Source organism: Heptranchias perlo, chromosome 17 (genome assembly GCF_035084215.1).
Source record: "Heptranchias perlo isolate sHepPer1 chromosome 17, sHepPer1.hap1, whole genome shotgun sequence".
Lineage (NCBI taxonomy): Eukaryota > Metazoa > Chordata > Chondrichthyes > Hexanchiformes > Hexanchidae > Heptranchias > Heptranchias perlo.
In genome coordinates this window covers 15,632,879-15,883,576 of record NC_090341.1, presented here as the reverse complement: position 1 = coordinate 15,883,576, position 250,698 = coordinate 15,632,879, and the positions used below count along the sequence as shown (strand labels likewise).

General features: G+C 41.0%; 7 protein-coding genes, 1 long non-coding RNA gene and 2 other non-coding genes across 21 annotated transcripts; 5 read left to right on the top strand and 5 right to left on the bottom strand.

Moving 5' to 3' along the window:
- Positions 1 to 590: 590 nt before the first annotated feature.
- Positions 591 to 64,315, bottom strand: LOC137334385 (5'-nucleotidase domain-containing protein 2-like). The gene is made up of 14 exons (XM_067999101.1): positions 63,965 to 64,315; positions 48,015 to 48,199; positions 42,337 to 42,411; positions 40,012 to 40,067; positions 38,580 to 38,673; positions 35,298 to 35,426; positions 26,017 to 26,077; positions 23,176 to 23,278; positions 17,991 to 18,092; positions 17,412 to 17,493; positions 9,729 to 9,815; positions 6,996 to 7,136; positions 5,153 to 5,217; positions 591 to 1,537 (listed from the first exon to the last, which is right to left on the bottom strand). Exons 1-14 carry the CDS (start codon positions 64,242 to 64,244, stop codon positions 1,276 to 1,278), a joined length of 1,722 nt encoding a protein of 573 aa, XP_067855202.1. The 5' UTR covers positions 64,245 to 64,315; the 3' UTR covers positions 591 to 1,275.
- A 1,351-nt stretch (positions 64,316 to 65,666) lies between these two features.
- Positions 65,667 to 107,848, top strand: LOC137334107 (uncharacterized). 2 transcript variants are annotated; one of them, XR_010966065.1, is made up of 3 exons: positions 65,667 to 65,725; positions 102,261 to 102,343; positions 107,565 to 107,848. It is a non-coding gene; the product is annotated as an uncharacterized lncRNA (long non-coding RNA). The 2 variants fall into 2 exon arrangements; XR_010966066.1 differs by having other exon boundaries at positions 65,687 to 65,733.
- On the bottom strand, positions 80,793 to 84,380 carry LOC137334106 (small integral membrane protein 4). Its single transcript, XM_067998608.1, has 2 exons — positions 83,998 to 84,380; positions 80,793 to 81,021 (listed from the first exon to the last, which is right to left on the bottom strand). The coding sequence occupies exons 1-2, from the start codon at positions 84,146 to 84,148 to the stop codon at positions 80,930 to 80,932; spliced, it is 243 nt and encodes an 80-aa protein (XP_067854709.1). The 5' UTR covers positions 84,149 to 84,380; the 3' UTR covers positions 80,793 to 80,929.
- Positions 89,260 to 154,329, bottom strand: pbrm1 (polybromo 1). 9 transcript variants are annotated; one of them, XM_067998596.1, is made up of 31 exons: positions 154,226 to 154,323; positions 151,936 to 152,041; positions 149,658 to 149,818; positions 147,609 to 147,706; positions 143,737 to 143,884; positions 142,549 to 142,701; positions 141,973 to 142,095; positions 138,743 to 138,811; positions 138,410 to 138,508; positions 138,009 to 138,097; positions 134,442 to 134,533; positions 132,407 to 132,623; positions 130,144 to 130,285; positions 129,953 to 130,050; positions 124,657 to 124,999; positions 123,831 to 123,933; positions 120,471 to 121,113; positions 118,447 to 118,667; positions 117,072 to 117,260; positions 114,320 to 114,477; positions 113,154 to 113,423; positions 111,635 to 111,780; positions 111,215 to 111,372; positions 110,716 to 110,899; positions 108,596 to 108,806; positions 106,562 to 106,760; positions 105,628 to 105,789; positions 101,389 to 101,526; positions 98,755 to 98,834; positions 98,307 to 98,532; positions 89,260 to 89,803 (listed from the first exon to the last, which is right to left on the bottom strand). In XM_067998596.1, exons 2-31 carry the CDS (start codon positions 151,973 to 151,975, stop codon positions 89,637 to 89,639), a joined length of 5,127 nt encoding a protein of 1,708 aa, XP_067854697.1. In that variant the 5' UTR covers positions 151,976 to 152,041; positions 154,226 to 154,323; the 3' UTR covers positions 89,260 to 89,636. The 9 variants fall into 9 exon arrangements, with proteins under 9 accessions (XP_067854697.1, XP_067854700.1, XP_067854699.1 ...); XM_067998599.1 differs by having other exon boundaries at positions 98,307 to 98,502; XM_067998598.1 differs by having other exon boundaries at positions 124,657 to 124,975.
- Positions 154,330 to 154,413: 84 nt separating this feature from the next.
- gnl3 (G protein nucleolar 3) lies at positions 154,414 to 171,559 on the top strand. The gene is made up of 15 exons (XM_067998606.1): positions 154,414 to 154,461; positions 154,573 to 154,631; positions 157,139 to 157,282; positions 159,084 to 159,194; positions 159,309 to 159,392; positions 159,903 to 160,038; positions 160,181 to 160,284; positions 161,124 to 161,265; positions 161,742 to 161,829; positions 162,549 to 162,726; positions 163,430 to 163,572; positions 163,806 to 163,942; positions 168,013 to 168,173; positions 170,698 to 170,809; positions 171,257 to 171,559. Exons 1-15 carry the CDS (start codon positions 154,449 to 154,451, stop codon positions 171,385 to 171,387), a joined length of 1,743 nt encoding a protein of 580 aa, XP_067854707.1. The 5' UTR covers positions 154,414 to 154,448; the 3' UTR covers positions 171,388 to 171,559.
- Positions 162,356 to 162,428, top strand: LOC137334438 (small nucleolar RNA SNORD19). The gene has a single exon (XR_010966155.1). It is a non-coding gene; the product is annotated as a small nucleolar RNA SNORD19 (small nucleolar RNA).
- Positions 162,838 to 162,914, top strand: LOC137334436 (small nucleolar RNA SNORD19). The gene has a single exon (XR_010966152.1). It is a non-coding gene; the product is annotated as a small nucleolar RNA SNORD19 (small nucleolar RNA).
- Positions 171,560 to 174,068: 2,509 nt separating the features above from the next.
- glt8d1 (glycosyltransferase 8 domain containing 1) lies at positions 174,069 to 195,811 on the bottom strand. The gene is made up of 10 exons (XM_067998607.1): positions 195,727 to 195,811; positions 194,133 to 194,188; positions 193,500 to 193,598; positions 192,286 to 192,487; positions 192,050 to 192,164; positions 188,426 to 188,510; positions 187,863 to 187,975; positions 178,029 to 178,195; positions 177,316 to 177,428; positions 174,069 to 174,584 (listed from the first exon to the last, which is right to left on the bottom strand). Exons 2-10 carry the CDS (start codon positions 194,146 to 194,148, stop codon positions 174,394 to 174,396), a joined length of 1,101 nt encoding a protein of 366 aa, XP_067854708.1. The 5' UTR covers positions 194,149 to 194,188; positions 195,727 to 195,811; the 3' UTR covers positions 174,069 to 174,393.
- A 166-nt stretch (positions 195,812 to 195,977) lies between these two features.
- Positions 195,978 to 206,047, top strand: spcs1 (signal peptidase complex subunit 1). 2 transcript variants are annotated; one of them, XM_067998594.1, is made up of 4 exons: positions 195,978 to 196,167; positions 198,226 to 198,285; positions 198,363 to 198,449; positions 205,851 to 206,047. In XM_067998594.1, exons 1-4 carry the CDS (start codon positions 196,132 to 196,134, stop codon positions 205,965 to 205,967), a joined length of 300 nt encoding a protein of 99 aa, XP_067854695.1. In that variant the 5' UTR covers positions 195,978 to 196,131; the 3' UTR covers positions 205,968 to 206,047. The 2 variants fall into 2 exon arrangements, with proteins under 2 accessions (XP_067854695.1, XP_067854696.1); XM_067998595.1 differs by lacking the exon at positions 195,978 to 196,167 and adding an exon at positions 196,211 to 196,360.
- Positions 206,048 to 212,904: 6,857 nt separating this feature from the next.
- On the bottom strand, positions 212,905 to 248,226 carry nek4 (NIMA-related kinase 4). Of its 2 annotated transcripts, XM_067998592.1 has the most exons (16): positions 247,982 to 248,226; positions 236,254 to 236,520; positions 235,389 to 235,586; positions 234,231 to 234,338; positions 232,807 to 232,961; positions 231,797 to 231,935; positions 230,426 to 230,833; positions 229,715 to 229,771; positions 228,127 to 228,267; positions 227,663 to 227,815; positions 223,226 to 223,292; positions 222,130 to 222,245; positions 218,077 to 218,171; positions 215,558 to 215,763; positions 215,179 to 215,312; positions 212,905 to 215,068 (listed from the first exon to the last, which is right to left on the bottom strand). In XM_067998592.1, exons 1-16 carry the CDS (start codon positions 248,066 to 248,068, stop codon positions 214,973 to 214,975), a joined length of 2,427 nt encoding a protein of 808 aa, XP_067854693.1. In that variant the 5' UTR covers positions 248,069 to 248,226; the 3' UTR covers positions 212,905 to 214,972. The 2 variants fall into 2 exon arrangements, with proteins under 2 accessions (XP_067854693.1, XP_067854694.1); XM_067998593.1 differs by lacking the exon at positions 215,558 to 215,763 and having other exon boundaries at positions 214,981 to 215,068.
- Positions 248,227 to 250,698: the final 2,472 nt, after the last annotated feature.

The window sequence follows — 250,698 nt, the reverse complement described above, 5'->3', positions numbered from 1 at the left end:
GATAATTAAATTGTTATACTGATTTATAGTTGAACCTACATTTGAGATAGGCAGATGTATCTAGACTTCAACATATCCCTTGGGATGTAATCTTGCCAATACATGATATTACACAAGATGCTAAAAACTTGGATAGGTCTCAGAACCTGTGACAGGATCAGGCCAGGATGCTAATGGTTTCATGTAAGATGATGTTGTTATTGAGAGGATGGGGAAAGTACAGTTTTGGTTAAATGCCAGTTTTAAAAAAATATCTAGCTTAATCTTGAGAGGAATCAACTTTACTGCTGATTCAAATAGTTTCAATTACTGTATCCTAGGGGGTATTGGAAAGCAGAAGCTGGCCTGCTGGCCTAGATCACATGGTGGAAAACATTTTTCTTCAGTAACTTTTAAGCACCTAAAACAGCTGCTGATGTTTGAAGTAACACCAGACTCAAGCATTTCCAAAATGCTTTTAAGCTGTTCCCAGTTAAACACCCTTGTATAGAAATCATCTATAAATATAACTGGTCTAACACATTAAGATTATTCTTCCCCTTAACGAGCACAACTTATCAAAACGTTTCAAAAAGAATATTCATCAATCGTACTGCAGAGGCATTTTAATTACGGTTTCTGCTTTTACGTGTACTTTGCGGTTCTCATTTACAAGTAGGGTTAATGATGAGGGACACAGATATAAACAGCTCTGTCTCTTATCTTAACCCTTGGATGAATGAGCATTGTTTAGAGATTAAAAGCCCAAATGTGATGCTACACTTTCAGTATCATATTGTTAAATGAAAGAAAGTGGTAGGATTCACATCAGTCAATTGTAACATGTGAATGCAAAATTGGCCAGGTCTGCAACCATCTGAAAACTCTAGAATCCATTAAATGGCTGATAATGTGGACCAATGGGCACATATAATGTCCATCTGTCCAGACCTTGCACTGTTTTCAGTGACATCATAAAACCTTTGGAGCTAACACAAAGTGGACTATAATTTTAAAAAAGGAGCAAGACCACAGCCATCAGTGACATCAACTGGAAAGCACTATGAAGGAAAAGGGCCTGGTCCAGGAAGGGTTAACAACATAGTCATTACTATTTAAAACATGATCATTTAAAACTCAACCAGATTGCCTACCATCATCAGTTCATTTAAACGCTCAATTCACACCTCTTCAAAAAGAACATGCCACAGGGTTTACTCCTATGGGATAACCTCTATCTCACTGTAGGGATGAAATGCTCCTTTAAACAAATCTGCAGTCAAGTCCTAATTGAGTTTATCGTATGTGTGCCATCTCTTCTAGAAAAGGAGTCTTCATGCAGCCGGTGCAGAGCTGGTCCATCCAGAGTGGGGCTTCGTGTTGCAAAGGAGTCCGCCTGGGATAGAAGGTGTAGGTGGTGTCATAGTTCAGTAGGCAGCTGATGGATGACATGTAGATGTCAGAGAATCTGCACAACCTTCGGGAAAAGTAAGTGGGGTTGTGATAGGTCCTGAAGATGCTCCCAAACTGTGGGTTGAATAAGTTCTTTGTCACAGACCTAAAATAAGATTGAAAAAACAACATGCATCAGGCTCTCCCGACATGACTTTTCTTTTGAACAAAATCAAAATACTGCGGATGCTGGAAATATGAAATAAAAACAGAAAATGCTGAAAACACCTAGCAAGTCAGGCAGCATCTGTGGGGAGAGAGAAACAGAGTTAACATTTCAAGTCGATGACAATTCATCAGAACTTTTGGAAGGTCATCCACTTAACTCAGTCTCTCTCTTCATAGATGCTGCCTGACGTGCTGGGTGTTTCCAGCATTTTCTGTTTTTATTACTTTTCTTTCATTGCTGTCTCTTTCCCACCCACCCCTCATTTAAAAAAGAATGTTCTTGATTAGGAAGGTGGCCTTGAGGCATCTGTCTTAATTCTATCAGTGATATCCACTAGGTATAACCCACAATTTATTACTTTAATTTGCCATCTGCAATCTTCAATATATGGATGTATTGGTTTTAACAGACATAATTATTACATCAATTTAGGCCAATATGGAATAACATGCCTCCATAAATGAGAGAATGCTTTGTTTGCTTTGTAATTAACAAACCAATAAAGAAATTCCAGGAGTATGGCTTTCAGATGTGCAATTTTGTTGGTGTGTCATTAATTACAGAGAAAAACAGTGAGTCTCATTTTTCATTTAAAGTGGCATTTCACTCTTCAGGGGTCACAGTATGCATCATGGGGGAATATCTAAAGCCTCAAGCTGCACATGCAATTCAACCTGCATAAATAGGAACCTGTAAGGTGTGTCAGTGATGATGTCATGATGTTTACATCGTGCACCCTGGCCAAGGTCTCAGTCAGCCTTGTTACAGCACTGACTGGTTGCACATGACAGTATTAAATGCAACAGAGTGGCTCAGTTATTTCACCCTCCTGCTCACAGGCTGCACTGTAAAAGCAGTTTCAACGCTCTTGAAACATATTTTCTTTTGTGTAAAGCTTAGTAACATTTTAACATTTTCCACAAATGCTACGTTAATTTACTGAAGTAAAGAAAGAAAAAACTTCATTTACATAGAACCGTTCGAAACCTCAGGACATCACAAGGCACTTTACAGCCAATGAATTACTTTTTGAAGTGTAGTCACTGTTGTAATGTAGGGAAATGTGGCAGCCAATTTGTGCACAGCAAGATGCCACAAATAGCAACGAGATAAATGTACAGAAGATCTGTTTTAATGATGTTAGGTTAAGGGGTAAATGTTGACCTGGACACTGGGAGAACTCCCGTGCTCTACTGCGCAAAATGCCAAGGGATCTTTTACATCCAGCTGAGAGGGAAGACAGGACCTTGGTTTAACGTCTCATCCGAAAGACGGCACCTCCGACGACACAGCACTATTTCAAGCAGCAGAGTTCTTCCTGGTGTCCTGGCCAATATTTATCCCTCAACCAACATCACTAAAACAGATTATCTGGTCATTATCACATTGCTGTTTGTGGAACTTTGCGGTGTGCAAATTGGCTGCTGCGTTTCCTACATTACAACAGTGACTACACTTCAAAAGTATTTTGGCTGTAAAGCGCTTTGGGACGAACTGAGGTTGTGCAAGATGCTATATAAATGCAAGTTCTATATTTTCCTGGAAACAGCTCTGCCACCAATGTTACTTCAGAGGTCATTACTGAACCTCTGCTCTCAACAGAATTGAGGGAACGGGTGATCTTTCTTCTGCACTGAACTTCAAGTATTTTTTTAAAGATGAAAGTTTAGAGGAGAAAAATGGCCTCTAACTCTTGGTGCTTTTTACAGCCAATCTGCTGACATATGAACCTAGAAAACAATGGCAAACACATCCTGATGGTTGGGAGGTAAAGTTACATCTCTGAGCCATACAGATCAGGGAGGTTTGATTGACAGTCTGTGCTGAGTCAGATGACTACACTGCTGAAAATACAAAGTAAAAAAAGCTCCCCAATTCTCAGTAGGTAAACAGACTGATAATGATACATAAGGCCAGTATGGTCTTAGGTTTGATTTCTGGTCTATGCTCAGTAAGGTACCTCAGCCAAGTCAGTAATTTTGGGCAATACAACTGATTTCAGATTGGCAGCGCTGGGACTAGTTAAAAATTAACCAACCACCCCTGTTGAGAGAGAGATGTGGCTCTATGAACATTACCACTTCAAACTAGAATGGCAGCAAAGCAGATGAATTCATTTACTGGCAAACTAGCTAAAATTTTAAGCAGATATTTAGTAAAATATCCTAGCTTCACTATGTAGTGAACACATGGGAGTCAAGAATGTCTTGTAAATTTGGGAATTCTTAAGGTTATTGATTTAGTAATTCGGGAATCTTCTGCTGCACTAGTTTAAAATTACTTTTTCTTTATTCCTTTCACCTTCTCTCCCTTTCTCCCCTCCCCCCCACAAAAAGTATAATTCGCTACCTGAAACTGCAGTCATATGATTCTCATTCACTGTGACAGTGGAACTCTCCTCACTCCCTCCCCATTCACTGGCTTCCCCAATAGCCCCTGTCCCAAACAGACTGGGAGCTCGCTGTGAGCGCTAATCATACTGTGATGTAACACCAAACACCAAAATTAGCCACACACAATAAGAGTTTCCTGTTCTGTTGCACTGACTTGGTCTCATTCTGAATAGAAACATAAAATGGCTACAGCACGGAAGGAGGCCATTCGGCCCGTCGAGCCCGTGCCGGCTCTCTGCAAGAGCAATTCAGCTAGTCCCATTCCCCCGCCCTTTCCCCGTAGCCCGGCAAATTTTTTCCCTTCAAGTACTTATCCAATTCCCTTTTGAAAGCCATGATTAAATCTGCCTCCGCCACCCCCTCAGGCAGTGCATTCCTGATCATAACCACTCGCTGCGTAAAAAAGATCTTCCTTATGTTGCCTTTGGTTCTTTTGCCAATCACCTTAAATCTGTGTCCTCTGGTTTTTGACCTTTCTGCCAATGGGAACAGTTTCTCTCTATCTACTCTGTCCAGACCACTCATAATTTTGAACACTTCTATCAAATCTCCTCTCAACCTTCTCTGCTCCAAGGAGAACAATTCTAGCTTCTCCAGCCTATCCACCGTAACTGAAGTCCTTCATCCCTGGAACCGTTCTAGTAAATCTTTTCTGCACCTTCTACAAGGCCTTCACATCCTTCCTAAAGAGCGGTGCCCAGAATTGGACACAATACTCCAGTTGTGGCCGAACCAGTGTTTTATAAAGGTTCATCATAACTTCCTCGCTTTTGTACTCGATGCCTCTATTTATAAACCCCAGGATCCCATATGCTTTTTTAACCGCTTTCTCAACCTGCCCTGCCACCTTCAACGACTTGTGCACATATACCCCAGGTCTCTCTGTTCCTGCACCCTCTTTAGAATTGTAGAATTTTTGCTTATTTTCATCCACAAGTTTGCTAGCACTTTATCGATGGGGACTTTCCCCTCAACACATCCTCTGTCAGATGACACAGCAAAGTAGTTCTGTTTGCAGAATTCTTAATGTTGCCTCAGTGTCATTTAATGCACTATTTTTACTCTTAGAGAGCCACGTGAATCTTTTTCTTCCCTCATGCAATACACTCTGCTCATTATAATTTTTACAGTATTATAGCAAAATAAAAATATACTTTACATTAATTCTTGTCTCTCCTTGACCCATTCGTTGAGCACTTGCTTAGATTCAGCATCCTGGTATACCTGTAGACACAATATATTGTGATATAATGCCCCACAGAAGTATGTGAAATCATTTTATGAAATAATTTTAAGACTTTTCAAATTTACTGTTCAGTAAATATTTCAGTCGCCATACTGATCAAGCAGCATTATCCCATTACCACAGAAACTCTGCTCAGAACAGTGACTGAAAATATATTCATGTGGGAAGGCAACAGTAATTTACACTACTTAGGAATACAGTCTAAAATCATTTTCTGCACTAAGCAATTTAATCATCCAATAAATTAAATTAAGCAACATAGGTAATACAGAAAAGTAGGTATTTAGTGCTAAAGAAAATTTGAATTAGGTGACAACTGTGCACAGGGTAACAGTTTGCCAGCACTGTGTTCAAATTTGAAACACAATTATGGGGCAGAATTTTTATTTCCAGCCGGGAATGGAGCGGGGGCTAAAATTTTAGTGTGCGAAACCCGGAAGGTAAGTTGGTGGGTCGCGATCAGCCAATAAATTTTACTTCCGGGTTTCGTGCCCGGCAGCTAGCCTGATTGAAAGACTGGCTGGCTGTCAGGCAGGAAGGCCTGTGGCAGCAGGCCGCAGCTGGGGATCAGAGAGAGGGATCTTGGTCCAGGGAGGAAATCGGGGGACCGGGAAGAAGATTGGGAGGCCAGGCAAAAGATTGGAGGTCTCTGGAGGTCGGGTGAAGAGTCGGAGGTGGCCGATCACGGGGTTCCTGTCAGCCAGGTAAGCTGGGTTCCTGTCAGCCAGGTAAGCCTGAATGAAGCACTCCTTCTCCCCAGGGCCCACAAGCAGTTCAATAAAAGCACTCACCTCATGGATCCGGCCCTTCCCAACTGCTTTCACCTGACGTGAATCGGAAGCGATGGGAAACCCGACCAGGTAAGGTTAAATTCATTTTAGTTTTCCAATACACAAAATATTAAGTACCTCAAGTATTTCAATGAGGTACATTGCCCCTTTAAGCAATGGCCCGCTAACTTTAAGTGGGGGCGGGACTTCCTGGTGTCTGCGGTTCACCCACATCCAAATCTGCCTGGGTTAAACCGAGAAGTGGGCGAGTTGGTGTCGGGGTGCCGCCCCGCTCCAAAAAGCTGTTAATTTAACCTCCCACCTGCCCCCAACCCACCCGTTGTTGGTGGTTAAAATTTACCCCATTGAGTCTGATAACAACTTAGACAAGGAGAGCAGAGACTGTGCAAATTCTGATCCTATCATTGTACATCAAGTTGCAAAATGCCCTATTCACCATCGGTCTCATCCAATACCTTAAGTTCCAACTAACAGTTTTAACTTCAGACTGTTAGTGGGCCTAACAGTGGATAAAGTGGATCAGAATATTCTAGAACACCAGTGCAGTTCTCAGACTAAAGTGGCTCTGTAGGCTCGAAGGCTGCTTTTGTTCAAGAATCAGAGCATTGTTCTGGAGTGTTCTGGCCCGCTTAACCATTGCTTCTTAAAACCCAGCACTGGAGCTTAAAATCTTTGCCTTACACATTGAAACTTTGGTACCAAAATGGTACTGCTCTCCTCTTTTCATGATGTGCTCCATTGAATCCCACTAAACAGATAATGTGAGGAGAATGGGTGTCATTTAATCCATCACCAAGAACAGTGGGAATAACATGAATTTCACAGTATAAGGGGAGGTATAAAGCCTGAAAGCTTTGAGCATAATTCTCTGAAGGGGATTAAGTTATTTCTCAGAATGTGATAAGCTTATAAATCAGTAACATTCGTTTGAACCAGGATACATACTGTGACAGTACTGCCATTACCTGCAGCCTCTCCAGAAGTCCTGTTAGGGCCTGCAGCCAGGTCAGCCCATGTGTAAACTGCTCAGTGTTAATGATGCTGATTTCTGTATCCAGTTCTGGTACAATCGCTCCTGTCCTCCAGCCATGGCGGAGCATTAGGTCCTATTGATGATAAAAGATAAATGCTCTATAAACCTCTATAACTTACAATTGGTTCACCAGTGAAACAGTTTACTCATCATTTTACCCATGTGCATAAATTTCAATACAATGAAAGTGGGATTATAATTGATTGATAGCACATCTCACAGGAACATGAAGAACCTCAGTGATGTGCCATGCCAACGTGTGTTGTCCCATGTCTCTAGTGCTGCTCAGACTGATTGGAGTTTCAGCATTAAAACTTAAATTTGAAAACCGTATCAAGTGATCTGTAGGTCTCCTGATAGATCAATGGGTGAATGCAGTGCCTGCTGTGGGACTGTACCAAACAGACTTAGAAAGTCCCTGATTCAGTCCCTGGTCTGTACAGGATAAATGGACTCAGCTGGGACAAAATTGATCTCAGTTTCCCCCGACTAGATATGGGAGACGGTGGATGGAAAGGGAACTAGAAATCAGCCAGGATTCCCACTCTTGATTCCCATTTGGTAACCCTCTGTTGGTATCATTAGGTGAGGACAGGCTCAGCTCTGGTACCCTCAAAGTACCTTGCCAACACTGTCGCTTGATGTTCACACATGAGAAACCATATGGCAAGTTACCAGAGGCGGCTGCCACCAAAGGAAATGCATGAGTCAGCACATTGAGGGTGAGAGTGGGATAGAGGGAAGTTACAATCGCTCACACAGAAAATGCTAATATTACTCGATATTTTACATGTATAAATGGTACAACTCGTGGCTGTTGCTGTCATACAACATTTACATAGCTTCTGGGCCCAACTTTGCTGCTTCTAATCATAATTTACTCTTTGGATTTCTTCAGCTAAATCAGAATTAATTAGTGCTACGACCAATGCTATTACTGGTTGTGTTGAAGCTTTACCCAAGATAGGAAATCAAGACAGCACAAGTTGTGATAAAAAGAATACTGAAAATTCTGGAGATCTGAAATAAAAAATAAATTCAAAACAATGCAGGAAATACACAAATGTCAGTCACATTTCAAGAGGAAAGAACAGGTGTAATCGGTCAACGCATCTCCAGGTCTGACTTGCAGAGGAATTTATCCAACAACGCTCCTCTTCAACTGCCAGTCGTCAGAATGGGAAAAAACCCAAAGCAGTTTTAGTTTTCTTCACTATCAAGCTAAACTGTTCAATGTATTTGCTAAAGACAGCTGTTATATGTAACCTTTTGAAATGTGGACAAAGATGTAATCATTATTTAATATAGTGCAATAATTTCAGTTGTCAACACAAATTGTCAAAGGCATCATTACACATCTCTCAAATATTCCACTCAATACTCCACACTCCTACAACCTCAACTGATGTGAAGTATGGGAGCGTGTTTCAGCACTGTCCCCTATAAGCAAACGGTTTTGCTTTTCTTGATACAGTTTACGTTTCAAAGGCCAATGGAAAAGGATTACCAATCGGACTCTTTTAATCAAGGGTACATACCTAAACCCACGACTTACTTCCAGTATTTTCTATTTTTGTTTGTAATATCAGACTTGACCTGGTTGATAGGAACGAGAAAGCTAAATGCCGCTGGCAATAGAAACAGTGAGACTACTCACGCATAGCAATAGTCTGTATGCATCATCATGTTTTGTACTAACTCCAGGCCATTGACAATAGACTGCAGCAGCTTAGCTGTCAGTTTTAAATTTTCCACGCTCATTGATGGCATCAAGGGTCACTGCCACATTGATTTGTGCTCTACGCTCAAACTAGATTTAATCCAATAGGCTTTGTAAAATGTAATTTTCATCCGGGCATACTGCTTCTGCTTCCAGTTATCTGCCCTTTTGGATTCTTTCTCTAGGGGTGTCTTGGCTCTGCCTATTATGGCAGCTTCCTGTACTTAGGTCCTATGTGGAATCATTGACCAATAGGACAAAGGTGACCTCGTCTGTCGTGACTGGAAATCAAAGACTGCCGGCTTGGTAAGAAATAATACATGAAGCTTCTTAGGTAACGTTTGAATATTCATCCACGCAACATGCCCCATGTTACTCTTCTAAGTAGACTATGGTTCAATGCCTCTTACACTGAAGTTGTCCAGAAAAAAACATTTCAACTCATCACAAGTAGACTGCAGCTCTAACAGCAATCAGGGTACACTACCATGTCAGTACTTACATAACAGCATCTTTCAAATGAGTTAAAAACACAATACAGCAGCTCTATATCTAATCAAAATTTCCATGTGCGAGCAGCTTCTAACAAAACATCCAATCTGCCATTAGTGCATGAATCCGTAACAAACATCACAAGACAAAGTCAAACATTTTTCCTTAAATAAGTATACTCTGGAAATATCCCACCCAAATCAGTAAAGCAGGCAGACTTTACATCTGTGCCTGTAAAAAGAAAACAAGTACAGAACGTTATTCAGTGCAGCATACAGAAGAGAGTATCAATGATTATGGGTCAAAGCACAATCCAACAGCTTTCTAGTCACTGACCATTCATCTTTTTGTGAGCTGACCCATTAAGCTGCTGTTAAAATTCATGCAGCAGCATATAAATTATTTGGACACTAGCTCGGAAAATTCTGAGTTACAATGTAAAACTGTACTTACTGCGAGATCACTGTACAGATGGTCACCAAAATAAAGCACCTTGGATCCACGCCAGTCTGTCAACCGTAGGAAATCAAATAGGTTTCCCTGCAGATTGAGAGGATAAAGTCGAGTAAGGGTTGACATTTCAAAAACTGTTCAATGGGACAGATATGGGGTTAGCCTTCAAAGGTTACAGAGGTGTCTTGAATAATGCATCGAACAGATTCTTAGAAACCTAAAAACTGGTACAGCAATTGACCAGTGTTAGCCACAAAATGGCAGTTGCAAAATATCGAAAAAGAAAACCCACAACACCTGACAAAATACATATGTTAGATCATGGGTTCAAATAGACAGGGGGAGGGGTGGCACTTGCCAAGAGTGAACTGAAATGGCAGAGATAAATGGACTTGACCTGGGAGGTCTGGATCAGTTTGGATTCAGAAGCCACTTCTGAACTTACTCCCAATACCTTATTTTGCTAATTTCTTTAAATGAAAAAAATTATTAAATACACCAGATTTTTGCACAGACATTTCTTGAGCTAAAAAAAAATATATTGTTGACTCTTAATAAATCTGGACAATCAGATAACTGTCAGCTTGGTTCAGTGGTAGCTCTCTTGCCTCTGATTTAGTAGGGCATGGGTTCAAGCCCCACTTCAGCACATAAATCTAGGCTGACATTTCATTGGAGTACTGCATAGTTGGAGGTGCCACCTTTTTAATGAGACATTAAACCGAAGCCCCGGCTGCCCACTCAGGTGGATGTAAAAGATCTCATGGTGCTATTTGAAGAAGAGCAGGGAGTTGTTCTGCCCAACATTTATCCCTCAACCAACATCAGCAAAACAAACTATCCAGTCATTTGTCTCATTGTTGTTTGTAGGACCTTGCTGTGCACAAACTTGCTTCTGCGTTTGCCCACATAACAGTGACTACTTTAAAAGTACTTAATTGGCTGTAAAACACTTCGGGGTGGCCTGGGGACATAAAGGCACTATATAAATAAAAGTTATTTCTTTCTTTCAATAAAGTAGTGCTTCATGTAAAATAAAATACTGACTAGCGCTCCATTTGCCTCAGTTATTTAAAGCTGTAACGCATTGCAGTAATTACTTAATTTCCCAGTTGTCATGATTAAAGAAATGTAAAAATGTTAACCATCAATTTGGGAACAAGTATGGTTCCCCCTTCCCTTAGAAAAAATGACTTGTTTCTAAAATATGTATCAATAAAATATTAGTACAGTTAAACCTCAACATGATTGGCTCAACCTGCCACACTAACAGTCAATGTAGTTTTACACGGTCACATTAAAACCACATAAACATCAGGGTATCTGGACACAATCATCCAAAAACAATCTTTCTTTTACTTAAATGTATCTTTAAAACATTTTGTCAAAATGCACATTATATGTTAAAAGCTGCAAGAAGTAAGGGCTAATGCTGGCACAGTGCTAACCCCTTCTAAAAGGCAGATGGGGCAGCTTACAAAATATATACAACGCTGTTCAACAAATATGCAATCGTAACAAATATTTTGTGGACCACCCATCTCTTAATCGACCTTATTATGGTTTTGTTAAGTAAATATTAGGTAGCTGATGTGATCGCTAGTATTGCTTGGGGCTTACAACTGACTATTTTAAGATCAGCTAGCAGGAAACAACTTATGCAATGCACACAAAACCAGAACCAATCTCCTCAAGTAAAACGCCTTGGTTTCATTCCCATCAGCTAACTACAAAGCAATTATCAAACTGAAACACTGTACAAAGGTGTTCGGAATTTTACGCTTTTTTTTGCTAAATAGGACATCCAGGTTAAGCAAAAACAGCCCTGCTTTAGTAAGCCCTGAAAGAACTCACTGTCCTTTCCTGCATTGATGTGGAGATGCCGGTGATGGACTGGGGTGGACAAATGTAAGGAATCTTACAACACCAGGTTATAGTCCAACAGTTTTATTTGAAAATCACAAGCTTTCGGAGCTTACCTCCTTCGCTCACCTGACGAAGGAGGTAAGCTCCGAAAGCTTGTGATTTTCAAATAAAACTGTTGGACTATAACCTGGTGTTGTAAGATTCCTTACACTTTCCTGCATTGGCATTAATTTATATAACACTTCAGGCTCCAAAGCCAAAAGAGATATACACCTGCAACATAAACTGGGCTAAAGGTTTGTCAAACAGACTTAATTACATAGTAATTTGTGTTACAAGTATCTTTCTTCTCATAGTTTAGAATCTTACTGGTAACACAGGCCTTGTCCGACAGGCACGGAATAAAATCTGCCAACTTTAACAGGTTATTATACTTATAAAGAACGAAGAAGCTGTCAATTACATTGCAGAAATTGAACAGACTTAGTGATATGAAAAAGTTGTGCCTTTCTTTAACATGCCATGGTTTTTTGTGTTGACCTTATTTTGTGTCCTGTTCCTAAAGTTATTTACTTACAGTCTTATGCACCTAATTCCCACCAATGCCGCTCCCTGTAAATGGTCAGGAGCTGGGTGTGCATTAGTAATGCGAGTTTGCTCTTCTTTCGGTTTTTCTTTGTCACTCTTATGGGATTGCCTTATGCAGAGGACTTTTGCTTGACTTTGGGAACTTGAGCTGGGGAGACTCTCACATCTTATTGCCCATCAGTGCAGCCTGTCATTGCACCACTCACCCAGTGAGCGCATTCAGGCTACTTATAGAACTGTTTTGTCATTTGAACAGACAAATGGTGAAGATTGTGGTAAGATTGAATATGTTCACTGTCTATTGTCAGTCAGTAGAGATTCCAGCTGTTTTCATTCATCGGATGCATACAATTATCAGAGTTGATGGCACCTTTCTACCCTCCTGGTTCCTACCTTATGCTGCTGCTATTGTGGCACGGTATGGGCAGGAATTCCTGATCTCACAAAACTCCTGTGAAAAATCCCATCCACAACGTGCAGCAGAGTTCCATCCCCTGGAACAGCAGCATCAGGTAGGAGCTGGAAGCAGTGCCGATTTTCATCTGCAAACACACAGAAGCAGATACTAACTCCAAAATGCTGACTGTTCACGTGAAATGCAGACGGTTGGCATGTGTGAAATTGACAGCAAGGGAATGGTATTTCACACTGATACACTTAAGCCCATGCTATATCTGACAATGGATGGCAAAAATGAGGAAGATATTCTCTTCCCAAGCACAGACATCCTTTACGTTGTAAAGCACACATCCAGTTGTCATTGTTGCTGCATTAAATTTCAAATGCAGTGCAAACTGCAAGTGAGAGGCAACTGGTGGAAAGCAGATCTGCATTTCACTGAGAGTCATGTTTAAAATATGACAGGGTTATTGACAGAGCCAGATTGCCGCTCCCCAACTGACTGAGTCATGACATTGTCAAACTATGTATACGTATCCAGAAATACATCTGACTACAAGTTCTGTTCCAATCCTCACAAAGCATGGTCCAGCAATAAAAGTTATAGAAGCTGAGATTAAAAACTGATATGTTTGTTCTAGTTTACACACTGAAAAGATGATGCAGCTAATCAATGAGTGACTACTATACCAGATAAAATTTTGAAATACGTCCACAATTATTCTCCAGACTAATTATTATACTGTCCTGTGAATCAAAGATGAGGTTTGTTCTCACTATCAGGGCACTGCCTCTAACAGTCATTAGCATTCCCCTCCAAGCACCCAGTTTCTGCAGTAGCGCCCTTGTGTTGGCACAGTTCCTAATACCTTGCTTCATTGCAAAGTCAGTTGGCGCATATGACAAGAAATACTACATGTTTTTAAAGGACTTAAAGGCTGTAATTCAATCCTACAGCTTGCTGTAACTAAGAACCTTCTTTTGTTGCATTCTCACACTCTGTGGCACCATTAGAGTCCTTCATCTGAATAACAACCTTCTAGTTACCTCCACATATGCATTTTTCCACATGGCAACATGCAGACTGAAGTTTAAAAGTTAGAATCTCATACAGTCCGCTGTTGTATTTCAAATTTCTCCCTTCTCCGTTTGTCACGTTTCCATCTTCTATGTTCAAAGGTTGATGCATAATGATGAGAATTTACAGCCAGAAACCAGCGTTTGACTGTTTAGAAATATTTTGTACCTCTCTATTTTCCAAGCGCTGCCCATTCTGCATAAAAGGAATTCACCGTTGCACTGAAGTGATTTACATGCTAATTGTGAGCAGTGCTTACATAAAGGAGCAAGCTGCACAGGCTCAATGAGCCAACGGTCTCCCTTTTGTGTAGGAACTCCCATGGTTTATTCCTAAAAAGCCAATTTTGATGGATTTAGTTTCTGTTTGTAAAGAAATTATATGAAACAATTACTGAGTAGAAAGTTATTCACATGTTCTCCCCTCATCAACTTTATTCTCTGCTCTCCTGGATGGAATACACTTCCACAGGTGCTATGCTTTCTGGCACCGCGCACAGTTGGCCATTATTCTTGTGCCTGCTATTCATCCACAGGGGCATCACAGCAACATTCAATCTTGTTCTCACCCAATGTCCACACACATGCACTTTCCAGCAGATGTTGTGGGATAAGGATCAGGTGCAGGAACCCTGATCAATTTTCCACCCCCAAGCCCAGGGATACTGAGGCCAATTTTAGCACCTTTCCTGCAACCCTAGCTGACATCTGCCAACTCAACACTTACCAGGGATCGAACCTGGGAACTCCCTTGTTTGTATAGCTCAGCTACTCATTGGGTAAACTTATCATTTTCGTTTAATTACGAATTAATCTCAAATGTTACTTATTTTTCTTTTCATAGTGCTTTGTACTTATTTAGGCCACCTGAGCCATGATGACATTTTCCCTGAAAAGAACTATAGCTAATTGAGGTTGCTGCAGGCTAATGATTATTGTCTAAGGCCTGCCATCCAAGAAGTTATTTTTGTTTATGAAATGACTCTAATAAGGAATTCGTTATTTCAAAAAGTGTAGTGGACCTGAATTGTCACCTATCCATTTACTAATACTAAGAAAGACAAAGAAAGACTTGCATTTATATAGTGTCTTTCATGACCTCAGGACGTCCCAAAGTGCTTTACAGCCAATGAAGTATCTTTGAAGTGTAGTCACTGTTGTAATGTAGGGAAACGCGGCAGCTAATTTGTACACAGCAAGATCGCACAAACAGCAATGAGATTATGGCGATTATGACCAGATAATCTGTTTTAGTGATGTTGGTTGAGGGATAAATATTGGCCAGGACACCAGGGAGAACTCCCCTGCTCTTCTTCGAAATAGTGCCACGGGATCTTTTACGTCCACCTGAGAGGGCCACAGCTGACACCTTCAAAGACATCACTTCCTTCAGTATCTGATTTCTTGAAACTTTATTTCCACTTCCCCCTTAAGTTAGTTCCTTCTTTTCAGTTCCTCTGAACACTAGTTACCAGCCAATGGGTGGACAAATGACCCTCTCCGGTCTCCTGACATGCAATCAGTTCATAAGGTACATAAAAGGACTTATCCTCCACTTTTCCCTTCCTAACTGGGAAGCATCTCCTCGCTACTTGCTGCTTCTCCGTGGCCGGTTAGCTGGGATCAGAAACCCAGAAGGCTACCATGCACACAAAAAAAGACTGAAATTATGTAACATTTGGTTTTAACATGAAAACTGACTTCATGAACAGCCGCAGTAACGTGAGTGAAAATACAACTGATCTTCATCAGAGTCGCATTTCAATTTCACAGTGGATGCATGGGACAAAACATTCAGCATGTTTTGCTTGTTTGTTAGAATGAGAGGGATATTGTCATGGTAACAAGGAAGAAGGACTATGCTGAAGTACCCAGAGAATCACAGCATCAAAGACAACGATCTCTGAATTACAAATCAATGAATAAATTGCTATCGTAAAAATTATACAAATCTACTGAACTATAAAAAAAGCTGCATAATGAAATAGAAACAGCACATTTCAGTTAAATTATTATAGCTTAAATCTGAGCAGCCATTAATATGTATATGTATACGTGTGGCTTTTGACGGAACTCAGCTTGTTGTGCTTGGACTACACTGAGGTGAATATGCTTACAGCAGAGAGATGCAGCCAGGTCAGCCAAACTGGGATACAGCCAGCTCATCATTCTATTGTATTGCACATCAAAGCTGCCTACTGCTGTACATTCACACAGAAAAAAAATGAAAAGGAGGCAAGAGTTGGGGGGAGGGGGGTTGTATGGGAGTGGATGGGAGTACTGTCAATATAAAACTACACAGACACAGCCAATTTAGGTAATAGAAAAAAAATTAAAAGTCCACCTTATTACTCCCCTGATGGTCTTGTGGTTAAAGGCATCACTCAGTTTAGCAATAAACCATACAGACCAGATCACGTGAAGTTGAATTCTCAGTCGGTGCTAAATTAGCTGATCTCAGCTGGGGCAGCATAGGCCTCTGTGTCCCCAAGCTAAAGAGGGAAGAGGAGGAGGCAAAGGATTCTCATTCTGAAGTGTATATGTATGGACAGTGGGCGAGAACAGGATCCATCTCACCTGTGATGTCCTCCATTGTTGAATAGCCTGCTGAAGCTCACAGTCTAGGCTCACACAAAAATGGCCACTTGGGCCAGAGAGAGGGCTGTCTTTGAACTCTACCCCTGCAAGAGTCAGCATCTTCAGGAGAGGGTGGGAGAAAGTGGAAGAAAATTGGAAAACACAATATATAGAAAGCGGCCCTTCTTATAGGGGATATTCTAAGTTTCCCTTCTGCTGGAAACTCCATGGGGAGGGAATATAAAGATATCTCCTATAAGAAGGAATTATTTCCATATATTTTGCAAGCTCCCCACACCAGCAGGGAGCAAGTTGGCCAGCTGATTTTGCTCAGAGGGCAAGTAGAGTGGAAAATGCTTCAGGTTAACACCCCTTCTCATCTTGGCTGCTGAACTGCAGGTACTGAGCCAGTACACTTCGGAACTGGCCAAGTATTTCCCTTGCCTTCCTCCCAGGCCTCCAGCAATGCCACTCAAAGCTGGTCCTGATCAGGCCCAAGAAAGTCCAGCAATGACTCTCCATCATTTGTTCCTCACTGCTTGGGAAATGCCAATTGGAGACTCAGTAGAGTTGAAGTGGGGGAGGAAATCAAACAGAACTGCTTTACACATTGGTAGACTTAAATTGTCCTTATTCTTTGACTTTTTCTTACTTCTGCATGAACCCAACAAAAATCCAGTGAACTGTATAATCAATCAAATGTTTTAAAAGTTATTTATTTTCCAAAACAATCGCCTCCAATGTTATCGCTGCAGTGTTTTTCCTTTCTCTCCCCCCCCCTGCCAAACTACCCTAAAAAATCCCACCCCTAATCTGAAAAGTTTGATTTCTTTAAATCTTTTTTTAGCCTCACGCTCTTGGCTCGAGCAGTACTGAAATATTCAACATGGGTAATTAATTTAACTATAACCAGTTAGAGAAACATAGTTGGTAAGACCAGTCTTTCTCCAGCTTTAGTCTACGGTTCAACTTACAAGAAGAAAAACAGCCTTGACGTATATTTTTCTCCATTTATGAAGTCTACCGAAAAAGTCAGCTTGAGTATAAGGCAGGTTTCCCACTTCATGCTGACCAACATTAGTAAACATCAGAGAATATGATCCCAGCAATGCAATACAGATCAAGGGAATGTTGGAAAACACACTGTAGCACTAAACACGGACCAATTGTTCTGACCTGTTTATACATCTTGCCCTTCTCTAGTTTGTTGATTTTGTCCCACTGCAGTGCACCCGTGTCATCCAGTCTTCTGAAAGGCCTGACAAAAGAAAACAATCATTACCCAGCCAGTAATTAGACAGTCCGAGGATGAAACTGCAGAAAAATTGCAACCCAGACAGACTTAATCTCTGTCATTAGATGCCAAGTAGCCAGGCATAGTTACACAGAAAATGCAATTCCATATATTTACTTTGTGCTCTTAATTTGGGAAAATACTATTTTCCTTCTGATCAGCTTTCCAAAGAAGGTTTGCTTGACCCTTTCTATGTTTGCCTCTCTGTGCTCTTGGCTTTTACCATAAAGAGATCCTGGGATGAGTCTGTACTTTACATATGCTTCTAGATATTTTTCTTCATTGAAAATCACATTAGTCCAGAAGAGTTACAGTTTATAGTTATTTAAAATTGGTTATGTTTTCTATCTGACAGCGTTGAATGGTTTTCTACAACATGTAGAATACATATTGTAGCCAAACTAAAGTGAACAGAATAGTTAAGGATATGCTCCACTTCAAACGCTTACAACACCACTTACTTGCGCTTATCCGTAAAAAAGGTCGGCTTGTCAGCTTGGACGATCACCAAGTCAAAAAGATCCCGCCAGTCCTTTCCCGCCATGTATTTCATTCCTTTATCACTGTAAAAAAAGAGAGGGTACGTGAAGAAGATTGTGTAAATACATTACCACATTAGTGCACTTAGGATGTGCTTTTTTCTCAAAAACGTATCAATCTTAATGGACTGTGGACTTTTGGTAACATGTACTATACATAGTCTAGCAACAAAGGTCTGCCTATTTTCAAAGTTTCTTTGCAGCTGACTGGTGATTTGGTTTAGATTTGTAGTTTGTATGAAGGGACAAGTCATACCCAGCAGTGAAATATGACAAATACTTTCACAAGTTAGGCTGGCCTGATATCTCTACTCGTGACTTACTAGTTTATCACTGCCGGCCCTGTCAGGTTGCGTTTACATAATTTTAAAATTAATTTATGTGACGTCAATGGTGCAGAGATACAAAAAAAACTTCACAATTCATAGACCACACATGTAGTATGAAGGATTTATTACAACTGGAGTGATGGACAGACTTTAAAGCAATCCTGTCAAAGAGGGTCAATTTATTACTTCATACTTGGAAAGAAAATCAACACAACTGACAGCAAGGCTCATGAAATTAAAGGTACAGTTATACTTGTACTTAGTACCAGATGGATAAAATCTTTAAAATCAGATTGTTTTGTAACTGAGATAAGCAAGCAAAACATTTGCTATAATTTGGATATATAAGGGATATTCTGCGTAATGCTGAGTGCTTCAAAAAATAAGGAGCAAGGTATAAAGAAAACCTCCAACTCCAAATGATTTCCTTTTAATTTAAATATGTTACCGCCTTTAGGATGCTGCCACTTCTCTAATGCAAAAGAGAGCGAATCTTGGCTCTCAGTTTCTTTAGGTTATATTTTATGTTGCATTCTGAGATATTCACTATCGCTTGCACTTTTGTTAAATACCCAAAATGCTTAGCTCCCCAAAGACTGTGTTTACAGAGTGAGGATAAAGTGTGTTTACACCACTGTTGATCATTAGGATCAAAGATTAACAAAGTCATAAAAAGTGCGAACAATGCACTGGGGTTCATTTGAATACCATTACCAGCACCTGTTGTCCGAGAAAATGGTCAATGTTGAGTCCGGAAGGTTGTAAAGTGCCTAATCGAAAGATGAGGTGTTGGTCCTCGAGCTTCTGTTGAGCTTCATAGGAACAGTGTAGGAGGCCGAGGACAGAGAGGTCAGAGTGGGAGTGGGACGGAGAATTAAAATGGCAAGCGATTGAAAGCTTAGGGTGCAACTTCAGATCATAACCACTGCTCCCATTTTTTTTAAGCAGGTATTGGTATTGGTTCTGCTGTTGCCATTTACAGCTCCTCTAGACCCATCTTTTATTTCATTACTTGTCCCATTACCACCCCCTTTGCCTTGCACCATCATCCCTCTTGTCAGCCTAACCTGCTGAGTATTTCCAGCATTTCCTGTTTTTATTTCAGATTTCCAGCATCCGCAGTATTTTGCTTTTGGACACAAATATAAGATAGTCATTAAAAAATCCGATAAGGAATTCAGGAGAAACTTCTTTACTCAGAGTGGTAGAGGCGAAAAGCATAGATGCATAGAATCATAGAATGTTACATTACAGAAGTCGAGGCCATTCGGCCCATCGAACCAGTGCCAGCTCTTTGTAAGAGCATTCCAGTTAGTCCCATTCCTCGGCTCTTTCCCCATAGCCCTGCAAATTTTTCCCTTCAAGTATTTATCCAGTTCCTTTTTGAAAGCCATGATGGAAGCAGGTTCAACCACCCTTTCAGGCAGCGCATCCCAGATCAGAACTACTCAATGCGTAAAAATGTTTCTCCTCATGTAGCCTTTGGTTCTTTTTCCAATCACCTTAAATCTATGTCCTCTGGTTCTCGACCCCTCCGCCAATGGAAACAGTTTCTCTTTATTTACTTTACCTAAATCCTTCATGATTTTGAACACTTCTATCAAATCTCCTCTCAACCTTCTCTGCTCTAAAAGCTTCTCCAGTCTATCCATGTAAGTAAAGTTTCTCATCCCTGGAACCATTCTAGTAAATCTTTTCTGCACCCTCTCCAAGGTCTTCACATCCTTCCTAAAGTGCGGTGCCCCGAATTGGACACAATACTCCAGTTGTGGCTGGACCAGTATTTTATAAAGGTTCAACATAACTTCCTTGCTTTTGTACTCTTATGCCTCTATTTATAAAGCCCAGGAACCCGTACACTTTCTCAACCTGTCCTGCCACCTTTAAAGATTTGTTCTCATATACCCCCAGGTCTCTCTTTTCCTGCACCCCCTTTAGAATTGCCCCTCCTCATTCTTCCTGCCAAAATGTATCACTTCGCACTTCTCTGCGTTAGATTTCATCTGCCATGTGTCCGCCCATTCCACCAGCCCGTCTATGTCCTCTTGAAGTCTATTACTATCCTCCTCACTGTTTACTACACTTCCAAGTTTTGTGTCTTCTGCAAATTTTGAAATTGTGCCCTGTACATCCAAGTCCACGTTATTAATATATATCAAAAAAAGCTGTGGTCCTAGCACTGACCCCTGAGGAACACCACTGTATACCTTCTTCCAGTCCGAAAAACAACCATTCACCACTACTCTCTGTTTCCTATCACTTAGCCAATTTCGTATCCATGCTGTCATTGCCCATTTTATTCCATGGGTTTCAATTTTGCTGACAAGCCTATAATGTGGCACTTTATCAAACGCCTTTTGAAAGTCCATGTATATATCAACGCATTGCCATCATCAACCCTCTCTGTTACCTCATCAATAAACTCAATCAAATTAGTTAAACATGATTTGTCTTTAACAAATCCGTACTGGCTTTCCTTTATTAATCCACACTTGTCCATTTAAGACGAAGCTAGATAATTACATGAGGGATAAAGGAGTAAAAGGATATGTTGATAGAGTGACATTAAGTAAGGTGGGAGGAGGCTCATGTGAAGCATAAATACCAGCATAGACCTGTCGGGCCGAATGGCCTGTTTCCGTGCTGTAAAATTCGATGTAATTCTATGTAATGCTATTGCAGTTCTGAAAAGGCTCACTTTTAGCAGCTCCTTTGGACACATGGTCAGTCTCTCAATTCAATTTGTCAGGGTCGGCAGTTGCATTTATTTGCGACTGCATTGGACGAGTCACAGTAGTAAGAATGGGTCAACATGAAAATCAAGCCTTTCTGACTGAATAATGGCCCAGCCATTCACTTTGCACAATTCACTTTGCCTCATTATGGAACATCTTTGGACTTTAAGATAGTTTTAGGAAGTTGTGCTCCTGCCATGGAGTTTCAGGTGCTGGGAGCACATTCAGACGTGGAGGATTTCCTCTCTGTTCAAGAATGAAAATTTTACAAAATACTGGCCTGCCAGAATTCCTAATGTAGAATCCTGGCTTACAAAGCTCTGCATCAGGAGTACAAATCTGTAAATTCTACCCTTTGATGTCAACCAGGCAAAAAAAAGGGTTTGTTCCCCAGCAAGGAATTCCAATTAAATCAATGTCAAAAACATAGACATACTAACATAAGGAACAGGAGTAGGCCATTCAGCCCCTCCAGCCTGTTCCACCATTCAATTGGATCATTCTAGATAGTAGAATGAAAAGAAGATAGGGTCTTCTTTCATTTTTTTTTTTATTCGTTCACGGGATGTGGGCGTCGCTGGCAAGGCCAGCATTTATTGCCCATCCCGAATTGCCCTCGAGAAGGTGGTGGTGAGCCGCCTTCTTGAACCGCTGCAGTCCGTGTGGTGACGGTTCTCCCACTGTGCTGTTAGGAAGGGAGTTCCAGGATTTTGACTCAGCGACAATGAAGGAACGGCGATATATTTCCAAGTCATATATTTCATATTTTTACGATAAAAAGATGACCCATTATATAGGTCACTTAAGTTGCATTCATAAATGTTGCTCATAAGTCTATAACATTTTAGTCAACCATCCCCTTTTAAAAACTACCCTTAAAAGGTGAACAAACGTCTAGTGGGAGCTCTTATTGTTTAAAGCACGCCTCTTTTATACAAGAAAGTTATTCTTCTGTTTTTATAAAAAAACGGCAATTTTATCACCTATTAGCAACCCTCGAGTAGCGTGTTTCTTCCTCCTCTTTAGGAAACTTTAATAATATCAAGGGCTGTATCTTGAGTGGCTTCATTATAAGTAGCCAGTGTACAACCTCAAAGCCAACTGACCCCTAGGAGACCTGGCTACTGGCCAGAAGTGAAAATTTCCCAGATTATGGTGTAATTTCCTTGGGTCAGACAGCTCCATAGCAACTCTCAGTCCAGTCTGGTGTTACAGCCCCTCTGCTTGCAATAGACCAACTCCAGAATATGCAGGTGCATTCCCGTAATTAATGCCATCGCAGTAGTCTCGCAGGGAGGGAGCTCCTACCAGAGGGAATTCATGGCAGGGATTTCATTGCCATTGGAAAAAAAGTCACTTAGAACAAAAAATACACTTTCATTCCCCTTTTAATTAGAATTATAGAATCATAGAAGTTTACAACATGGAAACAGGCCCTTCGGCCCAACATGTCCATGTCGCCCAGTTTATACCACTAAGCTAGTCCCAAAACCATAATTATTATGGTTTGAAGTTGTTTTCTAGCTATTTATAATGAAGCCGCTCAGGGATGCTGCCGATAGGTACACTTTCATTTCCCCATTAATTATTACTGTACTAGGCTGGAACAGAACACAGCACATACAACCCAAACGCGAAGATAAGTGTTAAAACATTATGGCAAACTAACGTGACTATGATCTGCTGGGTTTTTTGTAAGCCTCACTTTTACTCAGCATAGAGCCACACTTTCTGGACCATGGAGGAAAGGCACTGGCTCATCCCAACATATTACAATTGAATCCAGCTTCCATTTATTTTTGGACTGATTACTTACAATTGCTAAATGCAATGTGGAGCTCATTAATTCAATGGTCATTGCATATCTTAGTCACAGACTCCCATATGATTTTGGAATGTTATAAACCACACAATAAAAGAGAGGAGAAGCTAACCCAGTATCTAGGACAGTAATGCCCTCCCGGAAGGATTTCATTCAAACCCAACTTTAAGATTATGGTAAGAAAATGACAAACAGCACAGATGACAAAAGTTACCACGTACACAAAGTTGAAGGGACTGTTGGTTATAAGGAAGAGCTTCTTTCCATTATTAACCAGCCGGTTTAGGACAGCATATGTTTCTTCTCCATGAAGAATGTGTTTTTCTGCGATTGGGGAGGGAAGAAGAAGATTGTCAATCTATTCCAATACTAATACGGAGCACTTTTTTTGCTTCAAAAACAGAAATCCTTGATACACCTCCTCATTTTTCAGCATTTTGCTGAGGGTAATGGAATAAGACAGTTGGTGAATTTCAGATCTAAAAGTCAATCTCATCTCTCATTTCCTCACTTTAAGTCTAATTCATTTAAGATTACAGTTCCAGCTCCATTATTTAACAAATCTTCTTGCAAACCTATAAAAAACATTTGACTCAACCTACAAATTGGACAGAGTTGGGTGCGGGAATTGTGCGGGTCTGATTGCGGGAGCCTAGCTGTGTCCATCAACCCCTCCATCACGTGCCACTAGATGAGGACGAAAACTCACCAAACAGATGAGGAAACGTCAAGAAATACAGCTTTCAAAGTTCTACCCAGGGTAGTTATAGTCAGTTTGCCGTTACTTCCTGCATATGCTGCGAGTCCATGGATTGGTGTTACGCTGTTATACACTGAATATTGCTCTCCTGGAATGAGTGGGTGGGGGAATGAGGGACAAGGACAGGACAGACACATGCGCAGGAAACAGTATAGCTTGCACTGGATGAAAACATATCTTTACAAAGCCATTCCAAAACTCTAAGTGCTGCAACTCTGTAGTGAAGCTCAACATTATAATGCTGAATATTACAAATGTAGGTAAAGCTGCAGCAAACCCACCACTGTAGAGTTAATATATAAAAGGCCCAACAAATGGCTGAACTATTGATCTTAAAAATAAGCAAAGATCCAGTGGAAGCTCAGGAGCCAAATATATTAGCAATAACACATTAAATATTCATTCTTTATGCTAAAATTAGAATCAGAGAATGGTTACAGCATGGAAGGAGGCCATTCGGCCCTTTCGAATCCGTGGACTTATTTGGACAAGTAACTCCAGCACAAACTCCAACCTTGGTGACAAGTGGCTGATGAGTCTGATTGCTTGAAGTAATGTTTAATCTTGATAAGATTAAAAAGTTGAGATTCTGGCCTAGAAATTAGAGATGTTGATCTGTAAAATAGCAATGTTGGATTCATACTAATTTCAAAGAGGAGCCCAGCAATTGTGCTGTCCAAGGTGGGGAGGGGCAGGATTTGCTACAATTGGCCTCAGCACCCCTGGACTAGGGACAAATAAAGAAAATCAGCCAGGAATGTGCCTCTGAGTGTACTGAGCTCAGCTGTGATGTTCTTTCTGGTTAATTAGTCAGACAATGTTCAACACCCACAATCAAGTCCTACACATGAAAAAAAGCCACGTGGGTGATGTACTGGAGACATGCCAGAATGAGTGGAACTGGACCTCAACATGAGTTTGTACATTTAGGAGTGGATGGGTTCTAGACAATAACTATCAGAAACTTAGAACTGTGATAACTTATAAACTGAATAGGACATTGCATTTGTGCAATCGTGCAAAAAAATAATTGTTTGGGAACATTGTATTTCCATTAAGTGTGGTGTGAATACATTATTGAAATTAGGTCTTCCGCATGTAAACAATGGCTCACATTTAAATTGGCCTTCCATTTAAATACATAATTGTTTCCCCACATTACAACAGTGACTACACTTCAAAAATTCATGGGCTGTGAAGGGCATTGGAACATCTGGATGATGCAAGTTCTTTCTTTTCTTTCTATCTACATTTCAATAGGCAGCAGACTGGACAGATACTAGCTTTCTGAGGCAACCTTAGAGGCACAATGTTATTATTTCAGTGACAAAGATTTTGCTGTGAGCAGCGAATGAACAGCGCCAGCTATTCATTAGACTTGCACTTGCCCATAGACTTTCTATGAGCTTTTGCACAGCACATTACTGTCAACGGGACAGCCAAACAACGGGGCACCATCTGCAGGGCATCTAGGATCTCTGTGAACAGGGCAAGTAACTGTGTATCTCCTTGACTAATCAGACTGAAGCATTGTTAATAACAGCGCAAAGTCAGAAACAGGAAGTGTAAGTTGAATAGCGAATTCTATGTCATAGCGAAATAAAGAGAGGGAAAGAAAGATTGGGATTAAGAGAAAGCGATTAAAGAGACAGAAAGAAAAAAAGTTTTAAAAAGTTTATAAATTTGTTTTTAAAATGTTCAATAATAATTAAAATCTGAAGGAATGAGACTACACACTTGTAAAAAATTAATTTTCAGTGCCAGAGAAATTGTTTGGCAGTAATTAAGACTTACCATGCCGTTAAAAGGGTACTTACACTGGAATGGACAAGCCCTAATGTTTTTTGGTGAGTTTAGTCCAGATAAGTACATTTGAACGGTGAGTCAGCTTTTGGAGGAGCAGGGCATCTCGAGCAGCAAATTCCCAATTTCCGCGTTTAATTGCGCACATCAGGTCACCGGAAGTTAATGTTCAATTTGCACATTAATAATGGTAAGCGCTGTTAGTCTCACCATTATTTTTACAGCAAAATCTGGCCCATTGAGTTAGCTTATCATTGAAATAAGAGTATGAAGCAGCGAGTAGGACTGTTACAGAGAATTCATTCTCCAGATCAGTGCTGTCTTAATGATTACCTGATGGGAATCGCCTACTTAAATCCGATATTTGAGCATCTAGCATCCCAGATGTTCAATAAATAAGGTTTTGAATTATTTTGTTAAGCATTTACAGGATTATATACAGTTTCTAACAGGTCTAACCCACTTTGGGAGACAACAGTGTTAAATACTGCTCACTTACCCATGTCCTTTTCAATCCAATCGTACATCATTCCTTTGATATGGACGGTACTTATGGCATCCTGAAAAGACAGAAGAAACCAATAAGGATTTCAACGTTTAAGAAGATTTTATTCTTTCATTTCATAGGTTCTCGATAAAATATTTATATCAAAAATCCTGAATTCTTGATTCCCCCATTAGCCCCCCACCAAACTAACAATTATATGCTTTTAGGAGACCCCTCCCCCAGAAGTACACCCACAAAAAAATGTTCTAAATGGTGACAATCACATCTACAAATGTCCTTCCGGAGTACTGCACCTCCAGTTGCGCTAGCTCAATCTCCTCATTTGCTGGCTCTCTCTGCCTTCCGGATGTTTCTGCCTCTCTCTGTTTTTTTTCTCTGTTTTTTTTCCCTGTTTGTTTTTTTGTTGAATGTGTATTCGGGGGTTCTGCAGGTGACACCTCTCTGTCTGAACACGGTGATTGCCTTGGCAACGGGCAGTTGCAGGGGCAGTCTGTAAACACCATGTATTGTTCTATATGTATAAATGCGTAGGCTTCAAGGAGCTCTTGAAACATTTGCCTGAGGAAGGAGGAAATCTCCGAAAGCTTGTGAATTTAAAATAAAATTGCTGGACTATAACTTGGTGTTGTAAAATTGTTTACAATTGTCAACCCCAGTCCATCACCGGCATCTCCACATCCTCCTTCCAGCACAGTGACATAAGCCAATCCAGCAGCTGTTCAAAGTGGGCCATCCTTTTCTCACATTTGTACGCGGGCAAGTACTACACATCTAGGGTCCGGCTACAGCGCCAATCTTTTCTCAATCTGTTAAATGGAGGCTTGAGCGCACCAAGAAACAAATTGGCAGGAGATGACTCCGTTTAAGTCCATACTCTGAAAAAACACAAGCGGGAATCTGGGATTGCAGATCCCTGTGTAGATCCCTTGCCAGCCCTTTCTCCTCTGCCTTACCCTCACACCTCTTCCACTACCAACTACATCACCGCCACAGACTGACAATTCCAGGAATGAGAACGCACAAACAGACTTGCATTGATATAGTGCTATTTAAGTCCTCAGGACATCTCAAATAACCAATTAATTACATTTGAAGTTTAGTCACTGTTGTTTTGTAGGCAACCACAGCAGCCAGTTTGCACACAGGTTTAGGGACGTATGCTGTCCAGGACACTGGGAGTACTCCCTGTTCTGCAAATAGTGCCATGGGATCTTTTATATTCACCTGAGCAGGCAGATGGAGCCTCAGTTCTCCCTTAGCACTACAGTGAAATAGCAGCTGTTCTTTGTGCTCAAGTCCTGGAGTGGGACTTCAATCCACAATCTTCTGACTCAGAAGCCAGTGTGTGACCACTGAGCCATGTTCATATTAAATAACCATTTTACAAGGAGAAAGAGGCACTTCTCAGGAATTCAGAAGAAAATCTGAGGAAATAGGTCTTTCAAACCATCCTCCCATTTCAGCCAGCGTCCCCATGGGTAATTAAGTGGTTACCTTGCTTTGTATTTTTCTACTTTTGGCTGAAATATCATTCTTTCTTTAAAAAAAATAAAAAGCAGCCACTACAAACAGAAAGAGAGGAACGAGCAGGCCTTTGGCTAACCTCCACCCTATTGATGGGTGATATACTTTCTGGATGGCTCTCATCCTTAAGAACTTACACTTCATTTACATTAGTTTTGTGCCACATTAATGCCACCACTTCCCAATACTCAAGTCAAGTGCAGCCTGCAGCATCTCCAAAGTAAAGCCAAGGCCAACCATAGGGGTGACCTGTTCTTCATCGGGCCTTCTCAAGAGCTGCCCTCAACGACTCCAGCAATTTAATCATGGGGTTGCCCCCATCTGTGCAAAACGCAAGCCCCAGAAGCTGGTGACATTAACGTAGCACAAAACCAACATAAAAGCAGCTTTAAGCAGACATTGTTATGTATACCTGCCAGCGCAGTCACACGATGGTAATAGTCACATTGACCAACTATTGCGCTTACAATCAAGAAGAGATACAGTGCTGAAAGCCCAGTGGGACAAACCACCTTCAACACTATATCCACTTGGAATCACGTTACAACAATAAAATAATTCCTTTGGAAGGACAATAGATGCAAATCAAAGCTCATTCTGGCTGTCCACTAATAGCAACAAACACGTTGGGGTCGATTTTAACTCCCAGGCAGGAACACGGTAAAGCAAGTAGCCATCCCGCTGGGAGGGGTAAAAGAGAGGCCCGGCCGATTGTAATGGCCAGGCCTCATTAACATGCCTCTTGCCGATTTCCCGACCAAAATGGCAGTGAAGTGGGTAGGAAGTGGCTGCCTGGCTGTTAAAATTAGGTGGCAGGAGGTCGCCGCTGGGGACCCAGAAGAATGGTCCCCGGCACAAGGTAAGTGCTCTGGGAGGGGAATCCTGGTTGGGAGAGGGGTGGCGGGGGGGGGGGGGGGGCGGAGGAAGCCCAGGGAAGGGCTCCCCCCACCCCGAGGATTTCTTATGGACCTGGAGGAGCACTCTGGCTCTTCCTGGTCCACAAGGAAACCTGTAAAAAAAAATTAAAACCCACCTACTAGGCCTCTTCTGGCCCTGGTTGCTGTCCCCGGCAGGTTTTGCCTGGCGGGGAAGCCGCCATTGCTCGATCGCTCAGGCCTCAGTTTAAAATGGTAGATCGGGCCTCAATGATGTCACCGGAAGCTGATCTGCATATTTAAAGAGGACCTCACTGGTTTATCATAGAATGGTACAGCACATTCGGACCCATCTTGCCTGTGCTGGCTCTTTGAAAGAGCTATCTCACTCCCCTGCTCTTTCCCCATAGCCCTGCTTGGAACAGGTGCCTGCAAGGAGTGGGTAAGTCCCTCGCTCAATTTTAACTGGTTACCGTCAACCGGGAGGAAGTTCAAATTGACCCCATTGTACTGTACTCCTTTCAGTTTAATTCAGAAACTGAAATTTGAGTGGAGAGGACAAGTTTCTGCTGTGTTTGCTGACCTACACTATAAATAATCTACAGTAGTCATCATTCCAAGTTCTCAATTATCTCCCAGACCAGTTCCAACTTACTACAGCGAAGATGTTATCTGCGTGATTTTGTTATACAGCACAGACAATTGTCCGAGACAACCAAAATGCTTGCCTGGACAACCAAATCTTTTATTAACCAATGTTAACAAATTGCAGACCTGAAAGTATGATACTCTCAAGTACTCACTTCATGCCCCTATTCAAATGCTAGCTAATCCTAACTTGAAAATATTAATACATCACTTTAGAGACCAGAATCATTTTTTTAGAAAACCTTTGTCCCAATACAGTATGTTTCTGCTCTTCATTTGTTCACTTCTCTAAACTTTAAAATACTGACCATAAATTGCCTCCCTGATCTCTGCTCCTCGAACTAAATCTGGGCAGTTCTTAACTTGGACCAAAATGATGCTATGAGATACTAACACATGATTAATTAACATTTGTCCTAGTTCCGTTATTTTAGCAGATGCATTGATCCATTAAAAATAAATGTGCTGACACCTCCACTAAAATAACAGAGACAAGAATTTTAGAGTACACGTTGTTCATAATTATCCCCCCAATCTAATTTAATGGCCCTAGCTTTCTTTCCACCTTTTATCCATAGGCACAGTATTGTGCCAAATCCTGCTTCAAACTGAATTCTGTTTACTGTGCAGCCAAATCAAAGCGATTTAAACTTACTATATAGAAAATTGAAGAAGTCAATCTAGATTTTAAAATTCTCTCCAACACCATTATAAACAGGTTTTAACTTTCTATGGTTGTAGTCAGTTTTAGGAAGGTACCATTTATGTACTCATAACTTTGACCTCTGCTTTTTGACCCAAAATTCCTGACAATCACAGAGCCAGAACCTGGAGGAAAAGTGTAGCAATTAATGGTGTAAGTAAATAAACCACATCTTCCTGCAAGTGCTGCAACAACTTCTATATATTGTAGCCCTTGGGGTTTAATGTGGCTCCTTAGCTCCTGGGAGATGAATAATGATTGTGAAACACTGCAGCTTTAAGATTCAATCTGAGCTTTTCAATTGCATTGTGTTTGTTATCAATGACATTTCTTTACGGGCAGAGAGAGAAAAAAGGAGCCATTAGTTTCAGTAACCTGAAGATAAATGACAGCAACCAGAGGCTATCCTTTCAGCCTTGTTATTTTTGTGTTTCTAACAGTCCCTGATTAGATATGAAATGGCTCTGATCAATCTACTATCAATTGACCAGAAACTTAACTGGACCAACCACATAAATACTGTGGCTACAAGAGCAGGTCAGAGGCTGGGTATTCTGTGGTGAGTGACTCACCTCCTGACTCCCCAAAGCCTTTCCACCATCTACAAAGCACAACTCAGGATTGTGATGGAATACTCTCCACTTGCCTGGATGAGTGCAGCTCCAACAACATTCAAGAAGCTCGACACCATCCAGGACAAAGCAGCCTGCTTGATTGGCACCCCATCCACCTCCCTAAACATTCATTCCCTTCACCACCATCGCACTGTGGCTGCAGTGTGTACCACCCACAGGATGCAATGCTGTAACTCGCCAAGGCTTCTTCAACAGTACTTCCCAAACCCGTGACCTCTACCACCTAGAAGAGCAAGGGCAGCAGGCATATGGGAACAACACCACCTGCACGTTGCCCTCCAAGTCACACACCATCCCGACTTGGAAATATATCGCCGTTCCTTCATCATCGCTGGGTCAAAATCCTGGAACTCCCTTCCTAACAGCACTGTGGGAGATCCTTCACCACACACACTGCAGCAGTTCAAGAAGGCAGCTCACCACCATCTTCTCAAGGGCAATTAGGGATGGGCAATAAATGCTGGCCTTGCCAGCGACGCCCGCATCCCATGGACAAATTTTTAAAAATTTAAAACTCTTGACAGACCATTTTGTAGGGCTGAACTACTTCCATTGTTATTATCCACCCATCCTTAAGTGTACCACAGCATTATGATGTGAGTAAGTACTTCCTTAATGGAAAAGTATCTTGAGACAACCAAAATGTTTGCCTGGACAACCAGATCTGTTACAGCTACTAGCAGACAAATATATAATTTTTAAAAAGGTGGGGGTAATTCCTCATGGAAAATTCAAAACCCTAAGAATTAAAACATAGTCAAATCACTGGCCTATAACTGTAGTTTTGATGCCATCTATAAAATGCTATATGAATTTTCCAAAATCATGCAAATATATGATTTAGAATTGGTTTCAATATTCTGATATAGCATCTATAGGTAATAGCTATGAGTTTCAAACATTGCACATGCCCTTAGATTCATTTGGTCTTTCATGTAAATGAAAAAATAGCAAGCATCCATCTTTATAGGATGCAGTCTAAATCAGAAACATTCCACAGACATAAAAAGTACACATAGTTGGTATGTTTACATGGCCATAGCTGATGTGCTTTGGTTGTCCAGCAATTATTCCCATTACATTAACAAATCCAGCTAACACACACGCTTGAGATGAGGAGTAATCAGATGAGGAGTAACCTTAATAATCAGTGTAAACCTGGGGCGGAATGTTAACCCTACCCGCCTGGCAGAAACCATGCAGGCAGGCAGTTAAAATGCCCCGGATTACTTACCCACTGGAAAAGTGCCTGGATCCCACTGTGTCCTATTTTAACCTGCTCTTCTGAGCAGGCAATAAAAGCAGCCACCTGAAGTCGACGGGATCCTTCTTTAAATATGCTAATCGGGGTCTGATGAGGTCAATCGGACTCAGACAACATTTTAACTCAGGCCTGAGCGGAGAAGTTGCTGCAGTCTTATCGCCAGCTGAGATTGTGCCGCAAACATAATGTTGCCGACTGACTATATACAGAAAGATAAGCTTTTAGACCACAGTGCCTGCTTATATGAATAAATTGATATCTGCAGGCTATTAAAATGCTCATTTGGTAGCTTAACTTGTGCAATAAACTCTTGTCCCTTTTTGTAGTGGAAGCACATCTATACTTTGTACAACAAGCAGGCATACCGTTCTTTGAAGAAGGGGAAAGGGGACCCACAACACAGTTTCTGGACCACCCGTAGTGGATGTCCAAGCTGCGCTGATACTGGTGTCAGTGCCCACCCACTGTGTATTACTTGCCTGACCCTGGGAATTCTGACGGGGTCAGGCATGTAACTGAGTGACATAAAGGGAACACTTAAGACAGCTGTGTTTGTGAATAAACTATTGTCAAACATCATTTAAAAAAAATCCTTTTAAACAACAACTACTTCCATTTATAAAGCGTCTATAACGTAGTAAAATGTCCCAAGGCGCTTCACATGAGCATTATCAGACAAAAATGGACACCGAGCCAAAGGAGATATTAGGATAGATGACCAAATGCTTGGTCAAAGAGGTAGGTTTTATGCAGTCTAAAAGTAGGAGAGGCAAAGAGGCTTGGAGAGGGAATTCCAGAGCTTAGGGCCTAGATGACTGAAGGCACGGCCGCCAATGGCGGGGTGAAGTGGGGGGGATGCACAAGAGATCAGAGTTGGAGGAACGCAGTGTTATCAGACAGTTGTAGGGCTGGAGGAGGTTACAGAGATAGGGAGGAGTGAGGGCATGGAAGGATTTGAACACAAGGATGAGCATTTTAAAATCAAGGCATTGGTGGACTGGGAGCCAATGTAGGTCAGCGGGGTGATGGGTGAACGGAATTTGGTGCGAGTTAGGATACGGGCAGCAGAGTTTTGGAGTTAGGATACGGGCAGCACAAGTTTATAATAATTTGGTAATCCAGCTCCGCTACTGTGATGGTGGCAGGGCAGGATTGCACATTTGCCAAATTTTAACAATATTTTCCTCTGGAGCTCACGATAACTAAAAACAAATTCAAAGTTTAAAAGGGAAACCTGTGTTTTTTTTAAAAACGGGATATATTAATAGCTTAGTCACAAACACAGTGCTGCCGCAAGTATTCTGAAACCTACAATACTGCATTACGGAAGAATGAGATTCAGACATCCAATTTTCACTACCACAGGAAAGGCCTCTGCTTCTCCTTCCTGCAGTGCATTTTGGATGAGGCCAACTTGTGCTCTGCAGAGATACTTTTGTGACTTTTCACTAAATTTTAGCTTTTAAATAACACATTTATATAAAATCTTTCTTTCTGAAATGAGACAAAATTACATTGCGCAGCGACAGCCAAAGGCAAGACATGGAACCATCAGCCTATCTAGAACGCAATGGAAGAAGGAAAAGGAATTAAATAAAACCAACTAATGGATGGAGCAAAACACGGCCAAGTGTACATAAAAATGCATAAACAAAAATAAATGACAACGACCTTTTCTCATTAAGTTCACTTCTGCAGCAAGTGAGTCCACAAGCACCCTGATGCCTTCAGTTTTAATGGAGGGACGAGCTGTAAGTAGAGCCTTCTCCCAAGTTGTAAAGTCTGACCTGGCCCATTTAAACACCTATTTACATATTTTAGTGAGGCCACTCATGCGACTAGCACAGCCCCATTTTTTTCACTCCCAATTACAGGTCGCAAAATCGGGTTTGTAAGGCCGGGCCCAATTTTGTGACTGACGACTACAGATTACAAGACCCCACTGGTGGCACAGGGCTTCACAAAATCAGGACTTACATCTAAGCCAATGCCCCTCCTGGTAGTGGCTCCGATTTTTTTTTGTGGGCTCCAACTGGGCCCACCAGAAAAAAAATTAGCTATCTCCAGAGCAGTTTCATGAGTGGCCTCCAGCTGTCCCTTTAAGGAGTGCATAATGGTCTCTTTGCGTGATTTGGAACACTTACCAGAGGACTTTGTGTGTAAACGATCTAATCTCAACTTCAAACAAATCAACAGGGTTTGACAAGAGGGCAGTTTGACATAAGTCTTAAGGATTTGAGATAAAACACATAGGGCACGATTTTAAAAGGGAGAAACAGGGTGGGTTGAGGGCGGGGGCAATCAAAATCGCTGGTTTTGGGAGCGGCCAGACATCCCGGCTGGAACCCGCACATTTTTGAATGAGACTCAGGCAAATCTTATCAGTCACCAGGAAGTCCCGCCCCCACTTAAATCCGGCGGGCTGATAATTAAAGGAGCAAATGTACCTCATTGAGGTATTTAAGGTAGATTATTTTTTGTGTATTGGATAGTTAAAAAGATTTTAACGTTACCTGGGCGGCTTTCCAAGGGCGTCTGATTCACGCCTGGTGAAACCAGGCAGGAAAGACCGGATCAGTGAAAAATAAACTAAATAAATTAAATAAAATCACATTTCCCATTGCAAACAAATTAAATAAGCAGACCTTAAAAAACAATGTTGCCTGGACCACCCCCCCCACAACCACTCTGATCCCGATGTCTCCCCTCTGATCCCGATGTCCCCACTCTAATCTTTGTTTCCCCTCCCCCATTTCTATCTTAACTGCCGATGAGGTCTCTCTCTCTCTCTCTCTCTCTTTCACACCCCCCCCCTCGGATGTGCAGCCTGTCAATCAATGCCTACTTCCCTTCCGGGTTTGGCGCCCGCAAATCACTCCCCACCCCCCCACCCAGTCTCTTCCTGCTGGCATATTAAGATTGTGCCCATAATATACATAGAGCATTACAGCATGGTAGGTCTTGCAGCCACTGACTGCTAAGTAATTGAACTCTGCATCCATCCAGATTTTACCATTCATACTAGATAGGTCCCATATTTAGTGAAGGAAACTGTTCCATACTGAAACCCTGTTGAACTATTCCTGACATACAATCCACGATATCTAATTAAAATAGAACGACAGCTGCAAACATGACAACATTGGTCTGTTGCTGCAGTGTTAAACAGGAACCAATACACACAGGTTTTCTATTTAGATTTTGTGTCGTTTTCATTTCTGACTATTGGCCTATAAGTGAAGCTTTCCACGGTTAATAGATAAAATGTTACATTTAATAAACTTGTTGCCTTTCTTTTACTGTAATTCTTGTTAATGTGATTAAAAAGTTAAATCTGATCGTTTAAGTGACTTTAATAATGTGGAAGGGTTGTGTGTATATACAGTTTATTAATGTCACTTAACAACAATGAAGTGGGTGAAAAGCTCAGTCCTTTTCAAACGCTGTTCAGAAACAAAGAACAAATTGCATAATCAACCCATTCCTTTCCAGTGTTAGCAGCTACAAATATCTGGGAAGTATTGGCTGCCCTATTACGTCAAACTGCTAATATTGCAGCAAGTCCCAATTCTCGTCCCATGGTCTGAGAATGCAGATTAATCAGGAGTAAATTGTGTACTCACGCTCACATCTCTGAAGAGATGAACAGGATCATATTCAATGTTGTGGGTAATAAAATAGTCATTCACACACGAAAGAAGAGTCATTTCAGGAAGAGAGAAAATATCCATGAACTGTTTCATGGAAGGACCCTAAATTATAAAAACACAAAATGCAAATAAATACAAAGACCTGCATAAACAAAAATGTCACAATTCTCCTGTTAACATACCGTATATCGGAGTCTTCTGCATTGAGAAAGTAGGGCCAATTTTAACTCAATTAGGTGGGTAGGAACAGGGTGGTAGAGGCCTAAAGGTCGGAGTGCTGCATTTAACAGCCCCTTTCCCGTTCCCTTCCCCATTCCCCCTTCCCCCTTCCCGGGTCCAACTGTCGGCCAGCTCAGCGTGACAGCCGGACGATTCCCTGCCCTCCCAAAGCAGCAGCGGAGTGCCCACAGCTTGCTGGTGGAATGGAAACGAGGGTCGGGCCTCTAATGTCTCGGGCCTCCAGCCGGCAAGTATGGATGGGCAGTCGCTGCCAGCCCATTCACTGTTAGTAGTTAACATTGCCCATAATGTGTCCACATTACATACATATCATAGCATTTTGCATATTCACTTACTGACAAATGACAATTTTAAACATATCGACAGTACCAACAAGAAGTTAATGACCTCAGTTTAGCAATTCAGTAACATACACTTAGGAAACATGTTTCTCAATAGTTCTTATAAAAGAAACTCTAGACTAAACAGAATGGCAGACCATATTAGTAACAAAGGAAGTTACTAAGTATTTACTTTAGTTATGTTTTTATTTTATATTCTAGAATAGTTACAGCAGTGTTTGCCATAGTCAGTAAAGCATGCTTGAACAGCTAGGTTGTCACATGTGAAATTGATCTTCTTGACAACAGCTTGTGACTGCCACACGTGGATCAATGTGGACTTAAGTTATCCTCGCTCTTCATTTGAAATAATTGCAACTAAAGGTACTGAATTGATACAGAAACCGCTTCTAAACAGACTAATGTAGTTTGCATGAAACCCTCAAGAATCAACTGTTTTTGTTGAAAATTCCACCATCTACTCCATTAACTAGCTGATATTTTGTCAACCAGGTGGGATACATGCCAATCTGAACAGACAATGACCTGTTTCCACCTTGAACTGTGGAAATACCAGACAATCTGAAATCCCTTTTTTTTTAAAAAAGAAACTTATATGAAAAGACCTCCCCTTTAAACACCTGGCCCTCTTCACAAGAGACCTCTAAATTCACCCAAAGACTTTTGCTCGACTACCACTAAAGATTATAGCAATGTACACTTCTACTAATTTACTTTATGTGTCAATACAGGATATCAGCGTGTGACCTTGCAAGTACTGTAGGAAAACAATGTCACATATTTAACCTGATGTGTAAATATACTGGTAATTACTGGTCCACAAAGAATTGCAGATTTGTTTTTAAATATAATTTACAAAAAGGTAAAAAGATAATAAATAAGCTTCAGTTTACTCAACATTGAAATATCCTGGCATAGCCCAAGCTGCCAGTTGTTGACTGTGTCTGGTGTCTGTAGATAAGTGTTCTAGTTTCATGTTTCTGCTGGCTGCCAGAGAATTTCAGGAATTGAGGACTATCTAAAGATCAACAAGTGTTCTGTTCAAAATTTCAACAAAACACCAACTGCTTTATTTGCAGTGCAGAATAGAAGGAGAAGTGGCTTGCTATCCCTTGCCCCTTCCCCACCCTGACAAGATCCTCCAATCCCAGCCATGTTAAACAAGGAGGTGCCGAGTAGAATCTAAACAGCAGCCTGTGAAGCAAAAGAAAAATGACAGATAGAGTCATCACAGGCTTGTCTCATTCGCCTCTGGTAGCTGGCCAAAATAAGGATACTGGTGAAGACTCGAGCGCAAATTCCCCCCTCCCCACTACAACTATCTCAACCAGAAATGGTGCATGGACTGGAGGGAAAACTGAATCAATCAAAACTGGAGTGAGGAAATCATTTTTAATGGTAGAGAAGTATGTACCCGTGCCAAAATAAGTACAAATGAGTGCCTGAAAGGGTATAGTTGTTTCTGTAACGTCCCTTATATGATCTGTAAGCAATATTTAATAACTAAAAATAGCAACAAGACAAAGCTGTGCAAACAAGTGAAATAAAACATCACTGGTATTATCAAACACTTTAGTGTTGAACTACAGTCTGAATTTGCAGAGATAAATCTTTTTAAAATAATCTGTTAATACAATGGGGATGGGGTCAAAAATCTAAGGCCATTCCAATATTTATCTGCCAGAATTCCTCCAGAATTGTACTTGAAAGGTCAGACTCTGGTTATGGCAGGTCTCTGCCTTGCCTGGGACTAACTTCCCAGAAATACTAGAATGTAGACAGACACAACACAGCTTTCTGTTGAGCCCACAGTTTGAAAAAAAGAAACCTGCTTTTTATGGTTATCGCCTCTCAGAAAAAAACATTAAAGCTACATATTTCTTATCACTTGGCAACATAAAAGATCCTTGAAAAATTACAATGACACAGATCAGATGCCATTTATCTAAAGTGGCCAGTTAACTGATCCGACTGACCTCCTAGCTTGCCCCATAGGTATAATCATTTCATTGCGCTGTGCATCAGTTTCTGTGCTGATATCATTGCAATTAATACACGGCTATTTAGCTAAATTATTTGTTTTTTTCAACCTGCTTGAATAATGTTGAATCCCTTGAATTGGGTGTAAGATTTTTCACCAGAACTTAAAATCTGAAAATCAAAGTATCCAATCTTTTGGTTTTTCCAATTTGCTTCAGCGTAGCTCGAGTTACCCTGGTAATGCAGACCATTGGGGTACTAATGGACACCTATGATTCCTTTTAGGACAAGTACTAAATCTCAGCTGACCTATCAAAAGGAAAAAAAATGTTTTCCCTCCTGTTGTGCTCTTGTCAGGATGTGGGCAAAGAGAGCAAGTGGGCAACCTGCTCCCAGGCCTCCCCTCATAGCATTCCTGACTTGGTCACTAAAAGGCACATGATGGTAGCCCATTGTTGACTAACCCTTTAATTTCTCCTCCTCATCATCATTAGCCAGTCCTGGCCTTCTTTCTCTCTCTCTGTCTTTGAACAGAGATGTAGCCGAGACCAGGAGCTCATGTAGGTGGCGAGGGGAGAGGAATAAAAAAAGAGAGAGAAATATCAAACCTGCATCCTACTGCTCTGTGTTGACGTTTGTGCATATGCCACTATGAAGATTTTTTTAAAATTACATAAAACAACTTTTAAATTACCTTGCCATAGAAATCACTCAATTGGTGTAGAGGAACATGCTGGGTCCCTTCATACATTTGAAACACTTCTTCATCTGGTACTGGGCTGAGTCCTCTGCAAATAAGTAAAAATTAGTTTCAGTCATTTCGTGAAATTACTTGTTTAATTTCCTTTACAGAATGGGAGTAATTTTAACCCCCCAGAGTGGGTGGGAGTTAAAAATTAAAAATGGGGAAACCCGACCCCAACCCGCTCATTTCCGGTTGTAACATGGGCAGGTCGTGGGGCGGGCGATCAATTCGCTCTCACGAGGTGGGTCGATCACTAAAATATGTTAAGGAGGCTGCGGGCCTCCATTTCAACTAAAGTTTTATTTTCAACAGCTGCAGGCTGGGATTCCCGGGCCTCAGGAATCACGGCAGACGAAAGGAGGCAAGAAGGGCTGGATCCATGTGTTAAATGTCTTTATTGCACTGCTTATGGGCCAAGAGGAACAGGAGAGCTTCCCACCCCCAGCCCACCAAGCTTAAACACCCGCGATTGGTTGACCCCCAATGTCCAACTCCCCTCTATCCCCCGCGATGTTCGACTTACCCCACCTCCCCGCCATGTCTGTCTTCCCCCCCCCCCCGTACCCCCACCGCCCCAATGTCCGACTCCTTCCTGCAATCGGACCCCCGCGATCCAAACCTCGAAGATCCCGATGTCTCCCCGATCCAAACACCGAAGAGCTCAATTGCTCCCCAGCTGCTTTCCCGCCCGCCCAACAGGCAGCCGGCCTGTCAATCTGAATGGCTGTCGGGTGAGAAACCTGTTGAAAAAATTTTAAATAGGTCCTACGGTAAAAATCAGCAGGACCTGCGGGAAACCTTCACTTCTGGGTTTCCCATCCACAAATCCTCCCCCCCGCTCTCTTTCCACCTTGGAGTTAATATCTAGCCCAATGAGCTTTGTATATGATAGGGAAAGATTCCTATAAAAAGCAGGCTATAAAATCTCATTGACAAACAATAAATATTCTTGATCGCAATGGTTATCTGTATCAGATGGAGGGAAATGAGATTGAAGACTTAGTTCAAAGTACAATACAGAATGAGTGTTTTCATTTTTAGGAGCAGTTCAAATACATATGGTTGCTGATTTAATAAGCAGATAAGGGTAGACAAGGACAATCTGTTCTGAAAGAGCAAACTTACTACCAAGTCTCATGCGCTCCTGACATAGACCTTCAGTTGCAAACTTAATACAGATGCATCAAAATGAAACTTTTCCATTACTGCCGACAAACAGCTGGAGTTTCTCCAAGAAGTAATTGTTTTCTTGCAAGTCTGCACAAGCTTTGTGAATAAATGCCGTTGTGTTCTGGTATAGCCATTTTTCTTGTATAATAGTCTATTTTCCAGTTCCAACTTCACCACATGTAACAATATAGAACTATACAGAATATCGTACCTGTACACTGTTCCTAACTGGACATAATGGAAAGCATCAATCTTCATTAGAAATCCCTGTCAAAAAGAAATGTAATTTATTCAAGCACTAGACTTTTGAGCAATATTAATCTATCATTAATAACCTTTTAGTAGAAACCTATTGCCACGTTTTGAGATTTTTGACTATTTGGCCTAGGAGGATTTTAGGCTGATTTATTTTAGGATGTTGCCATTAAGTTAAATTCAGCCCACAAAGGGTTAATTCCCAAGTCATCTGGGAAGTTAGGCCTGTTAATTGGGAGAAGACCAAGTGGTTAACAGAACTGAGTTTATCGCATACTATATCAGTTTGAGACAATGCGGTTCATTAGTACATTTGAGACATTCACACCTGTAATGATAGAATGGCTTCCCTTCACTGGATACAGGCAATGTAGGGGTCATAGGGGGGAGGTCTAGGGAAGTTTCTAGTTGAAGGCTGCAGCTTTGATTGGTGGCTCTATGAGCCAATGCTTGGCAGAGAGAGCTGGGGAAGGGTCAGTGGTCAGCTATGTCTGTTCATGTCTTTCTAGAAAACATTATATGTAGTAGTTTGAATTTGAAACAGAGAAGGAGGCAGAGAACTCACTTGTTTCTCAAGTTAGTGCCATCAGTTCAATGAACACTGACTGGTAAAGTGAAACTAGGCCCATTTCAAGGGCTAAGGTCATGTAATTATTTTCGGTGTTATGAGCAGCAATACAAAATAGGTAAACTGTCTTACGAAAATGGTGGACTGTTCAAGTTATGTATTTCATATAAAATAAATCAATTTGTTCATTTAAAGTTGGCCTGATCTCACTGGAGTAATTATCAGTCTGCCTTCCGGAAGATAGTAGAAGCCCACAAGGCACTTATAAGATCACAAGGTCCAGTCCACACCACAGGGATCTTACTGTTATGGCCCTTGGACAACACGATCATGTAACTAGATAGTGAACATTAAAGGTACTCACTAGATGGTAAGAGACAAGGAGGACACTTATGCGAACAACCAGTGATGCTGACCCCGAAAATATATCTCATACAGACCCAAAATTTGTAATACCCATGGTTAACTTTTATTTACTAGACAGGTTACTGTTTCTTCGTATAGTACAGCAGGGGTGGTCAACTGGTGCCTTGCAAACTATGAACGGCTCTTTTGTGGCTGAAATATGTCGCTTTGCTTAATCACAGCTGCCCACACATTCATCCCAGAAAAGGGGAAAACTGGGAGAGGTGATGCTTCTAGTGTCACAATCACAAACCTTCAAATGTGTACAGAAAACAAGGCAGATGGAATGGAGGTCATTCACAACCACATGGATTACACAGACATTAAATAGGCTTTCAATGAAATAGCGATGCACAGATCCTGAGGATCCCATGAGAGTTGTTCTACAAAGCACAGACACTGATTGAAGAGAGAAAGAACTGAGGGAGAACAAAAGACACAGCTTTTGCTCAATAAGTTCAGATGGAACCCCAGCCCCCACCATAATTCCAGAGAACAAGTTAGTTACACTTTTTTAACTTCAAATGAATAAAGCATAGAGTAGAAACAGAGACAGAGAGAGGCACATACACAAAAAGAAAAAATAAAGCAGGAACAGAGGGAATGAGACAGAAAGGAAAAGAAGGTGGAGAGGGACTGAGAGACAAGAAGAAGGTGTGACAAAAGGAATGAGAGAAATAGAAGGAATGAAAATAATGAGAGAAAGAACAAGAGTGAATGAAAGACAGGGACAGAAGGAATGAAAGATAAGTGATTGACTAAGAGGGAACGAGAGAGGAGGAAAGAGGGAATGCAAGAATGCATTGGGCAGAACTGAAAGCTGAGATGGAATGAAAGCAAGGGGAACAGGGAATATGAAAGAAAGAGAATAATAGAGAGGGGTAAAAAAGACAGGGAAAGAGTGGAGTGAGAGAAATGCCAGGAGAGGGTACAATCCATATTTCAAGTAAGCAGTTGGAACCAAATGATGTGAAGTCAATTGTGAATATACAAATTATTTTTCCTGCTCCTAATCTTTGAAAGGTTCACCACCCCGCACTGCAATAAAAAAATATGTATATATATTGTTCAGATTAATGAGGTAGTGTTTTCATGAAATAATATTTGTGACCTTTTTGGGGGGTGGCGATGTGGAAAAAGGGGGATAATAGAGCTGTGCATCAATCTATTAGCAATGATATGACATGCAAATGACAATGTAATTTGGTTTGGAACATTGCATTATTTATTTGTAAGCAGACTATAAAGATTTGCCACACAAATGTTACTGAAGACTGTCCTCGTTTATAATTATTTTTTATATATTACCTTCCGCACATCATAATGGAGGCCTCTAATGGCAAAGTCAGACCGGTATTCATACTCCTTGATTCCTTCTGGGTACTAAAAGAAATAGGGATAAATATTCAAGGTAAACAAAAAAAGTTTTAAATAAAATACAGCATTTAGCACAACATTTGTCTGTTGTCTCCCACATGTAATTGAAAGAAGGCACACTTGTTTTGCAGGACGAGACAGGTGAAATATCACTGTTCTGCATGCTTCTGAGAGCTGACTGAGAACTGGTAACACCTTATTCTTAAATACAACAGGACCCATTTTTAAAAAAATATATAAAGTACATTATTCTTTAAGCCAGGCACCAGGATGAGTAGGATTCTCATTAATTACCTCATAAGGTATTGCTCCAACTGGATTTTATTAGTTACAAGGGAATTTGAAATGTTTTCTTTCAAGGCAAACCTAATATTTCTCCAGGCTTTTCTAAGTATTGAAACCTGTCTAACCATATTATGTTTCTTAAAATTATATTTTATATAATTAATATAAATTAGGCTTTACTAATAAACTTTAACAATTACCTGCTATTATTTTTCACTTGCTTCTGTTTTTCAGGAGTTATCATTTTTGTGTATCTTGTTTTGTGTTATGCCTCAATTATACTGTGGAACCCAATGTGATGTCAAATGGAAGGGAGGTAATGTCTGAGTATCTCCTAACAGTGCCGCACTTGTACTATTTTCCTCATTCAATTCAACAGAAAGAATCTTAGAACCCCATCTACAAGAAATCGCTTGCACTGTTACCCATTGCAGCACTTCATCGCAATAAAAGCCAATATGGCTGCCACTGTGTCTTCCTAAATCAAGTGTGTGCATATAATCCTAGGCCAAAGCATCAACACCTGATTTGGTATTGGCACAAACTAAGCAAACAATTGAAGCTTCGATATTATAGATACCTTTGTCCCTCATTTGACAGAAGCATTAAGCATTCATATATATTCATACAGCAGAATTTCAAGACCTGACTATTAATTACAGCATTCATGTTGAGCTCTTCAATAAGAAAATATGCTGTATAATTCAAGGCTACAAGCTAAATCTGGTGCTTACTAGCCTATGTACTAGCTGACTTTACTCGTTTCCTGAATGAACTGCATTAATCATACCAAATCAGTTGGCTTCAGCCAGCTGCTGCTGAGCAAGGGAAGCACTGTGCTACTAACAAATAAGACACTAATAAATCACCATCATTAGGGAGCTCCCTATAGCCATTAATTATCCTCTATACTGTAAGCATGAGTAATTTCACTGCTCAGCGATGTAATAATACATTGCACAGAATACTCAGATTGTAGCACGGGATTCAAAAATAATAAAATCACAGTGAAAAATATCAAATTACTGATACAAAGAAAACTAAATGTTGAAAATCAGAAGGAAAACCCCCAGGAAATGCGCCTTCTATCAGCATCTGAAAGAGAAGACAGATTAATGTTTCAAGTGGAAGCCCTTCATCCGGATAAGCATTTTCTGTTTTTACATCAGAGTACAAATGATGCGTTACTGACGTGCAAAAGATACATTTTTCCTTTTTCTTCCCTCCTGTACTGCAAGCGGTGACTCATACCAGGGTTTCCCTGGCACTCTTCATGTGCCAATCTAGACTGTGCTACAGCAGGCTATTCATTTCTGGGGACCATCACAGACGACCAGTGTGACCTCACCCGACATCCATATACATTCCAGTAGGTAATCTGGAAGCCGAGGTGATCTTTCCCTCCCTAGTCCAGGAAGCCCAGGTCAACTGTAGCACCCCACAGTTGACCTAGCTCAGATCAGCCAATTCAATACAGACCATGTATTGAACTCAAGACTTGCTCATCGCTGCGGCTAAGTACCACACGATATAATGTTTTTACCCACCAAACTATCAGTTATATTCACAAACACAGTTTAAAAATGCACCATCAGTATAGTTTCCTAAATTTGTGTTTTACTAAAATTATTGCAGATTAAAAAATCAACATAGCACGCCAGCCCACTAATGAGGTATATCACAGAACAATGGGAGGCTTATTCTCTCCACAATTTCTCCCACCATGCATTTCCCATCTTGTTTGAACAATCAGGGATGACAGAGACTGGGACTGGTTGTCTGCCAGCTCTCAGTTCAAGAAGGATGGTTGTCATGTTGGAGTACAAGAGAAATATAGAGAAATCAGACCATTAAACCTGGTGTATACATCACATCAAATTTCTTTTGTGCCAGGCAGTCAAATTACATAAATTCCACTTTCAGGCTGATTTGTTTGGTTCCACACTCACTAATCTGATCAGAGACAGAGCATCTCCAGCAATGGCTTCTCTTCCCACCCCTGCACCAAGGATCCATCCTTGGCCCCTCCTCTTCTACGTACTACCCCCTTTGCGACATCATCCATAGTCATCTACACAGACGACACCAGCTCTATCTCTCCATTACCTCTCTAGACTCCTCTACTGCCTCTGTGCTGTCAGACTGCTTGTCTGACATCCAGTCTTGGATGAGCTGTAATTTTCTCCAGGTAAACAATGGGACGACTGAAGCCATTGTCTTTGGTCCTCACCACAAATTCTATAACCTCACCACCAACTCAATCAACCTCCTCAGCCACTCTCTCAGGCTGAACCAGACTGTTCACTGTTAATCGTATTCATGTGATTTACATCAATTAGTCTTAATTGTATTCAGGTGGAACGTATCAATTGGGGACTCTCTTGTATCCATTTATGAGAGCTTATCTAGGATGTGGGTTGTGTTGATCTCTGTGAATAAAGGCTTGGAAGCAACTGAAGACCAGGCTCTAGTACTCTATCCTTCACCACCTGGCTATCTCATTTGCAACCTCGGCATCCTCCTTCACCCCGAGTTGAGTTTCCAACCTCATATCCTCTCCATAACATCATCCACCTCTGCCCCTGCCTCAGCCCACCTGCTGCTGAAACCCTCATCTGTGTTTTTGCTATCTCCAGTCTTGACTATTCCAATGCTTTCCTGGCAGACCTCAATCTTGCACCCTCCGTAAACTTGAGCTCATCCAGAACTTTGCTGCTCATATCCTAACCCGCATCCAGCTCCTCCTGCTCACCCATCACTCCTGTGCTCATTGACCTACATTGGCTCCCAGTCCTCCAAGGCCTCAAATTGAAAATTTTCAAATCTCATGTTCAAATCCCTCCATAACCTTACTCCTTCCGATATCTAAACTCTTCCAGCTCTACAACCGCACCCTCCCCCCCACATCTCCCCATTCCTCTGATTTCTATCTCTTTTACATCCCCGGTTCCATTTGCCCCACCATTGGTGACTATGCCTTTAGCCACCTAGGCCCTGTGCACTGGAATTTGCTCCCTAAACCCCTCTGTCTCTCCACCTCCCCTCAGGGCTATTTTTGCCAATTTGATTTGTCCAATCCAAATGAAAGTTAAAATCGTCCATGATTATTGCATTACCTTTTTTACAAGCCCCCTTATTTCCTGATTTATATTTTGCCCTACAGTGTAGCTACTGTTAGGGGGCCTATTTACTACTCCCACCAGAGATTTCTTTCCCTTGCTATTTCTTAGAAACCCCTATTCAAGAAGGGAATGAGACAGAAAGCAGGTAACTATAGACCATTTAGCCTAACATCTGTCATTGGGAAATGCTGGAATCCATTATTAAAGGAAGTAGTAGCAGGATATTTGGAAACTCATAATACAATCAAGGAGAGTCAGCATGGTTTTATGAAAGGGAAATCATGTCTGACAAATTTATTAGAGTTCTTTGAGGAAGTAACGGGCAGGACGGATAAAGGGGAACCAATGGATGCAGTATATTTGGATTTCCAAAAGGCATTTGATAAGGTGCCACATAAAAGATTACTCCACAAGATAAGAGCTCATGGCGTTGGGGGCAATATACTGGCATGGATAGAGGATTGGCTAACTAACAGAAAACAAAGAGTCAGGATAAAAGGGTCATTTTCAAAATGGCAATCTGTAACTAGTGGGGTGCCACAGGGATCAGTGCTCGGGCCTCAACTATTTACAATATATATCAAAGACTTGGATGAAGGAATAGAGTGTCTTGTGGCCAAACTCGCTGATGATACAAAGATAGGTGGAAAAGCAAGTTGCGATGAGGACACAAAGTGTCTGCAAAGGGATATTGACAGGTTAAGCGAATGGGCAAAATTTGGCAGATGGAATATAATGTGGAAAAATGTGAAGTCATCTGCTTTGGGAAGAAAAATAAAAAAGCAAAATATTATTTGAATGGAGAAATACTACAAAGTGCTGCGGTACAGAGGGATCTGGGTGTCCTCGTACATGAAACACAAAAAGTCGACATACAGGTGCAGCAGGTAATCCAGAAGGCAAACAGAATATTGGCCTTTATTTCTAGGAGGATGGAGTATAAAAGCAGGGAAGTCATGCTACAATTGTACTGGGTGCTGGTGAGACCACACCTGGAGTACTGCTATAGTTCTGGTGCCCTTATTTAAGGGAGGATATACTTGCATTGGAGGCAGTTCAGAGAAGGTTCACTAGGTTAATTCCGGGTATGGAAGGGTTGTCTTATGAGGAAAGATTGAACAGATTGGGTCTATACTCATTGGAGTTTAGAAGAATGAGAGGAGATCTTATTGAAACATACAAGATTCTGAGAGGACATTACCCCTCATGGGGGAATCTAGAACTAGGGGGCATAGACTCAGAATAAGGGGTCACCCGTTTAAGACAGAAATGAGGAGGAATTTCTTCTCCCAGAGGGTCGTGAATCTTTGGAATTCTTTACCCCAAAAAGCTGTGGAGGCTGAGTCGTTGAATACATTCAAGGCTGAGTTAGACAAATTTTTGATCAGCAAGGGAGTCAAAGGATATGGGGAAAGGGCGGGAAAGTGGAGTTGAGGTAAAAATCAGATCAGCCATGATCTCATTAAATGGCGGAGCAGGCTCGAGGGGCCGAATGGCCTACTCCTGCTCCTATCTCTTATGGTCTCTTATGGTCTCCCTTGCCTTCCCTCCTAAAATCACCTCTCTAACCAAACTTTTGGCCACCCGTCCTAATCTTTCCTTCTTTGGTTCATTGTCCATTTTCCTTATGTTTCATTGAAGCACCTTGAGAACTTTTCTATTTTAAGGCACTAAATAAATGCAAATTATTCTGTTGTCATAAAACCTGGCACAAAAAGTGCTACTTATGCAAATCATATGAAAAGTGTAGCAAAATCAATGGCAATATTTATTATCGCTCTTTGTATTTTTGATGGTGTTTATTAAATTCCAAAGAAATAATCCACACTCCAATTATCTGTCTTCCCAATTATCTGACATTTTTCATGGAACAAAGACTTGTATAAAACGTGGCCTCATTTCATAGCCCATTAACATCAATTTTTCTAAAATAAATTAACCTCACAGCCAAAGAAAGATTGAATTCAATTTATCTTATTTGTATTAAACTTACCTTTATTCCCATGGCTAGGGTACCTGAGTACCATACGTGCAAGACTAAAATGTAGAGATTCTCAATTATCCTCCAATTTCCATTATCTACCAACAGGATCCATTCCATTGTGGTGGATAATGTTGGTTCTACTGTAATATTTAGCAGCACTGTCAATAGGCTTGAAGAAATCAGTGTAATCATTTTAAAAAGAATCAAAAATAACTTACCTTGTATTGATCAATCAGGATTTCTCGTGCAGTGTCAAAGATCATTGTGTGCACTGAATTGGAATATTGTGCAAGAGTATAATCATAATCAAATCCGTAAATTTCAATGTTCCCCAACTTAACCTCATTATTTGCATAGATATTTGCAGGATTGAGGAGGTTGCAGACTCCTGGGGGAATAAGTTCTGGGAAAAAAAACACAATTTAATAATTTATTTTAAAAATTATAAATAAATGATTATAAACATCTAGCATGCATCTATAGCACTGCACCTTAAAATGTGATCTCAGGTGTCACACCTCCAAAGTGTCACATGTTGCAGGGCAAAAAAAGTGATGGCTCAAATAACATTTATGTTAAGTTGCCAATCAAATTGACTAAATTCGAACAAACTAAAAGTAGCAGGAAGTACCAATGAGAAAAAATAACCAGCAGAAAACCAAGCAATCAAGTCCCTCAATTTTTTTAACAAAACTACCATTCATAAATCTGCAGGTACCACAAAACTAACTAGTCAAATCACAAATAATTTCTTCATGCTGTTTTCAGCCGCCATTTTCCTTCTTCCCTCAGGTCAGTGGATACAGCTAGGATCAAGTTAGCGCGTGTAAAAAAAATATGGTACTTTGAAACGATTTTTACAAGTCAGTAATGTGAAATATTGCTTTAATAAATTTGCTGCGTTACAGTGATACGTAATCTGGTGTGATGATTAAGCTGTAGCAGGACCTCAGTAAACATCAAAAACTAAGTCCCCGATTACCCATGAGTAATGCCATGGGAGATCTGCTAGTATGAATTAATTGGAATATTTATATCACTGTGATATGCCTTTATTACTTCAGGCAGCATCAATACATATCTGGGGATTTTCCACAGACAGTTTTAATGACGAGTTTAGCGAATATGACAGCTTACCATGACAATAGGGAAACTTGTGTTTTAGATTTAAATGCTGTAACCAACAAATTGGATTTTTCTTTGTAATTGTTTTACTAATCAGTTAACTAAGGTTCCACATGCTTGCAATAGATTGCCACAGTATAGTCTACCGCTATTCTACGTAAACCTATGACCATATACTGGAAACACATAGTTAAGTTTTGTTTATTGTGATGAAAAATACATGACTGGAAACACATAGTTAAGTTTTGTTTATTGTGATGAAAAATACTTGTATAAAACGTGGCCTCATTTCATAGCCCATTAACATCAATTTTTCTAAAATAAATTAACCTCACAGCCAAAGAAAGATTGAATTCAATTTATCTTATTTGTATTAAACTTACCTTTATTCCCATGGCTAGGGTACCTGAGTACCATACGTGCAAGACTAAAATGTAGAGATTCTCAATTATCCTCCAATTTCCATTATCTACCAACAGGATCCATTCCATTGTGGTGGATAATGTTGGTTCTACTGTAATATTTAGCAGCACTGTCAATAGGCTTGAAGAAATCAGTGTAATCATTTTAAAAAGAATCAAAAATAACTTACCTTGTATTGATCAATCAGGATTTCTCGTGCAGTGTCAAAGATCATTGTGTGCACTGAATTGGAATATTGTGCAAGAGTATAATCATAATCAAATCCGTAAATTTCAATGTTCCCCAACTTAACCTCATTATTTGCATAGATATTTGCAGGATATCTTTTTTGTCATTGTATGAACATTAAAGCATGGAACAAAGAGTTGGGGAATGGAGTACTTTTATATCAGTGCACTCAGTAAAACCATCAGTGAAGTGTATGATTTGTAGTACTAGGAAATATAGCCAAGACTTGAGAGGATTTCAGCTAAACATTTGTATTTTACCAGGAATGACATCTTCAATCAACCAGCCACACACAAGTACATTATTGTTATTTAATCCAATTTTTGAAAAAGAAACTAAAATTTAAAAAGCTTTAGGGGAGCCTGAGCCAGAGTCAGTTTTTATTATAAATATTAAAATTCTCACCAAAATATTATAAATAATTTTAAAAGAGAGCAGTGTTTGCAGAGCTAATTCTTTAGAAAATAAAGTACTAAAAACAAAAGGCCATTTCGCCCAAAAGATAATTTTTTAATATATATAAGTACAGCTAGTTCAATACATTTTGGTCTCCATCACAAAATACACACACTAAACTCTGCCTTTTCCCAGTTTTCTGCACATAAGCACAATATTCATACATGTTCACTTGAGCATCATAAAATAACACTACCTAAGCAATGTAGAATACCATAAGAACATAAGAAATAGGAGCAGGAGTAGGCCAATCGGCCCCTCGAGCCTGCTCCGCCATTCAATAAGATCATGGCTGATCTGATCCTAACCTCAAATCTAAATTCATATCCAATTTCCTGCCCGCTCCCCATAACCCCTAGGGAGCAATATTTCATTATTGAGTACTTCCTCTCCCTTCCTCATTTATATAATAGTAAATTGCAAGGTGCTTGAGCTCGAAAAAGGCTATATCACTTGAGTATTCTGCTGATTCTGACTTTTTCCCAACTCAAGTGCTTTTCAGTAGACATCTAGGCCAATCCCAAATATACTACTGGAAATTAAGTTTCTGCAGGTAAGTGTCGAACTTCAGACAGTTAATAGAGGTGTATTGTGAGAGATATAATGGCAATGGTTCAAAGTACAGGAGCAGAAACATAAGAATGTAGTTTGACCAGCTTAAAATCATAGGTTTTCAAACTGGCGATCCCCAAGGGAACTTTAGGGGGTCCGTGAGGGCATCAGAATTCTACATGCTATTTCTATTGTTACATACTAATAATAATAAAAAAAACATTTTCTAGAGTCATAGCATTGTTTTTCTTTGAGTTGCTGAAGCAGAATTTTGGAAGTGTGGATCCTCAGGAGAGCGTCAAAAGTTAGAGGGCCCCACGCAGAAAAGATTGAGAGCCACTGGTTTAAATATCCGAAGTCACAGCTTAACTTGGAGGACAGAATACAATTTTTCTGTTACATGAAAGTTATTCAAGTGCGGGTTAGGAATCATGCTGTTTATTATTTATGTCCTATTGGAATGAATTATCTTGATCCTAATGCAAAGAATTGACTCTGAACTTAAATAGATTTGAGCTTAAAATCTAAAAAATGTTTATCACTATGGATAGTTTCTCTCGCAAGCATCAGAAGGATTCTATGTATCACTTCTAGTTTTGCAATACTAGTTATACTGGCTATCCACACATCTTAAATCCTCCAGTCCATTTAATACGTTATGCACATGGGATATAGATATTTAATAAACCCATATTTCAGCTTGGCATTGATGATATTTCCTATCAGTCTCAAAGTACATAGAGAAAGATATTCCTCTTAAACTAGGCAGTTACACACAACCTTCATCTGTGAGAAAACAAGAACTAGTACAAAAGGGCAAAAGAAAAAGATAGATAAAGAGGATAAAGCCAAGAGGAGACAGAATTCAAGAAGCTCAAGACAACAGGATGAGGTCAAAAGCTGACCATTGGTTGCCATGAAGCATGGCTAATGCACAGCAAAACACACCAGGAAAATCAGATAAAGACTAACTTCGATAAACTAGGGCAGGTGGTTAAGATATAAAGTTACAGAGGTACACTCAAGAGTGCCTTGAAATTTAGTCCGTCTATATGGGCAAAATGATAGCGTCCAGACTTTCTGCCATAGCCCTTCTTATTGCATAATTTGTGGGTACTGCCCCAAAGAGGCAAACTTGTTTCACAACAACTTACATTTGTAAAGTACTTCAATGTAATAAAACATAGAAGAACACAGAGAGGTAATACAAATATTAAGAGGGCTGGCCAAATGCAGGATCAAAAAATTAGATTTTGAGGAGAAAGAGAAAGCAGTAAGAGAATTGAACCCTGATGTTCACTGTCCCCATGATCTTCTTGGTGTGGTGAAAGAATGGCGAATAATTAATCTTTCATGTAGTTTATCAAGCTGGAGAAAAACTACCGGTGGTTGAAGCTAACATGCCTTCTATTAGATATTAGACTATAGAGACACTTTTCATTGGACTTTCTTATGTGCTCTGAAGTCTTCATTCACTTCCAGTATCCTTCTGCCAGGTTTTTTCTTCATAATCTCTATGGTTTATGTTGCACATCTCAGTAGCTTCTCTACATATATAAGTGTGATACCTTGCTTGTGCAATAACCCTTAAAGCAGAGATCATTCATAAAGAACGTCACACAATATGCCTAAATCCTGGATGAATTCATAGCTCAGTTTCCCCTTTGTCTTTTCTCATCTTTTGAAGCAACAAGGGAATAAGCAGAAAGCACCTCAGAGTTATTTTGTACAGTACACACCATCCTGTATGAATTTGCAACCCATCTGGTTCCTAATATACATCCAATTTTATTTAATTGTAAATCCAGGTCTTGACCACATTCTAACAATTCTTTTTGGTTGAGTACTGAATAGCTATATGGAATGAATAGTTAATGGATAAATGTCTGAAAATGATTGAAACTTTTCACTTCATCCAATAGATTCAAGAACATGTAATGAGGATCATTCTTTTCTTGTTGTCACAAAGATGTATCACTAAATTACATTTGTTGCTCAGATGTAAATTTATCAATTATTTTACTTTGAACTTCTTTAACTTGATTGCAGATTTTATTTTGCATCTCATTGGGAATGTGGTCATTGATCTCTGTTGCACTATACATCAAGTGTATAGTGCATAGGGGTGCAACGCCCTTTAATTTTTTTCCCTTCAAATATTTATCCAATTCCTTTTGAACTTACTACTGAATCTGCTTCCACCACCCTTTAAGGCAGTGCATTCCAGATCATAATAACGCGCTGCTTAAAAAAAAAGTTTTCTCATGTCGCCTCAGTTGCCAATCACCTTAAATCTGTGTCCTCTGGTTACCGACCCTTCTGCTACTGGAAACAGTTTCTCCTTATTTACTTTATTAGAACCATTCATGATTTTGAACACCTCTATCAAATCTCCTCTTAACCTTCTCTGCTCTAAGGAGAACAACCCCAGCTTCTCCAGTCTTTCCACATAACTGAAGTCCCTCATCCCTGGTGCCATTCCAGTAAATCTCTTCTGCATCCTCTCTAAGGCCTTGACATCCTTCCTAAAGTGTGGTGCCCAGAATTGAACACAATGCTCTAGCTGAGGCCTAACCAGTGTTTTATTAAAGGTTTAGTAAAACTTCCTTGCTTTTGTACTCTATGCCTCTGTTAATAAAGCCAAGGATCCCATTTGCTTTTTTAACACCTTTCTCAACTTGTCCTGCCACCTTCAAAGATTTGTGTATGTACACTCCCAGGTCTCTCTGTTCCTCATAGAATCATAGAACCATGAAAATTTACAGCACAGAAGGAGACCATTTGGCCCATAAAAGAGCTATCATGCCTAATCCAACTTTCCAGCACTTGGTCTGTAGTCTTGTAGGTTGTGGCACTTCAAGTGCATATCCAAGTACTTTCTAAATGTGATGAGGGTTTCTGCCTTTATCACCCATTCAAGCAGTGAGTTCCACACCTCTACCACCCTCTGGATAAAAAAGGTTCTCTTCGGCTCCCCTCTAATCCTTCTACCAATTACTTTAAATCTAGGCCCCCTGGTTATTGACCTTTCTGCTAAGAGAAATAGGTCCTTCCTATCCACTCTATCTTGGCCTCTCATAATTTTATACACCTCAATTAAATCTCCCCTCAGCCTCCTTTGTTCCAAAGAAAACATTCCCAGCCTATCCAATCTTTCCTCATAGTTAAAATTCTTCAATCCTGGCAACATCCTCGTAAATCTCCACTGCACCCTCTCTAGTGCAATCACACCCTTCCTGTAATGTGGTGGCCAGAACTATACACAGTACTCAAGCTGTGGCCTATCTAGTATTTTATACAGTTCTAGCATAACCTCCCTGCTTTTATATTCTATGCCTCGGCTAGAATGCCTTCTTAACCACCTTATCTATCTGTCCTGCTACCTTCAGGGATCTGTGGACATGCACTCCAAGGTCCCTCTGTTCCTCTACATCTCTCAGTATCCTCTCATTTATTGTGTGGCTCCTTGCCTTGGTTGCCCTCCCCAAATATATTACCGTACACTTCTCAGGACTGAATTCCATTTGCCACTTTTCTGCCCACCTGACCAGTCCACTGATCTCTTCCTGCAGTCTACAGCTTTCCTCCTCACTGTCAACCACACGGCCAATTTTTGTATCATCTTCAAATTTCTTAATCATGTCCCCTACATTTAAGTCTAAATCATTAATATATACCACAAAAAGCAAGGGACCTAATACTGAACCCTGCGGAACCCCAATGGAAACAGCCTTCCAGTCACAAAAACACCCGTCGACCATTAACCTTTGCTTCCTGCCAATGAGCCAATTTTGGATCCAACTTGCCACTTTCCCTTTGATCCCATGGGCTTTCACCTTTTCAACCAGTCTGCCATGTGGGACCTTGTCAAAAGCCTTGCTAAAATCCATGTAGACGACATCAAACGCGCTACCCTCATTGACGCTCCTTGTTACCTCCTCAAAAAATTAAATCAAATTAGTCAGACACAACCTTCCCTTAACAAACCCATGCTGACTGTCTTTGATTAATCCGTGTCTTTCTAAATGACGATTAATACTGTCCCTCAGAATTTTTTCCAATAATTTGTCCACCACCGAGGTTAGGCTGACTGGCCTGTAATTACTCGGTCTATCCCTTTCTCCCTTTTTAAACAACAGTACAATGTTAGCAGTCCTCCAATCATCCAGCACCATGCCTGTAGCCAGGGAGGATTGGAAAATGATGGTCAGAACCTCTGCCATTTCCTCCCTTGCTTAAATTCAGGACTGAATTCCATTTGCCACTTTTCTGCCCACCTGACCAGTCCACTGATCTCTTCCTGCAGTCTACAGCTTTCCTCCTCACTGTCAACCACACGGCCAATTTTAGTATCATCTTCAAATTTCTTAATCATGTCCCCTACATTTAAGTCTAAATCATTAGAAATTTAAAATAAAATTGCTGGACTATAACTTGGTGTTGTAAAATTGTTTACAATTGTCAACCCCAGTCCATCACCGGCATCTCCACATCATGCTTCTCTTAACAGCTTGGGATACATTTCATCCGGGCCTGACGATTTATCTACTTTCAAAAATGCTAAACCCTTTACTACTTCCTCTCTTACTATGTTTATCCCATCCAATATTTCACACTCCTCCTCCTTAACTACAATGTCTGCATCGTCCCCTTCTTTTGTGAAGATGTGGAGATGCCGGTGATGGACTGGGGTTGACAATTGTAAACAATTTTACAACACCAAGTTATAGTCCAGCAATTTTATTTTAAATTCACAAGCTTTCGGAGGCTTCCTCCTTCGTCAGGTGAACGATGTGAAAATGAAAACCTCGAAATGAAATCGCATTTATAATTCACAGAACAATGCTTGGTGAGTACAGACAGTTTTTTCAACTGCCCGTTGCCAAGGCAATCAGTGTGCAGACAGACAGGTGTTACCTGCCAGGTCTCACAGAATATACAAATCACCAAAAAAAAAACAACAAACAAAAAAAAAGAGATAGAGAGGTAGAAACATATGTTTCTACCTCTCTATCTCTGTTTTTTTTTGTTTGTTGTTTTTTTTTTGGTGATTTGTATATTCTGTGAGACCTGGCAGGTAACACCTGTCTGTCTGCACACTGATTGCTTTGGCAACGGGCAGTTGAAAAAACTGTCTGTACTCACCAAGCATTGTTCTGTGAATTATAAATGCGATTTCATTTCGAGGTTTTCATTTTCACATCGTTCACCTGACGAAGGAGGAAGCCTCCGAAAGCTTGTGAATTTAAAATAAAATTGCTGGACTATAACTTGGTGTTGTAAAATTGTTTACAATTCTTTTGTGAAGACAGGCGCAAAGTATTCAAAGTTCCCGCACTCCCTTTAAAATTGTACCATTTAGTTTATATTGCATTTCCTAATTTTTCCTACCAAAATGTATCACTTCAGACTTCTCTGAATTTCATCTGCCATTTCACCAGTCTGTCTATATCCTCCTAATGTCTGTCACCATCCTCCCCACTGTTTATGACATTTCCGAGTTTCGTGTCATCTGCAAGCTTTGAAATTATACCCTCTATACCAAAGTCCAGGTCATTAATATATGTCAAAAAGAGCAGTGGTCCTTATACCAACCCCTAGGGAACACCACTGAAAAGTCTGAGAAACAACCGTTCACCACTACTCTCTGCTTTTTGGCCCTTAGCCAAATTTGTATCCATGCTGCAACTGACCCTTTAATTCCATGGGCTTTAATTTTGCTAACAAGTCTATTATGTGGTACTTTATCAAATGCCTTTTGAAAGTCCATATACATATCAACCATATTACCTTCATCAACCATCTCTGTTACTTCATCAAAGAACTCAATCAAGTCAGTCTAATATGATTTTCCTTTAACAAATCCATGCTGATTTTCATTTATCAGCCCACATTTTTCCAAGTGCCAATTAATTTTGTCCTGGATTATTATCTCTAAAAGTTTCCCTACATTAGGCTGACTAGCCTGTAATTGTCAGGTTTATCCCGCTCTCCTTTTATGAACCGAGGTGTAACATTTCCAATCCTCCAGTCCTCTGGCACTGCCCCCATATCTGAAGGAGGAATGGAAGACTGTGGCCAGAGCCTCCGCAATTTCCGCCCTTACTTCCCTCAGTAACCTAGGTGCATCCCATCTGGACAGGTTGACTTTTCCACTTTGAGTACTGTCAATCTTTTAAGTACCTCTTCTTTATCTATTTTTATCCTATCCAATATCGCTACTACGTCCTCCTTTACTGTTACATTTGCAGCATCCTCTTCTCTAGTGAAGACCGATGCAAAGTATTCATTTAGTACCTCAGCCATACCCTCTGCCTCCACAAGAAGATCTTTTTTGTCCCTAATCAGCCCCACCCTTCCTTTGACTACCCTTTTACTATTTATATATATGTTTATAAAAGACTTTTGGGTTCCCTTTTATGTTAGCCAACAAACTATTCTTATACTCTGTCTTTGCCAATCTTATTCCTTTTTTAGATCTGCTCTGTATTTAGCTTGGTTCTCTACTGTATTATGAACCGTATATCTGTCATAAGCTCCTTTTTCTGTTTAATTTTAATCTCTATATCTTTGGTCATCCAGGGAGCTCTAGCTTTGGATGCCCTTCCTTTCCCCTTCGTGGGACTGTGTCTACTCTGTACCCAAACCATCTTCTGTTTGAAGGCCTCCCATTGTTCAATTACTGTTTTGCCTACCAATTATTGATTCCAATCCACCTGGGCAAGATCCCTTTTTAACTCACTGAAGTTATTTTTACGCTTGATTGTTCCTTGTCCTTTTCCATAACTATTCTAAACCTGATGATATTATGATCACTATTCTCCAAATACTCCCCCATTGAAATATGCTCCACTTAATTCCCCATAACTAGATACGATGTGGAGATGCCGGTGATGGACTGGGGTTGACAATTGTAAACAATTTTACAACACCAAGTTATAGTCCAGCAATTTTATTTTAAATTCACAAGCTTTCGGAGGCTTCCTCCTTCGTCAGGTAAATGTTCAGGAGCTCCTTCAGGTAGACTTCAAGGAGCTCCTGAACATTTACCTGACGAAGGAGGAAGCCTCCGAAAGCTTGTGAATTTAAAATAAAATTGCTGGACTATAACTTGGTGTTGTAAAATTGTTTACAATAACTAGATACAGCACTGCTTCCTTCCTCGTTGGGCTGTAAACACATCCCGAAAGGACTCCAGATCACGAACCCACTCAAGTCCACATACAACTCGGATTACGCTGAGAGACTCTGCCGCCGTACCTCTCGCACACTCCGCAACCATCTCATACACCAACTCTACAGCAGACGCCACAACCTCGAAACCAAGATAGAGTCCATACTCTCAACCTGTACTCAGGACACAGCAGACCAGCTACGTTATACCGCCAAACAGACGAGGCAATGGAACTACGCTGCCTACATGAAAACCAAGAGCAGGAAGCTTGAGAAACTCGGCATCACCACCAGCAACGACCAAGCTTCCCCTGGTACCACGGTTGCAACCACAGGGAAGTCTATTGTCAATTTATCCGACCACACCCTTCAACCAGACGAAATCGAAGTTCTCAGCCGAGGGCTCAATTTCTGCCCCACTACCAAAATGGACCCCACTAGTCTCGCGGCGGACACAGAGGAATTCATCAGGAGAATGAGGCTCCGGGAATTCTACCACAAACCCCAAGATTTCAGCAGCGAACCCAATGAGACAATCGACGATCCGGAACAGCAGACAGAGGGATCCGCGGTACAGCAACCGAAGAGGAAAGAGTCAAACTGGACTCCTCCGGAGGGTCGCTGCCCTCAGCTGGACATGTATGCTCAAGCTGTCAGGAAATGCGTCAATGCCAGATTCATCAGCCGCACTCAGAAGACAGTCCAGAATGTCACCCGAGCACAACGCAACGCCATCAACGCTCTCAAGACCAACCGCAACATCGTCATCAAACCAGCGGACAAAGGAGGAGCCATAGTCATACAGAACAGAACAGACTATTGCAAAGAAGCATACCGACAACTGGACAACCAGGAACACTACAGACGGTTACCCGCAGATCCGACCAAAGAACACACCCACCAGCTCAACAAACTGATCAAGACCTTCGATCCAGACCTTCAAAGCATCCTACGCATTCTCATCCCACGTAATCCCCGCGTGGGAGACTTCTACTGCCTCCCAAAGATACACAAAGCCAACACACCCGGACGTCCCATCGTATCAGGCAACGGAACCCTGTGTGAGAACCTCTCTGGATACATCGAGGGCATCCTGAAACCCATCGTACAGGGAACCCCCAGCTTCTGTCGTGACACTACAGACTTCCTACAAAAACTCAGTACCCACGGACCAGTTGAACCAGGAACACTTCTCACCACGATGGACGTCTCGGCACTATACACCAGTATCCCCCACGATGACGGCATCGCTGCGACAGCATCAATACTCAACACCAACAACAGCCAATCTCCGGAAGCCATCCTACAACTCATCTGCTTCATCCTGGATCACAATGTCTTCACCTTCGATAACCAGTTCTTTACCCAAACACACGGAACAGCCATGGGGACCAAATTCGCACCCCAATACGCCAACATTTTCATGCACAAGTTCGAGCAGGACTTCTTCACTGCACAAGACCTCCAACCAACACTATACACCAGATACATCGACGACATTTTCTTTCTATGGACCCACGGCAAGGAATCACTAAAGAGACTACACGATAACATCAACAAGTTCCATCCCACCATCAAGCTCACCATGGACTACTCCTCAGAATCAGTTTCTTTCTTGGACACACGAATCTCCATCAAAGACGGGCACCTCAGCACCTCACTCTACCGCAAGCCCACGGACAACCTCACGATGCTCCACTTTTCCAGCTTCCACCCTAACCACGTCAAAGAGGCCATCCCCTATGGACAGGCCCTGCGAATACACAGGGTCTGCTCAGACGAGGAGGAACGCGATGGACACCTACAGACGCTGAAAGACGCCCTAGTAAGAACGGGATATGACGCTCGACTCATCGATCGACAGTTCCGACGGGCCACAGCAAAAAATCGCATAGACCTCCTCAGGAGACTAACACGGGACGCAACCAACAGAGTACCCTTTGTCGTCCAGTACTTCCCCGGAGCGGAGAAACTACGCCATGTTCTCCGCAGCCTTCAACATGTCATCAATGAGGACAAACACCTCGCTATGGCCATCCCCACACCTCCACTACTCGCCTTTAAACAGCCACCCAACCTCAAACAGACCATCGTTCGCAGCAAACTACCTAGCTTTCAAGAGAACAGCGTCCACGACGCCACACAACCCTGCCACGGTAACCTCTGCAAGACATGCCAGATCATCGACACAGATACCACCATCACACGAGATGACACCACCCACCAGGTGCATGGTTCATACTCCTGTGACTCGGCCAACGTTGTCTACCTCATACGTTGCAGGAAAGGATGCCCCAGAGCATGGTACATTGGCGAGACCATGCAGACGCTGCGACAACGGATGAACGGACACCGCGCAACAATCGCCAAACAGGAGGGTTCCCTCCCAGTCGGGGAACACTTCAGCAGTCATGGACATTCATCCACCGACCTTCGGGTAAGCGTACTCCAAGGCGGCCTTCGAGACACACGACAACGCAAAATCGTCGAGCAGAAATTGATAGCCAAGTTCAGCACCCATGAGGACGGCCTCAACCGGGATCTTGGGTTCATGTCACGCTACACGTTACCCCACCAGCGAACAAATGTTATCTGTTTTTAATATAATGGGTCATTTGCTGGCTCTCTCTGCCTTCCGGATGTTTCTGCCTCTCTCTGTGTTTTTTTTTTCTCTGTTTTTTTTCCCTGTTTGTTTTTTTGTTGAATGTGTATTCGGGGGTTCTGCAGGTGACACCTCTCTGTCTGAACACGGTGATTGCCTTGGCAACGGGCAGTTGCAGGGGCAGTCTGTAAACACCATGTATTGTTCAATATGTATAAATGCGTAGGCTTCAAGGAGCTCTTGAAACATTTGCCTGAGGAAGGAGGAAATCTCCGAAAGCTTGTGAATTTAAAATAAAATTGCTGGACTATAACTTGGTGTTGTAAAATTGTTTACAATTGTAAACACATTGATTAAGAAAGTTCTCTTACACACATTTCAGGAATTTCTCCCCCTCTTTTGCCCTCTACACTGTTATTATCCCAGTCTATATTGGGATAATTGAAGTCCCCCCTTATTACTACTCTAAAGTTCTTGCATCTTTCTGTAATTTGTTTGGAAATTTGCTTCTCTATGCCCTTCCAACTATTTGGTGGCCAATAGTATATTCCCAGTAGCATAATAGCTCCTCTATTGTTCCTTAGTTCTAACCAAATAGATTTTGTCTTTAACCCCTCAACTACTTCATCCCTTTCCAGCGCTATAATAGTTTCTTTGATCAATACTGCCAACCCCCACCCCCCACCCCCTCCTTTCTTTCCTTCCCTATCTTTCCTGAATACATTGTATCCAGGAATATTAAGTACACAATCCTCCCCTTCTTTGAGCCAGGTCTCTGTTATTGCCACTATATCATAGTCCCATGTGGCAATTTGTGCCTGCAGATCACCAACCTTATTTACCACGCTACGTGCATTTACGCACATGCATTCCAAACTCATCTCAGACTGCCTCGTGTTTGCCCCTTCTCTGAGCCCTCCTATTTCTGAACTATCCTTTACTCCAGTGCTGTCTCTCCCACTCGTCTGTACACCTTGTTTCTCCTCTCTAATGTTTCATCCTGGTACCCATCCTCCTACCAAATTAGTTTAAACCCTCCCCCACAGCACTAGTGAAGTTCCCTGAGAGGATATTGAGCTGCAACCCATCCATCTTGAACAGATCCCTCATGCCCCAGAACTGGTCCCAATGACCCAGGAATCTGAAGCCCTCCATCCTGCACCTTTTCTCCAGCCACACATTAACCTGTCTTATTCTACTATTCCTATGCTTAAAAGTCGCTTTTAAGTAGTCTTTACATCTCTTTTGCTGTCTACCACAAAATCACTTCCCAGTTGTCAATGTGCCATAAAAGATCTTCTTTGGGATTTGTTCATCAGATATTTGCACCACATGACTTGACCATTGTAGCCGTGCCTTCATGACCAGAGCATCTATGCTTGGCGTGTCAGCTTTTTAATAACTTAGGTGTCAGGGAACTTGTCTTGCCATCTGATCTTCATTAGTTGAAAGTGATTCAGTTTCTTAATGTGGCATGCATACGTTGTCCAAGATTCACAGCCATAAAGCAGGATTGTCAGAATGGCAGTCCTGTATACTTTGAGCTTGGACTGCAGGCTGGTGGCTCTCTTGTCCCAAAGGTGCTCAACAAGTTTGCTAAAAGCTAAGCCGGCTTTGGCGATTCTGCAGGTTGCTGCTATATGTTTTCTACATTGCAACAGTGATTACACTTCAAAAGTACTTCATTGGCTGTAAAGCACTTTGAGACGTCCTGAGGTCATGAAAGGCTCTGTATAAATCCAAGCCTTTCTTTTGTATCGATAATGACTTCTCTAGACAGGGTGCTACCCAGGTAGGTGAATCTGTCCACAGCCTGAAGCGTGTGATCACCAATAGTAATGATAGGTGGTGTGTAATCCTTGCCTGGGGCTAGTTAGAAGAGTACCACCATTTTTTTTAAGGCCGATAGTCATGCCAAATTGCAGGCAAGCTGTTGCAAGGTGGTTCATGATTGTTTGCATATGATCCTGGGAGTGAGCCACAACAGCACAGTCATCAGCAAATAGGAGTTCACAAACAAGTTCATCCAGCACCTTTGTTTTAGCTTATAGTCTTCGAAGGTTGAAGAGTTGCCCATCCATCCTGCATCCGATCTTGACCCAAATTTCAAGAAGCAAAGCAGCAAACAAAATACTGAAGAACGATGGTGCAAGGACACATCCTCGCTTAACACCATTTGTAACGGGGAAGGAGATGGAATTGTCCCCATTTTCCATCACTCTAGCCATCATGGAATTGTTTGACCATTTCAATGAATTTATCTGGACACCCAGACTTAGAGATGATTTTCCAGAGACCTTTTCTATGGACAGTATCGAATGCCTTTGTCAGGTCAACAAAGACACAGTAGATGTGCACATTTTCTCTCTACATTTTTCTTGTGGCAGTCTGGCTGTGAAGCTATCAGTTGTGCCTCTCCCCACATTGACAGTCCACATTTACTAACAGTATTTTATACTGCATATATATTAAAGCAACTTAGAAAGAAAGACGAATTTGCATTTATATGCAAATAATTAAATTGTCCAATCATCCCAAATCACTTCACAAATAATGCAGGGAAACGCAACAGCCAATTTGCACACAGCAAGGTCCCACAAACATCAATGAGATAAATGACCAGATAATCTGTTTTTATTGGTGTTGTTTGAGGGATAAACATTGGCCAGGTCACCAGAAGAACTCCCCTCTTCAAAAAGTTCCATGGGATCTTTTATGCCCAAATGAGAAGGCTTTGGTTTAATATCTCATCCGAAAGAAAACACATCCAACAGTGCAACACTTCCCTCAGTACTGCATGGAGATGTCAGCCTAGATTATGTGCTCAACTCAGTGGAGTGTGGCTTGAACCCAGGACCTTCTGAATTAGAGGCGTGCGTGCTACCACTGAGCTAAGACTGACACCTACATATACATCCATTATGTATTTCTTTATTATATCATAACCATTGTAAAAACAATTTTTCATTTTAACTACTTGATTTGTATTAATATATTATATATGTATGTGTAGGTCCTTAGTTGAAAATTAAATTGTCCAATCAGCATACTGTTTTGAACCGTCACTAAACAAGTTTCCTGTGGGCTTTACATGTGCACAGTTCAAAATACTCAACGCTTCAAAATGAAATAGTGCAAGGTTGCCGCCACCTAAATAGAATTTACGAATGCGTGAACTAATCCATATTGTGAACTAAAATTAAAGATTAAGCTTAAAAAAAGCGAAAATCAGCACAAAAATGTAAACGGACCACCTTTACAAAAGCATACACATTATATTATCGATACATACGTTTCAGAATGAGCTACAGAAATCTGGAAAGCTCTCAAATTCAGGTCAAAAGCAAAATACTGCGGATGCTGGAAATCTGAAATAAGAACAGAAAATGCTGGAAAAGCTCAGCAAGTGAGGCAGCATCTGTGGAGAAAGAAACAGAGTTAACGTTTCAGGTCGAAGACGTTAACTCTCTTTCTCCACAGATGCTGCCTCACTTAATGAGCTTTTCCAGCATTTTCTCTTTTTATCTCAAATTCGTGTGATCTATTACCAGAAAACAAATAACAGAATGCACTGCAAATGAATAATAACTGTTCCTTCGCCAGACTTACCGTAAACTAATTTTTTCATCTCATTGTAGCGACCCCACAGATAAGTTTTGTTCTCGATCTTCCCTGGTGCGGTTTGTCTGCTGGTGATACTGGAATCTGCTGGAGTACCTAAAGGACTGGGCTGCGGTGCCTGAGCTCTTTTCTCACTGCCAGACACGTTGCTAACGAAGGACACATCAATAGCTTTAGTGCAATAGCCCACAGCTAAATTAACGGCGGAAAAGTTCGCCGTATTCCACTGCAAAGATGCAGATAAAGATTTTGCAAGTAAACTAGCCATAATTCTGTATTGCACTTTGAATTCTCTTGTTCAAGACGTGCGGTGGAACGAGTGTGGAACAAAAGTCTTTTAAGCACCGAGCTGCCCTTTAATGCACGGATCACGCTTTAATCGTATTCCGATGGATCAGCCTAAAAGCTCCCGTCACAAACAAAGGATCCTCCAATCAAAAAGCCTACCTTTGTGACAGGCAACCAATCTAATTGAGGCAATCTCCCCTTGCGCAAATTGGTGGAGGAGGGCATCTGTTAATTTGTAGTTTCTCGTCAAAAACCGCTGAAGAGAACCGTGCGGGAAGCAAACAATTCCGCACGTACTGGTGCTGAATCGGCCGGCTGTGGGCGCATCTCCTTGGAGATCGGTCCTTTCATTAAAGACGAGAAAAAAACTGCAGAGACTGGAAATCTGAAATAAAAGCAGAAAATGCACAGCAGGTCGCTTATCACATTTGAAGACAAAAGACTAGGTTATATACCCTTGGTCAGTACTGAAAACTGAAAGAAAGCCCGAAAAATAGTGTGGAATATGAAAAAGGCAAAAAGACAATGGGCATTCTCTCAGTGAGGCAAATCCAAAGACATTAAAAGAACAAAAGATGAACAAACATGGGAGAGGCCCACACGAAGAAAGGGGCCAAGAAAATCACGTTAATGTAAGACATTTGAAAACAATGGGGGAAAAAATCAGGCTGAAGTGTAAAATGGGCTCGTGATTTGCTATAGCCGTTTTGCGCTAGCGCGCAAGACCAATCTCACCTCCCAATGTTCCTGGCGTATGCATTGAATTTGGAGAGGCCAGTGTGGGAATAGGAGGGTGTGTTAAATTTGTGAATCACAGAGAGGGGTCAGGGGCATATTTATGGACAGAATGGAAGTGTTTGTAAAAGCAGTCACCTAATCTACATTTGGTTTCCCCACTGTAAGGGAGACCGCTCCATGAGCAGTGAATATAGTATTCTAGTTTTCTGCTTTAATAAGCAGTTTGCAGGGCATTAACTTCCACTTTTTTTGTATTCAACACTATTTAAGGGCTTTCTTATTTTTCAGTTCTGACAAAGGTTTTATAACCCAAACGTTACCCTGTCTTTTCTGTTTATTGATACTGTCAGATGATATTTTATTTCCAACATTTTCTAAGTTTATTTCAATCTTTTCATCAGCGCAGTCAACCTAACAAGAGTCAGTGTCACCAAAGAAACCTACAAGAAAATTAATTTGAAATAACTGATGTGAAAATATGGAGTCTGAGAAGTATTTAGGATTGAGCACAGAGGTTGGGAAGGACAAAGAGTGAACCTCTAATGGAGTGAAGCACTAACACAGTGAAGACATTCAATTGGGAATTTGGTGAGTGTATGAATTAGGTGCAGAGGGGGAAGAAGGTGCTAAGTGATTTAAACCAAAGAACTATAGACTGAGATTGAGTGGAGCATAAAGGGAACTGCAAGAAGAATCAAAACAAGGCAAGGAGGAGTGCCGAGGGTAAGTCAGTAAGTATTTAGTTCATTGGTTAGTGTTTTTTAGTGGTTGGTTAGTGTTTCTTAGTGGTTAGTGTTTTAGCGTCAGATAAGCAGTAAAGTGCCTTAAAGCTAAACAAACAGTTTAAATATTAGCTAACATGGCAAGATAGCTGGGGCCCATCACATGCACGTCCTGAGCCATGTCGGAATTCCAGAACACTTTCTGTGCTCTGGAAAACCGCATGTGCCAACTGCTTGAGTTCAAGCTGAGCTTCTGAGCTTGAGGGGCAGCTGGCGTCACTACAGTGCATACGGGAAGCTGAGAATTTCATGGATAGCACATTTCAGGAGGTGGTCACCCCGCTGCTACAGAGTTCAGGCAGAGAGTGAGTGGGTGACCAACAGACAGAATGAGAGGAACAGGCAGGCAGTGCAGGAGTCCCTTAGGAGTGTGGCACTCGCAAACCAGTATTCAGTGTTGAGTACAAGTGAGGTTGTTGAAACCTCAGGCTAGTGCAGTCAGGAGCAAATCCATGGCACTGTGGGAGACTCGGCTGCACGGAGGGCAACAGAAATGCAGTTGTTAAAATGGATTCGATAGTCGGGGGGCAGACAGGCGTTTCTGCACCACCGACGTGAGTCCCACATGGTATGTTGCCTCCCTGGTGCCAGGGTAAAGGACGTCACTGAGAGGGAGCAGAATATTTTGAGGGGGGAAGGGGAACAGCCATAAGTCGTGGTCTATGTGGGAACCAATGACATAGGGAGGAAAGGGGCCAAGGTCCTGCAGTCAGAGTTTCAGAAGCTAGGGAGGAAATTAAAAAGCTGGACCTCAAAGGTAGCAATCTCTGGATTACTTCCAGTGCCACGCCCTAGTGAGTATAGGAATAGTAGGATAAGACAGGTTAATGCATGGCTGGAGCAATGGTGCAGGAGGGAGGGCTTCAGCTTCCTGGGGCAATGGGACCAATTCTGGGGCAGGAGGGATCTGTTCAAGATGAACGGGTTGCACCTCAACAGAACTGGGACCAATGTCCTCGAGGGGAGGTTAACTAGTGCTGGGGGGGAGGGTTTAAACTAATTTGGCAGGTGGAAGGGCATCAGGATGAAACATTAAAGAGGAGAAACAAGATGCACAGAGGACTGGGAGGGACAAGTAGCACTGGAGAAAAAAAATAGTTCAGAAATAGGAGGGATCAGACAGGGAGCAAGTGCGAGGCAGTCTAAGATGAGTGTGGAGTGCATGTACGTAAATGCACGTAACATGGTAAATAAAGTTGGTGAGCTGCAGGCTCAAGTCGCCACATGGGACTATGATATAATGGCAATAACAGAGACCTGGCTCAAAGAAGGAGAGGATTGGGTACATAATATTCCTGGCTACAATGTATCAGGGTGGTAGTGTTGATCAAAGAAACTCTTATAGAACTGGAAAGGGATGATGTAGTTGAGGAGTCAAATACAGAATCAATTTGGTTAGAACTAAGGAACAACAGAGGAGCTATAACGCTACTGGGTGTATACTATAGGCCACCAAATAGTGGGAAGGACATAGAGGAGTAAATTTGCAGGCACATTACAGAAAGATGCAAGAACTATAGAGTAGTGATAATGGGGGACTTCAATTATCCCAATATAGACTGGGACAGAAACAGTGTAAAGGGCAAAGAGGGGGCGGAATACTTGAAATGTGTTCAAGAGAACTTTCTGGAACTGTGTTTCCAACCCAACCAGGAAGGAAACAGTGCTGGATCTAGTTCTGGGGAATGACGTGGGGCATGTATTGGTGGGGGAGCATTTGGGGAACAGTGATCATAATATCATTAGGTTTAGAATAGCTGTGGAAAAGGACAAGGAACAATCAAATGTGAAAATGTGAAAATGTGAAAATGCTCAACTGGAGGAGGGCAAATTTCAATGAGTTAAAAAGGAATCTTACCCAGGTGGATTGGAATCAAAAACAGTAATTGAAGGAGGAGCTGGTTTGGATACAGAGTAGACACATTCCCACAAGGGGGAAAGGAGGGGCATCCAAAGCTAGAACTCCCTGGATGACTAAAGATATAGAGATTAAAATGAAACAGAAAAAAGAAGCTTATGGGAAATGTAAGGTTCATAATACAGTAGAGTAGTGTTGTTCCAAGATGGCTTCTGGGCTGGCTGCTCCCTATGGAGCACCTTGCTGTGCAACTCTATCCTTGGCTATCTGTTGCCATCCTTTGCCCTCTCTTCCCCCAATCTCCTCTCTTCCACTTTTAAGTTCCCCTGGCTCAAATAGTGGGTGCATTTTAGCCTTAACTATAAGTTCAAGCTGCAAGTTTAAAGTTACCTGGGCCCACTGCCCATCCTCCGACCATGCCTGCTGTTTGCTTTCATCAGTGAGACTGAATCTTTACTCAAATTTGGCTTACAAATTCCTGGACTTCTCTGCCATCAAGACTACGCTACTCCACTGGACTATACTGTAAGTCTCAGCTGCTGTGACTCTGACCTGCCATTCAATTGCTTAAGTTTTAAGGCAACTTTGTCCAGCCTACAGCCCATTCCCCACCACTGCTGTTACCTGCTGAGCTTATGACTGCCCTACTGGTCCTACTGGTTTTTCAGCTTTATTTTGCTACAGTATGGTTCCTGGCCAGAAATTCACTCTGCTGGGCCGTAGTCCATTTCTCCACCGCTTCTGGATCTTATAGTGATCTCCAACTTCGCCACTGTTTTTCTGCCCCATGATCGATTCTGCACACCTCCTGGCTCTTCATTCCCATGGAAATGCCTCCAGCAGTGCGTCCTCAATACTCTACCCTCAAATAGCTTCTGGACTCACTCGCCCTCCACACCTGTCTCCAAACCTGGACATCATTTTGTCAATGCTCCAAGCTGATGCCGCCCTCTCTACATCAACTTTATCCCACCACAGGACCTCTGACTTTAACCTTGGACTCCCTCCAATTGCCTCCTCTCTATTCCCTGTTTATTACCAGGACAGATCTATCCCAATCTTGCTATGTAACCACGCATATATAACTTGAGTTTCCCTGTGTCCATTCGCGAGCACATTTTGGCTGCCACTCTGGACCCAAGCCCATCACTTCTGTTTCCCCTTTTTTGACCTTTTTTCTTCTTTTCTCTTTACCCCACTTAGGCCCCTCTTTCTTGTCACCATGCTTTCTTTCATTTCTCCCCACTCGGGTACTCTGCCCCCCAAATCCCTACCCCAACCCTTTAGCACTCCTCATCCTTCCTACTCTACTGCCACCATCCCAGGCTTGATTCCTTCTTGGATAAGCCCACAGCATCCCTCTGTGCCTCCCTTGGCATCCTCCAAAGGGCCCATCGAGGTACTCGTCGCGACCTCCTTACGAGCAGCAACCCCAACTGCTCTATCTTACTCTCTCACCGACTTTCCCGCCCAGTGCGTCCGCTAGGGGCTAATCTTGCCAATCTCCTTCCCATACCATTCACCCCTCCCAGCACTGACCCTGTGGACTCTGCCAGCGGATCAGCTATCACCACCCCTCTCCGCATCTCCCTCAAGAATGTCCGTTCACTTGTGAACAAGGCCCTTGCCATCCATGAGCTTATTGTGGATGATTGCATTGACATCATGGCCTTGACAGAAACATGGCTAACGGGTGATGACACCTTCCCGCTTAATGAAGCCTCCCCACCTGGCTATATCTTCCACTACTTGCCCCGTCCAGACCACCGTGGTGGTGGTGTGGCCCTTATCACCAAATCACACTTTGGTCAGTCCCCCTATTCCTCTGGCACCTTCTCTTCCTTTGAGCATCTCACCTTGGTACACCCCTCTCGCCTCCTTTAAAATCCTCGTTCTCTACCGCCCACCTAAGTACCACGCCAAGTTTCTCACCGTGATATCTTCACTGCATTCCTCCCTCGGCCTCTGCACCGAGTGACTTCTCATCCTCGTTGATTTCAACCTCCATCTCAACTCATCATGCTCTCTCTCCTCTGAGTTCACTGCCCTCCTATCCTCCCTTAATCTCACCCTCCATATAAACTCTCCTACCCATATGCATGGACACCCCCTCTACCTCGCCATCTCACATGGCCTCTCTACTCCCATTGTGTCAATCACGGATAAGGCCATCTCTGATCACTTCCTTGTATTCCTCTCCACCCACTTCCCCCTTCCGCCTCCAAACCCACAAATTTGAATGTTTATGACGGACAACTGATGTAGCCATTCATCACCCGATCTGGCTAGACCACATAAAGCACTATCGGGTCCTGCTCTCCTCTGCCAAAACTGCTCACTATTCCAGGATAATCCTGGAATGCAAAGATAACCCCTGGCTTTTCTCCACTACAAATCATCTTCTTAAATCCCTCTTCCCTCCAACCTCACCTCGAACGAAAAGTGCGAGGAGCTCATGGACTTCTTTGTCACTAAGCTTGAGACCATCCATTCAGCTGACTCTGCCACTTTTCTCTCTTCCCCTAGCCCACTAAGCCAAATTTCCCCTATGGTTCCCTGCTGCCCTATATGAATCTCACCCTCCATATAAACTCTCCTACCCATATGCATGGACACCCCCTCTACCTTGCCATCTCACATGGCCTCTCTACTCCCATTGTGTCAATCACGGATAAGGCCATCTCTGATCACTTCCTTGTATTCCTCTCCACCCACTTCCCCCTTCCGCCTTGTATGTAGTTTCTCTCCTATCTCCCCTCATGACCACTGCAAGCTCATTTTCACCATGAGACCCACCTCCTGCTCCCTCGACCCTGTTCCCACTAAATTGCTGATCACCCAACTTCCCTTCCTGGTCCCCATGTTAGCTCATATTGTTAACGGTTCCCTCTCCTCAGATACTGTCCCCCCCCTTCAAATCTGCCGTCATCACCCCCCTTCTCAAAAAACTCACCCTTGACCCCTCTGTCCTTGCAAACTACTGCCCCATCTCCAACCTTCCTTTCCTCTCCAAAGTCCTTGAACGTGTTCTCACCTCCCAAACCCGTTCCCATCTTTCCTGCAACTCCTTGTTTGAATCCCTCCAAACAGGTTTCCACCCCTGCCACAGTACTGAAACGGCCCTCATCAAAGTCACAAATGACATCCTATGTGACAGTGACCGTGGTAAACTATCCCTCCTCATCCTTCTCGATCTGTCTGCAGCCTTTGTCACGGTTGACCACACCATCCTCCTCCAATGCCTCTCCTCCATCGTCCAGCTGGGTGGGACTGCGCTCGCCAGGTTCCATTCTTATCTATCCAGTCGTAGCCAGAGAATCACCTGCAATGGCTTCTCTTCCCGCTCCTGCACTGTTACCTCTGGAGTTCCCTAAGGATCTATCCTTGGCCCCCCCTCCTATTTCTCATCTACATGCTGCCGCTCGGCGACATCATCAGAAAACACAATGTCAGATTCCACATGAACGCTGACGACACCCAGCTCTACCTTCTCACAACCACCTCCCTTGACCCCTCCACTGTTTCTCATTTGTCACATTACTTGTCTGACATCCAGTACTGGATTAGCAAAAATTTCCTCCAACAAAATATTGGGAAGACCGAAGCCATTGTCTTCAGAGTTTGTGGCGGGGACCGAAGCCATTGTCTTCGGTCCCCGCCACAAACTCCGTTCCCTAGCTACTGACTCCATCCCTCTCCCTGAGGCTGAACCAGACTGTTCGCAACTTTGGCCTCCTATTTGACCCTGAGATGAGCTACCAACCACATATCTGCTCCATCACCAAGACCGCCTACTTCCACCTCTGTAACATCGCCCGTCTCTGCCCCTGCCTCAGCTCATCTGCTGCTGAAATCCTCAACTTTGACTTTATTACTCCCAGACTGGACTATTCCAAAGCTCTCCTGGCTAGACCCCCATCTTTCACCCTCCATAAACTTGAGCTCATCCAAAACTCTGCTGCCCGTATCCTAACTCGCAACAAGTCCTGTTCAGCCATCACCCCTGTGCTTGCTGACCTACATTGGCTCCTGGTCTATGAATGCCTTGATTTTAAAATTCTCATCCTTGTTTTCAAAACCCTCCATGGCCTCGGCCCTCCCTATCACTGTAACCTCCTCCAGCCCGACATCCCTCCAAGATCTCTGCACTCCTCCAATTCTTGTCTCTTGTGAATCCCTGATTATAAATTGCTCCATCATTGGCGGCTGTGCCTTAGCTGCCTAGGCCCTGAGCTCTGGAATTCCCTCCCTAAACCTCTCTGCCTCTCTACCCCTCTCTCCTCCTTTAAGCCGCTCCTTAAAACCTAGCTGTTTGACCAAGCTTTTGGTCACCTGTCCTAATACCTCCTTATGTGGCTCAGTGTCAAATTTTGTTTGCTAATTGCTCCTGTGAAGCACCTTGGGACATTTTACTATGTTAAAGGTGCTATATAAATGCAAGTTGTTGTTGTAGTAGTAGTAGTAGTAGAGAACCAATCTGAATACAGAAAATACAGTGGAGATCTAAAAAAGGGAATAAGAGTAACAAAGAGAGAGTAGCGGCTAACATAAAAGGAAATCCAAAAATCTTTTATAAACATATAAATAGTAAATGGGTAGTCAAAAGAAGCGTGGGACTGATTAGGGACAAAAAAGGAGATCTTCTTGTGGAGGCAGAGGGCATGGCTGAGGCACTAAATCAATACTTTGTATCCGTCTTCACTAGCGAAGAGGATGCTGCCATTGTAGCAGTAAAGTAGGAGGTAGTACTGATATTGGATAGAATAAAAATAGATAAAGAGGAGGTACTTAAAAGATTGGTAGTACTCAAAATAAAAAAGTCACCCAGTCCAGATAAGAACATAGGAACAGGAGTTGGCCATTTAGCTCCTCGAGCCTGTTCTGCCTTTCAGCGAGATTATGGCTGATCTGTGACCTTACTCCATATACCCGCCTTAGACCCATATCCTTTAATACCTTTGGTGAACAAAAATCTATCAATCTCAGATTTCAAATTAACAATTGAGCTAGCCATTTGCAGAAGAGAGTTCAAACTTCTACCACCCTTTGCGCGTAGAAGTCCTTTCTAACTTCACTCCTGCACTTTCTCCAAGGTCAATATATACTTCCCATGCCCAGACCTGAACACAATACTCCAGTTGTGGTCCAACCAGGGCTTTGTATAGCTGTAGCATAACTTCTACCCCCTTGTATTCTAGTCCTCTAGATATAAAGGCCAGCATTCCATTAGCCTTTTTGATTATTTTCTGTACCTGTCCATGACATTTTAATGATCTATGTACATGAACCCCTAGCTCTCTTTGGACCACCACTGCTTTGAGCTTTTCACCTTTTAGAAATACTCTGATCTATCCTTTTCAGGTCCAACGTGGATGAGCTCACACTTGCCTACATTGAAATCCATTTGCCACAGTTTTGCCCATTCACTTAATCTATTTACATCTCTCTTATTTTATGCTTCCATCTACACTACTTACAATGCTGTCTATCTTTGTGTGGATGCATCCTAGGTTACTGAGGGAAGTAAGGGTGGAAATTGTGGGAGGCTCTGGCCTCAATCTTCCAATCCTCCTTAGATATGGGGATGGTGCCGGAGGACTGGAGGATTGCAAATGTTGCACCTCAGTTCAAAAAAGGGGAGAGGGATAAACCCGACAATTACAGGCCAGTCAGCCTAACGTCGGTGGTAGGGAAACTTTTAGAGACAATAATCCGGGACAAAATAAATTGGCACTTGAAAAAGGATGGGCTAATAATTGAAAGTCAGCACGGATTTGTTAAAAGAAAATCATGTTTCACTAACTTGATTGAGTTCTTTGATGAAGTAACAGAGAGGGTTGATGAGGGTAGTGCAGTTGATGTGTATATGGGCTTTCAAAGGGCATTTGATAAAGTACCACATAATAGGCTTGTTAGCAAAATTAAAGCCCCTGGGTTTAAAGGGACAGTGGCAGCATGGATACAAAATTGGCTAGGGGACAGAAAGCAGAGAGTAGTGGTGAATGGTTGCTTTTCAGGCTGTTCCCCAGGAGTCAGTATTGGGACCACTGCTCTTTTTGATATATAATAATGACCTGGACTTGGGTATACAGGGTATAATTTCAAAGTTTGCAGATGACACAAAACTTGGAAATGTGGAGGATAATAACAGACTTCAGGAGGACATAAATAGACTGGTGAAATGGGCAGATACGTGGCAGATGAAATTTAATGCAGAGCAGTGTGAAGTGATGCATTTTGTTAGGAAGAATGAGAGGCAAAATAAACTAAATGGTGCAATTTTAAAGGGAGTGCAGGAACGAAGAGACCTGGGGGTGCACATACACAAATCTTTGAAGGTGGCAGGACAAGTTGAGAAATCTGTTAAAAAAATGTATGGCTTTATTAAGAGGCATAGAATACAAAAGCAAGGAAGTTATGCTAAACCTTTATAAGACACTAGTTAAGCCTCAGTTGGAGTATTGTGTTCAATTCTGGGCACCACACTTCAGGAAGGATGTCCAAGGCCTTAGAGAGGGTCCAGAATAGATTCACTGGAATGGTGCCAGAGATGAGGGACTTTAGTAATGTGGAGAGACTGGAGAAGCTGGGGTTGTTTTCCTTCGAACAGAGAAGGTTAAGGGGAGATTTGATAGAGGTGTTCAAAATCATGAACAGTTTTGACAGAATAAATAAAGAAAAATTGTTTCCAGTGGCAGAAGGGTTGGTAACCAGAGGACACAGATTTAAGGTGATTGGCAAAAGAGCCAGAGGTGAGATAAGGAAACATTTTTTTACACAGCGAATTGTAAGGATCTGGAATGAATTGCCTGAAAGGATGAAGCAGATTCAATCGTAACTTTCAAAAGGGAATTGGACAAATACTTGAAGGGAAAAATTTTTACAGGGCTATGGGGAAAGTGCAGGGCAGTGGGACTAATTGGATAGCTCTTTGAAAGAGCCAGCACAGGCATGATGGGCCTAATAGCCTCCTCCTGTGCTGCACCTACTATTAACATTCCAGCACAGTTGGTTCCTAAAAAGTTCATATTTAATTTAATGAGAAAAGTCTTTTTTGGTTCGATTAGTAAAAGTGAAAACAACAGAGGCTCATTAAAAATTAATTAAACTAAATCCAGGCTTCTGCAGATATACTCTTTAGAAGAAATATTTTCGTTATTCTAGAGTTAGAAATGCTGTAACTCTTAAATAATACTGTATGATTGATTAATAGTCGCCGTGTACAACAGTTTAGGATTCAGATGAAAAATAAAAGAGTAAAAACTGCTCCAATGGATCTCCAGTGCATCGTGGGATGTGTAGTCTTTCAGCGATCTGGAATTCGAAGCCAAAGAAAAATAAAACTTCCAGGATACATGAGGTTATCAAGCATTTGCTAAACTTGTGCTTGTCTCTCGGATCAAATACTTTGTAACTGAATGATCTAGAGGGACAGAGCGACCGAGGTATGTTAGGGCGATCATGTCTCAGAAATACAAACTAGAAAATATACAGTACAACAAATAATTTGGAAAATGAGTTGCTTGTTCCAGATTCTTTATGATAGTTACAGCGACAAAAGGGAAGTTACTGCATACCTGGGGTAAACAGGATATTGCACCAGAATTATGTTTTTAAATAAATTCACACTACACACAAGTAGTTAACACGTTGACTAACCGATTACAAAAAATACAAATACTTTTTATTTCTTAATGTTGTTACAGATTAATTGACATCATTTAAGTCTGTGAGCAACTAAGTAGCAAGAGGAAGAAACACAAATCCTATTTTGTGACATCTGAAATGATTAATAGGATAGTAGTCGTCATTGACTGTTACTCAATTTGTTTGGACATTTGATTGTAGTGGAAGATTAATGCTTCTAATTTTCTAGGGGAAATGAGTATAAAGGACTTTTCAATGGGGAACTGAAAATGCGGTCAGCAGCAGTGATACAACTTTAAAGCCTTTTAATGAAATATTTACCATTGGTTACATAATTGACTATGTATGTCACTATAAGAATTCTAGTGTATCGAGACTGCCAGGTATTTTACCCTTATTACATTAACAGTTACCATATTTCTAATGCTTAGAGGCAAGCATAAAACACTATCTCCAGTAAAGGGGGCCCTGTTCTTATTTCTGTTTAACATGACCCCTCGAAATCTGGCATTTACTCGGTTACATTGAGCAACACCGACCACACTGAAATCATTCAACTACCTCATGCACAAGACAAAGCGACCATTCTGTACATTGCCCCAATACTCTGGCTGTGTGATAGGATATCAGCAATATAATTTCGTCATTGACAGTTCACGTGAATTACAGGCATTTGGTCATTTGTTTTAAATAAATTATTGCCAAATTCTGAAACCTACATTCTAACCAATTTATTCTATGTAATATGTCAGTAACCTTAATGTACAGTTCACACATTAACAGATAATTGTATCATATGTCTTGTTCACATTGCTTAGTACTTTACAAATCAAAGAATCATAGAAATTTACGGCACAGAAGGGAGGCCATTCGGCCCATCATGCCTGTGCCAGCAAATAGTCATAGATTTAAAGGGTACATTGATAATGGTTTTTATTTTCCTCCCCAGCCCAAGGTCCAGTGTATCCAATTTGGGTTGTAGACAACTAAAGTTGAGGTGGAGTCTTTGTCTCAAATATAGCTAAACACCCTCCCGAACTTCAGTACAAACAGGCCCTCCTCCTACACTGCGCATGTCTTGTCTCTCATCTCACGCAATCATAACACTGATATCAACTGTGGTTTCCTCAAAGCTGTGTTGTGAATGTTGTGTGAAAAAGTTACAAATTGGGAAAACAGCATTGTATTGCTTACACAATGTAGAACAGATCAAAAATCGTTAGAATGGAAAAAAGGTCACAATTCATTACTAAATAATGGCATTTTGATTTAGCAGTACTATACATTTATAATTAATAAAATAGAAAGATGTTTAAGTTTGACGTGGTATATAGTCTGTACATAAAGTGGACCCGGAAATAAAAAATTCAGTGTGACAGTAAGTTCAAAGTTAAATGCTGTATTTTCCTACCTTCATCTAAAGCATTAGCTCCAGTTACAGCATAGTTTGTGACAAGGGCGTACAGAATTAAATGTCAAACCACAACAATTTGGAAGAGGGCAATAGTTTTCTCTGCCCCCATTTTAAAAATAATTTCAGCTGTAACCAGGGTCCTAACTATGGACCTCTCAGTGCAATCACTTAACTGTACTTAGAAAATGGCACCGCAGATTTCCTATTCCAACGACTCCTTTATACAATGGAAGTACCTGTTAGTGCACCTAACATTGGATTCATTTGCATAGTATAAATGAGGCGCAGAACACAACCTCAGGCAAAGTGCTACTGATGGAAACCATACTGAACCCCCTTGCTGAAGCTGCCCCCTTTTTTTCTGGTTGTCTTGGACGGCAATGCAGTTTCCACATTTTTGGCTCGGACAGACTTTTTTCCAAACCAACGTGAGGAATATGACGGCCAAAAATGTAGTTATAAGAATGATTTTTTAAAAACTGCACATGCACAGTCTTCCCTGAGTGTAGTTATTTTGATGTTGCTGCTGATGCCATGTAAACAGGGTAAATTGAGAGCACTGCCGAGCCTCTCCACATTGCACAACTGTTTCTGCTGGAAGCAGTTCTGCCATAAACATGGTATGAGCTTTCCACTTCCAAAGGATTCCGGCAGCTCTTTAATGGTCTGTCTATAATGAATTCTCATTGGGACAACATACATCTCTCATACGCTTTGAGATGAGCCCGTTACATATGCAAATCTGTGTATCACCCTTAAAAAGCCTGTCCTTTCTTGATGTTATCTTCTGCCGTGTGGTGGAGCCATGAACTTAAAAAGCCGCTGTAATCTATAAGAGAAACAATCCCCCTTCAGTTGACCTCAGCAGATGCTTGCCTCCAATTGAACTCAGTATTTACCTATTTATAGGAATCAGACCCTACAGCCTTAAAAGGACCTGCTAGATTATGCATAGCACTACTTTAGCAGCAATATAATACATCGTATGTTACATGGCGTAATGCTCCAGTATTTATGAAACAGCATATTTTTTTTTTATTCGTTCATGTGATGTGGGTGTCGCTGGCACGGCCAGCATTTATTGCCCATCCCTAATTGCCCTTGAGAAGGTGGTGGTGAGCCACCTTCTTGAACCACTGCAGTCCATGTGGTGAAGGTTCTCTCACAGTGCTGGGGAGTTCCAGGATTTTGACCCAGTGACGACGAAGGAACGGCAATATATTTCCAAGTTGGGATGGTGTGTGACTTGGAGGGGAACATGCAGGTGGTGTTGTTCCCATGTGCCTGCTACCCTTGTCCTTCTAGGTGGTAGAAGTCGCGGGTTTGGGAGGTGCTGTCGACGAAATCATGGCGAGTTGCTGCAGTGCATCCTGTGGATGGTACACACTGTAGCCATAGTGTGCACCGGTGGCAAAGGGAGTGAATATTTAGGGAGGTGGATGGGGTGCCAATTAAGCAGGCTACTTTGTCCTGGATGGTGTCAAGCTTCTGGAGTGTTAGAGCTGCACTCATCCAGGCAAGCGGACAGTATTCCATCACACTCCTGACTTGTGCCTTGTAGATGGTGGAAAGGTTTTGGGGAGTCAGGAGGTGAGTCACTCGCCGCAGAATACCCAGCCTCTGACCTGCTCTTGCAGCCACAGTATTTATGTGGCTGGTCCAGTTACGTTTCTGGTCAATGGTGACCCCCAGGATATTGAAAGTGGGGGATTCAGCGATGGTAATGCCTTTGAATGTCATGGGGAGGTGGTTAGACGCTGTCTTGTTGGAGATGGTCATTGTCTGGCACTTGTCTGGCGCAAATGTTAATTGCCACTTATCAGCCCAAGCCTGGATGTTGTCCAGATCTTGCTGCATGTGGGCACAGACTGCTTCATTATTTGAGGGGTTGCGAATGAAACTGAACATTGTGCAATCATCAGCGAACATCCCCATTTCTGAAATTATCCTCTAACTTCCATGACCAACACCATAGGAATCTAACCATGTTGAAAGATCCTTCTGGTACATGTACATATAGTTTCCATTCATGTATGTGGAGCTGCTCATTAATTCCTAATGGGTTTTAACTAATTACAATGTAAAGAGATTCAAGAGCAGCTACCTGTTGCATCGTGAGAGCCTTTCTGCATCCATGCAGCGTCCAGCAATGGGAATTCCTGTATTGTTGATTGAGCCAGAGGGAAATGAGATACCCTGGTGTCCAATTGTAAGAGTTTTAAAACTGGGATATTATGGTGTGAAACTGAAAAGGTACGACGTGGATATCCTGCAAGGTGTTGTAGCTAGGCAACCCCAAATTAGTAATTCTCAATGTATGGAGTCATTGTGGGTTATTAAGGTGAATCGACCTCAACCAGGTGTAACTACCATACTATTTTTTACCAATGTGTGAAATATTGTTTCCTTATTTTTCTTGATATGCTTTCACTAATGTGGGCAAGACTTGCAACAATCCATCTGCTGCTGGCTTTCATGAGATCCAAAACTTCTCAAGGATCATAATATCTAATATTCTGTGAAATGAAATTTGCCTGTTTCCACATTGAGATCAGTGTAATATACCATAAGGGCATTAGAAATTAGACAGCCAATGTCTCTGCTTCTGCATAAAATACCTTCATAGAATCATAGAATGGTTGCAGCACTGGAGGCCATTCAGCCTGTTGAGTCTGTGCCGGCTCTCTGTAAGAGTAAGCCAGCTAGTCCCACTCCCCCCGCCCTTTCCCCGTAGCCCTGCAAATTTTTTTCTTTCAAGTATTTATCCAATTCCCTTTTGAAAGCCACAATTGAATCTGCCTCCACCAGCCTTTCAGGCAGTGTATTCCAGATCATTCGCTGCATTAAAAAAGTTTTTCCTCATGTCGCCTTTGGTTCTTTTGCCAATCACCTTAAATTGGTGTCCTTTGGTTCTCGACCCTTCCGTCAATGGGAACAGTTTCTCTCTATCTACTCTGTCTAGACCTCTCACGATTTTAAACACCTCTATCAAATCTCTGCTCAACCTTCTCTGCTCTAAGGAGAACAACTCCAGCTTCTCTAGTCTATCCACGTAACTGAAGTCCCTCATTCCTGGTACTATTCTAGTAAATCTTTTCTGCACCCTCTCCAAGGCCTTCACATCCTTCCTAAAGTGCGGTGCCCAGAATCGGACACAATACTCCAGTTGTGGCCAATCCTGTGTTTTATAAGGGTTCATCATCCTCAACTATTATTTTTTTCTAGAACATCCCTATTTTAGCAATGACATTCTGGAGTACAATTGATCATTCTGCTCATCACCTAAATATTTTAAAATGTAGATCATACCCATGGTTCCAGACCTCTTTCTCAACATGACATAAACCAGTTTAATAACTCAGCTCATAAATGCTTATCTGTGCTCCATAACCATAAGCAGTTGATTGATATTTTACAAATTAAATATACTCACCCTCTAATCATCTCTTTCCACGCTGTCCCCATGTCCTTCTCCCTCATGTATGCATCAAGCCTCCCCGTAAATGTGTCAATGCTATCTACTTCAATCACTCAATGTGGCAGCCAGTTCCACTTTCTGTGTAAAGAAATTCCTCCTAATTTCTTTATTTGATTTATTAGTGGCTATCTTATATTTATGCCCCCTTGTTCTGCACCAATTGTGTCAGCTTGGCTCAGTTGGTAGCACTCCTTTGAATCATAAGTTTGAGGGTTCAAGCCCCACTCCATATAATCTCACCTGACACTTCAGTGCAGTACTGGGAGAGTGCTGTGTTATTGAAGGTGCCATCTTTCAGATGAGGTATTAAACGGAGTCCCTTTACAGGTGGAACTAAAAGATCCCATGGAACTAGTATCCTGGCCAACATTCCTCCTCCAATATCACCAAATACAGATTAATTTGTCATTCATCTTGATTGCTGTCTGTGGGATCTTGCTATGCACATAATCTGCTGCCTTATTTACATACATAACAAGAGTGACTATACTTCAAAAATAAATGGATGAGAAGTGCTTTGGAATATCCCGAGGATGTGATAAGGTGCTATGTAAAACATTGACTCAGTAATATAAATACAATTCAAACAAGAAACCTCAGGTAATGCTACATTTCTTTCAAAACATATGCTGTATTTGTTTTCATCATTATGTAATTAAAATATCTTTCCTGAGATTTACATTTTAAGAGGAAATAGTTTAATGGACCAATTTTTCATAACACAATTAGCTAATTATGTAGAAATGACTTATTTTGAAGGCGGTTGATATCTAGATGGGGCCAGTTCTTCTAATGTCTTCTGGTACTGTCGTTCAGAACGTTTTCTTCGGTACACGTCATCTAGATAGACAATAAAATCAATAAGTCCACATTAAGAAGTAAAATTGAAGCATTTTCTTTTACACAGTGAGTAGTTATGATATGGAATGCACTGCCTGAAAGGGTCGTGGAAGCAGATTCAATAATAACTTTCAAAAGGGAATTGGATGAATACTTGAAGGGAAAAAAATTACAGGGCTATGGGGAAAGAGCAGTGGAGTGGGCCTGTTGGATAACTCTTTCAAAGAGCCGGCACAGGCATGATGGGCCTAATGGCCTCCTCATGTGCTGCACCTACTATACTATTAACATTCCAGCACAATTGGTTCCTAAAAAGTTCATATTTAATGTACTGGGAAAAGTCTTTTTTGGTTCGATTAGTAAAAGTGAAAATAACAGAGGCTTATTAAAAAATAATTAAACTAAATCCAGGCTTCTGCAGATATACTCTTAAAAATAAATATTTTCGTTATTCTATTGTAAACAATTTTACAACACCAAGTTATAGTCCAGCAATTTTATTTTAAATTCACAAGCTTTCGGAGACTTCCTCCTTCCTCAGGTAAATGTGAAGGAGCATTCGTTATTCTAGAGTTAGAAATGCTGTAACTGTTAAATAACAGTACTGTTTGATTGATTGATTGACACCATGATACAACAGTTTAGGATTCAGATGAAAAACAAAAAAAAGAGTAAAAGCTTTCCAATGGGTCTCCAGTCCATCGTGGGATGTGTAGTCTTTCAGCGACCTGGAATTTGAAGCCAAAGAAAAATAAAACAACTTCCAGGATACATGAGGTTATCAAGCGTTTGCTAAACTTGTACTCATCTCTCGGATCAAATACGTTGTAACTGAATGATCTAGAGGGAGAAGCATTTTCTTTTATGCAGTGAGTAGTTATGATTTGGAATGCACTGCCTGAAAGGGTGGTGGAAGCAGATTCAATAATAACTTGCAAAAGGGAGTTGGATAAATAGTTGAAGTGGAAAAATTTACAGGGCTATGGGGAAATGGCAGGGGAGTGGGACTAATTGATTAGTTCTTTCAAAGAGCAGGCACAGGCACGATGGGCCAAATGGCCTCCTGTGCTGTATCATTCTACGATTCTATGATTTAAAAATTAATACACACTACTGGTCATATTCACTTCGTGTAGGACCTTTCCAGCCAGACAAAGGAGACATTCGATCCATCGTTCTGGACTATTAAACACAGGTCCTAACAGGGTCTTAAGTGAAATGAGTTGTAAGTAGCTATAGCTTTGTTTGTCTTGGACCCTAGTCCACAGCATAAAATTGTTCATCACGAATCAGTTATTAATAGTGTCATGGAGACTGAATTTATTTTGCTGTGGATGGCAATTCCAATGTCAACAGAGATCAGATCAGAGTTTGATTTCAAGGCTGAAATGTTGAATTATTGCAGACATGCCTGGCTATGGTATTGGATTACCAAGCTTGCCATGGAGGTTTGACTCACTAGGTGTGGCATCATTTGCACTAAATCAACCCTCCACCACCACCAAAGGATGGCAGCCACCAGTTAGCAAATGACAAATGCGGGTTTGAGGCCCATCTGGGTGTACAATAGAAATCAGCAACTCAGAGGGTAAAATGGGGAGCAGCTTGGGCTGATAAGTGGAAAGTAACATTTGCGCTAGGCAAGTGCCAGGTAATGACCATCTCCAACAAGAGAGAGTCCAACCACCTCCCCATGACATTCAACAGCATTACCATCACCGAATCCCCCACCATCAACATCCTGGGGGTCACCATTGACCAGAAACTTAACTGGACCAGCCACATAAGTACTGTGGCTACATGAGCAGGTCAGAGGCTGGGTATTCTGCGGTGAGTGACTCACCTCCTGACTTCCCAAAGCCTTTCCACCATCTACAAGGCACAAGTCAGGAATGTGATGGAATACTCTCCACTTGCCTGGATGAGTGCAGCTCCAACAACGCTCAAGAAGCTCGACACCATCCAGGACAAAGCAGCCTGCTTAATTGGCACCCCATCCACCATCCTAAACATTCACTTCCTTCACCACCGGCGCACCGTGGCTGCAGTGTGTACCATCCACAGGATGCACTGCAGCAACTCGCAAAGGCTTCTTCGACAGCACCTCCCAAACCTGCGACCTCTACCACCTAGAAGGACAAGGGCAGCAGGCACATGGGAACAACACCACCTGCACGTTCCCCTCCAAGTCACACACCATCCCGACCTGGAAATATATCGTCATTCCTTCATCGTCGCTGGGTCAAAATCCTGGAACTCCCTTCCTAACAGCACTGTGGGAGAACCGTCACCACACGGACTGCAGCGGTTCAAGAAGGCGGCTCACCACCACCTTCTCAAGGGCAATTAGGGATGGGCAATAAATGCTGGCCTTGCCAGCGGGCCCCATCCCATCCCATGAACGAAAAAAAAGCACAACTCAAATATGAGTGCATTGTCACTGTCCTCCTGATCATAGCATGCCTTTTGATTGAATTACACTACAAGATATTTATGAACCTGCATTTATTATAGATATACAAATAGCAGTTGGTTTGTGGCGTAAACTGGCAGAAGCACTGAGAGCAGCATTGCAGGGCAGGAATCACCAATTGACAGATTCCCCTGGATCTTTAATTGCAAACCTAAGCTTGGAAGTAGAGTTACACAAGGAGTAGTTGAGGCGAATAACATAGATGCTTTTAAGGGGAAGCTAGATAAACACATGAGGGAGAAAAGAACAGAAGGGTATGCTGATAGAATTAGATGAAGAGGGGTGAGAGGAGGCTCCTGTGCAGCAGCGTGGACCACTTGAGCTAAATGGCCTGCTTCCGTACTATAAATTCTATGTAATTTGTGTGGGCACTCTACCAAAAAAAAGACTTGCACGTATATAGCGCCTTTCACGACCTCGAAGCGCTTTACAGCCAATGACGTACATTTGCAGTGGTCACTGTTGTAACATAGGAAACGTGGCAGCCACTCACTCGTACTTACAAAACGTTTCGTGCCCAATGCGCACGTTTATCATGATCCACTCCAGCACACCGCCCAGGACAAAGAAACAAGGCAGGAAGCGGTAGGTCCCGAATCGCCGCTTCCCAGGAACTAAATTCAACCAGCGCTTTACCCGGGAGCTGCGCAGCATCGCCGGGTCCGGATCCGGGTTCGAGTCCCGGCTATTACCAGGTTTCTTTTTTAACAAAATGACTGCGGAAGACCGGGTAAAGCCGCAGCTTTTAATGGCGAAACTCCCCACCTACTCGCCCCAAACCCAAACTCCTCTTTGTAATTTTGACCTTTCACCGCATCGACGGCACCAGCAAAGGACCAAGCCTCTGCCACACAGGTTTTATAGATAATTATTTAAAATCTTTATTAATAGAGGGAGCCAGCTCAAGGCAGGCTAGCCGTTGTAATATTAATGATTATTCTTTTAACGCCTCCCCCCCCCCCCTGAATGGATGTGTCTGGAGCGGATCAGAAGGAGCAGAGTTCGGGAATAGACCATTCTCACATCCTCCATACTGCTTTGAAAATGAGGCTGGGGCTTTCATAAATAGTGAACTCGTAAAGTCATGAATCGCGAGTTAAAGACACCGTGACGCGTTGTAGAATTAGTAAAACAAAATTACAGCAAGAGTTTACACCTCTGAAAAGATAAATGTACAGAATATTTGCAGCTTAGTCCTGTTAACACCCCTGCCAACCTTACACTCCAGACATCACGAACCATCTAACAACTGGCGCTCTATCCTAGAATCATAGAAAATTTACGGCACAGAAGGAGGCCATTCGGCCCGTCCTGTCCGTGCCAGCTGACGCCCAGCCTAATCCCACTTTCCCGCATTTGGTTTGTAGCCTTGCAGGTCAAGGCTCTTCAGGTGCACATCCAGGTATTTTTAAATGAGTTGAGGGTTTCTGTCTCTACCACCCTCTCAGGCAGTGAGTTCCAGACCCCCACTACACTGCGTGAAAAAAAAAATCCTCATTACCGCTCTAATCCTTCTACCAATCATTTTAAATCTATGCCCCCTGGTTATTGATCCCTCGGGTAAGGGAAGTAGGTCCTTCCTGTCCACTCTATCTAGGCCCCTCATAATTTTGTACACCTCGATCAAATCACCCCTCAGTCTCCTCTGTTCCAAGGAAAACAACCCCAGCCTATCCAATCTGTCATCATAGCTAAAATTCTCCAGTCCAGGCAACATCCTCGTAAATTTCCTCTGCACCCTCTCTAGTGCAATCACATCTTTCCTGTAATGTGGCGACCAGAACTGTGCGCAGTACTCAAGCTGTGGCCTAACTAGTGTTTTATACAGTTTCAGCACAACATCCCTGCTTTTATATTCTATGCCTCGGCTAATAAAGGAAAGCATTCCGTATGCCTTCTTAACCACCTTATCTACCTATCCTGCTACCTTCAGGAATTTGTGGACATGCACTCCAAGGTCCCTCACTTCCTCTACACCTCTCCGTATCCTCCCATTTATTGTATATTCCCTTGCCTCGTTTGCTCTCCCCAAATGCATTACCTCACACTTCTCCAGATTGAACTCCATTTGCCACTTTTCTGCCCATCTGACCAGTCCATTGATATCTTCCTGCAATCTAAAGCTTTCCTCCTCACTATCAACCACACGGCCTATCTTTGTGTCATCTTCAAATTTCTTAATCATGCCCCCTACGTTTAAGTCCAAATCGTTAATGTATACCACAAAAAGCAAAGGATCTAGTACTGAGCCCTGCGGCACCCCACTGGAAACAGCCTTCCAGTCGCAAAAACACCCGTCGACCATTACCCTTTGCTTCCTGCCACTGAGCCAATTTTAGATCCAATTTGCCACTTTCCCTTGGATCCCACGGGCCTTTATTTTTTTGACCAATCTGCCATGTGGGACCTTGTCAAAAGCCTTGCTAAAAGGCTTCCTTCCCTTCCACATCACAAGTAGCATTTTCCTATTCCTACAGATCCAATAGTGACTTTAGCAGTTTCAGACATAAGCTGCTTCTAGGATATGTAGAGCACTTCTTCTTCCAGCCCTGTTTAGGCTCATTCGCTGATCAATTCCTTGCATTGATGATTGTGACGGGGTTGCTTCCTTCTGTTATTCTGAAATGGTGAAGTTAATTGACTCTGCTTCCCAGTTCCACTTTTCCTCCACCTTTACATTTCTTACTTTTCCCTCCTTTTAACAGATTTCTTTTACCACCTCTAGCAGCAGCCTTTTCATGCATATTTAATACAAACTCACTGACTCCTGCAACTTGAATTATATTTCATCCCATCCTCCTTTCTGTAAAATTGCATGTCCTTCTTTGTTTTATTTACGCTGATGATTCCAATTTCCACATCTAGGCCTCTGAACTGTCCTCTTTTATCCTCTGCTGAGGTTTTGTCTCAACTGTGGTCAATCAAGCCCTCACCTGAATTTGCCCTACTTCCTGTGCCTCCATTCTCAACCCCTCTCCTTTCAACATTAATGACAGGATCACTCTTGTCCTTCACTTTTTATCCCACTAGCCGCTGCATCCATCTTATCTCCATCTACCAGTTCCACCATCTGCAGTGTGATCCCAACATGCATTTCCTTTACTCCACTTTCACTTTCTCGAGGGACTGTTCCACCTGCATCACCCTTGTTAACTTTTCCATTGCCCTGCTCTTGCCTGCTCCTTATGCAGCCATAGCTAATGCTACATCTGTACATTCCTTTCTTCCCATACCATTGTCCATGACCCAAACATTCTTTTGTGTGAAAATGATTTGCATGTATTATGTCCCATCTAGTACACTGTATTGGCAACTTATGGTTCAGTCTCCTTTATACTGGGGAGACCAAATGTAGTTTGGGTGACTACTTTGCTGAACATCACCAATCTATTAGCAAGGACGATCCCGATCTCCTTGTAGCTCAGGGTTTCAATTCCCATTCCTATTTCAAACGTTCCACCTTTGTTTTCTACTCCCACACTACTAAACCCATCAGTTGTTGATTTGTCATACTATTTAGCATATTTGACCCCAGGCCATGGCCTGTTCTCCCCTTCCTGTTATGGCCAATCCTACAAAGGTCCTCACCCATACTCTCGTTCCAGATCTGACAGAGTCTCTACCAAAAAACATGAATCTGACTTTTCAGTTGTTGACAGAATTGCTGTGTATTTCCAGTATTTTCTATTTCGTATTTTATTTTTTTAAATCTATTATTTTTTTCTTTTCATTTTCTAGCACTCTGCCCACTGAGCAGTATTCCACATCACATTATCTATTGGATGAGAGACTGACAGAGAAGGGATTCCCTTTATTTTTGAGGATACTTTCCACAGTTGAGCGTGTAACATTCTCAAGATATGATGTGGAGATGCCGGTGACGGACTGGGGTGGACAAATGTAAGAGTCGTACAACACCAGGTTATAGTCCAACAGCTTTATTTGAAATCACAAGCTTTTGGAGCTTTCCTCCTTCGTCAGGTGAGTGCAGGGTTCCATAAAGGCACAGCATATATAACAAATATTTCAAATAAAACTGTTGGACTATAACCTGGTGTTGTACGACTCTTTACAATTCTCAAGATAGTCAGAGTGCTCTCAACAAGGAGTTTGGGTTTAATATTAAAGAAGATTCTTTTATATTTTATTCCTCATCAATCAATAGAAATCCCAACTGGAGCTGGAGTAGGATTTGTACTTAGTTTCAGACATCATTGGGCAGTCTCCTAACTCCAGCATTGATTCAGGACCATGAGAGTGAAATGTTCCCCTCTCAAAACATGATTTAAGTACTTGAGAATTGTGGGGCTCATCAGCTATATTTGTGGTAAAGAATTCAAGATTCTTCACAAGGTAATAATAGTTAAACCTTTCCATACAATTATCATTGACACATTTTATCATCAACAGTAAAGATTATCCAGAATGCAGCTTTTGCCTTAATCTCATTGTCTCATGAAACAAATACCTCCAACTTGTTTTGCAATCAATTGTCTATAACATACTTTACAGGAAATTTAAGAGCTATTTTCCTTTGGACTCAAGTGTAGTTTTTGGGAATAAGGGGACTAAAGCAGTGACACACAAACTATAAGTGGCCCTTTCCCTATTTTTGTTTGCAGTTTTCCACAGGTCCTTACTGGGATCGGTAGAGAATCGAGAGAGATGGGGCCCTGAATTTTACGCTGCCTGAGATAGCGGTTTTCTTCAGTTCAGAAAAAAATTGGTTCTGGGACACTGAGTTTGTCTCTTTTATAATGTTGGGTGCCATTTGCAGAAGTATTATGCAGGTGCAGCTGATGGTAAACTATCATGGTAAAATTGCCTGCTGATGGTATATTACGGTAATGTTGTCATGAAGCGTGTTTCCTCTGCAAACTCCGAAACCATTTCTACACAAGTGGCAGAAGCTCCCGTAATTAGCTAGGACACATAGGCAGGGGTCTTAGACCCAAGGTGCAAGGATTCACCAACACACTTTCTGGAACAGCAATACACTCAAGCTTCAAAGCTGGTGGGGGGGGGGGGGGGGGAGGGGATTCACTCCTTTCTTACATAAAGTAGAATTATCACTGGGGTCACAACCTTTTCTGCTCAACATCTCAAGTGAGCAGAACATCATAATGGGGGCCCTCATAAATTGTATGTGATTAAAAAAAAAGTCAGGATATTTCAAACTTCATTGTATGAGAAAAATTGAGTAATTTTTTTTAGAAGACTCTTCAAAATGAAGACAACTGTTTTCAGATGGACTGCACAAAATGAACATATCGTATAATTGGAGAGGGGAATCTGATACATGTTTGTGTTATTTACAGTCGGATATAAATTGTGCATAAAGCACCTTTTTGCACTTTTACAGCACAGTGAAGTGGTACAACTAAAGTAATTTTTCCAATGTGCATTTTGTCGTGACTTGTGTATATCTACGAGCAGTCCTTTGGCTTCACTGTACATTAATTAAGTTGTGGCTACTTTATTTGGGAATTACAGAAGACTTGGAACACAGGGCTCGATTCATCCATGTGATTACATGACCTAAGCTACATTTTACATAGGTAATCACATGTGAGATGAAGGTCACCTGGTAACAATTACATAACTGAATGTTCACCCAATGCCGATAGACAAGCAATATTGTTTAACAACTAATAAAATAATGCAAAGCACCTGAATGGAGAATGAGCTATATCAGTTCAGTTCCAAGTGGTCAAAATCCATAAGATGTGATTTGGAAAATCAGACCCACACACCCGTGCTGCATGGATGTACTTTCCTTTTTATTAATGAAAAATGTTCAAATTGGTCTCATTACAACACAAATGTACTGAGCAAGCATACTCAGCCTCCAAAGTACCAGTGAAAAAATGAAACTGAATTCCATACAAGGGATAGAATCAGTGCAAAAATATAATAGGCTTTCCCATAAGACCATAGCAGAGTCTAACAATAGTAAATTGAAATGTCCAGTGACAGCTTATTTAAAAAGTCTTTATAAAAACAAATACAATTTGACCATACAAGAAATGCAGTAAAATAAATTGTACTACCATTTCCTCTCAGGTACTAAAACACACAGCCACATTTTTCACATAACTCTTGCATCATAACAAATGGTGGTAATGTAACAGGAATTCAGACATTATTCCAGACTATATGCATGCCGAATATTGAGAGTGTCGCGCAGCATGATGTCACGTAAACGCCACAGTGCATCGACCATGGTTGTGTGAGCACCTTTACTTTTTAACCAGTGAGAAGGCAGTCGGCTCTCTTGTTCTTTTGTAAGGTGGACATCTTGCCTTCTTGCTGTAAAGGAACATAAGGCAATGTAATATATGTAAATGTCTATTTGTTAAATTCACAACCATTTTGGGCTCAAGGTTGAAAAACCAGGCCACACATAGCCATCCTGGATCTCAAAATTTCTTACTTCTGTAATGCATTTAAAATCCTCAGGCAAGAGCAGTAATACATATAAAAATCCAATCTATACCTTTTAGTTTATTGGATATCAGATTAAAGGCTGTCAGCCACGTTGGATTTGCCAGAATTTCTACTTATTGCAGAATATAACATTATATAGTAAATCATGTGAAGCTGCTGTCCCACATTTGATTCATGGCACTCCCAATTTTCCAGTGATTAATTTTAATGACCGGGAAATCAGGAGAGATGCAAACTGCATATGCTGATCTCTATGCCCGATATACTGATCCACTGGCTGAGTGAGTGCTGCTTTGCTGAATTTACCTTCATATTTCAGGAAAAATCTTAAAAAAGCACCTGTGAAACAATGCAATTTCTGCTATTCCCTACACCATCATACAAAAGTTCATCTGCAACAGTAGTGAATAAAAATAAACTCGTTAAATGGCAAGTGAAAAGACTAACAAAACAGATGGGTTACGGTAGAAATAGAATGAAAGAGAACCTTTACTGGAAAGTCACCAGTAAGTGCAACAGAATTATACTGCACTGTTGTGGGGTTATCAGTTACGTGACTTGACTTTTGGTGACGTAGAAGGGAAATGATGAAAGAAATTATACAGAACCCACCAGGTAGGATCTCCATGTGCAGCTAAAAGAGATACACAGAACCAAATCTTGCAAGACCCGCAAAAAAAATGCAAAATTTTGAAAACCTGAGTATGAATGTCGGTTGATCTATGGGTGAAACAATCATAAAAACAATAGGAATAATTTGAAATCCTGGTATTTATTGTGTGGCTCCCAGTGCCAGTGAGCTGACTTCAAGAGTTTTGTTTGCGTTTTCAAATTCCTTCATGGATTTGCCCCACTCTACCTCCGTAATTTCCTCTTCCAACCGTACGCCCCTCCACTCTAACACCGGGTTATTTCTTGTTCCTTCCCTCCTCTCCACTATTGTTGGGCACTTGTTCAAACTTGTGTCTTCTGGAACTCCCTAATTCCCTCTGCCTTGCTTCCTCCCTCCTATCAAATATCATACATTCAGACCATCACCCTAATCCTCTCTACTTTTCCCTCTTGCATGGAATCCACTGTTATTTATTTTCCGCTCCCAATGCTTCTTGATGGCCTACCTGCTTCTACCGATCCTAAATTATAACTATCCAGAAGGCAGCAGCCCGTGTCGTTACCTGCATTAAGGCCTGTCCCCACCAAACTCTGTAGGTTTCCTGTGTCCCAGAGAATTGATTTTAAGGTTCTCATCTCTCCCTACCTTCCCAATCTCCTCCAGCCCTTTGTCCCTGCACAAATCTTTCAGTCCTCCAACACCATCACTTCCTCCACTCCACCTTTGTTTATGTCCCACCATGGCAGCTTGAGAATTTGAATTCAGTTTAAAAACAGATTTGGAAATAAAAAGATGGTATCAGTAAAAGTGACCATGAAGTTGTTGGATTGTCATCAAAACCCAACTGGTTCATTCATGTCCTTTAGGGAAGGAAATCTGCCATCCTTACCCGGTCTGACCAAAATGACTGCAGTCCCACAATAATGTGGTTTACTCTCAACTGCCTCTGAAGTGGCCTAGCAAGCCACTCAGTTGTATTAAACCACTAATGGCTCAAGATGGTGGCCCACAATCATTTTCTCAGGGCAACTAGGGATGGGCATTAAATGCTGGCTTTACCAGCGGTGCCCACATCCCAAGAATTAATTTTAAAAAATATTCCTTCAGCCACCTCATCCCCACCCTCAACATCCCCAGTTTCCCATTTCCCTTCCTGCTTTCAAAAACATTAAGACTGGACTTTTGCTCCGTCCTGACCCTCCATTTTTCACCTCCTCCACCACAGCCCACTTGCTAGCGACTCCCTGCAAAGTGCTGAGACATTCTCTTTTTATGTATTGAGTGCTGTAGAAATGCACGTTGTTGCTGTTGAAGAAAGAAATTCGTAAACAAATGAAGACAAAAGAATCCTACAGCAAGACTCCTGCAGTGTCTGTTGTTTGGCACTAGATGACACCAGTATGTTTAATAAAGCAGGGGTGTCTAAGCTCTTGTTTTTGAGGGCCACACAGGGCCACATTGGAGCCTCCAATAACGTAATGGTAGAAAATAACTACCGTAAATGGTAAGCTGCAATAATACAGGGTAGGTATATCCATTCAGGTGAATCTGAACATTGAATTTGTATTACTGTGCTAGGTATCAATATAAATGTAAGGTTAGTCACACTGGCTAGATCATATTCTTACCTAGCAGTAACTCACTACAGCAGGAAAAGAACTTGCATTTACATCGTGCCTTAGACAACCTCAGGTCATCCCAAAGCGCTTTACAGCCAATGGAGTACTTTTGAAGTGGAGTCACTGTTGTAATATAGGAAACACAGCAGCCAATTTGCGTACAGCAAGATACCACAAACAGCAATGAGATAATGACCAGATAATCTGTTTTAGTGATGTTGGCTGAAGGATAAATATTGGCCAGGACACTGGGGAGAACTTCCTTGCTCTTCTTTGAATAGTGCCCTGGGATCTTTTATCTCCTCCCGAGAGGGCAGAGGGGGCCTCGATTTAACATCTCATCCGAAAGACGACACCTCCAACAGTGCAGCACTCTCCCTGTACTGCACTGAAGTGTCAGCCTAGATTATGGGCTCAAGTCTCTGGAGTGGGACATAAACCCACAACCTTCTGACTTAGGGAAGAGTGCTAGCACTGAACCAAGGCTGACACAACTAATCAATCCCAGGTATATTTTACATGTACATTTTAAGTACAGCTTTTTACCAATTATATTTAGCATGCCATTGATGGTACCTCATATTCAATTTTAGGTACACTGCTAGTGCTATAATACAACACAAGTATATGTGCTTCATAATAAATCCGTAAACAGCTATCTGTGAAGAACACAAGAACATAAGAAATAGGAGCAGGAGTAGGCCATACGGCCCCTTGAGCCTGCTCCGCCATTTAATCAGATCACGGCTGATCTTCAACCTCAACTCCACTTTCCTGCCCGATCCCCATATCTCTTGATTCCCCTAGAGTCCAAAAATCTATCTATCTCAGCCTGGAATATACTCAACAACTCAGCATCCACAACCCTCTGGGGTAGAGAATTCCAAAGATTCCTCCTCACCGCAGTCTTAAATGGCCAACCCTTTATCCTGCGATTATGCCCCCTAGTTCTAGACTCTCCAGCCAGGGGAAACAATCTCTCAGCATTTACCCTGTCAATCTCCCTCATAATCTTATATGTTTCAGTGAGATCACCTCTCATTCTTCTAAACTCCAGAAAGTATAGGCCAATCAACTCAACCTTGCCTCATAGGACAATCCTCTCATCCCAGGAATGAATCTAGTGAACCTTTGTTGCACCGCTTCTGAGGCAAGTATATCCTTCCTCAGATAAGGAGCCCAAAACTGTACGCAGTACTGCAGGTGAGGTCTCACCAAAGCCCTGTACAATTGTAGTAAGACTTCCTTACTCTTGTACTCCAACCCCCTTGCAATAAAGGCCAACATGCCATTTGCTTTCCTAATTGCTTGATGTACCCTGCATGCTAACTTTTTGTGTTTCTTGTACTAGGACACCCAAGACTCTCTGAACACCAACATTTACTAGTTTCTCACCATTTTAAAAATATTCTGTTTTTCTATTCTTCCTACCAAAGTGAATAACCTCACATTTCCACACATTATACTCCATCTGCCACCTTATTGCCCACTCACTAAACCTGTCTATATCCATTTGCTGACTCTTTGTGTCCTCCTCACAGCTTACTTTCCCACCTAGCTTTGTATTGTTGGCAAACTTTTTAAAATTCACTCATGGGATGTGGGCATCACGGGCAAGGCTGGCACTTATTGCCCATCCCTAAATGCCCTTGAGAAGGTGGTGGTGAGCCGCCTTCTTTAACCGATGTGGTGAAAGTACTCCCAGAGTGCTGCTAGATGGAGTGTTGCAGGATTTGGACCCAGCGACGATGAAGGAACGGCGATATATTTCCAAGTCAGGATGATGTGTGACTTGGAGGGCAGCAGGCGCATGGTCCTTCTAGGTGGTAGAGGTCGCGAGTTTGGGATGTGCTGTCGAAGGAGCCTTGGTGAGTTGCAGCAGTGCATCTTGTAGATGGTACACACTGCAGCCACGGTGCACCGGTGGTGGAGGGAGTGAATGTTTAAGGTGGTGGATGGGGTGCCAATCAAGCGGGCTGCTTTGTCCTGGATCGTGTCGAGCTTCTGGAGTGTTGTTGAAGCTGCACTCATCCAGGCAAGTGGACAGTATTCCATCACACTCCTGATTTGTGCCTTGTAGATGGTGGAAAGACTTTAGGGAGTCAGGAGGTGAGTCACTCGCCGCAGAATCCCCAGCCTCTGATCTGCTCTTGTAGCCACATTATTTATCTGGCTGGTCCAGTTAAGTTTCTGCTCAATGGTAATCCCCAGGATGTTGATGGTGGGGGATTTGGCGATGGTAATGCCGTTGAATGTCAAGGGGAGGTGGTTAGACCCTCTCTTGCTGCAGATGGTCATTGCCTGGCACTTGTCTGGTGCGAATGTTACTTGCCACTTATCAGTCCAAGCCTGGATGTTGTCCAGGTCTTGCGGCATGCAGGCATGGACAGCTTCATTATCTGAGGGGTTGCGAATGGAACTGAACACTGTGCAATCATCAGTGAACATCCCTACTTCTAACCTTATGATGGAGGGAAGGTCATTGATGAAGCAACTGAAAATGGTTGGGCCTAGGGCACTGCCCTGAGGAACTCCTGCAGTGATGTCCTGGGGCCGAGATGATTGGCCTCCAACAACCGTTACCGTCTTCCTTTCTGCTAGGTATGACTCCAAACACCGGAGAGTTTTCCCCCTGATTCCCATTGACTTCAATTTTACTAGGGCTTCTGGATGCCACACTCGGTAAAATGCTGCCTTGATGTCAAGGGCAATCACTCTCACCTCACCTCTGGAATTCAGCTCCTTTGTCCATGTTTGGACTAAGGCTGTAATGAGGTCTGGAGTCGAGTGGCCTTGGTGGAACCCAAACTGAGCATCGGTGAGCAGATTATTGGTAAGTGCCGCTTGATAGCACTGTCAACAACACCATCCATCACTTTGCTGATGATTGAGAGTCGACTGATGGGAGGTAATTGGCTGGATTGAATTTGTCCTGCTTTTTGTGGACAGGACATACCTGGGCAATTTTCCACTCTGTTGGGTAGATGCCAGTATTGCAGCTGTACTGGAACAGCTTGGCCAGAGGCACGGCTAGTTCTGGAGCACAAGTCTTCAGCACTACAGCCGGGATGTTGTCGGGGTCCATTGCCTTTGCTGTATCCAGTGCATTCAGCCATTTCTTGATATCATGGGGAGTGAATCGAATTGGCTGAGGACTGGCTTCTGTGATGGTGGGGATAGCGGGAGGAGGCCGAGATGGATCATCCACTTGGCACTTCAGGCTGAAGATGGTTGCAAAAGCTTCATCCTTGTCTTTTGCCCTCACATTCTGGGCTCTGCCATCATTGAGGATGGGCATATTCACGGAGCCTCCTCCTCCAGTTAGTTGTTTAATTGTCCGCCACCATTCACGACTGGATGTGGCAGGACTACAGAGTTTTGATCTGATCAGTTGGTTGTGGGATCGCTTAGCTCTGTCGAACCATGCTGCTTCCGCTGTTTAGCATGCATGTAGTCCTGTATTGTAGCTTCCAGGTTGGCACCTCATTTTTAGGTACGCCTGTGCTGCTCCTGGCATGCTCTTCCACACTCCTCACTGAACCAGGGTTGATCCCCTGGCTTGTTGGTAATGGTAGAGTGAGGAATATGCCGGGCCATGAGGTTACAGGTTGTGGCGGAATACAATTCTGCTGCTACTGATGCCCCACAGCGCCTCATGGATGCCCAGTTTTGAGCTGCTAGATCTGTTCTGAATCTATCCCATTTAGCACGGTGGTAGTGCCACACAACATGATGGACGATGTCCTCAGTGTGAAGTTGGGACTTTGTCTCCCCAAGGACTGTGCGGTGGTCACCCCTACCAATACTGTCATGGACAGATGCATCTGCGATAGGTAGATTGGTTACATTACACTTACACTTGGATACATTACACTCGGTTCCTTCATCTAAGTCATTAATATAGATTGTAAATAGCTGAGGCTCAAGCACCGATCCTTGCGGCAACCCAATAGTTACAGCCGGCCAACCTGAAAATGACCCATTTATCCCTACTCTCTGTTTTCTGTCCATTAACCAATCCTCTATCCATGCTAATATATTACCCCCATCCCCATGAGCCCTTATCTTGCGTACAACCTTTTATGTGGCACTTTATCGAATGCCTTTTGAAAGTCCAAATATACTATATCTACTGGTTCCCCTTTATCTATCCTGCTAGTTACATCCTCAAAAAACTCTAATAAATTTGTCAAACATGATTTCCCTTTCATAAAACCATGTTGACTCTGCCTAATCATATCATGATGTTCTAAGTGCCCTGTTACCACTTTCTTAATAATGGATCCCAGCAATTTCCCGACGACTGATGTCAGGCTAATTGGCCTGTAGTTCCCTGTTGTCTCTCTCCCTCCTTTTTTGAATAGCGGGGCTACATTTGCTACCTTCCAATCCGCTAGGACGTTCTAGAATCTAGGGAATTTTGGAAGGTCATAACCAATGCATCCACTATCTCTGCAGCCACCTCTTTTAGAACCCTCGGATGTAGGCCATTAGCTCCAGGGGATTTATCAGCTTTTAGTCCTATTAGTTTCTCAAGTACTTTTTCTCTACTGATATTAATTACTTTAAGTTCCTCATTCTCATTAGAGCCTTGGTTCCCCACTATTTCTGGTATGCTTTTTGTGTTTTCTACTATGAAGACAGATACAAAATATTTGTTTAACGCATCTGCCATTTCCTTATTCCCCATTATAATTTCTCCTGTCTCAGCCTCTAAGGGACCAACGTTTACTGTTGCTACTCTCTTCCTTTTTACATATTTGTAGAAGCTCTTGCAATCGATTTTTATATTTCTTGCTAGTTTACTTTCTCCTTTGCTGGTTTCTAAAACTCTCCCAATCCTCAGGCTTATTACTCTTCTTGGCAACATTATAGGCCTCTTCTTTTAATCTAATATTATCCTTAACTTCTTTAGTTAGCCATGGGTGGATCACTTTTCCTGTGGAGTTTTTATTTCTCAAATGGAATGGGTATTTGTTGGGAATATGGAAATACTTCTTTAATTGTTTGCCATTGTTAATTAACCGTCATACCCTTTAATCTAATTTCCCAATCTACCTTAGCTAACTCATCCCTAATACCTATGTTATTGGCTTTATTTAAGTTGAAGACTCTGATTTCTGACTCAAATACATCACTCTCAAACTCAATGTGAAAGTCTATCATCTTCCCCATCACTCTTCCCCAGAGGATTCTTTACTGTGAGATTACTAATTAACCCTGTCTCATTACACAAATCAAGATCTAAAATAGCCTGTTCCCTGGTTTGTTCCATGACATTTTGTTCTAGGAAACTGTCTTGAAAGAGAAAAGATAGGTTAACATTTCTGATGTAGATTCTTCTTCAGAATTGGAAAATGAAAGAGAAGATACTCCCTTAATATAACTGAACAAAACGTCAGGAATGGGGATGGGGGAGCAGAGAACTACAGGTGAAAGTCGAGTTACAGGAATGTTTGCTTAGCTATTTTCACACCATGTTTTTTTAATGTCTTTTCATTCCATCACTGAGATAACTTTTACATATCAACCACCAATTTTCACCCATTTCCAGCATTTTAAAAGTCTATCAACTGGCCATTCAATGCATAATCTCTTTACTGTAACAGGAGTCAGCATTCCTGATTCTTGACTTCTACCTGTTCTCTCTCTTCCCCCTCCTGTTTATGTCTGTCCTATTTACAAGCACATTTCTCTCTCTGACAAAGGGATTACAGCTACAAAGTTAGCCTGTCTTTTCTCTTTACAGATACTGCTGGGCGTGCTGTGCGTTTTCTGTTTTTATTTCCTATTTCCAGTATTTAAAATGTTTTCCTTTTATTTGCCTATGTTTTACGATGCATCCAATCACTTCTTGACTGACCAGTTTTAAATCATCGTTGCAGATTGGCCATGCTGTTAAAGTGCTTTGCAGAACAGTTTATGAAAACAAAAACTACTCAAAATTTAGAATTATGAAAGTAATGGAGCTATTTTTAAAACATATTATAATAGATACATTGCTAACCAGTATGGTTTTATTACTTCAAATCAGTTGCTGGAACATCTCATGCCACGTAACTTGTTTTTTGTTTGTAAAACCTGCATTGATTAATGATGTTTGCTATGTGTTTATTATTTTCATATATCTTACCTGAAAGTGCCTGGTCCCATTTGCTGACAGTATTAGAGTCAGCGCTGAGTCCCTCAATATATCGCAGATAAGCTTCAGAGTGCAGTAACCGCTGAGTCTTTGGTGGAGGAGCCACAAACATTGGTGTTGACGGTTGCTGTTGGATAGCCTGTTGAGCTGCCACTTGTGTAGGATATGGAGGTGGAGCCTGTTGACCCTGAGGTCCAAGATTAGGATGAATACCAATCTAAAACATAGTCATCATTGTAAACATTACGAAACTGAGCTAGATACCAAAATTACATATTTTAACTTGCCATGAGCTTTGACTGTAGCATGTGGTCTGAAGTGTAGTGTATTTTTTAATTAACAGGATTGATCTAATCATATCTGGTATTACAAAGCAAATATATTCTATGAACATACATCCTAATCTTGAGAAAGTACCCAATCACATAACTTGTTTTACCTGCTGACCATATGGGGTTCCCGTTGTGGTCATAGTCGGTGAGCCTCCCACCATGGTAGTCACACTCTGACCTATAACACCTGCAGTTTTAATGGAATACATTTCAGAGGATTATAAATATTTAAATGACATTCTATGTAATACCTAACCAAAGATCCAAAGATTCACTGCAATTACTATATTTTCATAGTACTATCTGAAGGTAGATATGACTATTTTATAGTGCATCAACCGTGCTGAAAAACAAACTCTTTTTATAATGGATTCCGAACTAGGCTAGTCTGATGAAAACAGATACCAAAATAGTAAATATCAAGTTTAATTTTACATAATTTAACAGTCACTCCTTTCTCCACTTAGCTGAATTTTAAATAAGAAAACTAAAACAGTGGAGGAGTGTGTTGAGCAGTGGGTTGGGTTCCACATCCCTTTAGCTGCTGAGTTTTCAATTGTACCCTTGCTGGGAGATGCTGAGTGGCCCAGTGATTCTCCATGTGGAAGGAGAGAAAAAGTTTGAGGGAGTTGTCCCCAAGCCACTCATACTTCCTTGCAGTTGGCCTACAGCAGTGTTTCTGGAAACCTGGGAGTAGGTTACCTGACCTCCCTCAAAGACTGTGTAGCCCAGTCTAGAAACCAGGGAGAAAACACAGATTTCAGACCCTTACAAGGGTAGAAAAAGTACTGGTTATATCAGATTTAAGATGAAACCTCAACCCATAATAATAAAGCTACTTTACGTGCTTTAGATATGTGTGGAAAATGAGGTAGCACCTTAAATGATTTCCAAAATAAAACAACAACATTCAACCAGAGTATAACAATTAAATGGTTACAAAACTTTGAGTTCCATCTAATATTTGACTTCAAAGTTTTTAAGTAAAGATGCATTTTTGGTGCTATGTTTAATGCTTTTCTGCTGAAATTACAATATGGACAGCTTTCCCATGGCAGAATGGGTTAAGGCATCATTTGGTGTAGTTCTCAGTCAAATGATACATTGATAGACAACCAAGTGCTCTTTCTTATATTGGAAAGCACTTAAAAGACTGAAAAAATGCACCTGGAAGGAGCATGGAGCAAGCTGACAACAGTACTTACTGAAAGTGTACAGCACAATTGTCATTACCATTCTGCTATATGGAAGAGTGCCCTGGATGTGCTATTGCTGTCTTATTCAGCACTATGACAACTTCTGTCCCCAACACGGGAGGTTGACCATGCACATCAAGTGGCAGAGCAAAATGATCAATTGTGATATCCTTGAACATGCCAAGACCACTGACACTGAGGCTGCGATTTGCTGATTAGGACATTCTGTCCATATGGGAAATTTTAGAATGCTGAAAAGGATCCTGTAAAGTTAATTGGAACAGGCCAAGAGGAAGCAGAGTGGGCAGCACAGCGATAAAGGCACACTCAAGCATGACCTAAAGCTATGGAACATCAATTCTGACAGCTGGGAAAATCTCACAGCTGATTGCATGAGCTAGTAAACAGCAAGACATGACTGTTGCCAGCTAGTTCCAGCACCGGTGCACCTTAGGCCTTCCAGCATGACACCTCTGCTTCTGTCAAACCTGTTTAAATCACTCCCCTACCTCTGACTTTGATGCCCCGTACCCGGCAAATGACTCACTGGCTCCCATTCCTGTCACACCCTCTGGTATATAGCCCCTATCTTTGCTCCTTAAAGACAGAGGGCTACCAACTTGAACGTATCTGGTGTGCAAATGATCTAGTCATTAATTGCTTGACCTTGTTTCCTGGCTCAGCGTCCATTTTCCTTACACTTATTTGTGAAGCACCTTGGGACTTTTTTTAAATGTTAAAAGTGCTGTATAAGTGAAGTTGTTCGTGTTGATCTCCTGAAGAAGTGGAAATAGCAGAAACATGTATCGCAGTACCCTACTGATCCTATGGGCTGCTTGGGTCTGTGAAACACATGGGAGAATGTGCCTCTTTCATATTGGCCTTAATAAGCACCAGCACAGTCACCAAGACTGATTCCTTTTCCAACAAGGGGCATCGCTTTGGGATTACAATCACTACAATTTTAAAATAAACACTTTTAACTGCCAAAACGGAACACGGTTAGTCTGTGTTTCAACAGCACATAACTAAATGATAACCGATTTTGGTCGTTTGGGCAAATGATTTGTTTAGCAAGAAAATAGGTTAACAATTACATGATCATTTGACAATGTTTGTGGAACATGTTTAGGAAGTTGTTTTATTTGGAGATTAAATTAGGTTAATACAAGATCTCTTCACTTTTAGAGTGACAGTTTGACAGAAAATAGTTTTCTTATATTATGAAAGGAAACCATTAGAAAGTTTATTGCTACAAATCAAAAGTTATTATGTTTATTTCAGCACAACAGATCAGAACATGGCAATTTAGTCTAAAAATGCATCTGTACTTTCAAAATGAAAATAATACGAAGAAATTAGCACAAACTGTTGAGTACACAAAAGCCCCAAGATGTTAATATTTTCCCAATTTCCAGAATAAAAATGACAGATAACTATTCTGTAGTCATCTCTTGCTGAACATTACACAGTTAGTATCAATGGTTGTTTAAAGCAGAATGACACATTATAAACAAGATAATGATTTAGCAATGATTTTCTTACCCAGCGGTTGAATGCCTGGGGGAAGGTGGGGTGGTGGAGGCACCCCAGGGTGAAGTGGCTGCATGCTGCCCAAGCTGGCCATGCCATCAAGTGGGCCTTGTAATGGTGGCATGCCCTGTGGGTAGCCACCTATCATGCCTTAAAGGATAACAACAAATTTCAAACATGCATCAAGGATGTCAATCTCATGCAACACAGTCTGCATCAATGTTCCCTCTAAACTAGTTATGCTAATTTGATCAGAAAACCTCTCTCTTACTGATCCAACATTATTCATATAACATATTGGCATGTACCAATAATGGAAACTGTTTCTATCCAATTTATGATCGTTTTTTTAAACCGTGAACATATAAATTTGTTTTCTAATCCACTTGAATACTTAGAGGGAACCTTGGTCTGCATAATGAAGCATGCACTACAAGCTAATGAATGAGATCTACAACTACTTGAAGGAATGGACATGATTAGTATGTGGTGATGAGATAACACATGAGTAATAAATTGATATGTAACACATTTTACCAAGTATTTGCATGGTAATAAAATGTGTCCGTTCATATCTCTATGTAGTCTACTTTGAAAATTTAATTTTCTGACTGAAAAGTTGGATTACCTACCTTTGGTAGGGTCTTCCCAATTCTCTGAATATTATCCATCACATACCAAAGTCCTGTCATCCAATGGGGGAAAAACACAGGGACATTGTCCCTTTAAAATGTTTTCAGTGTAAAATTAAGGTAAGCCACATGATTCTTCCTCTTTCTACACTCTATAAATTCTGCTGTCCGGCTCTTTTTCACCCAATGAAGCAAAACAGTAAAGCATGCAAATATGCAGAAATCAGATCACTCAATTTTGTTTGTTTAAAGACATGTTCAGATCAGAGGACAGCAGGGAGCCTGGTATATGGAGGATAACATCATTCAAAGGAGGAGGAGAGTGCCTACTGAAGGTTGGTGACCTGTGTTTTTTTTTCCTCAGTTATTTTCCACATACTATAGGATATTTCATATAGTTGTGGAGATGAGTGTAACCTTTGGTCTGTTCCAATGAGCTGAATTAAGGATTGCCTCCCTAATTGTGTATCCTACTTACCTTATAAATCCAAACATTAAAGTTTGATAAAAATGAAAGGAAGTTTCCAAGTAGCAATATTGCTTATGCTATCCAAACTAACCCTCTTAGAAGCTTGGGATTTATCCATGGCTCTTACCTGGAAGGGCTCCCAACCTGATAAACAGTGGCAACGTATGATAAACTTGGCAAATGACTGAATCACCCGTCTTTGTTCCAGAACGGATAAAAATCTGTTGATTTGTGGAAATGTTTTCTCTTATCCACAAAGTATGATTAAAAATCCCTTCAACATAAAGCCCTGCACTTTACCTCAGACATATCAAGCTGGGCAACTATAGGAACTGAAGCCCAAGACAGATGACACTGTGGCACTTTATACTAAAGAATTTGGAGTAAGACCATAAGGCCGGCAAGTCCTCATGCCAAAACCAACTAAATAAGCAATGCATATAGTTCACCCACGCTTCTAGGGGGCACCGAAAAAGCATTAACATGGCTATTTTGAAAGTTAAAAACTTGAGGTCAAAGAAAACCATAGTTCCAAAAATTGTGTATATTAGTTTCTGCACTAGAAGGTTCAAATCTCAAGTGAGGATTGAAAGCCTAATAAAATGTTTGATTTTTCAAAGCTCCTTTCACAAATGAAGATACTAATGATGGCTCCCCTATCAACATGCAGCGTTCCTTCATGGATGCTGGGTCAAAATCTTGGCACTCCCTACCTAACAGCACTAAGGGAGTACTTTCATCACATGGACTGCAATGGTTCAAGAAGAAGACTCACCACCACCTTCTCAATGGCTACTGTGGATGGGCAATAAATGCTGGCCTTGCTAGCGATGCCCCTATCCCCAGAATGAATAAAAATATATATATTTTCAACAGGGAGGACTTATGCACATTGATCAAAATGTGACTTCAATCTTTGTGAACATTCCAAAGAGTGAGAAATATTGCAAGAGATATGGTGATTTCCATTTTTATGATTCCATAAATATTTATCTCTCATTTTTCTTCATAAATATTTCTACTGGATAGCTTTTAAAAATTATTACGAAGGACATATCGTCTTGGATTATAACATGTCCCTTTCAATAGCTTCATTCAAGCTCTGGCTGAATAGGGGCATGATGCCAAATTTGGCTGTCCAGTTGTGATAAAAGATCCATCTGATCAGTGGTTGAGCCATGATCTGGTCAAGAAGACATGAGTACTATACCACTATGGCTAGTGCAGAGTTAACATAATGACCTAGGCGCCTTCTGTTCTAATGTTTTTATGGATTCTCTAAATAAGAAGAAATTAGAGTAAATAGAGAAATAGATTGTCAAGTGCAACTGTTATTTGATTATAAGTCCTGAAACAAAATTTTCCCAACCTTGTCACTGAATGTTACAAAAGATTCAACAATGGATAACTCATATTTGACTGTGGACCAAATTCTGTAAAAACTGCAAGACACAGAGTTTATTGTTCAGCTTGTTCTGTGTTGAATGGTTCTTAGGTGAGCCTATGGCTGTAAGAAAATCCATAGTCTAAAAACATATTTATTAGATGGATCCTGTAATTTAAGATTCCAGTTTCCAAACACAAAGCTGATGCACTATCACCTTTGCAGCTTGCTGAGTGGGAACTGTGATGACCCAACTATCTTGATAAGGATAGATAAGAAGGTACAACAGTTTTAGAGGGCTGCTAATGTCAGACATTTATTCAGCACCTTGGTATCTGATGTATAACAACATAGAAGTTATTACCAGGCAAAATCAAGAATTCGGTTGGCTGCCCCACTCTACTATCTCCAATAATATCATCACTGAAGCAAAAGTTCATAAAATTACTGAAGCCAGGATTCTATGCAAAATATCTGCTCCTGGTCTATGTCTGATTACTAAGTAGAAAAACAAACAATGGAAAACAGAAAGACATCAGTACATACGTTTTCCTTATAACATTTAGGCTGTCTGTGCAAACAAACCTTAAAACCACATGAATGTACGCATATATTGTATTTATCTAACACAGGAAAGGCTACGGACAGAAATTACAGAATATAAACATTTGTGATAGCATGGATCAAATATGCCTTTTCAAAAAAATTACCTAAGCATGGATGAAAACTGTTAGAATTAAAACTGTAAGCCTAAGGCCTACACAAGCTATTTATCTAAACATTGCGAAAATGGTAAAACAACCAATGAAGAGAAACAATCCTAGGAATGAACACTGTAGTAACAATAGCACAGCAGCTCGTGCATAAGCAACAACCACATGACTATAGCAGATGATGAGAAAAAAGAACTGCAACCTGAGGGAATGGAATCATGTGACTTACTTAACCTGACTGTGTTTAAGGGACAGTGTCCCTGCAATTTTCCTGTTGGATGACTGGGCTATTGCTATGTATGTGGAAGATAACAATGAGGAAAAAAATATTGCCAGATTACGACCAATGTACAGCTTTAATCAAATGAATTAAAAACTCATGTACATGTGGTTAACCGTTGGCAACAGTTAGAAACAGTTTGTAAGTAACATCATATTGTTCTTGACTGTATAATAGAACCATTTGTTTATGGAATACATAGACTAAACATCATATTTTGCAATGATTCATACTTTTTTGAAAGTATAATAATCTCCTCAGGTTTTTACAACTACTTATTGCACCAACATATTGTTATTTTTCATCCCAGAAGGTGTTCTTTTAGCTTCCCAAGTACTAAATATCGTTCATAGCTTTTAAATTGTGCATATTTCACAGTCATTTGTAAAAAAAATATATCTTTTTTGATTGTTTGCAATAAGAGTAAAGAGTAAAAGCACAGAACATTTTGTAATTTATAAAATAAGACAATTTTTGTAAAGAAAAATATTTTGGTGCAGAAATGTTGAACTTTTCAAGATATAAGGAGAAAACACAACTTAAAATGATCATTTTGGATCACAAAATCTAAGAAAACTGTTTTAAACATAAAAAATTCTGTTATGTGACCCTAGAGAGAGACTTGCTACATGAACTTTTGGTAAACCACCATGACACTGATGAAAACCTTGCAGTGCAAAACCAGCAAAATGACCCCCAACCCCAAATTTGGTTGAAAGCAATTCTCAATAGAATTTTAGTCCTTTGCCATTTAGCTAGTTCTCATATGCTACCTGTGACAGGGGTCATCTGCTGATGGAGAATTCCCATTGGTGTAGGAGGTGGTACTACCCCCATGATGGCACCTACAGGTGTACCAGCCCGTGGGGAGGCACACTGCTGCTGCTGAGCTGCACGCTCTCTCTCCTGCTGCTCAGCCTGCTTTGCTGCCCGCTCTGAAAAAACACGAACGTATATTCACATGGGCACACCACTCAATTTATTTATTACAGCACAGAATTAGAAATTTGCACGGATGAGATAAAGCAGATACTGGTTTCAGTGAATATATTCACAACGACTAACCTACATTCAAAACCCGAAGGGAGTGTAGTTATTCAGATCCATACAATAGCCAGAATAGCTGAACCACAGCCTCCTTCCAAATAATTCCCAGGAAAGATGAGACAAACCCCTCCCAACCAGACACACAATTTCCAGGCTCTGACTGATGGGGATTAGCTTGGTTGTCAATAGCAGCGGATTAAAAGAACAGCACTTCTCAGCATTTCTTGCAAACTCTTCAACTGTGCGAAAAATGGCATTTTATAAAACACTGGATAGATGTACTTCAAATTCAATTTTTTATTTTCAAATATAAATAAATTGGCCAGTTAGAAATAGCACCAACTAAAACTTTTTTTTTGCCTGCAAGCAAATTTGAACCTTCAGACAGATCACAATAAACCTTTCTGCTTATTGAAGGAAGGTTTAGAAAATTAAGTGTTCAGGTAGCTGGCAGAGACCTTAAAATTACAATAGCTAGCAATCAGTAATGCTTTGAAGTAAATGAAATGGTAAAGATTCGCACCATATATGTATCTAGTTGTTGGTATCAGATAATTTAATTTAGGCATGAACTGGCCACTGAGACGTCAGGCCATTTGTTTTTTTTAATAAAACATACACTCTGAATGGCTTTGTTATAAAGAAAAAATAATGAGCTACCTTCATACTCTGCTTTTTTGACAGCCTCAAGGTTTCTCCATTCTGTACCCACAAGCCTACTCAGCTCTCCAAAAGAGAAGTCAGGATGCTTGGCTTTGATAACAGCTCTCATTTCACTGCTAAACAAGATGTAACCACTTGGGTTGGTCTTCCTCTTTCCCTCCTTCTGTTTAGTGCCCTTAGCAGATTTAGGGGTTGACTATATACAAGCAACATAGGAAAGTTAGATGTTAGCATTTCTAAGCCATATATACGTACAGAGGTTAAATTAGGAGGATCCTTGGAATTTGATTTATATCCAACCAGTGGGACAAAACCATATCCCATGGGTCCTCAGCACATATTCTGTTTATGCTACACACCTTAGATAATCATATTATAAAAATAAAAGTCTAACAAAAATTTCAACGTTAAATCTAAATTAAATTGGTGCACAGATTGCTGATCTATGATGCAAGGTCGTAAACAATTGAATAAAGAAAAAATCCATTAAAAAAAGACTTGGAGTTATATCTGATTACATCAATTGGTTTTCACATTACTGCCCCAAACCTTTCATAAACTATTTTCCATGGGAGTATTCTTTTGGTAGGTTTTTACTTATTTTTTGTAATTTTTCTGCCTTGATATCTTGCATGATGTGGAGATGCCGGTGATGGACTGGGGTTGACAATTGTAAACAATTTTACAACACCAAGTTATAGTCCAGCAATTTTATTTTAAATTCACAAGCTTTCGGAGGCTTCCTCCTTCCTCAGGTGAACGATGTCGAAATCGTTCATCGTTCACCTGAGGAAGGAGGAAGGAGGAAGCCTCCGAAAGCTTGTGAATTTAAAATAAAATTGCTGGACTATAACTTGGTGTTGTAAAATTGTTTACAATTGATATCTTGCAGCCAAGGAAGGCAGATGCTCTGTCTAGTCCCAGGCTCCTGCCAATGCACTCTGGAACTGGAGAGGGATTACCCAAATGTGACTGTTCTGATTTTCTCTGTCCTTTGCAGGGAGAGTTTACAGTTTCCACTTGGCATCTTTCAGCTGGAGGTGGCTTAGATTGAGAACTGAGTGGTTCGGGGCTTCAACGTGTGACTATCTTCACTTTATGACAGTGATCTCAATTTTATTACATATATCATGACACCAATCAAAATGGTTGTAATTGTTACTGCGATTAACCTGTGATGCCATATGAGTAACTTGCACCTGAAAGGATCTGGACCAATGAATCAATGACACATTACACAATGTCACAGGCATACAAATGTGCAAATAAATGACTCGTTATTCTACTGAATGAAACTGTGAGAATGTGATTTCCAAATTGTCGCTTGTTTAATAATTTTTTTTTAAGTGAAGACATGAATCTTTTCTCCCCCAATCTTTCTTGGTAACACCAGTCCAGAGAATACAAGGGCATGCTCTTTATCTTCCTCTGATATTGCCCAAATATGTACAGATACTCGTCATCATGTAAGGACCACACTACCTGTGGGGGCATTGGTTTGCAGGATTATTTGGAATCGAATGGGAAGAATCCCGGCCCTTAGTGATGGGTCCACCACTCCAGGGTTCCATTGGTGAGCCAGGTTGGCTGTTAAGTCATCAACAATGCCCTCAACTACCATGGAACTGCCTGGTTCAGGTATCACATTACCGAGTTGACCATGGAGGTTGATTTCGTTTCGAGCTTCCATTACGTGGCCTGTTATCTTGCAGCCACCTCACGAAGATGACCATGTTTATGATACATTGATCTATCAGTGTTGCTTGAATTATGGAAGTTTTGAAGTATTTATTGTTTATATGTAACTAACCAGGTGAAATTTTACAATCTCTGTTTGTAATAAAAATGGAGAACAGGATTCTTCTAAACTGCCAAATTCTTAAGTTCCATAAACCCGGAAAAATATTTTGGCTTTAATCTTCAAAATGGTGATTTAACTCCTGTAAAACATGGCTCCTCTTACAGAACTGTTCTGTGGTTTTTAATGATTCTGTACCTATAGAAGTCCCCCACAAGATCCCACTACTGTACCTGTGGAGGCGTATAAGGAGCTATTTCCATTTCACTGGCAACAGGAGTCTGTAACTGAGGCACAGAGGGCTGTTCAGCAGTTTCAGCCTCCTCTTCAATACCCTCTTCATGATCTTCACTAGGCTCCTCAAATTCTGCAAACTTCATCTCTAACTCCTGTATTTTCTTATCTAAAAGAGGAGATGGCTCCTTGTGGGGAACAATAAGTTTCCTGGAACAATACACATAATTACTGTAAAACCGATTTCCATTTTATCACCGCCAACAACAATTGTTACTGTACAAGACTTGTACATTTATTGCAACACTACGAAAAGCAAAATTCTTTAAATGTGAATTATTACTTATTTTGTAATTGCATTACAACAGTGAGCACTTCAAAACTAATGTAAATCTCTTTGGAACGTCCAGAGGTCGTGAATGGTGCAATATAAATGCAAATTTTTTCTTTTTATTTCTCTTAGATATTTCCCCATTTTAGATCTCCATGGCCAAGTTAAGTTTTTTACACAGGAGGAGCAGTTAGAAGCTGCAGATCTATTTACACCTGAGCAAATATAACAAGCGTGTCTTTGTGAGCAAAGATCAGTCTTGACAGTATCTTCCTCTCTTTAGATCAAAAGCAAAATACTGCGGATGCTGGAAATCTGAAATAAAAACAGAAAATGCTGGAAAAGCTCAGCAAGTGAGGCAGCATCTGTGGAGAAAGAAAGAGTTAACGTTTCAGGTTGAAGACCTTTCATCAGAACGGGGGTGGTGGAGGGGGGAGGAAAGAACAAAAGGGAGGGTCTGTGATAGGGTAGAGGGCATGAGTGATTAAATGGCAAAAGGGATGATGGAGCAAAGCAAGGAGGGTGGTAATGGGACAAATAAAGAAACACAAGATCAGTCTAGAGTAGCTGTGAATGGCAACAGCAGAACCATTACCAGCACTTGCTGTCCGAAAAAATGGGAACAGTGGTTATGATTTTTCAAACACAAGAAGGGAAACAGAAAGCAATGAAGGTGAAAAAGGTAATAGAGACAAACGGAAATCCCATCGGAGATCATAACCACTGCTCCCATTTTGTCGGACAGCAAGTGCAGGTAATGTTTCTACTGTTGCCGTTCACAGATACTCTAGACCGATCTTTTGTTTCTCAACTTGTCCCATTACCACCCTCCTTGCCTTGCACCATCATCCCTTTTGCCATTTAATCACTTGTGCCCTCTACCCTATCACAGACTTTCCCTTTTATTATTTCCTCCCCTGCCCCCACCCCCTTTCCTGGCATTGTACTTGCTTAAAAACTTTAACATCGTCCAGTTCTGACCAACGGTCTTCGACCTGAAACGTTAACTCTGTTTCTTTCTCCACAGATGCTGCCTCATTTGCTGAGCTTTTCCAATGTTTTCTGTTTTTATTCCTCTCTTTAGAAATGGATTACAGGACCATTAAATGCTCCATCCAGTGGCACAATTAAGAATAGATAAAAGCTATCTAAACCAGGGTAATAGAGTTTGAATGTCGCTCAAGGCTAGCATTTGAATTTGGGGTGAGTCATTAGGAGTCTGATGTTATAATATTAGTGGCACCAGGAGTAAGTATCTATATTGAAAGTTTCGTGTCTGTAAGAATGTACTAGTCTAGACAGTGGATGACTGTAGAGTGCCAGCAGCATCGGTAACTGGTTTATGCTAACCATGTGGTATTACTGGTTAAGTAATCAGCATGTACCAATTACATCCAGAGAATCAATAGCAGAAAAAAGACAATGCAGCCATATTGCTCTCTGCTCTCCTGCCCACCAGTTGCTCTGTAGCCTGCATATGCTCCATTTCCCTTTGCAGCTACTATGTGTTGCTCACTCTGTCCTGCCTTAACAATCCCCCCCACACCTCCACTCCTTAACCCACAACTAACACAGCGGGAAAAATGGCAGTGATTATTAAAAAAAGAATGTTCCTTGCTTTTCAGCTCTGCACTATTTGAATCAATGATTGGTGCAATACAGATAAAGTAGCCTAATTAGGAAAAGTGCTCATAACACTTAAGTGGAGTAATCGGTATCAAAGTCAATCAGGAAAATTTCATCATTAATAAGAGTGCTTCTTTTCCATTTTATAGTACTAGGCCTCACCTGAAGTAGTATACTTCATCATCCAATATTTTAGCAGATAATGAGAATCTCTTTAGTCCTTTAAATCTTTTCATTTGTTTGTCAGTCTCATTGTAACGACTCTCGCAAATGTACACATCATTTTCATTCACTTCCGTTGGTCGACAAGAGAGGTAGTCTTTAAATGATAATACACTGCACTTGCCTGCATGCAACACCACCAAAATATGATCTTAGAAACACTAACATTAAATGTATATCTAGTCATTTACAGTACTACAACATGAAATCCATAGATTTGTAACAATCTGCATATTATAAAAACCTTTTACACCAATTGGTTATACTTTTGATTACTAAAATCAGAATGATGTATTTGATTCTGTTGATCAAAAGATACTAATACAATCAAAATGGGCTTTTTAAAATTCCAATACTCTCCAGAATAATTTATGAAATTGATGCTGAAACCTAATATATTATTTCACCCTTAATTAGTCCCAAGATATCCATTACTTACCAAGCACACAAGTCATGGTGCAGGTTTCTTCCACATTGCTAAGAAACACTTCCTTCTTGTAAAACATTTTGGTAGGTTCATGTTCAGTCTCCTCAGGATGGATGAAGATGGGGCCAAAGAAATATGCAGCGCCGCCCCGCACCCACATTTTCTCAATCCTATCAAACAAGGTATACAAGAAGCTTGATTTTCTACATTTTGAACAACGGTTCCTTTTTTTTTACTCAAAGGAATATAGAAGCTATAAGACCTGTATGTTCTGACTGTTGCAACAATACTGAGGAATTAAAATAATTCTGCTCATATTATACCAATAACCAAATTATTCATAGCAATGTTTTCCCAAAACTTACACAGAAAGTTGATGAAAAGTAAAAACTCGCATTATAAATTAAATGTTTTGAGTTGTAACTTACTTACCTGCCCACACGTGGTTGCACTAAACCATGTGACTTTATGAACACACAATCTCCAACTTTGAGCCACAAGTCATTATAATGAAGCTGCTCGTAATACTGGCAGCCTGGTTCTCCATTTGAAATGTCCACTGGCACATCCTCTCGCTCCTGAACAGACAGATTGAGTAATATTACCTACATGGACTGCATCTTACAATCTTACATCTACTGACAATATACAACCCTGAGAATTGAACAGCCAAGTTCTCAAATAAAAAATGAAATGAATACACTAGTAGAGCATTTCTGGAAATCACTGTTTTGCAGAGCCGATAGATTGAGAGCTTTGTACCTATGCGCAAAAACACCTGAATGGAATTCCACTTGCTGGCTGGTTAAGTTTTAATGTTAAATATAAGACTGGTCAGGGTCTCTCCTAACCTTAAAAACATTTAAATTTAGAAAGTTTGCAGGCGGTTCAACGGAATGTTTGGAACATCTTAAACTATGCTAGAAGTAGGTACTAGGATGTTTACACTGAGGAAAAAAAGCAACTTAGAGGTCATCTTATTTAGGTTTTTAAGATCCTAAAGGAAATAAATAATGTTGAACCTTGCTCCAGGATCCAGCTTAACAAAAGCTCCAAGCCAATGGGAAATGGATTCAAGTTTAGATGAGAAAGGGTGAATGCATGGTTATGATATAACTTTTCCACACATAGGGTGATGAATGTGGAATAGCCCACCCACAGATGCAGTAATGTGGAGGATATTATCAAGGTCAAGAGTGATGAGTACATTTTTGTCAGACAGGGCTATTGACAGGTATGAAAGGTAAAGTGGGATAGGAAAACTGTGATCCTTGGAACTGCCCTGATGAGCGAATGGACAGATAAACTGTTTTTGGTAGTTTCGGTTGAAGGGAGATGAGACCTCTGTTTAATGTCTCATCTGAAAGATGTCACCTTTGAAAATGCAGCATTCTCCCAGTACTGCACTAAAGTGTCAGAAAAGGTTCTGTGCTCAAGTCCTTGATGAGACTTGAATCCAGAATCTTTTGACTCAGAGGGGAATGTGCGATCAACTGAGCCAAACTGACACTTGGTACATGAGATTGTACAATCTAACGGATGGGTGAGCATTAATAGGCTGGATGGTTTTTCCTTGTTTCTCTTTCTGTATGTTCGTATAATATACTACAGTTGGTGTGGAGGCCAAGTGTTATGAGGCTACTTCCTAGAGGTGGCATCGCACCCCTTGGATTTAATGCCAATGGGAGTCAGATCACTGACTATAGACTCCCAAGCTACACCACAGCTTTCATATAGATGAGTATCCAAAACTTTTTCCTACCGATGAGAAAGTGTATAACATAAGCCACTTGAAACAAGTTGCTGCCAGAGCTGCCGCCTATGCAGCACAACAAGATCCAAGCATATACATTCTTTTTGACAATACCCAATTTCCTCTCTTACATAATCAATAATTTTCATCCTGATCTCTTATACAACAGGATTCCACTGTAAACACAAATATTTGTACCTTATCAATAATGTTGTTACTCTCGTCACCTTTGGTTTCTTCAGGTATTGGTTCAACAGGTTCTTTGTTTTCTGTTTTGTCTGCATTAGCAAATACAGAAGCAACTCGAACAACTGGCAGAGGAGTGTCTCTTGGAACAAATTTCACAGCACTTAGGGGCATGGTCCACAATTTAATCTTTTTGAAAGACTTGGTCTTTGCTGAATAGCGAGATTCACAGACAAATACATCTTCATCTCTGAAACCCTCAGGGCAGATTTTAAAGTATTCCTGTTTTTGTGGGCAAGCAGAGGAAGGAAAAGTAAAAAGCATGTTATATCCACATCATGTTGCTCTTATTGTCAACAACTAAATTGTTCAGATAATATCAAAATTGTAACTTTAACAATCTTAAAGTCAAATGAAAATTCTCTAATACAATCATGAAGACCGATAAAATTAGAGTGAAAGACTGGTCTCCATATTAATCCCCCCCTCTCCCCACAACGGGCAAGAGAGGGTTGGTGTGGATTAAAAAGTGAAATGCGGGGGTATGTGACCTCCAACCTGCCGCGCACATGCCTGCTACCTTTTTTCCTACCATTCTGTGACACTGGGACGCAAATACACTGTATCACCATGCTGCTCTGCACTTGTGACTTTTACAGCAGTTACAAAAACATTGTAATGAAAAATATATATGCCTAGAAATGAGTGCGCACACGTTGCCTGCCATATTGGACCCATGGGTGCCTGTTTTACGTCCAGCAATGAGATAAATGACCAGATAAATTGTTTTACTGATGTTGTTTGAGGGATAAATATTGGCCTAGATACTAGAACTCCCATGCTCCTTGTCAAATAGTGCCATGGGGCTTTTTACATCCATCCGAGAGGGCAGGCGGAGCATTGGTTTAATATCTCAACTGAAAGACGGCTGTTCCATCAGTGCAACACTCTCTTGGTATTGTACTGAAGTGACAGCCTAGATTGTGTGCTCAAGTCTTTGAAATGAGGCTTGAATCCATGACCTTGTGACCCTTGTCCACATCCTGTGAATACATTTTTAAAATAGCTCTGACCAAAGAAGCTGGAGGAAAAGTAAGTTTAAATGCAATTTAAAAAATAAGTTTTCCTTCATTTTTCAGTAAGTGCTACTATGGAGAAAATAGAAAGCAAATACTCACCTTTACAAACATCACTACACATTTGCCTAGAATTTTGCTGACCAGAACTTTATTATAGTAGTCACTTTTGAAAACTTCTTTTTCAAGGAATTTTCGTGTGGCTAGGTGGAAAGTTTCATTTGGCCGATAAAACCAGCAACCATACAGCCACTTCTCACCTACAAAATATATTGTGTACAAGAGAGTTCAGTTAGCTACTTATAAGGTTATAAAAGTGATAAGGTTTAAAAAGTAAAAAGCAACAAAACTGATTTTAATAGCAATTTTTAAGCAAGTAGGTATAATAAAAAACCTCTTTTAGGATGATATAAGCACAAAGTTAAAGCATTGCACAGGACATCAAGTTAGATAATCTCCACCCAGAAGTGAAGAATGAGCATTATACTATTAATTTTGTTATATTTATTCCCTGAATGATTCAAGTTGTAAATACAGAGTCCGGTGGTTAGGTGATAATGTGTTGCCACAGATACCAGCCTTTCAAAGGTATAGTTTTCCTTCTCTGAATGCCGATCCTCCATCGTATAATTGAATAGATTGTCTAAATGGGAGAAATTACTGGGACACAGTCCTTTTGAAGAGCTTGGCACGATATAAGGGCCATAAAAATCATTTAACCTGTAGAGTGAATATTGTTTGTTCTAGGTTTGTTGCATTACCACTTTGACTAAAGAAGTTCTGTCAGGTTGTATTAATCTTGATATTTAAACAATGTATTTTATTAATTGTTGTACTTATTAATTGGCACTTGAAAAGTATGGGCTAATAAATGAAAGTACGGATTTGTTAAAGGAATCATGTTTGCCTAATTCGATTGAGTTCTTTGATGACCTGGACTTGGGTAAAGAGGGTATAATTTCAAAGTTTGCAGATGACTCAAAACTCGGAAATGTAGTAAACAATGTGGAGGACAGTAACAGTCTTCAGGAGGATGTAGACAGACTGGTGAAATGGGAAGATACATGGCAGATGAAATTTAATGCAGAGAAGTGTGTAGTGATGCATTTTGGTAGGAAGAATGAGGAGAGGCAATATAAACTAAATGGTACAATTTTAAAGGGAGTGCAGGAACAGAGAGACCTGGGAGTGCACATATACAAATCTTTGAAGGTGGCAGGACAAGTTGAGAAGGCTGTAAGAAAAAAGTGTATTGGATCCTGGGTTTTATTATGAGAGGCATAAAGTACAAAAGCAGGGAAGTTATGCTAAACCTTTATAAAACACTGGTTAGGCCTCAGCTGGAGTATTGTGTTTAATTCTGGGCACTACACTTTAGGAAGGATGTCAAGGCCTTAGAGAGAGAGTGCAGAAGAGATTTACTAGAATGGTGCCAGGGATGAGGGACTTCAGTTATGTGGAGAGACTGGAGAAGCTGGGTTTGTTCTCCTCAGAACAGAGAAGGTTAAGGGGAGATTTGATAGAGGTGTTCAAAACCATGAAATAATTTTGAAGAGTAAATAAGGAGAAACTGTTTCCAGTGGCAGAAGTGTCAATAACCAGGGGACACAGATTTAAGGTGATTGGCAAAAGAATCAGTGGAAACATTTTTTTATGCAGCGAGTTGTAATGATCTGGAATGCACTGCCTGGGAGAGTAGTGGAAGCAGATTCAATAGTAATTTTCAAAAGGGAATTGGATAAATACTTGAAGGGAAAAATTTTACAGGACTATGGGGAAAGTGCAGGAAAGTGGGACTAATTGGATAGCTCTTTCAAAGAGCCGGCACAGGCAGGATGGGCCAAATGGCCGCCTTCTGTGCTGTACCATACTATGATAATCAAAGTGAATTAGTGCCAGGAATGGAATGTTTCCCATTTCAGGCACTCAAGTGTCAGCATTAAGCAATCCCAAGTCAGGTATGGCACAGCCAGATGCTCAGTAAGGCTTTCTGTACTTTGCCTAACCTCAGAAGAGTACTCTCCAATGTACTAATGTGCAGTCATCGTTGTGACACAATAATATGATTGCTAATTTTACTATCACTAACAGTTCAATTTGTCCAAACATTTTTAAGCTGGAGAAGGCTATACAAGTGCCAGGACATTTTTCCAGTACGTTTTTGATATTGGACACAGCTCAGCTGGTGCCGTTGTTTTGGGAAATTCCTTAGAGTAGCTGACGAATTTGGCTCTCCAGTTGATCTGGAGCTGTGTCACTGTGATGAGCTGGAGCTGTTAGTCTCTTTGACATATGGGTTTGGAGGATTTCTTTGCATCAAATTCAGTGCTCACAAGGGATCCTACCACTGAACTCAGCACAGGCTGTACGATTTTGGAAATCAAGGATCATCAGGAAATAATAGATACTTCTCTTGGATGCTGGTCACTTATGTGATCTGTGGCATGACACGCAAAGGCAGAAGCCCACACTGAATGTAGTCAAGATAAGTTGACTGGAGTAAATCTCCAAATAAAATAAAGCAAATCTCAATTAACTTAGAAAGTAAAAACAAGAAATTGGTTTGGAAAGTGGCCTGTTCATGTTTGTGGAGACTGAATTTATGAGGAAGATTTATTTGTTTTTAATTAACTGAATTGAATTTTAATACTTGTGGGCAGTGCATGGTATATAATAATGGTGTATATATAATAAATAATATATAATAAAGCCTATGCAATTCCTTTAAATGGTGTTAAGATGCAAGTTAAAATTCATGGTCTGTCCCATTCAAATCAACCCACTCACTATTCTATTTTTCATAGTGTTGACTTATACTTAGTCCTGAGAAAAAGTTTCAATTTAAACCCATTACCGGTATCATCTTCCCAGAGTCTCTCAATGCACACAATGTGAGGGAGGAGGTTTGGTTCAGCTGGCTCAACGTACACATAATCTCCAACATGGTACATGTTGTCTTTAAAACTGCAGTCTTGGCTATAAGTACGCTGGATTCCATATGTTCCATGGTTTCCTGAGTGATCACTCATGTTTTTCTCAGATTCTGTTTGTAAGATTATATAATTTGTTTTGCAATTAAAACATTCATTTAAAAAAAACAAAAGCAAGATGGTCTGGTCTTCTAAAGCTTTCTACAAATACAAATTACATAGAATTTACAGCACAGAAACAGGCTATTTGCCCAACTGGTCTATATAGGTATTTATGCTGCACACGAGCCTCCCCACACCCTATTTCATCCAACCTTATCAGCATTTTCTTCTATTCCTTTCTTCCTCAAATACTTATCTATCTTCCCCTATGCTATACATTTTCAAAACAAAAGGGTTTCCACTAATCACAATAGTCTGTTTTAAGTTTCAGCTCATGGAACTGTTGTTTGAGCTGCCTTGATGGCTCAGCTGTTTAATGAGTAGATGAAAATTGCAGACTATAAACTTCCCAGATTCAATCCTTGGTCTGTGCTGAGTTAGTTGCTCTTAAGTGGGGTGGTGGTAGGAACATCAGGTGAGGACAAGATTGGGGTCAACTACGACACCTCCATGGCCTGCTGACACTCACTGTCAAGGCTCACATATGAAGGTTGGCCACTTGGGTAAGATACAGGAAGGGAATCAGTACCTGTTGTAACACACCCCAGTAAGGAGTCAACACTTTAAGAATAGGAGGCAATAAGTGAATATTGGCAAAAAAGGCAATAAAAAAAAAGTTACTATTAACATCTACACTTCTTATAAGAAATTCCAAGGAACTGGTTATTAAAGGAGAAGGCTTGGGAATCATTTTTGGACAAAATACTCTCTTCCATCTCAGACTTTAACATATTCCCATTTTGTACTGCACTTTCAGTCTCAGTGACCTAACATTTCACATCTCCATTTCTCTCCTGAGCCACTACAATGACAAATTAATGGGGCAGACCTTGTGCATCTTCAAATGGCATTGACTTGATTGTGAGGTGAAGCTTTTATTTCTTTCAACATTCGTTGGTTTTGGAATATGTAAATAGTGATGACATTTTTGGGAGAACTGGCTGGGAGGAGATATGGAGCCCAAAAGTGCAGGGGGAACTGATTAACCCAAGATGTTTCTGGCCCCTTACAGTACTGCAAAAAAGTCAAAATTTACCAAAAGTTGTCAAAATTTGTTGCAATGTTTTGTTTTACTTAAATGGAGTACTGATGATTGTACTTTAAAAGAAAATAAAACAACTCCAAATAAACAGTTACCTGATAACTCTTTTTTTTCCTCCTCTCTCTTCTGCTTATCCTCCTCTATCTCTTTTGGTAGCTTTTCCTTCTTTTCTTTTTCCAAATCATGCTGCAAGTGTTTCAGAGTATAGCTGAGAGCTGGTGAAAGTAGAATCTCTCCATTTTTGCACAGCTCATCACGGATCTTAATGAAAAAATGCTGAAGTTCCACTGCGTCCTCGTAGATTTCAGAATCAGTTCTAAGGAGACCACAAAGTTAGTTGTTAGAACCATTCATGTTACTCGGTCCAGTGCATTCACCTCTACATGCCATTATTATTGCTTTCCTCTAATTTTGGAGGTGGCGACATGCTGTATTATCATTTCATGGGCCCCTGACAGCGTTCCTGTACTTCACCCAATTGGCGATTCTTCATGTTTGAGCCTAGACAGTATCAGTAGATTATTCAGTGTGCGTGTGTGTGTGTATGTATGTGTGGGTGTGTGGGGGGCAGAAGGGGGGAGGCAATCAAAGCCAAGGCTGAGCCTGTCCTTACCCAATGTCCACAACACGCACACGGGTCACTGCATAGCAATCAGGAATGGGAATGCTATATGATTATTCCTCTCCTTAGCCAGAGACACAGAAGTCAATCGTAGCCACTGTGCTGCTGCCCTGCCTGAGACCTGGTAATTCAGCATGACCAGGAATTGAACCTGGGACCGTCCTCATTTATATGGCTGAGTATCATACTGCACAGTGCATTTACCCACTAAGCCTTCAGAAAGTCTATCAATTGGGGACCAGGACCAACCCCAGCCGGAGATAAGAAAAATTACCAAAAAAAAAGACATTTGCAAGAAAAACAGGACAAGAATAGAAAGCGTGAGCCAAACAGAAGTGGCAGGCTCCAGAGAAACAAAAAACTCGAGCAATGAGAATACGAACACAAGAAGGGACAACTACCCTCCTGCCCGCACTCCCTAACCTAATCCTGACCACAGCATACATTCCTCTAATTCTTACGCGCAACAACTAACACTGAGCAGATTATCAGATACATTTACTTTTCCATTTACGTCCATGTCAGACCGATGAGACTAGTCTTCTTTTCTGCTGGGCTGTAAAGGTGAAACAACTATGGGTTTTCTCAACCCAGTTCCAAGAATGCGTAGGTATACAACACAAAATTATTTATAAATTGGCAATTAAAAAAAAATTGTTATCTGGATGTAGGTGATACTGGCATGGCTGTATTTAATGCTCAATCTTAAGTTGCCCTGAGAAGGTGGTAGTGGGCCCTTTTACTTCATAGCAATTGTTTTTACAACTGCCTGGCTTGCTAGGCCACTTCAGAGAGTACTAAAAAAACATGTAGTGACAGAACTTGTCAGACCTGGTAGCGGTGGCAAGTTCTCTGAAGGACATTAGTGAACCACTGGGGTTTCATGGCCATTTTTCCCCTACCAATTACCAGAATTATTGAATTTAATTTCACAACTTGTCATGGTGGGATTTGAATTCTTAACCTCTGAGTTGCTGGGCCAGTACCAAAACCACTACACTACTATACTCTGTATCCAATTTGTAGAAGTCATAAGGATGTCTGGTGTGGGAAATGGAAAAAAAACACACTAGTGTGGTAGCGGATACTCTTTTAATGCCCTTTACTGCAGCAAAGTATTGGGTGCTTTACTTTGAATCTGGACATACTATTCATGCTATTCCTGAGAGAGCTGATGATAATATTGGTTGCCCAAAACTGGAATCTTCACCTGTGCTAACATTCCTCACCTTGTAGAGCACAAGCTTCTACCCAAAAAAAAGTATTTTACTGCTAAGATGAGATTTAATAATAATGAAGAAAAAATATACTAGTAGACTACACATTTTGTTTGAAACTTGATGTTTTTCACACATCCTCTCTACAAAGCACATTTTCTAGGAACAGCACCAAATGATGGTAGACATCTATGCTAATAGTATATATTTAGAAACCAGTGCTACATGTGAAGGGTTAATCTAATGGAAATGAAAGGTTTGGGTCTTTTTATATGCTCACCTGTTTAACCGTCTTGCTCTTTCTAATACCTCAAACATGTGCTCCTGAAAAACATCAAGTCTTCCATACCGATTAGTTTCAATATTTTTCCTAATAATTTCAAAGGTCAAAGGTGGCTTGTTAGGGACACTTGGATCAATGGCTGGAATCTCTGCTAAAGAGTCACTATAACATCGTCCTTCATCATCCTGGTGGCTAAGGACGGAGACAAACAGGTTGTGTATCAACTCCTGTATAAGTAACTTTACATTGGGAATATGTGCATCATCTTCTCCATCCAATTCCTTTTTAGTTTCTAGAAGGACTTTGTGAAGGACAAGTGCATCTTTATAAATAAGTGATTCTGGTTCGTTGTAAGTGCAAGCATTATTAAACATTAACACAAAATCATCAACCAATGAATCAACATCCTGGTACTTATTAGCCATCATGTGACTTTTCACTTTCTCCATGTCAACTGGTTTTTTAATTGTCAAATAGTAGTCCGGGAGTTCAGATCGAGTAGGTAGCCTGAGAAAGATGGCACTCAGTCTGCGACCCCTGTTGTCGGTGTAGTTTTTGACTGCTTCATATAACTCATTTAATTTTTGCTGTAGTGGGGTCAAGTACTTGGATTTTTTAGGAGAAATACCACTCTTCCTGCCTGAAAACAAAAATTAAAAAGATATTTAATAGTCACTTCACACAGAATAACTTTCGAACTCAAAAGGATTCTTTGAACAATTGCCAATCCAAACTGACAACTATCTGCAGTGATTAGGAAACCACTTCACTGACCATGTATAGCAGCATATTTAGTTATGGATAACATTCTTCTTTCCTAAAGAACGGCAATTTAGATGAGAATTTTAATTTCTTGGCTAAATCACTATAATTCTTCTGTAATGTTAGTGACTGCAGATCTTACACACCCTGCTTATATATCGACTTAGTATTTTTGTTTACATAAAAACATACACAAATAGAAAACAGGTACAACATTAAAAAAACTAAATAGCCCTTAAAGTGGTTAGCTCAAATTTCTCTGTTGTTTTCTCCACAGTTCATTATGTTGGATTATATTTTTTACTAATATGTGCTGCCAAATAAGCAAAACTGACTAATGCTGACTATGTTCCCCACCACTAAGGATTTTCAATTTTTAGGCTGACAAGAATACTTTGTATTGTTTAAAGAGGAAGTTATCTTTCCTTTGTACATATAAACATAGCTCAGTGTGTAGTTTGCATCTTTATATCAGGTAATGGTCTCACATACTGTAATTACAGATCAATATTTAATCTTTCTACCGAATAGGCTAAAGATTATATTTGGCATCTCAAATTCTGTGACAAAATCTTTAAAGGGTTCAATAAAAATGCAGTATTACCAATGTTAGAATAAGAATCAACGGGGTAGAAATTTCTTCGCGTTTCACTGAGTTTTTGAGCGCGAAATCGGCGTTCCACTTACCAATTTCATGGTGGGACGTCCCGCATTGGAAGTGCGCACAAAAGATGGCCGCCAATGCCATATTGCTTAAGGCGCACATTAGGCAGCCCTAGCAGCCGCCTGAAATGAATGCTAGCTCCATTAAAATATGTAAATAGGGGCCCTGCGGTTGAATTAGGACCACTTTTGGAAATTGGCGCCTGGGAGCATTTGATTCGCTCATTCTTATGCCCACACAGCAAAACATGGCGCGAGCACTCGGGAAGCTGGCTGAAGCAGTGATACTTAAAGGATTCCCACCTGCATTAAGATAAGTCTCTGAAAAGTCATTTTCGGCTACTGGGGATTTTTCGAGTCATTATTTGGCTATTATGGTAGTTTTTGAGAGTATAGAGTTGTTGGAGAGCTGACTTTTGGCTGCAGGTGCACTGTTTGACTTCATTGGCTCCAGGAGTACTAGAAAAGATGGGTATGTTGCTTTGATTACCATTGAGTCTGCCACAGCAGCGGCAACACCTGTGGAGGGTCAAAGAAGATGGCGAAGGAGGCAAAGGCTAAGGAGGTGTTACAGCATGTGGGTCTTCCAGAACTGGATGTCTTACCTCAACATGGCAAGAGGTGCAGTGTATGAGGAGGCTGTACTTCAGCAAGCAGACAGTCACTGACCTACGTCACCTGTTGCAGCAGAATTAGAGCCAAACACCAGAGCACACACAGCATTGCCTGTGGCTGTGAAGAGAACAGTGGCTCTCAACTTCTATGCCACAGGTTCATTCCAGGCTGTAACAAGTGACATCAGCAACATTAGTCAGTTTCGTGTTCATACGGCCATCAAGCAGGTGACAGATGGCCTCTTTGCAAGGAGACAGCAATACATCACCTTTCCAATGCAGGCTCCTGATCGGGAGGAGAGAGCTGATCCTGGGCCTGGAATTGGACCCACACAAATTTTTACCTCCAGGAATTTAAAAACTCCATTCAGCTTGCTTTGCCATTTGTGATTTTTCCTTGGTATTTTTATTCAATGTTATTACAATAAGGCTGAGACTTTTCATGTTAACTAAAATTTGATCATTCAGCACAGTCCCACTGTCCACTATGATTTCAGTAAAATTAGTGGTAAAGTCTGCAGAGTTTAATACTCAATACAGATTATCCAGTACTCGTTGATCTTCCATGACTTTGCACATAGACAAAACACAAGGATGAGAGATAAACTGAGGGTGCAGGCCCAAGCAGAAGAAAGGCCCTGGCCTAGATGAAGGATTGATGTGGTCAGAGAACTTTTTGGGAATTCTGGCCTCGATTGGCTTTCTCCCTCCTTTTTTAAAAAATAAATGCACAGTAAGGCTTCGCTCCTGGCGCAGAACATCGCTTGAAGAAAGTGCAGACCTTAAAATCTGGCATGGAGGTCAGCACAACCGACTCATGACGCTCCAGATTTCCCAGTTAAATTCAATGACTGGAAAATCAGGATGACTGCAAGTCAGGGCTGCTGCTAAAACTGCTGTGAAAGGGGGAGGGAGCAGATCTGGAGCACAGCTGAAGAATTCATACCGGCATCAGTGAGACTGAAGAAGTTGAGCTGGATCAGTTGGGCTGGGTGCAGAAAGGAAGGAAGCAGTGCTGGAGTGGGCACAAGTGACAGTGGGCAATGCACCAAGCTAAATCACACCCTTGCAGATGTATTATAACTGCTGTATCAAGAGCAATATTAGCAGTGATCCAGTCTCTCAGTCACAAATAGTACGTACCATGTTGGGGCGGGGGAAACACAGAAAAGAAACATTAAAAAGAACACAGTGAGGGTTAAGTTTCAGTTACCCTAATATTCAAAAAGATTAAGCTTTTGTTTATTAGCATCAATAAACTGTTTTATGAATGAAAGTTAACCAAAGGACCAGTTAAATCAATTTTTAATCAACTTACTTAATTTCAACTTAGGTGAAGCTGTTTCATCATCAAGTAAGGGGCCTAATTCTTTCCTTTTCTCTTTCAGAATTTTCTCCAGTATGTTGGCATCATTGTATACCTGTTTAGTAATTCAACAACTCTCATTAACTGATTTATATTGAAACTATATCAAGACACTGTAAAATGCTAAATAACAGTATTCCTTTTTCCCATATGACATTATTCAGCAGATTAGTGTGTTGGAAAGAAAAATAGTCAATTTCATTTTCCACAATTTGACTTGATCCATAATAAATTTAATTCAAGAATATATACGAATAAAAGGATTGTCACAATTGTTCCATATACTGGTTTGCCTTATGCATATCCCCCATTTTGTCCAAAACGTTTTTCTCCTTCTTGCCTGTACACTTCTTTCAGGCCATGATCCACATTCCTTGACCAAGAGAGCAGACAGGCTGGCAACCTACTAGAGTCTCTACCAGTGCTGTTCTATAACCAGCCATTAGGAGGTGCATGATAATAATCTGGGTTGACCTGCCCTCTGGAGAATTTGGTATCTTTCATAGAAAGTTCAGGTTGAGATTGGGCTCACTCTATGGCAAACCATAAATGTGAATTCATAGACTAGCAGCACAATGCCACGGATGGTAGGATATTGCAGCTTGCTTTTTATTCTGTGAATTAATTGCCCTCTAGTATTTTACTGCTTGAAGAGCTAGTCACATCCCCATCACGCAGAACATAAAAAGGACCAGATACTGTTTTTTTTTTGAATATACAAGGAATTGTATTTTTGTGATTCAGAAGTGCTGTACCTGATCATAATTAGCATACATACCTGTGAGCCCTCTTCATTATAGTGCCTTGCATTTCGAAACATTAACTTCAAGTCATCTGTAAATGCCTCCTCGCTTGAGTATTTTTCACTACGTATGTTATGTTCTAATATCTTCAGGTCAATAGGCTCCAGGATGACTTTATAGTAATCCGAATAGTCCTTTTTTGAAGGCTTAACCAAAAATAGCTCGCAGTATCTTCGTCCCGTTGTTGGATCATGAGACTCGACAATTGTATTGTACAGTACTTTCAGTCTGTGTTTTAAATGAGTTTCAGTTTTCTTTCCACTCTTTTCTAGCTTCTTGCTGGAATTTAAAAATCTGTGTGTATACTTAATCATTAGTCTTCAAAAGAAAAGCAGTAAATATAAAAAGGAATAAAATGCAAAACCAAAAAAAATTCAGTGCATGTCTGTTTACCTTTTTGCACCAGAATAAAGTAACTCATTTTTATTCCAGAAAAATACAATTTATATCTATCAGTTCGCAGTAAATTGTTCCCTGCCTAGCATTTAACATTTTCAAAATTGCAATAAAAATAGGCAATGGTCATGGTGCCCAATTTATTGTAACTGATGATCACAAATAGGTACACGGTCAACAAAATATCCCAAATTCCTCTTTAACTACAGAACAACAGCATTCATTAGAATAAATAGCTTCACACCTACTTTCACAACCAAAAAAGGTGATATGAAGCAAATCAGTTACTTAACCTGCCCTCCCGTGAAGTTGAACTGCATGTGAAGTTACACTGGGATATCAACAGTCTTCTTAAAACAGAACAGTAGTGTATGGTGAGTGAAGTACTTTTCCTACCCTGCTATAAAGTGGCCATTTAAAATCCACTATATTGGGGCTTCCAGATAGATGAGAGCGGTTCCCCTGACTGTGAATCTCACTGTGGTCAAGCAGATCAATATCCTTCTAGGTTCTGTTGCTGATTCTGGACCTCAAACTTTATTACCAGGAACTACTAAGTAATTTATCATGCCTGTCTTATGCAGACAGATGATAATACATAAGCAAGCAAGCTTTTGTGCCAAGTCCTGTAACCTTTTTGCAATTACAGAGTCAAAAGCTATTTCATGGCAATATTTTCCATAATGTTTTTCAATGTCCTTTAGATATTATATATTATATATCCTGTGTAGAAATCATACATAATATTTTAAATCGGAACCTTTTTTTAAAGACAAAAAGTTCATGCTTTCTTCAATTTAATGTTTTCTAAGTCCTATTTCGCACAGTATGCATGCCATCATTTGTTACAATCAAATGCATGCAAACTATCTCCAGGTTTAATGAATACAGTAGACTTTGTATATAATGAAACATACGCCTGCCAAATGAATTATCATTCTAACTGACTGATTATTACATTAGAGGTTACCCTACACTACTCCCTTGATCCTATAAAAATATTTCTATACTGGCATATCACTGCTAGTGAATGGAGTAACATCTGCTAGATACTGTACATTCAGCAATATGTCCTTTCTTCATTGTGATTTTAAATATGTTCCTGTTTAAAATTAGAGTCTAAAGTGCTGGTGAGTGGAGCACATATTGAGTGTACAGTAAACAGCTGGTGTTACATTCAAAAATGCCCTCTGCTCACTGGCACTTTAAACATTTAGATCTCTCATTTTAAACAGGGGCACATTTAAAGTGCCAATGCATGGAGCACGCTGAATGTAACACCAAGTGGTTATTATACACTCAATGACACATGCTCGTTCACTGGACAACAATGCACCTTTTTCTGAACTTACTCCACAGTTGGGTAGGCAGGGAGAGGCAGATCATCAGGAATTAGGCTGTGAGCAACTCCAAGCTTTAGTTAGAAGATGCCAAACTTTATTTTATAAACACAAGTATATTTGAGGAACTGTATTTCTAATTATAATCTGTTTTTTCAGGACAAGAGAGAATTTCACAGCTCATTCACAGAATGGCCTGTGAAATTCTTTTCCGTGTGGAGATGGACTTTAATTAGAGGTACGGTGCTGCTAATCTGATTTTACAGCCAAACCCCATTTATCATCTAGAAAGCCAGGACACATCGATCAACATATCCAAATTATCACCATCACCATAGAATTCCATTGTACGTTGAGAAAATATATCATAACTTGCTCCAATCTGAATGACAAATGCGGGAAAGACTGACTACCCTGGATCTTTTCTCTCTTGGAAAAAGAAGTCAGAGGGGATATGATAGAAGTGTTTAAAATTATGAAAGGTATGGACAAATTGGATTCAAGTAAGCTTTTCTGCCGTGTACAGAATTTCAGCATAAGGGGTCATATTTACAAATTAAGTACAACAAAAGAAAATAGGAAATGCAGGAGGAACTTTTTTTTTAAAACTAAAAGAGTGGTAAGTATGCTGAACAGATTACTGGCACAGGGACAGAACAAGAAACCTTAATAGATTTCAAGAAGGAACTAGATAGGTTCTTGTCAACAAATGGGATTGAGGTTTATTAGTAATGCACTAAGAGAATGCTGTCGATAGATGGGCTAGATGGGCCAAAGGTCTTCTCCTGCTTGAAACTGTTACTATGTCACTAATAGCCTTCGTCTGCAACGTGAGGAAAATTCCTTTTGTTACATCGAATGTCCATATTTTAAAGCTTTGAAAATCTGTGAATCTGGAAAAAGTATATTAAGTGATGCATAATAATCTAGCCTGCCATTTAAGCATCTGCCTTTCAATAAGGAATGTGGAGATTCTAAATATCACGTGTGAAATCTGTAGTGGTATTTACAAGATCTGCACCTTGAAACTGAATGCAATGCTACAAATATCAGTGTGGATACTCTCAACATTGGTAAATAATTTGCTAAAATAATTGCAAACCGTTGTCAGCTATTATTTTAGTGAATTATTCAGCAATCTATTGAAACAAAGTAGAAAAAAGAATATGTTGTAACTACTGACATTTACAGCATCAAGATTTGGTAACCATAAAATTACCACAATGTAACTTGACTAATATAGAGTCAAAGAGTCATAGAGTTATACAGCACGGATAGAGGCCCTTCGGCCCATCGTGTCCGCGCCGGCCATCAGCCCTGTCTACTCTAATCCCATATTCCAGCATTTGGTCCGTAGCCTTGTATGCTATGGCATTTCAAGTGCTCATCCAAATGCTTCTTGAATGTTGTGAGGGTTCCTGCCTCCACAACCCTTTCAGGCAGTGAGTTCCAGACTCCAACCACCCTCTGGGTGAAAAAGTTATTTCTCAAATCCCCTCTAAACCTCCCGCCTTTTACCTTGAATCTATGTCCCCTTGTTATAGTACCCTCAATATAGTGATGAAAAATAGCAAAAAGAAGGTACTATATATTAAGCATGAATTGGACTACACAATCTCAGGAGTCAGACCTTTTAGGACATTAATAGCCATTTAGAATTGTCTTCAAGGGTTGTTGTCTATTTTACTTTCAAATTTTAAAGAATACAATAATGTAAACTAAAAGCTATTCAAATCATATACACTGTGACATTAGAAATAAATCTGAATTGAAAGGGCAGGAAACCCCCATTGGCCGGATATAAAGGAGAGCAGAGAGAAAACACAGGAATCCCCCCCACAGTGGTCAGATATAAAGGAGAGCGGAGAGAAAGCGCAGGAATCCCCCGCCGTGGCCAGGTATAAAGGAGAGTGGAGAGAAAACACATGAATCCCCCCCAGCGGCCAGGTATAAAGGAGCGCAGAGAAAGCGCAGGAATCCCCCCCCAACGGACGAGTATAAAGGAGAGCGGAGAGAAAGCGCAGGAATCCCCCGCCGTGGCCAGGTATAAAGGAGAGTGGAGAGAAAACACATGAATCCCCCCCAGCGGCCAGGTATAAAGGAGCGCAGAGAAAGCGCAGGAATCCCCCCCCAACGGACGAGTATAAAGGAGAGCGGAGAGAAAGCGCAGGAATCCCCCCCAGCGGCCAGGTATAAAGGAGAGCGGAGAGAAAGCGCAGGAATCCCCCCCCGTGGCCAGGTATAAAGGAGAGCGGAGAGAAAACACATGAATCCCCCCCAGCGGCCAGGTATAAAGGAGCGCAGAGAAAGCGCAGGAATCCCCCCCCAGCGGACGGGTATAAAGGAGAACAGAGAGAAAGCGCAGGAATCCCCCCCCAGCGGACGGGTATAAAGGAGAGTGGAGAGAAAGCGTGGGAAACCCCCCTAACGGACGGGTATAAAGGAGAGCGGAGAGAAAGCGTGGGAAACCCCCCCAGTGGCCGGGTGTAAAGGAGAGAGGAATATTGTTTAAATGGTGAGAAACTATTAAATGTTGGTGTTCAGAGGAATTTGGGTGTCCTTGTACACAAAACACAGAAAGTTAACATGCAGGTACAGCAAGCAATTAGGAAGGCAAATGGTATGTTTGCCTTTATTGCAAGGGGATCGGAGTATAAGAGTAAAGAAGTCTTGCTGCATTTGAACAGGGCTTTGGTGAGACCACACCTGGAGTACTGTGTACGGTTATGGTCTCCTTACCTAAGGAAGGATATACTTGCCTTAGAAGCGGTGCAATGAAGGTTCACTAGATTGATTCCTGGGTTGAGAGGACTGTCCAATGCATGAGGGCAGATTGAGTAGAATGGGCCTATACTCTCTGGAGTTTAGAAGAATGAGAGGTGATCTCATTGAAACATATAAGATTCTGAGAGGATTTGACAGGGTAGATGCTGAGAGACTGTTTCCCCTGGCTGGAGAGTCTAGAACTAGGGGGCATAGTCTCAGGATAAGGGGTCAGCCATTTTGGACTGAGATGAGGAGAAAATTATTCACTCAGAGGGTTATGGATTTTTGGAATTCTCTACCCCAAAGGGCTGTGGATGCTCATTCGTTGAGTATATTCAAGGCTGAGATTGATAGATTTTTGGACTCTAAGGGAATCAACGGATATGGGGATTGGGTGGGAAAGTGGAGTTGAGGTCGAAGATCAGCCACGATCTTACTGAATGGTGGAGCAGGCTCAAGGGGCTGTATTGCCTATTTCTGCTCCTTTTTCTTATGTTCTTATGAATTTAAGTGAGTCAAATGATAGAAAACCATCAAAACAGTTAAAATGTTATTCTGATTTTTAGTATTTAAGATCTGTAGACTTGCTATAGCATGGGTTCAGTGGAAATCCTGCATTCCCATTGTTTTCCAATAAACATGGTTTTAGATAAAAATTGTTATGAACAACAGGCATCGATATTCAGCCTTTCCCTTATAACCTTTGTTTGAGATTTATAAAAGTAATCCATTTTAAACATGTTAATGCTGCAGAATTATTGACCCTTACCTCTTTCTCTTTGCACTGCCTGAATCAGATGTTACAGAAGATACCATGCTGTCACCATCTTCAGTGTACTCTCTTCTAGCCAGCTCCTTCCTCTTTGCCTGAAAGAGCAATTCTCAGGAGTAAAGTACCTCAGATGAAATTATTCAGAATATATAAATATTAAAACACTGGGCACACTGCTATTTTTATACCTGCATGATTTGCTGCAGCTTCAGCACTCGTTTGAAGATTGCAGAATTGGGAATATTATAGCGCTTGGCATTTTCAAACATTAGATTCATGTCTGACTCCATTTGATCCAGGTTCTCAAATTCATTGTTCTTCAATTTTTGTCTATAATTAGAAGAATGGAATCGAGTACCATATTTATGACTTATGTAAAATTGCATGTTATAACATAGTCACCGTTTCTCTTCAGTTACCCAAGATATCTTGGTTTCCAAAATCATTAGTACAATGTTCTATTAACAATGAGCTTTGTTACACCCAGACAGACCTGTCTATTTTTCAGTTAGATTAAAAACTGTAATCTACAATGAAAGCAGAAATTTTAGAAAATATATACAATGCAATCTCTCCATAAATTCAATTAATAAAGAACATTTTACAGCATAGCCATGCCCTATGTTGGTGATAGGAGTATTAGATTCCAGGTTTTCATCTGTGATTACAAACAAGACAAACTTCTGATCTGGGTCATGCAAACAGGGGAAAAACAAAGAAGGGATGGGAAGTCACCTCAAGCCAGTCCCCTGTACCTCATGGAATGCAACTGAAGAGTGACATAAACCAAAAATTGGGATAAGGTTGCCTGCCTCTTTGGCAGGAAATGGCACATAGCACAGAGAAAATTAAATTTATTGGTAAGGAGGAAGGAGGGAGTAACTATACTGATACACAGAGAGACATGATTGAAATTTTGAGGAAGGGATACGCTTTGGTGAAACACATCCAACAACAGATTACATACTTTATAAAAATAAATCCAATGGGGTCCAAGGAAGTATGTGGAGTTGTCCATACCCATATTATTATGGAAGAATTCACCTTGAATCATGAAACTGTGATACTTTTATCAACTGTAAATACCACTGGGGAACATTTGGTTTGTTTGCTATTTGTAGAAATTATAAATACGAGTATAAAGTAATAGTGAACAGAGGAAACCGTCCCTAATTATGAGCAACAGCTTTGGTTGAGTGAAAAGAGTTAATTTGTGGAAAAGTTAAACTCAGAATATAAATTATTGGATCCAAAGGGACATCAATTCCTTGGAGACACCTTTTCCAAAAATTCTATATCTGAACATGTCCAGAATATATGCTAAACTGAATCGTAAATTTCATCAAAACCCATTATTACATATGGAATTCATTTGCTTTAAATTGTGCAAGTACAAGAACTCCCATGCAGTAATTGGTGCCGGATTTCATGAGTCCCACTAATACGTTTTAGGCCAAGGTACCAAAAAAGATCTTCTGAATCCGGTTGCATTGTTGTTCATCATTTGTTCCTTTGAAAAATGTGAAAACTTGGGAGATTTTACTGACTATGCCCTCATACATCTATGCCATTAACACACACATTAAAAATAGAAAGTATCCCAAGACTGATACCACGTGTAATCTCTTTCTGCCCTGAAAAGCTCCCATTTATGGCTACCCCTAGTTTTTCATTTTCAAGCCAATTATCTCTGTTGTGCCATATTTACTCTCATTGGCTGACAGCCTAACTTTTTCATCAGTCTAGGTGTGGTATTTTTCCAAAAGCTTTCTGAAAACCTAAATACGTATATTAACTAGATTTCCCCTGTCCACCATGTCACCCTTAAATGTTCCATTACCTTTATGATAGCGAATGATAGTATGCCAATACACCATGAACTGAGGAAAGGTGTTTTTGAATTTGTTGCTGTTGGCAGTTTTAACCAGCAATACAGTGACTTAATTTTTTTTTAATGTTGTGTCTTGGTAGGCTTCAACATGCAATATTCTAAAACATATTGCCATTTGAAACAGTCAATTGCCAACAATTTCAAAACCTGGCTGGGCTGGTGAAAAACTGTCCCAGTTGTAACGCTGAACGGAGGAGATTTTAGTTTTGACTGCATCAGTGTACATCAGCTCCTTCATTGGAACGTGATTTCCTTCTTGCACCACAAAATGTCAAACTTCCAAAATGTGAAAACTAAGCACCCTGCTTCAAGCCACAGATATCTTCTATGAAGGTGTTTAAAAGCATCTTCTTGAGTTAAGCCTTTTAAAGTTGTAATCAAATCATTTCAAGAAAGGAATAATCAACCTTGCTTGGTCTAAAGACAGGATGCAGCACTATTTGGGAAGAAACATGACACATCCAAGTAGATATGTACATGCTTCTGCATTGATCCAAAATTTTAAGCATCATACTGATTACAGACTGTTTCTTTTAAATGGCAAGGATAACATTTCTTACCTAATTAATTGCAGTGACATGGGCTGTTTGATTTGTTGATAATAGTCAGGATAATCTTTCTTGGAAGGCAAGCGAAAGAAAGGCTCAGCCAGAAGTTGTCCCTGACTGTTCCGGTAACTTCTAACTACTTCAAACAGCTGGTAAATAGGGCTAGTAACATCAACAGATGAACCAATGCTTTCTCCTTCAGAGTCACCCTCTTCATAACGAGTGACCACTGTAGAAACAAAAAAACAGATGTATGAAAAAGCTAAAAAAGCCACTTTCACAAAGCTTTATTCAAATATAGGGCGCTAAATTGGGTCGTTAGCGCCTGTTGTTTCGGCGCTACGCGGCCTCTCCGCCATCCAAGATGGTGTCTTGGACACGCACGCACGTTTCCAGCGTGATGTCTGCCAGATGCCATCTTGGTATAGGGCTTAGCACAGGCACAGATAACGGAACTCTGGAATCATGTAAAGTAGGGAGAAAATGGCTTCAATCAGTGTGCAACGCTGATTTAAAGTGATAGACACCATTTTGGGACTTAAGGCTCAACTCAACGCATAGTCTTAACCCTGACCATCTGGACGTGTCTTAGAGTGCCTGGAGGACCCCCCACCAGCGTTATTTAAAGGGACCATGCAGGATTTACAGGTTAGTTGCTGGATTATTGCTTCTGGCTGCCGATACATTTGTAACTGTTTTTGGAGGTCTCCTATACTTCAATACTAGGAAGCGGGGACACAGCCTAACATTTAGAGCCAGGTCGTGCAGAAGTGAAGTTAGAAAATGCTTCTATATGCAAAGGGTGGGAGACGTTTGGAATGCTCTTCTGCAGACGGCAGTTGATGCTAGTTCACTTGTGAAAGTTAAATCTGAGATTGATAGAATTTTGTTAATCAAAGGTATTAAGGGATAAGGGGCTAAGGCGGGTATATGGAGTTAGGTCAAAGATCAATCATGATCTCGCTGAATGGCGGAACAGGCTCGAGGGGCTAAATGCCACTGCCACTTGCTGCCTCTTGATATGCGCCACCTTCTCCTGCAGGAAAGCAGGACGTGTGTCTGGGTGATGTGCCTGTCATGGTTGAATAGCTGCCAGTGTGTGTGGTCTGTAAGTTGTGGGTGGGCAGCTTGAAGCAGTGGTAATGTGTAAGGGTGAGAGGAAGCATTTGGTTGGAAGAGTTGAATACTGAAGGAAAGAGTTTGTTGGTATGTGGGGGATTGGGGGATGCAGTTGGTGGGACACACCACTTAACAGTTGACCTCACTCACCTTGTCCACTCATGTCAAAGTATTGAACTTCTTCCTGCACTGCATCCATGTTCATGATGTTGTGTGCCTGGCATTGACTTCATTCCCCCGCTGCCTCTAGGATATATGTCTGGAGGGCCTCTTGGTTTCCCCCCCCCCGACAGTCCCTGCCCCCACCCCACCCCCGTCCCCCCTACCCCCCCCACCCCCAAACCCCCCATCCCCCCTACCACCGCACCCCCCCAACCCCCCCACCGCCTCTTGCACCAAGGTCTCTAGTGCATCAGCAGAGAACCTTGGTGCACGCACTCTCGCAGGCCTGGTAGCAACTCAGATCGGCAGATTGGTGAGGTCTGGCGTGCAGATTGGAGGATGTAGGATTTAGTAGTGCGCAACCTTTATTCAATGTTTTAACATAACTCATCAGTGTGTAAACATTGGAATGGGACCTGCATCTGTGTTTTTCGTGTGCAATGTCTAATCTCTGTTCAGACTCTATGCAGACAGTAGACTGTTATTTTCAGCAAATAACAGGTACCAGCTACCTTTAAGAGATTTCTAAGAAACATCCTCCCTTTAAGAGATTGCACTCCCTCTGGTGGTGGAAAGTGCAAACTGCATTGATTCCACGTGCAAGGCCTGGAATGGAACGCTGATTGCAGGTAAGTCCTGGGGTGGGCTGAAACTTGCATCCTGCCTGTGCAGGGGCCATCGGGCGTGGGGTAATAGCACATCACGCTACCTGTGCCCAAAAACGGCCCCTATCCAATTTTTCCCCCATAGTGTCATAGTGCCTTACCACCTAAACCACTTTCCTCTTCACTCTCAGATCCATACTGCAAAGCCATGGTAATGGCTGACAAACGATCTCCTTGAGCTGACCGTCGGTTCCTATTAAGACAGAATTTCAAAAAGCCTTTAGAAATTCAGAATTTTCTATTTGCTGATGTCTTAATCATACATGTTTTAGTTATACACATTAGATCTCCCGTGGCATTGCTCACTGGTAGTCCAGGACATGGGCAGGGGAGCAGATCACTCAGATGGGAAACGGGAGCAAGGAGAGAGGAACAGAGCAGTGGGGCAGGAAATGCAACACCAGGCCAGGGAACAGAACAATTGGGCAAAGTGGGAGTTGAAGCACCGTGGTTAGTTTCCCATCACTAGCCAACGGCAAAGTCTAGGGCTGAGGCAGCAGGAGCATTGCTAATACCTGGAATTGAGGCTGAAGTCAGAACAGATACCAGTTAGAGTGCAAGGCCAGTACTATATAACATGTTTACATTATTATTGCTTATTATATATTACAAGCCCTTGTTTATAGTTAGTTACATTGCTTTTCCCCATCAAAATTACCTTAGATAACGACTTCCGTGGGTTTTAGTACCATCAAGCCTTTTCTGTGGCTGGACACGTAAGAGTGGGTGGGGTTTACAAACAAGTCCCAAGACGCTTAGAATGGCCAGTCTTACTATCAATCATAAACATTAATTCTGGTATGTTATGCGACATTCTGCCACTCTCCAAAATGTGGTGGTGTTTGTTAGACTCAGAGGGGAGGTAGCCATATCTGCATTCTGGAAGTTTTACTGTACATAGTGACAATGGTATTTTGTGAGTGTTGCTACCAATTACTCGGTTGAACATCTTCCTTAGGGTAGTTAATAACTGACACGGTGATAGCTGCAGGCAGCCCTATGACCTCAAGTTCCAGATACCTGATGGGCAGACTTCTGAAGGGAAACGGTATTGGAGATGTCAAAGACAGAAAAGGCAGCTTATGGGTAAGCATAATGATTTTGTTGTGAATTATGTAAATTTTCATACTGTTTTGTTGCAAACTTTATTTTTTGATCCATGTTTCTGCATTACTGATAAAATAAGATGGGGCCAAAGGATTTTCAAGAAGTATTTTGAGTGATTTAATTGGTTTCCTCTTCTCCTCCTTACTAGTTATACTAGTTAACAGCTTGCTGATTCTTGATTGGTACTTTTTGTATACAATTGCTACTTGTTCATTGGTACGTTCCCAACCTGTTCAGTTGTGAATTGTTCCCGTCTTATGAGCCAATCAGAGACACCGACTTTGAGAGATTGAGGCCCTAGTCAGAAAGAAGAAGAAGGAGGCATATGACATGCATAGGCAGCTGGGATCAAGTGGATCCCTTGAAGAGTATAGAGATTGCCGGAGTAGAGTTAAGAGAGAAATCAGGAGGGCAAAAAGGGGATATGAGATTGCTTTGGCAGATAAGGCAAAGGTGAATCCAAAGAGCTTCTACAAATACATAAAGGGCAAAAGAGTAACTAGGGAGAGAGTAGGGCCACTTAAGGATCAACAAGGTCATCTATGTGCGGAACCACAAGAGATGGGTGAGATCCTAAATGAATATTTCGCATCGGTATTTACGGTTGAGAAAGGCATGGATGTTAGGGAACTTGGGGAAATAAATAGTGATGTCTTGAGGAGTGTGCATATTACAGAGAGGGAGGTGCTGGAAGTCTTAACGCGCATCAAGGTAGATAAATCTCCGGGACCTGATGAAATGTATCCCAGGACGTTATGGGAGGTTAGGGAGGAAATTGCGGGTCCCCTAGCAGAGATATTTGAATCATCGACAGCTACAGGTGAGGTGCCTGAAGTAGTAAATGTTGTGCCTTTGTTTAAGAAGGGCGGCAGGGAAAAGCCTGGGAACTACAGACCGGTGAGCCTGACATCTGTAGTGGGTAAGTTGTTAGAGGGTATTCTGAGAGACAGGATCTACAGGCATTTGGAGAGGCAGGGACTAATTAGGAACAGTCAGCATGGTTTTGTGAGAGGAAAATCATGTCTCACAAATTTGATTGAGTTTTTTGAAGGGGTAACCAAGAAGATAGATGAGGGCTGTGCAGTCGACATGGTCTACATGGACTTTAGCAAAGCCTTTGACAAGGTACCGCATGGTAGGTTGTTACATAAGGTTAGATCTCACGGGATACAAGGTGAGGTAGCCAATTGGATACAAAATTGGATTGACGGCAGAAGACAGAGGGTGGTTGTAGAGGGTTGTTTTTCAAACTGGAGGCCTGTGACCAGCGGTGTGCCTCAGGGATCGGTGCTGGGTCCGCTGTTATTTGTTATTTATATTAATGATTTGGATGAGAATTTAGGAGGCATGGTTAGTAAGTTTGCAGATGACACCAAGATTGGTGGCATTGTGGACAGTGAAGAAGGTTATCTAGGATTGCAACGGGATCTTGATAAATTAGGCCAGTGGGCCGATGAATGGCAGATGGAGTTTAATTTAGATAAATGTGAGGTGATGCATTTTGGTAGATCAAATCGGGCCAGGACCTACTCCGTTAATGGTAGGGCGTTGGGGAGAGTTATAGAACAAAGAGATCTAGGAGTACAGGTTCATAGCTCCTTGAAAGTGGAGTCACAGGTGGATAGGGTGGTGAAGAAGGCATTCAGCATGCTTGGTTTCATTGGTCAGAACATTGAATACAGGAGTTGGGATGTCTTGTTGAAGTTGTACAAGACATTAGTAAGGCCACACTTGGAATACTGTGTACAGTTCTGGTCACCCTACTATAGAAAGGATATTATTAAACTAGAAAGAGTGCAGAAAAGATTTACTAGGATGCTACCGGGACTTGATGGTTTGACTTATAGGGAGAGGTTGGATAGGCTGAGACTTTTTTCCCTGGAGAGTAGGAGGTTTAGGGGTGATCTTATAGAAGTCTATAAAATAATGAGGGGCATAGATAAGGTCGATAGTCAAAATCTTTTCCCAAAGGTAGGGAAGTCTATAACGAGGGGACATAGATTTAAGGTGAGAGGGGAGAGATACAAAAGGGTCCAGAGGGGCAATTTTTTCACTCAAAGGGTGGTGAGTGTTTGGAACGAGCTGCCAGAGGCAGTAGTAGAGGCGGGTACAATTTTGTCTTTTAAAAAGCATTTGGACAGTTACATGGGTAAGATGGGTATAGAGGGATATGGGCCAAGTGCAGGCAATTGGGACTAGCTTGGTGGTATAAACTGGGCGACATGGACATGTTGGGCCGAAGGGCCTGTTTCCATGTTGTAAACTTCTATGAAGGTGTGATGCCGGAAGTGTGACAGACGTGTGTTAGACACAAGATGTTAATTTGATTGAACGCAAACCAGAAATTATAAACACCCAGCTTGTAAGGAAAAGATTATAAGGGCTTTTATTTCATCTATGAATCATATTTTTAAAAAATGTTTTCCCAAAAGTCACATTTTGCATAAGAGACATTTTACAGTAAAATATACCAAAAAAAAAACGCAATCATTTGTAAACATTGTATGGAATGGCTACCACAGTCTTCAAAAGCCATAATACTAGACCAAAAATCTGTGTACCTGATTCGGAGACTGGATTTAGTAGGCTCCAAATTATGCTCAAGTTCAGCTCTCTTCTGATTAAATATTTTCTTAATGGTATTTGCATCCTATAGGATTGGAAAAGATATTTTCACCATCAACAACATTAATAAACTATCGCTATGCCAGCCCCCAAGCTGTGGACCTGGATATGTCACGGTCTGGTACAGCCCTTTACATCTGAATTAAAGAAGAATCTTATCTGTGTCATACTCTACAATAGAAGAATCCAATGTTTTAGCAGTATAGTTACTTAAATCTTATGATTTTATTAAAAGATTTCATGTTCAGTTTGAAAAGTCTGGCTATTTTGTAATTTTGGCTGTAGGGTGGCATGATCTAAAATCTAACTCACACCCTTCAATTTTTTTCAATCTTACCTTGAAGATCGGTGACCCTGGCTCATTGTAGGTTTTTGCGTTCCTTACTAAAAGCTCAATATCTCTCGCCATCAAATTGACACTCTTATAAACACCATTCTGTCAAAAGAAATTGGTATATTCATATTTAAAAGAGTAAACATTCATTGTAATCTAAAGTGTTTTCCAGTACAAAACAAGTTAAAATTACACATTTAACAGTCAGTTGCAGCATCAATGGTACAGCATAATTCCTCACATCATACAGTTCGTGATTTTAGCTGCAATGTTGTGGCAGGAAAAATAAAAGTCAAAAAAGGGAAAATAACAGACAAAATTGCAGAATAGTCAAACCTGAATCCTTTGGGCAATTGTCTTCAGGTCTACTGGTTCCTTAATAATTTCATAGTAGTCAGGATATTGCTGCAAATGCAAATAACAGTTCAAATATTAAAACTTTGACTTATCTATCAAATTTTTCAAAACAGGCTTTGACCAAACAGATTCAAAGTGGACCTCAGTGTTGCTACTTGTGATAGAATGGGCTCGATTTTCGGATGTCCGAGCCGGCGGGTTCATGGCGGGGGGGCTCCGAAAATCAGGGATTCCCGGGGCAGGTCCGGAACCTGGCTCCAACCTGCCCACTTCCGGGTTCCCCAGTGACGCGCTTAGATGCATGCGCAGCCCCCGCATGTGGGACTCCCGTCGGCAATTAAAGCCGGCGAGATCCCACTTAAACCAATTAATTAGATAGCTCAGGTCGTTTGCAGACCTGATTTGTAGGATATTTTAAGAGGGGTGGGATTTTCAACTCAACTGAGCGTGTTTCCCGTACTGGGGGAAACACTCCCAGTTGAAATGGACGTGTTGCAGCCACCAGCCTGTGGCGGCTGCAAAGGTCCATTTGACAGGTGGGGGAAACCCTCACTCATTGCAGGAGGCCACTCTGTCACTTTGGACAAAGTTTGGCCTCCATCACCCTCTTCCTAACAATCAAATTCACAAACTTGCAGCCTCAACCCCGGTGTGCAGACACATTTACCTACCTTGCGGACCCCCTCAAACGTACATCTTCTAGATGGGGGTCGCCATAGCTGCAGTCATGGCCTCCTCGGAGGACGAACAGCATCACCAGCCTCGCCGTCCACCTCTGACACGTGGAGCTCCACAACACAGTGCTGTGACACATCCACCTGCACAGCAGGAGGGAGGGCAATCGCAGAGAGAGATGCATCGCAGAAGGCACTACCCTCGCCACAGGGTGCACAGACCGAGGCTCAGCTTCCTGGACCTCTCTAAGCAGCAGTCCACACGGAGGCTAAGAGTCACTCGACATGTAGTCGTGGACATCTGCAGCCTCCTTCATGCCGAGCTGCTCCCGGCTGGCCCGAGCACCATCTTCTTACCTGTCACTGTCAAAGTCACCACTGCCCTCAACAACTTCTCCTCTGCATCCTTCCAGGGTGCCACCAGGGACATCGCCGACATCTCTCAGTCGTCTGCACAAAAGAGCCCTGCAAATACACCTACACCCAGTCTGCAGTGACACAATGGGTAGCATCAGGTGTGGGTCATCATAGTGATCCTCAGGAAAGGGCATTATTGCGCAAACCAGAGAAGATTTGCAAAGACGTGGCAGTAGTGGTGACAATATAATATGTAATGTGAGTTGATCAGAAATCAAATATAAGTAAAAACCATGACAAACCCTCAAACACCCTTGTGCATCCCCTTCATGCTCACGACACATTTGCCTTATGCTTCCTACTACACATATGTGATGCATGTCCTGTGGCTGCAGCACAGGTAGTGGCAGGTTGGGTGAGGCTGACCGTGAAAGAGATGCATGAGAGGGTGAGTATGAGACGGAGCCGTGAGATTGTATGAGGATTGGGTTGAGTGGTAGTGGTGGGATGAGTACTGGCGAGGTGAGTAAGTGCAGGTAAGATGAGGATGAGCTTTGAGTGGGTGTGAGGAGTGATGTGATAGAGTAGTGTTGGCAGTGCAGAAGGAGATGTGGGGTGGGGGCGGTGATGTGGCAGACGGAGTGTAGGGGAATGAGTAAGTGTACTCACTTCGGCTGACCTACTTAGGTCATTGAAGCGCCTCCTGCACTGTATGCAGGTGCGTGATATGTTAGTGGTGCTGGTGACCTCCTCTGCCACCTTGAGCCAGGCCTTCGTGGTGGCAGAGGCAGGCCACTTCCTCCCGTCCTCCGGGGAGAAGATCTCTGTCCTCCCCCTCCTCCTCACCCCATCCAGTAGGACCTGGAGTGAGGCATCATTAAACCTGGAACCAGCCTTCCCCTGGGCTGCTCCATGCTGTAATTTTGGATCCTTTCTGCAGCATCAGTCAGTGGAGGACTGCCTCTTTAAATGGGGCTTCTCCAGCTGACAGCCTATGATGCGACTGCGCAGTCCGCCCGCTGCGCAGCTTTCCAGCGCGAAACCCGGAAGCCAAGGTAAGTGGCTTCAATTAGGCTGCGATCGCGTGCGGAGCACCCTGAATTCACTGGTTGCGTTACCCACGCGCCCAGTCGACCCCCCGCTGCCAACCCACCTCCCTCCTAAAATCGAGCCCAATATCTCTAACAATGTCTATTGAATCCAGGTTCTTTAAGATTAGAGCAATTAATAAACCATCAATTATAATTGGAGATGAGGTTTCTCAAAAGCAACTTTTTCAGATTCCAACTTTGCAGGGCCTAAAATATATATATTTATAAATCTCAAGCTTGAAAATTAAATTCTACTTTTCTAAACCCCCAGGCACAGGCATGTATTTCCTCCTAAAGAATACCATGGAATGAACTTTTTATACAGCAGCTCTACATTTGTTTATCTAAAATCATTGCCTGCTTAAATAATAATATTTAATACTACTGATACAGTAGTTTGGCTAAACACGTCAACAAAGTATATTTTTATATTGCATAAAAAGATACAGGAAAGATTATAAAAATGATAAGGGATAACAAATTCTGTCAACTCAATTAAACTGTGTAAATGAACTAGCTTCTTCTATCAAAATGCAACAAAGTCAATGACGATCAATTTATAGTACCCTCTCAACAAGCTACTGGAATTATTTTAAAACCATACAATTTTACAGTAAAAGCCTGGGCACATAATGGCAATAAGTGTGAGAAAACAGACCAGGAAGATAAAGAGATGTCAAAAGATAAGTTTTTACAACTATCTATATAGTATACTAAAAATCTTACACCTGCATGGACTTCCTATCAATGTTTCCATTATAATTTCCTACTTTCATATTTATGTAAACTTGTAGCACTGTAAATACATCCTCCTGCCAGTGGTGGTGCTACACCCTTCAACCCGGTTTCATCTGAAGTCTACTTTTGATCTATAGTCAATCTACCATGGCATTGCACAGTTTTACTTAATTTTACTGAGAAGAAAGTAGACTTCAGCTGCAAAAAGAGAGGTTTTCGTTAAAGTATCTGTCCATACCTGTTCTTTTCTGCTTAAACATTCAATAATGCATTTTCAAAGGCAGAATTTTTTTCCACAACTGAATTACTATAATTTATCAGTTTACTATTTGTGAACAGATTTACTCACCACTCTAGAAGGCAATTTTTGAAAAAGCTCACTGATGAGATGACCTGTTGGGTCAACATAAGTGGCTACAGCTTCAAAAAGGTGCTCCAGTTGTTCCTTTAGATTATTATAATGTGTTGTACTCTACAAAAAAATAATAAAATTCAATACTCAACAGCTTTCATATCCCATCAATTCTACACATTTGTCTAATTTTGAAATACATGGATTCTACTCATCAACCAAGAGTGCAAAATTAACATTTTAATTCTGATTTGACATTTTATTTAAAAGCAATGTTCTAAATCTTAAAGGGGCAACACCCAAAATTTTGTGTAATATGAAGAAGAAATGCATAAATAGTTCCCACCAAAATACCCCTATGCCTACACGACAATAGTAGAGAGGAGGGGACTCTGAAGACTAGAATTTTGTTACTAGATATCTGATTAATTGGATACATTACAAATCTGAACAATCAATAAATATCCTGCCTAAAGGAATAATGTAGGGAAATTAGAAAATGCTAAATACTAGCCGAATACTTATAAATAAGATTGTTGTGAACTTTCCCTGGAGAATTAAAGCTGCACTTACTTCCTCATCACCAGTTGTACCAGGATTGTCTTGACCATCATAATCATCCTCTTCATCTTCATCTTCATAATCTCCCCTTTGAACAAATTCATTTCTTGTTCTAGTATACAAATCCCACAATTTACCTGCAGCTTTGCACTCAACTGAATCTTCCTGTAAGTGATCAAAAAATTTGCTTTAAACACACAAACACTATAAGTTATATATTTTCTAATCATAATTTGCATAAACATGTGTAATTGGTGCGTGCAGTCAAATCAACAAACACTAATTCATATGAGTTAAACCGTCTCAACCAAAAGTTATTTTTGTATCATAACATAGATATTAAGCTAGTATCTTAACCATGTACATGTGTTCCACTTCGTAAGCATTCATCAAATAGCATGGAAGTTGAATTGACCAGAAATATACCAGAAGTCATGTTTCTAGTTATACAGTGATATAAGATCATGAAACTCAGCCTTCTAAGCATGTTTACAGCGTCCTCATCTCCAGGGCCAAATATGATTAAAAATATATTTTTGAAGCTATCTGTACCTAACATTCCACCTCAGCTCATTGCGAAATCCAACCATCATTTGTTTTATTTTCAGACGTGTCCTTTTTAACAGCGATAGCATACAGAACATTCACATGTTTTAATTGTATTTCACGTAACAAAAATTTTAGATTTTAAAAATTCTATGAAAGAGGTGGCAACTTTAAAAAAAAGAATTTTAACCATGTAATAAATCAAAATGATAGGTAAATTGCTCAGTGATAAAATTCTATAGATAGAGAATAAACTTCAAACGCTGGAAACTTGAAATGAAAACAGAAAATACTAGGGATTCCAACGACTGAAAAGAGAAAAAGGTAGATTGAGATTTTGGCTGAAGACCCTGCTCAACGTTCTGACGGAGGGTCTACACCACAAACAAGAATCTGTCCTCTTTTCAGATGCTGATGGATCTGCTGCATATCTCCAAAATTTTCTGTTTTTATTATAAAATAATATACCACTCATTTAAAACAACAACTTTCATTTATACATCACCTTTAATGTAGAAAAATGTCCTGAGATGCTTCACAGAGGCATAAACAAAAATAAATGGACACCAAGCCAATGAAGGAGGCATTTGAAGGCATTGCAAAAGCTTGGCAAAAGACGTATATACAAACCAGTTTAGTCTCAAAGCTCATTACCTTATAGTAGGCCTTTGCATTATTGACCATAAGCTGAAAATCAGAAGTTAACTGATCGACATCATCGTATTCCTCCATCTTCAATTTCTGCTGGATCTTCAAAAGATCAATGGGATGGGAGACCACGTCATAGTAATCTGGTTGGTTCCTATTTTACAGCACATTGCAAGATATGCTTAAAAAATTATGTACACTCTTCAAATGCCCATAACTGGTATGACTTTTAGTTCAAAACTAGTAGTAACCAATATAGCATATTAATTTTATACTTTTAATTCTCAGTAATATTATTACACACTTGTGCAAATTCATGAAAATAGAATTCACAGTCCTGACCATGCTCTTCACTACTCAAGGCACAGTGTGACTAAGTCAGCTCACAAAACCAAGTATATTGCAGAATATGCATCATCATTGGAACTTTGTATTAGTATGTATATTTAAATTCAATAAAAAAAAATCTTTTTAGAACTTTAAAAAGGTTTCTGACCATCTTTTACACAAGGTGTTAACATAAGAAATGGAACATTGTATTGGTAGAAATGCATTAATGGGTCCCCTTCACTCGTTCAAAAGATCTCAATTATTGGTCAAAAACCTTTTCTCAGTGCAGTTTATGTGATTATTGACTTGATCTAGACTTATCATTACTGTATTAAACACTGTTTAATGTTTATTTCATATACTTTTCAGAAGATTAAATGATACAATACACAGGGTAAATTTAGCATGTTGGCTGAAGTGGGCCAGTGAAACACATTGCTCAATGACAGTGAAGACTCAACCTTCATACAGTTGCTTTTGGGAATAATTAATATCTTTACATCCACCTAATTGTTGAGTTCACTTCATTTTTGAATTGCAATATTACAATTTTACAGTAATTAGCAAATTTTCTGCTTAAGTTCAAGCTTTAAAAAATAACATTTGAATTGCATTCACAAAGTATTCAGTCATCTGAATTGCAGCACTAGTTGCAAAGCTGCACACTGCAGTCTTCCTGCTAAAATAACAAAATCTACAATTAACTGGTGGTTCCATGACACTACAGTGAGCAATTTTTTTGCAGAGAACCATTCCTTTAATATAGTTGACCTTGAGAAAACCATGTTTTTTCAGCTGTACTGAAAGAAATCCACAAACATTATTATTTATGGTATCCAGTCTCTGGGCAAGCAACTTGTTCATAGAATCACAGAATGTTACGGCACAGAAGGAGGCCATTCGGCCCATCGTGCCAGTTCCGGCCGAAAAAGAACGATCCAGCTTAATTCCACTTTCCAGCAATTGGTCTGTAGCCCTGTAGGTTACGGCACTTCAAGTGCACATCCAAGTACTTTTTAAATGAGTTGAGGGTTTCTGCCTCTACCACCCTTTTAGGCAGTGAGTTCCAAACCCCCAACACCCTCTGGGTGAAAATATTTCTCCTCAGTTCCCCTCCAATCCTTCTACCAATTACTTAAAATCCATGCCCCCGGTCACTGACCCCTCTGCTAAGGGAAATAGGTCCTCCCTATCCACTCTATCTGGTCCTGTCATAATTTGATATACCTCAATTAAATCAGCCTCCTTTGTTCTAAAGAAAACAACCCCAGCCTATCCAATCTTTTCTCATAGCTAAAATTCTCCAACCCTGGCAACATCCTTGTAAATCTCCTCTGTATCCTCTCTAGTGCAATCACATCTTTCCTGTAATGTGGTGACCAGAACTGTACGCAGTACTCAAGCTGTGGCCCAACCAATGTTTTATACAATTATAGCATAACCTCCCTGCTCTTATATTCTATGCCTCGGCAAATAAAGGAAAGTATCCCGTATGCCTTTTTAACTGCCTTATCTACTTGTCCTGCTACCTTCAGGGATCTGTGGACATGCACTCCCTTTGTTCCTCTACACCTCTCAGTATCCTCCCATTTATTGTGTACTCCCTTGCCTTATTTACCCTCCCCAAATGCATTACCTCACACTTTTCTGGGTTGAATTCCATTTGCCACTTTTCTGTCCTCCTGACCAGTCCATTGATATATTCCTGCAGTCTATGGCTTTCCTCCTCACTATCAACCACAGGGCCAATTTTTGTATCATCTGCAAACTTCTTGATCAAGCCCCCCAGATTCAAGTCCAGATCATTAATATATACCACGAAAAGCAAGGGACCTAGTACTGAGCCTTGCGGGACCCCAATGGAAACAGCCTTCCAGTCGCAAAAACACCCGTCAACCATTACCCTTTGCTTCTTGCCACTGAGCCAATTTTGGATCCAACTAGCCACTTTCCCTTGGATCCCATGGGCTTTTACTTTTTTGACCAGTCTGCCATGTGGGACCTTGTCAAAAGCCTTGCTAAAATCCATGTACACTACGTCAAACGCATTACCCTCATCGACCCTCCTTGTTACCTGCTCAAAAAATTCAATCAAGTTAGTCAGACACAACCTTCCCTTAACAAATCCAATTGTAAACAATTTTACAACACCAAGTTATAGTCCAGCAATTTTATTTTAAATTCACAAGCTTTCGGAGGCTTCCTCCTTCGTCAGGTGAACGATGTGAAAATCATTCACCTGACGAAGGAGGAAGCCTCCGAAAGCTTGTGAATTTAAAATAAAATTGCTGGACTATAACTTGGTGTTGTAAAATTGTTTACAATTGTCAACCCCAGTCCATCACCGGCATCTCCACATCTTAACAAATCCATGCTGACTGTGCTTGATTAACCCGTGCCTTTCTAAATGCTGTCTCAGAATCGAATCCAATAATTTGCCCACCACCGTGGTCAGACTGACTGGCCTATAATTACTTGGTCTATCTCTTTCTCCCTTTTTAAACAACCTAATATTAAAAGGCAAATAATAGTAACATTTTAGAACTGCTGGTTTTTGATGCCTTGGTGATATAGAAACATAGAAGTTTATAGCACAGAAGGAGGCCATTCAATTCTTCATGTCTGTAATGGCTTTAGAGCAACTCAAAACTAACCCCACTGCCTTGCTCACTCCCCATAGCTATATGTCTATATCTTTCTCTGCTTCAAATATTTTTTCACTTTTCCCTTCAAAGATGCAATGGCCTCTGCCCCAACTACTTTGTGGCAAAGTATTTCATGCTCCTACAGCTCTGTTTAAAGGAATTTCTCCTAGCCTCTCTCCTCACACTCTCAGTGACAATTTTAAGTGTATGATGCCCTCATGTTTCCCCATTCACCCTATTAAAGCTCTTCATAAATTTTTAAAACGCCAATTAAATCTCCTCTTGGCCCTCTCTGCTCCAGTAGAAATAGTCCCAATATCTCATAATGGGTTAAAGTAACAACGTGGTGCTCCCCACAATGGGATCATATCTACAGTTTCCCATGTTGTGAGACCCTGATCTGAATCGATGTGAACCACCTTTTTGTGCCTGGCTGCAGGGTGGCAATGGCAGAAGCCTTTGACTATGTTATCTCCCTTCTTGCTTGGTTGCAGAATGGTGTTGAGTATTGGGAAAGGAGAAAAAAAGAGAATTACTGTCATCAATGATGCTCAATTAAGAAAGAATACAGAATCTGATATTTTTCAAGTATACAGGTCATTCCTATTAAAATATACTTTCCTTGATCTGCAATATTTCACTGGTTGTTTAAACACACCCAATTAATTATACCGAATGTATTAAAGCCAGTACATTTATGTACCAATGTGAGATAAAACTGTTTAATTCAGGCAGTTTTTAGATTATACAAAACAGTAAGCAAAGCTATATTTTTACATTTTGTGTCTTTTGACCCAGACATAAAAAACATTAGCTTGTTAAATCAAACTTTTTTCTCAAGAATGTGTTTTTTTTTAAATGAATTCTGAAAAACTTCCAAGATCAGGATTCCAAAAATGCTACCTTCGTTTTGGTGCTCTGATGAAGAGCTCACACAGAAGTCTTCCGTGATCATCCTTGTAATCTCTAATGGTATTGTACAGCTCATGGCAAACTGCAATCTGTTGAAAGAAAAATTTTTATACTACATATGTGCAAATGCTTTAGTTGTACAGAGCCTTGGCAGACCCCATCTGGAGTAGTGTGTTCAGTTTTGGGCACCGTACCTCTAGAAGGACATACTGGCCTTGGAGGGGCTACAGTGCAGATTCATCAGAATGATAACCAGGGCTTAAAAGGTTAAATTATGAGGACAGCTTGCATAAACTTGGCTTGTATTTATGTCCTTGAGATAAGAAGATAGACAGGTGATTTAAATGAGGTGTTTAAAATGATAAAGGAGTTCAATAGGGTAAATACAGAGAAACTATTTTGTCTGGTGGGGGAATCCAGAACAAGGGGGCACAACCTTAAAATTAGAGCTGGACCATTCACGAGTGAATCAGGAAGCACTTTTTCCACACAAAGAGTAGTGGAAATTTGGAACGTTCCCCTAAAAGGCTGTGGATGCTGGGTCAATTGAAATTTTCAAGACTGGGATGGATAGATTTTTGTTGGGTAATGGTATCAAGGAATATGGAGCAAAGGCAGATAAATGGAGTTGAGGTGAAGATCAGCCTTGATCTGATTGAATGGCAGAACAAATTGGCGGGCTGAATGGCCTACTCCTGTTCTTATGTCTTTATGTACATTATACATACATGTAAACTGTAAAACAAAAATCTACAGCTTAAAGATAAATTTAAGGATTAAATGAGGAAAGACATAATCTGTTAATCAAAATATTTATACTTCCTAACTGTCAACATACCAGGTAAGACAGGTTTGCTTCAAAATTCAAATAATCTTTTTTGAAAAATGAATTTAATTGCAATGAGGAAAGCACATTCTCTCTCTGAGCTTAATGAATTTTCTGAATTTATAGACCCACCTCCCTAAGCTACAACAGGCGTGTAATCAATACTCTGTCGTTTTCCACACACACACACACACACACACACACACACACACACGTCTCTGTTTAACAAATAAAGAAACAAATGAGATTTGCCCCCTAGCTTTTCTGCTAGAATAATCCACCAGTGCAGCTGACTGACTGGTATTGGTGCATCCTGGGAAATGAAGCACACAACACATGCTCAGACTGCACAATCCAAATTCAGCTCACAGAGTCAAAGCTCTGAGCAAAGATATCAAGCCAAAGCCTAGGCTTTTGGGAAAGGCTGAGACTTTTAAGTAAAAAACTTAATGAAGGCATTAAAAGGGGGAAAAGACAATTCAGTGGATAAATTTAATGATGTTATAATGAAACAAGTAATTTTAATTTTGTTTAAATCCTTGCCTTGCTCATTAGACATTTCAGTTACTGAAAAAAACGGCAGATGAAAGAAAAAAAATCAGAAAGCATTTTGAGTGATTTGTGGAAACATGGTGGCCAGATTGCACAATCATAAGGCAATGTTTGCTCACTATAAAGTTACAGCTATTGTGAGTGACACAAGCTGCAACAGGGAAATGCAACACCTTTAATATTGAAAACACCTATCACAATGCCACCTGCCGTACTTAATGAGTTTTCAGTGAAACATGCACCCCACGTACCAAATTTAATCTGTAATAGGTAGATCTATAATACAGCAGAATAATTATATAGTCAGAAGGTTTGCAAAAGTAACGCATTGGTTTACCAAGTAAATGGTAAACATGTTTACATCACTTATCTCCTTTCTTTACACAGGCAAAGTAAAATAAGGTGAAAATCTAATGCCAAATGATTCAGATGACATTATTCAACCAGTACATCTGATAATTGACCAGTGAATGAGGAAAGTACCAAAAATAAACTTCAGCATTTCTTTTATTATTGAAATTTTGCCACCAGTCTTCTGTAACAAAAAAAATAAATGTCCAGAAAACTGAACCAGTCTGGACAAAGAAGGTAATTACATTTACTTAGAGAAATTAACAGGAATATAGAAAGCATTCACTTCTACCCCTTATAGTCAAACTTACTGGATCTACAGTTGGAACATTGGAAATTTTTCTTCTTTTTCTGCTTGATCCTGAGGTGCTTCCAGAAACAGGATGCCCATCATCACAGTCTCCACCACTAATGCTGCTTGAAGGAGAAGTGGCCCTTTTTCTTTTTGAACCCATAGGAACTTTGGTAATATCTTTAAAAATAAGGTGTTCAACAGTGAGTTCACTCAAAGGAAAACAAACATGGATACTCATAGTCTTTGTATCATAAAACACAAGTCATTCTGTCAATCACTTTATTAGATTTTGAATACCTACTTCTTCTCAATATCATGAATGCATTTAATGGTAAACTTTATTTAGTAGCTTACAACATGCATCAACTTCTGTTTTTGGATCCAACTCAAACTATTAAAAGCTAAAATCAGAACACTTTTTTTTTTACAAATCCTGAAGTGCAACAAATAACAGGAACTCTTGGCCTATCAAACAATTAAAATTTTCCAGGCTGATAGTCTCCCCATCCAATTTCATTCATACTGGAAGGAGCACTATTTTCTACAAAGCAGCACAAAGCTCTAGGGTCCTTCATGCAGATTATGTCTCCTCAATGCATATTTCATAATTATAAAAGAGAACCTGTTTTGATATGTTATTATGGGCATGGAGCTCAGGCTGTATCAGAATCACACTTCTTACACCAGAAATTCACACCGTAGATTGGCACTCATCAACAACTTAAAAGTTTTCTGAACCTATATAATAATCATTCTAGCAGCATACATGTTGAAGTATATAAAATATTAAAAAGTGTAGATGAGGCAAACTCAGATTATTACTACCAAGAAAGTAGAATTAAATGGAAATGATTGAAGAGTAAATTTGGAACAGGTATCAGGAAAGTTCTTTGCTCAAAGAGTGCTAAATGTTTAGAATAATCTGGCACGCAAAGTAATAGAGGCAAAAAAATCAGACTTATTTTAGGTCAGTTATACAACACCCACTGGTCTGCGACCAGTTCAGGTCTGAGTACACACCAGACAGACTGTGGCTCTATCTCCCTCTGCTCTTGTGAAGTTCTTTTAAGTTCAGAAAGCCATTGCTGACTTGCTAGATATGTTATATATTATTGATGTCAGCATGGTGATGCACCTATGTGTGAACTTTCATGCACAAACAATGCCAACATTCTGAGTGTAAAATTGAAATGTTGCACCAAAAGCACTGTGCTCTATTTTGTAGTATATAAACTGAAGTCTGTGAGCAAAAACAAACAACTGTCATTTGCTGGGTGCTGTTCATGGTGCTTTGGGTGCAGTGCAGTCATCCAGCTGCAGCTGAACGTAGGCGGGCAGAACTTCTACTGTGGCTCGAAGAGGTGTCAAACCACCTAATGGAAATGGCTTCATTCCTACTATAATGCACTAGCGAGTCCGATAACCAAAAACAATGAAATCATGCAGGTGTTCATATCGAGTATTGTAAAATAAAGAATGTTCATTTGTATTCCTCAAACAGTGTATTGGAATCAAATAGAAACACACTTTCAGCAGGCATTCAGTGAGTAATTCCACTGTTTCTTTCCTTTATCTGATTTAATTATACCATTGTGGAAGTACCATCATCAGAGGTTCAAGGCAGCCATGCCAGTATAGCTAACTTCCCGAGAACAAATAGTAAAAAAAATGTTTGTGTTTATGCAATAAGTAGCATGTGGTAGAATTTCATCTAACATGATAAAGAACATTGATTATCTGAATTTTTAGCTTCTATATGAATAATTTTACATACATGTAAAAGACTAATATAAACATTAAGCAGCAAATTGTAAGTATAACTTATGTAAAGTAAGATCACTGTCCTCAAGAACAAAGGGTTCTCTTCAGCAATGGGGAAGGCAAAGCAAGCTATCATCTCTTTTACTTTAGACTTTTTTACTTCTTGGTTAGGAAAAGGAACAATTTGGGAGTGCTGGATCTTTATTGTGTAGATTTGACATTTAAAATAATAGGTTCCAAGCAACTTCATACAGTTGTGCTTTTTTCTCTCAATTATTTATGATTAAAAGGGGACCAATAATTTCACAAATCCCTGGCCAGTCACTCACAGCAAGTAGGATTTACTTTTTTCCTCCTTTTTATCTGGGGAGAACCCTGAAGCCCTTCAATAGGTTTTCCCAATATACAAACAACCATCAAGTTCAATTTAACAATACCATACACCAGTATTAAGTTACTTAACATTATTTCATAGGCAAATGTACAATAGGGTACTTGTAAAAATATAATTTAACAGAAGGGAAAGTGCTCACTTGGAAACACCACATTAGGACAAAAGGACGTCCGATTCATATGCAAAGTCCGTCTAGTCCAACTTCAGTTTTGTAAAATAACTGAGAAACTCCCAACCTCTGAGGCCTGCACCAAGTTGAAAGCATGTGGGGAAAATGGACACACAGAAATGATGCCTGAATCTTGTGCACTTAAAAACAATACTCACTCCTACAACTTCCAAGCAATTTTTAAAAGAACTGCACATTCACAATTTTTTCCCCTCTTTGTTCTTCTTTTGATTTTCTTCAGTTAATACTTGTACAACAAATAGGGTAGTGGGGTCAGGCGGAGAAACAATACATGGGAAAGCGACACAGTTACAGCAGACCAGATATTTTTCCCTTATTTTCTCATTCATGAAACTACTCCTTTTACAATTAAATTCATATGTGAATTTTGATATCTGGAAGCAGTAAATTGGATACAAGAATGCTCCATGACCACAGGACATTTGGGGGGGGGCAACAAAAATCAGACTGCAACATCCTACCTTCATATATTATAATGCTTGACCACATACAAAGAAAGTTTTCATGCTTCCTTGTAAAGGTTTGCTCTGCTGATTTTCCCAGTTTTCCCCCCAAATTTCTTTTACATGCCTGTCTCAGTTCACGTGAGAAAAATCAAAGTTTTGCTGTGGTAGGCAGGGGATAGCAATGTCCCCCTTGTGATGCTTAAACTACAGAGAAAAAACAAACACTATACCAGAACAGTCATTTCCACTTGTGTATAATTTTTGCAACTGTCAAGTCAAAGTTTCAAGCCTGCTGACTTAACTGTATTAGCAACAAACTTTTCATGTGGCTGTTTTTCTTAACTAGCTGTTTTATGGCAGGAGTGGCCAAGCCTTTTGATTTGTGGACCACATGGATCTGTACCAAGGAGCCTCATATATAAAGTTATATCAGCTATTAATGTATATACTAAAGTTGTGGATACTATCAGATCTTGGTATACTGATTTAGGATTAGTCCACCATTGAAGCAGCAGAGTTTAGAGCCCTTTCCCAATTACCAGACCCACAAAATTCAAACAGGAAAAACCAACAAATAATAAAAACAAATTGCCTAGAGCTTATAGACTGCAATTAGCCCACAGGCTGTAGTTTGGACACCCATATTATGGGAAAGACCAAATTTTATATAGTGCTCAAATGCAAACTGCCTCCGTATGAAATAGTCTCTGGAGGTAATTGTGAAGAAGTTCATTAGGAATTAAGTCATTCAGAGATGGAAGCAGTATAATGTCTATAGTTTGGAATCAAAAAGAAATGTTGATAACTATTAAGTTATTGCAGGGTCAATAAATAAATGACAAATATCCAGGATCGTTGGTGAAATTATTTGTCTACAATTTTGATGTAGTATACGTTAACTGTCAATTTTCTTTTCCTTATAGCCTAATGGGTCACTCTTGTCTGAAAATTTTCAACAGGTTTATTACCATCTTTAGTTGAGTTTATTTTTTGCTAAACATTATTCTTGCTCTGTGAATCTTAGTAGACTTTGATTAAATACAAGATAAAAAGAGAACCCTTTGCTAAGTCTGACCGAATTTGAAATAACATTTCCAGCAAAGTTTTCCAGATCGACAAAATCGCCAATAAAACATATGGTTTCATTGGGCAGCTGTTTGTATTTCTTTAGTGAAGTAACATTTCAGCAATGTAAACATGTTTATGTAGTTGTTCCCATGACAGCAACCGTCAAAAGGTAGTTTGTTCCCCCAATCGGGAAGTGTTCTAGTCCTAATTTCTATCACCAGCAAATTTTATTTATCGATTGTACACAACTAATTATTTTTGTTTAAAAATCCCCTTGAAAGCGATGCCAGATGACTCACAAGTTACCTTCTTGTATGAATAAACACGTCAAATGTACATTCAATCCCTGGATATAAACGTATTCTGCAATGTTATCTGCACGTTGCGGGCGGATACATTTCATTCACACCACAGGAAAAAAGAACTGGCTAAAAAAAAAATCCAACTTAAAAACCCTTGTTTTTTTTTTACCCCTTCCACATGTGCAAAACAAAAACATTAAAATACTGAATGAAATGATTTGAGTGAACGACACAGCCCACCCGCGCGGATGATGCGCTGAAGTCTGGGGTCCGGGGACCTGATTGACACAACAAAAGAAAAAGCGGCCTGCGCGTCATAGGCACCATCGCAGCCGCGCAATACAGGATACGAAAAACTCTCCAAAACACAATCTCTACACATTACGCGTCTCAGTGAAGCACAGCAACCAAAGCCGTCCTTACCCTACTTGGAGGATCCCGAAAGAATGTATAATAATAACTACAACAATCTGCTCTCTCTCTCTCTCTCTCCCCTTCCCCTATCTCCACCACCGGCGCCACAGCCGTAAAGCTGATCCGATAATGTATTGGCGACACTAACGTGGCGCATGTGCGTTTACGGCAGGCAGGCAGGCAGGCGCTCGGCCGGTTGGAGCCGAGTCACGTGGTCCCCCAGCAAGACAGCATGAAGCGGCCGAGTGAGTATCGTGGCGCGGGGCAGCGACTTTTATAACTTGGTATATTCGGTTATTTCGCTCACGGAAGTTAATATTATTTGACGCCTTCTATTTTTATTGCATTTCTTATAGAGTTAAAAAAGGCCAGCAAGCGCCTCTCTTGCCACAAGCGGTTTAAGATCCAGAAAAAGGTGAGTGTGAGAGCCATGGTGAGGGGCCACGAGTGATGCTGCTGTGAGTTTGGTGGCGCAGGGCCCAGCATTGGCCGCGTTGCTCATTTTTTTTTCAAGTGTGTAAGATGTCTTTTAAGTATGTTCATACGATATTAAAAGTGGATAAAGAAAGAACTTGCATTTATATAGCGTCTTTCACGACCTCAGGTTGTCACAAAGCGCTTCGCAGCCAACCAAACTACAGCACACAAACAGGCCATTCGGCCCAACTGATCGATGCTGGCGTTTATGCTCCACACAAGCCTCCTCCCTACTTCATCTAATCCTAACCCAGTATTTTTTAATTGTAGTCACTGTTGTAGAGAAAGGTCAGTAAAAAAGCTCATGGATTGCTGGGTTTTACGGAATATAAAAGTCAGGAGAAACCCTGAATTTATATTTAGTATAAATCAAAGGACATCATTTTGACACTATGCAGCTTGCTGGTCAGACTGCAGCTAGAATACCCAGTTTTGGTCCTCTGACATGGTGATGTAGAGGCTTTGGAAACGGTCTGGAGGAGAGCTACAAGAATGATTCCTAGCTTAAAGAACCTCAGCTACTCAGATAGGCTCAAGGACCTTGGTCTATTTACTTTAGAGCAGCTTAGACTTAGAGGTGACCTGATAGAGCTCTATAAAATAATAGCATCCCTATTGATAGGTTATTCCAGTTTAACAGGTTGGGAAGGTCCAGGTGACACGAGTTTAAACTATGGAAGAGTAGGAATAGACTGGGTGATAGGCGGTTCTTTTCCCAGAGAACTATGAGTCTCTGGAATACATGGCCTGCTGGTGTGGGTGATGACTGCATGCCTTCAAGAGGGAGCTGGACCGGTTCCTGACTGGGGCACAGATCGCTCAGAAGATAAGTGTCTTTTATAGACAACACTTGGTCCATGTGATGATCTGGATTGGTTTCGGTCGGCTGAGGGGGTCGGAGAGGAATTTTACAGAGTGTATTTTCTGTTTCTTGCCTCGCCCAGGATATTACACGGGTGGGAGGTTGGGGGAGGGAAGAAGTGTTTAGCCATGATGGTCTGGTCATCATGTTGTAGGGCAGGCTTGATGGACCAGCTGGTCTTTTGTTGCCCGTCAATTTTGTATATGCTCGTATATAAACTCTTAGACCACGATTTGAGTAGTGTGCCGTTTTGGACATCACACTATAGGAAGGATGTTGCGACAGTGGAGCCCAGTGCAAATTCACTAGAATGCTGCCTGATTTGAGGAATACAAATATGACTTGGGAAAATTGTGGCTGTTTTCATTTGACCAGAGATTATGGGGCGATTTGATAAAGAGTGTTTAAAATTATGAATAGAAGGGATGGAGTAAATCCAATGATTGTGAGGTCTAGAAAAAGGAACAGATATGAGATTTAGGACAGTGCAGGAGAAGCATTTGTTTTCCACAGAAGGTTGAGAGTTTGTGAAATATACTACCTGAGTTTGTGATTGAAGCAGAGATCATGTCTCATTTAAGAATAGGTTAGATAGGTGATTGAAGGAACATGGAATAAAAGAATACGAGGACAGGGTGGGCATGTGGAATTAAGATTAATGCTCATCTTGAGGCTAAGCATCAATACGGACTGGCCTGTTTTCGTGTTACAATTTCTACGTAATTTCTGTATTTGATCTATGTACCTTTAGCATGAAAAATTCTGATGCTAACTTTTCTATGCTTGAATTTGTGTGCAGTTGTCTCATTGTTGATATTTCAAAGACAATTTGCGCATCATAATGTGCTATATGGCCTTTTTTAATCATTTTATTTTACAGTCTTGCTGATAACTTCCAAGGGTGTTTTATACTGTTCTGAGCCGTAACCAATATTATGGTGCAATAATGGTATAAACTATTTGGCATACTGTATTTTGTCTTGGATCACTTAAATCAGTGACGTTCAAGCCTTTTTTTAATGTAAGGGACTCCCTGCAGATGTTGACATTCCTGGAAACCTTTTATAACTTCCAAATAAGTGCCATCTATCCAAAGGAAAACAGTGCTATTGTTGCAGAACACTCTTTATTAGTAAGAAAGAACTTGCATTTATATAGTGCGTTTCATGTCTCTAGGACATCGCAAAGTGCTTCAGAGACACTGAAGTATTTTTGTAAAAATCTGGTCACTTACCACGTATGGAAATACAGTAGCCAATTTCTGCACAGCAAGGTCCCACAAGGAGCAATGAGATAAATGACCAGATAATCTTTTGTTGGGGTGTTGGTCGAAGGATAAATGTTGGCCAGACACTGGGAGAATGCCGTTGCTTTTGGATTATGCCATGGGATCTTACATGTCCACCCGAGAGTCAAATGGGTCCTCAGTTTAATGTCTTATCCAAAGTAACACCGTAATGAATAATGTGCTAAATAAACAAATATACAACAAGAGTGGCTATATAGTCTCTGTATAGAATGCCTCACCTAATTTGATGAACCTTTTTTTAGAACAGCATTGCTAATATTTCAACTGTGTACAGGTTCGTGAACATAAACGGAAAGTACGAAAGGAAGCAAAGAAACAGGGAAGTAAAAGTAAAAAATCCAGAAAGGACCCAGGTGTTCCTAATGATGCTCCATTTAAAGAGGCTATTCTTCGAGAAGCTGAACAAAGAAAACAAAAAGTAAGATCTCTGTTTATGTAGAAATATTTGATATTCTGTAGTACTTTGTATGCACTTGGCAGGCTTCAGTTCCAGTTTTCATGATATTTCATGTGATTGATTGTATGTATGTATGTGTCTGAATTTATTCTTGTTTTTATTACCTAAATTGGTGATCTCTGCATTCCAAATTCCCCCAGAATAATTTGAGGTGGCTGACAGCTTGAAGTATATGTTATAAATTCTACAAACTCAACGTGGCTGTCAGTACCCAACTTCCTAAAGTTATCTGGGATATTGTGGTACTTCTGGACATAGCTGGGATAGTGGGAGGGGGGTAGAAGAGAAAGAGGAACTTGGTATATGTGTACGTTTTGCGCTTTTAATTTAACTATAGACACTGGTATAGAGACAATTGAGGTTTTTTTTTAACATTGGCCCAAAAATTGCTGTGGCAGGCCAACAAACGGCACCCACTGTTAGTTAGACTTGTCCTTGCCCATTTAATATCGACAATATTTTGTCCTGCAAGTTGCCAGAAGTGGGAGATAGAAACAGCTCGGCACCCTCTACAGGGCATTGGATCTAAGTGAACAGAGGAAAAACTGTATCACCTTAAAGAATCAGATGGAAGGATTGTTAAATGAACAGTGCAAGGACTGAACAAGAAAGTGTAAGTTAGAATGGTGAATTTAATGACAAATCAGGTACAGAAAGAAATAGAGAGGGAAAGAAAGATTTGATTGAGAGAAAAAAAGAGACAAAACAAAGGTTTTTTAAAAATTTACATTTAAATTTTTAAAATTAAATCTCCAACAACAATTAACCTGAAGGAATGAGACTCAACAGTTGTAATAGTTAATTTTCAGTGCCAGAGAGGTTGACTGGCAGTAGTTAACACTCATCACGCCATTAAAAGGGTACTTAGACTGAAATGGACAAGCCCTAACTTTCTGTGGCAAGTTTAGTTCATATCTACGGCGCAAATACAGGAACTTTGCGCCGTGCAATGTATTTGAATGGGAGCCAGACAATGAGATGCTGATTTCGCTCAGGTGGAGCAGGCAGTCTTGCAATCTGAGGGAAAGAAGCAACTAGCCCTTGCATTGAATTACTTTTTTTGAAATCTTGCCACTTATAATGTACAGAAATACAGTCAGCAATTTGTGCACAGCAAGGTCCCACAAAGAGCAATGAGATAAATGACTAGGTAATCTTTTATTGGGATGTTGGTTGATGGATAAATGTTGTCCAGAACACTGGGAGAATGTCATTGCTCTTCTTTGATTATGCCATGGGATCTTTTGTGTCCACCTGAGAGTCAGATGGAGCCTCATCCACAGTCTCCCACAGCAGCTTTTTGATTTCCGCGTTTAATCGCGCACTTGCCCTCGCCTGAAGTTGCTGTGGCTTTTTACATGAATAACGGCAAGCGCCATTAGCCACGCCATTATTTTGACAGCAATTTTTGGGCCAATAACTTACCGACAGTTGCGTGCCAAAATTTTATGAATCAGCATTAAAAGCGAAGGCAGTCTACTGTGAATCAGATACATCCAATGCTGATTTAAGGTTCATGAATAATAATATGATGCTGCATATAATTTAGATTAAACATTTTATAGTGTTTTGAGGTGCCATTCCTAATGTGAATGATGATTCTAGAAATGAAGATAAATTCACAAAATGAAATCAAACCAATAAATTTGGGTAAGGCACTAAAATGTTGGAATGACAACCAAGCTGTTTTAGACGGGAGTTACTCAAAATACACAATTTTACAAATGCACCATAGCAGTCTTTTGCACTTGATTTCTTTTAGCTTGAAGAGCTGAAGCAGAAACAGAAGCTTGCCAGACAGAAGGAAGTTGCAAAGAAAAGGAAACTTGAAGCTAAAAAGAAAGACCCAGAAATAAATGAGAAGCAACATAAGGTACGAATTTGTCTGGCTTAATGTTTTCAGTTCTTGTAGTGGCAAATGTATACTGAACTTTATGAATTTTAACATTCTACTTTAGAAATTTCTATACATTTTATCTCTTGGCAGAATTCCGCTTTAAAGAAACAGAAAAAAGTGGTCAAATTGCAAGATAAAAACCCAAGAAAATCTCTATGTAGTGAGCTGAATAAGGTTAGTGTGTGCTTTTGAGTGAAGATATAATTTCATATCTCATTTATCTATTTATTTATTTATTTACAGGCATGAACAGGTTCCAAATTGACTAGGGGGACAATCAGATTCAGCACTTGTTCATGACTGTGTTATAAATGAAAAGGAAATGGAATAAACAAGATGATTTCAAAAATTTCAACATCAGAAGATGCAGTGTTAACACTGCTGTAAATTGTGGTTACCACAGGAAAACCGTTTGAGTTGTCGAAAATGTTTTTTTTAGTCCGTTGGGGAAAAACTCAATTTTAAGAAACTCACTGTTATCCCTGTGAGGCCTCCCAATTACTATGTAGTTAATCTTTAAATCCTCTGTCACCTAGTATTGTCAGTTCTAATTGCTTCCTGTTATTGTTAAGTGAATTGTAGAAAGAACATTAACAAAACTGATCTTGAAACGTGAGGGAACTAGTGCATATTAGTTGCATAGTTGAGGTGTTGGTATTCGGATTGTTTCCTATTCTTTGTTAGGTGATTGATGCCTCAGATGTGGTTCTAGAAGTGGTGGATGCCAGAGACCCTCTTGGTTATAGATGTCCTCAGGTGGAGCAGGCAGTCTTGCAATCTGAGGGAAAGAAACAACTAGTCCTTGTATTGAACAAGATTGGTAAGTGGACAATTTAACTGCAGTACAGTTTTATAACAAAAATATTAAACCAAACATTTAATAGAATTTGGGGGTACCAGGGGGACATGTATTTAGAATTTTGCCTTTTATGAAGCAGGAATCACTGTTCTTTACTGTTTAGATTTGGTGCCAAAGGAGAATGCAGAGAAATGGCTGAAATACTTGGGAAATGAATTTCCAATTGTAGTTTTCAAATCATCAACACAACTGCAAGACAGAACAATGGTATGTTTCCCAGAAGAGATCCAACCCAATCAAATGTCTTGTCTTAACTAACTGCCTTGAAACCTGATGAAGTTGTTTTAACTCTGATGTTTGTGAAGAGTAAGATCCAACTCTGATTTCACGCAGTTGATTTTTAAAAAAGTTTTCTTTAGACAAGGGTGTTCTTTTTTAAGCAATTGTGAGACTTAGTATTTTTAGTAAATTCAGTATTGACAAAACATTGCTTCTACATAAAGTTCATTGCAGGATAATCCAGAACCATATTGCAGCAAGAGTGTTCTAAAGTTGTAGAAGGCAAAATATCTTAAAAGTAATTGCGTAGCTGTGTGGAATTTGTGACCGAATTGCATTTTGTATTTCCTCTTCTGCATCCCCATACATTTTGTTTTCTTTATTCTGATTTTATGTAGGTTCTCGTGTCATATACTAATCCAAGACACAGTTCATTAGATACCCGCTACTAGTGCTGCCTTTTAGCTAGCTGCAATGGGTGCACAATAACAGTGTTGCTAACTTTTTCTCCAATTCCCACTATTGTGGGTCCCACCATCATCATGGAGAAATGCTTTACTTGCACCCTGGGTCATCTAGAGATACCAGCTGAGATTAGGAATTTAACATGTGGGTATTATAGAGGAACAGTTCATGTCCTACCATTTCCTGGCAAAATGCAGTAGCATACTAATGTGTTGGGCCACTGACTCATGCTTAATAATGTATGAAAACAGTGAACATTAAGAGTAATTAATAACAGCATAATTAGAAACTTGGTTTATCAATTTTAGATCTATTTTCTAATTTAAATTTTTATTAATAGCTTTTAATTCTTTTTTGAACAGGAACAGAAAAAAAACTCTAAACGGAACACTAGTGTAGAGATATCACATAGCAATACCTGTGCTGGTGGTGACAGTCTTTTAAAACTACTTGGCAGCTACTGCAGAAAACAGGATGTAAAAAGCATTAAAGTTGGTGTAGTAGGTGAGTGCTGTCTTTACGTGTCTGCTTATAAATTAAATGGTAACCTAATCGTGAATTTGAAACTTTCACAGGGAAACCCTCAAAATGGCCCAATGTAGTATTTTACTAATGCCATTGCATTCAGGTTCGCAAAATTACAAGTAACCCATGTTGCAAAATATTCTTTTGCACCCCTCGCCTATCCAATTAAAATTAAAAATATGCCAATTGATTCATGTAATCTGCTAAGCATGCTAGTAAAACCAAATTGTCCTTGTAGGTTTTTATATTTTACAAAAGAAGTTGGTGTGGTGAAAGTAACGAACCTTCCCTAAGTACGCTGCAGTTTTTAAAATTGGGTGAGGATGTGATGACCCACTGCAGACTGAATCTAAAACTGCAGACTCAAATAATTCAACTCTGATCTCATCTGATACTGGTTAGAAGCATATATTTTGTCTTTGTTTTTTGTAAACTAACAATCTCTCCTTTTTCAGGCTTTCCAAATGTAGGGAAAAGCAGTATAATTAACAGCTTGAAGAAAATGAGAGCTTGCAACGTGGGACAAGTAAGAGGTCTCACAAAGTAAGACAGCTGCAGTTAGGACATTTGCATGTTTATATAACAGAGTAGCTAATGAAGTACATTGTCAATCATTAACTTGCACACTAACTTTTATTGGACTTTCCTTTGTATTATCCTTAAAGGAGGAGGATAGCTTTTGGTTGAGAGTACTTTTAACAAAAAGTGCTCCTTGCATCAATATAATCCATGTGAGAGATGCATTTAATTTCAGTGACTTTGTTGCAGGAATGTTAGGAAGTGGTGCTACAGGAAATCCTATGAATTAATCCCTGGCCACTGAACAGGGAGGGGTTACAGTAAAATCAAAGTAGTCCTCTTCAAACCTATCCTGCTTTAATTTATTTGGTTGCTTTAACATATACCCCAGTAACCAATTCACTTAAAATACTGATACTTCAATATAATTATAATAGCAAAAAATAAACTGATGTGCATACTAGCTATTAGTTAAGTTGTTTCCTGAACTTCAAACACTGTAAATTTAACTAATGGATAAGTTCATTTAGGTCAGGGAAGTAGTATGAGTGAAAAATGAGGACAACTTGCATAGCCTGATGTTCCATGACTGCTAAAGATCCAACTCTGATTTCACTCAGTGGTATAAGGCCTGCTTTATTATCTCTGAATAAAACTTCTCTTGTATGGCATTGAACTAGTGACTATCATGGTAGAAAGGATTTCTGCACTGTTATAATAACTGCAATCTCTTATGAATACAGATCCATGCAGGAGGTACACGTTGATAAGCAGATTAAAGTATTGGACAGTCCAAGTATTATTGCTTCTCCATCAAATTCAGCTGTTGCCTTGTCCTTGAGGAACATTGTAGACATTGAGGCACTAAAAAATCCTACGGCTGTAGTGGAACCTATACTGAAGCACTGCAATAAGCAGCAGGTACTGAGTCCACTTTATTCCTCTGTGTTGTCTTTGGTACAATTTTTTCAAACTTTCAAAATTAATTAAATTCATGTCCTTTAATAGGCAAACAAAATTATATTTTTAAGTGAGAAATGAGGATAACTGAAATGGTCTGAAAGTATATGTGTGACTGCTAAAGATCCAACTCTGATCTCACTCGGTTATGGCTTCTTAAGCCTGTTTGTAAGAAAATACCCATTTCTGTTTATACTTACTGTGTAAAATGCGAAGTTCCGAGTTTCTACGGGCTGTTTTCTATAATGCTTATGTACTCGCCATGCCAACCTCCACACTTCCTACCTGAAGAAGAAATTACAAACTTTGTGTAAAAGTTCATAGGTGTCTCAATGGGTAAATGCACCTTGCTGTGTGCCATACCCATGGGGATTGCCCACAGCTTATACCTGGTCTGTACTTACCTAATCTCATAGGCTGACTGCAGTGAACCTGCTATGTCCCTTTACTGAGCACAGACCAGTTTAGTAATGCTGGGATTTCTACAAGCAGTAATAACATTCTCTGACACACTCACTATGAAGAGGACAGCAGGGAAAGTTATTGGAAGGCTTGTCATCTTCAGCTCAAGCTCTCAAAAATTGGAACTTTCACACATTTGTTATATTTAAAATGTACAAATTAGCTGTTAAGCTGAAATATACACACCTTCTCCCCACAACAGGTTATGTTGCAGTATAATGTCCCAAACTTTCGAACATCACTGGAATTTTTAACGTTGCTGGCTCAGAAAAGGAGTATGTTGAAGAAAGGGGGGATCCCTGATGTTGAGAAAGCAGCTAAGCTGATCCTTTACGATTGGACTGGGTAATTAAAATTCAGCTGCCTTTCTGAACCTTAATACACTAGTGAGCATAATAATTGAATGCAAATATAATGGTCAAACATGTTTCTAAACAATTGGGAATTTTGTCAGTGATTGAACCATTTTTTATTAAAACTTTGCCAAAGAAATGTAGAATGACAGATACCTAGGATTACTGTGTACGGAATATAAGAAAATTGTCATAACTATTTTTCTTTCCATTCCTCCTATTAAGGGCTAAGCTAAGTTACCATACACATCCACCAGAGAGACACGAGCTACCTGCATACATCACCACTAACATTTTGGACGAAGCAAAAAGGGGCTTTAATACTGGAGAACTAGCCAAAGACAATGTGAATACACTTAAAGGTAATTCATGTATTTGTGTAATAATTGAAATTGAATGTTGAGCTTTCCGTTTTTATGAATTTCCTAACTACTTGAACATAGTTCATCTTCGTTGTACAGATAAATTAGCAATCATCCATAGCAGGGAGGAAAACTACTGGGGTACTGTTGGAATCTCACACAGTAGCTACAGAAATGCAGGATCTTCTCACTCTGAGCTATATGTGTTCTTGCTTTGCAGAATTGGAGCCAAAATTTGTTTTAAAATGCATCATAAAAGGATCTAATGTGTAATTTTAACTAGAAAAATTAAATTAATTTTTCCCCCTCTCTGTTGTCATAGCAACAGCATGCGCTACTACAGCAGCAAAGAAAAAGAGAACTGAGGTGTGAAAGCAAAATGCGACTTAGGCCTAGATTTTCCTTTTTGAAAAAAAAACTGCCGGTTTTCCTGAAACCTGAAAGTCCACACTTAACACTGGCTGCTGCAGTTTCCCTCCCACTCAGTGGGTAGCACTCTTGCCTCTGAGTTAGAAGGTTGTGGGTTCACATTCCACTTCCAGAGGTTTATGCGCAAGATCTGGGCTGACTCTCCAGTGCAGTACTGAGGGAGTCATGCACTGTTGGAGGTGCCGTCTTTCGGATGAGACGTTAAACCGAGGCCCCATCTGCCATCTCAGGTAGACGTAAAAGGTACCACGGCACTATTTCGAAGAAGAACAGGGGAGTTCTCAACAGTGTCCTGGCCAGTATTTATCCCTCAACCAGCATCACTAAAACAAATCATTTGGTCATTGTCTCATTGCTGTTTGTGGGACCTTGCTGTGTGCAAATTGGCTGCCACATTTTTCTACATTACAACAGTGACTACACTTCAAAAGTAACGTGCTTTGGAATGTCGTAATGAGGGCCATCAACTTCTTAACGGCTAGATTCCTACAAGTGCAGGCTACCCATATGGCAATGAAAGCCCCCTCAACTTCAACAGGAAGGGATTTCATTCCCTGAATGTCCAGTAGGGAGTGATGCCAGGCACCTCATTATCCATGTCAATGCATGCTGCCTGGGGTTTGGCATGATTTCTTTAATCTCAGGTAATACCAGGATACCTGCACTGCTCAGCCAGGGCAATGTGACAGGAGACCAGCCTTGGCTGATTCCTTTTCAGCATCTGAGAACAGGGGCTGAAAGCAGGTTAAAGGGGGTGACTCTACAAGTCTCATTTCTGATGCCCAGACAGGTCAGGAATACCCTACAGTATAGTCCATCAAGGGTTTCCAGAATTATAGTGGCTTGCTGCCATAATTTGGCCAGTATAAAAGGGTTGGACCTTCCAAGTACACAAGATGAAGAGGAAGACGGTTCTGGAGACCAATCCCCTCCTCACGACCAAGATGCCTGGGGAGGGAGGGTGGGAAGGTGGGTGAGAGAAGGTGGGCCCAGGCACTCTGCTGCTAGCAGCACATGTCATCAAGCAAGATATTGTCACCAATTTCTTCCTATAAAGAGTGTGGCTTCCATTTCTGCATGACCCAATTAAGCCCCACATGGTCCCTTGCTATTCAACAGATCTATAAGACTCTAATATCCTCTCTGGGACTGTGAATCATTGTATAAGGGATGACAGGAGGCCTACCTGGGGGAGGGAAAACACAAACGAACTGAACTGCCAGAAATGTACCATTTGACCCTGAGCTGAGCTGCTGACCCCATATCATCTTCACCAAGATCGCCTACTTCCACCTCCATAACATTGCCCGTCTCTGCCCCTGCATCAGCTCATCTGCTGCTGAAATCATCATTCGTGACTTTGTTACCTCTGGACTCGACTATGGCCAGCCTCTCTAAACTTGAGCTCATCCAAAACGCTGCTGCTCACATCCTAACTCGCACCAAGTCCCGTTCACTCATCAGCCCCATGCTCACTGACCTACATTGGCTCCTGGTCCGGGAACGCCTCGATTTTAAAATCCTGGTTTTCAAATCCCTCCATGGTCTCGCCCCTCCCTATCTCTCTGTATCCTCCTTCAGCTCTTCAACCCTCTGAGAACTCTGCGTTGCTCCACTTCTGGCCTCATGCATCCCTGATTTTTTTTGCTCCACTATTGGCGGCTGTGCCTTCAGCTGCCTGGGCCCTAAGCTCTGGAATTCCCTCCTTAAACCTCTCCACCTCTCCTCCTTTAAGACAGTCGTTAAAACCTGTCTCTTTGACTAAGCTTTTGGTCACCTGTCCTAATACCTCCTTATGTGGCTTGGTGTCAAATTTTGTTTGGTAATCATTCCTGTGAAGTGCCTTGGGATGTTTTACTACGTTAAAGGCGCTATATAAATGCAAATTGTTGGTGTTTACTACTATCTTGTCCCATCATTATACCCTACAATTACTGCTATGTCTTATTGTGACTACCCTTTGTGCCTAAACTGTTTGACTGTGACTCTAACCGTTTACTTCAGTGTCAGGAGGTTGTGAGCTTTATTGAGGGATGGGGCAATGTACTGATGAAGGCCTCGAGGATGGAGGTAACGCATATCTCTTTAATGCCATTGCCATTGTCCTTTCAGGACCTGTTTCCAGTGTCATGTCACATGTGCACACAATGCTTACTGGGCCCAAACTAGAAGCTCCTTCATCTGCCACTGGAGGGGGCTGCAGTGATATCGATGTATTCTCACTGCATGAGAAACAGCGACATTTGAGCCCATTCCCTGCAGCCCATTAGTGCTGGGCACGGGCTCAGTTGGGCTAGTGGTCTGTGTGAGAGTAGGTAAGATAGTCCCTCTAAGTTCTGAAAGCTAGGGTGCTCTTCAGGCATCTATGGAAGCAGTCATTGCTACTACTCTGGTTCTCTTCCTTATATCTTATGACTACATTGATCTGGACTGCCAGTCACCAGGTTGTTTCTCATGTCATGCCATACCTCCTGCATTGTATTGCAAAAGCAGGTTGTGGACTTCTCCAACTTATCTACCATCTGCACCACATCTGAAGAAACTGTCCACTGCTTGCACAAGATCTATGCTCCCGAATCATAGATCTTGTAAAGACTGGGCCTGAGATGTTGCAGACTCTTGATGATTATTGAGGGATGGGACAGATTAGATAGAAACAGATAGTTTCCAATGATTGAGGGGACATAGATAAAAGATTAAATGCAAGGGATTTCAAAGAGCAGGAGAAACTTATTTACATAGAGGGTTGTGAGGCTGTGGAATACACTACTGGAGTTGGTGATTGAAGCAGAGATCTTGTTGACATTTAAGAATAGGTTAGATAGTTGGGGGAACGGGACAGGCACATGTGATTAGGACCACTGCTCGTGTAGAGGATAAACATCAACACAGACTGTTGTGGCTGAACAGACTGTTTCTACGTTGTAATTCTATATATGATGCTCCTGCATCTGCCATTGCTTTCTAGCCTTCAAACATATAATCTCTCTCTTTCTCTTCTCCCCCCGCCCCCCGCGTCGCCCCATTTAATTGCTGCAGCTAGGCCTAATTATCTTCCCTTCCAGTTAAGATTGGAATTCTTGCCCAAATCATGCCTTGCATACAAAATTAGGACTCCCATCTCCCTAAATAAATTTAATGACAATCACACACAAATCCAGCCCTTGGTATTCAATCTGGGACTAAGAAAAGGCAGATTGTTTCCTCTCTGCTGGCAAACCCCAAAGTTTAGTTTTCCTGGCAGTTGGAACTGACCAGATTTGTTTGTGGAGTTTTATTGTGATGAAATGCTTTTCTTTTTCTTTTTAAAGAAATAATGCTTGTTTTAAAAGACTTATTAATTTGGCTGAAAATTTTTCAGTTATTTTAAAAGGAATATTTGGCTATCTTAATCTGTGGTGTTCTACCAATGGTGCACTTATTTACAAAACATTGGGGTCATAAAAGGGAACTGGTTACCGTGTGTTGTGAATTTGTGCTTTGCTCCCCTTCCTTGACCACCTTACTTTACTGTTTGCTTTCTGAATTCTAAATTAGTACAGAATTTTGAGGCAGATTGTAAATTCTTGCAAAAGTATATTGTGTCCTGTGTAGGAGAGCAAACATATGACAAGTTAAATATTTAATGTTTCCTCTCCTAGCTGTTAGATGTCCTAACATGGCTGGTAGTATAGAATTCCAATCTACAGGACCAACCACTGGACTAATTGAAGAGGGCAATATGGTAGAGGAAATGCAGGATCAGGAAATGGATGAGGAGGAAAAGGATGATGACAAATCAGTGGACCAAGAAAATTCAGAGGTAACCTGACTGCTATTTCTAGTGTATCCATTATATAACATTTTGGCCTTTTGGAAATATAAAATTACACAAACCAGTGAGACTTCTCTATGAAATACTTATCTAAAAGTACAGTTGTGATAAAAATGGTTATGGTACCAAGTTACTACTTGAATATCTCTAGCATGCACTACAAGTTGTAAACCCGAACTTGACATTATTCCTTTGTTAGAAAATTAAAACCAAAGGTAGGAACATTGAATGCAAGGCTACAAAAGGGAACATCTTTGCGAATGGAAATCCGTTTCCAGTGATGTGCCACAGGGCTCAGTGTTGGGTCCCTTGCTGTTTGTAGTATATATTAATGATTTGGACTTGAATGTAGGGGGCATGATTGGCAAATTTGCAGACGACACAAAAATTGGCCGTGTAGTTGACAGTGAAGAGGATAGCTGTAGACTCCACTAAGATATCAATGGTTCGGTGGAGTGGACGGAAAAGTGGCAAATGGAGTTCAACCCGGAGAAGTGTAAGGTAATGCACTTAGGGAGGGCAAACGGAATACGTAGTAAACGGGAATGTATTGAGAGGGGTAGAGGAAGTGAGAGATCTTGGAGTGCATGTGCACAGGTCCCTGAAGGTGGCAGTACAGGTAGATAAGCTTGTGAAGAAGGCGTACGGAATGCTCTCCGTTATTAGCCAAGGTACAGAATACAAAAGCAGGGATGTAATGATGGAACTGTATAAAACGCTGGTATGGCCGCAGCTGGAATATTGTGCGCAGTTCTGGTCACCACATTACAGGAAAGATGTAATTGCTGTAGAGATTGTGCAGAGAAGATTTACAAGAATGTTGCCAGAGCTTGAAAATTGCAGCTACGAGGAGAGATTGGATAGGCTGGGGTTGTTTTCCTTGGAGCAGAGGAGGCTGAGGGGTGACTTGATTGAGGTGTACAAAATTATGAGGGGCCTAGATAGAGTAGACAGGAAGTACCTGTTTCCCCTAGCGGAGAGTTCAAGAATTAGAGGATATAGATTTAAGCTGATTGGCGGAAGGATTAGAGGGGACATGAGGAAAAACTTCTTTACCCATAGGGTGGTGGGTGTATGGAATTTGCTGCCTGAATTGGTGGTAGAGGCAGGGACCCTCAACTCTTTTAAAAAGTACCTGGACCTGCACCTAAAGTGCTGTAAGCTGCAGGGCTATGGACCGGGTATTGGAAAGTGGGATTAGAATGGGCACCTGGTTGTTCTTCAAACCGGCGCGTACACGATGGGCCGAATGACCTCCTTCTGTGCTGTATCTTTTCTATGGTTCTATCTTTAATATCCTTCTGGGATTTTGTAAATAAGTTTTGCAGTTACTATGAACTTTTTAAGTATTTTGGCTGTAAAGTAAAACAATATAATTCAACTGCTTGAAACTCTGATTAGGTTTAGAAATTATTTTTTAAGTCTTGCAGTTTAATTGTATGTCATTAGCTCCAGTCTCATCATTTGAGCACATTGAAAGAATGGCTGTTTCCTATTCCACATACATTCAGTTCATCAAGCCTGTTTATTCTGACATTACACAGATAAAGCAGTCACTACCCAATTTTATTTGACCAACTGAGTGAGATGAAGAACCAGAGATAGAACTCAACCTTTATTCCTGACTCTTGAAAGTAATTTAACACATATTTAGGAAAACCAATTTAACAATCTACCACCTTCAAGACTGACTCCATTTCACCCACAACTTACATTTCAGTGGTCCTAGCAGGACAGGAATCATAATGTTGCACAGAACACTGGATCATGATTTGATATTAATGGAACAAAGTTCATTAAACCAACTTGAAGAACACTTAGGACGTAGTGAAATGCTGTTGTTCAACAACAGCTAATGTAGACCAAACTCCATGTGGAAAATTGAAGAGCTTGGAGGAAAAGGTGCAGATCTTTCTTTACCAGGTCATTAAATTGCTGAGATTGCAGAAGGCTGTTGCCATTATAAAAATGGACTGGCAGAGCAGGGTCTGCTAATATAACAGATATTTTATTGATGGGTGTGCCTGCTTAATTTCCAAAGGGAAGCTCTTTTTAACAGTAAAAACACCGCTAGCCTTTTGCGTGCAGAAAATGTGTCTTCAATATTTGGCACGAGTACTTCTACCAAAAATATGTACACAAAACTTAAGGAAAAGATTAACAAACTTACTACAACCATCCACCGCACTAAATTTAATGACAGCAATGACATGCAAGAATAGCTGGTGAAAATGCAGAATTGTATACTCTGCCACCTCAGCATTGCTAAAATTAGGAACTCAGTACTGAGGTGATCAAATATATGTCCCCCTAGTGTGTGGTGCTACTTTTTGGCAGTTGTTCTGTAAATGCCTCATGATACTTTTAAGGGGAGTGCTTCACGATCGATATCTACCCATCCTTCTAACAATGGTGGCAATATGGATGGGGTAGATTAGAAGATGAGAGAAACTGTTGATTATCAGAGATTGACTTTTTAAATTGTTTCTAAACAATACCTATCTCCTCCTAGGCAGAATCTGCTGAAATAGATCAGGATACAAATGAAAAGTTAAAAGCAGACAGATGCCCTGTAGCCAAAGGGCAAATGGAAGTACCCTCCAAGAAAAGGCAACCAGAATCAGGTTGGTAATTACAATGCTTGTTAAATGCTGATCTTTAACTTTTAGTTTTCTTGTCTAAGCTGTGATTATTGTATACAGTACAAGTGCTTTTGTTCCACTTCTGCAATTGCAATTTCAAATTTAATGTTGAAATAGGAATTGTACTCTTGAGGGACAATGAAGTTGGAGGAATAGTGTAAACTAACAAATACATCTATTATGATCCAAAAGATGCAAATCATTTAAAAATGCCATTATATTTATTGGTTTTCATATCATTTTGTGGGGGTTAACCCTGTTGTATATTTTCCTTAGGTCCAAGATATGTTCACACACCTAAGGTTGACTTAGTTGTATTAGTATGGTGAACAAAACTTTTAGTCAGATGTCTACCACATTATTCTCAAAGTTGCATAATAAAAGACTATTACATTTTAATTTTAATAGTAATTGTTTTTTGTGTTTCAGAGAAAATGGCTATCCCTAGCCAAAAACATATCAGTATAGATCTTACATGTGAAAGCCCAATGGAGGATGCGTATGACTTCAACACTGATTATGTTGAGGATCTATCAACAGTGCCACTCAGTTCATCGTAGGGTGGCTAGTGTTTGTCTGTGGCTGTTGTAATGCAAGATTTGGACTGCACAAAATTGCTTTACATTTAAATGCAATCGTTTCCATAAACAGATGTTAGAAAGTAATGAAAGCAAATTGTAATATAACTTGTAAAATATATGGGATATGAGACATTAAATAACTTTGCCAAGCTGTGTTGCTTATTCTTTATTAATTTAATAATACAAATGAGATGGAAGAACTGGAAAGCAGCTGAACAATCTTCCATCACAGACATATTAAAAATGTACATACTCAAAAGTTTGGGCCCAGTTATGGAATTGTAATTTTAGAAATAAATTGGATTACCAGGAGTAATAAAATTGTAATTGAGACCACTGGTTCTGATAAGTAAAAATGACATATTTGTGGATGGTATTTAAACTTTCACTTTAAAATCTGGCTCTTATTGCTGTAGGAAATTTGAACAAGGGAACAGCAGGTTAAAGTTGCAATTCTTATTGCTTTAAGTAGAAGAGATTTTAAAGTTACAACAGGGATTCTAAACCATGGCTGTAACAGGCAAGGGAAATGTGTGTGTAGGAGGGGGAATTTTTAAAAAATAAAGGAATTCATTTCTTTTAGAATAATCATATTTAGTGATTTTATGCATTAAAGGAATTAAGCCACTGCAAGATAAACATCCTGTATTATTTGGTATTCTATATCACCTCTCTGTAATTGTGTTCAAGGTGAAGTATGTAAGAGCTGGAAATGAAACATTTTTGGGATGGCTACATCAGCATCAAACAGAGCCAGATTCAGAGCAAAGGAATCTTAACATTTATTGTAACCCTGTCAGAAATGCACCTCAACTGTAGACTTCACTGTCAATTTTCTTACCAATGGTTGACCAGAGGTTACGGTTACTGGCTTAGTACAAAGAGAAGAGTCAATTCTCTCTTAACTCTCAATTCACTTTATTCACGCCGCTAGATCACATATATATAGCTTGTATGTCTGGTTAGATATAGACATGTAGTTTACACCAGGTTATACAGTTTTATACCCAAACTAGGATCTAAACGCACACCTACCAGGTTTCTCTGACACTCCCTGAGTGGTCACAGAATATAAAGGATACTACCCAAAAAGGAGAGCTGACGCTGGCCAGGCGTTCCGTTCTCTCTCTTGACGTCGTCTCTATGTCCCTGACGTAGGTTCTTCCACTTCCGCGCTGGTTGGTCTCCGGAGTCTTCGCTCTGGCTTCACGCCCCAGATTCTTCATTCTTATTCCGAATCTTATCTCTTCAAGCTGTGCTGTCTTTCTCCCTTTGGTTTAGGCTTGCTCGCCTAGTCTGTGTCTTCTCCTCATTACTCCTTTTCTAAATAAGGACTTGTATCTTATCACATCTCCTTAGTCTGTCACAAAACTTAGCTAATTCAAACCGGTTCAGGCCAGCGACTGAACTCAGGGTACTTCAGTTCAAAAGTTGCTTTTGCCTGTGTGTCAGCATTGTCAGGTTACTTTCTGCAGCCCCTGACCACCACAACTATCCTTACAGCTGGTGTGATTAATGTTAGTATAGATTTGTTCTGTGGGTGGATAGTGTGTCACTAAGAATGAAGTGAAACTGGACAAATTGATGTCATATCTTTATAGTATGCATAGAAAAGAAACCTAATGGTCAGAATGGCATGTTTCGATGCTGTATCATTCTAGGAGAAAACTGAACTCAACTTCACTTTCCAGATAGATGCTAAACCATTATGCTACCCAATCAAATTAAAACGGTTTAAAAAAAATCTTTCAAAAAGTTACTGATGAGGATTCATTTTTTTTGTTTTCTCGAGGTAAAGGTATAGTGCAAACCTTATTTTTACCTGCTTGGTTAACTAATACACAATTGAAAGGTAAAATATATTTTACAAGGTAGGCTCTCTTTACCCACATTAGTACTTAAATGTCCTTGGCCTAGCTAAAATTTTAGTTTCTATTAAGCGCAAAATAAAATGGGAAAAAAACTGAATATGCCTATTTACCAGGACCTCTTTCAAAAATAAAACTGTTGCAAAGAATTCTTAACATAAGCAAAATACTGCAGCTGCTGGAAATCTGAAATAGCTGGAAAAGGTCAGCAAGGTAGACAGCATCTGTGGAGGAAAAAACAATTAACCTTTTAGAGTTCTGACAAAGGTCTTTAACCTGAAACATTAACTCTTGTTTCTTTCTCCACAGATGCTGCTTGACTTGGTGACCTTTTCCAGCATTTTCTGTTTTTATTTATGAATTGAATTTTAAGTACATTAGGTATGACTGTTGAAACAATCAATACGAAAGCTACAAACTGGTACTGCTAAGGTGACTTATGGTGCATTCACACAAATTTAGTTATGCAATGTCAGCCCTTGACTCAATCTGCATTTTCTCTACAACTGCAGAATTGGTGCACTGATATTGCAGTTATATTGTGAATGTACCCTTAAAGTGCAAGAATGCAAATTTCTACTGTGCTGTGAAATGTGTACTAAGAACTAGTTTTAAAACTATTGTCATAAATGGCCTCTGCCCTAACATCTCTTTTATAATGAGAAGAACTTGCCATCTTGGTTATTCTGGTGATAACATCCAGGATATTCTGTTGTACATTTTTAGAACTAAAATTAGATTCAACTTCAGTTCAGAGATGATATGAACAAAATTAGTTTTACGAACAAAAGGAAAACTTCAAATATTTAACAATATATACACACACACACATAGTGTTCTCTTACCTGGGTTAAAACATTTAGCCTGCAGTGCTTAGTACAGGTTTACACAGGATTTGAACAGCTTATATTGCTACTATCAGGAATTACTAAAACCCTTGGAGGAAAAATTCTCAATTTTTCCACAATATTGGAAGTTAAAAAAAATGCAGTCTAAATATTGAAACATAATACGAATGCACATTGTCTTAGAAACAAATGAGTCATGAATTCCTGAGGTGTTATTTTTGTACAAGCCTGTTATGTTAATGGTTTAGAAGTCACATTTTTGTTTTCTTCTAATGAGCATCCTCATCCTCAGCATGTCGACGTACTGGATGGAATTTTCCAGTAGGGTCAGAAATGTACCATCTATCCCAAATGTCACTGTAAGATGAGGTACGACCCCAGGGTTTGAATCGTCCATTCCAGTGCAGCAACTTGGCAGCTTTAATAAAATGCGATGAATATCTGGTACCGGCATTAGACCCTTCAGAACAAAATTAAGCATTAGTGGAATCAAAATAATAGTCTCTGTGATACTGTAATCAAATTCACTTCTAAACCATATTTGAATGTAGAAAATAATTTCCTAGGGTCAAGCTCAAAGTTCCCCAAAACAATTAGGAAGTGACCATTTTATTTTCATTAACACAAAAAAACACTAGTTCTTGTATGGTTTGTGCATTGTGCAAACCACCATTCTCTGATAGAATGGTATTGCAGGATGAAAGTAAGGCATCTTAGCTAATTAAGAGCATAAATTAAGGATTTTTCTGTTGATCCTTTGTTTATGCAACTTTTATTTAAAAATCAGTTTTTAAAAAAAAAAGGACTACAGTGAACGCAAACACTTCCACTACACAATCTCCCTACACCATGCATCCACCAGACCCTTGGCCTCTTTTCAATACCATACTTGATCTGGCAAACGAGTGTCTTAGTTGGGAACTGCAGTCATAAACTTACATCTCATCAGTCTGACAATATATTGCAGCTCCACCTTTAAAGCAGCATGCCCATTGTAACAAGTTTTAATAAAAAATGTGAAAAAAGAGAGACATTGCAAGGAAGTATGTTGAGTTAGGAGCTCAGCACTTGGGCGTAAAGGTCTGAACAAAATTCATTCACAATGCCATGACCGAGTAAAGATGCAATAGACAAAGGTGAGTGAAGTGGAAGAATATCGGTATTTGGAGAGGAGCTTTTCCAGAGTGGTCAACATTCCATCATGTGCCTATTATCTCTGTTATGCAAGTGCTAGCATGAAACTGACTCCTTGCACCAAATCCCCCAAGGTAGACTTGCAGCGACGGGGCCTGATGTACCACACCTGTACCAGACAAACTGTCGGACTGTATTCATCAGTCCTCATCATTTACATGCTGCCCCTTAGCGGCAATATGTGAACACATGGGGTCAGGCTCCACATGTACGCTGCCAACACTCCGCTCTATCTCCCGACCCCTCCACTGTCTATATTGTCACTGTCCAACATCCAGCCTCAGATGAGCTGCAATATCCTCCAGTTAAACATGGGGAAGACCAAAGCCATCATCTTCGGCCCCTACCACAAGCTCCGTACCCTTGCCACTAATTCTATCCCCTTCTCTAGCCACTGTCTTAGGTTGAAACAGGCTGTCCGCAACCTCGTTGTCCTATTTGAGCTTGACCTGAGTTTCTAACCCTATATCCTTTCCTTTCCATCACAAATACCCCCTACTCCTACCACCCTCAAATCATCTTCTAAATGGTCTTTATATTTAATTATCCACTATGGATTCAGATGATTTTATATAAATTGTATAATGCAGGCAATTTACTTACTTTTCCTTGACCTTCCTCTTCCTGTGCAACTATTGTTACTGTTCATCACTGACTACAAAATAAATTGTGCTGTGGATGTGCTAACTCATGAACTGTAGTCTGTATAATGTCAAAGTCTGAACACCACAAACCACCACATAAGGACAAATACATTATGGCTTTGGAAGATACTGGTATGACACAAAAGATGGTTAGAAAAAATTGAAGCACATGGAATTGGAGGCAACCTTTTGACATGGGTTGGGGATTGGTTAGGAGGTAGGATACAGAGTAGGGATAATGGATATGTGCTCCAATTGGCAGGATATGACTAATGGTGTCCCCTGGGGATCTGTACTGGGGCCTCAGCTTTTCACTATATTTAGAAATGACTTAGAGGAAGGAATAGAGAGCTGTATATCCAAGTTTGCTGATGACACTAAGTTTGGTGGCACAGTAAGTAGTGTAGATGGGAGCAGAAAGTTGCAAAGGGACATTGATAGATTAAGTGAGTGGGCAAAACTGTGGCAGATGGAGTTCAACGTGGAGAAGTGCATGGTCATCCACTTTGGACCTAAGATAGATCAGAGTATTTTCTAAATGGTGAGAAGCAGATAGAATGAGGGGTCCATGTACAGAAATCACTGAAAACTAGTGGACAGGTACAAAAAATAATTTAAAAGGCTAATGGAATGTTAGCTTTCATCTCAAGAGGGCTGTAATACAAATGGGTGGAAATTATGCTACAGTTGTATAAAGCACTGATTAGACCGCATTTGAAGTACTGCATTCTGACATCTATGACCATTATTCCTCCCATCTCCACACGGTCCCTTTTTTATCATTCAAATGCTACCTATAAGCAATATCATCTGCAAGCAAAGGGTCAACCTTTACATGTACACTTAATGATACCTAACGCTATTTTTCTGCCTCCATCTTCAACTCAAAGGCTGATGCTGTATTAGCCCTCTGTATCAAGTTATAAATGAGCTGAAATGTCCTTGAGCTAAATGTCAGCAAAACCAAATTTATTCTTTCCCAACAGTACCTGCGAATGTTTCCCCTTGGACAAGATTTCTTTCATTTCTCTAATCATGTGACAAAATAAACACAATGACCGGTTCATATATGAGTGCTCAGCTAAAATGCCTGAACTAGGAGGAACTGAGTGAGTTATTATTTGTTTAAAAAGTAATTTTTAAAAAATCATCCGCAGGTCATCTTTGGTTGCAGATCATCAGGTTTTGAGCACAATCTTTGCTCAGTTGCAATACATCACTTTGATGGTTATCGCAATATGAATGAAAATCACAGCATCATAGAATACAGCCATATTAGTATATATGGTAATATCGCTGGTAGCCCTGGCTGTGTTAAACAATATTTACATTTTTTTAAAACTGAAAACTTACCAAGATGCCTCACATGCCATAATGGATCAATGGAAGAGTACTGTTTATAGAACACCAAGAGCATAGGTGGTGTTGTAACACTGCCGGCCAGAGCACCACCATACAAATTCTCCCTGTCAGAATAAGGAGATATATATCTATTAATTCCCAACTGCAGTGGGTGGAGAGGGAAGCAGTGTAGTGAAGTAATTAGCTCACACACCATAAAAATGATCCAATGTGTTTCTTCTATATTCAACTATAAAGAACATATTTAAAAGTCAGTTTATGTTTGAATTTATATTATTTCTTGCTGAAGAAATTAATCTGTGGCCACAGGAATGTGATGTTGGAACTTCAGACCTTCTTCATTGAGAGAAAACTAATAAATGAGGAAAGCCTTTAAGTTCCTCTAATTGTGGTTTACAATGTTAAGCACTAAAAGTTAAATTTTCAAATACAAATTATGCAACTGCATATTTTGAGTAAAATACAGTCTTCAGGATTCGAAGACTATAAACTGCTATAATTAATGAAAATCATAATGTTTAAGTCTGCAAAAGTTTCCAGTTACCTCTACTCATTGAATGCAAGAAACCCTATTCATTTAATATTGATGCAACATAACAGCATGAAATACCTCAGTTTCTCCAAGAATAAGGTCAGAAGGATACTATAACTGCAAAATATAACTGATTTTGCCATATGAAAATATGTAACTATTGTAAACTTACACCATATTGACTTCCATCCATTTTTCAAGCTGTTCTGTGATGTTCTGTTGCTTCCACTCTGTGAGGTTAGCTACAAAAACACCAGGATTGAAGGAGCACGTGCCCGCCTTCATACCAAGTTTTCTAATGGTTTCCTTTTTATAATCAAGGAAGCCCAAATACGTGTTCTAGAAAACACAAAAAAAAGTGTGTTAATGAAAAGTGTGATTTTTCTCCAAAATTAGTATTTTAATAACCTTATTTTGGACTGTAGGGATTTCAGTTACTGAGATACAAAGTGGCAAACAAAAACATTTTCAAGTAATGTTCTGAACATGTTGGTTGGTTCACCTTTCCCTTGTTGAAAATGTGTCCTGGCCAACATTTATGCCTCAACCAACACCATTAAAACAGATCATCTGGTTATTTATCTCATTGCTGTTTGCAGGACCTTGCTGTGCACAACTTGGCTGCCGTGTTTGCCTACAAGAATACTTCATTTCCTGAGAAGTGTTTTGGGACAATGTAAAAGGTGCTGCATAAATGATGTGCTTTTTTTCTTACTTATAAAACTGAATTACAATTGAAATTCCAATTAGAATTAATAAATTTGCATATAAGCCAATCAATAGGAAGATATTTATTTTGAGGAACGACAAATCTGGTAATTGGGAAACAGAAATTTGTATTAGACTGTGCATTATGTCTGAAGCATGCTGAACATTTGAAATGTGATGAGCAGGATGCTAAAAACATGTAAATCTTATATAGAAGAGATTACAGAGAGCATGGACGCTAAATTGGGCTGTGTAGCGCCGAAACAACGGCCTCTCTGACCTCCAAGATGACGTCTTGGATGTGCACGCATGTTTCCAGCGTGACGTGCGCCAGACGCCATCTTAGTATAGGAGTTAGCGCAGGCGCAGATAATGAACGTTGGAATCATATAAAGTAGGGAGAAAATGGCTTCAATCAGTGTACAATGCTGATTTAAAGTGATACACACCATTTTAGGTCTTAATGCTCAACTCACGCAGTCTTAACCCCAACCATCTGAACATGTCTTAGAATGCCTGGAGGACCCCCCACTGGTTCTATTTAAAGGGACCATGCAGGATTTACAGGTTAGTGGCTGGATTATACCGAGACATTTGTAACTGTTTTTGGAGGTCTCCTATACTTGAATACTAGGACTAGGGGGTATAGCCTAGCATTTAGAGCCAAGACATGCAGGAGTGAAGTTAGGAAATGTTTCTACATGCAAAGGTTGGGAGAAGTTTGGGAAGTTCTTCTGCAAACGGCAGTTGATGCTAGCTCAACTGTGAATTCTAAATCTGAGATTGATAGATTTCTGTGAACCAAGGGTATTAAGGGACAGGGGGCTAAGGAGTTAGGTCACAGGTCCACCATGATCTCATTGAATGGCGGAACAGGCTCGAGGGGCTGAATATCACTGCCACTTGCTGCCTAATGGTATGCACTACCTTCTCCTGCAAGAAAGCGGGACGTGTGTCTGGGTAATGCGCCTGTCATGTATGAATAGCTGCCAGTGTGCGTGGCCTGCGGCTTGCAACAGTGGTAATGTGTGAGGGTGAGAGGAAGCATCTGATTGGAAGAGTTGCGTACTGATGGAAAGAGTTTGTTGGTAGGTGGGTGTTGGGGGGTTTAGTGCATGGAGGAGTGGATGCGACTAGTGGTGCAGTTGGTAGGAGATGCCACTTGACCTCACTCACCTTGACCACTCATGTCAAAGCACTGAACTTCTTCCTGTACTGCATCCATGTTCATGATGCTGTGCGCCTGGCAATGACTTCATCCTGTACTGCCTCCCACTGCCTTTTGGATGTATGTCTGGAGGGCCTCTTGCTCTTCCCCCCCCCCCCAACCCCCCTGCGGATATAGGATGTCCCTCCTTCTGTCCACCTCTTGCACCAAGGCCTCTGGTGCATCAGCAGAGAACCTTGGTTCACAGACTCATCGGCAGATTGGAGGATGTGGGATTTAGTGGTGCGCAACCTTTATTCAAACATAACTCATCAGTATGTATGAGTTATGTTTGAATAAAGGTTGCGCACCACTGTCAGGAAATGCGTCAATGCCAGATTCATCAGCCGCACTCAGAAGACAGTCCAGAATGTCACCCGAGCACAACGCAACGCCATCAACGCTCTCAAGACCAACCGCAACATCGTCATCAAACCAGCGGACAAAGGAGGAGCCATAGTCATACAGAACAGAACAGACTATTGCAAAGAAGCATACCGACAACTGGACAACCAGGAACACTACAGACGGTTACCCGCAGATCCGACCAAAGAACACACCCACCAGCTCAACAAACTGATCAAGACCTTCGATCCAGACCTTCAAAGCATCCTACGCATTCTCATCCCACGTAATCCCCGCGTGGGAGACTTCTACTGCCTCCCAAAGATACACAAAGCCAACACACCCGGACGTCCCATCGTATCAGGCAACGGAACCGTGTGTGAGAACCTCTCTGGATACATCGAGGGCATCCTGAAACCCATCGTACAGGGAACCCCCAGCTTCTGTCGTGACACTACAGACTTCCTACAAAAACTCAGTACCCACGGACCAGTTGAACCAGGAACACTTCTCACCACGATGGACGTCTCGGCACTATACACCAGTATCCCCCACGATGACGGCATCGCTGCGACAGCATCAATACTCAACACCAACAACAGCCAATCTCCGGAAGCCATCCTACAACTCATCCGCTTCATCCTGGATCACAATGTCTTCACCTTCGATAACCAGTTCTTTACCCAAACACACGGAACAGCCATGGGGACCAAATTCGCACCCCAATACGCCAACATTTTCATGCACAAGTTCGAGCAGGACTTCTTCACTGCACAAGACCTCCAACCAACACTATACACCAGATACATCGACGACATTTTCTTTCTATGGACCCACGGCAAGGAATCACTAAAGAGACTACACGATAACATCAACAAGTTCCATCCCACCATCAAGCTCACCATGGACTACTCCTCAGAATCAGTTTCTTTCTTGGACACACGAATCTCCATCAAAGACGGGCACCTCAGCACCTCACTCTACCGCAAGCCCACGGACAACCTCACGATGCTCCACTTTTCCAGCTTCCACCCTAACCACGTCAAAGAGGCCATCCCCTATGGACAGGCCCTGCGAATACACAGGGTCTGCTCAGACGAGGAGGAACGCGATGGACACCTACAGACGCTGAAAGACGCCCTAGTAAGAACGGGATATGACGCTCGACTCATCGATCGACAGTTCCGACGGGCCACAGCAAAAAATCGCATAGACCTCCTCAGGAGACTAACACGGGACGCAACCAACAGAGTACCCTTTGTCGTCCAGTACTTCCCCGGAGCGGAGAAACTACGCCATGTTCTCCGCAGCCTTCAACATGTCATCAATGAGGACAAACACCTCGCTATGGCCATCCCCACACCTCCACTACTCGCCTTTAAACAGCCACCCAACCTCAAACAGACCATCGTTCGCAGCAAACTACCTAGCTTTCAAGAGAACAGCGTCCACGACGCCACACAACCCTGCCACGGTAACCTCTGCAAGACATGCCAGATCATCGACACAGATACCACCATCACACGAGATGACACCACCCACCAGGTGCATGGTTCATACTCCTGTGACTCAGCCAACGTTGTCTACCTCATACGTTGCAGGAAAGGATGCCCCAGAGCATGGTACATTGGCGAGACCATGCAGACGCTGCGACAACGGATGAACGGACACCGCGCAACAATCGCCAAACAGGAGGGTTCCCTCCCAGTCGGGGAACACTTCAGCAGTCATGGACATTCATCCACCGACCTTCGGGTAAGCGTACTCCAAGGCGGCCTTCGAGACACACGACAACGCAAAATCGTCGAGCAGAAATTGATAGCCAAGTTCCGCACCCATGAGGACGGCCTCAACCGGGATCTTGGGTTCATGTCACGCTACACGTTACCCCACCAGCGAACAAATGTTATCTGTTTTTAATATAATGGGTCAATTGCTGGCTCTCTCTGCCTTCCGGATGTTTCTGCCTCTCTCTGTGTTTTTTTTTCTCTGTTTTTTTTTCCCTGTTTGTTTTTTTGTTGAATGTGTATTCGGAGGTTCTGCAGGTAACACCTCTCTGTCTGAACACGGTGATTGCCTTGGCAACGGGCAGTTGCAGGGGCAGTCTGTAAACACCATGTATTATTGTTCAATATGTATAAATGCGTAGGCTTCAAGGAGATCTTGAAACATTTGCCTGAGGAAGGAGAAAATCTCCGAAAGCTTGTGAATTTAAAATAAAATTGCTGGACTATAACTTGGTGTTGTAAAATTGTTTACAATCATCAGTATGTAAACATAGGGATGGGACCTGCACCTGTGCTTTACGTGTGCGATGTCTGATCTCCGTTCAGACAGCAGGCTATTATATTCAGCAAGTAACAGGTACCAACTACCTTTAAGAGATTTCTAATAGACAGTCTGCCTTTAAGAGATTGAAGCACCCCCTTCTGGTGGAAAGTGTGAATTGCATGGAATCCTTGCTCAACGCTGATTTCCAACGCAGATTGCAGGGGAGTCCTCAGGCCTGACGAAAATCTCGTCCTGCCTGCGCAGGGGCCATTAGGCGCGGGATAATGGCACATCACGCTACCTACGCCCAAAAACGGCCCCTATCCAATATTTTCCCCCATGTCTTTTTTATTTCTCATGTATGGTAAAGTAGCGGTTCTACACCATACTCAATATCATGCTTCATAGTACATATGGGAGCGGTGGAGTCTGAGAAGATAAAGGAGATGTGGAGACAGAACAATAAGCCTGAGAGGAGAGAAAAATGAGCCAGGATTGCTGATCTCCATGATGGAACTTGGATGAGTTGTGCAGTGACCCATGTAGTGAAGGAAACTCCCTTGTATAGAAAAGGAAGACTTATGCCAGGGGAACAAAAATAGATCAGATGGAGAAATAACTTAATAGTTCTCATATCGTGTGTGATACAAAATATATTCTGAACACATTTAATACATAATAAACCTATAATAGCACATTATTTATGTTTCCCCCCCTTTTCTGCCACTTTTGTCCCTTTCCATCCTGAATGGAATGTACTCCTTGCTGGGGTACAACTCCACAGGCACTGGGCACCCTCGGGTGTCGCACAGAAGTGGCTTTTCTTCATGTATGAGCTCTTAGACTTGGGGGGTAATTTTAACCCCCAAGAATGGGCATTTTGGGGGCGGGTGGGAGGTTAAAGTAGCAGCTTTTTGGAGCGGGACTGTATCCCAGCTCCAATGTGCCCACTTCCGGGTTTAACCAGGTGCGTTTGGATGCGCGTGCACAACAAAAACCCAGAAGTCCCGTCCCCACTTAAAGCCGGTGGGCCGATATTTAAAGGGTCAATTCAGGTAGTTGAAACACTTTAGGTACTTAGCCTTTTGTGGATTCAGCAACAGAAACAGATTTAACTACTCCTGAATGCTTCTCCCATAGCTTCTGAAACATGCCATCGAAACGGAGGTGAGTTGCAACCAAAGCTCATTTGGCACTTTAAACCTGTGACTGACACATTTCAATGAAACGTACGATATTGCAGCTGGGCACTCAGTTCTCTCAGACAAATGTTTGGTTGTGTGTGTGTGTGTGTGTGTGTGTGTGTGTGTGTGTGTGTGTAGATTGAGATTTCTTTGTTGACACACTGAATTCTTGTGTTCAGACAAATTTACCTACATTTTGGAGCCCCTCAAACTGACAAGATCAGGATTGGGGTGGGAGGGGGCGCAATGAATGTATTCCAGTGTACATCTGAGGAGGAGGAACATCACCATCCGTGCAGTTCTGGGATCTGCAGTTATACAAGACAGAGGCGCGCTCAACAAGGACCTGGAGAAGAGCAGAGAGGGGACCAACAGAGAGGCTGAGGTCTCAGGAGGCATTTCCCACGCGAGGGTCTCCAGGCAGAGGCTGAGCTTACTGGACCTCTCTGAGGAGCAGTGTGTATGCGGGACTGAGATTGAGTCGGCAGATGGTCGCAGACATCTGCAGTCTCCTTTAGGAAGAGCTGCTCCCAGCTGGATCTGGTGGCCAGGCATTGCCTGTCACAGTTAAAGTCATCACTGCCCTTAATTTCTTCGCCTCTGGATCCTTCAAGGCGCCACCGGTGACATCTCCAGGGTGTATCAGTCGTCTGCACGTAAGTGTATATGACAGGTGATGGATGGCTTGTTTGCCAGGGCATCCGACTATGTGAACTTCCCCCGCGATGACATCAGCCAGACTGAGAGGGCAGTGAGTTTCAACTCTGGCTGGCTTCCGAAGGATGCAGGGCACAATTGATTGCACACACATTGCAATCCAAGGACCTCCACATGAGCCAGGACAGATCATAAATCGAAAGGGATATCATTCCATCAACGTACAGCTGGTGTGCGACCATCGGAAGAGATTTCTGCAGGTGTGTGCCAGATTCCCTGGCAGCTGTCATGATTCATTCTTCTGTGTGAAAGAGGTCCGGGATGTTGGTCTCACACAGAATGAAAGACTTAAGGGCTGGCTTCCCTGCAGACGTGGCTCATGACACCTATGAGAAACCCCACCAATGAGACACAACTGCGGTACAACCAGAGCCACATCACCACTAGGTCTGTCTTTCAGCAAGCCATGGGAATGTTGAAGATATGCTTCAGGTAGCTGGATAGATCTGGGGGAGCCCTTCAGTGCTTGCCAGCGAGGGTGTGCAGAATAACTGTTGTGCGCTGCGTCCTGCATAACAGTGCAGCAGAGAGGGTTACAGGTGGAGGAGGAGGAGGTGGTGGTGGAGGAAAATGAAGATGGGGAACCCATGGCCAGAGCAGTGGTGCACATTGCTGCCCGTGATGGCAGGGATTCTCTCATCTCGTTTAGGTTTTCATAATGAGATGTGTAAATTGAAGACTTTGAGCTACTCAGGCTGCCTGGAACAACCACAATCACCAACCGCCCTCTCCCTGCCTTTGCAGAAAACAGTCCTTCAACCACGCATACACCCATTGCACAGCGTCCCATTGGGTGTCATCTCGTCTTGGCATCTATGATCAAGCAAATGAAATGGTGATTTCACACACACGATGCAATAATGGCCAAGTGGTGATAATGATTACATTTAATAACAAACAAATTATATAAATGAACAACATGACATCTCGTCACACACCCTTGTGCATACCCTTGATGAACTACAATTGCTTAGCCTTTCTCTTTCTAGTGCTTCTCCGTGGTGCATCAGTAGAGGTAGTGACACGTGCTCAGATACCTGCCCTGACTGCTGAGATGCTTTTGGCCTACGATCTCTGGGTTTTGGAGCCCATGAGGGCCCCGCCAAGACTCTCCACCTGAACCTGTGCAGGGGCGGACTGGGCCATTGGGAGAGGTAGCAGCATTGCGGGTACAGGTTGAGGTGGGGGCAACGGGAGAGACATGGAAGCACTTTGAGTGGATTTCCATGTCCCCTTTCGCCGTCATCCCTCTCCCTGGCCAGCGCAACATCACTCCCACCACTCTACTGGACACCAGGTTGGTGAGCAGAAGTGCTGCGTTGTAAGGCCACAGATAAGATACGTCAGCCTGTTTAAGGTGGTAAACACGTGGGCACCCAGAGACTGCATGGCCATTGTCATGGCCTGCAAGAACTCATTTAAGATCCGTGCTTGAAGCTCAACGGAGGCAGCCACTCTCTCCATCGCTGACATTCCCGCACTTACCTGCGGCAACAATCCACTGGAGCATGTGCATGGCACGTTTTCCAGTACCTCGCAAAGGTGCAGCTGTACCTCTATCATTCTCATTCTCAATGATGGCCCCTGGGGTTCAGCATCTGTGTGCAGCTGAGCAGAGTTTGGAGAGGAGTGCGCCCCGCGACGCGGACTCTCCACAGCTGCCCCTGCCACCAGTGTCTGCTCGTGCACACTTGAGTGGTGAATCACTAGGTGACAACCCAATTAGCTGTCTAACATGATCCACCAGCGTGTCAGTATCTGCGCTGGTGCACGGCTGTATGTGCTGTGATGGTGCATTCTCAGAAGGAATGAGATCCTCTGTGGAATGGCTTTCTTCCATTTCGGCACTTTCCTCTTAAAGGCGTGAAGGTCCGGGAGGACAACAGAAGCCAATATTCATTATTTATCGGAAAAGTGACAATCTTTCCAGTGACCATATTGAGGCCTGGAACGGTTCAATCATTGATGAGATCAATTTATCACATGTGTGAAAGGTATTAATGTTCTGTCACCAGCCATCTGTGGGTTACCAGTCTCTCCAGCTTTGATGGATAGGCATGCAACGGTCCGACTTATCTCCATGGCGTCCACCTCCGCGTCTGTGAGCTGGTCTAGTTGTGGGGGACCACCTCCAGTCCTTGTCCTCTCCCTTGGATTTTGCACTCTCTTCTCCTACAAAGTGGAGAAAGAAAAGATCTGAGAGTGACTTAAGGTGACGTATTCACCCGATGGATGCCCTGCTTTGGGTGAGGCTGACAATGAAACAGATGCATCAGAGGGTGACTATCAGACAGATGCATCAGGATTGGGGTAAGTGGCAGTGGTGGGTGCATAAATGAGGACGTTCACAGAAAGTGAAGGATGGTTGATGCTGAAACTTATGTGGGTGTGAGGAGTGATGTGATGGAGTAGGCATGCTAACATAGATGAGTGTGGGGGGGGGGGGGGGGGGGGGAGGTCTTGCACAACATAGGATGTGGGTGAATCAGCAAATGTACTCACTTTTCCTGACCTGGTTAGGTCATTAAAACGCTTCCTGTGCGTCAGCCAAGACCTAGGCACCGTGCTCCTGCAGCTGACCTCCTCTACCATGCCTTCTAGGTGGCAGAAGCAGGTTTCTTCCTCCGATCACTTGGGTAGATGACCTCCCTCCTGCTTCTCATAGCACCCAGCAGTACTCAGAGAACCTGGGTGCTGCCTTTCCTCTATGTACATCAATCGCTTCACTTCCTCCTTTCTCCTCCAAAAATCGATTTTTGCATTAGCCCTTTAAATAGTGGACTTCTGATTGAGTCATGCAGGTGTGCAGTACGCCCGCTGTACAGCTTGGAGATGCGAAACCCGGAAGCAAAATTCAGTTTAGTTGCGATTGCAGATTCAGACATGTTCACTTTACGTCCTGGTTTCCCACACGATTATCTACCCACCTGCTGAGTTCCTGGCTCCAGGTAAAAATCATGCCAACTGTCAGCATGCTATCATGCAATCCTTTCTTCACCCAAAGTGCACATTTGCACGCTTCCAGCAGAGATTACTTGATGGCAGTCAGGAGCAAGTACTATGGCTGATTTTCCCCTCCCTAACTTAGTAGCCTGAGATCAATGTACTGCCCCTATCTTAGTCCTAGCTAACAGCGAATAACTTAAAGACTAAGGATTAAACCTGCGAGCTTCCTGGTTTTTATGGCTCAGCAACTCACTCTCACTATCTTAAGCAACTACAGTTTTGAAGGAACCTCATTTGTATGCCTAACATGAACCTACCCTGTTTTTTCAAGTTATGGGGCCACTTTTAGATTGGTTGGGAGTGGGCAGAATATTAGGGTGTTTTTCCAGCAGGTACTAATTTACTGGATTGAGAACAATCAAGCTCATTGTCCCACACCATTTCATTGTACCTTTTCATAGTGAATATCTGACCTTCATTTCTTCTGTCCAGGTTGTATTCAAAACCAGATCAAAACAGTGAAAGAACATAATTCTTTATATACTGCAGTGGTCTTCAATGTATCACAGATCATATAACTGACTGGTCAATTTTCCCAATAGCAAAATCTGTACTGGACAATAAATACCTGACTTCCAGCACCTTTAACCATCACCTTGGAAGATACAGAATCACAATCTTCAGAAAATGCTGCAGCATGACCTGGCTTCAGTTCAGTGTCATAAAGTTCACGGATGTCTCCTAATGCACCCAGTGCAAGAGAAAAATAGTAAGTAAAACTTACATTTATATAGTGCTTTATTAGGTTGAAATGTCTCAAAGTGCTTCATGCAATGAATTAATTGTGGAATGCTGTGTCATCTATATAAGCAAACATAGATGTTTTCATTTACAGACATAGGACTGTCCTAATGATTTATTATTAAGAATTAACTTTTGCTAATTACCACCATAAATTGATGAAATTGGTGGAAATGCAGCTGGTATAAATTCAGCTGCCTTAAATAAGTAAATGTAATGGCTGAAAATTAAAACCGTTTGCAACATTTTAAAACCAGAAATCCAGTGCACATCATAAGCCAATTCACTAAAATCATTTAAAAAAATGTAATTCCTCTACTCGATGCTCTGTATGTTCACATTTTTGAGCTAAGTTCAGATGTTTAAAATAGAAGCAGAGCAAAAGATTACCTTGCACAATCACATCATCATCCAGGTAAATGGCTTTCTCTGTCCCAGAAATCAACATAGGTAGGTAAAACCTTGCAAAAGTCAACTAAAAAACAATGATAACTAATCAAGATGCGAGCTTTAATATTCTAATCCCATTAGTAAAAAGATCTAAGTTTACCAAAATGGTGTAGCAGCAAGCATTTATTTTGAGTACATGATGAAATGCTATCTTTTACAGTTAATCTTCTGTCAGAAATTATAGAGATAATCTTATCTTAGTAATTCGTATTTCTTATGTTTGTACTGATTATATGCAGAATTCGTTACCTTGCTCATCAAGATATTGAGGTGGAAGATGTGGGAAAAAAAATGGGTGGGGAAACATGAACCAGATCTTCAAAGGGCCAGTTATATTACTGGTGCCATTCTAAGACTGGTATCCATATGGAGTGACAACAGTGCCAGCATGCTGGAGTTACACTGCTGGTTGCTGTGCTGCCTCTGCCCAGTTTATGTCTACTTCTGCATGCCAATTAAATTCAAATGTTAGGAGAGAGGAGTCCGATCCCTATTAACATGAAACCTGAGAAACGCAAAATCAACCTGGAGGCACCTCACATCTCTTGCCTTCTGCAGTCTGTAGTCAGTTCAAAAATCAGGCTCCCAAGTCATACTTCTGGTCGCGAGTTCACGTGCATGCAAAACTGTTTCACATTGATACAAAAGTGGTAACACAACTGGCCCACAAAATGTTGAGGCATAGATGATCTCGACAGTTGCAGGCTATTTGACTTGGACTGTAAGTACACAACTAGACATCACAGGTTTAAAATTAACATCAAGCGAGACTAGCGGTTGGCAGAAACCACCCGCCCCCCCCCCACCACATAGAGTAATGCAGATGTAAAACAACACTCATCAAAAGTAGTACAGGCCAAGCTGACTAATTCTTTTAAAAAGGGGGTGAACAAATAGCTATTTGAGAATAGGACTGGTGGTTATAGGGATCAGTATAGGCCAAGAGAATCAAATACCCAAAGGAATACAATGATTCCTGCACTGTGGGGACGAGGGAATATTGTCTGGAGGACAGCAAGCAAGGGATCGTCGTATCATATCTTCACACTCTTCCCTTCCACAAGGTTACATATGCTTGGGTATTATCATTGTATTTGGCAATGTCGGTACCATTACAGGATTCAGATAAGAGTTGGCAGCGGAGCAGATGGGTCCATCATTTGCAGCTCATCAGCACAGTTACACATCACTGAGTTACTGTCATTATAACCCCAATCCTTTTTTAGAATGACTAGTACCAGTGTGTAAGCGAGTGAGGCATTGCCAGGTTTAGAGGCTCCTGATGCTCATCGGGTTCAATATCCATACGATGTGGCTTATTCTGTAGATGCGTTCTACAGTCATTAATGCTCCATTGTTTCACACTGGAGTTGAGAGGTTGACAGAGTGCAAACAAGGGTTGAATTGTAGAGCAGTGAGAATGGATGGATGGTGTTTGCTTTGCTGGATTGCCTTTGTGAATCAGTGAATTCTTATGTATAAAACTTTCCTTTAGAAGATTAAATGGGTGATGTAGTCAGTCCCAGGTTTGATCCCTGGTTTGTACCGAGTTGGCTGATCTCAGCCAGCGTGGCAGTATAGATCTACTATTGAGCTCTGCCTTTGGGTTAGGGAAGGGAAAATATCTGCACTTCCCACTCCTGACTGTTATTGAACAATTCCTGCAGAAAGTGCATTTGTTTGGCTATCGGATCAGAACAGGATCAGGCTCAACTATGATAACACCTGCGATCCATTAGCTTAGCACAAGAATAATGGCCATTTGGGTTGGGTGCTCAGTACCTGTGGAGCTGTACCTCAGCAAGGAATTAAGTCTTTTAGGAGAGGGGAGGAGAAAATTGACAGTGATAACTGATGAGTTCTGAAAGTTCTGCATAAAAATTCACTGATTCCCCAATCAAGCAAAGCAAATAATATTCATCCATTCTCATATCTCCACTCAGCTACTCACTGCCTTAATGAGGCGCACGATCAGTGGATGGTGACACCATTCAAATATGGCAGATTACTGTTGATCATGTATAGTAGCTACTTATTACCAGTTTTCTAACTGACAGGTCAGAGTAACAGGTTTTAAATGGCTTCCTATAACTCCTAGTTTACCCCAATTTAATTCAATCGATGTTCTTGTGACACACCTTTGCCTCAGACTGAGGCATGTGTTGAAATCTGATTTTAAAAAAAGCTTCTTGCTTTCAGGTGCACTGCTGGGCTAGAGGCAAGTTAAGTGAATGAGGCAGTATATCAGTCTGGCTTGAATCCAATTGCCATTTGGAGCCAAATTTCCTTCAGCATGTACAGGTATTAGTTAAATCTTCCTGCAAAGCAGAAAGGTTTAGTGTGTTGGTAAAGGATGCTTCATCCTTATTTTTATTTCATATTAATAGAATATTTTGATTAGGGACGAACCTGAATTTATGAGAACACTGTATATGCAGCTTTTAACAGCTGTTACCCTGCAGGATTATTTCTCTCATTCTGACGTTCATCAAAATCCCATTCAGCATCTGCCAGATGCAGGCCAATTTCCCCATTGCATCTAGATCTGCCTATAATTTATTTTTCTTATCTAAGGTCCCAATATCCACACAAACTTGCAGACGGCTTTCCCTGTGTCGTAAACCAGCTCATTGATAAAGACAGTGAAGATCAATGGCCCTAAAAATAATCAAATCTATAGTGTTAATTCTGGCAGATCAAAACATCACAACTTGGAAGGAGGTTATTTGAATTCCAAACATGAAGATAAGTGGCACAATGGAATTCAAATATTGTAACCTCTTTCAAAGTTGTAAATTTTTGGTCTTCCTTACAATTTTTTTTAAAAACATTAGCAATTGCAATTCTACATTTTGATATTGTGAATTAAAAAAGCAAAGATAAACTGACATACACAAATCTTTGAAGGTGGCAGGACAAGTTAATAAGGCTGTCCAAAAAGCATACGGGATCCTGGGCTTTATAAATAGAGGAAGAGTACAAAAGCAAGGAAGTTATGCTAAACCTTTATAAATCACTGATTAGTTCTGAGATGGAATATTATGTCCAGTTCTGGGCACCACACTTTAGGAAGGAAGTCAAGGCCTTGGGAGAGGGTGCAGAGGAGATTTACTAGAATGGTATGAAGATGAGGGACTTCAGTTTTGTGGAGGGACTAGAGAAGCTGGGATTGTTCTCCTTAGAATCTCCTTAAGGGGAGATTTAATGGAGGTGTTCAAAATTATGAAGGGTTTTGCTACAGTAAATAAGGAGAAATAGTTTCCACTGGCAGGAGGGTTGGGGGACACAGATTTAAGGTAACTAGCAAAAAGAACCAGAGGGGAGATGAGGAGAATTTTTTTAATAAATAAACGCAGCGAGTTGTTATGATCTGGAATGCACTGTCTGTAGGGTGGTAGAAGCAGATTCAATAGTAACTTTCAGGAAACATTTGCAGGGCCACAGGAAAAGAGTGGGACTAATTTCAAAGAGCCGGCACAGGCACTATGGGCTGAATGACCTCCTTCTGTGTTATTTGATTCTATATTTAATATATACATACACACATACAAAATAGTTACTCACTGGCTTTACATCTGTTGAGTCACCCTCAACTTGGACTTTGCCTTTCAAAATATGAGGATCAAATTCAAGAATTTTATACTTGATACCCATCAGTTCTTGCTTCTGAAGCCAGGGTCTTAAACCAAATAGAAAGATTAATTACAATTGTTTAATTCTGGTCTCATATTAAACAAAGTACAGAACATAAACAAGGTTTGAAATTTTTTTGCAAAGATTAACAATAAACACAAGTTTACCTTAAATGACCAACTGTGTCATTCGTAGTAACTATATAAAAGACCACATTTGACCTGGTGTTTCTATATATACTGTTCATAGCTGCTATTACACCTCCGAGTCGCTCTTCTACAGCTGGGATTAGAATTGGAATCTCTTCACCAGTTCTCTCTGCTGTAATCCTCTGAAAGTCACCTGGCTGTACTCCATCATATCTTGATTCTACGAAGTGAAGCATGAACAATAGGATGGGACAATTTACTAACTGGGGAGGTAATGCTTTAAACTTCTTTAAAGCTAGCTGACAGGGATCAAAAAGGGATTCTCCTAGTCTCTCAGTGACTAGACTGTGACCCCTACAATAATTGGATATTTAAAAAACAGAATCCAGTCAGTTATATCCCTTTAAAAAAACCAGGAATTCAATAATATATCCCGTGTACATTTGATTGTACTTATTCATGGTTTTAATTTTCTGTTGATTTAAAATGAAATAACCTATTAATGAAGTTATCAAATCAAACAGAGCACTTTATGTAGGTTAGATCTGATCATTCAAATCATGTTTGACAAATAAGTAATAATATTCCTGTAATAATCAAACATTACAAACATATTTTCTCTTTGTTGTATTAGCTGGGCAGCCAGTACTTGTATTGGTTGAAAAAAATCTAATATGAACGAAAGCTCATTAACGGAACACTAACAATTTGTCACAGTGTAAAAGATATTAAAATCTAAAACCAGGATGTGCTACCATTTTACAACAGTTAAAATTAACTAATGGGTATTTTAACTATTGACAGTTTAAATAAATGCTTTCTCACATGATAAGCCTACAAAATAAGTGAGTGGTGGTTACAAGATCGCAGAAGATACTGGTGGTTTAGTGGTTACAAGATCATAGAAGAGACATCACCACCTCTAGAATGTTTCTACCATTATTAGATATGCTCGTCAAATTACACTGATCAGATTACATTAGGTGCTTATACAACTAAGTGAATGAAATGAAAGAAGTTTAAAGCATTACCTCCCGAGTTAGTAAATTGTTTTCATAAACGGCACGTATATTTTTGAGGTAAGAATGCAATGTGGCAGAACTCTAAAAAGCACAACTCCAATGATATAAGATAGTTATTCTAGTAGTGTTATAAATGAAATGCTGACACATACAAGACTTAGTGCTGTGAACGAGCTGGAACACAGAATATCATTAAATGTTGTTACATACCTGAATTTTCCTTGCTCAAAAGGTCATGCACATTAATTAGATTATGGTGCACAACTATCAAAAACACTATTGCAACAAGCAGGATTACCAGGATATGAACTGGAAAAGAAAAAAGAATTAAAAGAACAAATCTAAATTTCACTTATTTCATCTTTCACCTCCACCAATTTCCCCTTTGCTTCTACAGGACTCGCGCTGAGGTATAGTCCCATGGGTACCAGCAGCTCCCCAGCATCTCACATCAGTGACCATTCTTCATGTGTGAGTCTAGATAGTGAGTGTGAACAGGCTTTTAAACTGACATAATTGTAGCCAAACTTAATCCGACTTTCCCTGACATTCCGACGTGCTGACTTTCCAGCAAAGATGACTGGGCAATGACCAGGAGTAGGAGCCCTATCCAATAATGCCTCACCATTGCAGAGGGGTGTTCAACTCAATTATAACACCCTCGCAGTATGATGACTAACTCATCACAGACCAGGCAGTGAACATAAGAATATGGGAATTTTCTATCTGTACAGATGTACGTTAATGCACCATTTGATGTGTTTACTCACTAGGCTGGGGGAGTCCAAATCACCTTTTTATAAAAGTTTGTTTATATATTTAGTAGCAGTGACTCTTGCTTACCTTTTCTGATTGACATTTTGATGTTTTGCTACAACTGTAGTTCAGAGTCTTCAGATCTGGAGAATGAAGCATATATTTTTTCATAATTTTCATCTGCAAGTCTGAGCACCTAGTCCACATTTTCATTTGAAAACAAAACTACTTAACAACTATTGAAGCAATCTCATTTCCATTCAGAGATTACAATTTGATCTCTCACCCCCTTCGTTTGTCTGGTTATTTGACTTACTGCAATTGCTATTCCATCTTAGGCACATATCCAGAACCTTCATAGGTTATGATGTTGTAGGACACAAACAATCAAATATGGGAAATAAGAATTAATTGGCTGCTATCTTCAACTAGATGGTCTTACAAACTATATTTTTGAGATTAGCCAATCCCCAGCAAAGCTAATTCTTAAACATTTCATATGGACAGAACAGATAACTTGTTCTTCTTTCTAGTACAGACTGTTCAGACAAGTAAGTTTTATCTTCAAAATCAAATTTTTTTTGAACCTATTGTCTCTCAACACTACCATGAGTAGCATTTTGGATTCAGAATCCCAAATTACTAGGCAATCCCATCATGCCATTTTATGCAACAATCACAGTAATTCTGTCTGCCTCAGCTATTTATAAACTTATTGGCAAAAACAGAGATGCTGCCCCTGAGAAGTACCAAGGTTTTTTAAGCCATACCAATGGCATATAGTCTCTTTCTGTAGCGAAATGGTGTGGGTACACAATAGCACACTACAGACGATTTTAATATATATGTACACACACACACACACACATACACAGCTATATACGCATCTATTCAAAAACAATAGGACGGGACAACATATATATAAAAACATATACACTAACACAGTCTCGCTCTCAGCATGCTTTGAACAGTTGAATGTCATGTTGCCAATCTATTCCCATATTATTTGCTACATTGTAGTAGGATACAACAATAATCCACATGTTTACAGGAAAAAACATTCAAACTTTCCTGCGGAACTGGAGTGCAAGTAGTCATTTTTTAACTAAACAAGCACTCCACGACATAACAAAAGAAACTCGCTCAATGTTCACACCCCTTCCTGCCCCATACCAATGAATGCCAAATTAACCTGCATAGCTCATATTAGCATATCGCCAAAAGTGACATTTTGGCTGCATAAAGACCTTTGTGATACAAACTGAAAACCCAATGTAATTATTTTAAACACATTACAAGTTGAAAGGTCAGATTTCATTTACACGCTCTTAGTGACAGCACAAACCCAATGCTCAAACTGCGTTTACTCGCCTGCTATCGCAGCACTAGGTTTTAAAATATGCTTTCCTCACAAAGGCAATATTTAAATCAATTTAGATCAATGGAAGAAGTCATTTTAAAATTCTAGTTATTTTGGGAGGAAAACATACATAAACTGAGTACCTTAAGTAAAGTGCGCGACTGCACACGTTTACACTTAATTTAAAGTGGGAAAATGTCCACTAGGTGAAAATTAGTGGCTGCAAAAGAACGAGATTAGACAGAAATCAAACTCAGCGGCAATAAAGTCTAATACTAATAGCAAACACTTTAAACAAGAGGAAGTGCTGAGAACCTTTACCTATATAACTCCCATAACCGCGAAGTTTAAGTTAACAACTGCCAACTCAACACAACAGAGCAGGCTGTCCTTTCCTATTCTAGACGTCCAGCCCACTGCCTGAATCGTTCATAGCTTCTAAAAAACACACCAATTACGGCGAAGTATCACTCCAGATTTATGATAGGCGAGGAATTGCTGATTATTATATTTTCATCCCCTCTCCCTCTCAATGCGATTCTGTGCCGGCATTTTTCAGGCAGGCTGGTTGGTTGCTAGGGAGAGGGGGCTTGCGGTAAGTGATTACGTATCCTTAAGGCGGCAGAGGCGAAGCTCCTGGAATCCCAAGTTGTGAGTGAGAAGCGAATAACGAAGTGAAAGAGGAACGAAGCTGGGAAAGGGGTGCAGCGAGCAGCAGCGGTTAAGATGCTTTCCTACCTGAAGTCGTTTCCTACCCATATGGTAAGGAGGAGTAAACGCACTTTAGGCCCGGGGTGCGGCTCCTCGCCCAGCAGATGGGCCTTGGATGCTAAACTTCTGCTCTAGTTCCATCTCGGAAGAGAAGACATTTTTGATGGGAGCTCAGATGTGCAGCTCGTTCCAAGCACCATGGCGATTTAAGAGCTGGTTCCGCCGGTGGTAGACGGCAATGAAGGTTTAAACCTTATGATAAATTATCTAGCTTCCCCTACTGTAATTTTTCAGTTGGTCAGATAGAAAATATACAATGTATTGTGGCATTTGTTTTTAGAAGATTAGTGTTCGCTGCTTGGCTTTATCTTGCTCCCTCAGCAATACTCAAATGTCATACACATACAGTACATATATATATATATAGACAGCTAATATTAGTATTCCCTTTCTGATCCTGCTATATAAACTTTAACTGTTAGACTCCTGACAGCCCCAGGGGAATGAATCTCCCTGGGCCAACTGGTCTTGTTAGTTTTTTAGTTTGTAATTACATAGAACGTACAGCACAGAAACAGGCCATTTGGCCCAACGGGTCCATGACTGTGTTTGCTCCCTCCTTACTTCATCTAACCCTATCAGCATATTTTTCTATTCCTTCTTCTTCTCCTCCCTCGTGTTTATCTTGCTTCCCTTTAAATGCATCTATGCTAGTCTCCTGTACTACTCCTTGTGGTAGCAGGTTCCACATTCTAACTACTGGGTAAAGAAGTTTCTCCTGAATTACCTATTTGATTTATTAGTGACTATTTATTTATCTTTTATTTATGGCCCTTAGTTCTGGTCTCCCCTGCAAAGGGTAGATATAAAGATGTTTCCACATCAAACCCTTTCATTACCTTAAAGAGCTGTATCAGGTCACCCCTCAGTCTTTTTTCTAGAGAAAACAGCCCCAGCCTGTTCAATCTTTCCTGATAGGTATAACCTCTAAATTCTGGTATCATCTTAATAAATCTTTTTTGCACCTTCTCCAGTGCCTCTATATCCTTTTTATAATATGGAGACCAGAACTGTTTGCAGTACTCCAAGTGTGATTTAACCAAGATTCCATACAAGTTTAACAAACTTCTCTGCTTTTCAATTTGATCCCTCTAAAAATAAACCCCAGTGCTTGGTTTGCTTTTTTAATGGCCTGTGTTGCTACTCTGTGATTTTTGTCTATCTGCACCTCCAGATCCCTCAGTGCAGAATCAAATTTATAGCAATCATGCCAGCTGTAGCTTCATAACTGTAATAATCCTATACTACAAGAATACACAATATAATTTTATCCTCTCTACTCCTGAAGGAGCTGACTCTAGCTGGGGTGTAGTTCCACAAGCACTAACTGCTCTCCAGTACATTGACCAAGTGGCTGTTTCTGTCTGTAAATTGAATGTTGGCAGCCTGTTTGTGCTTTCAGGGCATCACATTGAAACCCAATCCTGTCTGAATGCATTACCCTCCAGGAGTCACTGCACAGCAATCAGGAACTCTGTGCGTTTCCCCCCTCCCCAGCCTGGGGTGCTGAAGCCAATTGTATCACCCTGGCTGTCGAGAGCAGCTAACTGGTCACAAAATAAAAACAGCAAATGTCTGCTTACCTTTTACTCCTATTCTGAATGTTCTATTTTTGCCTACCTAATCTACCCAATTATACTGGCCCTTTTTTTTTTAGTATAAATCATTAAAAGCTATGTTCTTCTCTTCCTTTGCCTTCCCTTTGTGTTGGAGCAACTTTTTAAAAAAAAAAATTAATCTTTTTGCTGAAAACCAGCTCGCAAGGTACAAGTCCAAAGATTTGTCATAGATTGACCATGTCAGTCTTTGAAGCAATATTGTAACAAACCAGGAAGGGGTCTAATAGGCAGTCAAGGATAGAATGTGGTTAGGGAGGAGGTTATAATTGAAATTGATTTGAATTCTTTTGTGCAGTTTATACAAGAGTAGATGTGGTTACTGACTTGATTCCAAAATTTTAGCATCTCTCCTATTACATCTATATGAAAGTGTGTATTGCAGCTTGTTAAATTGCTCAACCTATATAATTCCTCACTTCTTTGTTTGCAGGACTACAAGGGACAACAATTAGCAGAGCAGACTTTTCAACGAGTAATTGTTGCATCTGCTGTAAGTATGTGCTTTTGAATTGGTGAAGACAATAGTGATCTTTGATTTGAAATTACAGTATTTATTTTCTTTAATAGATTATTGGCTTCATTTATGGTTACATGATTGAGCAATTTGGATGGACTGTTTATATTGTTCTGGCTGGTTTTGCCATTTCGTGCTTGGTAAGTTATAGAAACTATCTTCAATTTAATGTAATTACAATGCTTATTGTAAATTGACAACTTTTTAAAGTTTAATTCACAAATGATCAACTCAGTTTGCTTCAGGGAAAGCAAAAATCCAAATATCGATGGCTTTCAGTCCAATATACCCAACAAAAATGTTAATTTAATGTATCTGGTCTTGCTGTTTAGTTTAAGTTTTTTAAACTTTTTTATATAATTTTCTAAATATTTTTGATTTGTGTACTGGTGAGATGATGAGAGAAAACTTTATAACATCCTGTTTAGTCTATAGTCACAAAGTTAATAATATTTTGTTCAAACTGGCAACTCTGTTTCCAGACAAAAATTCAAGAACTTTTAGAAATCATTTAAAGCTGCCTGATGGCTATTAGTAAAAGCAACATGTACATCCATATAGACCAGATGGTCCCAGATTTGATTCCTGTTCAACGCAGAGTTAGCTGAGCTCAGCTGCGATGGCAGGAGGGAGTTAACTCATTGTGGTGTGTTACTGAATCATACCCCAGCTTCAGGAAAGCAAGGAAGAAAGTTACATAGCATTATGTAGAAGTCTCAACACATAGGCCATTTGGATCAACCAGTTCAGGTTGGTGTTTATCCTCCACACAAGCAGACCCATTTGCCCTTCTTGTTCCTATATCCTTTTATTCCTCTCTCCTTCATTTACCTGTCTAACCTATTCTTAAATGTTGACATGGTCTCTACTTCAATCATTAACTTCAGTGCATTTCACAGCCTCACAACTGGTCAAGCACTAACAGTCTGTTATCTACTCTGTCCTATCCTTTTCATAATTTTAAACCCCTCTATCAGATCACTCCATAATCTCATTTGTTCTAAAAAACAGCCCCAATTTTCCCATTTTTTTTTCACGTATGTATTTCCTCATACCAGGCAACATCCTAGTGAATATGCACTGTACCCTCCACTGCCTCAACATCCTTTCTATAGTGTGGAGCCCAAAACTAAACACTGTACTCCAACTGGGATCTTCCTAAGGTTTTATATAAATTCACCATTACATTTTGACTTTTATACTCTGTACCTTTTGCCACAAAATATAATATCCCTTCAGCTTATTCAATGCCTGTATCCACTTGCAGGGCTGTTTTTAAGGTATTGTGAACCAAATCCCTCTGCTCTTCCACATCACCTAGTCTTGCCCCAAAGTTCAATGACTACTTTTATTTCTTTTACCAAAATGTACCACCTCACACTGACATTGAATTCCACCATCTTATCAATATCTCATTGCAGCTTCCTTTTTATCCTCAATTATTTAGTATGCCTCCTATTTTACTGTTATCTGTAAATATGGACACCACTCCCTCTAGCCCTATATCCAAATCATTGATGTACACAGTGAAGACAAGCAGTCCCAGACTAGAACCCTGCAGGACACTGCTGACCACTTCCAACCACTCTGAGAAACGGCCTTTAGCTCCTACCTTGTTTCCTTCATTCCAATCAATTTTTAATCCAGTTTGCCACCCTTCCCCTAATTCCATACATGTTCTCCAGTAGCCTTCTGTGTAGTACCTTGTCAAAGGCCTTCTAAAAGTCCATGTACACCACACCATCATATTTACCCCATCCATCATATTTGTCACCTCCTTAAAGGAACTGTATCAGGTTTGTCAAGCATGATCTTTTCTGAAATTTGCATTGACTGCTCTAATTATTTTCTCAATCTAGATATTTAGTAATTTCATCTTCAGATTACAAAATTGACCCTCCTACAAATGTTAAATTAATAGGCCAGTAGTTATTCGGGTTAACTCTGTCTCCCTTTTTAAAAATTGGTATTATGTTGGCCACATTCCAGTCCTCTGGTATGCATCCACTCAATAGAATCCTGAAATATAATTTCTAGAGCCTGTGCAATTTCCCCCCCACTTTCCAACAACAACTTGCATTTATATAGTGCCTTTAATGGGCTTCACAGGAGTGTAATCAGACACAAATTATTCATAACTAGATCTAGCTATGCCTCTTCCCTTATGCACATGAACGCTTCTGGAAGAAGCCTGTCCACATTCCCTTTTCTTCATTTACTCCCTCCCTGTACCAATGAGTTGGTAATTAATTAAAATCTCAGAACAATAATTGTTACTCCTATTCATCTGATTTTGCTACAGTTTTCCTCTTTCATTTCCCTCCTATAATTGGAGGATCTGTATTACAACCCCACAAATGTCACTCCCCTTTTATCTTTGATTTCTAACCACATTGACTCTGTCTGAACCACTTTTTTTGTGTACATCAGTGCTGTCATATCATGTATTCCCTCCTTCGCCAATATTGCTGCTACACCGTCTTACCTATTCTGTTTTGCCTAAAAATAGTATAACCCAGTATGTTTATTTTCTACTGCTGCCTAGTTTGCAGCAAATTTCTGTTAGTGCTGTTAAGTCTATATCTTCCTGTGACATAATTGCTTCTAATTTCCCCAGACTGAGAATTGCAGTAGATGCACTTTATTTCTTTTTTAGAAATTGTATTTAACCCTACTCCTTGTCCCAGTTTTTTTTTGTCCAAGCTAACACCTTGTTCCTTTATCTCTTCCCCTGCTTACAACTGGTTGCTTTGATTTTCCTCCTCTACTCCCTTTATTCCTTCAAGTTTTTTTTAAGGGTACAGTAGCATAGTGGTTGTTACTGGACTAGTAATCCAGAGGCCTGGACTAATAAATTCAATGAATTAAATAAAATTCTGGAATAAAAAAAACTAGTATCAGTAATGGTGGCCATGAAACTACCGATTGTCATAAAAACACATCTGGTTCACTAACGTCCTTTAGGGAAGGAAACCTGCCGTCCTTACCCGGTCTGGCCTATATGTGACTCCAGACCCACAGCAATTGTGGTTGATTCTTAATCGCTCTCTGAAATGACTTAGCAAGCCACTCAGTTGTAAAATCTCGCTACGAAAAGTCATAAGAATAAAACCGGATGGACCACCTGGCATCGGACCACTAGGCACCGGACACGACAAAGGCAAACCAAGCCCAATCGACCCTGCAAAGTCCTCCTCACTAACATCTGGGGACTTGTGCCAAAATTGGGAGAGCTGTCCCACAGACTAGTCAAGCAACAGCCTGACATAGCCATACTCACAGAATCATACCTTTCAGCCAACGTCCCAGACTCTTCCATCACCATCCCTGGGTATGTCTTGTCCCACTGGCAGGACAGACCCACCAGAGGTGGCGGACCAGTGAAATACAGTTAGGAGGGAGTGGTCCTGGGCGTCCTCAACATTGACTCTGGACCCCATGAAATCTCATGGCATCAGGTCAAACATGGGCAAGGAAACCTCTTGCTGATTGCCACCTACCACCCTCCCTCAGCTGAAGAATCAGTCCTCCTCCATGTTGAGCACCACTTGGAGGAAGCACTGAGGGTAGCAAGGGTACAGAACGTACTCTGGGTGGGGGATTTCAATGTCCATCACCAAGAGTGGCTCGGTAGCACCACAACTGACCGAGCTGGCAGAGTCCTAAAGGACATAGCTGCCCGACTGGGCCTGCGGCAGGTGGTGAGTGAACCAACACGAGGGAAATACCTACTTGACCTTGTCCTCACCAATCTACCTGTCGCAGATGCATCTGTCATGACAGTATTGGTAGGAGTGACCACCACACAGTCCTTGTGGACAAAGTCCTGTCTTTGCACTGAGGACACCATCCAACATGTGTGGCACTACCACCGTGCTAAATGAGATAGATTTAGAACAGATCTAGCAGCTCAAAACTAGGCATCCGTGAGGTGCTATGGGCCATCAGCAGATTTGTATTCCAGCATAATCTGTAACTTCATGGCCTGGCATATTCCTCACTACCATGACCAACAAGCCAGGGGATCAACCCTGGTTCAATGAGGAGTGTAGAAGAGCATGCCAGGAGCAGCACCAGGTGTACCTAAAAATGAGGTGCCAACCTGGTGAAGTTACAACTCAGGACTACATGCATGCTAAACAGCAGAAGCAACATGCTGTAGACAGCTAAGCGATCCCACAACCAACAGATCAGATCAAAGCTCTGCAGTCCTGCCACATCCAGTTGTGAATAGTGGTGGACAGTTAAACAACTAACAGGAGGAGGAGGCTCTGTAAACATCCCCATCCTCAATGATGGCGGAGTCCAGCACGTGAGTGCAAAAGACAAGGCTGAAGCGTTTGCAACCATCTTCAGCCAGAAGTGTCGAGTAGATGATCCACCTTGGCCTCCTCCCGATATCCCCACCATCACAGAAGCCAGTCTTCAGCCAATTCGATTCACTCCACGTGATATCAAGAAACAGCTGAGTGCACTGGATACAGCAAAGGCTATGGGCCCAGACAACATTCCGGCTGTAGTGCTGAAGACTTGTGCTCCAGAACTAGCTGCGCCATGAGCCAAACTGTTCCAGTACAGCTACAACACTGGCATCTATCTGACAATGTGGAAAATTGCCCAGGTATGTCCTGTCCACAAAAAGCAGGACAAATCCAATCCGGCCAATTACCGCCCCATCAGTCTACTCTCAATCATCAGCAAAGTGATGGAAGGTATCGTCGACAGTGCTATCAAGCGGCACTTACTCACCAATAACCTGCTCACTGATGCTCAGTTTGGTTTCCGCCAGGACCACTGCTCCAGACCTCGTTACAGCCTTGGTCAAAACATGGACAAAAGAGCTGAATTCCAGAGGTGAGGTGAGAGTGACATTAAGGCAGCATTTGACCAAGTGTGGCACCAAGGAGTCCTAGTAAAATTGAAGTCAATGGGAATAAGGGGGAAAACTCTCCAATGGCTGGAGTCATACCTAGCACAAAGGAAGATAGTAGTGGTTGTTGGAGGCCAAACATGAGTCCCAGGATGTAGCTGCAGGAGTTACTCAATTGTAAACAATTTTACAACACCAACTTATAGTCCAGCAATTTTATTTGAAATTCACAAGCTTTCGGAGGCTTCCTTCTTCCTCAGGTGAATGCTGTAGAAATGAAATCCTCGAACCTCTCGCATTTATAAATCACAGAACAATACCTGGTGATTACAGACATTCATTCTTTCCAACTGCCTGTTGCCAAGGCAATCAGTGTGCAGACAGACAGGTGTTACCTACAAGGTCTCCGAATATACAAACCACCAAAAAAAGAGAGGCAGAAACATGGAAAAGACAGCAAATGACCTGTTATATTAAAGATAGATAACATTTGTTCGCTGGTGGGGTAACGTGTAGCGTGACATGAACCCAAGGTCCCGGTTGAGGCCGTCCTCGTGGGTGCGGAACTTGGCTATCAATTTCTGCTCGACGATTTTGCGTTGTCGTGTGTCTCGAAGGCCGTCTTGGAGTACGCTTACCCGAAGGTCGGTGGCTGAATGTCCTTGACTACTGAAGTGTTCCCCGACTGGGAGGGAACCCTCCTGTCTGGCGATTGTTGCGCGGTGTCCGTTCATCCGTTGTCACAGCATCTGCATGGTCTCGCCAATGTACCATGCTCTGGGGCATCCTTTCCTGCAACGTATGAGGTAGACAACGTTGGCCGAGTCACAGGAGTATGAACCGTGCACCTGGTGGGTGGTGTCCTCTCGTGTGATGGTGGTATCTGTGTCGATGATCTGGCATGTCTTGCAGAGGTTACCGTGGCAGGGTTGTGTGGTGTCGTGGATGCTGTTCTCCTGAAAGCTAGGTAATTTGCTGCAAACGATGGTCTGTTTGAGGTTGGGTGGCTGTTTAAAAGCGAGTAGTGGAGGCGTGGGAATGGCCATAGCGAGGTGTTCGTCATTGATGACATGTTGAAGGCTGCGGAGAACATGGCGTAGTTTCTCTGCTCCGGGGAAGTACTGGACGACAAAGGGTACTCTGTTGGTTGTGTCCCATGTTAGTCTCCTGAGGAGGTCTATGCGATTTTTCGCTGTGGCCCGTCGGAACTGTCGATCGATGAGTCGAGCGTCATATCCCGGTCTTACTAGGGCGTCTTTCAGCGTCTGTAGGTGTCCATCGCGTTCCCCCTCGTCTGAGCAGACCCTGTGTATTCGCAGGGCCTGTCCATAGGGGATGGCCTCTTTGACGTGGTTAGGGTGGAAGCTGGAAAAGTGGAGTGTGATGGAATACTCTTCACTTGCCTGGATGAGTGCCGCTCCAACAACACAAGAAGCTCGACACCATCCAGGACAAAGCAGCCCACTTGATTGGCACCCCATCCACACCCTAAACATTCATGCCCTCCACCATTGGCACACAGTGGCTGCAGTGTGTACCGTCCACAGGATGCACTGCAGCAACTTGCCAAGGCTTCTTCGACAGCACCTCCCAAACCCACCACCTCTACCACCTAGAAGGACAAGGGCAGCAGGTACATGGGAACAACACCACCTGCATGTTCCCCTCAAGTCTCACACCATCCTGACTTGGAAATATATCGCCGTTCCTTCGTCGCTGGGTCAAAATCCTGGAACTCCCTACCTAACAGCACTGTGGGAGAACCTTCACCACACGGACTGCGGTTCAAGAAGCCGGCTCCCCACCACCACCTCGAGGGCAATTAGGGATGGGCAATAAATGCCGGTGATGCCCACATCCCATGAATGAATTTTTTTAAAACATTTTTTCTAAATTCCTGTTATTTGTACATAACCCTAATCTGTTTCTACTTTCCCTTTTGATTGCTTTTATTTCCCTGCTGCCTTCCTAGCTTCTGTGACTCTTCACTTCCCCATTCATCTGTCTTGCTAGTATATTAGCTTCCTTCCTGTTGGGGAGGGGTTAAATAAAAACCCAGAATCTTAGATGGTATTAAAACTTAGGTATTTTTTTTTAAAAACATAGTTCCTTTATTGAAAGTTGTGTTTTTTATATAGTGTGCATATTGGCAAAAATTGAAGTGAATTCTTAATTTCATTAAAATAATTCAGTTACTTAAACTTACAGCGAATATATTCTATACAATTGTAGTTTTGTTTACTGATTGCCTGTTTTTAAATGCAGCAAATTATTTCAGAAAAATGTAACTGAAGCTGAAATAATTAACTTAACATTTTTTCTACTTTAACTTCTAACCATGTGGAGTGAGTAGATACTATCTGATTTTTAAAGATTTGCAAATGTGTATAATGACTACTATAATAATCCATGTTTTTTTTCTTTAAAACATTCATCCAGGTTGGGACACTTGGTAAAGTTTTAGCTTATGTACTAGCCACTTTTTTTGTCTGCCATTGGCCAGACCATTTAGAACCAATTTAAAATGATATTTATGGAAGTTTAACTTTTGTGTACTTGCCATTTTAAGTTACTGTTATCAGTCCTGGTTGAATATTTTGATAATTCATTCCAAAGTATAGCTTGTTTTTCAGATAACTGAGTAATCTAAAATAACTTTTAAATTTTTCAGCTAACCCTCCCTCCATGGCCTATGTACCGTAACCACCCACTGAATTGGCAGCCAGAGCTAGAGACTGAGGAGAAAAAGCAAACGGAGTGTGTCAAGAAACCAAAAAAGCATAAATAATGTCATAAATTATTCTGTATACAGTCACACATCCTGGTTATTATTTCCTGACTTAATAAAGGTTGCTGGATCAGAATGTATTATTGTGTTCAGTAAGTTAGTTCATGCAGTAATGGTTTAGAGCATAACTAGGTTCCCAATGCCAAGCCAAGTGAAAACAGAATTTCACATTAAATATTGTATGTATTTTGGTTTTTAGTTTGTTATCCTTCCCGTCTCCCTCCTCCAGTCCATTACTGATGCTATTCTTAGCTAGCCTAGTGCAGGCTTTTTTTTTCTCTTCCTGCTGAAACTCAACAGTGGGGGTGGGGACTGAATTTGAATTCCACTTCTGCAAAGTGAAGTGTAACCCTACAGCCTTTTCTTATCCTTGGAACACCATTCAAAGTAATGGTCTCTGATGGCACATAGACAAAGGGTCCATCTTTGCACCATAAATTCAAGAACATCCCAGATTTAATTTCCAGTATACTAGTTGATCTCGGCTAGGGCTACAGTACCCCAGTTAAGAAATGGAAAATTGGCCACAGACGTGCATGTTGATGCTGGGTGAGAACACTATCAGGCTTGGGTGTGATGCTGTCCAGTTAGCCTACCAGCAATCACTGTCAAAGCCAATGTGAATTTGGGTGAGATACCAGTGGGCAGCTACTGCTCAGAGGCTCCAGGAGGGATGGGAGAAAATAAAATTCCTACACTAGTACCCTCTTAAGAGAAGGGAGGATTCATTATTTCAGAATAGGATGCAGAGTTGTGAACATCTGACATTTTACCCTTACCACCAAAATATTTGGCAAAAATTGTTGACATTTCTGCTAGTTCAGAATTCCTTGATTTTATAAAGATGTGTTAGTGTATTACCCATATTTTTGGCTTGTTAATGGACTACAGCCAAATGCAATGCTTTGTCCTCCTGTGATATGAGAGGGCTGAACAGCTGACCTGTCAAGTCTTGGCTGCTGTTAAATTTTTAATGTCGTTTGTAGTAAATCGATTCTGCAATAACCTTTCAAGCTGTCAGTTTTGCCATTGGGTAGGTGTCTCCCACTTAGATTGGCCTGGACAACTCTTATGGCACAGATGTGATCAGAACCTGCACTGTCTGGAGCATTAGGACTTGAGGCAGCAGCAGCATGTTGTCCAGATTATTTACCTTTTTAAAAAAAAAATTACAGTAATTGGGAGACTCTCATTCTGCACCTGCCCAACTGAAAGGAACAATGTTTTCCTTTGTCTTCTGTACAATTCAGTGAGAAATTATACATTTCTATTGAATGCTTAGATATTTTAATTTGTACTGAAGAAAATTGCAATTTGCTTAACTTAAATAGCTGAATTTAAACTTTATCTACATAATGCATGAACTGTGTATTGAATGATGAGAATAGTTTGTGTTATGGTGGAAACATCTTAATATAATTTCACATCTGTTTTAATTAGAGGCAAGTCACAGGGTTTTATAGTAATTCATAACTAATGTAAATGGAAAATTACATTTCAAACCAGGCAAGTCATAGGGAGCTATTGCAATAAAAAGCAACGTAACTGAGAAATTAAAGACCCTTTGTGTCAAAAAAACTAGAAGGGCAAAATAAAACTTAAAACCAAATCTGTTGAATTTTTGTCTTAAATTTGGGGAAAAAAAAGTGACATGTTTGTTTCAGTGGCAAAGAATCTTGTTCAAAAATTTACATGGTTCATTGCTTTGTTAATGCCATCTTTTTCTAGTTTAGTTTTGGTTGCATTTGGAAGTATTATTGTGTAATTTCTTTCACACTTACATTTCCCAGTTTTATAACTTGTTCAGTTTCTTCTACTTGGCTATTATATACTCACTTTTTTGCTTTTAATTTACCTTTCTATATCTCACTTGATCTTTTACAAGGGCTGTACTTTCCTGGAGTTCCTCTAAATTGGTTACAAATTGTCATCCAGAAATCAAATACTGGGCAATATTCCCAGAACTACTTTAACAAAAAAAACTCAGTTGTCTCCTGTCAGTGTAGCTCAGTTGGTAGTATTCTTGCCTCTGAGGCAGAAGGTGGTAGATTCAAGTTCCACCAGGGAACTGAGTGCTAGCTTTCAGATGAGACATTTAAACCATTGTCCTCCTGCTCAGATGAATATATAGAAGCTACACTCTGGAAACAGACCATTTGGTCTAACTAGTTTGTTAGTGTTTACGTACTATGCGAATAAATAGTCCTAATCAAAACTATCCACCCTATTTCCATGGCATACTTGAGCAACAAAGAATCCTCCCTCAATCAACATTACCAGAAACAGATTATCTAGTCATTCGTTCTTTGGCTATTTATGAAGCCTTGCTGTAATCAAATTGGCTGCTATGTACGTGCTGTTCTCCGTGACTGGCCTGTTTGAATAACAACGACACCTTTTGATTGGTGTGATGCTGTCCCAACATCGTATAAGATATGCGATTTGAGAACCTTTTCATTCAATCATCTGACGAAGGAGATAATCTCCGAAAGCTTGTGATTTTAAAATAAATTTGTTGGACTATAACCTGGTGTTGTAAGATTCCTTACATTTGTCCACCCCAGTCCATCACCGGCATCTCCACATCATATGTAGGTGTCAGCTGTGGCTCAGTTGTAGCATTCTCACCTGAGGCAGAAGGTTGTGGGTTCAAGTCTTACTCCTGAGACCTGAGCACAAAAGTTAGGCTGACACTCCAGCACTGAGGGAGTGCTGCATTGTCAGAGACGGCACGACTTTCAATGAGACGTTAAATTGAGGCCATCTGCCCTCGGGTGGACGTTAATAAAACACCACGGCACCACTTTGAAGAGCAGGGTAGTTCTTCCCCGATGTCCTGGTCAATATTTATCCCTCAATCACTAAAATAGATTATCTGGTCATTATCACATTGCTGTTTGTGGGACCTTGTCTGAAAATTGACTGCCCCATTTCTGACATTATGACGTTACACTTAAAATAATGTACTTAATTGGTGTGTAAAGTGCTTTCGGACGTTCTGAGGACGTGAAAGGCGCTGTATAAATGCAAATCTTTTATACAATAGACTGCTTCAAAAATAAGCACTTTAGGACATCTTGTGGTAAGGCACTATAACAATGACTTCTTTCTTACTGAACATTTTCTTATCTTCAGAAATCATGTAACTTTTAGATTCTACTGAATGCTGTTCTGTTATTCCATTATTGATATCTATAAGGGTGTCTATAAGTGATGATCATAACCTCATTTCATAGAGAATCAGTGTTGACAGGTATGATTTGATAAATACCACCAAAATAATTAAAAACTAATTTAGCATTTAATTAGCAGTTTGGTTTAAAGAGTTGATAGATATTGTAAACTGCATAGTATATCAAGCCTAAAATCTATTCGACTGTTCAATTGCATCAGTTAACAATGATTTCAGCCAACATCTCAGACTCTTCCATCACCATCCCTGCATATATCCTGTCTCACCGTCAGGACAGACCTACCAGAGATGGCGGTACAGTGGTATATAGGTCAGGAGGGAGTGGCCCTGGGAGTCCTCAACATTGACTCCGGACCCCATGAAATCTCATGGCATCAAGTCAAACATGGGCAAGGAAACCTTCTGCTGATTACCACCTATCGCCCTCCCTCAGCTGATGAATCAGTCCTCCTCCATGTTGAACACCACTTGGAGGAAGCACTGAGGGTAGCAAGGGCACAGAATGTACTCTGGGTGGGGGACTTCAATGTCCATCACCAAGAGTGGCTCGGTAGCACCACTACTGACCAAGCTGGCCGAGTCCTGAAGGACATAGTTGCCAGACTGGGCCTGCGGCAGGTGGTGAGCGAACCAACACGAGGGAAAATCCTACTTGACCTATCACAGATGCATCTGTCGATGACAGTATTGGTAGGAGTGACCACCGCACTGTCCTTGTGGAGACGAGTCCCGTCTTCACACTGAGGACACCATCCAATGTGTTGTGTGGCACTATCACCGTGCTAAATGGGATAGATTTAGAACAGATTTAGCAGCTCAAAACTGGGCATCCATGAGGCACTGTGGGCCATCAGCAGCAGCAGAATTGTATTCCAGCACAATCTGTATCCTCATGGCCCGGCCACGGTAGATAGGCAATGGCTAATATTTAAAGAACATGTGCAGGAATTACAACAATTATTCATTCCTGTCTGGCGCAAAAATAAAACAGGAAAGGTGGCTCAACTGTGGCTTACAAAAGAAATTAGGGATAGTATTAGATCTTAAGAGGAGACATATATAATTGCCAGAAAAAAAGGCAAGCCTGAGGATTGGGAGCAGTTTAGAATTCAGCAAAGGAGAACAAAGAGATTGATTAAGAGGGGAAAAATAGAGTACGAGAGTAAACTAGCAGAGAACATAAAAACTGACTGTAAAAGCTTCTATAAATATGTCAAGAGAAAAAAGATTAGTGAAGACAAATGTAGGTCCCTTACAGTCAGAAATGGGGGAAATTACAATGGGGAACAAAGAAATGGCAGAACAATTAAACACATACTTTGGTTCTGTCTTCACAAAGGAGGACACTAATAACCTCTCGGAAATGTTAGGGAACCAAAGGTCTAGTGAGAGGGAGGAACTGAAGGAAATCAGTATTAGTAAAAAAAAAGTGATAGGGAAATTAATGGGGCTAAAGGGTGACAAATCCCCAGGGCCTGATAATCTTCATCCCAAAGTACTAAAGGAAGTGGCCCTGGAAATAATGGATGCATTGGTGGTCATCTTCCAAAATTCTATAGACTCTGGAACAGTTCCTACAGATTGGAGGGTGGCAAATGTAATCCCACTATTTAAAAGAGGAGGGAGAGAAAAAAAAAACAGGGAATTACAGGCCAGTTAGCCTAACATCAGTCGTGGGGAAAATGCTAGAGTCTATTACAAAGGATGTGATAACAGAACACTTGGAAGGCATTAACGGGATTGGACAAAGTCAGCATGGGTTTATGAAAGGGAAATCATGCTTAACAAATCTACTGGAGTTTTTTGAGGAGGTAACTAGTAGAATAGATAGGGGAGAACCAGTGGATGTGGTGTACTTGGATTTTCAGAAGGCTTTTGATAAGGTCCCACACAAGAGGTTAGTGTGCAAAATTAAAGCACATGGGATTGGGGGGAATATACTGGCATGGATTGAGAATTGGTTGACAGATAGGAAACAGAGAGTAGGAATAAACAAGTCTTTTTCCGGGTGGCAGGCAGTGACTAGTGGGGTACCGCAGGGATCAGTGCTTGGGCCCCAGTTATTCACAATATATATCAATGATTTGGATGAGGGAACTGAATGTGACATTTCCAAGTTTGCAGATGACACAAAGCTGGGGTGGAATGTGAGCTGTGAGGAGGATGCAGAGACTCCAACGAGATTTAGACAAGTTGGGTGAGTAGGCAAGAACATGGCAGATGCAGTATAATGTGGATAAATGTGAGGTTATCCACTTTGGTTGTAAAAACAGAAAGACAGATTATTATCTGAATGGTGATAGATTGGGAAAAAGGGAGGTGCAACGAGACCTGGGTGTCCTTGTACACCAGTCGCTGAAAGCGAGCATTCAGGTGCAGCAAGCAGTTAGGAAGGCAAATGGTATGTTGGCGTTCACTGCAAGAGGATTTGAGTACAGGAACAGGGATGTCTTACTGCAGTTGTACAGGGCCTTGAGACCACATCTGGAGTATTGTGTGCAGTTTTGATCTCCTTATCTGAGGAAGGATGTCCTTGCCATGGAGGGAGTGCAACGAAGGTTTACCAGACTGATTCCTGGGATGGCAAGACTGAGGTATGAGAGATTGGGACAACTAGGCCTATATTCACTAGAGTTTAGAAGAATGAGAGGTGATCTCATCGAAACATATAAAGCTCTAACAGGACTAGACAGACTAGATGCAGGGAGGATGTTCCTGATGGATGGGGAATCCATAACCAAGGGTCACGGTCTCAGGATATGGGGTATGCCATTTAGAACTGAGATGAGGAGAAATTTCTTCACTCAGAGGGTGGTGAACCTGTGGAATTCTCTACCACAGAAGGCAGTGGAGGCCAAGTCATTAAACATATTCAAGAAGTAGATATATTTCTTAATGTGAAAGGGATCAATGGATATGGGGAAAAAGCGGGAACAGGGTGCTGAGTTAGACGATCAGCCATGATCATTTTGAATGGCGCAGCAGGCCCGAAGGGTGGAATGGCCTACTCTTGCTCCTATTTCCTATGATTCTATATTCCACACTCTACCATTACCAACAAGCCAGGGGATCAACCCTGGTTCAATGAGGAGTATAGAAGAGCATGCCAGGAGCAGCACTAGGTGTACCTAAAAATGAGGTGCCAACCTAATGAAGCTACAACACAGGACTACGTACATGCTATACAACAGAAGCAACATGCTATGGACAGATCTAAGCGATTCCACAACCAAGGGCAATTAGGGATGGGCAATAAATGCTGGCCTTGCCAGCGACGCCCACATCCCATGAACGAATAAAAAAAAATTCAAGAAAGAACTACACACTACTTGACTGACTAGTTTAAAAAAATGCTCTTCCATGTACTTTTTCATTCTTACATTCTGACAGACCGTGGCAAAAAGCAATAACTTTTTTAAAAATGCATTAATTGTCCTATTGCCCTTATTAAATATAGCTGTTTTCTTAAGCTGCCAAACGTTTACCTTTGTAGGCTCCAGACTTGAAGTACAAGATATAAATTTTATAAACAGTAAAGAAAATTCATTTGTACAAAACTACTTAGTATTACCTAGGTCTTTGGATTCAATCTAGCTTAATTACAGGTAAGTTAATCCAAACAGTAGACACTCAAAAAAATGCAATCTGCGGGAGCCATAAGAATTATTACCATATAAAAAGTGACAATTTATCAGTGTTCTTAAGCACAGCAAAGATTACACAAGTCTGCAATGATAAATTTGCTTTATATAACTTCAAAAAGATTTCAAAATGGAATTAATGAGTCTATCTTACCTTGTTGAAACATGAAATTGGTAGGACACAACTACACATACTAACAGCACTTCTTAGTCAACTTGCCTTCAAGTGCATTTCAACAGTTTCCATCTCCTATTATTTGGCTGAGACAGGCAAATTTACCTTTTAGGAGACGGCAAGGTTGGTCAAGACTGAGACTTGAACTCAATCTTTTCTGGTTGGGAGTCCAGTGCTCTATAGTTAAGTTATTCTGTTTTAAAATCATAAGACTATGACCGTAAGATAAATCATAATTGGATACAGTGATAAGACTTCAGAGGTGTGGAATGTTACAGCCTGTAGAAAATCCAAATGAAACTATATTCAATTTTCTTTGGAAACTGTACATTATTTTTATTTTTCTAGCAAATGTTGCAATATAACTGCAAGTTTACGAATCCCATGTTTACTATTGTGAACATATCTAGACAAAGTTCAGTTAAAGAAACAATACAACAATCCTAATTAAGAATTTAGATATGATTTGCAATTGTGTCTTAAAGCTCATTTACTGTTTATCTGTTAAGTAATACAATACAAATTGCACACAGACCATATCATCTTTCTCGGTATAATATTGGTCTGGTTGGAGGTGAAACTATTATTGTGGGAAATTATTTCCTATTTCAAGCACAAGCCAGTGGCTAGAAAGATCTAAGCAAATGCTTGATCCAGGTAGTTCCTGTGTATAGAAAGTGTTTGAATATGAAGTTTTATTCACTTGTTTCCTCTCATATGACAAGGACCAATATGTCTGTGGTTTGGTTAACATGTCAGCTAATAGGCATATTTATATCCCCCTTCTCCCTTCCCCCTATATTTCTGTATTCTTAAATATGTAGTGTACAGATCGCGTTGATTCATATGAGCTTGCAAAGTCAAAATTTTGAGATATGCAGTGTATTCTGTTTTTGTTTGAGCACATAAATCTTGAAAATTGTAGAAATCTCATTAGAAGGCAGACTTCTAGATTGTTACAGGAGTTCTAGTGAAATTTGCTTCCCCCATGGCTGTGTGTGTGGATACACTGCTTGGTATGGTACTGAACCATACAGATTAGGAATGTCCAAGATTGAATCTGGTCTGTGCCGAGTTAACTCATCTCAGTTGGGTGGTGTCAAAAGCACTAAAAGTGACCTCAGCCCTCTGGGTCAGAAAGGGAAAATCATCCACAATACAAACTGCTTGTTTGCATTTCAGGCGAGGACCTTTCTGCTGCTCATTGTCTAGGCTCACCAAGTTCAGCCACTAGTATGAAGTAATAGGGCTGAAACTGTACCCCAGCAGAAATTTAGGAGAGAAGGTGAGAAAATTTAAAGGAAAATGGAACAGTAAAGAAAAAAAGAAAAAGTGGGCGGGGGGGGGGGGGGGGGTCAAGGATTTTCAGAGTTGCTTGAAAAAAGTTCTCTTAAAGCACATACTAAAATGTGCAGTGGTCTGTGGGCAATTTCTAGAAACAAAGAATGTGTAGTTATCCACAGACATAAACTGATGAACAACAATCATTTCAACTGACCTATGAATAAACTTAGCACTTTAATATACAACATATTTGGATCCTTAAATCACATTAATATAAGATATCAAAGCCAAAAGTGAAGTAAATTCCATGATAGACACTGCTTGTCTATATGTAAAGTAGGTATCTTGTGACACAAAATATTAACAACTGCATATCAACGATACTATGTGATACATATTTAACTGTTCATCTAATATTTCACCAAAAACCATGAGTTGATATTGAAAAGATATGATGCAATAGTCATTTTAATTCACAAACTGTAGGACGTCCTGGCTAGGCACACACAGTGTCCACTGCTTCATAATCCTTTGTACAGTTCCTTTGACATCAATTGCATGGTGCAAAGTTTTTTAAAAAATCCAAGATTTGCCAGTAGGTATTCGGACAATTGGGTTTTCCAGCTGTGATTGACACATTTTAACTGATCAGTGTCTGTGAAAAGGCACTTCTTAAATTGAACTAACCCGTTAAAATTGTTTTAGGTACCAGTCAAAAATTTGAATTATCTTCAAAGAACTTTAGCTGTCGGACCTTCATACTGTAATTCTTGTACAATTCTTCACCCATGTGTTCCTGCAGGCATTCCTAAAATAGTTACATAAATCAGACTAATTTTAAATAATTAGCTATTGATCTCTAAGACAAATGAACAATTCCTTAAAAAATGCAATGAATGCAATAGCTGAGGAACCTACCTCCCTCTTGACTTCATCATCATCTTCCATAATGTTGTAAACTTTTTCTAAAAGTTTTACTCCTAATCCTTTTACAACATCTGTTCGTAGAGCTTGAATTGTTCTTTTGATCTTCTCTGGCACAGACAAAACCTCTAAACAAAACAATAGTAAACAGGAAATGGTTTAATAATACAGTAAGCTGAACTATAGTGCAGCAATGGGGAACTGAGGTCACAACTTATAATTTTATTTACACCTCAATCTCAAAAAAGGTACTAAAATTAAAAAGTGCTTCAAATTAGAAAAACCTATAATTTTTAATTAACCAATCATTCAATTCACTTATGGAACAAAGAATATTTCAGATATGCATTAAGTATTCCTAGTTGCTACAGACCAGTTGGAAAATCGTTGAAATAGAAATCCTCTGGATCTTCCTTAGCTTTCCCATGAAGAATCAGGGTGTCTCTATACTTTCGCCGTAGTTTGAATTCTGGTACTGGAGCAGGCATTAGATTTTCTCTATAGGAATCTTTTGAATCCATGCTCAATGTCTGAGTCATCAGTTTTACCAGATCATGCATTTCATTGGAATCACGTTTGCTAGAAGATAAACAGGAAATGTGTAGATAGCAGCAGCACTAGAGAATTTGGGTTGTTCAAGATCATGTAAATCATTGAGATCTTTCAAAATCAGTTAATTAAATATGGGGGAGGGGGAAAGGATGGGGCACGTGAATATTCCTCGTAGCTCAAATGTTGACTAAGCCACATTCGTACTGCCACTTGTGTCATACGGGAGGAAACAACTGAGTAAAATGTAATATTTAAGCACTTCTATAGTCAAGAATTTCCTGTAAGGAATCTTACAACACCAGGTTATAGTCCAACTGTTTTATTTGAAAATCACAAGCTTTCGGAGGCTTTCTCCTTCGTCAGGTGAGCGAGTGTGGGATTCCATGGAAGGTTACCGCATTTATAGTCAGAGAACAATACCTGGTGATTACAGATAATCTTTCCAACTGCCCGTTGTCAAGGCAATCAAAGTGTTCAGACAGAGTGATGTTACCTACAGGACCACCAAATACACAAATGGCCAGAACACAAAACAGAGAGAGGGAGAGAAACATCCGAAAGGAAGAGAAAGACAGAGAATGACCCGTTGTGTTAAAAACAGATAACTTTTTTTCGCTGGTGGGGTTATGTGTAGCGTGACATGAACCCAAGATCCTGGTTGAGGCCGTCCTCATGGGTGCGGAACTTGGCTATCAATTTCTGTTCGACGATTTTGCGTTGTCGTGTGTCTCGAAGGCCGCCTTGGAGAACGCTTACCCGATTCAGCCACCGATCTTCGGGTAAACGTTCTCCAAGGCGGCCTTCGAGACACACGACAACGCAAAATCGTCGAACAGAAATTGATAGCCAAGTTCCGCACCCATGAGGACGGCCTCAATCGGGATCTTGGGTTTATGTCACGCTACACGTAACCCCACCAGCGAAAAAAAGTTATCTGTTTATAACACAACGGGTCATTCTCTGTCTTTCTCCTCCTTTCGGATGTTTCTCTCCCTCTCTCTGTTTTGTGTTCTGGCCGTTTGTGTATTCGGTGGTCCTGTAGGTAACATCACTCTGTCTGAACACTTTGATTGCCTTGACAACAGGCAGTTGGAAAGATTATCTGTAATCACCAGGTATTGTTCTCTGACTATAAATGCGGTAACCTTCCATGGAATCCCACACTCGCTCACCTGACGAAGGAGAAAGCCTCCGAAAGCTTGTGATTTTCAAATAAAACAGTTGGACTATAACCTGGTGTTGTAAGATTCCTTACATTTGTCAACCCCAGTCCATCACCGGCATCTCCACATCAAGAATTTCCTGGTTAGCCTTTATTTAGTTCATCAAGGAGCACTTTCAATGACAAGGCTTCCATTTTCTTAAAAGTTTCCCAATGTTTTGTACAAGCAAAAATGAGAATTCCTGCTGGTTTAGCTCGAAATCACTAATCCAATATGCATTTCTAGTAATACAGGTGAGGCCTAAGTAAAGTTGAAGGTCGATTCCGTCTGCACCCCTTTACAGTTATATATAACTCCACCTATGGAACAAAGTTGGTCTGAGTTGTAGACTGAAGTACATTTCATCAGCCTCTCTGTTGCTGTGGGAGTCTGGTGATCACAAGATTCATACAAATGAGGAAAGTCATTTGGTCCATCTTTGCTCACCTAATCAAAATAAAACCCAGGGTTGGGGTGAGGATGTTGATCACAGCATCCAACTGTTTAAATGATTTTAAGAGTCTGTACTACCTTGGAAGTCTATGTGTAAAGAAGATTTTCCTGACTATCAGTTCTAAATTTGTCTTTTATCAGTTTGAACCTGCATCCTCTTTCCCTACTATCATGGTTTAATTTGAAGCGTTCTAGATGTACCTTTTTCTATCCATACACCCATGTACGGTCATCTCTCAGTCACTCCTTTCAAGATTGAAAAATGCCAGATTCTCCAGTCTTTCCTCAAATTGAGACTGTTGAAGCTGCTGAGGTGGTTTCCACCATTGATGTCACACTAACTGACCTTTAGTATGCAGACATTTTGCATCACACACCATGATTACATAGAAGTTTCAAGATTTTGTGTCACTTTGATGATTCCACGATACTAAATGAACAGTGCATTTGGGAAGCAGCAAAGCATTATTAGTGAAAATTGCTTCTCCAACCCATATACTGATGCAGAGGTGGCATTTCATTATTTTTCAGTGGATCAACCAGCATCTGTATCACCAGTAAAGGAGACTCAAATAGAATGTTCATCCAGGTCCATCTTTGAGGCAGAAATAGTTTCCTTGTTAACTGATTCACTAACTAGAAATACCAACATAAAACAAAAAAGACAAAAGCTTTAAGTACTCACACTTCTTTGCAGTCCCCCTCTGATTTGTCAGTTGAGCTGGTTGAAGAGCTATACTCATCATCATCTGAAAGGCGATGGGATGACTCATTTACATCCTGGCAAAATTTGGATGAAATAATACAATAATTCAAAATGAAACAAAATATAGCTCATAGTACATTCTTCCTCCAGTCAGTCAATCAGTTGTTTTGAGAACAGATGTCATTTTTAAAAACTTGAGTTTGTATGGTGATTGCTATGTAGAAAGTACTGTATACTCCAGAGTGAATTTTGTTCTTTCGATTATAATTTCCGTGCAGTTATATAGAGTTCTTCTTCAATACATCCTTAAAATGATTTATATAAAATGAAAAAGCACCAAATAATACTTTGTTACAATCATCCACATTTCTGCTTGTGACTTAAAGGAAATATTAAAGTACATCGTACCATGCCTTTTAAATACAAGGAAAAGCAAATATCAACTCAGCTCTCACCTTATCTTGTGCACCACAGTGCCTGATGTGTTAATGTGTCATTAAGTAAATTATCATAAGGTGAAATATTATAGCAAAGCAATATTTAGTTGTAGTCTTTTAAATTTTATACTAGCTGATTGAGGCATTCCTTATGGCTAATCTGAGATCTGGCAGCAAGTGATATTTAGCATGGTCTCATTCTGAGCCAGAGAATGATGCACGGTTGACAGCTGGGAAGTTACAGCACAATGGGTAGTGGAGGCAGGCAAGGAATAGAGCACATTGGAAGAGCAGGGAGAGAGAGGAAAGTAGAGTACAGCAGGGGAAGTAGAGCACAGCGGAGATATGCAGGGTACAGAATTTTAAAATCAAAACTATTGGACCTTGAAAGAATTAGGGGCCTACCTTATAGAGCTAATTGTAAACAATTTTACAACACCAAGTTATAGTCCAGCAATTTTATTTTAAATTCACAAGCTTTCGGAGGCTTCCTCCTTCGTCAGGTAAATGTTCAGGAGCTCCTTGAAGCCTACGCATTTATACATATAGAACAATACATGGTGTTTACAGACTGCCCCTGCAACTGCCCGTTGCCAAGGCAATCACCGTGTTCAGACAGAGAGGTGTCACCTGCAGAACCCCCGAATACACATTCAACAAAAAAACAAACAGGAAAAAAAAAACAGAGAGAGGCAGAGACATCCGGAAGGCAGAGAAAGCCAGCAAATGACCCATTATATTAAAAACAGATAACATTTGTTCGCTGGTGGGGTAACGTGTAGCGTGACATGAACCCAAGATCCCGGTTGAGGCCGTCCTCATGGGTGCGGAACTTGGCTATCAATTTCTGCTCGACGATTTTGCGTTGTCGTGTGTCTCGAAGGCCGCCTTGGAGTACGCTTACCCGAAGGTCGGTGGATGAATGTCCATGACTGCTGAAGTGTTCCCCGACTGGGAGGGAACCCTCCTGTTTGGCGATTGTTGCGCGGTGTCCGTTCATCCGTTGTCGCAGCGTCTGCATGGTCTCGCCAATGTACCATGCTCTGGGGCATCCTTTCCTGCAACGTATGAGGTAGACAACGTTGGCCGAGTCACAGGAGTATGAACCATGCACCTGGTGGGTGGTGTCCTCTCGTGTGATGGTGGTATCTGTGTCGATGATCTGGCATGTCTTGCAGAAGTTACCGTGGCAAGGTTGTGTGGTGTCGTGGACGCTGTTCTCTTGAAAGCTAGGTAATTTGCTGCGAACGATGGTCTGTTTGAGGTTGGGTGGCTGTTTAAAGGCGAGTAGTGGAGGTGTGGGGATGGCCATAGCGAGGTGTTTGTCCTCATTGATGACATGTTGAAGGCTGCGGAGAACATGGCGTAGTTTCTCCGCTCCGGGGAAGTACTGGACGACAAAGGGTACTCTGTTGGTTGCGTCCCGTGTTGGTCTCCTGAGGAGGTCTATGCGATTTTTTGCTGTGGCCCGTCGGAACTGTCGATCGATGAGTCGAGCGTCATATCCCGTTCTTACTAGGGCGTCTTTCAGCGTCTGTAGGTGTCCATCGCGTTCCTCCTCGTCTGAGCAGACCCTGTGTATTCGCAGGGCCTGTCCATAGGGGATGGCCTCTTTGACGTGGTTAGGGTGGAAGCTGGAAAAGTGGAGCATCGTGAGGTTGTCCGTGGGCTTGCGGTAGAGTGAGGTGCTGAGGTGCCCGTCTTTGATGGAGATTCGTGTGTCCAAGAAAGAAACTGATTCTGAGGAGTAGTCCATGGTGAGCTTGATGGTGGGATGGAACTTGTTGATGTTATCGTGTAGTCTCTTTAGTGATTCCTTGCCGTGGGTCCATAGAAAGAAAATGTCGTCGATGTATCTGGTGTATAGTGTTGGTTGGAGGTCTTGTGCAGTGAAGAAGTCCTGCTCGAACTTGTGCATGAAAATGTTGGCGTATTGGGGTGCGAATTTGGTCCCCATGGCTGTTCCGTGTGTTTGGGTAAAGAACTGGTTATCAAAGGTGAAGACATTGTGATCCAGGATGAAGCGGATGAGTTGTAGGATGGCTTCCGGAGATTGGCTGTTGTTGGTGTTGAGTATTGATGCTGTCGCAGCGATGCCGTCATCGTGGGGGATACTGGTGTAAAGTGCCGAGACGTCCATCGTGGTGAGAAGTGTTCCTGGTTCAACTGGTCCGTGGGTACTGAGTTTTTGTAGGAAGTCTGTAGTGTCGCGACAGAACAGGGCTAGGAACAGGTCAAACTATGGTGGCAGCTGTTCTGAGAATTTGTTTTCCTTCCATCTGTTTTCTAATCAGAAGGCTACATGGGAGAACATGTTTGGTTTGTCCAATCAGAGTTCTGAATTTGGGATTTGTCTTTAAAGCACCAGAATTGTTTTGTTATGATTAACTGGAATACTGCTCATTCATAGAGCTAGCCATGACTTCCTGTCTGTAAGCCCACATTACGATATTAAACTGAGAGAATGAGGCAGCCTTAAGCGCACTCTGGGATTGCAGTCTATAGCAGTGACAGACACATTGATACTGAAGCATTGAGAGACTCTACTTTTTGATTGAGCTTCTTTACTCAATGCCGTAACAGGCTTCCTGAAAATATTCTTAATTGTTTCATTGGTTTCCCCCTTCTCTTTTTTGCTAGTTAATTTATTGCAGCTTCTTGCTGACTGTTCATTTTTGATTGGTTGATATTATAGCTCTTGGTACTTCTTTATTAGTAGTTTTCACTCCCAGCCTGTTCACTGGTAGTTCCATAACTATTCAGTTATGGTTTCTTGATTTATGAATGTTATTTGGCACAACCAAACTTGGCAAGTGTAACATGAAAGTGATAAACGCACAGAAGATGGAAGACCTTCATATATATTAGATTTCCCGTGGTGGTGCTCAAAGTGAGTTGGAGGTTATTCAGTTACACCATGTAACACAAAATGTGTCATCAGAGCTACTGATTTACAAGAACTGAAGAACTGAAATTCTGTTTTTATTACACAGTATTCTAGTATTTTTGATCAGTGTTTGGGGGATTGAATTCCAAACTGCTCATTTTCTGTAAAAACTGTAAATGAGTGGCCTTTAAAATAACTATATATATTTTTTTCCTTTATGTATTTTTTGCACAAAAATAATTATCCAGAAGTTCAAATTAAGCAACTTAATTAAAACAGCACTTACCTTTTTAGTGCTAAAATTAAACTGAATTAATGGATAATTGTAATGAAGTAACTTTGAATTAAAAGTAGATTGTCGTGCATAGACCTTCAATGATTTGAATGAAATCCCAAAACACTGCCTACTGCAGTAATGTTTTTAACACTTCCTGTTATTTAAAAAAAAATTAATTGTACCATTAGTTTTATGAACAATTATAAAATAATCAGAATAATTTTATTTTAAGGTTTAAGCAGCAGTAGAGAAGACTTGAGTCTGTTAAGTTTCTTTTCCCACTGAAAGCAATGGGAGCTCAAATACATTTATACTTAAGGGAAGACAAATTCCTTATGCACTAGTGTGCATGAGGTTTTGGTTTGTGCGACTAATAGTAATCTAAGTGGCACAGAACACGCTACAATAAATTTTAAGAAGCATAGCATTACCTTTCCATGATGGATAGCAATATCTGATAAGGATCGGCTGACTTTGACATTTTGATTCTCTTCGTATGAGTTTGCTTCTAAAGCTACACAATGTGAGCTCCTTCTTGAAGTGGAAACTGGCGAGGAAACTCACACAATTAGTATCAGTGTAACTTTATAAATCAGAATTAATACAATGTTACTCTGTATGTAGTTTAGAAAGGAGGGGGGGGGGGTAGGAAGATAACTCTACCTCTTAAAAATTCTTGGAACTACAAACCAGACTGGATTGAGAAACGATTACCATGGGTAAGCTGTACGGACTGAGCAAAATATTACACAGCTGTTGTCATTTCCTGACTTAGATAACTCCTGATTGACATCCAAACCTGTGCCAGAAGCTGATTATTCAGATTTGCAATGCACCAATGAGGTGACTTTGCCAAAGCAGCTTCCCGGTGCAAGGTAAGACTTGAGATGTGGGATCTCTGTGGGTGGTGGGGGGAGGAGGAGGGGAAGTCCAATAATGATATCAATCCAGGTGGGAGATTTTTACCCCAGTTTTTCATATTACATTGCTAGAGTGGAGGGAGGAAGGAATGCTTTACACTGAAAGAACCTTCCTGTATGCTTTCTAACTTAAACTTCAGGTACTTGGGATTAAACTCCAGTGAATAGCTCGCCTTGATGGCTCAGGAAATGTTTGCTATGAGCAGCTCAGCTATGCAGACTGGGAACATCTGGGATTCAATCCCCAGTCTGTGCATGTCTTTATGATTTCAGCCCATGGTAGTGGCAGGGGCACTGCAGTTGGCCTCTGCACTCCTTGGCCATGGAGAGCAAAATCAGCAAGGATTCCGATTCTCCAGCACTGTGCAGCAAGTCCTGCTCGAAGTGTGTGTATGACCTCAACTAAAATCATGATTGGGCTTGGCTGCAACAGCCCCCATCAAATAGCCTGCTAACAATCCTTCTCAAGTCTTACAAATGAGTAGTGGCCATGTGAGCAAATACCAGAAGGCTTCCGACACCTGTAGAACTGTACCTCGGCAGGGGGTCAACATCTCAAGAGGGGAAAAGAAGAAAATGCTAAGAGAAAAGAAACTCCAGCGAATACCTGAATAAGGAAACTCCTCTTGAGATTGTTTTAGTCTCCTTCGTTCTCTGGCAGATAATGGACGGTCCTAAGGTACAACAAACAAGATTTTAAAATGGAATTCTCAAAATGTAATTTTTTTTTATTCGTTCATGGGATGTGGGCGTTGCTGGCAAGGCCAGCAATTATTGCCCATCCCTAATTGCCCTTGAGAAGGTGGTGGTGAGCCGCCTTCTTGAACCGCTGCAGTTGATGTGGTGAAGGTTCTCCCACATTGCTGTTAGGTAGGGAGTTCCAGGATTTTGACCCAGCGACGATGAAGGAACAGCGATATAGTTCCAAGTCGGGATGATGTGTGACTTGGAGGGGAATGTGCAGGTGTGTTGTTCCCATGTGCCTGCTGCCCTTGTCCTTCTAGGAGATAGAGGTTGTGGCTTTGGGAGGTGCTGTCGAAGAAGCCTTGGCGAGTTGCTGCAGTGCATCTTGTGGATGGTACACACTGCAGCCACTATGCGCCGGTGGTGAAGGGAGTGAATGTTTAGGGAGGTGGATGGGGTGCCAATCAAGCGGGCTGCTTTGTCCTGGATGGTGTCGAGCTTCTTGAGTGTTGTTGGAGCTGCACTCATGCAGGCAAGTGGAGAGTATTCCATCACACTACTGACTTGTGCCTTGTAGATGGTGGAAAGGCTTTGGGGAGTCAGGAGGTGAGTCACTCCCCACAGAATACCCAGCCTCTGACCTGCTCTTGTAGCCACAGTATTTTATATGGCTGGTCCAGTTAAGTTTCTGGTCAATGGTGACCCCCAGGATGTTGATGGTGGGGGATTCGGCGATGGTAATGCCGTTGAATGTCAAGGGGAGGTGGTTAGACTCTCTCTTGTTGGAGATGGTCATTGCCTGGCACTTGTCTGGCGCGAACGTTACTTGCCACTTATCAGCCCAAGCCTGGATGTTGTCCAGGTCTTTCTGCATGAGGGCACGGACAGCTTCATTATCTGAGGGGTTGCGAATGGAACTGAATACTGTGCAATCATCAGCGAACATCCCCATTTCTGACCTTATGATGGAGGGAAGGTCATTGATGAAGCAGCTGAAAATGGTTGGGCCTCGGACAATGCCCTGAGGAACTCCTGCAGCAATGTCCTGGGGCTGAGATGATTGGCCTCCAACAACCACTAACATCTTCCTTTGTGCCAGGTCTGACTCCAGCCACTGGAGCGTTTTCCCCCTAATTCCCATTGACTTCAATTTTACTAGGGCTCCTTGGTGCCACACTTGGTGAAATGCTGCCTTGATGTCAAGGGCAGTCACTCTCACCTCACCTCTGGAATTCAGCTCTTTTGTCCATGTTTGGACCAAGGCTGTAATGAGGTCTGGAGCAGAGTGGTCCTGGCGGAAACCAAACTGAGCATCGGTGAGCAGCTTATTGGTGAGTAAATGCTGCTTGATAGCACTGTCGACGACACCTTCCATCACTTTGCTGATGATTGACAGTAGACTGATGGGGCGGTAATTGGCCGGATTGGATTTGTCCAGCTTTTTGTGGACAGGACATACCTGGGCAATTTTCCACATTGTCGGGTAGATGCCAGTGCTGTAGCAGTAATGGAAAAGTTTGGCTACAGGCGCGGCTAGTTCTGGAGCACAAGTCTTCAGCACTACAGCCGGAATGTTGTCGTGGCCCATAGCCTTTGCTGTATCCAGTGCACTCAGCCATTTCTTGATATCACGTGGAGTGAATCAAATTGGCTGAAGACTGGCTTCTGTGATGGTGGAGATATCGGGAGGAGGCCGAGATGGTTCATCCACTCAGCACTTCTGGCTGAAGATCTAAATAATTACTTTAAATCTACAACAAGTCATTGCTTCTTCTATTCACTTATATGGGTATTATCAAAAAAATCCTCTAAGCATTCAAATATTAAAAATGATGTGAAAACAGAAAATGCTGGAAATAATCAGCAGGTCAGGCAGCATCTGTGGAGAGAGAAACAGAGTTAACATTTCAGGTTGATGACTTTTCATCAGGACTGGAAGAAGTTTGAGATTTAACAGTTTTAGGCAAGTATAGAACCAGGGAAAGTGTGGGGGGAGGGGGGAGAACAAAAGGGAAGGTCTGTGATAGGGTGGAGGGCAGGACTCATTAAATGACAAAAGGGATGATGGTGCAAGGCAAGGAAGGTGGTAATGGGACAAGTAAAGAAACAAAAGATGGGTCTAGAGGAGCTGTAAATGGCAACAGCAGAACCATTACCAGCACCTGCTGTCAGAAAAAATGGGAACAGTGGTTATGATCTGAAGTTATGGAAATTAATTTCCAGTCCGGAAGGTTGTGAAGTGCCTAATCGAAAGTTGAGGTGCTGTTCCATTGAGCTTCAGTGGGACAGTTTAGGAGGCCAAGGACAAGAGGTCAGAGTGGGAGTGGGACGGAGAATTAAAATGGCAAACAACCGAAAACTCAGGATCACACTTGAGGACTGAACAGAGGTGTTCAGCAAAGCGATCACCCAATCTGAATTGGTCCCCCCAACGTGGAGGAGTCCGCATCATGAGCAGAGAATACGGTATATTAAATTGAAAGAGGTACAAGTAAATCGCTGTTTCACCTGGAAGGAGTGTTTGGGGCCCTGGACGGTGGGAAGAGAGGAGGTGAAAGGGCTGGTGTAGCATCTCCTGCGCTCGTAAGGGAGGTTGCCATGGGAAGGGCAGTGAGTGTTGGAAGTGATGGAAGAATGGACCAGGGTGTCACGGAGGGAACAGTCCCTTTGGAATGCTGAAAGGGGAGGGGAGGGGAAGATGTGTTTGGTAACGGCATCGCGCTAGAATTGGCGGATATGGCAAAGGATGATCCCTTGAATGTGAAGGCTGGTGGGGTGGAATGTGAAGTCAAGGGGGACCATATTGTGGTTCTGGGAGGGTGGGGGAGGGGTGAGGGCAGAAGTGTGGGAAATGGGGCGGACATGGTCCATTAAAAATGATTTATTTTATCAACATGTGGATTTATTTCTGCCACTGTCTTGAAGATTAAAATTTCCATTTTCCCCTTCCTCTTTTCCAGAGTTGCAAATATGAAGTGGTGGGACTCAGTTAAATGTAAACAACCCCAATTTGAGCCTAAGTGGAATATTTGTTTTTGATTTTGGCTACTGCTGAAGGAGAAAGGCAGATTTGAATTACATGTTAATGACCTGACAGCCCTTGCAAGTAGGTGAATGTATGCATACACACAGTGCCAAGCCAAGGTACTATTCTGCTCCTGGTAACGTTTTTTTTTAGTAATCCATCCTATTATTTCTATCATTATTGTGACAGAAATTAAGCATTTTTGCCCATGATGGTTCTTTTCTTTCTGTCATAAGGGGTGAAAAGCCTGGTTCACTCACAGAAAATGGCCCAACTTGCTCTGATACACAAAACCCAGAACGGAGATACTGTACTGCATCAGACATCTAAGGGACGGGCAAGCTATTCAATTCAAATACAAGCATCTTACGGTTTTGTTTGGATATGTATTTGATTGGCAGCTCTTTTTTTAGTTTAACAGACATATATTTAAACTTGCTTTGTACTGGTTAATTTTTTTTCCTTCAGGTCTGTTAGCCTGTCTGAAGCTAACAGAGACAGAAGGACCAGACCATCAGCAATAAACCGCCACATAAAGGTTACTATTTAGGGACCTTATGCCCAGTCCAATTTACATTGCAATTTACCGGAGTGGATGCTACTGCTTGTTATTTCCTATCTTCTGGGGAGAGATAGTTAAGCCTGTAACGACTGTAAATCCACAATGACATAGCTTCTGTATGTTTATCCATTTACTGTTTAATGAATCTGTTTGGCAATTTAAAGTCTAAGCCATGGTCTAGTGAAGCATTTATTATGTTGCTTTCTGAAGTCAAGAAAGTTCATGTGACAGCATGTAATATAAGTATTATGCAAAAGTACAGTAACAAGGGTTTTGTGTTCGAAGTCTGGGCTCGTTACAAATTACCTAGATATCAGACATATAGAGGCATGCTCCAAATCATAGTGAGCAAAGGTTCGCCTATAGGTGTGGTCTAAGATGCTGAACCCAAGAAAAATATTTAGAGTAAAAATCCAAAAACATTATTATGTACGCTATTTGTTACATAAAATTAACATACAGTATGCAATAAATTACCAGAATCACTTTGTAAGGATTAAGCTTCACTAGAGAAGACTTGTGTCAGTTACTTAGTTTCTTTTCCCATTGAAAACAATGGAAGCTTAAGTGCACACCATACTACTCAAGAATTTCCCTAAACTCCTGACTTTCTGCAATCCTGCTCTAAAAGTTAATTTTGATGGCATGGATCCATGAACAGGCCTCAGATTGAGTGAGATCTGGTAGTTGCTGCATGCTAGTAGCAGGAAATTGAGGGAGATGCTGAAAAACCTTCTAGTGTGATACAGGAGCAGGATAATCAACATACAAACCTGTGAGGCTCCAATCTCACTATCCTTGGAGTTAGCCATTGATATGGAGATTCCACTGACAACTTTATCGGGATTACTGTGCAGCTTCTGTATGTGAACTTTACAGACATTATGTGGTGGAGAAGGCAATTGTCTAGGAGCTGATGCTTTTACCTGAAAAAGTAAAAACCTTGTTTAAAATTGTGTAAAAGCTTATAATAGGCTTCTAAGCCTATTCAAAATAATATACTGATTTTAGGCATAAGAAAACAATACTGTATAATGTTGGCTATTTGTCAATACTTTTTGTAACCTTGTTTCCAGTTAGAGAATACCTGATTTTCCATACAATATGTAACACCTATTTTTGTGCGCTTTAAAAAAATAAAAACTGCAATATAATGGACAAGACCCAGCACAGATATCTGTTTTGAGGTAAACAAACTAGATGTTATTGACAAATTTATTTGTATTGATCTACTTACCTTCTGAGTCTTCCTCGGGAAGTCACCGTTCTTCTGTCTGCATTGCCGTGAGATTGAGGGCTCGGACGTAGAACAATGTGGCGGGTAAGGCATAGGATCTTTTTCTTCAGGTTGTTTAGTGACATTCTCTGAAGGGTCTTCCTAAATTGAAAACAAAATTATGCACTAGATGTAATGCTGAGTAGTATAGTTCAGTACTGCAATACAATTACAAATATAGCTGTTATTACAAACTGTTACAATCAAATCACTTATGCTCAGAAGTGTACAAAATTGCGCAATGGAGCCCTGCATAGGCCGACATTCAGAGCTATAAACCACAGTTTCTGTTGAAGTGCCCTCACCTGAAATGCTAACCTATCTTTTCAAATGCTGATGGGTTTTCAGTTCCTGTGACTAGTCTGCTACAGTATAATACATTTACAATTGCAAAGGAAGAATTAGAATCATTCTGTGTTGAATATTCTTATTTTGGACATCACTTGCATACATCAAAATCATAATATCTGCAAGCTTTGTTCTCTTCATGTACATCTCAACTGCAAATTAGATAGATTTCTTACAGAAAATAATATTTTGGGATACAGTATATGAGTAATTTGAGACATGACATATGGTAAGTGTAGCATGCTTGGGATGAACAGGTTTACAAATATTTCACTGTTTATTTCAAGCCTAAGAAGATGGAGTAAACCACTGGATGACATCACTCCCATGGAATGCCAATTCCAACATGTCAATGTCCACACAAGTGTTATCATGTAAATATATATTCCATGGCTGTGTAGGTTTCCTGAGTTCTACTTTCAGCATTCAAAATGCATAGAAAATATTTTTTTCATATGTTTAATTCTTATTAATACTTTAAAAATAGCATATTTAACTAGGTTGCCAAATCATTCTGGAGAATACAAAGATATAGCTATCTCGTTATGACAAAGAAATGTACAGGTTGTAAAATTCAATTAAGTGATAGAAAAATGCACATACACTTGATTTTAGAAGTTGTAAAGAAAATCAGGGGCAATGTGCAGATATTTAGGAGTTTATGCAAATAATTTTCACCATTTCTCTACTAGCTCTACTCCTGACTAAAATAAATCTGGGTGGATTTTTGTAAGTTTTGTAAGTCTGCCATCAGAGTAATTTTCATTTGTTAGTGCTCATGTTACAATGGGATTCCAGCACCTCAGCCACTGTCTGGTCTTTCACAGTGTGACTTAAGATTCAAAAACTTCTCAACCTGCACCCATTCGTTCAGATAGATCAAGGTGGCTGTTACCCGTCTACAGGTGAAATAAGCCTGCTTCATAACTACTGCGGAACATTTGATTAGTTGAAAAAGAGAACACAAATCAAACTGTTACAATCTCAATGCCGATAGGGTTAAATGAAGAGGGGTGAGAGGGGGAGGAAGCTCGTGTGGAGCATAAACATTGGCATGGAACAGTTGGGCCAAGTGGCCTGTTTCTGTGCTGTACATTCTATGTAATATCCTTTACCCAAATGTATAATTTAACAGGCAGATAGCAAAATTGTATGCTTGAAATCTAATTTTTACCAGAAACAAGTATTACAGTATACTTACCATTATTCTAACTGGAACAAATGGCTGCAGAAGTTTTTCTGTAGAGTCAAAACTCACCTGTACAGAACAAAAATACCAATTAAATCTCTCCTACTTTACCTTGATGTCCATTACAGCCTCAGCCTCTTAAATGTCCCCATATTACTATTACACACTGTTCACTTCACTCAATGATCTCGTAGAATGCAGACTGTTCCATAGGATCCATTTGAAACTATACCGAGATTGCTGTAAGAATATTTACTTGCGACTGATGCATTTATCAGAAAGATTACTTCAAAATGAGCCTAGTCAAGCATTACAGCACTGATATTAAGATTTTGTTTCCCCACTGAGCACAGTAATCTTTTTTATTTATTAATAGAAGTTACATTCCCCTTAAAAATCAAAAGTCAAATATACCTGTCCATTGTGTCTAGCATACCATTCAGCAGCCAAAATTGATCCAAACTCTTTACTTGTAGCACTTATTCAGATCCATTGTTTTTTGAAAACATTTGCTGCTTTATCTGGGATTTTAATCCTCATAATTAATAAATTTTGGTGCCTTACACTTAACCCAAAGATACTGCAATTTGTAGAGATACAAGAATAAAACCAGAATACTAGAGTAATGCTTGTTGATAATGTTATGCGCACATGCACGCACGCACACAATTTTATCAACAAAGTAAACTGCAGTGAGCTTTCTGAAATGTAAAAACTTCCTACCTGCACCTCAGGTGACTGCACTTCCTTAAAGATGGGCTGAAGCAGTTTAAAGGTGTCATCCTTTCCATCAGAGAGTTCAGCTATGATCTGGTTATTGGAGTTTTCAGCTTTTCCTTCTAGTTTTACACCATTGTGTAGTCCAGTATTGTCAACCTGAGCAGGTATTTTGGATTCTGCATTAAGACAGCCTTTTAAGTCCGGTACAGGTTCATCGCACATCATACTGCCAGAATTAGAATTCCTTCTTTCAGCTCTATGCATAATATCAATGTCCACCTTGCTTATTGTAGCCAGAGAGTCTCTAGTGCTGTTCAAAGCTTGGTGGGAAACATCTGAAGCGTTTTCTTCTGGCTGATTACTACAGGCCACATCATTTGGCTTGCTTCTCTGGGATGCTTTTTCTTTCTTCTAGAACATGAAGATAAATATATTTCTTCAAAATTACATAACCTCAAATTTTGATTCCTGGATACTTTATAAAACTTTTAAATAAGTCCATAATGTCAGATAAAGCTCACTAATTAAACTTCTTTTTTTTTCATTCTTGGGACGCGGGTGTCACTGGCAAGGCCAGCTTTTTGTTGCCCTTGAGAAGTGGTGGTGGGCCTTCTTCTTGAACCATTGCAGTCCATGTGGTGAAGGTGTTCCCACAGTGCTGTTAGGCAGGGAGTTCCAGGATTTTGACCCAGTGATAATGAAGGAATGGCGATATATGTCCAAGTCAGGATGGTGTATGACTTGGAGGTGATGATGTTCCAATGCACCTGCTGCCCTTGTCCTTCTAGGTGGTAGAGCTCACAGGTTTGGGAGATGCTTCTTTCATAGCACACGTCATGTACTATAATAATGCAAACTCATACGCACATCAACATGGGATGTCATGGATTGATGGGACACAGACTCAACCCCCATTCTGTTCAGTTCTATTCTATCTCTGTCACAAGCTCTCGCCATGTGCCTGGTTTGGGGATGGGGTTAAAGGAATTAAAACAAGGTTTTCCCATTGAGTTGTTCTTCCTTGCCCTCTGCTGGCTGGCCCAGAGTAGCATCGCCAATGGCCTGGGAGCTGGCTGTCAGCACTGTCCTTGGACTCCAGAGGGTGCATGACATGGGAGACGCCAGTGAGAGCACCAGAGAGAAAATAAGACATTGTATCATACCCTCAGAGAAGAAATAAATAATGAATAAAAAAAGGAAAGGATAGGCAAATACAGACAAAGCAACAGATGCTTATGAATGTAAAATATCAGAAGCTTCTGCAGGTAACATACTGGTGCACAAAATAATTAGGCCAATGATTAAAATATTAAATTGAAAAAATACCATCAATTTTTACCAGGGCACTACTCAGTACTTGCTTAGAATTCTGACCTTTATATATTTGCTAGCGGGATCCAAATCCTGCAAAGGAACCCCAGATTCACGATCTGATTCACGCCTTAATGTCACCATGGAGGAAATAATGGGTCTAAATTCTAAAGAGCTTTTCTTTCGTGTCTTTATAGCTTTCCTATAATATATAAAAAATAGTATTTTAAAATAATGTCAACAACTATGCACCATGAACAATCACAACATCACGATAGTTATGGATGAAGATAGCCATTTGTCCTGGATGAATTCATCCATCCAGAAAGAACCTAAAATCACCCCATTTCAGCATCCAATTGTTTCTTAACTGCTTCCAGGGGTTTCACCTCCTCTACTCTCTGAAACCTTATTCCATTTGTTGATCACTCTGTCAAATTTACCTTTTACCAGTTTGAACCTTTGCCACTTCCCCTACTTTTGCAATTTATTTAAAGTAATATTCAGGACTTACCTTTCCCATTCCCTTAGCTATCATATACTTCTGTGAGATCACCTCACACCTTTACAGACTAAATAGCTCAAGTTTCTCGACTCTTTCCTCATAGCTCAGACCATTGATACTAGGGTTCAGTCTCATAGACTGCCTCCAGCACTTGAATGCCCCCCCTTGTGTTTCGACAACTAGAACTGGACACAGTATTCAAGGTGCAGTCTAAACAGAGCGTTGTACAGCTTGATCACGACTTCCCCAGATGGATATTCTACTGTTTTGACAATGTAGTTCAACGGTTCATTGGCTTTGTTAACTGCTGCTCCGCATTGGTTGAACATGTTTAGCGTCGAGTTTACTAAGACTGGTAGGCAGTTTGCTTCTGTTTGAAAATAAAGATTGCCATGGGTATCTTTGCCCCAAACACAGTATCATGGTAGGTACAGCACAAGAGGAGGCCATTTGGCCCATCGTGCCTGTGCCGGCTCATATTACTTCAATGTAGAGAAAAAATAATTAATTTGATCAAAGATTTAATTTGCCAATTTTTATTTTTACATTTGTTATCAAATATACATACGCTTTTGTGGCTTCCAAGAACAAGGCAATATGACTCTTGATGTATGATTTCCTGAGAACAGCTTTCACATCTGGTCGTTCCTCAGGCCTTCTGCTCAACATGCTACTTATCAGCACTCCCAGCTGTTCACTGTATTCCTTCGGTATAGGTGGCAGCTGCACATTAAGGGATATGGATGTTGTTGAAGAAAACAATATCATGCCTTCAGTCTCCCTATCACTTTTATTCTAAATATACACAGTCACATGCATGTTCCAAGTTCTATTGTTCTTTGAAGCGAGTATTCTCACTTTTATCATACACTCGTTTTCTTCAGAGATCACTTTTCTGTGCATCAGTGGAAACCATGCATTTAAAAATATTAATGAGGTGGGCTCACCGTGCACCAACATACTATTGTACCTAGCGTGAGGACACAGGTTTACTTCTTTTTTCTGATTTGCCTAAATGTCATTAGAGGCCAGGTGCTTCCACAAAGAAGCAAACTGAGATAGGTGAGTCAATGGCTGCCTCTACATGCCTCCTAGCAGCTCAATTAACTGCAAAAGGATGCATGAGGACTTAAAAAAGATTTTTAAAAAAGAGAAACCAAGGCCTTTCATTTGTTCCTGAAAAGGGTTCTGACTGCAATACAGAGGCATGACTGACCTATGGCTATTTACATGTGAATTACTTTTTCCATGTTGGTATCACTAAAAGTATGTTGAACTGTATAGGCGCTGCTTTGGTACAATCTTTGGTTTGGCAGACTTTATGTAATTCTTTGCTTTACCATACTGCTTGTAATATTTTAAGTTAGAAAGCTCCCAGTAAAATTGAAAGAAAAACTTTACTTTTCTTTACATTAACACTCATCATTATTTCTCACCAACATACTTCAAAGGAAGACTGCATAGTGCTGTAAAAAAAAACTTACACTGCACTAGTAAGACACTTTCATCTCCCACCCCAATCCTGTGCCTCTCAAAACACAAACATATAAATCTATACATGAATCATGAGCATTATTGTTCTGTATGTTCTAGCTACAGCCAACTAGGCTGAAATTACTGGAATATAAGTCACTCATGAACACAAACTGCAGATATTCTATTAGACAAAGATACTAATTATAAATAACCTCATTCTAATCTTGCATTGCTTAAAAAGTTAGAAATTCAGGACTTTTCATTTATTTCTCAAAGCTTATCCATATTAGAGACTTTTGTCAGTGACCAACATACGAGCGAATTCTTCCTTTAATATTCTTTTTATTCATTCTCAGGATGTGGGAGCCGCTGGCAAGGCCCGGATTTATTGTCCATCCCTAGTTGCCCTTGAGAAGGTGGTGGTGGGCCTTCTTGAACCGCTGCATACTGGTAAAATGAGTGCAGTACTTGATTAGGTTAATAGAGAAAAGCAAAACGTCATGGAATGTACATTACCTTTCCTTCAATAATCTTGAAAACCAAGGAGTTCATATCCTTGGCGTTAAAGGCATGTTTCAACGTTGCCATTTCAAATGCACAACAACCGAGGGCCCAAACGTCAGACTATACAGAAAAATGAAGAAAGGCTTACAAGAGAGACAATACTGTTACTACAATTTTTATTCTTTTTAGGGCTTCACTGCAAAGATCTGTTCTAATGTTATCCATAATTCTTTAAAGCTTCACTTTATGACACACTGCCCAGAGTGTTCACAGGGAGTTAGCATTGGTCTTGGCATTCCCAAAGTATGGAAAGTGGGCAAAATAAAAAGGTTGCAGGTCGTGATTGCTATCTAGCAATTCGAACGGGAAATGCATGTGTGTGGATGCTAGGTAAGGACTAGGTTGGAGTCACTGTGATGTCCCCACAGTCAAATAGCCTACTCACACTTGCAGTATTTTTCAGCAACAACTTTTCACATTTTCATGTGCAAAAATGTTCAAGCCCCTGAAAATCTGCCAACTGGGGTCAGGCTGAAGAATTTCAGGTAGGCCTTGAGTTAAATTTTTAGACCCTTCCCAGGAGGTTGAGATGGGATCACGACCTTCTGGCTGACTATCTCCATTGATATCTACAAGATCCCAATCACCGTGGCCACATTTGCAGCTGCAAGCCGTGCTAAGATATTGAGTCACTTCGCAGCAAGAAAATTCCAAGTTCAATCCCTAATTGATGCCATGGTAGCTGACCTTAGACTGATAGGAGTTGAACTGCATGGAGTTGAACGACAATTAGTCTTGGCATCCTCTTGGGTATGGAAAGCAGGAAAAATAAAAGTTCGGGGTTCCTGATCTCTATCCAGCAATTCCAACTGGAAGTGCATGTGTGTGGATGCTCGGTAAGGGCAGAGTTGGCATTGCTGTGAGTTCCCCACAGTCGAGTAGTCTCCTCATACTCACTGTTCAGGTTCACGCATGAAAATGGTTACGTAGATGAGGTATTACAGAACAGCTGCTGCCCAAGTTAAAGGGAACATTTAAGGAGGAAAGAAAACACAGACCATGTGTAATAAAGATCTGTAGAAACAGGAGAAATGTATACTTAACCAATGATGATAACATGCAAAGCTGATCTAACTAAAAGCACAATAAAGTTTTACAGTAGCACTCTACCTTATAGTTGTAAGGTTTATTACAGAAGAGTTCAGGACTCATGTAATATGGTGTTCCAATCAGAGTACTGGCCATATCATGCTGGTTTTCCAACACTCTGGCTATCCCCAGGTCTCCAACTTTAATAATGTTTGTTTTTGTCAGGAAGATGTTTTGAGTCTTAAGATCCCTGTGCAGGATGTGTTTTTCATGTAAATACTGTAACAAAACATACATAGATCTCATTAAACATACATTCATCTCACAACAAAATAGTTTCCATTCCAACTATGATACTCAAAGCATCACATAACCACTTATTACATTCAAGCCACAAACATCTGTACCTTCCCCTTTTATGATTTACCCGAGTGAAATGTGCTGTACAAAATCCCAGTTGTACAATTAAGAATTCAAGTCAGACAGAGAATTTACAGAAGGACTGCGAGCAACACAAAATTTGTAATGCTCCATTTGAAAAAACATGCAGAACAATCCTAAACTGGTGGGTGAATACCTGTATCTAACTTAACACTAGTAAACTGGAAGTTCCATTTGTTACGATTATAAGTTATTAAATGATAGATTTTCACATCTGTAGACGTACTTTACAACAAACTCAATAAATGTTGCCTCAAAGAAGCTACATAGCCTTCTAATGTAAAATTAGGGGAAAATACCAGTGGAAAAAAATTCCAAGGAACGGTTGGTGAATGTATATTTCATCATTCGGGTCTTTACATGGGTTATGTCTTGGCCAAGAATGACAATATTAAAAATGGAAAACTCATATTGAAGTAACAGTAAACATGATAACTGCAATGAAGTATTACATTTTACTCTTTTTAAACTTTTCTTATTTCTTTGTTCATTTATAGAATTGTACCTGTAAAGCCATTGCAATCTGGACAAACCACTCCACGACTTGACTTTCTGGAAGCAATTTGCCCTTCTGTTCCTTCAGTTTGTGATACAAATCCCCACCTTCACAGTAACCCATCACAATGTATAAAAGTCGATCATCCCCTTCCCATGACTCTCTGTAGGTAACAATGTTGGGATGTCGAAGTTGGGATAGAAGCTGGGCTTCTTGTTCTGCTGCCTTGCGCTCGCGGCTGGAAGCACTTCTTAGGTTCAGCTTCTTTACAACATACTGAAAATTAAATAAAATTCAACCATAAGCGGGAGCATTATTTAATTAGAAACACTTTGCTAGGTCCTTGGAGGGCATTACATATTTATTTGCAACAGTTTTTTTATTTGAGAAATCTAAATGAAGAGCAAAGGTCTATAAGGAGCACATAGCACCATCAAAGTTGAAATGGGTATGGGAGAAGGCTGAGCCATCATACTTATATCTACTTGTGGATCTTCTGCAGCATTGGTCACAAGGCCTTAGGTTCACTTGACTCCTGTTCTGGCCTTGAGCCCACACAGTCCCCAGAGCATCTGAGAGTTGGACCTGCCTGGCCTGGAACCAGAACTGTTGCACCAGAAGTGGCCTTTCCTGATGGGGAGAGTGAAGTTCGTTCTTGATTTGTTCTGGGAGAGAGGGAATGAACAGGAGGCCAGGCACAGAATGGAAAGCAAAGGCAAGTCAAGTTCCTGTCCTTTTGTAGCTCTTGCTGGAACTTAGTGGCCCTCAAAGGGGACAACTGCGGCTGGAGGTTGATGAAGTCGAGGCAGGAGCAGGGCTTGAAGTAGCAAGACACGAACAATTGCTACTACTGACTGAAAAAGAATCCAGCATGTCCCCACCCCTAAGAGCCACATGGTTCACACAAACCAAATAACTACAATAGCAACAGAGCGTGGATCATGATTCCCACAGACCAATCAGATCGCTAAAAGGGGCCTCCAACTGAATTTTTCCTAGATAGATCAACAGATATATCAGTGGAGGGGGTCACCAAGTTAAATCCATAACAATTTTAAAACTTTCTGAATATATGCCATTAGATGCTTTACTAATGCTCAAATTACACTACTTGTGGGTTTTTCCTGGTGCACTGCAGTGGAATCAAAGAGTTTTAAAGCAAATCTGGCTGGGAGCTGTGATAGTACAATTATAGAAATGTAAGCAATCATTACAAAGCAATTCTTAATTTGTGTTATACTATGAAAAAACGAACAAATTGCTAAAGAGTTAAATTTCTGATTTTGGTAGAAATGCTATGGCTGTCTTTAAGAAGTTGAACAAAATGGCCACCTTCGGGCAGAAATTCTCTGTGCCCGAGTTGTCCAAACTGCAGCCCATGAGCCTATCCAGCTCTCGAAGCTCACAGTCTTACTTGCAATTATTTCACATTCACTGGTTTATCCTGTTTGAATTTTGTGGGCCTGGAGGTTTGGAAAAGGTTATTCTTGGCACCTGTTCCCCATTGGTGAATAAATCCTAAATTTACACACTAAGATCTGTATCAACAACTTGATATATATGCAAATGAATGTAATTTTAATTTAAACTTTCTATGCCGACCCTGAGAATCCATGATATGGACCTATGCGATTTATGAAGACAAAAGGCTTGCACACCCTTCCCCTATGCAATGTTGGATCGCCTTGAATTTCTGTATAATAAATCACATTTTATATAGGATATTATGTAAATGCAATACATATACAATGTAACAAGTGCAAAGTTAGGATAACCAGCAGCAAAATTCTTTGAACAGACTTCCTCCAGCAGTACTGATAAACATCCTCCCAGTAAATACATGGACACGGGCAACCACTGTTAGGGCTTTTGCTTGATTTAGTCTCCATGGTGAAAATGAGATAATGAAACAATAAGAGGTTAAACTGGTTTAAAATGTTGCCCTTAATGTTACTGATATTGTCAAATAATTCAAGTACTATTCATTGCAGCATGGTAGCAGAGTAATTAGAGCTGGCTTTCTATGCAATTGGTGTTGGGGGTGTGCAGGAAGAATTCCACCAGCTCCAGCCAGGCTGTAAAGTGGATGCTTTCAGATAGAAATGCTGGAGGGTCTCACCTTCGAGAGAGCTTTGGTCTGTCTTCCTCTTTCTGTTGAGTGATTGATCACTAAGTGACAACGGTAGCAAATGAGAGAGAAATCCACACAACATTCTCCCTCCTTTTAAAGTGGGTTTAAAAAATGTTTTATTTGTGTTGGAGATCGACAGTGTTCAATAAACAGCCTACAGGCCAAATCGAGTCTACGGGCTCCTTTCATCAAACCCTTGCTTCTTCTCATATTAAATGCATACAAAACCAAATTTCAACTCTGGTTAGTTTCTTTGGGAGCTGAAACTAATACAGTTGAAATTGGCATTGTGTGCTTAATATTAAGAGTTACAGCCCATTGAATTTTCCAGGCCTAGAAGACAAGAAGAGACTACTTCCTGATTGCTGGATGGAGACCAATCATGGAGGAGTCTTTTTTGCAGCAATCATTCTTCCAACCCAAGAAGTTTAAAGAGCTGCGCTAAATCTTCCCAGCTCTCAAGCTTGAGGGGAGGGGAAGGTTAGTGGTGTGGACAGTGGGAAGACAGCAGATCAGATGATTGTTGTTGTATTTGGGGGCTTGGAATTTTTGTGTACAGGGATCTTGCTGAGGGAGGGAGTGGTGACTTTGTGTGTGTTTGGGATATTGCTTTTTTGTATGTTGGGTCTCTGAATTTTTGTGTACAGGGGTGAATATGCATCAGGGCTTGCAATTCAGCAAAATAATGCAGCCAACTCAATGGTTTTGACAGGCTGGATATCCCTTCTTTAGGTCAGTTATATCATAGCAAGGGAAACAAAAAACAGAGGCATTATTATGCTACAATAAACTTTCAGTCATTGGAACCAGCAGAAACTAACACGCCTCAGAATTGACAGGTCTCCATGGCTACTGTTTGTTTACAGAGTCCTTGGCCAGTACTTCTCTTGTTAAAAATCCCTTATAGTACCTCTATATTATAATCAAAATAGACATCTTCTACATCAATTGTACCAAGCTGGAACCACCTTTTTAATATGGCTGAAGATCTGATCTGGCAGCCACGTGAAACTGCAAAAAAGCCAGAACTTTTCTGAGCTGGTGGATGTCTGTTGTTCCGCAAACAGCCTCCACAAATTCAATCTCCGCATACCAGCATACCCTTCATCAACAGCAGCTGACAGTTGCTACTGTCCATTGCATATATATAAAAAAATGATATGTGATCACAACTGTCTAATGGGATTGCGCCTGTAGGTGGCAGTGTGAGCTTAATGTTATGTGACCATCAGTCAACCGAATGCAAGCCCATTATGCCTAAAGAAATGGCCGCAACTAAAAATCACCACTTGGTGGCTCAGAGGTGCATTTCTAGATTCAGGGATTTAATAGAAACCTTTATTTTCTTTTAAAAATCCTAAAGTTTCAGCTGTCGGGCCATGTCGCTGGGTCTCCATGGCATCCCTTGCTGACCCCAGCTGATCATTAGTCTGGACAGCTCCTTCTTCCAAGCCCAAAACATCTCCCCCATCTTTAGCCCCTCCTCCACCATTATTATACTACCCGCTATAGCTGGAATCCAGCAGTCAGTGCAGGAATTGCCTGTTGCCGCCTAGCTTCTCTCCATCCTCAATGATTACCCCTCAGCGGCCTTACTGCTACTGTTCCATGCCCAGCCAGCCACTGTAATTCCCCTCTCACCGTGTAGAACTTCAGCAGCTCAATCTTCACAGCCACTGATGCTCTATCCGTGGGTCGATTGTGTGTCTCCACCTGCCCCCGCAAAACTTGCCAGGCCCCAGTTTCCTCCCAGGCTTGATCAGAGTGTACCTCTGGCCCTTTATGGGCTACCGCTAGAATTGAACAAAACCACCAGGAAGTGTTGTCCATAGAACATTGCCTTGCAGATATCAGGGTGCAAGATCAATTAAGACAATCAACCACCCACCCTAACTCCCCCCGCCCCTAGACACACTTAAGTAACAGAATTGCCCCCCGCCACTGAGCAGTGTCTTGAACACCCATCCCCAGTCAGCAGCATTTGGACAATAGACCCACCCACCCCATTGAGTACCCTTCTCAATCACTGGAACACCCCCTCATTCGGCAGCTTTTCAAAACTTCCCTCTTCGACTGAGCAGCTTTCTGAAATTAGGCCAACAATCCCTCGTATCCCAAGCTGCTTTTCAATAACTGGCAACTCCTCTCACTGAACAGGTTTGTAATAAATGCTCCCCCTTACAGGACATACGGATACCTGGCAAGCCCCCTCACAGAGCAGCTTTTCAATAACTGAAACCCATGCTCTCCCACACTGAGGAGTTTTTCACTTCCCCCTCCTTTCCCTCTACCCCTTCCTCTCTTCAGCCATCACTTTTCTGTTACCCCCCCCTCCATTTGGCTGCCTCCTCCTCTTCCTTCCTTTCCCTCCTGACCTCTTCCTCTCCCTCATCTATTCCCATTCCTCCTCTCCAATCAGTATAGGTGGACAGCGTTTTTTAATTATTCATGGCAAATTTGACCCAATCAAAAACACTATCCCATTACTGACTTACTTCATTGCCTCTCATCACATTACTTATAAATCGCTACCTCTGATTCGCCTGAGTAAAGCAATGGGTAATGGGTGATTAACTAGTAACTTATGAATGAAATGGAAGATAAATCACTTCCTTGATTCTAATTTATTTTGAGATCAACGCCACTGCATTCTGGTACTTACTGGGCTTTACATAAAATTTCTTTAATGCCATTAGGTAAATTATAATGAAAGGAGGTTTTCAGTTACCTGTTATACTCAGTATGTTTACAATGCTTTCATGCTAGTATGTGGGGTCACATTTTACCCCAAACTATATTTAATAAGAACTACCACAAATAACAAATACAATATTAAGTAAATATCTACCAATCCAATGCTTCTGAACACAAATTAATTTTACTGTATGTTGTGTTTCATTACTACTGTAAAATCTTACTTTAGAATACAAGAACAAACAACAAAAAATAGCTATGGATTTTTAAAATTACAAGTGGCTCTTTTGCAGCAAATTGGAGGATCTGCTGTTTTATAATAACAGAATGTTATATCATCTAATGTACAATGTATTATATAATAACAAGAGGAGCGTTTACATTTCAATAACCCATTCCTAATTGGGATGGATGAACTGTCTTTAAGTAAACTGTCTGCCGTTGAGGTGGAGCTGTGTTTAACTTGGTCTATCTCTAAGTCTAACTGGACCATGGTAGAAATCTGATATCTGACCTGTTCTACTGCTCCGCACGTAGTTTTAAAAGGTCTGTCTGTTAAAAGAAACTAATTTCTTAAGATACTACTTATTTGTTGGTAAATTCCCTACCTGGAGAGTGCAACTTGTTGCTGTTATGACATTTGAGTCAATCAGATGAAAGTGTGCTACACACTTTTGTATGACAAAGGCAAGACTTTTATCATATGTATAGAGATAGATTTGGCAATTATACACCACTGACGTGAGCCCATCCACTCTATTCAGTGGAATTACATCAGCAGCAGTGGGACACAAGGGGAATCATTGCCTTATGCACAATTGCAGATAAAAATCCTCTAATAGTGCAGGAGTGTGGATAAAGATTGGTACTAACCAATCTGGGATTTGCTAATAGTATATTAAAAAACATTTACTGACAGTGCATTGGAATTTTTAACTGTGTTATCTGCCCTGCTCTTTTTAAAATAGTCTATTCAACACTGATGTAAATAATTCTGGGCTTGGATACTCTTTTATATCTGCACTGAAATGGAATCAAATAAAAATAAGTAAAACTGCTTGATCTTGATTTTTCAATCTGATTTAATGGTATGGGTATTTTTTTAAAACTGTGACACTGTCTCTTTTAACGCTTGGCTCCGTTTCATGCAAGAAAATAATCACTGGTTTGATAAAACAACAATCTACACAAGCTTTCTCCTTCATTATGGAACGATCCAGCTTTGATTTATTTAGTCATGTTGTTTGTCAATGATGGCTAAAGCAGATAAAAAGACACTTGACAATTGAGTACTGTACTCACAGATACTATATGAATAGCAGTCACTCAGTGTGCTTACAGGCAGCAGCAATGTCCGCTCTACTTTACAACGAATATCTTTACAGCACAGTCTGGCTACTTGAAGTTGCCATAAAACCACCTCTACTGTCTGTGCAAAGACACTGGAATAGTGAAGTGTTTACACAACTACAAGCATCAAAGGAAACAACTGAAATGAACTCTGCATTATTCAGATGTGTTTGTATACAAATCAATGTACAGCACTCACGGTATGTTTACATTCAGCAGAAATCTTGACAGAAGGTCTCGTTACCTTCCATATTGACTAACCCTGATATCATATTACCCTGGACATGGAGCAAGGCTTTACACCTATAGGACATTTCCTATATCCAACTTCAACTATGCCCACATAAGCAGTTTAATGCACACTTGAAGAGACATTGACTGTAAAGTTAATGTTACTGTACTCAGTGTGCAAAGATACATTGATGGAAAAAATATAATCTACTGTCCGCAAATACAATTCAAACAATTCAACACCTTGGAAGACACATTGTGGCGAAGACACTGGGCAGAATTTTGACCTCAAGCCGGGAGGGTGGCGGGGTAAGATTTCCGGGTGCAAAATCAGGTAGGTAAGTTGGCGGGTCGCAATCTCCTAACGACATAAACAACTTTCACTTTGGGGCTTCGCGCCCAGCAGCCAGTCTGATTGACAGGCTGGCTGGTTGTCAGGCAGGAAGGCCTGCGGTAGGAGGTGGAGCAGGGGATTGGACGGAGGGATAGGTGGGAGCGATAATAGGCTTGTGAGGAAATCGCTGGGCAAAGGAGGACATCAGAGGGTCAGGACTTGGAGATCGGTGATCACTGAAGGTCAGGTGAAGAGTCGGAGGTAGGTGGGGGGGCACCATTTGGGGTTGGGGGTGGGGGTGGGGGGCGATCGCAGGGGTTCAGTCGGCCAAATGAGCTTGTCGGGCCTGGATGAAGCACTTCTGCTCCTCTGGACCTAGAAGCAGTGCAATAAAGGCACTCACTTCATGGATCCGGCCCTTCCCGCCTGCTTTCACTTGACGTGAATCGGAAGCGATGGGAAACCCAAACAGCGAAGTTTAAATTCATTTAAGTTTTCCAATACACAAAGAATTAAGTACCTCAAGTATTTCAACGAGGTACATTGCCCCTTTAGGTATCGGCCTGCTGGCTTTAAGTGGGGCGGGACTGCCTATTGTCTGTTGTGCACATGCATACATACCTGCCTGGGTTAAACCCAGACATGGGCGAGTTGGAGCTGGGGTGCAGTCCCACTCCAAAAAGCTGTTATTTTAACCTTGCACTGACCCTCAACTGTTATAAGTTGGATAGCCAGGTGGTGAAGGATAGAATACCAGAGCCACATCTTCAGTTGCTTCCAAGCCTTTATTCACAGAGCTCCACATCACACCCACCACACCCTAGATAAGCTCTCTTATATATGGATACAAGAACGCCCCAATTGATACACAACACCTGAATACAATTAACACTAATTGATATAAATTACATGGACACAATTAACACCAACCCACCTGTTCTTGGGGGTTAAAATTACCCCCACTGAGTCCATTTAAACAGTGTAAATATTTTTCAAATTGAAATTGTATAGTGCCTTTAATATAGAAAAAGTCCTAGACATTTTCATATAGGTGAAAATGGATGCCTAGTAACAGTGGGAAATTTAGGCCGTGGCTCAGTGGTAGCACTCTTGCCCGAGTCAGATGGTTGTGGCTTCAAATCACGCTCCAGAAACTTGAGCATGTAATCTAGGTTGGCACTTCTGTGCAGTACTGTCGGAGATGTCATCTTTCGCATGAGACATTAAACCGAGGCCCCGTCTGCCCTCTCAGGTGCGATAAAAGATCCCATGGCAGTATAACGAAGAAGAGCAGGGTGTTCTGCCTGGTGTCTTGGCCAATATTTATCTCTCAACCAACATCACTAGAAAAACAGTTGTCTGATCATTATCACATTGCTGTTTGTGGGACCTTACTGTGCATACATTGGCTGCCAGGTTTCCTGCATTTCAACAGTGACTACATTTCAAAAGTACTTCATTGGCTGTAAAGCGCTTTGTGACGTCATGAAAGGCGCTGTATCATAGAATTGAAAAGAATGTACAGGACAGAAATAGGCCATTCGGCCCAACCAGTCCGTGCTGGAGTTTATGCTCCACACGAGCCTCCTCTCACCTTTCTTCATCTAACCCTATCAGCATAACCTTCTATTCCTTTCTCCCTTATGTGTTTATCTAACTTCCCCTTAAATGCATCTACACTATTTGCCTCAACTACTCCTTGTGGTAGTGAGTTCCACATTCTAACCACTCTCTGGATAAAGAAGTTTCTCCAGAATTCCCTTTTAGATTTATTAGTGACTATCTTATATTTATGGCCCCTAGTTTTGGTCTCTCCTACAAGTGGAAACATCTTCTCTACATCTACCCTATCAAACCCCTTCATAATTTTAGAGATCTCTATCAGGTCACCCCTCGGCCTTCTCTTTTCCAGAGAAAAAAGCCCCAGCCTGTTCAATCTTTCCTGTTAGGTATAACCTGTCAATTCCAGTGCCTCCATATCATTTTTATAATATGGAGACCAGAACTGTGCACAGTACTCTGAGTGTATCAATGCAAGTCTTTCTTTCTTTCTTTCAGTGGGTAGCACTCTCGTCTCTAAGTCAGAAGATTGTGGGTTCAAGCCCCACTCCAGAGACTTGAGCACATAACCTAGGCTGGCACTTCTTTGCAGTACTGAGAGAGTGCAACATTGTCGGTGGTGCCGTCTTTCAGGTGAGACGCTACACCGAAGCCCCATCTGTCCTCTCAGGTGGATGTAAAAAGATCCCACGGCACTATTCGAAGAACAGGGGAGTTCTCCCGGTGTCCTGGCCAACATTTAGCCTTCAACCAACACCTAAAGCAGATGATCTCATCATTTATCTCATTGTGGGAGCTTGCTGTGCACAAATTGGCTGCTGCATTTTCTAAATTACAACAGTGACTACTCTTCAAATGTACTTCATTGGCTATAAAGCACTTTGGAACATCCTGTGATCGTGAAAGGCTCTACATAAAAGCAAGTCTTTGTTTCTTTAGTAGAGGTGAGCAACCAGATTATAGTTCACATAAATTCTTAGGTGTAAGCAAAGACACTTTAGGTAGGTTTCAAAAACCTCAACATCAAAATGTCACACTTTCTTAGTTTGTGATAATTTTTTTGTGCTGATCAAGGTGAAGGATGTCAATGCTGAGGAATGGAACACTCTCCCATTTTAAGCACCAAGTTTCAGTATCAAACAGGCACAGCAAAACCAAGTGCAGAGTAATGCTCACTCTATTCTATCCCTGTTTGATTTTTTTTCTCCAATTTCTCACACCTGCCATCCCAGTGGCCCCTCTGAGAATGTAAATTACTACCAAATTAGAAAGCTTAGTGAAATCCCTAAATTTAGGTTTATTTTAGCAAATATTTACCTTGTCAAAGGAAAGTGTCTATATAAAATGTTGTTTCCAGTTTTTATTTTTCAGTTTATCCCTCTTTACAGCTGAAAAGGGTATTTTATAACGGGAAACTGTAATTGATGCTGAGACTCGGATCAAGTTTTGGGATTAATACTGGGATAGATATACCAGAACTGGATCTGATACTGAAAAATAACCAGGATTGGGACAGTGATTTCCACTTTGTTTGTATTACTTTCTAGATAGGTGATCAAGTTTTGTTGATTCTGCACTAAATTAAATTAAGTGCTGACTATCCTGTTTTCCTAACTTCAAAAGCTTTGTATTACAGTCAGGTTAGTGGATCTTATGACAACTTTTAAACGTCATCAACCAGGGCAAAGTCGAAGTGGTGTGAGATTATCTCCTCTAGTTAGCCTCATGTGGCTTGGCAAATCACAATTCAGTTTACAGCATTATGTAAGATAAATACTCAACACTGCAACTCAGTAACAAAGTATAAAGAAATTGCTGCCTTCTTTTGTATATATAGCCCTGTACATTTATCAAAACTCTCTTTTAGGTTTTCACCTTCAGCTGTTCATATTATGATCATATCCTGGGGTGTAGAATGGCTGTTGGAATTTCTGGAAAATTCAAGAAATCTAAGTTGCATAGCCACTCCAGGCTATACAACATTGTGCACTCCAAGACTTTCTGTGCACGATATAATTACTGGCTAAATTATTTCAGTGAAGTTAGACAACAGTTAGTTACACTGTCCGTCCTGTTAGGTAACACAATAATCAGTTTGCACAATGCAAAATGTGCAGCATAGCTGCCCCATAAAATTAGTATTTGGGTTAGAATTGAGACTGGGTTGGGGTTGACAGAATGAGGTTAGAGCAGACACAGGGATTTGGAATTGAGAGTCAGACTGGTATTGAGGATTGAAAGTCTTACTGGGATTGGGAACTGAGTCAGACTAGGATTGGGAATTGAGAGTCAGACTGGGATTGGGGACTGAGAGTCAGACTGGGATTGGGGATTGAGAGTCAGACTGGGATTGGGGACTGAGAATCAGACTAGGATTGAGAATCAGACTGGGATTGGGGATTGAGAGTCAGACTGGGATTGAGGACAGTGTCAGACTGAGTTTGGGAATGGAGTCAGATTGGGATTGGGAATTGAGTCAGGCTGGGATTGGGAATTGAGTCAGGCCGGGATTGGGAATTGAGAGTCAGACCGGGATTGGGAATTGAGAGTCAGACCAGGATTGGGAATTGAGACTCAGACTGGGATTGGGAATTGAGAGTCAGACCGGGATTGGGAATTGAGACTCAGACCGGGATTGGGAATTGAGAGTCAGACCAGGATTGGGAATTGAGACTCAGACTGGGATTGGGAATTGAGACTCAGACTGGGATTGGGAATTGAGACTCAGACCGGGATGGAGGATTGAGACTCAGACCGGGATGGAGGATTGAGAGTCAGACCGGGATTGGGAATTGAGACTCAGACTGGGATTGGGAATTGAGACTCAGACTGAGATTGGGAATTGAGACTCAGACCGAGATTGGGAATTGAGAGTCAGACCGGGATTGGGAATTGAGAGTCAGACCAGGATTGGGAATTGAGACTCAGACTGAGATTGGGAATTGAGAGTCAGACCGGGATTGGGAATTGAGAGTCAGACCAGGATTGGGAATTGAGACTCAGACTGGGATTGGGAATTGAGACTCAGACCGGGATTGGGAATTGAGAGTCAGACCGGGATTGGGAATTGAGACTCAGACTGGGATTGGGAATTGAGACTCAGACCGGGATTGGGAATTGAGAGTCAGACCGGGATTGGGAATTGAGAGTCAGACCGGGATTGGGAATTGAGAGTCAGACCAGGATTGGGAATTGAGACTCAGACTGAGATTGGGAATTGAGAGTCAGACCGGGATGGAGGATTGAGATGAGTTTTTTTTGCAGCGCCTGATTTTGATCGGAGCTCAGTCTCAGTGTTTCTGTATGGTGAGCCTATTCGGCCCAGAGCTGCTGGGTTTACAGTAATAGCGAAAGAGCCTTTGTTGCAAAGGGTGGTATCATAGACCCAGCCCGAGCAGGGCCGGGGCCGGGGCCTCTCTCTGTCGCCCACTCTTTACCTGTTTCACGTCCTTCCCGTGTCTCACCAGCTGCACCTCTCCATAGCTGCCTTTCCCCACTGTCCTGATGACCAGGTACCGCTCCATGTTGCTCACTGCCGGTGGGGCTGTGCAGGAGGCGGCGGCGGACTCTCGGCGCTTTCCTGCGCTGCGTCTTCATTCATGTCTGACCCGACTCGGGTTACAGCAAATCGGTGGGGAACAGGCCGGAGCCCGGACACAGCTTCACCATCACCAGGCAACGGTAACGGCGAGCTCTGGGGCGCCATCAATGGGCCGGGATTGGAACTACAGCGCATTGGAACTGCAGCGCCACCACCTGGAGGAAATCGATAACTGCAGCTCATCGCAGCACTGCAGCGCCACCACCTGGGGAAAATCGATAACTGCAGCTCATCGCTGCGCTGCAGCGCCACCACATGGTGGAGTCGGTAACTGTAGCAAATCATAGCACTAGCGCCACCACGTGGGGGGAGTTGGTAACTGCAGCTTATCACGGTACTGCAGCGCCACCACAGGGGAGAGTCGGTAACTTCAGCTCATCGCTGCACTGCAGCACCACCACCTGGGGGGGAGTAGATAACTGCAGCGCCACCACGTGGGGGGAATCGATAACTGCAGCTCAGAGCTGCGCTGCAGCGCCACCACGTGGGGGAGTCGGTAACAGCAGCTTATCACGGTATTGTAGCGCCACCACAGGGGAGAGTCAGTAACTTCAGCTCATCGCTACACTGCAGCGCCACTATATGGCGAGATCTGGAACTGCAACTATTCACCGCACGAGCCTTCGAATGCAGTTTAGCGCCATCACAAGGGTGGAGTCCAGGTTTTTGCCCTGGTGACGCTGAGTCAAACCCATTGCCACCCTATTGGTTCAATTAAAATAGACCTGGCCACTGGTGCAGGGTTCATATCTCACATCTGGAGATCACAGCAAAGGTACTGCTTTCTCACATTGCTGACCTGCAACTCAACAATCTGAGGCAGCCATGAAGGTCAGATATTGCTGACAAAGCCCAGTTTTACTGTTTAAAAAACGACTTATAATGGACTCAATAAAGGACCTGATCTCCAGATACCCAATGGCATTGCACAATCCAAATTTTTGTGGGTCTTACGAGTTGCCATCAGATTAGGTGCCTTCTGTACTGGCCTACTAAGCATTAGTTCTATGCGTCTTTGTATTTGCATCATGATGCTATTTTATGGAGGTTAAGGGTCTCTGTTTCAGGCCATTGCCCTGATATCCAAACATTAAAGTAAAAGTGCCTGTAACAAAGTTAGCAGCCTTACTAATGTGAGTGATGGGTTACCTGAGAAGGGACAGAGATGAATGAGTCTGATGGAGTTGTTACCAGAAAAATGGTGTGCATTTGTGCAATTCAATTTACTTGATCCAGCAATATGCACAGAATATTTCAATAACAAATTAACCACATTAATTTAAAACAAACACGTCTCACTCACCTGTTTGCATCTTCTTCACACGTGGAGTGCTGCTGATTTCTTTCCTGTGTTAAGATTCATGTGCGTTAGATACCTATCCTTAGCTTGCCGGCAGGTTTACCTCCATTGTAAGGCTCCGATCCTTTAAGTATGTTAGCATTATACAGTTGCTCATAGTAAGTTAAATGACCATCTGTTTTATAATAGCAGGGGTGATATACCATGTAATGCAAAAAATTATTATTCCACTGCTAAAGTGCAGTCTAATTAATGTAATTAGGTAAATTTGAGGTCAATTAGAAGTTAATTGCTTTGTAAGGGAAGTTTGTAGATTGGCAGATACTTGTAAATTCAAAACTCCAGAAGAAACCAGTATGAAATGATTGCCTTTATTTTCTACTGCTTTAGATATTTTAAAGTATGACTTCAGAAGTGTGATATCTGAATCAGAAGGATGCCCGTTAGATGCAAGACTCATATACATAGATAATAAAAGTGGCCAGTTCGTATTCTGAATGTTTATCATGCTTCATTAGTGGCATGCAGTGCCATACCATGAACACTGTTGCTAAAACAGCCCTGCTTTCATAAATATTAATGAATTAGTTTCCTTTGCATGTGTGTTTAAAGGTGGAAGGATTCTCGTGCGCATGCACACAACAAAATTTCCCCATGGTGCAGATCATATTAATGGCATTTTATGTGCCTCTCTGGACTGTAGGAAATGGACCACTCTATCAACATGAGATTAGACCTTCAGAAGGGAGCAGCCGATATCTTGTTCAAACACCCAGCCAGTCGAGGATCATCTGATTTGCATGCAACTAACTCCCTTCTACACAGTCGCTGTTGCCCATTCCATGGCGGGCAAATACTTGCTTGAAATCCTTGGATTCTTGTTCACCCACAGGAGAGATAATGATCTTGAGAGATTTGGATGGATTATATCGATGATATGTTGAGTGTCTAATTGTTGAAATAGGAGCTAATGCCACGATGGGGGTAAAGATCTTAACCGAGCATATTGGAAAGTGCCTCCTCCCTCCCCCCTCATGTCTGCTCCCTTTCTGCCCAGCCCACTCCATCTGCCTACATTCCTCGATTTGCTGCGCAGTTGCCTCTGGCAGCACGGATAAGAAGTTGGTTACATGGGGTCCAGAAACCCCATAGAGAAAATTATTATAGAAATCACAGAAATTTCAGGAAACTGTTCAGCCCACATTGCAGCTATCAACTGCAATCTCATTTTCCTGCACCTTTCTTATTTTTCT

Excerpts from the sequence above, each read along its gene's own strand:
- LOC137334385 (XM_067999101.1), bottom strand. The coding sequence starts at position 64,244 with ATGGCTAGTTTACTTGCAAAATCTTTATCTGCATCTTTGCAGTGGAAT. Across the intron at positions 48,200-63,964 it reads GATGAAAAAATTAGTTTACG|AACTTATTCCCCCAGGAGTC; the intron begins GTAAGTCTGGCG and ends TTTTTTTCCCAG. Across the intron at positions 38,674-40,011 it reads CAGTTAGGAACAGTGTACAG|AGGACTCAGCCCAGTACCAG; the intron begins GTACGATATTCT and ends ACTTATTTGCAG.
- LOC137334106 (XM_067998608.1), bottom strand. The coding sequence starts at position 84,148 with ATGCTGCGCAGCTCCCGGGTAAAGCGCTGGTTGAATTTAGTTCCTGGG. Across the intron at positions 81,022-83,997 it reads CATTGGGCACGAAACGTTTT|ATGACGTGTACCGAAGAAAA; the intron begins GTAAGTACGAGT and ends TTGTCTATCTAG.
- pbrm1 (XM_067998596.1), bottom strand. The coding sequence starts at position 151,975 with ATGAATCGGACGTCCTTTTGTCCTAATGTGGTGTTTCCAA. Across the intron at positions 138,509-138,742 it reads CAATTGCCCAAAGGATTCAG|AATGGTGTTTATAAGAGTGT; the intron begins GTTTGACTATTC and ends TTCTTTTGACAG. Across the intron at positions 101,527-105,627 it reads GCAGATGACCCCTGTCACAG|GCATGATAGGTGGCTACCCA; the intron begins GTAGCATATGAG and ends TTATCCTTTAAG.
- gnl3 (XM_067998606.1), top strand. Across the intron at positions 154,632-157,138 it reads GGTTTAAGATCCAGAAAAAG|GTTCGTGAACATAAACGGAA; the intron begins GTGAGTGTGAGA and ends AACTGTGTACAG. Across the intron at positions 161,830-162,548 it reads CAAGTAAGAGGTCTCACAAA|ATCCATGCAGGAGGTACACG; the intron begins GTAAGACAGCTG and ends TTATGAATACAG.
- glt8d1 (XM_067998607.1), bottom strand. Across the intron at positions 188,511-192,049 it reads ACTCAACAGATGTAAAGCCA|TTGACTTTTGCAAGGTTTTA; the intron begins GTGAGTAACTAT and ends ATTGTTTTTTAG. Across the intron at positions 187,976-188,425 it reads TGATGATGTGATTGTGCAAG|GAGACATCCGTGAACTTTAT; the intron begins GTAATCTTTTGC and ends TGGGTGCATTAG.
- spcs1 (XM_067998594.1), top strand. The coding sequence starts at position 196,132 with ATGCTTTCCTACCTGAAGTCGTTTCCTACCCATATG. Across the intron at positions 196,168-198,225 it reads AGTCGTTTCCTACCCATATG|GACTACAAGGGACAACAATT; the intron begins GTAAGGAGGAGT and ends CTTTGTTTGCAG. Across the intron at positions 198,450-205,850 it reads GTTTTGCCATTTCGTGCTTG|CTAACCCTCCCTCCATGGCC; the intron begins GTAAGTTATAGA and ends TAAATTTTTCAG.
- nek4 (XM_067998592.1), bottom strand. The coding sequence starts at position 248,068 with ATGGAGCGGTACCTGGTCATCAGGACAGTGGGGAAAGGCAGCTATGGA. Across the intron at positions 229,772-230,425 it reads TGCAGTCACCTGAGGTGCAG|GTGAGTTTTGACTCTACAGA; the intron begins GTAGGAAGTTTT and ends TGTTCTGTACAG. Across the intron at positions 228,268-229,714 it reads TTGTTCCAGTTAGAATAATG|GAAGACCCTTCAGAGAATGT; the intron begins GTAAGTATACTG and ends TTTTCAATTTAG.